Here is a 288,358-nt window from a genome sequence, read left to right as displayed (position 1 = left end):
GGTTTTGGACTTCTGGGGTGAAGTCCAGGATAGGGATGAAGAGGAATCCATTTTAAATGCATTTATACACATAATTTGGCAATTCCAAGGTTTGCTCTTATCAGGTTGCCTTTTGCAGTGTTCATTCCCCCTTGTCTTAGGTCCTTGTGCATTGTGTGGTTTTTTTTTTTTAAAAAAAAGCCTGAGTAATTATATGAATAACTATACAATCAATGCAAGGATGCTAACCGTGTTCAGCAGGTTCCCATCAGCAGACATGGGGAACATTGGGCTTTCAATCAGTGAATGCAGCCTTGTAATTGAAGAGGGCTATGAGGCACTATTTCGAATCCCCGTGGCGGGGTGCGCTCCCGTTGCTCGGTCCCAGCGCCTGCCAACCTAGCAGTTCAAAAGCACCCCCGGGTGCAAGTAGATAAATAGGGACCGCTTACTAGCAGGAAGGTAAACGGCGTTTCCGTGTGCTGCGCTGGCTCGCCAGATGCAGCTTGTCACGCTGGCCACGTGACCCAGAAGTGTCTTCGGACAGTGCTGGCCTCTTAAGCGAGATGGGCACGCAACCCCAGAGTCAGACACGACTGGCCCGTACGGGCAGGGGTACCTTTACCTTTACCTTTACGAGGCACTAAGTGCAATGCCTAAATGAGACCTTCATGTGAATCAGAATGCCTCTTGGATTATCCATTACTAGAGTGGGACATATAATGGGGACAGCTGTTGCCTTCAACTCAGCTTGTGAACTTTGTTGAAGCCTCCGCTTGAACATTGGATGAAACATTTGGACGAGATGGACACTCCATCTTCAATCTCAGTGACCTAAGATTAGTCCAGCTTCCATCTGATTGAGCAGGTGGTCATATTAGGGTTGGGTGACTCTCAATTTCAGTTTCTCTCAATTTCATTTCAAATTTCAGTTCCCATTCTTCACATTTCCATATCAGTTCGTGTTTGTTTGTTTTATATTTATGTAAAAGTCTTCCTGAAAATGCATCAGCACTCTAGTGTGAATTTTCCTAAGGTGCACATGTTTCTATGCCATTTTGTCTGATATACATATTTTTTACAGTGCTGTTTCCCCTAATGCAATGCATTTTTGTATGATTCTTTTCAGTAATATATGCCTTTATACAGTGCTTTTTTCTGGGAGGATGCAGGGGTACGCATGGCTATAAACATTTTGTGAATCTAACGGGAGAAGAAACTATAAAATGCTGATTTCTTGAGTCAAAATGAGGGAACTCCTAAACATTTTTTTTAGGAAAAAAGCACTGCCTTTATATACATACATTAGCCTAGTATTTGCATTTTTGTATACATTACTTGGCTGGGGAACTTCACTGCAAAATTTAGAAAAGTTCACATTTTGAAGGATGTTTTGGTTGCCGTATTGTTTTGGGAAATGACAATTGGTTTACCTATAATTGTAAACTGAAGCGAATCTCTACTTCTGCCATCCTTAACCCCAGTTATCAAACCATATCTTAACATATTGTTAGATAATTATTATTTTCAACAAGTGGGGACTCCAGGTGTGAGATCTATTAGCTTGGCTTGCTATGCCTGCCTTGATGTGCACGCTGTATGATACACAGGACTGATGCTCCGTATCTTGAGAGAAGTCTTGACTAATTATGTTTCCAAAGTGCACTTAAGAATGTGTTGCAGCTGACTGTAAGGCATTGCTTAATTAAAAAGTGCCAGAGAGAACACTCAGCAGGTGGGGAAGCTGAGAAAAGGAATAATGGGAACTTAAGCCTCTCACAAGCAGAGCTCTGCTCAACAACACCAAAGATTAAAGCATTTCTTCCCCCGGTTAAACACACACTTTACTTTTTCATCTTCAAAACTTAGCAGATGAGACCATACGTCTGTTTTGACTGCAAACAAGAAGATGTTATTCTGCCCTTCCCCAAAGCAGCAAACAAGAGCACAGGAAAAAGTACATCCTGCTCTGAATATTTGCTGAAATCTACAAGCCAAAATTGGACAAACAACACATTTTCGGAGATTTGAGCACATCTGCGTTACAGACTTTAGCTGGTTCATTAATCAATTCAGGGGAACTCAGGGGATCTCTACTGCGGCATCCCTCCCAAACCACAATTCCCAGCATTCACTGGGGGAAGCCGTAGCATTCCATAGATATAAAAGCAATAGAATTGTGTAGAATATACGTACCCTTAGATGGCAGTGCTACCATTACCTGAAGCTCAACCCTGCACCATCAAAACGACAGAAGAAATTCCATGGCATGCTGTGAATGAGGCAGAGATACAGAAGCCTCTTTTATGGGGGGGGGGGAGGTGAGAACACTTTTTGGTGGAATAGCCCTAAACACGATTACTGTGTGGATCTTTCAGAGGGAGGAAATAAATGAATTTCAGCACCGCCTCATGCTCTATGCTGTAATCCTACACATACTCATTGAGAGTAAGTCCTTCTAAAACTCACTGGAGTAAAAATGTATAGGATTACACTGCAATCCTTAATGTACTTACTAGGGAGGAAACCTCACTATATCTCTTAAATCTGAGTTAATCAGCACAGGTTTGCATTGTTAATAATCAGAGAGAGGGGGGAGCTTCTGGGCATGGGGCAGAAAGTACACAGACAAAGCCCAGAGGAAGTGACAGAAAGGGCCAATGGTGAATAATAACAATAATAACAACAATAATAATTTATTTATACCCCGCCTATTGGGCTGGGTTTTCCCAGCCACTCTGGAATATTTGAGTTAGCGAAGGACTTTCTATTTCAATTTCTTTCATTTCCCCCCACTTACTCTTATTCTATTCTTTGCAAAATATGTCTTTAAATGTGAAAATTGATGCATCTAAATAGCGGTGATCAATGCCCTGGGGTGGCTGCCCTTTCAGTGTGGGCATTGCTGTAAATTACCTGGATGGGTCTGGGCTAGGGCAGGACAGCCGTGAGGTCACATACCTCTCAACCACCCAATTTAAGTGGTTCATCCCTGAATTACAGAACCCATAGCAGCTTATGATGGAATCCCAGAATTTCCCATTTCTTAGTCCGGTGCTCTCGCACAAATCAGCTATCTCACCTGAGAGCTCACAACCAAATAATGAACATCCCTTTTTGATTAGCAGGATGTAGGAGGGTATGGGTCAGGGCTGTGCAGATGCACCAGTGGTGACAATCTGGTGCTGCCTTTGGTGCATCCCCACAGACCTGACTTTGCCAACCCCCTGCCTGACCCCAACCCCCCCCCCCCGCAATTCCAGGTAAGGTGCAGCAACACCAGCATCAGTAGGGTGGGTCTGCCCCACCACACCAGGAGCTATTGCATAGAAACTGTTGCAATTCACTGTACAACATTCATAGAAGTGCAAAATTGTATGGGTGGTTCATTTCCAATCTGCATATCAGCCTGAGAGGTGCAGATGAATATATTTGCAAAGACTCAGTTCCACCAGGATCCCTAACTTTTGAGTCACAGCTACTCACTCATGCTATGTAGTTGAGTATTTCAGCACCCTATGCTATATGGCAAAGGACTTTGACTTCCAAACAATTGATGAAATGTTATAATGCAAATTTGTATGTGAGTCTGTTATCCACAAATTCACTTAACCTACCCATGCCTAGAGCTCATCTAAGTTAGGTCTTGGATTCCTAGCCATAGCCCAGGGGAGGCTGAATCTGAGCAGACATGGTCAACGCTCTTGTGACCTATTTTAAATACCAGGCTTTGGCTCTGGGAAAGAGAATAACCCATAAAAGAGTGCCTCTGAGAATGTGCAAAGTGTGCATCACTTACCACCGTGCAACTACAATCATCCCTCAGATCTGGGAGTATGGATAGAGTTTCTGATGCCTGGGTCATTCATTAAGCAGCCCTTTTAAAATCCCTTCTAACATTGTAGATGCATTTCTTTCTTTTTTAAAATTATGTTGAAAAATAAATGACTCCTACTTGCAATTAAAAAGAGCATTTATTCTGATTTATGATTATGTTGTAAAACCTGTAAAACAAACAGACATCTCTAACCAAATGAGGAGTTTTTAACCACATATCTGTGACGCCAGTTTGAACAATTCCACTTTGAAGAACTCTCATTGTGTGATTTACATCCTTGCATTTCCATCTGAGTACAATATGACTGCAGATATCTAATTAACTAGGAATCATTTTAATCCACTGTGATGATGGATAAGTAGGCATTATCCTACCATTTTTGAGTTAATAGCATATTATGAACCCAATATGTATATCATTTCCCATAAAACACAGCATTTGGCGAATGGAGTCTTGCATTAATTCCGCTCTCCCCTTTTCTCTTTCTCTAAAAGGATGAGAGACTAAAGCTACACCTGTAAGGAGAGCACGGCTAGGGTCAAATGCACATAAGCGTGTTACAGCAAACACAGTCATCAGAGAGCCCTGCTGGGATTAACTCCAAGACCTTGGGGTGAGGTGCAAAATCTTCTTCCCATTTTTCCTCCCCACAGATGAGGATGCTGTGGAATTTTAAATACATCAATTTGAAATGATAAAGAGAAGAAAAACACTACCTCCATGGGGAATCGCTGTAATTGCACTGACCCCAAAGGGTAACCCATGCAGAGCAGCAGGAGAGTCATATTCAGAGCACAGAATCCTGCCCGCAAGCATGAGCTATCCTTTTCTCTGCACAGATACAGATACACCTGGCCCTGGCTTACATACCAGGTACAGCTTGTTCTAACCACATAACAACCGCACCTTAAAACCCAACAAATTAACTGTGGCACAAACTTTTGTGAACTAGAATCCACCTCATCAGATGTGTGTGTGCATGCACACCTGCCAGAATGCACACAAGCAGAGGATATATTGTTAGGATACTGATGTTCCATTCCACCTTAACAGATGTGTGGAATTGTTGTATGTCACATGTCTGTTTACACTCCAGCACAGCTTGCTGGGAACTTCCATTTGTGTGTATAGCTATTGCTTATGCTGCTTGCTTGGACATGAAAGGGAGAAGACATGTTTTTCCTCTTGTCCTGATGTATGCTGAATAAACTGCTTGTAAATATGCTTTACACAGCCTCTCCCTGCCACTTCTGTTGTGCGTTTGCTCCCCTGAGTTGCGTGCCCAGCTTCTGAAGCTCTTGGTCGCAGATTCATGCTGCACCAAGAACTGGAGTTCGACCGGCACGTCGGCCGGTAGGCTGGAGCCAGCTGGGGGCTTGCCAATTGCCCCCGATCCCATACTATTTTTGCCTCTGTTTCAGGTTGGCAGAAACAACACTTGGCGTCACTTGGGCTGATGAAGTGTGAGAGTAGAACCAATCATTTAAAAACGTAAAAAGAGCTTGCTGGATCAGGTCAATGGCCCATCTAGTCCTGCATCCTGTTCTCACAGTGACCAACAATTTCGCTGCAGGAAACTTGCAAGCAGGAGTTGAACACAAGAACACTCTCCTTTCCTGTGGTTTCCAGCAACTGGAATTCATAAGCATTGCTGCTTCCAACTGTAGAGGCAGAGCATAGCAATCATAGCTAATAACCCTCCATAGCCCCCTCCTCCATAGACTTGTCTAATGCTCTTCTAAAGCCATCTAGATTGGTAGCTATCACTGCCCCCTGTGGGAGCAAGGACCATAGATTTAACAGTGCACTGCATGAAGAAGTACCATATTTTTCGCTATATAAGACACACCAGACCATAAGACACACCTAGTTTTTGGAGAAGGAAAACAAGAAAACAAATATTCTGAATCCCAGAAGCCAGAACAGCAAGAGGGATCACTGTGCAGTGAAAGCAGCGATCCCTCCTGCTGTTCTGGCTTCTGGGATAGCTGCGCAGCCTGCATTTGCTCCATAAGACGCACACACATTTCCCCTTACTTTTTAGGAGGGAAAAAGTGAGTCTTATAGAGCAAAAAATACGGTATTTTCTTTTATCTGTCCTGAATCCATCAACATTCAGCCTCATTGGATGCCCGTGGGTTCTAGGGTTATCTGGGTGGGCACTTTGCTATATGCACTTTCTCCAGCCCTTAATTTTATAAACTTCTGTCATGTCCCAACTGCTGCAACCAGGGCCAGAATAAGGTTTGATGGGGCCCTAAGCTACAGAAGGCAATGGAGCCCTTTATATGTCCAGCTGTCCTTTGTCAACAACAAATTGTCACTGTTTTTTATGTTGAACATATGCGATATGGTAATTTACGGACCTAATAGGTATCTAAAGCCATTTGCACATGACAAAATATGTATTTTATCAAAGTAATTGTTGAATTGAAATACAATTAAGAAGTATATTAATAGTGATTTTTTGGGGGGGGCAAGAGAATGGGGCCCTAAGCTATATCTTGTTTAGCTTATATGTAAATCCGGCACTGGCTGCAACTTTTATTCATGGAGGCTCCATCAAATATGCCTTTGATACGAATCCATAGATACAGCAGAAAGTCACAATCAAGTTCTCCCACATTCGAGTCCCTGTACTGTATCTCTTCCTCACCCCCAATATAAGACAGACTAAAGTAATCTTACTTGTTACCAAATGGAAGCCATTGGCAAATGCTGACATTTTTATTCATTTGGGGGAAGGGAAGAGGGGAAAACATGCACACATATTTCCTTATTTTAAGTAAAATTCTAACAGGTATACTTCTTATTATGTACATTTATATAGCAATGACCTTTTACTATAACATTTGCTACATCTCATAGCATAAAAATCAGCCTGACCTTTCAAATAAATTTTCACTTACCACAACCTCAATGTTTTAGACAAGAAAAAAAATCTAAACACCAGCTGCCTTTGGGACTTGTGGTCAGAGGGGGCTGATGGCGTTTGGGCAGATTTATAATAAGATTGTGGTTTTTTTTCTCTTTTCATTCATTTGTTCTTTTCTTTTGTGCTATATGAACATGTCCAGTGTTCTCACAGTTTCAGTCTTTATTCCTTTTTCAGTCCAAAGTGATCATTCCTTCCGAGAACTGAACTCAAAACTTGCAGTCATCAAATAAATAAGACATCACTTGGAACAGACTCCAAATATCTGCAGTGGTTGCAGAAAGTTGTAATGATCCAAGAACTTCAGAGCTCTATTCAAGCCATAGTCCTTTGAATGAATAGAGGTTATGGCTCTTAATTTCCAGACATGTCCTTTAAAGGTGTCACCATTCAGCTTCCTTTGAAGAGAATAAATGAAAGGGTGAGAGTGAGAAAGAGTGGACAGAGGTGTGAAAGGCTAAGTTTGGGTCTTATTGTCACACAGTGACATTTTAAGCCAAACATGTAGTTGAGAAAACCAAGCATTAAAAATGAATCAACACCAGGCATACTAAAAATAGGTGACCTGCTCTAAAAAGTTACCATGAATGACCAATGCTCAAGGTCACTTTGGGGTGTTGTACGCTGCAGACCTTGGAATCAGGAAGATGTGGATTCAAATTCCCACTTAGCCTCGCAGCTGTTCTTGGAGAAATCAGTCTAATCTACCTTGCAGAAGAATAATTTGAATAATTCCATTGATTAATCATGATAATTCCAACAAATTCTCTCAAATCATCGGATTGTTTTCACAAATCATGTCCTCCAAATCATGGAGAGCCACGTGTTGCGGTGAGATCACCAAACTGCCTTCTTGTTGCTGGGGCGGGCCTGTTTGGATGACCTCCTTGCCTCATTGGCCGCCCCTTTGTTACTGGGGCAGATTTCTGTCAGTTGGGGTTTGATTGGCACATAAGGGGCTATTTAAGGGGCTGCACGTGGAGAAGTACTTCCTCTTTCGCATCGTGCAGTGGATCTCCTGCCCTTCCTCCCTATAATTTAGGTTGTGTTTTTGACCTTGCTATGCCTGTCTAGGGGTTGTCTGTTTTTGGAGCAGGGGCCCGGTAGGAATTTTGCCAGTTGGCTGATTGGCTGGTGCCATTTGGTTTTTGCCTACCGTGTAGCAAATCATCACAACTTTATAAGGTTGGCAGTTAGGCATTGGTTCATTCTTTGGTGGAGGGGATTATGGATTGGCTGTGCCTGCCCCTCATTTTTGTTGCTGCTGCTAGGGAATTCCGTTAAAGGAATCCAGGGGCTCGATTTGCTCTGTCCGATCCCCTCTCAGGGATAGGGCCATGCCAGAGTTCCTGGGAACATCTGGGGTGAACTAAGAGGTGGAAATCCGCCTCTGTGCTCCCCCAGTATGTTTTCCCTTACTGACCTCTGGAGGTTCCAGTTGTCATTCCTGTTCCTGCCGTGCAGGTTCAGGTAGTCCAAACCAATGCCTAAGCAACCACTCACATGCTGTAAACAATAAAGTTGTGGCCAAATTAATGCCAAAAATCCTAAACAAATATTCTGTTTCCTGTGTGATTTATTTTGGAGGGTGTTTGGGGGTCTTCACACGCAACAGTGGAAAGTGTGCACAGATCTGACACATCTTGGCATGGTGAAGACATGGTTTTCCTAATCTCCAGTAATAGTAACAAATCTGTGCAGTTTTGGCTGAAGATGTTAGCGGCTAAAAGGATCAAGAAAACCAGGTTAGAGTCTGCTTCCATGATATAAACAGCCCAGAGGGTGATGTAGACAGAAGAGGAGACCGCTCTCAGCTTGAAGGGCTAGAAGCATCAGGGAACCAACTCGTTGTACACCATATTTGGGGCTTGGGGGGAAAGGGGTGTTTGAGACTCTGTGGGAAGCTGGTAGGCTTGTTCTTCTGCATTCTCCCTCAGGCTAAGCAGGGACTCTTGTATCTGAGGAAAGATGAAGATGGAATTCTAGGAGGGGATTGGAACTTTGCTCTGAGTGATAGAAAAACAGTTCCATGAAAATATAACCACCCTGGTTAGAAGATTATGCTTGATCATTCTAAGGAGAGGACAGGCTACAGCTCTGTGGTAGAGAATCTGCTTTGCATGCAAAAGGTTGCAGCTTTGATCCCTGGCATCCTCAGGTAGGGTTGTGATAGACTCCTGCCTGAAACCTAGTCAGCCAGTCAGCATAGACTACACTGAGCTAGATGGGCCAATGGTCTGACTCAGTATTAGGCAGCTAATTATGTTTCTATGTTCACCTACTTTGCCACACAATTCCACTTCTTTAACCACAGTGTAGTGTTACATCTGCTACACACCTGGCTTGCTTTAACCATGGTGAGCTGTTACATCAGTGTCAGCAGCACTAATCAGAATCTGAAATCAGGATTTTAAGTATCATATAAATAATTATGTTAGTGAATTTCATGTTATCGCTTAATTCCAAAGAGGCATATGTAACGGGAGCAGCGCAAGAAGTTTTGCTGCCTGAGGTGGAACAGTGCCTACAGCCAGGAAATTTTTGCACTGAGGCCAAAAACCCAATCTCACCCCCCCAGCTGTAAAATTACAGTAATAACCATACATAACCATACATTAAATAACTACAAGTTTGCTGTCCTTTCATGGTGCTCAAAATTAGCCACCTGAGGCAGCGGTCTCACTCTGCCTAATGGTAGGGCTGGCACTGCACGCCAAAGTGATCCTGCAGGCACCTTGCCAGGGCTCTCCAAAGTTTTCCAAGTTGTCTCAACTTATCTTTTGGGATCATAGGAAGGGAGAGGCTCTGAATTGTGAGAGTAGAAGCAGAAATGCTTGTTCATGCAGGGAAGCTTTGCCATCACCTCTGTGGATCCAACCCATATACACAATTACGTATTAAATATCATAAAATATTGTCAGATCCCCAATCCTTGTTATTTTATTTATTTACTGACTGTAAACCCCATATATTCCCCCAAAGGAGCCCAGGCAGCAAACATGTCAATACTATAGCAATACAATTAAAGTGTCTAACAACAATTAAATCAATCTTTTAAAAACAGTTAAAACTCATAAAAGCAACCACCTGCTCTCAAGCTAATAATTCAGGGTTGCCAGGATAAGACTTTTAGACATCTAGTGCCCGGGTCAAAAGGCATGTTAAAATTATTGAATATTTGGCATCAAAATCCACAAGGAAGGCTCATACCTTAACTTTACAGCTTTAAGATTGCAACTGTATACACACTTCCAGGGAGAAAATCCGATTGAACTCAGTGGATTGTCAGATATCACGCTTTACCTAGATATCCATTCTGTGTGATGAAGAGTTTGTGTTACTTAAAAGAGTGCATGCCTTTTTCTCACCAACAGATTTTGTTCAATTGCAAGTGAAATCCTAGACAAGCTTACTATATCTGAAAAATCCTCATGGGTGAAGAATATCACATTCAACCTTAGGGATTTCTACTATTGATCAGGTATTTCAGATATTCGCCCTCCCTCCCTGCACCCAAGAGGACAAAACACTTGAACATGTAAGTATAGCCTAAATCTATATTGCAAACAGTGCTGAATCCCTGCTGTTTGGATACTAGGAACGACGTTGGGGCTTGAAAGCTGTTATTAATTTCTAGAGTATTATCCTCATGAATAAATGCATTAATTTGCTGCTCCCTGTGGTATATTTCTAAACTATATTTCTATTAGCAGAGTTGCATCAAGCTAGGATTGCATTTGGTATCTTAGCAGAATCCCTCACTTGATATTGTTTTATTACGTCCATAATTATCTGCACAACACAGGCTGTACCATCTTCATAATGCATTCTGAACACTTGAAAACTGTGGAAGTCCCCTTGAACGATCTTCCCGGGAAATTATACATTGAGAGCGTTTCTGCCATGCACCAACAAACACACAAATACGGAGTGCAGATTCCTGAGCATAAGTATCGGGGACCTCAGTTGTAGAATAATGGTACTTCTATAGGTTTCGTGATGAGAATAACTTCCCCAAGTTGAAGGTTGGTAAGGGCAGCTCTTCATTTTACAGCATCACCAGCACAGTTCTAATAGTCAACTTGTGTCTATTAATAGAAGCACATCTGCTCCACAGACCTGCATAATGTTGGTGCCTCGTTTTTTGGTGCATTGGTGTGCCTCAAGTTTTAAGTCTGTAGTGGGTGTTTAGACAGATAAAGTACTTCTGAAGCCATTCAATGCCCAAAGCTGTATGTGTGCTAGTGTACTCAGAGGCCACATCCATCCCATACGTTTAAAGCACCATGATACTTTGTGGCTTCCCCTAAAGACTTTTGGGAGCTATAGTTTGCTAAGATGGCTGAGACTTGTTAAGGGACCCCTATTCCCTTCCCAGATCTACAATTTCCAGAGTGGTTTAAGAATCAACCCCTCTTCCTGGGGGGCTCTTTGGAACTGTAGCTGTGTGAGGGGAACAAGAGTTTCCTAACAACTCTCAGACTCTTTAACAAACTACAGCTCCCAGAATTATTTTGGAGAAGCCATGACTGTTTAAAGTGGTATCACAGTGCTTTAAATGTTTGGTGTGACTGTTGCCAAAGTCCTCTCTCTCTCTCTTTCTCTCCCTTCCCTGTGTCCTATCTTACTAGAATAATGAGATTTTGTCTACCAGTTGTGGAGAAAGGAATTTGTTTGGCAACCGCAGTACATGGGTTTTATTTTTATTTTTGAAAAAGAAAGCACTGTGTTGCACTAGTAGGTTATATCATCCTTTTTTCATGACAGAATTTGCATTTTTGTTCTGCAGAAGAGTCTTCTTCTTCATCTTCTTACCCCTTAAAATAATGGCTAAACATTTGTCTATCATCATTATCATCATCATCATCATGCTCGTTGCCATGATGAAAATGAAATGCTTTTTTAAAAATGAAAATGCATGGAAAAATATGTGGTTTCTTCATTTTTATGCATGATTTCATTGGGTCTGGGCCAAAGGGATTCCTTTAGGCCTCTGGAAAACCTTCAGGCCACCCTGAAGCTACTGAATAAATTAAGAACTACCCATTAACCAAAATATAAATGTGACGGTATCATTACTTTGTGAGATACAGAAGAGGCATCACATCCATTTAACCTCTACTGTTGAGGAGTCATCCCTGCTATCTATATTCCCGGTGAAGCTTCAGTAGCACAAACAAGTGGTCCCAGATGGGACTGAGCATGAACATCTAAAATATGCATTTAACCCGTTCAATGGACTTTGACGGGCATGTATCCCTAAACAGGCTTCATGTACAGAGTTTCGTTTTACATGTGTCCCTTGGGCTGAATATTTGCTGTAATTATGAACAAGCGATAAATTAAGGGGGAAATAAAGACCTAGCAAAATGACTGCTGTACCAGTGAAATGTCATAACCTGGAGGGGTGTCCTGGCATCCACAACTGACACTGGATGGCTTGTTGATTCACTAGCATGGGTGATGTGAGCAGTATTTCATCAGCGGGTGCCAATGTGCCATATAGTGCAGAGATGGGCAAAAGCTAGGCCACAATCTTCTGGCAGATGTTTTGTTGGTTTGGAATAGATCACCAAGGATTTCTGACACCCAATTGTTTAATGATAGGAAGAACATTTTTTCTAAAATGAAGGAAACTTGGACGAAGGCCTGGATTTTTTTTGCGTGTGAAAGGACTATGAGTTCTGTTATGGTACTGAAAAATAAAGAAGAATAATTCTGGACTGAGATGCACTCATCTTCTATTCTAAATGTACATCTTCCCCTCTTTCCAAGCCACTTGGTTCCAGCTGGTAGACCTCAAAGGCTGGGGACAAATGAAGTGGACCTCCCAAGCATAAGGTCCGCTCACTCAACACAATGCTTAAGATACAGCGCAACTGGGTTCAGATTTATGCTCGGCAACCTAACCTGTCTCACAAGCGTCATATCCACATCATCCATTTAAAGCACTCTTTATGCAAGGAGTCTTGCTTTTTTCTTTTTCTTTTTTGAAAAATGCTTTGTGGCTCTTTCTAAAATTTATTTATGGGTGTATGTTTTCCTTTTTGTAAATCTACCAAAGAATAAAATAAAATAGGGGTTAGAGGGTTTTCTCAGGATGATGGAGGGGGCATGTCCCACTGGTGTAGTTGTGGTAGAAATGCTTTGTGATGGAGGGGATGACAAAAAAATGGGGGGATGAGGAGGATCAGTTGTGGAGAGCGGGGGAGTGAGAATGTCCCTATATTCATCTGGGGAATGTGGGAGGGTATTATGTACCTGTACAGTCTCCTAAGGGAACTCTGGGCACCATCTACCCAGGAATAGTAAAACAATCCTAATGATAAGCTAAGTAAATTAAAGCTATAAGGATATTGTCACCTTCTGTATTTAATTTAGGAGGTTTGGCGCACTCAGGATAGAAAGCTAGAGAAGAGAAAACCTGTTGTGTTTATTTCATAAAATTATTTATTGCTCAGCTGCTCTGATCTGCTCATCATTTAGCAGAGAACATTACAAGAAGTCTATTGTATATTAACTTCTACCCCCAAACCAGGCTGATTCAGACTCATGCCCATATATTTATGCCATTCAAACTTCACAGTGTGCCACAAGCAACCTGCTGCAGGAAAGGCAAGCGTGTGTTTCAATGCACTTAGAACTGGTGTACTTCCTAGTAGGACAAATCTATTGCTTTGGCAAGGTTAGGAAGTCAACGGATTTACATCTGCACAAAATCTTTGCAGCTATTAAAACTAGGGCAGCAGGAAACATTTGCCTATTTCTTTAATGATAAAAAACCCCACACAGATTGGAACAGATGGGGCTATTTGATTAATAGCTATACCTCAGTAAATGATGGGCATAACGTCCTGAAAAATTAAGCAACAATAGAAAGGCAAAGTGACAAGAATGAAATTGATAAGGTGGCAGCGCCGGCAGGCAGAAGGAACTCCGTGTTTTATGTACACCCTCTTTCCTTTCTCACATTTCTTTCTTTCCTTTGGTAAAAGTCCCAGGTTCCTTTCCTAGATCTTTAGCAATAAATTATTATTGTTATACTGCCAGAGACAATTCCCTCCCGTGCCACTCAAGACAGTTTGTTCAATTAAAATGACAAGAGTGGCACGCATGGATAACTTTGGGGCGAAAGGGAAATGAGGGAGGGCTCGTCAATGAAATCCAAGCCTTATACCTTTAGGTGTGGAAAGGTGTTCCCATAAGCAGAGGAGGGAGGGCGGGGGAGGTTTTCCTAAGTTTCCTTCCCCGGAGATGATAACCAACAAAAGCTGTAGCTGGACTTGATTAAGTCTGCATGTTTTTTCTTGACCTCATTAAGAGAGTCAGCTGATGGATTTCCAGATCAATTTGTATGCAAATGCAACAGAAATGGAGTTACAGTGTAACAACCAAGCTGTCCAACTTCCCCCAGAACCCCTCTCAAGATCATCTCAGCGCATGCAAAAGGGAGCAATAAAGGAGAATCCAGGCATTGAAAGTCTCGTCAGCCTCTGCTCGGCCCACAATACACCCTGTATTGTTCAGAGTTGGGGGTGGTGGTGGTAGTCTGTCTAAAGATGCCCTGAGCCCCTTCCAATTGTCCTTTTTCCAGTGTGGGTTAGAATCTAGCAGGGGAGAACACTGAACCGGTCAGACAAGTTTGATAGTGCTTTTGGTAGCATTTAAAAGAATGAACTAGATTGCAAAAGCTACAGCTAAGTGATGGATAGGCCAAAGGGGGGCTAGGCTAGAGAGTTTTGTGTGTGAGAGTGTTTTTGCTCAGAGCAGACACTGGAGACACAGAGACATGTTTGCTCTCTGCTGGGCTAGAAATCTAAGGGGGAAACAAGATCTGTTGGGGTGTTAATGCTGTGAGTCTCTCCACTCAGTGCTCAGGTTCTACATATATGTAACTAAAACCATATACTGTGGTACCTCGGTGTGGCGATCACACAGGGCACCCGGACGTTTGATGGTCTATTGACCCTGTGCCACCACTGAGATTGCTTTTTCCGCTGCCACCACCCCGTATCTCACGGGGACACACTGAGTCCAGTCAGTTGTTAACATTAACAAATAATCAAGTTTATTTTTAAATGCAGGAACAAGCTTATGGTTTCAGTTAATTTTTCTTAAATCGTAGTTCCTAACAACTTCAAACTGATTATTCCCAACTATCTATCTGACTCCACCTGACAATTCCTTTCACTCTCTCACAATACAACTCTACCAACCCACACCTAATATTCCCTCTTCCTTCTTCAACTCCCAAGCCTCAACTGACTTTCAAAACCTCCCACTCTAACTTTTACTCCTCCTTTGCATTCCCACTGGCCAATCACATCACATTCATTTAACCCTTTCCTTATGACCCACCTAGGAGGCAAACGCCACACTTGGGTTAACTACCATATTTTCCGCCCTATAGGACGCGCTTTTTCCCCTCCAAAAATGAAGGGGAAATGTGTGTGCGTCCTATGGGGTGAATGCAGGCTTTCGCTGAATCCTGGAGAGCGAGAGGGGTCGGTGCGCACTGACCCCTCTCCCTCTCCAGGCTTCAGGAAGCTATCTGCAAGCCTTGGGAGCCCGCGGGAGTTCCCCCCCAGGCTCCCCCGGCTTGCGCAGAGCTGCCTGCACCCCAAAGCCCGGGCGCGCTGAGCAGTCGCGCCTGGGCTTCGGGTAGCTGTGCGCAAGCCGCGGGAGCCCTCCCCCGGCTTGCGCAAAGCTGCCTCTTATCCTGAAGCCCCGGAGCGCTAAGCAGTCATGCCGGGGCTTTGGGTAGCTGTGCGCAAGCCACGGGAGGGCTCCAGTTTCCTGGCGCCAGTTTCCCGCGGCTTGCAGAGAGTTGCCTGTTCTGGGGGCTGGGGTCGGGGGAAGCTCAGGCTTCCCCCGCCCCAGCCCCGTGCCTGGGAAAAAAATAATAATCCCCCCCTTTATTTCCCCCCAAAAAACTAGGTGCGCCTTATGGGACGGTGTGTCCTATAGGGCAAAAAATACGGTACTTAATTCGTTCCGGAGGTCCGTTCTTAACCTGAAACTGTTCTTAACCTGAAGCACCACTTTAGCTAATGGGGCCTTCTGCTGCTGCCGTGCTACTGGAGCACGATTTCTGTTCTCATCCTGAAGCAAAGTTCTTAACCCGAGGTACTATTTCTGGGTTAGCAGAGTCTGTAACCTGAAGTGTATGTAACCTGAGGCATATGTAACCCGAGGTACCACTGTATCCTAAAGACATTACAGTCTCCGCTGCAATGAAAGTTTCCTTTCATTCCAAGGAAACAGAATCCCGAGTAAGCACTGGAACCTCCGGAGTATCTCACTAGCTGGAGATTGGGGTGGTGTGTAACAATATTTCCTGGTGCTGCGCCAGATCCTGGCTGGATCTAGAGACATCAAAGAAGCGTTTCAGTTTAAAGAGTTGTAAATTTACACAGGGAAAACAGGTAGAGAAAAACGGGACTCCATGTTACCATCTGGTGGCACAATGTTATATCGCATATACAACACATATAAATCGCTTTTTCTTTACCAGCCTAGCTGTGTCCCCTGTCCTCCAATTTCTCAAAAGTTTTCTTCTGTGAAAGATGCTTCTGGGTTTTGTTTTGTTTTTTGCCTTTTTCTCATCTCACTTTAGAATTTCTTTGGAATTTGGTTGGAAGCAGGGTTGAGCGTACGTTATTGCCATGGTTGCAGACTTTCCAAGTGTCCCTATTTTCTAGGGACAGTCCTGGATTGACAGAAGCCATCCTGGTTTCTGATTTGATCCTGGAATGATCCACTTTTCCTTAATATGTCCCTATTTTCATCAGAGAAATTTTGGAGGGTATGTGGTTGGTGTGTGTGTGTGTGTGTGGGTTGCCCTCCCCACCAACTTAAAATATCTCTAACAGTCTGTAGCCTTCCCCAGCTACAGGTATTTTCTGATCTGAATAAGCCTCACAGGGAATAGGGTTGGAGGCATCATGTGACATTGCTTACCTGGTTTCCCAATGCAGTGCATGTGTTCCTGAGAGGGAGTGGCAAGGCACTGCACATCTTGGTGCGGTGTTGGTGAAACCAAACTGATGCTCCCAAGGCTACACTTGCATTTCCAAATTCTCTGCCCCCTTGCATATGTACCCTCTCATTAACCAGCAGTGACAAATAGCATTGGGAAGTCAGGTGAGCAGCACTGCTTCAGCCATAGGTAAAAGGTAAAGGTAAAGGACCCCTGGACAGTTAAGTCCAGTCAAAAGCAACTATGGGGTTGTGGCGCTCATCTCACTTTCAGGCTGAGGGAGCCGGCGTTTGTATGTAGACAGCTTTCCGGGTCATGTGGCCAGCATGACTAAACTGCTTCTGGCACAACGGAACACCATGGCAGAAAGCAGAGCACACAGAAACACTGTTTACCTTGCTGCCGCAGCGGTACCTATTTATCTACTCGTGCTGGGGTGCTAGGTTGGCAGGAGCTGGGACAGAGTTTAATAGTAATATGGGACATAGCCCTCAGTTACCCCCCACTTATATATACCACATTAGGAAGGGAAATGGGTGAAGATATGACATGACTAGAAGAATGGGCACAAGGGTACAAGGAAGAGAGAAGAGGTTCAGAAGAGCCCACTGAGTTGGGCCATTGGTCTATCTAGTCTTACATTCTGTTCTCATATTAATCAAACAGATGCTGATGGGAAGTTCCAAAAAGGAATGTGGATAAATTTGAATGTTCAAATATCATGCCAAATTGTTTAGAACTGTAGAGGATCACCTCCAGGTTGTCAGTATTTTGCAAGAGGAAGTGATTGCAGTGGATACCATAAATTTGGTTTAGCACAATTAAACGGAATTAAAGAGTTCTGCTGACCAAGCACAATAAGTCCTCTTAAAACACACACACACACACACACACACAGAGAGAGAGAGAGAGAGAGAGAGAGAGAGAGAGAGAACTTGTTGCAGTTAGGAAAGTGAGTGGGAAATGCACTGAAATATGTGAGATGCAAAGAAATCAGAATGAATAATCAGTAAAAACTGGGCACAGTCTTTCCTCTGCATACACTATGTCGAGGCAAATTAGGATGAATGCTCAATAAACAGGTGGTCTGGTGGAGCCCTAGGAGAAAGAAGAATCACTGGAAGAGAGGAATGCCTAGGATGGTCTCCAAGGAGCTGCTCTGTGTCAGCTTCTTCCTTGCACCCCAGTGCCTGAATGCCCTTCTCTGTAAATTGAGTTTTCTTTGAGAAAACCAAGCTGTATGAAGCACCACCAGCAGATGAATGAACAGCATCAAAGTTAATACCCTGCTTAATGGATGCTACAACTTTACCAGCACTCATTTATTTTGTCGATGAATGATCCATAAGTGTAGGTGGGCTTCTAGTCAATTATACTTCAACTAAGCATGACATAGAGAGCAGGCAGCACACAAGCCTCTTCAAAGATGCAGTAATGGAGAACAACAGGACAGATAATCATAAGGAATTACTATACTGGGTCATAAATCCACACCAGGGCTGACAATTTCAGATCTCAGGGTGAGAAACCTCTCTGTTCCCTTACGATGCTGACTTTTGAGATCTGACATAGACTCCCCACCCCCTCTGAAAAGCACACAGGAAAATAATTGATACCGCTTCATGTGGATTAGTTGCCATATTTTTCGTCCCATAGGACGCACCGGCCCATAGGATGCACCTAGTTTTTTGGGGGGAAATAAAGGAAAAATTTCCCCCCTTTATTCCCCCCCAAAAGCAGGTCGGGGAATCCAAACCAGGTCAGGGAACAGCGGGATGGCGGCGCTGCGCCTCCCCACTGTCCCCCGAGCTTGTGGGGCTGCCCGATGTCTGCCCAGTGCGCAGGGTGCTCTGCTTCAGGAAGCCCGCGCGCCGGGCAGCAGGCTGCTATCCGCAGACTAGGGAGCCCTGTGGGAACTCCCGCAGGGCTCCCCAGGCTGCAGATGTCTGCCCAGCGTGCGGGGCGCTCTGCTTCAGTGCGCCCTGCGCCCCGTGCAGCAGGTTGCTATCCCCAGGCTGCGGATGTCTGCCCGGCACGAGGGGCGCTCTGCTTCAGGGCGCCCCGCACCCCATGCATCAGGCTGCGGATGTCTGCCCGGTGCGCGGGGCGCTCTGCTTCAGGGCGCCCGCGTGCCGGGCAGCAGGCTGCTATCCGCAGGGCTCCCCAGGCTGCGGATAGCTTCTTGAAGCCTGGAGAGCGAGAGGGGTCGGTGTGCACCGACCCCTCTCCCTCTCCAAGCTTCAGCAAAAGCTTGTATTCGCCCCATAGGATGCACACAGATTTCCCCTTCGTTTTTGGAGGGGGAAAAGTGCATCCTATAGGGCGAAAAATACGGTACCTGTTAATACTCTTAAATCAACCTGCCACCAATCACAGGATACTGAAGGCTTGATTCACATATAAACTGAGCCAGAGTTAGCATATTTATAACATACTTCACAGTGTCTTGTGTGCATTATGTCAATAATTCCTTAAGCGTTAGGCCAGCGATCTTATCCCCATATTGCAATTGTGAATTGCCACCATGGAAGATTATTGTGTTTGTGGGGACGTCTGGTGATGTTGAAATTTTGCCTATGGTGATTCCACTCAGGGTCCCCTCCCTCTTTTGATAAATTAAGGAGACAAGTCAAAGGTCAGAGGTAGAGTGTTGCGTGCAAAAGGTTCCTGGTTCAGTCACCTGAATTTCAACAGTCCTGAGAGAGACTGTTGCCTCAAACCCTAGAGAGCTGCTCCTAGTCCATGTCAACAGCTCTGCTTAATATATATATATATATATATGGTTCATATCAATAAAAATAAAATAATAAAAACCCCAGCAAACAGAGAATTCGAGACTATCTTTAGGGATCACAATTTTTCAGTGCCATCATGCATGCCTGTTGCCTTCAACAACCCACATAACCTACAATACACACCAGGTACTGTTTACGATGAACTGCAGTACCAACTAGCTGCAAAGCTAAGTTCATCTTGCTGGTACTGGTGTAGAAGTATACAGTTTAGAACCAGGATCACCTCACCCCTGCTTCTATACCCAACTGAACACTGCGTTCTGCAGGAGAGGGCCTCCTGCAGATAGCATCTCATCAGGAGGTCTGCTGCTATGGCACAGGAATTGGGCCTAGCGTGTAGTGGGACCGACCCTCTCATTACAGATCAGACAGACACTGTCTATTATCTTTTGGACATATTTTTAAGTCCTTCCTTTTTCAACAAGCCTGAGACTTTTATGTCAGCGAGCATCTGTGCCAGTTTTGAAATCATTTTTATATATGACATTGCTTTGATTCTTTTCCACATATACGTTTTAATTTTGGTGTTTTTGTTCTGTGATTTTAATATTCTGCTGGGGCTCTTTGTTGCTGGGGAGTGTGATTAGCCCCGCACTCTGGATCTGGCTGTTTTATTCATTATTTCACTATATAAAGATCAAATGGGAAAATAGGGACTTACGTAGGAAGCTCCCTTCTACCAAGTCAGACCATTAGTCAATCTAGTTCAGTGCTGTCTACAGTAACCAGCAGCGCCTCTCTATGGATTTTTCCCAGTCAAGCATTGAGCTTGGGACCTTCTATATGAAAAGCTCAATGCTCTACCACTGAGCTATGTCCTTTCCTCAGTATTTTGCTGAGGACATCATCGTGTGGATGCTGCACAAAGTCACATGCATCACCAGCACCGAGTTCACAATAAACTGCTGCATGGGATATCCCGCAAAGTGCAAATGGGGAGACCTCTGAAAGCATCATACTTCCATAACCTTCAGGTGAAGGTTAAAGAGTCTTGGCTTGCATGGAGAAAGTGTCATGACTGTGATGAAAAACAAGGGTTTTCCTTAACATCTGAGACTCATTTCTCTTACCCTTCTGCTTTTTTCTGTTGTCATCAGATTATATAAACACAATGACAATTCTTGGTAGCAGGAACTGCTCCTCTCAAACATTGCAAAATATTGATGAAGGTGTTTTAAAAAAGTAAAAGCCATCCAATGCCAATAGTCATTACATATTTATTTCACTGCTTTGTTCATTTCTCCCCTACTACAAATGAACTAAATGATGATATAATTATATCCTGAAGCTGTTGGTAATTGTATGTGATGCACTAATAGCAATGAAAAACTAATGTCAGGAAAGAGAGGGAAGCCAGATTAAAAATTACTATCAGCCGTGTACTCCTGCATCCCCCATAAAAAGACATGATTCCGATGAGTTACCTGACCTGCAAATTACCCACACAAAATCCAAATCGAATGTATGGAACACAAATTAATTACCTGGAAATTATTTGCTGATTGCGTGCCAAATACAGCCTCATTGACATTCAGCACCACTGGAACACGATGAAGGATAACAATATTGAATCCTTGGGGGGGGGAGGCAAAAAAGAGCGGGGGGAGGACCCAGAACAGTGGAAGGAAAGTGGTTACTTATGCTATTTTGTCTCAGATTCTTTTTGAAGTGCCAGAGGAAGAGCAGTGCAATTCAATCTTCTGTTAAGTACTCTTGGGGAAGGAAAGCCACTCCAACATTATTAAAATAAGGGGGGGAAATAATGTTAATAAAAAAGTTTTGGCAGTTTTTCTTTAAATAAAATAAAATAGATAATTTCAAAAAAAAATCAAAAACAGTGCAGTCCTATGCATGTTTACTCAGAAGTAGGTCATCCTGGATTCACTGGACCTTACTCCTAGGTATGTGTGCATAGAATAGGCAGCTGTAATGCATGTTGAGTCTATTCCAGAGAGGATTTCTCCCCATTTTCTGGGAACCTGCCTGGTCTATACAGGATGTGGATCACAAGGAAAGCCCATACCTGTGTAAGCTTTCTATGCATGCCCAGTTGCATTTAAATGCATTTACCATATACACTGGCCCATTCACTTGTAACATTAGCGTGCCAGAGATGCAGTCAGCCAGGCCATCCATTGCTGGCATGGATGTAAACATGATCAACAAACATGGTGAGCATATTAAGTTTTTAATGGGTGGGTTTGGGAAGCTTTGAAAGCTTTTGTGGTGGAAATATGGCCTTGCTGAAGTAAGTATGACATTTCAGTCTGATGAAGCATTTTCAATGCTGATCAAAATAAGATCGAATTTGGTCTTCTCTGATCATGACAGCCATTTTTCAAGCAGGCCACTTGGGTTTCTGAATATAGGGATATTGAACTTCCTTAAATTTACATGGTGTGTGTGTGTGAAATGGGTAAAATGCAATTTATTTTAAAATCATCACAATGTGTTTTTATTGTTATTTTGAATTATCAGTGGCCTGCTTAATTTTATTGTATATTTATGTGAGATGTGTTTGTTAGTTTATTGTTTCTAACTATATAAATTCTGCTGTGTCTTATAGCTGTTATGTAATTATGTAAACTTTTCCATGTTGTGAGTTGCATGGTTTATTATGGAAAGGCAACGTAGCAAATAAATTATAATGATGATGACTGGAATTTGTGTTCACCATATTGCTAACCCATCCTTAGTGAATACTGACACACACACACACACACACACACACACACACACCATATCCTAGGAAGCGGATTGTAGAGATTGTTATCTACAACAGTAGTCATGTCTCTCCTATACATTCTCAATATTGCATGAGTGCTGCCAAACTCACAGACTTACTGAGAGCTATACAAAATCCTTCCAGTTTCCTCTATCAAAGAGGCTGAATTGGCAGAGTGCTTTAAGTGGCTGCTGAGCATGGCCTACATCTTTTGCCTTATCGAACATAAAGATAGTACAGTATGTAGAGCAGGTGTGAAGGCTTTGAGAGAGGGCTTTTCAGTTGCCAGCCAGAGAGAAAAACCAGAGTAGTGGAAGAACCGACAGCAGAGTAGAAAAGTCTCATTAGAGTCAAATCAGACTCGAAAAGTTCTTCACAATGTGGAATTGTGAAGTGTGAAAAGATGAGTCTGTAACACACTTGACCTGTAACACATTTTCAAGTAGGATCTGCTTTTCATTTTCAAGCCTAAATATTTTCTTGGCTGCTACTAAGCTCACTGTGATATGGAAGATATCCAAAACCACTGGATAAAACAAGAACACTGTTACAGAGCCATAGTGATCAATAAAAGAAAAGAGAAAAAATGCAGTCATAATTTACATGCAATCCTAATGATGTCTACTCATCCATAAATTCCATTGGATTCAATGGGACTTATTCCTAAGTAGGGATGTAAGAATGAATCAGTTTTTAGTCTGCCCTGTATTCCTCACACACAGTGCTGTTTCTGTTCCAATGCACTGTGCCTTCCACCAAAGGCTACATTATTCATCTTGCATCATAACTAAGTTATTTGTTATATAAATTACGTAAGTTCCATTGCTATTCCACCACACTCACTTAAATACAAAGCAAACATAGTGTAAATGTGTGGGTTAGGGTGGGGATAACATAGTCCATTATGTATTGTTTGCGGACTGAAAGAAAAAACAACAGTAAATACCTATCACATTCACTTGGTTGATTTCTGTCCTGTACATAGAACTGTACAGTTAGAACAGATCACAGGAATAATCTAGTCAAGCCGCATGCAACGAGGGAATCTTTTTGACCAATGTGGGGCTTGAATCCGTGACCCTGAGATCAAGAGTCTCATGCTCTACCGACTGAGCTATGAAATGAATAAGTAAATATAGGCAATTTCTGTTCGTGTTTTCAGTGGAAATCTCTGATATTCCTGCTTGCAGATAAGTGGAGTTTGAACTGCAGAAAGACAGAAGGAACATGGGGGAGATCATACATTTTGGCAGCCATGGTGGTCAATATGAGGGTAATCTATCTATACATCTGCAGGGTCATTGAAAAATGAAACTAAACAAGTACTATACATTTGCGACATACAACATGGTTCAGACAACATGGCGAGCCAAACTTTTTGCACTCCCTCACTGAACTGAGCTAAGCCAAAGTTAGGCTTTGCTTGTCATCCAAACTGGGACTTGAGCTGTAGCCAAGAACAAACCTTGGCTGGAGCTTGTGACTATTGAGGAGACACAGCTTAACTATGAGTCCTTGGCTTAGGTCAGTGAGATGCAGTGAGATGCTTAGCTCAGTGAGATGCAGAGGTAAAATGGAGGAGCAAAGTGGCTGTGATGAGCTATCCCAGAGCCTTCACATTTGCATGGTCTCATGGCTTGGCTTTCTATAGGCCAGTGAAGGCTGGCAACTACCTTTATTTGGAAGGTATTTAGGAAGCAATTCTGGCTGCTTCTTTTTTTTTAGGGCTGAGCTGATTGCATTTTAAGTGGATTTCACTCTAAGTGTTTAGGTTTCGAAAAAAGCATTCATCGGATAATAGGGTATGATATACTTTCTCTTAATAATATAGCGCCACGTTATTTGCAATTGGTTTATTAAAAAGCATGGATTTTATCTACTCACTGAAAGCTGCTTTTCAAGTGGACTTTAAAAAAATAAAATAAAACCAAGTGCCTTCTTTCATCTTTTTCCCATCCACTGTTGTGACACCTGACATCCCTTCTTTGCTAAAGCCTAAGGTAAAGTAGTAGGAAGCGTTGCATTTAGGAAAGTTATTTTTACTCACTATTGCTACAAAATCCCTCTGGACCTTAAGCAAGCAGTCTCCCTGCTGTGCTGTTTGGAGCTCACTCACCAGTTCTTGTCTGTCACACAATGGCAGGAGAAAAGAGACGGCAGGATGCTGAGTCAGCAGAAGGCGGAGAATTGGGCTATAGCAGCATGACAGTATCAGAATGGGGAATAATGATAATATTTTAAATATATATATATATTTAACAGTATTTATCTGAATACTGCCTAATTGTAAATGAAAGCTCTATGAAGTATAGAAATCACTTATCCGAAAAGAAAACATTTATAGAAAAGAAAACACTTATAGAAAACATTTATCCGATGAAAATAGGGACGTCCCATTCCATAATGATGATTTTACTATTTATACCCCAAACATCTTACTGGTTTGCCCCCAGTCACTCTGGGCAGCTTCCAACATATGTAAAAAACAATAAAACATTAAACATTTTTTTTTTAAAAAAAACTTCCCTATACAGGATTGCCTTCAGACAGCTCGGGAATCAGATAACTCCTTGTAGGCTGCACTGCCTTATTGCTTCTACTCTTAAGAACCTTTCTCTCATGACAGAAACACCCACAAAATATAATGATACTGGGGATATAAGGATACTTTGTGTCCTTATATTGCAAACTGCCTTGTTTAAAACTGTCTCAAGGCAAATCTAAAAAAAATGTAGTATAAACACCAATGTAGTATAAACACCAACAACTGGGAAACACTGGCCTGCAAGCGCTCCAGTTGGAGAACAGCCTTTACCAAAGGTGTCATGGGCTTTGAAGACACTCAAACTCCGGACGCAAGGGCGAAACGTGCTAAGAGGAAGGCACGCTTGGCAAATCCACACCGTGATCAACTTCCGCCCAGGAACCAATGTTCCCACTGTGGAAGGACATATGGATCCAGAATTGGCCTCCACAGTCACTTACGGACTCATTGTTAAAACCGTGTTTATGGAAGACAATCTTACTCAGCTATGAATGATCGCCAAAGAAGAAGATGAAGAAACTGCCTTGTGATCCTCAGATGAAGGGTGGTATAGAAATGTAATTATTATTATTAATAAAATGGTTGGTATCTTTATAGAAATGCTATGCAGAGCTTAGGTACTATTCCATCCTCTTCCTCTAAGAAATCATGTATTTTCAGGTGACTGGGTGCTTCAGTAAAATGCAAGTGCAGATTCATGCTGCTGAATTGGTCTCTTTTTATGCAACCCTAATGAAACTTTGGATTGTAGCCTATCTCCCAAATTAGGAATCAATTACATTTTACACAAAAAACACTGAGTACCCAGCAACCTTTATGTAATTGGGCAGAAGCTATATTGCCATTTCTATGCAGTTACACCAAATTACACAATCGCGTCAACAGAGTTACATTGGCAAATTACGCATCCATTTGTTCATATTAGGCCTTGCAAGACAAGGGCTCAACATCAAAAAGCTGGTCACTTGGAACAAGCTCTGTGAGATAATGTATAAATCCAGGCAACTGTGCAAAGATAGCAAGGGGCCCCTCAATTAATTTGTCATCATGGTGTAATTAGTGCCACTTAATGTAAAGTGGTAGCAAGTGAATTATCTTAACTATTTAATTATGTTATTGACTTGAAGGGAAAGGGAATAATTAGTAAAATAGGGCTTAGATGTTATGATATCTAGAAGGAAAGAAGGTGTCCTTGAAGATATTCACATTAATTAACATGTATTCACCCCAAAATAATGCTTATAGCACACTTTTACATATTACAAAGCCATTTGTTGATTAACTGAACCCAGGAGTTTGCGGTATTGATTTCATGAACTGAAGACATAAGCAGACCTATATTAAATCATTATCTGGTGAACAGAATTGCTTCCTGGTTTATCTTTAATGCAGAAAATTTAAGCGAGCTACTTCTCTGTTTGAACATTGCCCCTTCCTTGCTAATTCTATGTCACTATACTCTTGTGAATATGGAATACAGGAAACTAACTGAACAATATGCCCTAAGCTGAGTCAGGGTTCAACATTAAAGGCAAAGGCTTTTCAAAACAATAATACTCAATACCAGATCTTGCAAAAAAAAAAAAAAAAACCCAACCCTATTTATACCTACACACACACTTTTCTGTGGTTGAAAAAATGCACAGAATAATTGACAGTCATTAGTACAAAGCCAGCGTCTTACACTACTTAGTAGTAAATTCAGTCTTGGATCCTGAGTCTTAAGCGTTAAGCTTTTGAATTAAAAACAGCCTAAACAAAGATTTGAACTTTTCAGATTAATGCAACCCCTCTATTTTCTGACAAACTCCCAAAGGTAGTTCCATAAATCCTGAAATCATGTGCTCTCTTATAAAACCCAATGAAAATCAAAGGAATTAATTTAAGTATTCATTTAGGTCCAGTATTGTGGTATTCCTAATTGTGGTAACTTTGGTTGTATTTACACTGAGCATGCTCTATTCCAAAGTACTGCAGCAAGAAACAGCAATTCTAAAGATTTTTTTTTCAACACTCATAAAGATTGCAAAAGTTACCCTATACTTATCCCTGGAAACTAAAAGCTCAACTTTAAAGCATATCATTGTTCCCAGATAAGTGACAGATGAAGACATGCATAGGTTTTTAAAGTCCAAGCTATACAAACTCATGTTTTGGACCTCATTATTTCCATTTATACCTATTTTCATTATACCTACCGTATTTTTCGCTCTATAACACGCACCCGACCATAACACGCATGTAGTTTTTAGAGGAGGAAAACAAGAAAAAAAATATTCTAAACGAAACAGTGGATGTATGATTTTTGTGATTCATGCTGTGGCCACAGACATGTGATCTGAAGGTGAGTTTGGAGTAGCCCAATGCAAAAATTCTGAGGATCCATGCTTTGTAACCACGTTTTTGCACCACTGTGGCCCCAGGCAACAGTGGGTGCGTGATTTTTTTTGTGCAAGATGTAGCCATGGACATGCTATGTGATCTGATGGTGAATTTGGGGTAACACAGTGCAAAAATCCTGAGGATCCATGTGGATCCGTGCTTTGTAACCACGTTTTAAGTGGGGAGGGAAGGAAAAGCACTCAAGGGACAAGGAGCACGCGTGGGGTGTGTGGAGAAGGATGCTGCTAATAATGCAGAAGAGGGGTTTAAGGGGAGAAGGAACATGCATGGGGTGGGTGGAGAAGGATGCTGCTAATAATGAAGAAGCGGGGTATAAGGGGAGAAGGCTCCTCTCCTCTCCCACTTTGCTCCTTTAAAGCAAGCAGGTTCTGCTTTTCTCCCTCCTCCCCGCTCATCCCCGGCTTAGCGAGCTGAAAAACTTTGCTGCTATGTAGCAAGCTGAGTGGGGAGGAGAGAGGGACAGAGAGCTTGCTTGCTTTAAAGGAACCAACCAGACAGGAGCCGCTTACACTCGTGTAAGCAGCTCCTCTCCTCTCCCACTTTGCTCCTTTAAAGAAGCAGGCTCTCTGTCCCTCTCTCCTGCCCACTCAGCAGCTCTTCTCCCTCTTTGCTGTTTCAAAGCGAGTCATGGAGGAGGGAAGGAAGGGGAACCATGGATCCTCTGCTCACGACTGCAGCAGATCCCCCCCCCCGCCACCCGTAGGCATTCCCTCCATAACACGCACAGACATTTCCCCTTACTTTCTGGGAGAAAAAAAGTGAGTGTTATGGTGCAAAAAATACGGTATTTGTTTACCATTTATGTCTTGCCTACTACCAGCACAGAAACTCTCAAGATAACTTATGGGACAATTGAGCAAAGAACTTTAAAGGAGTAATGCTGTAGCTACCAATAAAAAATCAAGACATAGGACTTGAACAAATAGATTCAAGTTACAAGAAAGAGATTCCAACTAAACACCAGACCAGGAAGAACTTTCTGACAGTGAGAGCTGTTTGACAGTGGAACAGACTCCCTCGGAAGGTTTTGGATTCTCCTTCCTTGGAGGTTTTTAAGCAGAGTTTGGATGGCCATCTGTCCTGGATGCTGTAGCTGAGATTCCTGCATGGCAGAGGGTTGGACTAGATGACCCTCGCAATCCCTTCCAAGTCTATTTTGCTATGATTCTATGAAATAGAAAGTTCTTAATCATTGTCTGAAAAGGAGCAAGTGCGTGAACCTTGCAGGCCTTTTAACTTATGTGGTTGACAATGTAGTGAAAACAGTATCTTATCCATTGTTGTTGTTTAGCCGTTTAGTCGTTTCCGACTCTTCATGACCCCATGGACCAGAGCACACCAGGCACTCCTGTCTTCCACTGCCTCCCACAGTTTGGTCAAACTCATGCTGGTAGCTTTGAGAGCACTATCCAACCATCTCGTGCTCTGTCGTCCCCTTCTCCTTGTGCCCTCCATCTTTCCCAACATCAGGGTCTTTTCCAGGGAGTCTTCTCTTCTCATGAGGTGGCCAAAGTATTGGAGCCTCAGCTTCAGGATCTGTCCTTCCAGTGAGCACTCAGGGCTCATTTCCTTAAGAATGGATAGGTTTGATCTTCTTGCAGTCCACGGGACTCTCAAGAGTCTCCTCCAGCACCATAATTCAAAAGCCTCAATTCTTCGGCGATCAGCCTTCTTTATGGTCCAGCTCTCACTTCCATACATCACTACTGGGAAAATCTTATCCATATGTTGTCTTAAATGTATATGTCAATGTTTCCATCAGGAAATCTGCACCTTAAGCCATATGTGTTTTCATCAGAAAACAACCCTAATTGTAACTGAAATATGTAGTCCCCAGAAAAATGAAAGCACGGAGACATTCTGTTTTAATGAACTTTTCACTTCATAGAATCATAGACCTGGAAGGGACCATACGTATCATCTAGTCCAACCCCCTGCAATGCAAGAATCTTTTCTCCAACATGGGGCTCAAACCCACAACCCTGAGGTTAAGAGCTTCATGCTCTACCAACTGAGCTAGCTTTGGACTGTAGCTAACTGTAGGTCTACCAGCCCTTAGACCACAACCTAAAAGCGAGTAATTCCTTTGGAGGAAGATGAGAATGTTGTATGCATTCCTGCAGAAACGGGGCAGACAGAACAGACTTTGTAAGAAAAATTACTGAAACAGAACAAGCTGGAATTGGCCTGATCCCAATCTCCCTAAATAGCTTCTGTAGTCTAGCAACATCTGGAGGCCCATACGTTCTTCATCCCTGGTTTATCAATAGGTATGGTCTGTTTAGAAAAATGCTTGTGGCTCACGGGATTCAATAGCTCTTTATACCAACATTAGACTCTTACCTTTCTCTGCCTACATTGCTCTCTTTAGTTACAATGTTCTTGACTTCACTCCTGCATTAATTTAAGGAAAATAATATCTCCTCCCACTCTCATGAAACCTTCACCAAAAAAGCGTGTTCCCCTAAGGAAAAGATAATTGGCATTCAAAAGGTGACATTTGCTATTCTAAGCATTTTAATTCTGACCGAAGTCAGACTGAGACTGTGCCTTAAATCCAAAAAAAGCAGTCACCCTTCGAGTCGAGCACTGAGTGAGTGAGTTCCTTGCAGGATTGCCCATCTAAGGTCTGCTGGGACTTCACTGTAATGGTAACTGTTCCTGTTTTTTGACACCCTTTTGATATGTTAACAGCTTGTTGTCAAGACGATACCTGAAGTGCTGAAATATTTTGCACTGTTAGTAAGTTTAGCTGACATTTAACCGCCTGTTTCACCTGTTTTCATCTTCTGCAACTTTTCGCCACTGCTTTTCTTTGCTCAAAAAAGAATGCTCAGACGACTTAAAAGTATATGTTTGGTCATAAAAGGCTACGATAAAAGGCTACAATAAGGCTGGTGCCCTACCAATAGGCAGAGTGAGATTTTGGGTGTCATGAAAGGGCAACAAATGGTTGGTTATTCAGTTGTCTTTTTACTGCCAGGAAGGAAAAGAGACAAGCTCAAGTAAACACCTCAAGTAAAGTACAAAAATGTGGGAGATTTTGCAGTCAAACCAAACAATGCATATCTATGCTAGTAAATCAAGGGGTCAAGAACCACAGAGTGGTAAATTTCTGGAGAGTGCTTAGCTAGGTCACGCCCCCTCACCTTCAAGGAGGGAGGAAGTTAGGGTTGTTTCCTGTTCCTCCCTCCCTCTCTCTCCTTCTCTCCTCTTCAGACCATGTAACTGAAGAGCGGTTGAGGCTGGGGCTCCAGACTCAGGCTGTATGTTTGAGACCAGCTTCTTTATTTGGAACCAAGAAAACTTTACCTGTGTTGTTTCTGCTGTAGGATTGAATGATGCACGAGCATGTGATTACTGTAAGTAAAGCATTTAAACTTACCTAAGTTTGTAGTCTATTCACTCCAAGAAGAGTAGTGGTGGGGGAGCACAATTCTGAGTGCTTACTACCGGGACACTTAAAGGTCTAAAATCCTATATACCCCACACTTTGCAAACACTGCATGTATTTCTGTTTTAAACTCTGCTGGGGGTTCTTTTGCGTAGCTGGTGTGACAAGCTCTGTATGCTTTTTGAATTCAGGCAGTCAGCAGTTTCTTTCTTTCTTTTGTAGTTTCCCATCCTCTGGGCCCATGAGACTTTAGGATTAAATGATATTCCCCATCCCAACACAAAATACCTTGACAGGTAGTGAGTATTATGCTATTCAAGGGTGAGGAAACTTTTTTCAACCTGAGGACCACATTCCATTCTTAGGAACCTTTTGGGGGCCATGTGGGTAGGACCAGAGACAGAGGTGGTCTGAGCAAGAAATGTGTATTTTGTCTGTGCACAGTGTGTTCATCACAATTGACTAGTTTGTTCATGCTCACCACCTCTTTATCCCCAATCACAGAAAGCATGAACCAAAATCAGAAGAATTCAAGGGCTCATTCCAGCCAAGCAAAAACACTCATGTATAGTATAAAGCAAGGCTCTGGCTCAGAAGGTTATGTGGCCTGGGAAGAGTTCCAAGGGCTAGACAGAGGATCACATTTTGTCCACCAGCCTGAGGTTTTCCATCCCTGATGTAATTTTCAAATAATGTTGTTAGTAACAGTGACTACATAATCACATGAGCACTGTTCCAGAGTATTTTTCATTCTCATGTACATTATATCAATTCGGAAAAAAGTTTGGGTATGTAACTTTTGTATGCTACAGTTTATAATTTCCACGCTATTTGAAGTTATTGTTATGTACGTGCAGGTCATCGTTTGAATATTTTATTTTCAGTTAATGAAGAAATTGCACATCTTTCTACTTACGAGTGTTTGTTGAGCTAACTGGCTGATGAAGAACTGAACGAAACAGTAGTTGCTATTCGGAAACACTGTTCAGCAGAGTTCAGAGCTGGACATCAGAATTGGACATTTGCCGATTAAACAAAGTTTTACAAGCTTGATCTCTGCTGGGTAAAGTCTGGCACCATGACTTATTTAAGAACTTTCAGAGACTTCAGTTTGATAGTTTTGATGTTTTGCATTATTTCATAAAGTTTTCTATACTGTAATTGTTTCTGGCCATCGTGTTGCTTTCGATATTGCTGAGTCATATTTTGCAACACGGGTTTGTTTGTTTGTTTGTTTGTTTACCCAGTGCCGATGTTTGGATTTGGATTTGATATCCCGCTTTATCACTACCCGAAGGAGTCTCAAAGCGGCTAACATTCTCCTTTCCCTTCCTCCCCCACAACAAACACTCTGTGAGGTGAGTTGGGCTGAGAGACTTCAGAGAAGTGTGACGGGCCCAAGGTCACCCAACAGCTGCATGTGGAGGAGTGGAGACGTGAACCCGGTTCACCAGATTACGAGTCTACCGCTCTTAACCACTACACCACACTGTCTCTCAATGTGAGCAGATCTTCTGGAAATGGCCTGTGACTACAGTTGGCCTGCTTGAGGCAGTGAAACTTTGGAGAGTAACAGAGGCAAGGGCTGGAATGTCCTCAGACTTTTGATCATCAGGTGTTCAGTGATGCTCCAGACACTACATGAGAGTCTGTAAGTGAGACTGAATAATGGCTGGTGAGTGTGCAGCTGGCGAAGAAGAAGAAGAAGATGAAGAAGAAGAAGAAGAAGAAGAAGAAGAAGAAGAAGAATTTACTATTTATATGTGGACATATAAGCCCTTCCAAGTTATTTGGGATTCGTATATAGTCAATTCATGGAGGCATGAGCACAATGTATTTATATTTTATTATCCCAGACTCTTCCAATAGTTATGTCACTGCAGCTTACTGGGATGGTGCTGTGTAGTGCAGAGATGACTCATGCCCCTGGGGGTTGGTAGGTAGGAAGATCAACAGCCAATGGAACAAAAGCCAATTCACTAATTCTACATTTGTCCCTGTCCTCCTCCCTGCTGGGCCACACTGAGGCTATGGAGGAGGAAACTAACAGGCAATGCCATGTCCTGGACTGGTTATAAGTAAAAAGGGGGGCAGTTGGTGGGGCAGTACTCTATTTGCCTTAACAAACTAGCCTCTGTTAGCGCAGAAGGGTTGTGGAAAAGTTGTGGCTCTGCAAGCCCATGATAGGATGGTGGCTTGAGAAGAGATGCTGAGAAAACTATGGATGGTGGGCATGGTGCCATATCCTGCTTATAGACCTTTGGGCAGACTCAACAAGGAACTTGAATGCAACATTGCCTAATAATTGCACTGGTTTTAGGTTCAGTGAGGAAGAGCGGCATGAGTGCTGCCCACTCCCTTCTTTAGCTGTTAGTCTTTCCTTGCCCTGCAGTTGAAGCAGTGCCACAGCATCATACTATAAATCACATAAATTACCGGGGGGGGGGGGGTTCTTTTCAAAAGCCTAGGTTAAAAAGTTTTCCCTAAGAATGATTATGTTGTTATTGTTCTTATTATTACCGATACAAGAAAGCACATAAAAAAGTGGCTGGTAATAAATGTGACTGACAGGCCCTTAAATATAAAGGCACTGGGAAGCATGAATCTAATAGTGAAAGTCCCTTGTCTCTCTCTCTCTCTTTTCATCCTGGCTAATTCATTGCTCCATTTTATATTCAGTTACACACAGTGTGTCCTCTCTTGATATCTCGGAAATTCAGGGTGGGCCAATGCATCAAGCACCATCCAGGGATTGACAGCCTCAGCCTTCACACTTGTCATTAGAATTCGCCCATTAATCATCTGACTCAAGTGCCCCTCTTCATATTCAGGATCAAAAATATATAATAACAAATGAGATTGATCATGCAATGACTACACCGCCCCCTCTACTTATGGACATGTGTGTTTCAGTTCATCAGGAAAAGGCTTGCTTAACAGTTCAAATCATTTCCTAACAACCAAGGGAATATTATCTTTCTGCTACTTTCAACTGAGATGCATCTGGGTTTTTTTACCATACAGCTTTCAGCAAATCCTGAAAATGCGCCTCCTTACCCTGGTCTTTGACATGAGATGTGTGTTTTCAGGGAGCACCCTGTTCCTCTGAGTGCAATCCTCTGGGACAGCTCAGTCAGTAGAGTCTGAGACACATAATCTCAGGGTCATGGGTTTGAGCTCCACATTGGGCAAAATATTCCTGCAGTGCAAGGGGGTGAACTAGATGTCCCTTGTGGCCCCTTCCAACTGTACAATTCTATGAATCTGTTTTAGCTGTTTTTAATTCTGAATTTTAAATTGTTGTAACCTGTCCTGGGACCTGTTGGTGAAGCATGAGTAATAAATTTAGTATTAATAAGAAATACTAGAATATATGAATTATGTTACTATACTAAAATATTTTTATACTAGCTACCTATAAAGTGCTCTCTCTCCTTCTCCTTCTCCCTCCCTCCCTCCCTCCCTCCCTTCTCTTTCTCTGTCTCTTTCTCTGTCTCTGTCTCTGTCTCTCTCTCTCGCTCGCTATCCCCCCCCCTCTCTCTCTCTCACACACACATAGAGCTATTCCCAACACCTCAAATATAGTCTTTCTTGAGTTTTCTTTGATTACAACTATCATAAAAAACAATTGTAGATTTTTTATCTATTTAACAATGTAGGATATGAAGGCAATCTCTTCTGGTGACCGCCTGATGTTTGTGAACTCCAGCTACCATCAACTGCAGCCAGCATGGTCAATGGTGAGGAATGATGGGAGTTGAAGTCCAACAACACCTTGAGGGCCACAGCTCCCCCACTAGATCAACAAATGCACACTGAAAGTTTTCAGGACTTTCAGTTTGTAGTCTTTATCATAGGATACTCCAGAAGAAAAAAAGATAGGCATTCTTCCTCCTACTCGGCATCATATTAACAGTAAACAAGCCCCAACCTCTGGGAGTGGGAGAAGAAAGCAACATTATTGAAATTTATTCACGTGGTGGGACTTCACCTCATCACAGTAGATTAAAAGGAAATCTTTAATTCCATTTTATGGGTGAGTTATTGCCCAGTAGTTTTCTTTTTGATTTTGTTTTGAGATAACCTTAGGGATACTTAATAACAAGCACCCTATATAATGTCTTACTTCAGTGTAGTATATTTCCATGTATTATTAACACCAAAGGCCAAATGAATAATGAAAACACAACCTGGGAAAACCCATTTTCTTCCCTATTCACTCTGTTATTTTGATCTAAGCAGCATAATAATTGCTTTCTTTTCTGTGGCATGGACTAATAATTAGCCAGAGAGAGAAAGAGAGTGAGATCGCAATTGCCTCGTTGGTTTTTTTTTTTTTTAATTACTTGTTTATGCAGCCACTTCCATTAGGCTGGATTATTTGCTAAAGTTGGCGGATGTATGGCTTCTTCCACAAAACATTAAGGCTCCTAATAAACACTCTGAAAGACATTCAGATAAACATGTAAGATGCAAACTTGAAATTTTACTGTAATTGTGGAGTCTAGGGTGAGTAATTTTAGCAGGACAATTTCCTTTTCCTTTTAATATTGAAACGGGATATTTGGTAGGCACATTCAAAATAAATTTGCATATGATGATAAGTTTCTTTGTCCTCTTTTTGAGAACAAATTTCCACTTTTTTGGCAGTGCCTAAGAGGACACCCTACAATTTCCTCAAAACAGTTCCACCCACAACCCTGGGGAGGATTGAATTAACCTCTGGAAGCATTTTTGCCCATCTTGGATGATCATAAATAAGTGGAAATCCAAAGGTATAATTGATATTGACATAAAGAAAACAATGATACCGACTGTGCAGTTCCACTAACGTCAACTCAGAAGTAAGTCTCATTCGAGTTCAGAAGGGCTTACTTACAGGTCATGGAATTGCAGCCCTAATTATCTAACCCTAAACAGATGATACTTGCAGAAAGGGTTATTGAAAACCTTGTAATCATATGGCAAAATACAGAACCCCTTTTCTTGAAAGGGACTTTGCACATAGTCCATGAATACTGTTATTTTTCAATCTTCACCATCCAGTATGTTTCCAGTTAATTTATGGAAATGGAAAAATGGAGCATAAAATAAAATGTGTGTGAGTGAGGGGGGCTTTCTTCTTAATTTTGCATATTATGTGGAGTGCATTCTAGTCCATGATTTCATTATAACAAGCAATATTTCTGCTAATTCCCAAATCCCTCCTGCAGAGAGTCCTGGGCTGATGTGGAGCTCAAAAGTGCTAATGCCTGAACTTCAGAATCAGTCTTATAGCTGTCCTTGTAGTGTCAACATCTGGCTTGTTTGTAGGGCTAGACCAAGAAGTTTGACTGCCTGAGGCAAAATCCAAGGTAGCACATATGTACCCTATTCCATTTACAGAAGCCAGCCAGTCTGGAAATTGAATCTTACATTTTCACCAATGATGGAACAGGCAGCAGACTAGTTCAGGGAGTGCTGGGCAGGGCTGCATGGTACACATAGCTATGTCACCCAACAGTACAGAGCAATCAGCAGAGATCAGGAGAAACAGCTGGGGAGGTTGACTTCACTGCCTCTCTAAAATTCCAGTGTCTACTACCTGAGTTAGTCACTTCTCACTGCCTAACGAAAGGGGCAGCCCTGCTTAGAACGAAAGATAATTTTACATTACGTTACATAAAGCTAGGGTTAAGGTCTATTTGGTCAACCCTGAGCAAGGGCACAATGCATTTGAATTTCCCTGTTTTAAACCTCTCTCATATTCTCATTGCATTTAATTAAAATCACCATAATATCATAATACAGTAGCAAAATAGGAAACCATGGGCTTCCTTGACTAAAAGTATGTTAAGAACTTAAGTGCTGCATTTATGTGTTCTAAGAAGAACAGGAGGATCAATCACCATAAATCTAAACTAGTAGCAAGTCTCCGTACGATTTGGGACTTTGTTTACACCAGTGTAAATCTGTACTAGGAGAACAGAAGGTAATGGGCTTATTCTGAACCCTTCCTTGTGTAAGGGAAAGCAGAATTGGGAAATTTTATAGCCACTCTATTGAGTTTATCATTGATTAAGCAAAAGTTATATTAACTTTATACAATAAATGTTACCTCTATTGATTCCTTGAGCCCAGTAATTGTGTCTGGAAAGTGGCCCACATGAACCATTCACTCTGGTTTCCTTATTGATCTGCCATATTAAAAAGCACCCCACAACAGTATAAACTACTATACACAGGGGTCAATAAAAATTTATGCAGTAAGAGGCAACTACCGGCTCTGGAGTATATTTGAGAAATGCTCAATACCATAATTGAATAGTTAAACTCTTTACAAGGATCCTTTGTACTGCACAGCAGCTACACAATAAAGTTGGCCAGATCACAAGTAGAGGCTACTGAACAAAATTCTCAAAAATGAGAGCCACATAAAACAGTTTAATGGACTTAGGAACATGTGAAGCTGCCTTATACTGAGTCAGATCAATGGTTCATCTAGTTTGGTATTGTTTGCATTGATTAGCAGAAGCTCTCCATGATTTCAGGCAGGCAAAAGATCCTAGCCTTATTTGGAGATGCTGAGGATGGAATCTAGGACCTTCTGCTATGACCATTCAGCTAACAGCTCATAAGGGCTTCCAAGGTTGCCCTTTCGGCTTAACCAGGGTACCAGAGACATGTGGCCACTTCCTGGGGCTGTGCAGAAAGTAATAGAAAGTTGTGGCCCACAGATTCCCAGGCATGGCATTAATGGGGAAAGAATAAGAGAGTGTGCTTCAGTAGTGGGATCATCCCACAAGGGGCCAACAGCTGCAACAGGTTGCATCTTCTGTGCAATGGTCTTGTCAGGGTAGAACCTTAGGACCCTAAGTCAATAGAAAGAGGAGGACGTGTCAACACAGCAGAGCTGGCTTACTACATTTTGACATAAGCTAGGTAATATCTGCCTGTTGTCTTTGTCCATGGAGTTTTCTTGGCAGGGATACTGGAGTGGCTTGCCGGTTCCTCCTCCAGGTGGATCACGTTTGGTCAAAACTCTCCACTATGACCTGTTCATCTTGGGTGCCCTGCTCGGCATAGTTCATAGCTTCTCTGAGTTCTCTGAGTTCTTCTTCCCTGGAGAAGACCCTGATGTTGGGAAAGATGGAGAGCACAAGGAGAAGGGGGCGACAGAGGACGAGATGGTTGGATAGTGTTTTCGAGGTTACCAGCATGAGTCTGACCAAGCTGCGGGGGGCAGTGGAGGACAGGAGTGCCTGGCGTTCTCTGGTCCATGGGGTCACGAAGAGTCGGACACGACTAAACGACTAAACAACAACAAAAGATAATGTCAGGGACTCAGCAGGAGCGCAGGGAGGAGAGGAGATGGAGAGCGAGGGGGAGCAATCCGAGGGCAGCGTAGGAGAAGATGACAGCAGCCCGATAGATTCCATGAGCCTCTCCAGCGAATCGGAAGATTCACAGAAGGGGGCGCCGATGGGCAGGGCAAGGGGGGACCCAAGGAGGACACCCCAGAAGCAAGGGGCCAGCGGGGACTCCCAGAGCAGCAGTTGGAAATCAGGACCAGCTTCCCCACCAGAGCGTAGTGGGGGGGGAGGAGTCCCAGGGATCAGAGCCCACATATGCACCACCAGCGAGAGAAGATGAGTCAGGGTTGGCCACGCCTTCATCGGAGAGCGAGGGAACGGTCAAGAGGAAAGTTGCAGGCTGGGCGCGCGCGCCAAGTTCAAATGTACAGGCGAGCGGCACAGAAGGTAGCCCGGATAGGGAACCAGGTCCTAAAGCCCGCCGGAAGGAGGGGGAAGAATCATCAGGGTCAGCGTCAGAGGAGTCCAGAAAGGATGAAACCCTAGCGGGCAGGAGGGCCCAGAGGAGAAAGGAACTTAGGAAGAGGTGGAGCAAAGCGAGAGTGTTAAACTGGTGTGGAAGGGGCGGAGACTCAGACGGGACTTCGCCGGTCTAAGGTCGAGACGTAGAGCTGCGCGCTGAGGCTTTAAAATGGAAACTGAACCTCAATAAAGACTTTTGTACATAACTACAGCCTAGCGTTGGTCCTCTGTGAGCTGGGACCTGGAGGCAGCTCTGACAGGTAATATCTATTATTACCTAAAGAGTCACCCCCTCAAATAAGTCCATTGTGTCTTCTTCTGGTAGGAAAAAAACCTGTGAGTACGGAGAGAGTCTCTTTGAGGAAATTGCCTTTGTAGAGTGTTTGATTACATCTGTTCAGCAAAACAGATAAAGTCATCTTGATCTGTAAATAGTAATCTCAGTACAAAAAGATGCCATGTTCTTTTTCTCTCTCTTTCCATAGGAGGGTTCTAGATTTGATTAAGTGCCTATGGTGGTGCTGGAGAAACTCTGGCTCTCTAGCTGTTGTCCAAGTTCCATCATCCCTGACCATTGGCTTGGTGGCTGGGATTGAAGGGTGTTGGAGTCCAGCAACACCTGGAGGGTCACAGGTTCTCACTAGTGGCCTCCAGTATCAAGGCCACTATGACTAAGGCTACTATATTTCAGAAAGTAAAAAACCAGGACACCCCCAAAATCACCAAAATGCAGTTTTTTTATTAAGTTGCCTAAGATCCAGGACAAAGCACCCCAGATGTCATTTCTGCCTTTGAAATCCCAGCAATGTCTGGGAAAATCCAGACGTATGGCAGCCCTAACTGTGACCCTAGATGTTTTTAAACACAGCTGTGTACCAATACTCCCAGAGGCAAAAAGGACAGTTAACAGTTCCAAAGCTAGATATCTGCTGCCCAAATCATGGTTGGCTTGTCAACTAGGGGTGTAGGAAGGCAGCAATTTCCTTCCCATCTTGGTTTTGTGATGTTTCTGTTCCGCTGCAACTCAGCTTCCACCATAACTTATCTTATTCATCTCACTGTTAGCTATTAATTTCACTGGAATATCTAAAACAATGAAGAAATTAATTTATGTAACATTTGTGAACTGTGGGAATAGAACGATGATAGTATATACCACTTATATTCTCTTCTTTATTTCCATCTCTGACCTTAGACAAACACGCACAAGGTGGGAATTTCTGCTCCAGTTTCCATTTCTGACAGAATTACCTGTCTATTTTGCAGCCATTTAATTATTTTATTGCATTTATAACCACAACTGAACTTGAGGTATCACAAGCAGGGTTTCCATATGGTTTCTCATCCTGGCACTGATGAGAGACCAGTTTAGCTTCAGCAATGTTGGGGCACCAAGAACCTTCCGATCATGCCATATCCGCTTTCTAACAGTCCACGACACAACAGGACATCGTGACATGCAATGTGGCTAGCAGCATATACAACCTCCCTACCAAAACTTTGCTAGTCATGTAAAAAAAATCGATGTCAAAAAATTCCCCTGGTGCTGGAATTGTAGATAAAATTAGGTAAAATATTGGTGACATCTCTAGACCACCATGGTAGAAATGGGATTCTGAAATATGTGTGCTTACTTTTGAAACACTTAAGTAATGAAGGAAGACAGAAGAGTTGACGCAGAGGCTAGTAATGACCGCTCCCCACATTAAATGGGGAGCACCCTTTGCGTGGTTGCACGCAGCCCCCTGGACCCTATGCAGCACCATTAGCACAGGCTGGGCTTTGCCTTCCCCAGGTGGGACACCTGGAGGTCTCCACCTACCTCAGCCAGTTGCCCAATCCCACCTGGGGAGGCATTGCCAGGGTGATCAGGCCAGGTAGGGGGTGGGACCATCCTGCCCACACAATAGGGGGAGGATCTTACCTGGGAATCATCAGTTGTCTCTAGAGTTTCTCCCACCCTGCCCACCCTCAGTTAAGACTTCTTTTGTAGGTTAACCTTTTCTCCACAGGTACACAGGTGCTGCTAAATTAAGGTTGCTGTTGAAGGACCAGAAAGGAATTATCCTGTATTGGCAGGTTTGCCTTTCCCGAAGCAAAATGTCACAACTTTGGTGGCATCAGCCCTTGGGCAGAATCCTTTAGTCTATCTTCCCTAAAAGGGGGTGGGCATGTAGCAGTGACCCACACCCTCCTTCTTTTTCCGGCGGCGATACCAGGGTTCCCCGTCAAAGGGGTTTTGAGGGGAGGCTTTGGCCATACGCCTAGAGGTTGTCATTGCTCTGCCATGCAACGGTGGCGTAACGGGGGCGGGCTCTCTCTGCTTGAACATATGTTCTCCAGAGCCAGCCCACCCCCCACCCCAACTGGATAATCCTGATGTTCCTCAGATCCCTGGCGGGGGACTGGGAGGGATAAACGCCCAATGCCTGAGCCAAGGTCTACCCGCCTGTCCACACAAACTAGGATGATGAAGAAAAACAGCCCCCCCTTTATTTCAGAGCTACCTATTGCATTTTTGTAAGTTGTTACCTTTACATGATGGAAATCTCACCCTTCTCACCTCCTCAGATAAACTTTATTATATACTGGTTCTCTCTCTCACTCACTCTCTCTGTTTTTTTTTACAGTTTGGATTCTTTAAAAACAGCACTGTCCTTGTTTTTAGCTTCTTTTATTAGACAAGATGTCATGAAAGATCGATCTTTGTTGATCAGGGACGATGTCATGCTTTGCAATGGCTTTGACGACATGTTTTTGTAGCAGATGAAACGATATCACAAAATCTGCTATTATCTTGATAACTTTGAACATTGCAAGACCAAGATATTTCTAATGAGATTTTTTTTTTTTTAAAAAAAAAGCTTCATAGATCAGATGGAAAAGCAAGATAGTTATATAAATAGTTTCCTATGATTTCCTTTGTGGTTAAAAGGGCCAGTACAGTTATCGGGGGAAGCTAGCTCACTGAAATCCCAAAGAAGCTATAAAGAGCATAGATTTAGCTCATGCTAACAAGAAGAAAGGTTAAACGAAGATCTGATTTATAATTTGTTGCTTGTATTTGAGTTGTTATTGGAGGAAAGATGTGGGGTGCCATGTCTGATTTCAGTAGGGGGGCAAACATGTTTCAGTGGGGGGCAAGACAGCAAGGTTTAAAGGCCAATTCTTGGTTATAGTAAATATTAAATTCCATTAAAGCAATGAACTTCAAGTAGTGTTGCTAATGAAATTCACAAATAAGGAACTGTAAATACGAATTTCCACTATGTGCAGCACTAATTTTTAATACAACTTGGGCATTCTTAGCCTGAATCTCTTATTCGTTTCATAACTAATCAGACATATTTTGAGCTAATATCCCAGCGTTAATGAGATCAGGCTGTTGAGGTTGGTTTGTGCTTAGAAGTCAGAACTATATATTTAAAGAACAACAACACTTGGATTAAGTAATTTGCAGTCTGGGGGCCTCAGGTGGACAGGTGGCTCTTGACCTAATTGTGCTTAATCTTCATTGAGATCCTGGTTTCTTTATGTGACAACACTACTCTTGCCTTCCAGAACACCCTTCTGGGAATCAGAGAAGTAGAGAAGGCATGGAGTACTTCAAAGAGAGAGATAGAGAAAGCTGTGCAAACCTGCAATACTGCATACATGGCTCGAGTTTGTCCCTGGCTACATTCACACAATACATTTAAATCAGTATGATACCACTTTAAATTGTCATGGCTTTGCCCTCAAAATTCTCCAGGCCGTAGTTAGTTAAGGTTCATGAGAGTTTTGAGTAGCCTCCGCTACCCCTCTCACAGAGCTACATTTCACAGAGTGGGTTAACGCTCAATCCCTGTCCACAAGGAACTCTGGGAACTATCTGGGAACGCACTCCTAATACTTCTTCATTTTAACTGCAGCTTGAAGCTTCCCATACCTGACAAGCCAACATTTGAAGACTGACAGGCATAAACAGGCTTGTGAACTGGAGGTCCCCCACCCCTGGGCTATGGTCTCAGTGAGAAACTGTCCTTATTTCCTGATAGCTGCCTTTTATGGTAGCCCAAGTATTTTCACTTGTGCGTGTGTAGTTTTCCAGTCTCATTCTAAGTTCTGCCTTTGTTTTCAAGACAGTGTACTGATAACAGTGTGAGGCTAGCTTATTGCAAATATTAATATTATGCAGCCTGAAGCAATAGGATGCATAACAACCGACTCATTTGGGAACAAAAATTGTCTAGACCCATTTGTTAGATTCAGAACTTTACTTGCAGAATGTTCTTCAAAAATGGTTACAAAACAATCTGAGATACATCCAAAGAATTCCATAAGACATATGTTTATCCAAGCATAGGCTCAGCATAAGAAATAAAATAGTTTATAATCAGAGCTGACAAACGTAGCTCTCTCTCTCATACACAGGCTCCATTAGCCTCTACTCCAGCCCCAAGGCTTTGCAGCTTCTGAAGAGAGCCCAGGAACAAAGATTTCAGCTACCACCTTTCCAAGATGGCAAATTTGCAATTCAATAGACTCCCATGTGATCTAAGGATAATCACTCATGTGTTGGCTGGAAGAGAATAGCAACAGTTAATTTTCACCCTATCCAGGAGCTCAGAGAGTTCTTAGTATATTTCAGTGGAATTTCCCCAAGTTAAACTTTTTCAGCAATACACATGGGCACCCTCCATTTCAGTGTGAATTTAATAATTCTGCTTAGCACAGCTGTGGTTCCTTATCACTACTCTTTCCCCTCTTAAAAACCACTGGAATTCTTGGTGCATTTTCTTGCCAAGAGTACTTTGCCAAAGTGGAGCAGCTTAATGCAAAGAAAAGCACTATATTCTGAGATCAGAGTGCATTGATGTTTACCTGCAATTGACCCTGGAGTGGATAACATATGAGGTTTTTAGTGTGTGTGTGTTGTTGTTTTTTTAAAAAAAGATACTGGAGAGTAACATTGGACTGGACCAGCAAATTACCACTGTAAAGTTTACTGACCTGCTCCCAGAAGATATAAGTTGTGATGATTTCTCTTGAGACGAAAATAATGCTTGCAGTGGGGAGAGAAAGAGAGAGGTTGTCAACAACAGCATAGCGTGCTTTTCTAGAAGGAATGACAGGCGGTGGTTTGTAGAATGAATTGTCTGTTGATTTCTATTTACCTTTCTATCTAATATTGAATGAAACCTCATCAGCAATGTTTAAAGCCACCGAGTTTCCATTGTGTTTTTCAGCTATATTCTTTCTGCCAGCATCCCAGTTTGCCTCTAACAGTTTCTTAAGCTGCGGACAAAGGATACCTGCTGATCTACTGTTTTATTGAACCATTCAGTTCAGAGATTCACAGGCCACTGGTAGAAAGCAGAAATAGCAATGCAGCTGGGAAAAAGAACAGGGCAACAGCATCCAGCAGCTCTTTGAGAAAGCACCATTATCGGATTTTCAAGACCTGTGTGAAGTGAAATATGACCACTGTTTAACCATTTTCCAGTATCACATTCTTAATGCAAAAGCTAGACACTGTCTTTCTTAGAGCTACAAGCAGAAGCTTTTATTTAAGCTGTTCACAAAGGAAACAGTTATTTTGTTTTATTTTACATGTATTTTAGAAATCTAGGTGACTGCTACATTTTGCATGAAGTGCAGCTCCCCAGAGTCCCAAATTCCTATAGGCTGCAAATTATGCTAAACAGTCTTTTATTAATGATGAACAGTTGGATAGATAAATTATGTGGGCCAGGCCATCATCATCTTTCATCTCCTCAATGTGGCTGGAAAATTTGCCTTAGCAGGTCTCCAAGGGTCTTCAGATGTACTTGCTTTGTGGCCTTGCACAACTCTGAAGACCTCTTGTTCAAGGCTGCTCAAGCAAGCAGTGGGGGTAGAGATGAAAGCTTTCTCCAATGCCAACATTGCCTGATTATTTGCTATTATATTTCACAGATCCTCACCTGTGTTTTCCAGGCCTGGGGCTCAGGAACATTAGCCATCCCTGCCACTCTCAGGGTCTGTGGTAGGTGAAGAATTTCACTGACCTACAGTGGCATGTTAAGAGTTGACACAGACCATACTAAGCAATAGATATCTCCCTCAGAAATGTGAAAGGATGAGCTTTGGAGTCTGTTGCCAGAAACCATATTATTTCTGGAATTTTGCAGAAACCAGAACTCCAGGGTAGCATCTACACACATATAAAAGAACACTGTGAAAAGGTTTTTTTTAAAGAATGTTTTGATAAATATGTTTAATTTGCCATAGCTCACCATCACCATCTAGTGTTGCATTTGTATATTACACTTTACAACACACTTAAAATGTTTTATTTGCAGCTGTATTGCTTAGTCCCCAGGCTCTCATAATAACCTGTTCTGGCTGCTGGTTCGTTGAAGGTATTAGTGTTCACCTTTAAAGCCCCCAAAGGCTTGGTACCTGGCTACCTTAAGAGCCACCTTCTTCCATATGTTCATCCTCACATTCTCAAATCATCATCTGAGGCCATGCATCAAATTCCTTGACCATGGTTGATGTGTCCTGTTAGATGCCCTGAAAAGAGGGCAGGGTACGAGTTTTTTAAAATTAATAAAAATAAACTAAATGAGAACAAACTATGCTACTTCCCAACTGGAGCAGAGGTGGAAATCCCATCAGTCCCAGGTAACATGGCCAATGGTTATGGATGATGGGAGTTATAGTCCAGCAAGAGCAGGAAAGTTTCTCAGCCCTGCTTTGTTGTCTTAATTCTCAAGCAGTAACAGGGGCTTTTCTCCATACAGGACATAGGTTGGTGTGGAGGCAGACACATGTTCCTTCATGCCTCCTGAAGAACAGGTAATTTTTACTTTATTACTGTACTTTTGTAATCATGGCCTATATTTACCTCTATTATTAGTGTTCGTTATGACTTCTCAGCAAAAATAACACCTCCTCAGAAATATTGTCAGTTTCTTAGTAGCTCACTAGCACCCTGATTCTAAGAATATGCATAGCTGAGATTCTTATATAAGGGACACGTGTGACCCAAATAATTACAGAATCCATTTTCTGCTTGTGCCTTGAGATACCATGTTTTCAAGGGTGCATTGCAGAAGCCAGTGAGGGGAAGAAGCAGGGAAAGAATAGGGTAGGAGGAAAAAAGTGAGAAATTGTAGACATTCTTCTAAAGCTTCCCTGCTGCAAGGGAAAAGGAGGGTCTTGGGGCAGGAGAAAATCAATCCGAGGAAGAGAGAAACTTTCTCCTAGGTGGGACTGATTCTTTGGGGAATGAACAGGTATCCTCTCATGCTGAGGATACTTCTCCAATGGGTGGAGGGATCCTGGTCATGAGTGATTTGATGATTAAGAACATACATAGCTGGGTGTGTGGTGGGCATACAGACTGCATGCAAGATGAATTGCCAGGCTGGCATTTGGTTGCAGATTTTGCCCATTGCCTTGGTAGCCTAGAGAGAGCCAGTGTGGTGTTGTGATTAAGAGTGGTAGACTCATAATCTGGTGAGCCGGGTTCGCGTCTCCACTTCTCCACATGCAGCTGCTGGGTGAACTTGGGCCAGTCACACTTCTTTGAAGTCTCTCAGCCTCACTCACCTCACAGAGTGTTTGTTGTGGGGGAGGAAGGGAAAGGAGAATGTTAGCCGCTTTGAGACTCCTTCGGGTAGTGATAAAGCGGGATATCAAATCCAAACTCCTCTTCTTCTAGATAGGAGCTATATAATATCCCTCTTTAATTCTATCTACGGGGGGGGGGGTTGGTACTGTTTTAGCTGCTTTAATGAATTTCCTTGAGATATAAGCAAAGCGTGATTCGTAAATTACTAAAATTCATTTCATTTATGAAATTATTATTATTTTAATAAGCACCGAGGAAAGCAAACTGAACTGAATGGCACTTAGCTTCCACTGGTCATGGAAGTTTTGTTTTTTCTCAACACAAGAAAGGAGAACAGCATGATTTTATTCAGCCGTACGCTTATTTGCTGAGAAAGCAAACACTTGGAAGTCACAGAAAAGCTTGAAAGGACTGTTCCCTTGGAGCCCAGCACCAGATCCTGTAGGAGGGATGTCCTTTGGGTGGGTTATGCATGATGTTGTCAGGCAACGCACAGAGTTAAAACAAGGCACTTACAATGTTAACAAAAGTAGAACATCACTTCTCTCAGTAAGGGATTCTCTTGTATTTTTTTGTCCTTTGTTATTGATGCTGAAAGTTGAATAAAATCTATACAAGCAAATCCATGGCCCAGAGAAAGGGTCAAGGCATCTTAGGATCTTTCATTATAGATATCCACAGCAGAATTCTACATGTCAAGGAGTGGATTGTTTCCTTCTTTTTAATAATGAAAGATATCCTGGCAATTATCCTATGAAGAACGGTTAAACTTATGCTACATTTGAGAGAAGCATAACAGGAAAAGGTTAACGAGGAGACGGGTGTGTCTCTGTGTGTAAATTTAGATGCTATCTTCATTGCCCGAGTAATTTATATGAGACTTCTGAGAAGTCTCAGCACAAGCAAATGGTGTGTTGTAGTAGTCATGTGGACAGCTGAGCTGGACGGGCCTCAGCTGTCCCAATCAGCTGATCTACAGAAGTATTTTATAGATAGGCTTTGGTACAGTCAGCAGCAACAATTCTTCTGAGAAAACTCCCTTGGGTAGTATGATATTACAATCCAGATAGATGGGCTTAAAAATTTATCTAAGGGACAGATGACAATGAAGTAATTGGATTTTGGGTACAATATTCAATTTGAAGATTGGGAAAAACTGTGGAAAGAGCATTTAAAATTTACAGCATGTATTACACTGAAGGAGAATGTGATGAAAATGTTTTATAGATGGTATATGACACCTGTAAAATTAGCAAAGATGTATAAGGTTGATAACAAATGTTGGAAGTGTAAAGACAAGGAAGGGACATTCTTTCATCAGTGGTGGGAATGTAAGAAAGTGAAAAGTTTTTGGGAAATGATATATAATGAGTTGAAAAAAATGTTAAGATATACTTTTGTGAAAAAACCCGAAGCTTTTCTTTTAGGTATGGTAGGAAAGGACATCAGAAGAAAGGACTGCAAGCTTTTCCAGTATGTGGTAACGGCAGCCAGAATCCTGTTGGCTCAGAAGTGGAAACAAGAGGAAATACCGACGATAGAAGAATGGAGACTAAAAATGATAGACTATGCAGAACTGGACAAATTAACTGGGAAAATTAGATATACTAAAGATCAAAAGTTCATCGAAGACTGGGGGAAATTTGTGGATTATCTGAAAAATATATGTGGTGTGAATACAACGCTAGCGGGATTTAAAGAGGCACTGTAAAAAAAGAAAATAAGTATTGTTTATGAGAAATAATAGGAGTAAGGAGGAAAAATGGCAATACGAAAGAAGGGAATGTGTATTAAAGGTGTAACTACGGATGATTGTCAGAGACGTTGAAGGAAGTAAAAAAAATAACTATGATTTGTTGTATGCGGGATTGAACGAAGAATTGGAGGGAAATTTATAAAATGTATAATAATAAAAATTATTATATAAAAAAAAGACAATGAGGTAATTGGTGTTCCATGAGACCTCTTGCTGACACAGCAGACTCAGAAAGCGACAAGCGCTGCAGGCAAGGCAATGTACAGATGAAAAGCTCTTAGACAGCCAAGGTGGTACCATCCGGATGTTGGAATACAATGACCAGCATCCATAGCTTGCATGACCAATGGTCAGGAACTACATAAGAACATAAGAAGAGCCTACTGAGTCAGGCCAATGGCCCATCTAGTTCAGCATCCTATTGTCACAGTGGCCAACCAGATGCCTGTAGGAACCCCACAAGAAGGACTCAAGATCAAGAGCACTCTCTCCTTATTGGTTTCTAGCAACTGGTATTCAGAAGCATACTGTCTCTGACTCTGGTGACAGAGCAAAGCCATTAATAGACTTATCCTACATGAATTAGTCAATTCTTCTTTCAAAGTTGTCCAAATTGTTGTTAACCACCGCCTCTTGTGGGAGTAAGTTCCAGAGAACCTATTTTTGCAGCTTTTAACTATGTATTCCTCTTGTCCACTGGCAGGTGTGTTTTTTAAAAAATGGTATTTTATCTTCATTTGCTTTTTCACTTTGCACAAACACACCTGCTGTGCATTATTTTCCTTCTGGGTTCATAAAACGTTATGTTTGCAACTCTGATCTCCCACAGGCAATTCAGGCAACTATTTAAATCAACATTTGGTGGCTTCTTTTTGCCCCTCTACCATTTGAAGATTTCACAGTGGAGGTGTTCTTCTTAATCTTTCCCTTCAAATCCAGTTTATATCATTCAGATCAGTATAATGATTTCCTTCCTTTGCTACACAATCTGTTCTGTTTTGAAACAAATAGCACAGATGCAGAAGCTGCTTGTGAGTAAGACACCCCATTTGCTTCCATCTGCCTGAAACATTTAAATGATATCTGGAGAGAGAAAGCGGCCCCAAGTTTGTTTCTAACAGTACAGCCTTATGCATGTATACTTAGAACTGAGGTAAGTCCCATTGGCTCTCCATAGGTCTCCCTAAGGGTCTGACTCCTTCATAATTGTGAGAGAATATCAAGCCTTGGATTGCTTTGAGTGAACACCAAGCATGATGACTGAAAAAAAATTCAGTGGCTTTACAGGAAGCTACTTGAAGAGCAAGGTCTACAAAATATAATTAAACAAAGAACTCCATGATATTCTGTCTGCTTCTACACTGGGCATTTAGTGTGGAATAGCCACGCTTTGCCACTGCATGATGTCATTTTTTTCTCCTGCATTTTTTTCTCCTTTTAAGCTTCCTCCCTGCCCCACTCAAGCTCAAAACAATCTAAAACTGGATGGAAGAGCTGCACAATATTATTCTGGACAATTGTGACATACATGGACTTTTCTAGTCTTGTGTTAGATTGCTGCAGCTATTTCCTGCTGTTTAACCTCTACCTTTCCAAATAGCATTTCCTTTATATCAGTTTTTCTTCTCCCTCTTCCCCACAAGCAGTCTTTCTATCCCCCTCCCTCCCTCCCTCTCTCTCTCTCTCTCTCTCTCTCTCTCTGCATGTGTGTGTATCATAACCATGAGCACAAGGAAGGGGCAGAGAATATTTAACCCAGACATCCCCAAGCTTCGGCCCTCCCGAAGCTTTGGACTACAATTCCCATCATGCCTGACCACTGGTCCTGTTAGCTAGGGATCATGGGAGTTGTAGGCGTAAACATCTGGAGGACCGCAGGTTGGGGGATGCCTGATTTAACCCTTTCCTTCACACCATGGTCACAAAAAAGATGCCCTTCACAGCAGTTGGGTTTGGGGTACTTTCTGCAGAATGCTAGATGTTTGGAGGAAGATTTGCTATTCCACTTCTAGCTTAAACAGAGCAACAATGACTGGGAACTGCCAAATCATCCAAATCTGGAAATTGCCTAGGAATATTATTTACAGGCGTATTTCATCCCTAAACTAATTCTTTAAAAAGTAGTTGTCTCCTTGGCGACAACTAACAGGTTTGAGGGCCAGGCAGGTGTGGCCTTACAAATAGAAACAGGTTTCTAAAAGTTAAGCTTCATCAAGGGTCTGCTTAGCATCATTTGTTGAAACCTGCAGTTAATTTGCAACAAAACTGGCCAACTTCATTTTGAAAACATTGTGGACTTAATGAGCGTAGAGTGCTTTAAAAGCCCACTATAAAAGAACATGAGACATTATCTTTCTTCCATTGAACTCAATGGGAAAACTTGGCACTGAATTTCTGTAGAGCGGAGTTGCAGGTACATGCATTTTAGCAAGATGCTCATACTGCATAGAAACGAAAAGCAACATCTGCTGTTTCGTATTTGGGGACAGGTGCATGTAGCATAAACAGAAGCATGTGTTGATGTCCCGGCCTTGCTATGCAATATGCCAGTTTTGTTAAAAAGCTATTAGAGTAATCAAACTTCAGTCTGAGGCATCAATTATATATATCAAATAACCCTATATGAAATCCAAGCATGCTGCAAGCTGCAGAGTGGGGGAAACAGATCAAGAAAGATGTTTAAAAGCAGGCATTTATTCTAGTGAGTGACTCTGAAACAATATGGTAATTCCATTATACATTTACTATCTGGGTTCTTGACTTTGCCATTAGGTTCAGTTAGTTGTTATATTAAATTAGTGTGATTATTAAAAATATTAAATGCTACCAGAGCTTCTGTCGAACTGATTAGGTAGCTTATGCTAAAATTAAGAGAGCTGCTACTGAGCTCACTGGTATCCTGTCTTTGGATTAATGTAGTTGACTTACTATCCTTCACTCTTTGCAAAGAAGCTGACTCTTCTTCAGTACTAGCGATGTGGAACAGTTTTGCCATAACCTTATTTTTAACCCATAGCTCACCATTGGCTAATTTATTTTGGACTGAGCCCCAGGCTGTCTAGGGCTTAGATCAGGTTTGAATTAATTAAAGCCTCCAGGCACTGGTGGGATGATGCATCATTGACACACACCAGGGCTCACCATGAGTGACCTCCATACCCTCCACTGTCAGAGAATTGTCTTTATCAAAATGCTTGCTAACACATCCCTGAATGTCTGTGATGGAACTTCTTTGATCCTTTCAAAGGATTCTTGAATGCAGTTTCAATTCATGTAGGGTACATGCCAGGCATATTGGGTATCTCAGTTGATATATTTACTGTGGTGTTTTTTTAAGGAGGAGCAGATCCCACTAAGTTTTTGGAAAGTCCTCAGGGCACTAGGACATACTCTTATTTCTGGGTTCTGAAACTCTTCTAATTCATATGGCCGTATCCATCCCTTCATCCTATTTCCCTGGTCATTAAGATTTCCATATGATTTCAGAGACATCACCTTGCCAACAAAGGTCCGTATAGTTAAAGCTATGGTTTTCCCAATAGTGATGTATGGAAGTGAGAGCTGGACCATAAAGAAGGCTGATCGCCAAAGAATTGATGCTTTTGAATTATGGTGCTGGAGGAGATTCTTGAGAGTCCCATGGACTGCAAGAAGATCAAGCCTATCCATTCTTAAGGAAATCAGCCCTGAGTGCTCACTGGAAGGACAGATCCTGAAGCTGAGGCTCCAATACTTTGGCCACCTCATGAGAAGAGAAGACTCCCTGGAAAAGACCCTGATGTTGGGAAAGATGGAGGGCACAAGGAGAAGCAGACGACAGAGGACGACATGGTTGGACAGTGTTCTCAAAGCTACAAACATGAGTCTGACCAAACTGCGGGAGGCAGTGGAAGACAGGAGTGCCTGGCGTGCTCTGGTCCATGGGGTCATGAAGAGTCAGACACGACTAAACGACTAAACAACAAAAACAACAACATGATTTCCCCATTGCCACCACCCCTTTTCTCCTGTTTTGTAGCTGGCTCATCACTCGGTGTAAAACACCTAGTTCCCCATTTAATTTTGCCCAGTGTCCTTGCCACTGTCTCTGCTGGGGGAGGGCACCAAGCCTCAGATCTCCTGCCCCTTTCCACCACTTCCCCTTCTTAAAGCAAAACAAAACATTGCTTACAGGGCACGTGGTCATCCTGAAATGCACAATAAGATTTCCACACACTTTTATATGCACACAAATTGGCATGTGCACATGGTAAGCAAATTTTCACCATGAGTAAGTACCTAGCAGTGCTTTTCTTTGTCCCATGGAGGGTGAAACTCATGTCCCCCCCAACCTTTGATTTAGAGAGTACTGATAGAAGTATGGCAATGTTTGATAACACCTGATGGGTATCTGGAGTGTCCTGTATATGTAGTATTTTCTGGCAGAATCAGTGGGCTTTTAGACAAAAAATAAATGAAAAGCGTCTGGAATACTGTCAGTGACAGGGTTTTCTGTACAATGAGGATGGCCTGGAATGTTCTGAGAAATGGATAAGGAAGTGAATGGAACACTGATTGTTATTATTTTTTACTGTGCCAAGTGCCAGAGATAAAAGGATATCTGATATAAAGACCAGCTGTAAATCTGTCAGACCTGGGGCTGTTGTTTTGCCTTATCTTAATGGAAGGGAGTAGGGAGAGGATGCAAAGTGAAAGAGAAAGGGGAAGAGTGATTGGGGGAAATGGAGAAAAGGACAGAGAATGATGAGAGGCTGGGGAGACATACCATCTGTTCTAGGAGCTGCAACTCTTGCAAGGTATGTGCACTGTTCTTTTGGTGGCCAAATCTCTAAGCTTTTTGATAGGCTGCCTACTGAGGACTGTTTAAAAGAGAGTGGCACTTTTTCAGCCAATGCCAACAACCTACATGCCCGATCCTAGAAAAGTCTCTGGGCTTTATTTTATTTTATTTTTTTTAAATGGAAACAATAACAAATACAACCCCAGCAACTAAAAGCTGATATGTCTCTATTTTCTTCTCGACTTGTATCACACAATTTGTAATTGAGAAAGCATTTACGTTGCTGAATAATGCAAACAGATGGAGGGAGAAATTAAGAGGAATTGGCAAAGTAGAAAAGATGAATGTTCAGTTGAGATTTGAAATGAGATGGAGAGTCAATGAGGCAGAGCTATGGGAAAGATGTTCCAGATGGCCAGACCTGCACAGGAGAAGGCTCACACCGGAACAGCGATGAGACGAGACTGGCGAACGTGAGGCGAAGGAGAGAAATATGGGAGGAGAGCAGGAGTTAGGAGAGCAAAGCAGAGGGAAGGAGAGCCTTGCAGACAGGGCAAGGAGGCTAGCAGCGCAATTCTAAATCCAGAGTTTGGTTGCCAAATGGTGGGACTGGGTTTTTTCCTTGTAGGGTTAAGTGGCTTCCTGATTTTTTAAGTGCAGACGTATGATGTATAGTAAGTCTCATTTTACACAACCCACTTGGATTTTTGTACTTTATCTAAGGATGGTGGAGAAATTGTCTTTCAGTTCACATTTAAAGCAAGCCTATTTAATTATCACTTTCCAAATCCGAATCATAACCATCCTTCAAAATCTGCACTTGTCTGAATTTTGCAATGCAGTTCTCCAGCCAAGTAATGTGTACAAAAATGTATGTGCTCAGGCAGTGTGTGTATCAGAATGCATACATTAGTAAAAGTAACATGGGAGAATGCCTTATGTTAAGAAAAGTTGAATTGCAAAAAAATGTGTATATTGGGCAAAACTGCACACAGAGTACATTAGGAGAAATTTGCAGTAAGCTGCTGAATACTTTTCAGTAAGGACTTATTTAAAAAACATATAAATAAATCTCAAACTGGCGTGCAGTCTTTTTCTAAGACTAGAAAAATGAGAAAAACAGAGATTGACCAATTCTATGCAGGTACTCTTTGGTTCCAAGCCCCATCTTTGCTATTAACCTTTTGGCTTACATATTCTGTTCTTCATCACCAATGAAACGGAACCCAAAGGATGGGATTCTAACTCAAGAAGAAGGTAAATCCTTTTCTTCCACTACAAGGCCATGGTCAAGTTGTGACTCCTTGTAGGTACTAAGCACCCAGGCCATGAAGTGAACCAAAATATACATCAAAGAAAAATCTGAACCTTATGTAGGTGTATACATGATGTGTATGTAGACATTTATAGCCTACCTTTTCTCCGAGGAGCTCAAGGTGGTATAATAATAATAATAATAATAATAATAATAATAATAATAATAATTTATTTATATCCCGCCCTCCCCAGCCGAAGCCGGGCTCAGTATAAATGGTTCTTCCCCCTCTCCATGTTATCCCCAAAACAATTAGGTGAGTTGAGTTAGACTGAGGAGACAGTGACTCGCCCAGTGGAATATTCTCCTTCATACCATTCAGGAGGTATCTGCTGTAGCATGTTTCAAGTTACTTCTAAAAAATCGTTTATTCAGACTTTTTTCTTATTCTTTTAGATTATGCTGCTCAGTGTTATGATTTAGTATTTTATTGTACTTGGTATATTAGCTTCATGTTTTTATGATTTCAATATTTGTAATCCGCATAAATAGCTTGTACATTAAGTGATAGATAAACTGCAAAAGCACTAATTGTCTCTATACCACTCTTTAGAGTAACTCTCTCTCGCTCTCTAAATTAAATTAGGCAATCTAAGCCAAGTATATGTGATTACATTTGCTATCTTTCATGTTTCTTGCAATTCTCTCTGATCCCATATTTTTATTTTAATGCTTTGACAAAATTGTTTTATTTTGCCGTTTAATTAAGTGTGTATATTTTTTGGGGAATTGATTTTATACTTGTAAACCACTTACAGCAATTAAGTGGCATAGGTAAAGGGTAAAGGGACCCCTGACCATTAGGTCCAGTTGTGACCGACTCTGGGGTTGCGGCACTCATCTTGCTTTATTGGCCGAGGGAGCCGGCGTACAGCTTCCGGGTCATGTGGCCAGCATGACTAAGCCGCTTCTGGCAAACCAGAGCAGCACACGGAAACACCGTTTACCTTCCCGCCAGAGCGGTTCCTATTTATCTACTTGCACTTTGACATGCTTTCGAACTGTTAGGTTGGCAGGAGCAGGGACCGAGCAACGGGAGCTCACCCCGTTGTGGGGATTTGAACCGCCAACCTTCAATCGGCAAGCCCTAGGCTCTGTGATTTAACCCACAGCACCACCCGAGTCCCATTAAGTGGCTTATACATTAATAAATCACTATCTTCATCTTTCCACCCATCTAAATTCAGATTGTAAAGGTAATCACCTGCCTTTCGCTGATGCTACTTTATAAAATGCCACCTACAGTAGTAGTAGTACTAATGGAAATATGAGTATAGAAAAGATAGCTATGCATTTACACAGGGGGGGGGGGAAGTGGCATATGGCTGACGAGTAGTAAGAAATGGTATCACTTTCTTCCTTTATATGAACAATTGAAAAAGGCCTAAGCGTGTATTTCGGTTTTTGTTCCAAATGAGCTCAGCTGGGTCTCCTTTTAACTGATGTGGCCTTTCCAGATAATTATAGGAGCGACAGGTCTGAGTCTAAAATCCCGAAGTGTACAAGGCTTAAAGTCAAGATACTGGTGATTGGTCCTGTGCTAGAGCCAGGATACTCATTAGCAGAACACCTGGAGACAGTTTCTAATCTGACAGTTAAACATGATTGAAGTTTTCAGCAGATTGTAGGAATTTGGGAGTACTGTACTCCATTACTGCTAGAGAAACAGTGAAATTGCATGAAGGGAACATCCTGAAAAGTAACCCTGATGTGGTAATTAAATGCAAGTTCACTCACCACGGGAATGTGCATTGAGATGGATGAGAATATCTTGTGTAACGTGATGTGCTTAAACCTAATCTATTTTTAAGTACCATACAGAAGATGTAGGGAAGGACCAGACAAGCCAACACCAATCACCACCAACTCCAGGATTAGAATAATAGAACTGTAGAATTGGAAGGGTCCATGAGGATCATCTAGTCCAACCTCCTGCAATGCAGGAATCTTTTGCCCAACCTGGGGCTCGAACCTACAGCCCTGAGATTAAGAGTCTCATGACCTCCCACTGAGCTATCCCTCAGGATTAGATGGAAGAAGCTGGTTTCCATCTAGCATAGCACTATCTACTGTGACTGGCAGTGGTTCTGCAGGGCTTCAATGCCTACTACAAGATACCACTACCCTGTCCTACCTGAAGACACCGGGGACTAAATCTGGGACCTTTTGTATGCAGAGCACATGCTCTACCATTTGGGATTGGGGATAAACTTGCTTTAGTTTAGAGGGAAGAAAGAATAGCTGGAAATTGCCTCTGTCAACATTGAGCAGTGCCAGATTTACATATAAGCTAAGCAAGCTACAGCTTGGGGCCACACTCTCTTGCCCCCCCCAAATGTAAAGAAAAAAACCTGCATACTTCTTCTTAATTGTATTCAGTTCAACAATTACTTTGATAAAATACGTATTTTGTTATGTGCAAATGGCTTTAGATACCTATTAGGTCCGTAAATTACCATAAAGCATATATTCAAGACAAAAAACAGTGACAATTTGTTGTTGACAAAGGACAGCAGGACATATAAAGGGCCCCATTACCTTCAGTAGCTTAGGGCCTCATCAAACCTAAATCCAGCCCTGCCTCTGAGAGATGCCTTCAGACAATGTTGCATTTTCTGAAGGAAAAGCTTCACAGATTTAATAGATTAACAACACAACTCTCTCTATATATATCTCTACTCAGAAGTAAATTCCATTGAGTTGAATAAAGCTTACTCTTAGGTAAGTGAGCATTGGATTGCAGTCTGAGAACCCCATACATTTTAGGGAAGTAAGCCTGACTGATCTCTTGAGGCCCAAAACTTTTCCAAAATGAAAAGTTTGTAACACGATCCGTGGAAGATGGCTAGGCTTGGATTTGGACCACTCTCTATGGAAAGCCTAGCAATGCAACCTAATGCACAGAGTTGGGATTTTGCTCTATTGGGAAGTACACCTGAGTAAGTAAAGGGACAGAATTTGACTGTAGAATGCATATGATCGTTTTGTTTTCCAGCCACGGCGCTATCAGCATAATCAGCCCACTCCATGTATTTAGAGGCATTTTAAAAATGGAAGGGCAAAGCATCCATATAGATAAAAATGTAAACTTCTACAGTCTATTACAATCTACCAATTTATGTCTAAAAGCCCTTAAACGGTATTGCATTTCAAGGAAGAAGATCCACTCTGCCAACAAGCCTTTACTTATTAAAGTTTTTTTTTTAAAAAAAAACCCCAGTAAGATGCTTTCTTTTTAGTACTAGTGATAAGAAGGTTAAGGGTTATTACTCCCGAAGCTATTGCATACACTGCCCAATTTTATAGCCACACTTTTTGCGATAAGATCTCTCATGTAACTGAACCTTCAACATCAATTTCCTTGATTATAAGTCTGTGTCACTGAACAAATGGCCATCAAATGCCTCTCCACCTACTTCTGATTTCCTGAACTTCAAAATGGAACATTAAGTGCCATTTAGTCACTGACAGCAGCAATACGCCATTTATCAGCCTATTAGGTACACCTAGGAACGCTAATGGGGGCGAATGTAAAATAACAAAAGCCTCGCACTGAGGCTTCACTTTCCTTGCTGGAAAGGGATAATTCAGTAATTACAGAGCATGCCTCATTTAGTAGCCTGGCCAGAGGACAGGAAATGGGTTACTCATAAGATTTCAGGGATCTGACTTAAACACCTGCTCTTAACAGGGTTCTCAAAATCTTATTACACTATATATGCTGCATTTTCCATCTGCATACTGAATAGCAGCTTCCATTGTTAGAACCTCCTCTCTGACACACACATTTTTAAGAGGATTCAGTGGAGAGTTTCAATTATCTTCTAAAAATCAGATTTTCCAACAGCCATGCCACTCACAAGAGCCACCAGGTACTGCAAGACCGTTCTTTTACTGTTCTGAAGAGTTTGCTATAAATGTATAAGAGATGATAATGAGTGATAAGAAGCCATGTCTGTTTTAAGTGGTATTGTAAGGTCTGAATGTAACCTCTGTGTTGTGTGAAGGTGTACCTTCTTGTCTGCCCTGAATCTTCAGCATCCTTGGGATCTCAAATTTCAGTGGCGCCATGTATGACACCAAAATCTGGTGCCCCCATCTCTCACCTTCCATTCTACATGATAGGTGCAGTGCCCCCAAGACTCTGGGTTCAGTTCAACTGAACCGGTCACACTCCCCTAAATCTGCTGCTGCAACCTTATTGGAGAACCTTGGAGTACTCTTCCCATCAGAATGTATTCCTAGATTTTGGAGTTGCAGATTATATGAGTTGTGAATTACATGGTGCCATTTCCAAAGTGGACCTGGTCCATAAGGAATCCCCCATGATTCTGGGCAGATGAGTGTATGTATTAAATGTACATGCGCACACTGATAAAACACTGGGAAAAAGGGAAGAAACTAAAAACCATCTCCACACAATCATAGCGATAAAATGAATGGGCACTTGGACGTAAAAATATTCAGTGACTATCTAAAAACAAACTTAAAACGAACCAGTTATTATCATCTGAACAAAATCAAATAAAGGTATTGTGTCATTCATTTTAGTATTTATCTTATCGCAACATCATACGATCTTATTGTGAGATATATCTAAAGATAGTAGGAAGCAAATTTTGATAAAACCCGAACTTCTCTCAAAGCCTTAGATACAGTTCAACTTTATTCACTGCACAGAACCACAGATCAGGTGCATATTATGGGGAAGTATAATTCTGAAAATGCTTAGAATTTCTGCTTAGAACTGGGGGTCACTCCATGTCAAGGAGCAGTGCAATGAAGAATCATATCATGGTTTTGAAATTAGTGAGGTTGTTTAGTTCAGCCACAGGCAAAGCTGCCGGGCTCCGAGAAATGTCCACACGGCCCTCTTGGTTAAACTGTGCTTGGAAAACTCTGGTGTGGTCAGCAGAACAGGACGTTTAAAGGCAATGCAAGATAGATTTGATTATAGCCCATGAATTGCAGGTGTTTGCTTTGCTAACATTCCACAATCTTTTATGGCTTACAAAAGAAAGCAGTAGTAATATTTCTTCAAATGGTGACTGACATCCTAACAAACAGAAAGACTTTAAATTATAGATTTTACTAGTAACCGTTCTCCTCACTAAACAACTGATTAAAAGCAAAAAAGAAGTACCAACCAAATCTCTTTAAGTCTGAATCATCCTCATCCAGTGTTTCAAAGTACATAGAGTCAGGGGGGAGCAACTTTATTTATCTTCATAAGATGTTGGAGAAATGCAGCCATCATTTCCCTCTCAAATGCCCTTCCCAACTGAGCAATTTCTAGAAACATAGGAAGGATTATATTTCTCAGATAGCCTCCTCAACCTTTTCCAGTCCTGGGGCTCAGGAACATTAGCTTCCCTACCACTCTTGGGGTCTATGGTAGGTGAAGAATATCACTGACCTACAGTAGCATGTTAATCCTCATGTTTATTTAGGCTCAATATGGGTGTGGGACAGATTTTTTTTGGAGCTGACACAGACTCCGCTAAACCTTAGATATCTTCCCCACCAATATGAAAGGATGGGTTTTGGAGTCTGGAATGTCATAATAACCTGCTTTGGCTGCCAGTTCATTTAAGGTGTTCATTTAAGGTTGGCATCTGTCTACGTTAAGGGTCAACTTCTTCCATACAGTATGTTCATCCTCAAATTCTCAGATCATCATCTGAGGCCATGCTTTGGATTCAAGGAGCAGATGAATCATTTTTTTAAAATATAATTATATTTTATTAATTTTCCATCAAAAGAAAATACAAATCACACCACATTACAACTTCTATAAATTTTTCCATTTTTGACTTCCTTCAGCCTCTCTGCCAATCATCCAAGGAGCAGATGAATCATAGCCTGGTTTTGAAATCTTGTTCGATCCACCATGAGAACCATTGTCTCGAGAAGGTACATCGACTGCAGAGAAAGAAATTACACGTGGTTCTATTTGCTGTGCTTTCACTACTTAAAATGTTTAAGACAGTTTCATAAAATGGCTGAGATGTTTTGTCTTTGAATATATGAAAGGGTTGAACATTCCCTCCAGGAATCATTATGAAAGCATTTCATTTTTATTTCATTCCAAGATATGAATTTCAAACACCCCATGGCCAAGGGTACTATAATGGTCTGTTCCAAATCATCTTTTAAAAATGCTGAAAGGTATTTCTCCAAATCAGCCAGTGAACTAGATGTGCTCAGGCTGTCTCCTAATAGGCACAGTTTTGATTCTTTCCAATGCAGTTTAATAGCAGTGACAAGCACTTCTTGTAACTTTAGAGGTGTTTTTTTTTTAACCCACTTTCTGTTTTTCAGATTCTTTATACCATATTCCCCTAGGGTTACTTGGGAGCAGCTGAGTACCACATCTCTCAGTTATCAGGTTAGACTGTATCTCTTTGTGCCTCTGCTTCTTAAAAAAGTACAGCCCTGAGCCTACACATATAAACTTTGTTCAGAAGTAATTTCCACTGATTTTAGTGGAGTTTACTCTCAAGTAAACATGTACTGGGGTGCATCCTGCCAGTGCAATCCTATAACTATATATTCAGAAGTCTTCTTCTTCGTAGCCTAGTAAGATTGTTTTCCATAAACACGGTTTTAACAATGAATCCGTAAGTGATTGTGGAAGCCAATTCTGGATCCACACGTCCTTCCATAGTGGAGCATTGGTTTCTGGGCGGGAGTTGATCATGGTGTGGATTTGCCAAGCGTGCCTTCCTTCTGGCACGTTTCTCCCTTGCGTCCTGAGTTTGAGAAGTATGCCTCATTGAGTTCAGTGGGGCTTAATTCCAGGTGGATGGAATTAATTCCAGGTAGGTGCAGGATTGCTGAAAGGTATTCAGCAGCCTAACTGAATGAAAAAGTATTAGTTTTGGTGCAGTAAAAATAATACCACCATGAGTTTATTTAAAACTCTTTATTATTCTAGCAGTACAATACTAAAGAAACGTGTGAACAATATTTGGTTAACTCTGGACATCTCCAGAGAACAGGAAACTAACCTGTTCCATCAGAGCAAATATTTCCACTTCCACTTGTGCAACAGAACCTCACCCCCACTCTCCTACCCACATGCACCCCGAAAATCTGTTTTGGGTTTCCCCATGACCTTCTGGAACAAATTTGGGGAGAGTGTGGAGACTTCCGGGTTAGCGCGATCGGTTAATGGCGGATTCCCTCCGAGCTCCGGAGGGAATCGGCTCTGCTGAAGACGGGTCTTACCGCGCCGGCGACGCGGGGACCCTTAGAAACCGCAGGCGCGGAAGCCTGCGGACTTGGTGACTCGGTGGGCACCTTTAAGCGCCCTCCCCGACCCACGAAGAGCCTTTTTAAAGGCTACGGAGAGGGTACGGAGAGTGGCGTGGTGCTGGGAGTAGACCGCTACTTCAGTGGAGCGAAGCCGCGAGCCATGGCCGGAGAGCGCTGACTTTTTCCCCAAAATTTGGACTGGAAAACAAACAACCTGTGAGTAAAATGGAATTTGGACTTTAAAATTTTTGTTTTACCTTGGAATTTGGCATGACCGGGGGATGCGCTAAAGGGAAGTCCGCACCCCCCCTACCTACAAATGATTTAAAGCAAGAACCGGAAAACTAAGGTGGAAAGATTATTGTTTTTGTGGTGTTAGACAAAGATATTTCCATGAATTTGACAGAAGAAGTTTATGTGCTGGAGAGAAAGGGAGGACTCTGGGAAGTGTTCTGGTAAACCCCCCCCCCCGAACCCGGGAGCGTCCTGTGCTGGTGCCGGAGGAAAAAGAATAAGGAGTTTGACAGCTGTCAAAGGAGCTGTCAAACGGGCGGTTAAAGTTAAGAACTTTGCTACTTAATAACTCTCTGAACTAAAGGTGTTACATTTGAATAGAGGTGGTTGGAAACAAAGTAGTAATAAACAACAAAGTGACGGATTGTTGGAAAAGGACTATTAAGCAATTGGAACCCCCCTAGGGGGAACTAGAGACATTACAATGGCTGCAGAGGGAAAATTACTGGCAGAGATAGAAAAAATGTTTTTTCTCGTGGGAATTTTGCAAGAGCAGAGCACGGCTATGAACAAAGAACTTTTGACCTTGAATTCTAAAACAAACAACTCTGCTGAATGCATAAAGGATTCAACTGATAAAGAATCTGCGGATGAACCAGAAATGACATCTTTGGAACCGATGGAGAGGAAAGAAGGAGTGGAGAAAGTACAGGCGGAAAATACCAACCAGAAATTTATATTGTCAGAAAAGAAAGAAGAAGATCTTCGGATTATAAATCTGCGAAAGATGAGAAAGATGAAGAAGGAAGTCCCTGGAGTACTTGGAACACTGGAATTTAAAAGAATAAAGAAACATGATTGGGACTTCCTTTTTGAGTATGGGAGAGCAGCTGACCTTTTGCAGCAACTGCTTCTAAATATTTCGGATGGAAGAAAATTTGTTGTGACTGTGACAGAACTCCTTCGAGACCTGAGGACCAACAAAAAGGATTACCAACAAAATCGGCAGAGAGAGACTAACAGAGAGTTGAGGGCCTCGGATGTGAGGAGTCCGGGCTAGGAACTGCTTTTGTGGACATTTGCTTGGGAAGGGACGGAGACCGGGGTAGGGAGGGAGGGGAGAATTGAATTTCAAAATTTTATGATTTTTGTATTTGGCTATTGTGATTTATAATTAGTATAAGAATGGGAGAAATTCATGGAAGGGAAGTTAGGTCGACCTTAGAAAAAGGATTTAATGTTTATAAGAGAATTGGATAAGTTAAATGTGGACAACTAAAAAGAGTTAAGTTTTAAAAATAATAACAATATGTTTAAGATGATAGACAAGAACTTGCTGAACTAATTACTGGAATTGGGATGTATGAAGAGGGGGTGGGGGGAAGTCCGGGAAAGAGGGTAAAGAAAGTAAGGGTATGAAAATGTATATGTGTTGTCTTTGTCTTTTTATGTGTGTGTGTCTTTATAAAATGTAAAAACCCAATAAAAATTTTTATATAAAAAAAACAAATTTGGGGAGAGTGTGAGGCATGCGCAGGAAGAAGAGAGTGGGAAAGTTATGTTGTGTATGTGGAAATCCATGTGCTGATGCAATGAGTTTGCTGGATGCCACCCTCTGTTTCTACCCAACTCACAATGATAGAAAATGGAGTTGTGAAAGACTTTGGAAGCAGAACTGGTAATATCTACCAGCTTTTTAAAGTAACATTATACTGCTGGCAGTAATTCTAAGAGGACTTAGATTAATTACCAGAGCTAGCAGGGGAATGGCCTTCCTCAGAGCAAAGTATTCCAGGCGATGCAGCCAGAGAGAGAGAGAGAGACTGCACCACCACCGCTTTTCCAGAACAGCCATTAAAATTAAATGTTTTTGAAAATAAGCCCTAGTCACAGTGGTGGGGCAGGGACCTCGGCCACATCATCCAGAATGCCTCACTCTGAGGAAGGATCCTCTTTCTTCCTGATTCCTCAGAATGAGAAGTCAGAATGAGATGGCTATTTTGGAAAACCCTACAAGAGAAACGTAGGGAAGCAGTGGCCAGTGGGCAGGTGAGGCAAGTGAACAGTGACAATGTGTGTGTCATAATTCCCCCTCCCGCCAGCACCCCTACACACCAGAGGGAATTGCCTCATTTTGCCTAATGGGTCAAACGGTCCTGCAAATTACACTTACTTTTAAAAAACAACAACCTAGAGACTTCAGTGTGGTGTAGTGAATAATATAAGACTTGGGCCAGATAGACCTAGGTTCAGTTCCCCACTCACCCATGAAGTTCAAAGAAAGATCTGCTGCTCTATATGAAGTCAAGAAATGATTCTCCTATCGGCCATAGCTCAACAGTGCGGCACATGTTCCAATCTGAAACCCCGGAAATCTGAAGCTGATCTGTGTTGACAATCCCAAGCTAAATGGACCAATGATTTGACTTGCTGTAAGGCAGCCTCCACATAAATATGGCTCCCCTGATGCTTGCTTCCCCATTTCTATACTGTGGGCATGGCTTTTTAATTTGGTAGCCATACAGACATAAGAAGAGCTGGCTGAATCATGCCAATGATTCATCTAGTCCAGCATTCTGTTTTCACAGTGACCAACCCTCAGGCCTGCAAGCAGGCAATAGCACTCAGCCTTGTCCTTCATGAATTTGTCTAATCATCTTTTAAAGCCATCCTAGTTGTTGGCCATCAATGCCTCCTGTGGGAGCAGCTCTTGACTCCAGGGTCAGGAGTTTTGTACATTAAACTGCTGCACAGTTTTTGCATAAATTTGAAAGCATGATGTAAACATCATGTTTCCTGCTCAGGGAAAACATTCAGATGTCAAGGAAGCAAAACCGGGACACACACACACACACACACACACACGCGCGCGCGCGCACACACACACACACACACACACACACACACAGGCAAGCAACATTTCCATCACCCCTGTTCCTACAATATTGATACTACTTTGCCCTTTTCACCTCAATCTTGCATGCAAAAGATAGGCAGAAACTTGGAAGCCCACCCAATCTGCTACAAAATTCATGTGCAGAAATAAATTTGTCCTGAAAATTTCAAATTTGACCTATTTAGCCAAGCACAAATAAAGAAAGAGATATACGTAATAGTAGGTTACAAGTGTGAGAAATGAATTTGTGTTAATTTGGCTACAACATTGTTGTCCTCTTCCAATACGGAGCTATTTGATTTATGGGAAGTCAATTCCATTTTAGGATTAACTTTGGAATTGTATTCCTCTCTAGGGAGAAGGAAGTTGGGGCATGTATATGTGTGACTTAACAGAAAGACCTCTATTATCTGAAATGTCAAACTGTCAGAAATATGCCTGCTTCACTCCTTCCACCAGTAACTGTTGCTATTTATGACAACTCCTTGCTACTAGGTGTTTCCAGGCTGTTTTTAAAATGGTTCTTGAAAAGCATGAAAAATCTAGTGATCAGGTTGTGGGTAATAGGAATTTATCATGGTTAGGGTAGCTTTCAAATGATCCTTAGAAACCATGATAGACAGTTGTTGTTCAGCATATTTTTCCTTGTCAAGTTAGGTTGATCTAAAGACTTGTAGATCCAATTGTTTCTTTTGCTGAAGAAGATAAGCAATTGAGGTTCCTTCTTGACATAACCTGTACCCCTAAGGAATATCTGCTGCCCCTCAGCTGTTGTCCCAGAAACAAGAGAGTTGGTGGTTGTGAGGGCTGATGGTTGTGTAAACAGGATTTGTCTGTCCACTTTAGGGATGTTGGACCCCGTCAATATCCTTTTTATAATAGTACTTGCTACTATTCACTTCTATACACCCATAAAGTAGAATCCAGACCTCCATTTCTTTGCATGACATCCATATTTAGAATGTTGACGATGCTCTTGGAAGTATCCAGGTCTCAACTATGTCATTGCATGGATTGAAGACTTTTAAAGATCCATCTAAATTTCTCAAGCTACCGGGGTGGGGTGGGGGATCTCTTCCTGTAAATGAAGCATGAATTATTTTGGTCTCACTCTGGTTTGAAATTGCCCTCTATTTTAGTTTTACCTGGAATTATTAAGCCCTTCTCTTCCAGTTGCTCAGAGGGACTGATGCAATCATATATATTAAACATAGAAGCACTGTTGGTCTTTTATGAATCTTACATCTTGTGATCACAAAGGCACAAACTACTGTACATCATTAGGGAACATTGTGAAAGAGCAGAGAAAAGGTTAAAATAAGTTAGACATGCTTCTATTGATCAGGATACTATAGAGTGTGCAAAGAGCTAGATAAAAGCCAGGGAGCCTGAAATTGAGACTGAAATTGCCTCTCTAAGGACAAGATCCTATTGAAATAGGCACTGTGTTTATCATCTCAGGCTGAACTATGCTAACCCCCAAGTGCAAGATGAGACTTTTCTTTAAACTATGCATATTTCTGAGGTAAATGTCACTAGTCATTTGATTTTCCCCCACCCTCCCACACTACCTTAAAATACAATATTGCCATCTGAGTGACTACGTAATCTATTAAGCTCCATGAAGCCCATTTTCTGTAACTATTACATGGTGATGTGCGAATCGAGCCCCCTCATAATTTGCAATTTTTCTTACCAAACTATGACTCCAACATTATATATTTGATCAGAAGTTCTCTGTTATTACGAGATTTTGAAGTATTTGATCTTATAGTAATATGGGTTGGTCTGAGGGCTTTAAAAGCCATTTGCTTCTTTATTTTCTTTAGAGAAGTTAAAGAAGCCTCTTGTAGAAGCAGTAAAGCATGATTCGTGCCACACGCTTTCAAAGTGGAGTCAGAAATGTCCCTAGAATTAATGCTAAAATTGTGGTGTAATGTTGCTTCCAGGGGCTGTATGGCAGGGTGTGTGTGTGTGTGTGTGTGTGTGTGGATATGGCTGCCCCCATGTCTTTTTTGAAAGTGGTCCACAGAAGTTGTGATCTAAAGCCTCTACAAAGGGGTGGGGGGTGGGGTTGGTTACGACGACGACAACTACAACTACTATTACTAATTAAATTTATATATTGACCTTCATCCAAAGATCACTGGGTGGTTCACAACATAAAAATACAAAATGAGAACATAAAATACAAAATGCTGAACACAAAATACATAATAAAACAAACACAAACACAAACCAACCAACCAACCAACCAACCAATAACTCTACTCCCTCAAATGCAGGCAGGTCAGAACTGCCATATTCTTCTAACAAAAACAAAAGACAGAGGACTGATAGCATATTAAGGTCACTGCTCTGTTGAACACAGTGCCACAATTCAAGTGGCCAAAAGCCCCCTCTGACTTGAAGTCACACTTCGTTTCACCCTGCCCCCAGCTGTTACCCTTCCTCCTTCCCACAAACAAAAATACCGTATGTTGTAGAAAGAGGAAAGCAGGGAGTTTCATCAGCCTCCTGGAGAGTCAGTTGCATCTGGGACTCTTGGGACCTTCACAACGGAATCTTACATATTTCATGTTAATGCAGCCTCTGCGTGCGGAAAAGAGACTTCTGATGCAACACTCACCACTTTGCTTCAGGCGGAAGTGTTCTTTACAAAGCCTTTATTCAAAGCTGTTGATATTCTGATGTGAGATCCATATTCCACAATCCAACCTGTAAACTTTACTGTTGTTTTGTTGACATGCTAAAGAGAGTCAAGTTGCTTAACAGCATTATTGTAGAGATGGAATGAATGGTTAAGAGAACAGAAATGTCCCTTGACTTAATGGACAGTTTTATCTGCTAAGTTGCCACATAGATTTTGGTTGCTTCTGGTAGATGTAAAGGCTTGGATGTGTAGGTCTGTGCCAGCTGCACTTCACAAACAAGCAAGAACTTGAAATGTTGCTCACTTTTATAACTTCTTGAATATTTTTTTTTAAAAAAAGAAAAGCACAGTGACTTCCAAGCAGGCATTTTAAAAGATAAGCATGGTATTTATTCCCAGTTGCTTCAGGTAATGAATAATAATATCTCTATTTTTATATCTCACAATAAGAAAATTTCAGGGACATGGAGCCTCTCATCAAAGCGCACATAAATGTTTTCCATAGAAATGCAGAAATATATTTGGGGACAAGACATTCCATTTGATCTGATGTTTAAAGATCTTGCTGACTCATATAGAATAAGAAAATAAATTGTAGGAAGGTACCTATATTTTATTTATTTAAATAATTTAAAAGCTGCTGCTACAAAAAACACACGTGTTAGTGCACAAAAATAAGAATATATTAGATACATCTGTAAAACCAGCATGAACAATATTCAACAATGCTACCCTGTAAAAGCCTGGTTGAATAAAAAAAGTCTGAAGGAGTTCCCTGGAAAAAACAAGCTGTTGGTGCCCTCCTAATTTCCGGGGGAAGTGTATTCCAAAATTAGGGTGCCATCATACTGAAAGCTCTGCACTAGATCCTTATTAAAAGGACACCCATAAGAGGGCTTCACCTGATGATCTAAAACAGGTGTGGGGAACCTCTGACTCTCCAGAGATTTGCAGCTCCCATCATCACTGCCTATTGGCCATGCTTGCTGGGACTGATGGGTGTTGTAGTTCAGCAGCATCAGGAGGACTAAAGGCTCCCTTCATGTGATTTAAGGGTTCAAGCAGGCTATGGGGAAAGGTGGCCTCTCAGGTAAGCAGTTCATAGGCTGTTTAGGGCTTCATACACCAACAGTAAAACTTTTATTGTGGTCTGGTAGCTAATTGGCAGTCATTGCAGATACCTTAATAGGAGCAGTGTTACATGCTGGCAGTAGGTCACTCCTAACAGCACATTAGCTATGGCATTCTGAACCAGCTGTTGCTTCTTGGCCAGCATTAAAGGCAGCCCAACATAGAACACCTTGCTGTAGCCCAAGCTCAAGGTTACCAATGCATATATCATCATGGTCAAGTTATTCCTCTCCATGAACAGTCATAGCTTGTCAAATTCACTTCAGGAAACCAGAGAAGCCATTGCTGTCTTCACAATTTGCTCTCCGTGTGTAAGGCTAAATGCCTCCTGGCCCCACCCCAATACCATGAGCTTTGCTCTACCCACCAATGCTTCCATGCTGAGTGTGAAGTCAGGGTTTCAAATAGCCTTCAAGTTGCCTTTGCAGACATAATGGTCAATTAATGAAAACTGGGGCTGGTGAAGGCAGGGCATATGACATTGGGCATGGTGAGGAAGCAGGGTCCTGCTCCTCTTCATGGGTTTAGCTTATGGATGGAGGGCAAGTTGTGATGAGGTCAAGTAGAGTAACGTTAAGGAGATGCTTTCCTCAGGAGAGATGCTGGCTCTAGCTGTAAGTTCCACTGCATCCAATCATGATGTCATCTGAAGATAGAATAGAATCATGATGTCATCTGGAACAGAACAGGGCAAGGCAGCCATCAGGCAGCCATCCCACATCCTAGCTGTTAAGGTCTCACGTTTTTTGATGATGGGACATTGCTCTTTGGCTACAGCCAAGAAAAGGAATTTGAATTGTATTTCGTTCCATTGATGTAAGAAAGATCAGACCAGAACTTTTCTCTTCAAATAAAGAACAGGCTCATATTTAACATCCAGTGTTGTTAGGGGGCAAATATATGTGGGGTGTTGTTTTTTCTTCTTCTAAGACCACATCAGTGAAGTGCATTCAACTGTAACAAACAACTGAGCCTTGAAGGTGCAAATGAGAGAGGCATTGCAGAGATGCCTATTAAATCCATATTCTCTGTTTGATGTTGCTTTATCTTTTGCGGAACAAAGATTGAATGCTCATTATTTATAAGTAAATGGTAATGCCTATCACTTGAAAAGCAGGGTCAGGCACAGGGGCAGTGTGCAAATTAGAGTTATGGATTCACAAACTGACAAGTCCCTACTCTGAGGGATGTGGATTTCTGTCACGAAGGAAAATGTGATAGTGAGCTGCTATGGAGCAATAACCACTTATGGCTATGAAGAGACAATTTCAGCTAACAAGGTTTCCTTCAGATGGTTTGAACCAAAACTCCCATCATCCTTTGATCATTGGCCATTATGGTTGAGGAAGGCTGGTCTGTTTAGTTCAGCATTCTGACTCCCAACACTGACCAGTTAGATGTCCTATTTCTTCCCTAAAATGGTTTCTTTAAAACCATTTAAAATAATAACTTTCTTGTTTTTCTTCATGGAGGGCACTGCATGGAGGAGTACACCTTAGGAGGTGAAGTCAAAGAGACCAATGTGGGAGAAATGTGTTTATTGTAGCTGGGGCAGATGAAGGTGTCCAGTTGCCAGGTAACTCACAGCTTTCCTGCTGCATTTATGGAAACTAAAATTTCCCAGGACAGGCATAGAAAAACTGTAGTGCAGGATGGTATTTTGGACAAGTTTAATGTGCTACAGGTATTATTTTCTCAAGAACCTTTTCAATGCATTTACAGTTGGCAACTTTGCAGCTCATACAGTATCAGATTTAAATTAGAGCAAGATCTCTGGAATTACTGGAAATTTGCAGACAATTCCTAGGCTAATTTTCTTGCTGTTGATTAATGTCAGTAGCAATGCATATTGAAATGCCATTCACTTTCCCAGATAATATTGGTTTCTAATTTGATTATCATATTAGCTGTTCAGTGACTGATTCACAGCCTAGCTAGTAGGGGAAATGATCAACAGAAAGGGCAATCCTTAAACCAGTTAAAAAACCCATGTTCACACTAAGTTGGTGTGATATTATTGAGGAAAGAGTGAAGTGAACTACAAAGATCAATGTGCACTAATGCTGGCTTAAATACTTTCCTAATTGTCATCACTTTGTATGTGTACCAGTTCCCTTTTCAGTTCCACAAAAGATGATCAAACGTATTCATACTGCTTCTGAAGAATGGCCAAGAATCACTGTAAGAAGTAGAAACAGATTTGCCCAGGGGAAGAAATTTACATAGGCAAACTCAGCCCTCCAGATATTTTGGTACTACAACTCCCATCATCCCTAGCTAACAGGACCAGTGGTTAGGGATGATGGGAGTTGTAGTCCCAAAACATCTGGAGGGCCAAGTTTGCCTATGCCTGGCATGGTGACAAGGACTGGGGAAATGAAAGGGTACTTGAGTTGAGAAGGCAGGGTGCTCATTGGGAATATCCCATATAGGACCTAGGGCACAGTTAGGGAACCTGTGGCTCTCCAGATGTTGATGGATTACAAGTTTCACTCCGGCTACAATCAACCACAGTGGCTGTGGTTGATTGCAGCTGGAGTCCCCAAGCATCTGGAGGGCCATGGGTTCCTTACCCCAGCCCCAGGGAGAGCAGAGGCAGTATGAAGACAGAATGGTCTTAAAAAGGAGGGCAAGAGGAAGGTGGGAATAAACTTGACACAGACTATGCAGTTTTACAGGGACATGGGTGGCGCTGTGGGTTAAACCACAGAGCCTAGGACCTGCTGATCAGAAGGTTGGCGGTTCGAATCCCCGTGATGGGGTGAGCTCCCGTTGCTTGGTCCCTGCTCCTGCCAACCTAGCAGTTCGAAAGCACATCAAAGTGCAAATAGATAAATAGGTACCACATCAAAGTGCAAATAGATAAATAGGTACCACTCCGTGTGCTGCTCTGGTTCACCAGAAGCGGCTTAGTCATGCTGGCCACATGACACGGAAACTGTACTCCAGCTCCCTTGGCCAGTAATGCGAGATGAGCGCCGCAACCCCAGAGTCGGTCACGACTGGACCTAATGGACAGGGGTCTCTTTACCTTTACCTTTATGCAGTTTTAGTAAACCTATTTTCCCTGATATAACACATGTTTGTGTATTATTTTTCACTAATATATGCATTTCTAAGCATACTTCGCTCTAGTGTATGCATTTCTGTACACAGGAAAAATGCCAATGACGCCAATGTGAGAGAATTAAAAAAGATGGAGGGGCAGTGTGTGGGGGCGGGAAATCAACCCTGTCTCTACTTCCTGCAGCAAACTGGCAAGACTTTGATTGTGGCATATCCACTACCAGAGACTCTGCCCCCATCTACCATAGGACTTCAGCCTGTATAACTGAGGTGGGGACAAGGCACTTTTAGCAGTACACATGCACATATAAAATTTATTTTTTTAGAAACTTGGAATGGCCTCACACAGGAAGCAATCATACCCGGCTATTTACAGCTAATGGATTTCATCTGGGTAAGCAATAGCAGCAGAACTGGCCAATTAGGGGAAAGGTTTGCATTCTTGCAAACAAAACAAAAAAAATAAATGTGTTTTTTCTTCTTCACAAGTGCCCATTGCCTGATGTTTTGCCAGACACCTGTACTTGGCAATGTATGAAACAGCTCATGGAAAAAGCTTGAGAACTGGAGGATTTTAAGTTAGACTGTGAAAGTGGCTCCTCTAAAAAAAGCAGTGCCTATCCTGGCTTTCAAAGCGTCCCTCAGCCAGCTCAGCAGGAAAACTTGAGGACGTCAGGTAACCATAAGCAGGCTATTTGTGGGAAATGGGAGACGAGAAAGAAGCAAGGTAATGAAGCATGGCTTCAGCATGGCCGTTTCCCAGCCTATTTAGGTAGATTGCCTTTCTCTAATTGTTTTTCCCCCTGGAGACAGAGAGTGTGGGAGGGAAGCAAAAAACAGAAATTTCGATACCATAGAGCCAGACTTTATTACTGTATTTCCAGTCTTTCACAAAGAAATATGCACAGTTTCAGAACTGTGGCCGGTAGTGATGCTATAGTTAAAGATGTGTCAGCATTTATGTTGTCAGACCTTGATGTGGAAGGGCTTAGTTGCACTAGGAGCAAACTCGAACATTTTGCAAGCATATTATCCCCTTGAAGAATCTCCCTTCCACATTTCCCTAGTTTCTTGGCCAGGCACACACACAAAAAGGGGGCAGAAGGAATCTTCTCCCCAGCCACTGGCTGCATTATCTTCTTCAGAACTCCTTTCCTCAAACCCTTTTTAGTCTGTTTTCAAACATGACAACATCACAAGGGCAGGTGAAATATAGGGGCAGCACCCTCACTCTGAAAAGCTTTGTTTTTCTTCAGCCCAGCTCATTCCCTAGGGCTCTAACTGTACTAGACACTTATAGTAGTTTCATACCATTTTAAATAATCATGGCTTCCCCCAAAGAATCCTGGGGACTGTAGTTGGTTAAGGGTGCTGAGCGAAATTAAGAGACCCCTTTGCCCCTCAGAGAGCTACAATTCCCAGTGTGGGTTAACAAACAATCTCTCTTCCCAGGGAACTTTGTGAACACCCAGTGCTGCCCTTGCACACCCTCCAAAATTTCTCCGATGAAAATTAGAATGTCTTATTCAAGAACAACAACAATAGTTTTTATTATTTATACCCCTCCCATCTGACTGGTTTGCCCCAGCAACTCTGGGCAGCTTCCAACATATATAAAAACATTAAACATTTTAAAAGACTTCCCTATACAGGCTTTTGTCGGATTGTCCAACATTTCTCTGATGAAAATAGGGATGTTCTAGGGAAAAGGGGGGTGGGGGTGTTCTGGGATCATATCAGAAACTGGGATGGCTTCTGTAAATCTGGGACTGTCCCTGGAAAACAGGGACCCTTGAAGGACCCTTGTACTGTAGAACTGAACAGGGAGGAGGATGGAGACAAAATGAAAATTAGTTGGCTCTGCCTTCTACCCTACCAGTCAAAATGGGTACCAGTGATGAGGTGTGAATAGAGGTTGACCCTGGGGAGGGAAGGGCCAGGGGAGAGGCCTGTATGCCCTCATTTTGCCCCTGGGCATGAGATTCCCCTACATCATATGACCTGGGATGGGATTACCTCTCATTGCTCTGTGTATTGGCTAGGCTCAGGGAATGGATCCATCATAACCACAGACACCGCTGCAGCCTTGTCATGTGACTGCTTGATAATCATGGCCTTTCACATCTTGGCAAGCAAATGGACTTCATTAATGAGAAGGATATTTCAACTAAGAGAAGAGGCAGCTTATTCTCTTCTTATTTAGTCCATTTATTGCCTAATTAGGACCAGTAATTAATGTGTGACCTCTGAGCCATAGTAAAATGGAAACTTCTTGATGCTGTTAATCATGTTGAAACAGTAAAATCAGCAATGTTCACTGACTGGCAAAATCAATGCTTCTCTCTTCCTTACGCTCACTAGCGCAAAGCCAACAGAAGGAAAACCTGAAGGTGCAAGACAGATCAAGGAATGAAGAAGTAAAAAGTGAACTTAGACTGCGATCTTATACACGCTTGCCTGGGAGGAAGCCACAGCAAAAAGATTGCCACTTCCTTCTGAGCAGATATGTATAGGATTGCACTTAGACACATTCATGCTTATGAAACAATGACAGAGGGAAGGAAAGAAAACAATTTTAATCTACTCCCTTGGATATTTATATAGGTGGGTGAGTTAGCACTATCAAGTCATCGCACAGCAGAGAGTGGTGGCTGAAGAGATAGAACACATTTCCCATGATCTAGCACCATCCGAGTGTGAAAATGGTATTTACATGTGACCAGTTCTGCCAGAACGGGGATGGGGAAATCCATTTAAATGTGCATTCAAGCATTCTTTGAAAGCAGTGAAATGGGATAGACGTCTGTGCTCAGATGTGTCATCAGATGTGTAGTCTGATTCACATCCAGTTTGCACCAAGTTTCAAATTCTGATTAGTGTGGCCGGTTGGAAAACAATGCAGGGAATCTGCCCCTTTAATAGTCATGTAGGAGATGGAATCTCAGCAGGTATAATCTGTCATGGAAGTTAGCCTTGCTGAAATCCCTTCTTCTAGACAACTATTAAGGGGGCAGGAGCCCTGTATTCTCTTGCACCTGGAGATACTAATTCCGATCCAGATAACATGCACCCAAAAACTTGCTTTCTTGCAGGGTTCTGCTTCTCTGGTGTTTTCATAGACCTGAGGCCCACTTTCATCCATATGAAAGATTGAACTCTGGAAATTATGGGAAATGTTTGCACAGTTACCATGGTAGTAATATGCCACATGTGAAACTATCACACATACTGCAGCAAAGCAACTCTGAACAAGTCTGATGTATCCAAACATTCATATTAGGGATATGTCCAGTGGTGTCAGAAATGTCCATCTCAAATAAAGCTATTCAATTCTATCTCGGCTGGCCTATGAGAAAAGTTGCTTAAATATTCTTTTACGCTCCCTTACCAACTTCTTCATACAGTATGTTTCACTTGTTAAGAGAATTTTCTTCACACACTTTGAGTGCTCTATACAGAAAAGTAGAGTAAAATATACAGAAATGAAATAACAAATTATCTCGGAACAGCTCTTCAGGCAAAATCTTGAAACAATCTTGGGTAATTTGTTTGTGAGGGCCTCCCCTTGAGAAATTTTGCCCATCTTATTGATGTGATTTGGGCTTCCTTCAAAATTCCTCAGATGTTTTGCCTGAGGAGAAACCCAACCCCAATTAATTCTAAATTTTGCTTTAGGCAGAATGTTAGTGTTAACTAAATTTAAAATATTCCCGGGAGCTGTAGCTGGTGCAAAATGCAGCAGTTTGACTGCTTATTGGGCAGTGGCAGACTCTGGGCTTTCACATTTCAGTAATGCCCTATGTCACCCAGTGCAACTGCACCCATTGGACTACCCTAAAATCACCTCTGCACTGGGGTATTGTATCACTAGCACGTCTTCCCACCGTTGAATGAATTACACTTGCTGCCAATTAGCCACCAGGCTAAATTGAAGCCTACCTATGAAGCTTGGGAAAGATTGTCTCACCCCTTATAAGCCAATCAATCACGTGCAGGAGGTGAGGGCCTCCTTCAAGTACCATCTTATCAGGAGATTCATTCTGCACAAAATAAAAAAATAGGCCTTTGGTGTTATGGCACTCATATTTTCAAATTCCCTCCCATTAAATATTAGACAAGTGCCATCTCTACAGTCATACCTCATCCTGTGTTCTGCTCTTCTTATGGACTTTCAGCTTACGAACACGGCAAACCCAGAAGTGTTGACTTCTGGGTTCTCCGCTCGCACATGTGCAGAAGCAATCTGTGTGCTTTGCACACACGCAGAAGCGCTTGATCGCTCCGTGCACATGCACGGAAGAGGTGCTCTAGTTGAGGACTTTTCAGGGTGTGAACGGCACCCCAAAATGGATTAAGTCCGCAACTAGAGGTACAGTGGTACCTCAGGTTACATGTGCTTCAGGTTACAGATGCTTCAGGTTACAGACTCCACTAACCCAGAAATAGTACCTCAGGTTAAGAACTTTGCTTCAGGATGGGAACAGAAATCGTGTGGCAGCGGCGCGGCAGCAGCGGGAGGCGCCATTAGCTAAAGTGGTGCTTCAGGTTAAGAACAGTTTCAGGTTAAGAATGGACCTCTGGAACAAATTAAGTACGTAACCAGAGGTACAACTGTACCACTGTATTGTCTTGTTAGTGCTTGCCAAATACCTTCCTTTTCCAACATGCCTATTAAGAAGAGATTTTTCTCAGTCTGCATCTGTGCTGGAATTGTCCAAACAGCTATTCATGTCAAAAACTTCGCTGCGCCTCATTTGACTTCTCCTTTTTGTCATTCGATAGAATTTTTGCTCTCAAGTAGCTCCTATGCAATAAGGCTATTACTAATAATGAGCCTGGGGAGGCCATTGAATGGTCATAAATAAGGGATAGCCAATGTGGTGCCCTCCAGGTGTTGCTGGACTCCAAGTCTCATCAGCACCTGTCATCATGGCCAATGTTCAAAGATGATGGGAGCTGTAGTCTAATATCACCTGGAGGACATGTTTTGTTATCCCTGCCAATTATGAATTTAGATCCATGTGTCTCCAGTTTCATTTTGTACATTAAAACACCAAACTGTTTGGGAATGAACTAAAAAAGAAGAAAAGATAAGGAAGATAACCCAGAAAAAATACTTAAAAAAATATTCAACTTCCAACTGATCTCAGTGGAAACCAAGTTAATTTTTAATGATAAAAATTAAAAACAATGAATATCAACCTCATATAAAATGCACTGAGTGGGTTACAGCATCCACAGTGTATCCATATAGCATTCTGGAGAAGGGGTGGGAACAAACCTACTAGAGGAATGCATTAAAGATTTCCATCGCAGCAACATCAAGATATCATTTTTAACAAATGCCCCATTGACACCTATTTTCCAAACCACTTGACTAAGCACAGTTTAAAAGAATAGATCAAGAGCAGCAAACTACATTTTGGCTCTGCCAAGTGTCAGAATATTATTTAACATAGATGTAAAATCTACAGCAAGGGACTGTTTATAGGGCTAGCACAGGACAAGATATCAATTTGATGTCTCTCCCTCACTTGCTCTCAGAAGCAAAGAGCTGGAGCTTTTCTTGCAACTGCCCTATAATTTTCACAGACCTCCAGCATTCATGTTGTCTTCTTATTGAACACGGCAGAGTTATCCTTAAAGCTACCACAAATGACATAGCAGGGAGAATGTTCTATTCAACAAAGGAGTCACTGATTTGAATCCCACAATGATTAGTATTGATTTCGAATTAGCAGTGGTGAATAAAACAACTGCAGCATTTCCAAGTACTCACACACCAGCCTACTCCATCATTTGCTTTCAGGTATTACACTGAACCTTCACTTTATAACAGGAAGGCACTGGTATTGTACAGAACAAACTGTAGGTCACCTGAGTCTTTGAACTTTGGTGTCTATATTTTATGGCATAGCTGATGCCTAGTACTGGCCTTCCAAGTGTCTCTATTTTCCAGGGACAGTCCTGGATTTACAGAAGCCATCCTGGTTTCTGATTAGACCGGAATGTCCCGCTTTTCCTTAGGATGTCCCTATTTATATGGAAGAAACGTTGGAGGGTATGGTAGGATGTCCCTATGTTCATTGGAGAAATGTTAGAGGGTATGGAGTTATGTGACCCCCAAGCCAAGTAACTATATAACCTTTAGAAGACATCTGAAGGCAGCCCTGTATAGGGTGTTTTTTTTTAAAAAAAAAGTTTTATGTTTTATTATGCTTTTATATAGGTTGGAAGCCACCCAGAGTGGCTAGGGAAACCTAGTCAGATGGGCGGAGAATAATAATAATAATAATAATAATAATAATAATAATAATAATAATAGAATAGAAAGTGCCTATTTTCATCAGAGAAATGTTGGAAGGTATGGGACTGGCCATATAAAACAGTGACAGTAGTTGTTAATTACAATGGTGCCACTAGTAATGCCAGTAACTTCCAGATTGGATTACTGCAAAGCACTCTACATGGGGCTGAGAAACTTCAGCTGGTCTGAAATGCAGTGGCAGATTATGGACTGCGGTTGACTTTAGAATTCATATAACCTGGTTTTCATTGCCTGCTAGTTCATTTCCAGGCAAAATTCAAGGTACTCATGTTAGTGTTTAAAGCCCTAAACGATTTGAAGAGGGGGAGAAAAAATTAATTATTCCAAGGAGCTCAAGGTGGTAGACAAGTTGATTAAAAAAAATGCAGTATATAAATAAAATGATTAAGATTGCATTGCTGTTGGGATAGCATCACTGAATATGAACCAACAGAAGAAAAAAGCCTATTCCAAAACCTATCAGTAGATTCAGGACCATAAGTAGCAATTTTTCTGTCCCATAGAAATCTCCCAATTATACAGACATGCGGACAAATGAAAGAAAAGCCGCCTTGGAGTTTATATATCATAGAATCATAGAATCATAGAGTTGGAAGAGACCACAAGGGCCATCGAGTCCAACCCCCTGCCAAGCAGGAAACACCATCAGAGCACTCCTGACATATGGTTGTCAAGCCTCTGCTTAAAGACCTCCAAAGAAGGAGACTCCACCACACACCTTGGCAGCAAATTCCACTGTCGAACAGCTTTTACTGTCAGGAAGTTCTTCCTAATGTTTAGGTGGAATCTTTTTTCTTGTAGTTTGGAACCATTGCTCCGTGTCCGCTTCTCTGGAGCAGCAGAAAACAACCTTTCTCCCTCCTCTATGTGACATCCTTTTATATATTTGAACATGGCTATCATATCACAATCATATAATACATAAAGAAGTTCAATATGTAAAACAGAAGCTACTCTTGGACAGACTCAGCTGGGAGTGGTATGTAAAAGTGAAGGGAAATTAAGAATGGTTAATGATACTTCTTCTGAAATTAAAATTCCTCACTGCTCAGTATTGCTTCTTCTGTACCACAGTACACTAGATCAGAAGATATTTCAACCAGATCAAGGGATAAAGAGACTAGATGCAATTAGTGGGTTGAAGTAGGGCCACATCTTCCTCTGGGCAGGCCACAACCAATGTTTCCAATTTCTGCCTCCCTTTTGAGCATTAATTGTGGTCGACATTTGTACCGTGTCTGGTTAATGCACAGAGCCAGTATGAAGCTTTAAGGTGCCACTCTGCTTGCCCCATGAGATCAGGATGTGTCGGGTAGCCAAGCCAAGTGGGGAAAAGGCTGTAGTTCAGAGTACATGCTCTGCATGCAAAAGGTCCTAAGTTCAATCTTTGGCATCTCTAGTTAGAGTTGGAAAAAGGCTCTTGTCTGAAATCCAGGACACTTGCTGTCAGTTACTCTAGACCAGGCATAGGCAAACTCTGGCCCTCTAGATGTTTTGGAACTACAATTCCCATCATCCCTAGCTAACAGGACCAGTGGTCAGGGCTGATGGGAATTGTAGTCTCAAAACATCTGGAGGGCCGGAATTTACCTATGCCTGCTCTAGACTGAGTGTGGAGAACCTTTGGCCCTTCAGACATTGCTGAACTACAATGCCCACCTTCCTTGGTTATTGGCCATACTTTCTTGGGTTAATGAAAGTTGCAGTTCAGCAACATCTGGAGGTCCAAAGGTTCCTCACACCAGCTCGAGACAATACTAAACTAGATGGATCAATGGTCTGGATTAGTATGATACAGCTTTCTATAGGGAAGAACATCTCCTCCCACTTTATCAAATGGGTTTGGGCAGGAGACAATGTTTGTGATACATATAACAGATGTGGCAATGAATGGCCAAAAATGAATGCAGGCAGCTGAGCATAAATTAGCACATCTTCTTCCTTGGGTACATAGCTGACTGATTGCTGAGGACCTGTGGAAGCAGAGATACATTTTCCAGGAATTTGGTCAAACAATTGGGGGGGGGGGATGTCAACCTGTGCCCATTTAAAACATTTTTTGCAGATGTGGCCCTAAACTAAACATTAGTTTAGTTATTGATGGTCCAAGCTCTTCAACCATGGAAGATACTACATTGGAAGATGGTGGACTCATTGAGATTTGAAAGCAGCAGCTGGATGGCCACCTATCCGAAATGCTGTAATAGTTGATCTCTTGCATCAAAAGGGAGTTACACTAGATGACCAGGGGTAGGCAACCTAAGGCCCAGGGGCTGGATGCGACCCAATTGCCTTCTCAATCTGGCCCGCGGATGGTCTAGGAATCAGCGTGTTTTTACATGAGTAGAATGTGTCCTTTTATTTAAAATGCATCTCTGGGTTCTTTGTAGGGCCTGTCTGGTGTTTTTACATGAATAGAGTGTGTGCTTTTATTTAAAATGCATCTCTGGGTTATTTGTGGGGCATAGGAATTTGTTCATTTCCCCCCCTCCCCCAAAAAATATAGTCCAGCCCACCACATGGTCTGAGGGACAGTGGACTAGCCCATGGCTGAAAAAAAGGTTGCTGACCCCTGCTAGATGACCTTTGAGGTTCCTTCCAGATCTATGTTTTTGTGAAATGAAGCACAAATGGTGGGAAGGTGGCATGCCATAGGGCTGGAAAACTTATGAGGAACTGGGTCTGGGAAGTAAGGAGTCTAAGGTTGGCAACACAATATGTAAATTGATTAAGGAAGGGATTAAAGGGATTAAAGAAGGAGCCTGAGGGAGGAAAACTGGAGAAGACAAGAATTTAAGGAAAGAGGGACAGGAGAGGCACAGGTAAAGTAGGCCTGGAAGCCTTGGAGAAGTGTGGTCAGGACATTTGGTTGAAGCCTTTAATGTACATAGGGAGTGCCAAAAGTGTATAAAGAACAGAACATGCTAACCCACAGCTTTCCTGCTTAGCATAAAACTAGGAAAATATCTGAGAAATATTAAAAGAACCCTTGGAAGTTTCAACTTTTGACCTACTTTATTATTCCTTATATCTGTTTTTAAAATGTTTTTTTCTGTGCCTTCGCTAGACATTTCCCTCAGTGTAAAGTCTTCAATACCCTTCTTCGCTTTCATAAAAATATCCTGACAAGGCATCCCTCTTGGGCATCCCTACAATAGCTAACTAATACAGTGTGTTTGTTTATGGATGAAAAAAGTAATAAAACATAAGGAAGCAGGAGATACTTCCTTCTGAGGTCAAAAAAGAAATTTATAAAATGAATGTGAGCTGAAATCCAATGTACTGTATTTAAAATCAGAGAAGCTACTCCAGCAGGCAACCGCCTGTGCAGATCCTAACTGTAATTGATTTTGTTATTATTTCAAGGCTACACTAACTTGCAATTTATTGCATGTGTTTTATTCTGTTGCTAGTGTAAGGCTCCAGAAATAAATTTTGCCATATATTGTCTTTCCTTACCTCTCAGAGCTGGGGAGTGCATAGATTTTGAGGTCATTGACGCCTAGTCAGCTGATCCTCTATACAGAAACAAGAACTATAGAATTTCACCCAGTGACTCCAATATTAGGGCATTCAGTAAATGTCTTGGACAAATATTTAGGACAATATTTGGCTTTAATCAAGAGACCTCCAGGAGAATCCCTTCCTTGAAAAATGGTTGATAATTTTGAAAAGGAGTCTGACAATGCTGCCACTGATGATATTATTTAACACCAGCTTTACATAATGAGATGAGAGAAGGCCAAACGAGATGTGACATGAAGCATGTGATTATTCTTTACATCTGAATTTGTTTTTTTTTTTTGTATTCCTAATTAGCAGCCACGAGGGATGTGATATTCCATCTCTTCGCATCCATACACAGAGATGTGGGAGATGATTTCCTATGGTGAAATCCCACATAGCCTTTACATGGGTACATAAATACCCATAACTACCCACCGCTACCACCTGTTCTCACTAAATGACTATGGATTTTCTCTGCAGATTTTGAAAACATGAGTCTAGAATTATGGTATATAGGATAGGACCAATAATGAGACTTGCCACACACACACACACACACACACACACACACACACACACGCATCTGAACATCTTCCATCGTTTCCCTTTTGCAAATAGACCCAATTGACTTAAATTAATATTTAGTATAATTAGCACTCAAACAAGAAACTGCTTAATGACATCTTAATGAATTGTAATGATTTGATGCATTAAATCCTCTAGCTAGTACTTATTATCACAAAAATGAAACAATGGGGACACACATTCTGCAATTTGGAAATGTGGATTTGATATAAACATTAGCTAAGGGCCCTGTCTAACAAGCAGAACTAAATATATATGGCGATAGTGAACATATTTTTACGGTTAACATGAACTGCTTTGCAGGATTGCCAAGAAGAAGTAGGTAGTTTTTCATTTTAAGGACTCTTTTTCGGGAAGCTTTTCAGGGAACAGTCTCTTGGACTCTGCTACACTATAGTACGTATATGAAATGATATTTTGATGATGTATTTCATGCCTCTCTCTTAAAACTGCTATTTTTCGGCTGCTGTATTGTAACAATGGTTGACAGTAGCCCATTAAAGACTCCTTTTAACAGTGGACTCTGACATTTTATGACAAACGTATCATTTAAAGGATGAGTGGCTCTCCCCTGTAGAACAATGCCCCCTCTTATTGTTTTGTGGGAGCACTCATGTTCCATGCTGCCTGCCTTCTAGTTGAACATGGTGCACATTAGCCTTCCTTTTTCCATTCATATATTGTTTTTCTTACGGGTTGCCAAGGCATTTCAGCTTACATGTCCATTGATTCAATCACAATGCAAAAAAACAAACAAAAACAAAAGCTTTCTTGTGCAATTGTATAATCATATCCAAATAACTTTGTGTGCAAGTTCAGCCCTCTGTCTCTAGGTTCTTCCAGGGATTTTACCACTTCCCAGTTATTGTTCTCCCATTGTAGGCTACATAACATTCCATGTTTCAGCAGGTACATCTGCTATCGCCCATCATGTCAATTTTCACTATTTCTGGAGAAAAGAGTAGGGATTTCATATCACAACACTTAGTGTGGAAGTACCCTCTGTGTTTCTCTTGGATCGTAATCCTTATATATCTGAGTGTAAGCCTGTTTAATGTACAGTGGTACCTCGGGTTAAGAACTTAATTCGTTCTGGAGGTCCGTTCTTAACCTGAAACTGTTCTTAACCTGAGGTACTACTTTAGCTAATGGAGCCTCCCGCTGCTGCCGTGGTGCCACCACATGATTTCTGTTCTCATCCTGAAGCAAAGTTCTTAACCCTTACTATTTCTGGGTTAGCGGAGTCTGTAATCTGAAGCATCTGTAACCTGAAGCATCTGTAACCACTGTAATTGGACTTACTTTTCAGTAACTATGCATAAGATTGTGCAGTCAGTCTCACTGAAACTGCAACCTTTCTTCGCACAAGGCCATCTAGATTACATCACCCTTAGCTTTGAGCAGGGATGATCTGCTGCTACCTCTAGCCACTTTGCTAATCACACCTCGGACCACACCAACTTCTTCTCCTTCCATGAACTGTTCCACACATAAGACACAGAGAAAAGATTACTTGTATCTATTGCTGTATGTATGTTAGTAGTTGGTCGCATTGTTTTCTTTTGTTTGTTCATGTATCTCAATAATTCAAAAACCACAATAAATAAATAATTCTCAAAATGGTCCCTTATCAAGAAACAATTGCCTAACCTTTAGTTCTTATGGAAATAGACCACTTGTTTACCTAATAAAAGGATATGCCTGGACAGAGCCTGGCCAACAGATTCAGCCAATTTAAGCAGTCCTTCTTGCCATGTTAACTGTGTCTTGTCCAAACTCCCAAACCTACAACAAGTTTATGAGTGTTTGGAAATATCACTCTTTCGAAGAGGTGTGACTGGCTGCCCTACCCAACAACTAAGTAATTAATATCCATACAAACATTATTTGGGAGGGGCGGGTGAAGAGCTCTTTTTGAGAACCCTTTACTCTTTGTGTCCTTCTACATAATGAAAATATGCTAGAAGGTGTCAGAAAGCATCAGAGGAGACTGTGAATGACAGGCAGAGCTAGTGCTGCTGCTGATTAATACTGGGAAGGAAACCTGACAGATCTCTTAGCTGGTTTAAATGAGCTCATAATAGGCAACTGTTTATAACAGAGAAAAAAGCAAACATTCTCTGTACTAGACATATGTAATACATATGTTACTTAAGCAGTGCTGAAGAAGTGGTGCTTCCTAGATAAGGTGCTTTTAATCAAGAGACTTGCATTTGTTTTGATCTCTAATTCCCATGAAATGCTTTTAAATTTTGCAAAATTTGGAACAGTGTGAATTTCAAAGGATGGTTCTGTTTTGGTTCACTCTGGTGCTGCAGAGGATTTTGGAGGACCTTCTATGATGCACTCTTAATTTGTGTAGGGTAACAGCCAGGCTTGTTTTTGGACCTTAGCATTGCTATGCACAAACTGAGAAAGTGCCATAGGAAATGCCCAATACTTCTCTGAAGCTATGGATTGTGAGGGAAGATCAATGATGGTGGAAATGCTGGTTTTCTGGAAGGCTTGGTTGCAGTCACCGATCTTCTCATCAAGGAACCCTTGCAACTGCCCATATACCTCCTGCAGAAAGAGTTTGACTGGTACATATAATCTGCAGGAGGTACATGGAAAGACTGCTGCCATGCATGATGTTGGCCTTCCTTTGAAATGAATGGGCAATTGCAGGATGGTTTTGCACTCAGTTCCATAACATTGGGGTTCATCTTTTACAGTAATTTGCTGGTTTCAGTGTTAAGAATTCAAGTGTGGCAATGTTATGCTTTTGTTTTATTCTAGCTAGCTCTCATGGCCTTGAGTTTGCAGATAATTTAGTTTATTTTTGTGTGGGTTTTTTTCCCCTTTTCTTTACCAGCATGTGTTCCACAGTGGCAATATATTCGACAGGCTGTGCTGTGCTGCTGCCCTTTTGTAGCTGAAGTGTTTAACTGCCAGTGATGTGGTTGAAGAGACGGGATTGTAAATCTCCAGTTCTCTTAAATGTCCAGCAAAATGATTCACGAAAGCCTCGTTTCTTTGGTACAGAGCAGTGTCGCACATTTTGTTGCAGAAAAAGCCGCAAGTTGTTCTTTTGAAGCTACACAGTGAAAACATCTCTCAGTGTTCAAAGAAGGCACGAGGAAAGAGATTTCTATTAAGCATAAAATGTCTTCTGCTTAAATTAGGTTCATATATTAGAGCTGCCACTGGATCTTGCCTGAAGTGAAACTGAAAATGGATTTGGAGGGTCCTTCTGAGGTGAAACAGCTGTAGAATTTGGGTGTGATTTGCAAGAAATTCCTCGGGGAGGCTTCATACAACTCGAAGACCTGATTTAAGTGAGCCGCTGAGTGTATTTAAATGTGCAAGTCTCAGGGAGTTCTCCATGTTTAGGGGTCTCTTGATGGATTCCTTCACTTAGCACACCACTCCTCATTTCCTTCCCCTTTCCATCAAAGCTCAGTCTGTATAAACCTCCCTGTCAAAGCGACTGGTGCAGAAGCTCCCAGCTTATGCTGTCAGCTTCACGGTCAGCTGCAGAAGTGAGTCAAGAAGACCAAAAGATGGTGGACAGGGCATCCCCATGAGAAAAGGAGAGAAGTTCAACCAAGCCAACAGATAAAGGTGTGGTGGTGGCACATTTAGAGGGGGTTCCAAGCAGGCAGAGAGAAAGAATGGGGAAGGAGTAATAGAAAACGGAAATACAAAAGAGCTAGTCCGGGCAGAGGCAAACTTGGCCCTCCAGATGTTTTGAGACTACAGTTACCACCAACCCTGACCACTGATCCTGTTAGCTAGGGATGATGGGAGTTGTAGGCCCAGAACATCTGGAGAGCCGAGTTTGCCTATGCCTGAGCTAGTCTATGGGCAAGCGTTGCCACAGTGACTTATGGCACAGCGTGAGAGGAAGGAAAAGGCTGAAATGTTAGGGCTAACCACCCCAGTGGCAAGTCAAGGAGGGAAAGGAAGAGAGAGGCTGCTTATGGGCATCATGATAGAGGGATCCATCTTTTTCCCTAGTATGTTGCTCCTTTTGGCTTATATGCAGAATTCATTATGTGAAAGGCTGGACTGGAATTAAAATTGCCGGAAGAAATATCAACAACCTCAGATATGCAGATGACACAACATTGATGGCAGAAAGTGAGGAGGAATTAAAGAACCTTTTAATGAGGGTGAAAGAGGAGAGCGCAAAATATGGTTTGAACCTCAACATCAAAAAAAGGAAGATCATGGCCACTGGTCCCATCACCTCCTGGCAAATAGAAGGGGAAGAAATGGAGGCAGTGAGAGATTTTACTTTCTTGGGCTCCATGATTACTACAGATGGTGACAGCAGCCAAGAAATTAAAAGACGCCTGCTTCTTGGGAGAAAAGCAATGACAAACCTAGACAGCATCTTAAAAAGCAGAGACATCATCTTGCTGACAAAGGTCCGTATAGTTAAAGCTATGGTTTTCCCAGTAGTGATGTATGGAAGTGAGAGCTGGACCATAAAGAAGGCTGATCGCCGAAGAGTTGATGCTTTTGAATTATGGTGCTGGAGGAGACTCTTGAGAGTCCCATGGACTGCAAGAAGATCCCATGGACTGCAAGAAAATCAGCCCTGAGTGCTCACTGGAAGGACAGATCTTGAAGCTGAGACTCCAATACTTTGGCCACCTCATGAGAAGACTCCCTGGAAAAGACCCTGATATTGGGAAAGATGGAGGGCCCAAGGAGAAGGGCCCAAGGAGAAGGGGACGACAGAGGATGAGATGGTTGGACAGTGTTCTCGAAGCTACCAGCATGAGTTTGACTAAACTGCGGGAGGCAGTGGAAGACAGGAGTGGAGTGTCTGGCGTGCTCTGGTCCATGGGGTTATGAAGAGTCGGACACGACTAAACGACTAAACAACAAAAACAACAACATGTTGCTCCTTGCCATCCAAACCATCTTTTCTTTTGCTCTTCCAAGATCCCCTTCTGTCGCTCCTGTCCTCTTCCTCCTCCTGCTTTCTGCTGAGATGTTTTCATATGATGGCCTTTTAACAGATACTGCATTCTCCTGTTGTGAGGCATCATCACAGAGCTCTCCTTCTGACCCCGAAATCTGTGGGTTGCATTGAATTCTCTAAGGAGTTACAAGGACATCTGCCCCACCTGCTGGAACACCCTCATAATAAGGCTAAACCCCCTCCCAATAAAAAAACCCCTCCAAAACACTGAGCTAAGCTCAGGAGTCCCTTCACTTAACTACACTTATTGAGTCACTGCTCTATACCCTAAGTCCCATAAGTCCTACTGTGTTAAGAATCTGTGATCTACATCCTAAGCCAGGGGTGTACAGTGGTACCTCAGGTTAAGCACTTAAATGTTCTGGAGGTCTGTTCTTAACCTGAAACTGTTCTTAACCTGAGGTACCCAGTGGCGTAGTGTGGGGGGTGCAGGGGGGGCCGGCCACACCGGGCGCAACATCTGGGGGGGGCACGCTCGCACTCGAGTGCTAAAATCCACGGGTTAGGGTGCGCAAATTACTTGCCTTGCCCCGGGTGCTGACAACCCATGCTACGCCACTGGAGGTACCACTTTAGCTAATGGGGCTTCCTGCTGCTACTGCGCCGCCGCCAGACCATGATTTCTGTTCTCATCCTGAAGCAAAGTTCTTAACCTGAGGTACTATTTCTGCGTTAGCGGAGTCTGTAACCTGAAGCGTCTGTAACCTGAGGTAGCACTGTATAGACTTCCGGTTTGCCCTATGCTCTTCATTCTTTTCTATAACTCCAAGAACCAGAGCAAAAGGCAGATAGAATTAAAGAACCGGGTGCCTCTGAGAACATTCTGTGTTTAGGAATTTGTTTTTGGGACAGCACCAGAACTGCATTGAGCTCACAACTCCTTCACACTAAATTAGCTGTCTAATTTAGGTGGGAAAATGCCATTTTGTTGCTATTTTTAAAAACAAACAAACCTGAGAGTCGGAAACTGCAAATCACACAAAGATCTACTAGTAATCCTCATATACCTCCTGACCACTCCTACCCTAAGTAGAACAACTGGAAATAAGTTTCTGTATGTCTTTAAATCTTTGACAATATGTGAAAAGTAAAGTTGTGATGGAATATTTGTAGTTGAACTGCCTTTTGTTGTAGTTTTAGATGCCACGTTTTAGTTTGTCAATATTAATCTGCAGGATGCCAAGTAACTTAATACCAAATGAACTGCAGACCTCGTTAACTTTCCCCCCATCGTGTACAAAGCCTTATTACAGCTGATTACTGGAACTTGCCCAGAAGCACCAAATAACCTTTCTCCTGCGAAACAGCTTCTCCAATAATATTTTAAAGATTGGTTTGTAAAATTCCAACCATCATGTGAAGGTGCCAATGGAAAATCAGAAGTGGGAAATCTGCAGGGCAAGCACAGTCAGTCTTTGAGTTGGAGGAAGAAAACCACAGCCCTGCAAACTATTAGGCTGCTAGAACCCCGTGGGTTCTAATAGGATTGAATCAAGTTGTGTGCAAGATTCCAGCCAATTTTGCTTCCTTTGTCTTATCCATTATTATATAGGAGCCATTACCACGGGGACTGGGGATGTGAAGATGGAGAGCCACAGGTATAAATGGATTGGATTCTTCCAACATTAAGCATAGCATAATTTTCACCCACTGGTGTTGTAGTCCGATGAATGTGGAGGGCACTAGCTTGGGGAAGGCTGTGGCACAAGGAACTTCTGAATGGGTGCAGCTTCCTGCAGTAGGTGGCTGTGTGGCAAAACACCAATGTCATTCTCAATGCAGCCCTAGCCTTATGTTGGAGCTCTAATCTGTGTCCCAAGGACTATATCCATTCATAGTTCGTGTATCTTGCATTGCTCACATTTGAGCTCTATGTCAGAATAAGCAGTCGGTCATAATCAGATTTTCTTGGGCCAACACTTCTCACTTACGGCATTTGACCTTCATCCAAAAATGTTTTTCCATCAGGGCAAGTTAATTCTCTGGACGAAAAGGCAGCTGGGTCACATTTCTTGCTTAAACAGAATGAAGAGCATGGGAAGTAGGATCTACACCGTCTACTGAATGACACTTAAGCCACAGAAGCTCCACAAAGAATAATAACATCACGGAAGCATTTAAACATAATTGGATTGTGCTCGCTACAATTACCTCTGCAAATGCACTTTGAGTCTTCCTATGACCTCCTAGATCTAATTGGTAAGATTTTAAAATGATAGTGTAGCAATAAATACAGGATGTACACTTGAGTGTTCTGTGGCCTAATGGCTGCTTATTAATAATAACTTTGTACTTTTCTTACTTTCTTTCCCATTTGTGCACTGCTGGCGGATTTTAGGAAGAGAAGACTTGAGCTACTTACACTGCATGCAATGTGTGTATATAAGAGAGCAATTCAACCTTCTGCAGCAGAATCACAAATTGAGCTAATTAGGGTTGGCCGAATTAGAACATTCATCCTCAACCAGTAGCCTGTCTCTGGAAATTTCAGTGTTTTCCATTAAAACTAAGTGAAACCATTTGTGTAGTTTACTGTTGTGCTCTCTCTTCCATTAGCAGGCTAAATAAGTACATGCTTTAAGAAGTCAAGAGAAATCCTCAAAGATGGAACTGTGGCTGCATTTTGCAAACCGTTTATCCTGAGCAGCTCCACTATAGACAACGCCACTCCTCCACGTTGAGGTGGGGGTGCCTTTGTCCAGACTACTTGGACAAAGTGAAACCAAGGAGTTCTCACGTAAGTATGTTGCTGTGACAATATGGTGACCACAAGGCAGCCTCACAAGATGTCTCTGCAGAGCACCTGGGGCCCTATGAGATTCATCCCTCTGAATTCTAGACATGCACCTCTCAGGAGTTTTCCCTCACTTCACCCTTAATGAGAATGGATGAGGAAAGGCCCAGATTAGTCGATCAGCATGGAGCAGGAGTGGTGTCACCTACTACAAAAGGGAAGGAGGAACTCCCAGCCCCTTTTAGTTAGGGATGCATGCAGGTCTCAATTTAGTTAATGTTGCAGGTCCTTGATTTTCAGGAAAGTGGTGACCTTATTTCCAAGTGTGTCTTATATCTTCATTCTGGGGGTTGTGGGTGATGGGGTTTTCCAAGGACATGTAGCATAGAACATGGGTTGGATCCAACCGTCTTCTTCTCTTCACAGTGGGGGCTTGGTCTGGTGAAGGTCTTGAGGGCTGGATAGAGGAGGGACTCATTCAGCCCCTTGGCATGAATGTCTTTAGTAAAGGTAAAGGGACCCCTGATCATTAGGTCCAGTCGTGGCCGACTCTGGGGTTGCGGCGCTCATCTCTCTTTACTGGCCAAGGGAGCCGGCGTACAGCTTCTGGGTCATGTGGCCAGCATGACTAAGCCGCTTCTGGCAAACCAGAGCAGCGCACGGAAACGCTGTTTACCTTCCCATCGGAGCAGTACCTATTTATCTACTTGCACTTTGACGTGCTTTCATACTGCTAAGTTGGCAGGAGCAGGGGCCGAGCAACGGGGGCTCACCCCGTCACAGGGATTTGAACCACCGACCTTCTGATTAGCAAGTCCTAGGCTCTGTGGTTTAACCCACAGCGCCACCCTAGGAAGCATAGGAAACCAGTTTATACCAAATCAGATTATTTGTCCATCTAACCCCATATTCTCTACTCTCACTGGCAGCAGCTTGTCCTGGTTAAGAATAGTTCTGCTGGGTTAGCTGAATGGCCCATCTAGTCCAACATCCTGCTCTCACAGTGGTCAACCAGATGCCCAAGGGAAGTTTGTAAGCAGGGCTTGAGCACAGCAGCACTCTCCTTTCCTGTGGTTTCCTGCAGCTGGTATTCAGAAGGATATTGCCTCTGATGATTGAGGTAGAACATTGTCATCATGGTTAGTAGCATCTGATAACCATATCATCCATAGTTCTCAGACAGAGGACTTTACTGAACCTGGGACCTTTTTAAAAAATATTATATCATTATCTTCCTTTTCTTTTCACTCCCTATCACACCCAGCCTTCATTTATTTTCTTTTTCAAACATGCAGGACACTAAATTCCTAAACTGGAAGTTAAAACTGCAAGTGATTTTAAGCATGAGTCAAACACCTATTTAGGCTGGCCATTTCTCTTTGCTTATACAAGCTACCTATGAGAGCCCCAATCCAGAATGTCACCACAGCAGTGGGTTAACTTTTTCCTCCGGCACCATTTTCCTGCTGGAAAAATCACCTCCTCTAAAGAAGCCATTTCTCTTGATTTGAAAAGAGGCTAGACCGGAACCAAACCAAACATTATTTTAAATGCACCAGGTAATAATATTTTGCTCTTATAGAAAGGGGAGAGCTCAACAGATCACTGTAATAGGTTTGGATGTATCATCTGTCACAGGGTTATGGAAGGCTGGGCAAAAATGACATATTCCAGGTAAATCTTTTGAAACAGATTGTGTTATGCAGAAATGTGTTTTAGAAAATGCATGTAACCCGAAAAATGTATTGCTTTACCCACCCCCATATGGAAATTTCTAGTAAAAACAATTTTATCTGGAAAAAATAGTCATAATTTTATGCATCAATTATTCATATTTTTAGAGAGCTCTGAAAACTCTATAAACTTTGAAACAAACCATTAATCACTCTGAACAAAGCTATAAAAGGGGGACTATTTTCTGTTCTTTAAATTATGTAAGGGATCGGTTAAGCTATCTGCTCTTAATTTACAGCCAATTATTCAGAAGAACATAAATGCAAAGATTCCTCCTCATTAATGCACACAGTTCACAATGTTTAGCTTCTAAAAGGCATCGTAAGGGAAGTGGTTTCATCTCTGATCACTGTGCGCCTCCAAGGCATGGGGTGACTAGATTAGGTAGTTGACTTCAGTGCAAAGGAGGACTGACCATAGAACGGTAGAGCTAGAAGGGACGGTGAGAGTCATCTACTCCAACCCCCAGCAATGCATAAATATTTTGCCCAGCAGCAGACTTTGGTCTTTCAAATTTCAGCAACACCCTATGATACTTGATGAGTTTTGATAAGATACTTGAAGGACTGCCTCTTCCCCTGTGAATCTGCTCCTCCTTTAAGAACTCCCGCGGCAGCCCTTTTGCACGTGCCATTGAGTTGCATGCCTCTGGTTATGCTGGTGCTTATTTTATTTATCATTACCTCTGTCTCTTGTGCTTTTTGTCAATTGATGCTGCTTTTCGCCCATGTTATTAATAATCTGTTTTAGTGATGAATTATGCTTTTTATTTTTCTCTTTGTTTTGATGCTCTGCTAACAGCTCTGAAGTGAATGTTTTTTGAAGGGAAAAGTGGGATATAAATTTTTGTATGAAGAAAAATAAATGAACAAATTTCTGGGTGTGATAACCTTCTGGTTTATCAGTTTCTTCATTTATTTATTTTTCATCTGGGCCTTTCAGAGAAGAATAATTGATCATGACTAGAGATGGATGAATCTTTCCATTTAAGTTTCTCTTTTTTTCAGTTGTTAAGTTTCAATTTGCCACATTTCTGCATCATTTTGCTCTTTAAAAAAAGGCCTTCAAACTATCACTATCTGAGTGCGGATTTCATCTTTCCTGATATAATGCACTTTTGTATGCTATTTCACTAATATATGTATTTTTATAAATATGTTCCCTTAACATTTGCATTTTGTACCCATTCTTTGGAAGGGGGAAGAAGTGCCTCGTAAAATTCAGAGAAATGCACATTTTGAAGTATGTCTGAGTTTTGATCCACATATTGTTTGGGGAAGTGCAAATTAGGTTCACACTGAAATGTGAACAGAACCAAATTTTTTCAACATCTGTAATGGAGAAAGAATGACTATCAATGAACTCAACGTAATAGGTAGAAAAATGTTGAACGCATTTGGTTCTAGATAAGAAATCGCATAAAAGATGACACAAGAAAACCCTTGGGAAAAATATGCCCCAAAGGCAACAAAAGAAAATTAAGATGTTTAGTATGTACAACTTTGTTCAAAATGATGACACAGACTTTATGGACAACTCTTAAGAAATACGAAGCGGTTATGAATGGCATGTAGACCAGTTCTGAGAAATAACTGAATGATTCCTTTTGAACTTTTGATTAAAGAAACAACTCCACCCAAAGGAGAACTCTGTGGTGCAGGTACCGTCCAATATAGGTTCCCAAAGGTGTGGGGAGGTAGGAGTTTAAAATTGTTTTTATGCTTTTACTTGTGAATTGTTTCGGCAAGACCTGTGGGCCAGATAGGCAATATAAAAAACCCTAAATGAATAAATAAATATTTGTTGTTCTTGCCTGCCTTCATATAGATGCATTAAGATTACCCAATTATTTTTAGTGGCAATATCCTGAAAACCCATCTCTTAAATGAAGCAGGCTGCCTATGTTCCAGTTTTGGCTTACTATGTAATCTTTGAGGCTGTTAGTAAATAGGTCTCTAGTTTTACATAGACATATTCCATAAGATGGACTAAACTGCTGAGTAGAAACACCAACAGATAGAAATGGATGAATCACTGAATTTCCGGTCTTCATCACGTTCACATATTTTTACCCATCATTCTCTTCCATTCCATTTCTGCCCTCATCTTAAATTTCTGTATCTTTCTGTTTGTTTTTAAAATCATGTTCTCCCCTTGTTCTTCCAGCACCCGGAACAAGAACCATCAAATGCATTCTGAAATTTTTCTTTATGTGAATAAAAAAGATTTTTGCAGGTCCAAGGAGAGACTTTTGTCTTTAACTTTAGTGATTTGTATATATTCCACTAAACAGTTCAGGCATTTTCTGTACCGCTTTTGCATTCCTGTAGAGATCCAGCTTGGGCAAATTTCAGCTGGATGCATTTGGTTTCCCAACCTTGCTACGCAGAAATTGGAGCATAAATTTATGCTTAATCAGTGGCGCAATGGGAAATGTAACACAGTTTCAAAACAGATAAAGATCAACCCATTCAAGAAATTTATGGGACAATTTGGTAACAGTGAACTACCTCCCTCTTTTCCAATCACTCTGATTCAGGTCAAGTTTCAATTACAGGGAGACTTTTCTGTCAGGAGACAATGATTTCTATTGTCAGCAGTGCATTCTTTATCATCTCATACATCAAAAAGAATTAAGGCATCATGGGCCACCTGATTTTCTCTTCAGGTCAGCACCTAGAATGTCTCCTAAACTTGTTAATTTAATCAACAAGAATGCAGGGAGGGAGAAATGAAAACTCTCTGGTTCTTGGAGTGTCTATACAAATTTCAGAATAGCCACAAACATAAAATAAAGAACTATTAACAGTTCTATAACAAAACCTGTTTATTTATTGTTCAAGTTTTATCTTAGTACTTTGTGGGGAGCAGAGAGCAGGAATGATTGCTGTTTTGTTTCCATGACGTACTCTTGAGCAAGAATGTTAAAATTTCAAACATCAGATTAGACCATCTTAACAGAATTTTCCAGAGACTCCCATTAAACAGTATGCTAGCAGCACTGAAGCTGTTCTGGATGCCCCTGAGGTAATTAAACAACAACAACCCTAACCATGTGGGGGGGCTGACTGAATTGGCTTCAACCATGAAACTGGCACTTCATAGAGGGAAAAGTGTCAATATAATCAACCCACATCCATATGGTTGGGTCATCTAAATGTAATCTGAGCAATGTGGAAGCTGTTCCAATAAAGATAGGATAACACTGAAAGGGCCTTAGGAGTTGAATGCTAAATTGGAGCTGATTTTCATATTACTTTTTGAGGAGTGTGTGAAACCATAACATCATGATGCCAAAGTTACATAAGTGATGTTGTTCTGTTATGAAAACTGCTTGGTTTCTAATTAGCCAATGATATGAGGCAGGGGGAGATAGGAGATTTACTCCTGAGGCCTAAGAAACACATTAGATAGGTGTTCTTCAGTTGGCGATCTGCTAAGAAAAAGACTGGAGCAGTTACTAAGTGGTTGACTATGGGTCTTGTGAGGTAGTATGATATGTGCCAGTTGGCATCAGAGACCAGCTTTTATAGAGAACAGTAGAATTAAAAAAGTGAGGTTGTGATAAGTCCTTTACTAGGCATTCCATTTGAACCCATTGGTCCATAGTTAAAGACCAATGGAATGCTGGGTTGTCAGAGATACTATTTGTATTGGGTAAAAGGGTTTGGACTGAAGTGTATAAGAAACCAGAAAAATAAAGAGAAGAAGAAATAGAAGAGGAAGAGGAAGAGGAAGCCAGTCACACAACAGTTGAGGGGCAGTTTGTAGGAAAAGGCTGAGTGAGACTGAAGAAGAACAAAAATAAAGACTTAATGGTTCCTGAAGAGAAGTAAAGTGGCAGCAGCAGCAGCAGCAGCAAAAGTGATTGTGAGGAGCTCCACAAGGATCTCCCCAAACTGGATATCAAATACAATGTAACCAAGTAGAAAGTAGTATACATTGGAGCAAGAATTCCTAATTTCACATGTATGTCAATAGGGCCTGAACTGGTGCACACTGACCAGGAACAAGATTTTGGCATTGTAGTGGATAGCTAAAAAAAAAAAAAAAAGTCAACTCATTGTGTGGCAGTTGTGAAAAAAGTGAATTCTATTTTAGGGTTGATTAGGCAAAGGATTGAAAATGAAACTGTTAATATCAAAATACCATTATATAAATCTTTGGAATATTGTGTCCAGGTATGGTTGCCTCACCTCAAAAGGGATATTGTAGACTTTCTCCAAAAAGGAAGCTTCTATTGCAGCCAAAATGATCAAGGTTGGATTGGAAAGTTACAACATTTGGGCCTTTTTAGTTTAGAGAAGAGGTGATTAAGGTGGAGAAGAGAAAATTGTATAAAATAATGCATGACATGGAGAAAGTGGATAGAGAAAAGATTTGCTTCCTCTCACATAATGCTAGAACCCAGGTTCATCCAATGAAGCTGACTGTCAGAAAAGATAAAAGGGAGTGCTCTTCAAACAGTACATATGTAAAGTATGGCATTAGCACCCAGAAAATGGAGAGATGACGATCAATTTGAATGGATTTGAAAGGGGATCAGACAAATTCATAAACAATAAGGCCATGAATAGCTACTTGCCATGATGTCTGTGTTTCTACCTCCAGTGTTGAAGGCAGTATGCTCTGAACGACAGTTCCTGGGAATCACAAGTGGACCTTTGCTCTGATCCTGCAGGATGCTCTTTAGGTTCTTAGCTGCGAGTCCTCTTGTAAAAGGTAAAAGACAGATCCTGAGAATCCAGGAGTCAATCCAGAAGAGTGTCTTAGAAGCAGTTAGGCCTAGGCCTTTCTCCCCTTCCACCTCAAGTATGTGCAGCTTATAGAACACTAATGTACAAATGGTAAAGCATTCAGAATGAACAAGTGAGAAATGATTCCAAATCATTATTAGCAGGTCAAATTTGGCTTCAATAATACATGTTAAGGAAAATTCACACGCTCACAATAACCGTTGTACTAGGGCATATAACTTTCCTAAAAAGTTTTAGCACTTTAAAGAAAGCATTCCATGACATTTCAATACCCATTTAATTTGTCTAAATAAATTTGTCTAAAGCAATTTGTATATAAGTACGGCTAACAGCTTTTTATTTCTTCAGAAATTACTTGGAAGAATGGCAAATTTGTTCCCTTTGATCAATGCAAGACATAACCTTTGATGTGTTAATATTGCTATTCGGACTATTCAGCCATCTCTTTCAGGTGATAGTTATGAATGAATTAAGATGGTGCAATTTCATGTCAATCACAGGGAGAGCAGTTGAATAAAATCGCCTTATGGCAATGAATCACACACATACACACACGTACATCTATACAAAAGAAAACGAAAGACTGACTGTCATGTCATATTAAGCGGAGATCATTTGCTTTTATTTAACGTTTACGGTATGTCACATAACAATGTACACTCAACATGGTCTATAATTTTCAAAGGCAAGATTGACACCATAATGACCAATATAGTCATTATATGCTAATCAGTAAAGGACAGCTATATGATAAGACACGTATATAATAACTTTTCTGTGGTCCTATTTTAACTGCTCTTTGGTGGACAATCACCTGTATCCCTGGATTTGGAAATAGGGCTTGCCAAAAAGTTGCGGTACAGTGGTAGCTCGGGTTACAGATGTTTCAGGTTATAGACTCCATTAACCCAGAAATAGTACCTCGGGTTAAGAACAGAACTTTGCTTCAGGATGAGAACAGAAATTGTGCTCCGGCGGTGCGGTAGCAGCAGGAGGCCTCATTAGCTAAAGTGGTGCTGGACAGTTTCAGGTTAAGAACGGACCTCCAGAATAAATTAAGTACTTAACCTGAGGTACCAATGTATTTGGAAGGGGAACTTCTCTATTGGTTCAGATAACAATCTGGACTAAGGATAATAATAATAATAATTTATTATTTATACCCCGCCCATCTGGCTGGGCCTCCCCAGCCACTCTGGGCGGCTTCCATAGAAACCAAAAATACAGTAAAATATCACACGTTAAAAACTTCCCTGAACAGGGCTGCCTTAAGATGTCTTCTGAATGTCAGGTAGTTGTTTATCGCTTTGACATCTGCTGGAAGGATGTTCCACAGGGCGGGCGCCACTACCGAGAAGGCCCTCTGCCTGGTTCCCTGTAGCTTTGCTTCTCGCAATGAGGGAACCGCCAGAAGGCCCTCGGCGCTGGACCTCAGCGTCCGGGCAGAATGATGGGGGTGGAGACGCTCCTTCAGGTATACTGGACCGAGGTCGTTTAGGATCTGTTGGAGAGGGGGAATGGGCTAGTACAACACTCAGACAGTGTGCCAGTTTTGTATTCTGAACTGGGTAATGAAATTCAATAACAAAGCTAATGGTTATAGCTAAACTGAAAATTGTGGAATACCTCCATTTTCGGAGACTACCAGTTGCTGGTGGGGAAACTGCTATTGCATTCAAGTCCTGCTTGCTGATTTCTCACAGGGATCTGGGTGACCACCATGAGAACAGGATTCTGCACTTGATCAGCCATTGTCCTGATCCAGTAAGCTTGTGTTATGCTCTCATGTCTCTGCTAACAGGTAAAAGTTATAACTTTGCATATTAACCTCCATCTTTTCCCTTGGAATGCTGAGAAACCTTATACAAGATTTATTATAGTTAAAGGAAACAAACCTCATTGATTAAATGATTGAGTGCATTTGTACCCCACCTTTCCTCTGAGAAGCTCAAGGGGGCATACATGATTCTCCTCCTCACCTTGTGAGTTAGGCTAGGTTGAGAGACCTTGAGGTCACATGCTGAGCTTCATGACTGAGCGGGGATTTTAACTATTACCTACCACTATTCTAGCTCTTGTGAGCCAGTGTGGTGTAGTGGTTAAGAGCGCTAGACTCGTAATCTGGTGAATCGGGTTCACGTCCTTGCTCCTCCACATGCAGCTGCTGGGTGACCTTGGGCTAGTCACATTTCTCTGAAGTCTCTCAGCCTCACTCACCTCACTGAGTGTTCGTTGTGGGGGAGGAAGGGAAAGGAGATTGTTAGCCACTTTGGGACTCCTTAAAGGGAGTGAAAGGCGGGATATCAAATCCAAACTCTTCTTCTTCTTGTCCACTATTCTAACCATTGCACCACACTAGTACTTGACTAGATTGTTAAAGCTGTGTGTGCAACTTTACCTAGGTTTAAGGTTGCAGGTTTGCAATCTTCTCATGTGATTGTGTAAATTTAGATAAGCATGCTCACAGAAGCTGCACAGTGAGCACCCTCACAGGAGGAGAATTTTTGCATCCCTAACATGCCTTGTTTGCAAAGAAGCTGCTGTGACTTCTGTAAATATTCTTATCTCACATTATGCGGCTTGTGCAACAAAATACCAAAAATAACAAGCAGTTAAGCTGGCAGGGAGATGCATTAACTGGTTCTGTGATGCTGTCAGCTAGTTATAAAGAGAGAATATAAAGAGAGGTCTCTCGTCCTCACTCCTGGCGCCAAATACTGTGTGTGGGCTCTTTTGGATTTGGAATTGCTACAGATTTTAAGTAGATTCCACAGAATTATAGGCACTTACGAACACCCTGCTTTATTGAGCATTCATCCTGATTTGTTTGTAGGGAGATTAAACAATATTGGCTATTTAATGAGCACTCATTCTGATATGTTTGTGGGGAAGATGTTGTATCAAAGCAAGCTCTATCCCACACTTTCCAGTGTATTTTTCTGTCATTTTCCTTATCTCAAAAGTCCAATTCTTTTTGCAGAAGACCTTCCAATCAACTACAATGCCGAGCCCAAATTTGCCAGTATTGAATGTGATTGAATGCTGGCCCAAAATAGTGACATGAATTTGATGGAATCCCACCCTAGATTTGTTGGGAAGCACCCTAAGAACCAGAGAGTGAATCAATGTTGTTGCTGTTGTTTAGTCGTTTAGTCGTGTCCAACTCTTCGTGACACCATGGACCAGAGCATGCCAGGTACTCCTGTCTTCCACTGCCTCCCACAGTTTGGTCAAACTCATACTGTCATGAGAACAGTGTCCAACCATCTCGTGCTCTGTCGTCCCCTTCTCTTTGTGCCCTCCATCTTTCCCAACATCAGGGTCTTTTCCAAGGAGTCTTCTCTTCTCATGAGGTGGCCAAAGTACTGGAGCCTCACCTTCAGGATCTGTCCTTCCAGTGAGCACTCAGGGCTGATTTCCTTCAGAATGGATAGGTTTGATCTTCTTGCAGTCCATGGGACTCTCAAGAGTCTCCTCCATACCAAAACCACAGTTTTAATCATCAAACCCCAGATCCCAGATGTTGACTGTTGATCCATCTAGTTCAGTACTGTCTTCACTGACCAGAAGTGTTTCTCCACAGTTTCAGGCAGGGTGCATTCCCAGTTCTGTTTGGAGATTCCAGAAATTGTCTGCATGCACAGCAGATGGTCTACCACTGAGCTACAGAGCCAGTTCCCAGGCTTAGGTGTTGGCAGAACGAGGGTGAAAATAGTCTTTGGCATAGATGGTACATGGAAAGTAGCCTCTATCTCCACTGACATGGTGGTCAAAGCAAAAGCAGTACTGAATGAATCTCTTTAAAAGAGCTAGAGAGGAATGCAGGGCCAATCCTCAATTCCAGGTGTTGGCGGGAACACAGTGAAAACACTTTCAGGCCTAGATGAGTAATGCAAGTCAGCAAAGCCTCTCCTCTGGCATGGTGGTCAAAGCAGAAACAGCAGAATGAGCCTTTTTAAGGAGCTACAGAGAGAGGCAGGGACACAACTGAGTCCCAAATGTTGATAGGAGCAAGGGGAAGCTTCCACTAGTCTCAATGCCATATAGCATCTAGCACAGCCTCCAGCACGGTGTTTTAGTTGTAGGGCTGCTAGATTTCCAGGTCTGACCTGAAGTCTTCAGGTTTGCATGCCCCACTCCAGGTGGCAGGTGGGGGGGCTTGAATCTCCAGGTGAGCAGCAGCTTGCAAGCTTCAGACCAGCAGGAACTGGCTACAAATCATAGGATTAGACACTCTAGGGGATCCGAACTTCTCCACTCTGCTCTCCCAATGAACCTCCATCACCAGGGGACACCCAATGACATCACCAGGGGCCACCCCTAGGTCTCAGATTTAGGTCCTGAAATCTCTTCGTTTGGAATGCTCCTCATCTGGCAACCTGGCTTTGTGGGGTTTGTGTGGTAAATATATGGGGTAGATTGTTCGGCCCTGAGGCCACATTCCCTCATGTTCCTCAGCCCTGAGGCCACATTCCCTCGTGTCCCTCAGTGGTGGGCAGAGCAGGAAGCAACAAGTGTGTGGAGCCACAGCTGTGACCCCTTAGTTTTGGTCCAGCCATACAGATGCAGAGGTTTTCTTCTACACATACAAGTCCCAAATCTATCTATCCTCCTTCTAGCATTCAAGGACACTTTCCATCCAGGCAAAAGCACTTGAGGAGGATGCAGGTCCAGTGTGGGGTGTGGCCAAAAAAGAATTATGGGGGCCATATAGAGAGACCTGGAGGGCCACAATTAGGCCCCAGGTATGAGGTATCTCATTCTTGGTGTAGGATATGAATTCCACAAACAAACTACTTTTTGCCCAATTATTTCTTGGCAATACATCATTCTAAACACTTTCCTAATTCTGGTTACTATTTTAGTTCCCTCTTTTTCTAAATGTAGATCTTCTCTCCCCCCTCTCTCCCCCCCCCCCCATTCCAGCTGGGAAATGGTTTTATTATTCAAGTCTAATGCCTTACTCAAGTTTCCCAAAACAGCTCAGCTTGAAACAAACATTTCCTTTGTCACTGGACTACAGCATCTCCACATCAGATTTCCAGAAAGGGTGAAGATAGCAATTTTGTGCAAACACAATGCAGCCTCTTTGGCCAGGGTGGGGGACTGGAGCCGGCTGGTGGTCCAGATCTTCATCTCCCCTATCCCCCATGGGACAAATATGGCAAGTGGATGCAACCACATATTTTTCCTCTTTGTTGCTTGAAACCATGTGCTCCGTTGCTGTTCTTGCATCAGTGCTTGTCCACTGCTGCCTTAGGATGAGAATTTATAGGCAGGGACAGAGGAAAAGTATGCATTCTTCTTCTGCCACCAGAAAATATTACTGTCCTCCAATTTGCATAAATTATTCCAACATCAGTTTTAATGGAAGAGTTGGCCTGCATCCCTTAATTTCTCTGTACATTTTTACCATATACTTGATGTCTGGCAATGAAATATGTGAATCGAAACCACTAAGCATTATATATGAGCTGATGTGAACTGATATGAAAGTTCAGTCCATGTTGATATAGTCACACTTGATACTTATGCATTGACTATGCCTTTGCAAACCTGTTGAGTGTGGCCAAGTTTCACCTGAACCACTTGGCAGCTTTGGGCAAGACACTCATTTTTTTTTCATACCTGTGTCTGTAAAACAGCCATAACACTAGACCCCGGTTGAAGGATAGTAAGAATGAGACCATAAGAGCATAGGAAGTGTCCTGCTAGATTGGAACAAACATCTATCGACTTATTGTCGTTTTATTTACATGGCACATTTTTCATTTGTGCTCAAAGCATTTCCAAAAATATTGCTGCTTAAATACATTATAATCTTTAGCATGTATTTGTTATTGCAGTATTGCAGCATAATGGCCAACAGTTTAATGGTTCACTTAAAATATATCAAGAGGATATTAAGTGTGCATGAACTTTGCCTAACAATATCCCAAAGGAAACACAAAACTGATGGCACCAGGACCTATCTTCCGGCATCCTCTTTCACAAGTGGCTAACCAGATGCTTATGATAGCCTACAGGCAGGGCATGAGTACTTAACACCACAACCTTCTCCTGCTATTATTCCCCAGCCACTGGTATTCAGGAGCATGCTGACTCTGATCTTGGAGGTAATACAGTATAAAGCCATCATGACGAGTAGCTATAGATAGCCTTATCCTCCAAGAATTTGTCTAATCCAATGCCACTATTCCCCTCAGAGAGCTACAGTTCCCAGAGTTTCCTGGGAAGAGGGATTGAATGTTAAGCCACTCTGGGAATTGTAGCTGTGTGAAGGAAGCAGGGGCCTCTGAACAGCACCCTTAACAAACTACAGTTTCCAGGGTATCCCTGATCATTTTGGATGCCCTCCTCCTGTTTGCATCATTAGAGGGGGAAAGAATGATGCACTTCCATACATGATCAAAAATCATTTTAAAGAATCAAAAATAATTAATATGAAAGAACTGGCTTCCATTTAATGGAAGCAGTTTACATAAATTGCCCATTGAAAACAGATGGGCACTCTCAACATCTATAAATTAAGTGGTATGCGTTATACCTGACAAAGTTAAACATCACTGCTACATGTAGGAAAATGGTTCTCTGAGAGTGAAGCATGTTAAAAATGCATTGATTTTATATAGGAATTAAGATGCCCTACATTAAGGATGAAATATGAGGTGAAATGGAACAAAATGTTATAGGCATAGCTTGGGAGACTAAGATGCTGAGAAAATGCTACTGCTTGATCTTGCTAATTGCGGCTCAAATGCTTTCATCCATATACTAAATCTCACTTTCCAAGTCCTATGCCTGCAGCAGCCGCTATTTAAATGTTTCCTTCTGCAAATGCAAGCAGAACCTAATCGGGACTGAAAAATAAACCAGCCTGGTCCGACTAGGATCCTCCAATAAATTTGGAGTGGGTGCACAATGCGAGACATGTCACTTATGCTTAGTAGGAAGTCTTAGGCTGGTTGGCTAGGGGATTTGCTTCCCATGATATAGACACACATATTTCTTTGATCATACCATCATTTTTTTGCTGGTTCCACCTAGGGTTGTAGGGTGAATCCAGTCTTTGGCTATTCTTGTAATAAATTTCTCTTGACCTATGGTCCTTGAACTATGGTGTACCACAGTTGTACAATCTTGTCCGCAGGGCTGTGTGATATCTATATGAAGCTGCTGGGATAAATCAGTAGGAGATGGGGGACAAAGTGTCATCAGCATGCTGGTGATAGACTGAGTCAGGGCAGGCTGTGTATGATATGGACTGGGTACAATGCTGGAGTGAGTGATGCCAATAAACTGAGCTTGAACCCAGGGAAGATGAGGGCATTGTGGGTATCTAGGAGATTGGCCCATTGCTTGTTCTGGATGGGGTTGCACTAACTCTGAAAGAACGGGCTTGGAGTCTAGGGGTGCTCCTGGATCCATCTTTGTTGCTGAAAACTCAGAAAGCTTCGGTGGCAAAGAATGTATTTTGCAAGTCTAAGCTGGTGGGCCTGGACTGACCATGGTGATTCATGCGTTGGTAACCTCTAGACTCAATTATTGCAATACATTCTATGTGGAGTAATGCTTGTGCTTGGTCCAGATGCTCCAGCTGATGTAAAACACTGTTGATGGGGACTGACTGCCTCCAGCAGATAACCCCAACATCAGCAGATAACCCTAACACCAGCTTTTACAGTACTTGGAATTTTGCAATGCAGTTCTTCACTATTTTAAATATATTGGAAATGTTTTAGATCACATTTTGAGAAAGAATATATAGCACATGTAAAAATGTATTTTCAGAGAAAATACCTGTTTAAACAGTGCCTATGTGGCAGTAAAACCAGCTACATTTTGTTTCATTTGCTCTCATTTTCATCCTTAATGTAGTGTATCTTAATTCCTATTAAAATAGTTGGGAGACCATTTAAACTTACTAAAATACATATTTAAATATGTATTTTGAGACTATTTTGTTAAATTGCATATTAATGTGTAAATGGAAAGCAACAGGAATATAAAAATTGGAACATGGAATGGATATGGACGGCTTTGTCCAACCCTAAAGTCCCGCCCCCCCCCCCACAATTTTGCAGGTTTTTTTTTTAAAGCTGATGTTTTATTCGTTCATACATTGTGTTTGTGAATAATAAAAAGATATAAGAAACTTATGGCCAAAAATAGTATCAAAATGCATTTAGAATTTTTTTTCTTCAGAAAACCAGCTTAGAAATGTATATTATGGGGAGAAAACATGTTTAAAAGCACATATCTATATGTGTAAAGGTAAAAGGTAAAGGTACCCCTGCCCGTACGGGCCAGTCTTGACAGACTCTGGGGTTGTGTGCCCATCTCACTTAAGAGGCCAGGGGCCAGCGCTGTCCGGAGACACTTCCGGGTCACGTGGCCAGCGTGACATCGCTGCTCTGGCCAGAGCCAGAGCCGCACACGGAAACACCGTTTACCTTCCCGCTGGTAAGCGGTCCCTATTTATCTACTTGCACCCGGAGGTGCTTTCGAACTGCTAGGTTGGCAGGCGCTGGGACCGAGCAGCGGGAGCGCACCCTGCCGCAGGGATTCGAACCGCCGACCTTTCGATCGGCAAGTCCTAGGCGCTGAGGCTTTAACCCACAGCGCCACCTGCGTCCCTTTTATCTATATGTGAGTAAATCTAAATGCAGGATTATTATTACTATTATTGTTTTACTATTAAGATTTCACAGAATAATTTGAACTTGGGACAGAATAGAAACAGTTGCTATCCCTCCACAATCAACACTATACCTGATTTTCCATACGTGGCTATCCATTCACTGCTCAACCTATCTCATATTGCAGACTTTTATGAGGATTCTGGGGCTGCCTAATAGAAGGAAATGCACATTGGGTTATTGATTATGAGAAAACATTGAATTTTATGTGCAGCATATTTTACAAAGTGGACATTTATACTGCTTGCGCTCAAGGATACGGATCAACAGTTCTTAAGAGGCCTGTGCTGTCTTCATTGAGGATTTGCTACTTGGTGCTTTGTTAATTAGTGTTACATGACAGAGCCTGGAATGCTCATTAGTAGCCCTTATCGAAAGTAAAGGGAAAATCTCCTTCATATTGGCATGGGGGAAGAATTATTTCAGGCCTGTTTTTTTTCTTTTTTTTTCTGCTGCAGTGATCTGGCTGCTATAGGTGTTAGCCACATGCCTTAAATGCGACTGACACTTCTGTGAATTTAATGTGTCACACGCTGGGTTCAGGATCTGTTGTCTATCTTGGAATGACTTAGAAAATGAATTGCTTCGAGTTGATTTATTGCAAGAAGGATAAATGAGGGAAATGATAACAAAAACAACACAGTGAAAAGTGCCTTAAATGTAATAGCACTGTTTGATGTGTAAATGATTTTGCAAATATAATCAAACATTCACACTGTGTGTCTATCAATTACAGTGAGGCTACCACTTCGAAGAGCATTTGCTGCTCTCTGATTCATTAACATCTACTGTCATTAAACAACTGCATAAATCCCTTTGTCTTTGTTCGCAATGTTCTGTTTCAACCTGTAACTCATCTTAGGGAGGGAATGAAAGTTTATGAAGGTCCATTCCAACCTGCAGAATTCATCACTGTGTTTTATCTTCTCTTGCACTTAATTTCTCTCGTTTCTGACAATGAATATTCTTTTTCTTAATGCATTTGCAACATTAATTAATTTTTAAAAAACTAATTCTTTCTCTCAGCAAACAAACAAAAACAGAGCAAGAGAGAATCTTTCTCTGGCATTATGAAGGGCCCTGCATATGTTTTCTAGGATGGTCTTAATATTTTAAGAAAATTTATTATATTAAAATGTATTATATTCTAAGGGAAGCCAGCTAGACTAGATAGTGCAGAAGAGGCCACATAGCTCTGTCCACCAGCACTTCACCATCCCACCACCTGTAACCTGAGGAAGCTACCTTGCTCTGAGTAATGGTGGGGCTAGCCCTAATTAACTGGAAAAAGTAATCATGCTGTTCACTAGGACTGAACACTCATCTTTTGGGTTAGCCTAGAAGTAGTTTGACTTGGGAGCTCTGAGTCCTAAACACGAACTCACAAACCTTCCAGTGTAAGTTCCCTTCTCTACACATTGTTGTTGTTGGCATCTGTCCGTCTCAAGAGACAATGGAGTGTACCTCTGGAGGTGAAGTCAAACTACTGTGTTAGTAGCATCGAAGAGACCTTCCCAGGGTGCTAGCCTGGGCAGTGTGTATGGAGGTCCTGGGCTGCCCAAACAACATTACTCCCACTCTTGGCTTCACTGATGTGGTACAAAGGAAAGCAGAGCAACACATTTGGCACCAGCTTGGCTGCAGGAGTTGCCAGAAGGATGTGTACAAGGTGTCGTTCAACCATCTTAGGGACTATACTCCGTATTTCTGTAGGGTTTATGCCTTAGCCTTTTCTTCTCCTGTAGATATCCTGCAAGGCAGGAGAAATTTAGAATCAGAGTTTCCTTCTACTAGAGAGGCTACTTTCCCAGGTTGATCAGCCTTATCTGCCCCTCACTTCCCTCACAGCATGTGCAGAAACCATTGACCATTGGAACCACTATTGGTCTCATATGCTCAATCTGCTGGAGCCTATCTTTGCATGTGGGAGAAGTTGGCTGGAGCTGATGGGTTGAACAGGTTCTTCATAGGCAGAAGGTCTATTGACAAGAATGACAACCAAAGGGAGACTTGGTTCAAGACTGAAGACAGGGCTGAGTTTCACATACTGATTTTCAAACTGTTGCCTGCAGATTTTCAGTGATTTGACTAAGAATTCTGTAAACACAGCTAGAAATACAATGATGCCTCCTAAGAACAGCCACATTATTCTAGTGCTGCAGAACAACACCTACATGAAGGGCTTCTTGACAAAGAGATGTGTCAGAAATGATATTCACAAAGTGGGAACAGCTTGCACATCTCTTGAGCATGTGAAGTACCATTCTGAGTGCCTTGGAAGCCCTTTTCCAGTGTTCAAAAAACTGTGCAGAATCAACACATAGAAGCCAGATTAGAATCATGTGGTGGACCCTGATGTCAAATTTCATGTGCTGATTGTCCGTTTGTGCATTGAGTAGAGATGTAAGCCCCACCCCCGTGGGAGGAAACTGCTTCTCCAATGACTTATTAACTCTGATCTTTCCAATTTAAAAATAGAAATCTGGGGGAAACGCTGAAAAAAAGCCCCACTGTGAAATATATCCCCTTTCAGTATAAATGAAATACTTTAAGAATCTGTTTTGAAAGATAATATAAAACATTTTAGAAGATGATAATTTTGAAGCTTTTCTGCACCTAGATGGGCCTACTGTTTAGGGAAGTTTTTAATGTTTGATGTTTTATCGTGGTTTTAATATTCTGTTGGGAGCCACCCAGAGTGGCTGGGGAAAACCAGCCAGATGGGCGGGGTATAAATATGTTGTTGTTGTTGTTGTTGTTGTTGTTGTTGTTGTTGTTGTTGTTGTTGTTGTTGTGTTTTCATGAGAGGAGCATACATGGCCTCCACTGCTTGCTGCTCTCCTTTTTCTGGTGGCCTTTGGTCTAGTCTGGAGATACTAGCAGCAGGTATCAAGCTCCTGCTGTCCTTTTGACCTGGCTCTTCCATTTGGTACCTCTCATCTGTTAAACAGTTGTGATATGGTCTCATTGTGGGTACAAAAGACTTGAAAGGGAAATATGAAAGTTTGGGTGACAACTGAGTTTTAACAAAGACCCGTAGAAGGAATAGGACTACAGTTGGGTATACCTGCAACTTTGTTGATACAGTGGTACCTTGGGTTACAGACGCTTCACGTTACAGACTCTTCAGGTTACAGACTCCGCTAACCTAGAAATAGTACCTCGGGTTAAGAACTTTGCTTCAGGATGAGAACAGAAATCATGCGGTGGCGCAGCAACAGCAGCAGGAGGCCCCATTAGCTAAAGTGGTACCTCAGGTTAAGAACAGTTTCAGGTTAAGAACGGACCTCAAGAATGAATTAAGTTCTTAACCCGAGGTACCACTGTACAAAAGTGATTCATTTATTAGGGCTGTGCACAGCCTTGACACCTGTCCCTTGGCCCAAATCTGGGGGGCTTCCAACCCAGTCAATCTGCCCTGCGTCAACTTGCAGACCACCTGCCTTGCCCTCAATCCAGTCCTGAATTAGCTTCAGGTGGGCTCAGGAATAATTGCTATTCTTCTAGAAAAATGGATGCTGATACTGTCTACCCTTGAGTACCTCCAGGAAAAAAAGCACTATAGAGCAGCTGTTGCATGGAGGAATTGCTCCTGTGTGGTGGTTGGAAGCAGTTTCTCTACAGCCTCTGCTGTTGCAGCCATCAGTTCTGCGCAGTGCTGCTTCAGGGATGGGTGTCAGGCAGGATGAATGATTGAGGACAGTTGTCTAGTAAATCAAGGTGTCAACTGAATGATGCAGCCTTACTAGTTGCTACTGATTTCCCTTCCCTTCCCTCCTCTCTGTTAACAGCTTGTTTCAAAGTGCATTGCAAAATACTTACATTGATGGCAAAGTATACATTACATTATCATCAACATAACAGTCATAATAAATAGGCAACAACGGTTCCCTGTTGGAACCAATAAAAGGCTATTTGCCCAGCCTAATTGTGCCATGGAGTGTTTGCATTTACAGTGGATCAAAGTGCACAGGGAAGGAAAGGTTAACCCTTCCCTCTCTATCTATGCCCCCCTCCCCAAAAACAAAAACCCCCCAACCTTTCACAATAAGGCATGGTGGGGAAGACTTATACTGACTCCAACTGCAGACTTTTTTCAAGCTTAATTTTAACAAAGAAGGGTCAGAGTGAGGAGGAGATGCTGCAGGCTGGATATAGATGTCCCAGAGTTGGTATCAATTCCAAGAATGTCCGTTTTCCACCCCTGATCTATGTGGTATGTCAGGGATGGGGTGCCTGCTGCCCTCTAGATATTGCTCAGCTTTCATCAGCTCCTGCAAACACAGCCAATTGTAAGGGCTAGTGGGAGTTTCAGTTTAACAACACCTGGAAGGCTTCAACTTCCCCATGTGTTCAATACATCATTGAGACCCCACCAAAGTCAGTGGGATTCAAGAGTGCACAGAATTTCATCCTTTGTATTTATTGTTATCTGGAGGGCTTTCCTGTATGGGTTGATGTTCTCTCATGGCTGGCATGGCCTCATCCTTATTCTCTACCTTGAAGCAGAATCTTCGGAATGTTCCAGAGGCAGGTTGGGCTTATTTGTGTGTCATGACACCTGCAGCTGGGCATACAGCATGGCTTGCTGAAACAATTTGTGTCAACTATAATCCCTCTTCAAAACTGCAGCAGGAAGCTTTAGAAATATTGCCTGAGGTACTCAGTAGGCATTTGGTGCTTAGAAAAATCCAACAAAAGAACAAGTCACATCCAAACAGGTCTCTCTACATTGCTATTTCTTGCAGCTCACGAGTTGGGTATGCGGTAAGATGGAGGATTTCCTCAGCAAGGCAGTCCATGTGCCATTATGACAACCACAGAATTTTAGAAACCTCAAAATGCCATCTAATCCAACCTCCAGCAGAGTTGCACACACACCAACTCCACCCTCCACTACATAATCTCACCCCATCTACAGCTCAGCAAGTCATCTCAGTTGTCTGGGGCTGATGGGAGTTGTGATCCAAAACTGGAGGGTGCCAGGTTGGCAAAGGCTGCCCTGTAGGCTTTTCTACAGGATTCTGTCACTGTTGCCCATGGAGATCTTGAACAAGAGACGCCGTAAGGGACCTCTTAACCAGTTAGCTGACAGACAATGCCCAATGGATAAAGGATTAAGAGAGACAGAGAACACTTTCTGAGATGTTGCAAAACATTAGTCAGGTGCAACATTTTTCTATTTCTATTCTGTTATCACCATGACCACGACCTGTTCGTGGGATGCATTATGCAGCTGGTAAGAAAGAAGACAGCTATGAACACTTAAATTCTAGAACTTTCATGGCACAAGATTTTTTTTTTAAACCCTCCTAGTGGCAACTAAATATCTATGGAAGGAAAACAAAGGCTGCACACTTCCTAGTACTGAATAGAATGCTCCATCCGTGGGAGTGCTTCTCCTACAAATTCCAAAGTTCTCAGAAGCCTCCTCTGCACTCACTCGGAGCAGGTTTTTCAGGAGGCTGCCCTGTTCTGTGGAATAACATTCCTGTTGAGATATGACAGGAGCTCACTATCCATACTTGCTGGAAATAGTTGAAGACATATTTGTTCCAACAGACTTTTCCCAGCTGGATCAAACAGCCTTTACCACAGCTGTCCACTTGTATTTGCTGTACTTGTGTTTTTGGACTGCTTTTTGATTTTCTTACATGTAAATCAACTTGAGACGGTGGTTTAGAAGGTGATTAATAAAATAATATGGGATGCGGGTGGCGCTGTGGGTTAAACCGCAGAGTTTAGGACTTGCCAATCAGAAGGTCAGCAGTTCGAATCCCCGCAATGGGGTGAGCTCCCGTTGCTCGGTCCCTGCTCCTGCCAACCTAGCAGTTCGAAAGTATGTCAAAGTGCAAGTAGATAAATAGGTACCACTCTGGCAGGAAGGTAAATGGATAAAATAATATTAGACCATTTAGTTCAATATTATCCACTCTGACTAGCAGTAGCTGTCTAGTATTTCAGATAGGGAGTGTCTCTCTCTCAGCCCCACCTGGAAATGCCATGGTTCAACCTAGGTCCTTATGTAGTCAAAGCAGATACTTACTACTGACCTACAGCCCTTCCCACATACATGTGTAGTTCTGGATTCAGCTTCTGTTCACCATTTCACAAGTGCTTCATGAGAAATTTAGGAATCCAGCTGGGATTCCTCTGTGGCCAGCCTGAGCAGCCCTGTGAGGAAAAACCAGGAAGGATGAATGGACACTAATACTCAGTCACTAATACTCAGGACACTAATACACAGTCAAAAGCCTTTGACTGTGTCGACCACAGCAAACTATGGCAAGCTCTTAAAGAAATGGGAGTGCCTGATCACCTCATCTATCTCCTGAGAAATCTCTATGTGGGACAAGAAGCTACAGTTAGAACTGGATATGGAACAACTGTTTGGTTCAAAATTGGGAAAGGAGTACGACAAGGCTGTATATTGTCTCCCTGCTTATTTAACTTATATGCAGAATTCATCATGCGAAAGGCTGGGCTGGATGAATCCGAAGCCGGAATTAAGATTGCCGGAAGAAATATCAACAACCTCAGATATGCAGATGACACAACCTTGATGGCAGAAAGTGAGGAGGAATTAAAGAACCTTTTATTGAGGGTGAAAGAGGAGAGCGCAAAATATGGTCTGAAGCTCAACATCAAAAAAACCAAGATCATGGCCACTGGTCCCATCACCTCCTGGCAAATAGAAGGAGAAGAAATGGAGGCAGTGAGAGATTTTACTTTCTTGGGCTCCATGATCACTGCAGATGGTGACAGCAGCCACGAAATTAAGAGACGCCTGCTTCTTGGGAGGAAAGCAATGACAAACCTAGACAGCATCTTAAAAAGTAGAGACATCACCTTGCCAACAAAGGTCCGTATAGTAAAAGCTATGGTTTTCCCAGTAGTGATGTATGGAAGCGAGAGCTGGACCATAAAGAAGGCAGATCGCCGAAGAATTGATTCCTTTGAATTATGGTGCTGGAGGAGACTCTTGAGAGTCCCATGGACTGCAAGAAGAACAAACCGATCCATTCTTAAGGAAATCAGCCCTGAGTGCTCACTGGAAGGACAGATCGTGAAGCTGAGGCTCCAATACTTTGGCCACCTCATGAGAAGAGAAGACTCCCTGGAAAAGACCCTGATGTTGGGAAAGATGGAGGGCACAAGGAGAAGGGGACGACAGAGGACGAGATGGTTGGATAGTGTCTTCGAAGCTACAAACATGAGTCTGACCAAACTGCGGGAGGCAGTGGAAGACAGGAGGGCCTGGCGTGCTCTGGTCCATGGGGTCACGAAGAGTCGGACACGACTAAACGACTAAACAACAACAACAACAATACTCAGTGGGGTGAGATATCACTCCCCTTCTTCTCAAGAACATAATTGAGTCAATCCTCATCTGAAATGAAGCTGTCTCTCTTTTTTATTGTCCTGGTTATGAGCACTTGTCGTGGCAGAGCCGTGCAGCAGTGGCAGCTGTGGGGCTTGATCTCACAGCGGGGTCAAGTATTCCCACACACAGTTTCATGAGACCATTCATCCCCATCAAAACTGAAAGGGGGGCCTTTTCAGTGACTTTCAGGGAATAGGGCAAATTCTAGTAATTTCAGGGGCTGGAGGCTTCCCATTAGACGATGAAGTGGCAAAAGCATTTCGGCTTTAACAACCAAGGCTTTTTGCTGCTGTTTGAGTGGCAACAGTGAACTGGTGACATGCCTAATTTGTCACAGAAAAGCCCAATGGGAATGTGGCTGCATCATGTTTTTCAAATGCAACATAGTTGTTTTAAAGTGGTTGAAGAGACTTGCCTGTCATCTTCTGAAAATCCCACTTTCAATTTTTGTTAGCCAGCTATGGAAATCCAAGAAATGGAAAAAAAAAACAACATTAATAACCAATTTAGCTCTAGTAACATGTGAACAACCAAAACAAGTATTTACATGTGACTAATTGTACCAGAACATGAAAGGGAATGTGCATTCAAATGCACATTTTTTTAAAAAAAAAAAACAGACATCAATTAGCCATTGTGGAAAGATGCATTCTTAATTGCCTGTAGGGCTGGTAGAATAGTAAAGTTTTCAGCAGACATTCAAAAGCTGGCAGAGAAGGTCCCTGTTGAATCTCTATTGGCAGAGTATTCCACAGGACTGGGCTGAAGACACTAAAAGCTCAGTTTCTTGTTGTCAAATGAGCCTTACCAACTTGTAGAATGACCAACAAAGCTCCTGCAGATGATCTCTGTGATTGAGCTAGAACAAGGGCTCAGGTTATCCCTGAGTTACACTGGACCTAAGTTGTTCAAGGCGTGGTAAATTATTACAAGAACTTTAACTGGGCTTGGTAGTGGAGGAGCAAATAGTGCAGCTGTTTTAACAATGGTATCATGTGTTCTCAACCAGTGGCTCCCATCAGCAGTGTGGCCACTGCATTCTCCACCAGTTGGAGGTTCCAAACCAGACCCAAGGGCAGCCCCACATGGAGTGCATTACAACAAACTATCCTTGAGGACTACATGGACTACAGTGGCAAACTAGATGAAGCTGGTAAAAGGCACTCCTAGCCACACAGGGCATATGGACCTCTAGTGACAAAGATGTGTCCAGAAGTAACCAAGTTACAGATCTGCTCCTTCAGAAAGTGTGTTGCCTTGAAAGTTATAAAGCGCATACCGAGAACACTGACATTTGGATGTAAACCAGAATGCACATTCCATATAATGCCCATATATTGTTTTATGCCTGTGGATCTCCTTATCAGGATCACAGGACAAATCTGTCTGTTTGGTTTACTTCAGGAATCATTGAATGTGTCAAGCTCCAACACTTATGTGAGTAAAACAAATCCTTGCTAAATATATCTTTACATGGTCTTGCCACTGTCATTGCAATTAGAAGGTACCATAATGTTTGAGGGAGGCACAGCTTTGTTTTGTAACTTGCGTGCTTTCGGTGTTCCTAAGAAAGCAGCAGAGTTTGCTGGAGTTGGCAAACTTGGAAATTATTTTCAGCCACTCTAATTCTGTGGAAGACAAAACCCTTAGTTGAATAATCTCCATGAATAAGTAGATTTGCTACATCAAAGCCTGCCATTCCTCATTTGCATTTGCTAATTTATTTAAGTGGGTCCATACTTTACAACTGCCCTTTGACTAAAATTGAAGCTGAATAAGTAAAAAAAAGAAGAAAGCAAATTACAATAAAACTTCAAACACCTGAAGCAAATAAGTCAATTGAACTAGTTTTAGCTGGGGGGGGGGTACGAGCTATTACTTAATTCTGTAGGTATTGCAACAAATAATTGGCTTGTGGTGGCCAAGAATATGGTTTGAACAGTGACAACCAAGGAGAACATAAGCCATCTTTCTGCCACACAGAGGTCAACAAAATCTGACTTGGCTCAGTAGAAACCAATCATTTGGTTTTGCCACCAATTGTTACCCGACCTTAATATAAGGGTATTTGGATTTTGTGTTGGGCTTGGGATTTGTCATGTGTCATGTGTTTGTATTCTGTTGAAAGCCACCCAGAGTGGCTGGGGCAACCCAGTCAGATGGACAGGATACAAATAATAAATTGAAGAAGAAGTCATCAACATGACGTCTTACGCAACTGCATTCTATAACCTTTCTGAACAATGCATTATGTCCTCAGCTAGGATTTCCAGTAAGAACAGCGGTGCGACCTACCATGCACCTGACAACTGGTTGTTGTTTTGTTGAAGTCTTTTTACTTTTAAATGCAACAGTGTGGAGAACTGCATTTTAAAGGTAAAAGAAAAGACTCTCTTTAAATCCTCTTCCTCTCCAGCTGAATCAGTCTCAGGTGCTTCACAGCTAGCCTTCAGGTTGAAGGTGCCAAGAGGTAACTCCTCTGTTTAAGATTGCAGAGTGATGGACAAATGTTTAATTGAAAGAAAAACACAAACACCACCCAATGACATATTACAACAGTAAAGTAAGTTAATTCTTGCACCCACCAAAGTTCTAAAGTAATGTGGAAACATCCTGGAAGTGAGGCAGTAAAGGGAAGTGTTTTTCACAGGGAAAGAAAATGTTTAGAAATTTGGAGGTCAGGTTTCAACATGGCACTAGACAGGACTTGTGATGGGAGAGAAATTCATTCAGTCTGTGTTTTAATGAGAATCGTCTCAATTTGTAATTATTCCATTTTGAACCCTTCCACAGGTTTGTGTTTTATCAGAATCTGGGTATCCTTTTTCTTGTTCAAACCACATGGTTAGGGGTAGCTGTGGGCTGCTGCAGCTGCATTGATTGACATCCCTGGATGAGGGCAAAAATTGCCCTCCCTGGTGTTACAATCCTTTACTTGAAAAACCTCCATAGACACACTGAGCCCCATTTGACATAGCTGAGTACACTTCCTCAGAGTCTGAGAACCTCTGTCTTGGAGACATCTCTTTTTCCAGAACCAAGTAGAGTAGACACATGCCTCCTTATTTTTCTTTGCACTGTAGAAATGAGCTCTGTGTGATAAATTGGAGGCTGCAGCTGACTATAGAAAAGAACATTTTCTCCCCTTTCCTTAGCAAGGCACAAAGAAATGCAATTCTGTTACAAAGTGCAGTGAAGGAGCAGAAAGGCACCAAGAATCACAGCAAAGAAACAGAAGGAGGCATTGGGTCAGCAAGTCAGTCCCCAGTCAAAGGGAGGTGGATGGAGATGGGAAGACTTTCAGAAAATGGCAGAACTTTTTCATTTCAACAAAACAAATTAAAAATATTTCCACCATTTCCCAAGAATAAGGAGAATCAAAGATTCCCAACTCAGGTTCAGAATATTTTGTTTTAATCTAGAAAAAAGGTTGGGACTTTATTTTATTTTATTTTTTGAAGTTGAGGGCCTTATTCCCTCAAGGAGAGATGGCTGTGGACCACAAGTTGATAGTAAATGGGCCAAAAAGTGGGTAGGAAAACCTCATTCATACAGTAGCTGTCCACATCCATTCACATTCATCTATCCAACTTCCATTCCACTCATCCTGTTACCTACACCCTTCCTTCACTCAACCAAGCATCCCATTTACAATCATCCACCAATGTATCAACACACATACACTCTCTCCATTCATATACATCCATATGCCTTCTCTTTCAGTCATTTAAACATCTTATATATCTTTCCTCTATCATCCATCCGTCTGTCTGTCTATCTATCTGTCTATGAGATAGACAGAGTGGATGCATGTTGGACTCCTCCAGCACATGCATTTCTGATCCCCTCCCTAGCATAGACCTTTAAGTCTTTGAACACATGACTCAGGCTAATGATCCAAAGAACAGTGTCACTGACTTCCTCTCTTGGAAACATGTTGTCAGAGCTGCCTCTAGGTCCCAGCTCACAGAGGACCAACGCTAGGCTGTCGTAATGTACAAAAGTTCTTTATTGAAGTTCAATTTCCATTTCAAAGCCGCAGCGCGCAGCCCTACATCTTAAACCCTAGATCGGCGAAGTCCCGTCTGAATCTCCTCCCCTCTTACACCAGTTTAAGATCCTAGCCCTGCTCCACCTTTTCCGCTGCTCTCTTCTCCTCTGGGTCCTCCTGCCCGCTGGGGCATTGCCCTTTCTGGACTCTTCCGACGCTGAGTCGCTTAGCTCCTCCCCCTGCCTCCGGCGGGCTTTAGGACCCGGTTCCCAATCCTCATTCTCTGCTGTCCCACGCTCCTGTACATTTGAACTTGCCTCTCGCGCCAACCCAGTGACCTTCCTCCTGACCGTTACACTACTTCTGTCACTGCTTCCCTCTTCCGGGATACTGGCCGGATCTGACCTCCCCTCCGTTGTCTGACTCTCCGATGGAGGCATGGTCAGCCCTGACTCCTCTCCTCTCCCTGCTGGGGGAGACGCTACTCCCGATACCTGTGACTCTCCCCCCCCCCCCACTATGCTCTGGTGGGGAAGCTGGTCCTGATTTCCAACTGCTGCTCTGGGAGTCCCCGCTGGCCCCTTGCTTCTGGGGTGTCCCCCTTGGGACCCCCCTTGCCCTGGCCACCGGCGCCCCCTTCTGTGAATCTTCCGATTCGCTGGAGAGGCTCATGGAATCTCTCGGGCCACTGTCATCTTCTCCTACGCTGCCCTCAGATTCTTCCCCTTCGCTCTCCATCTCCCCTCTTCCCTGTGCTTCTGCTCCTGAACCCCTGACACATGTGTTCAAATCTCTGTGTGTCCATGGGCAAGCTACAGACTCAGTCTCATCTTCTAGTCTATAAAATAGGAATAACAGAATTCTAATTTACTTGTTGGTAGTGTGAGGTGTGGTTTAAATGCGAACAGGAAAAATGTGTGATAAAGCAGGGATGGAGAACCTATGACCTTCCAGATGTTGATAAGACTCCATTAGCCTTAGCTAGCATGGTCAATGATCAGGAATGATGGAGAATGTAGTCCACAAACATCAGGAGAGCCACAGACTCCCAATTCCTTTGCTCAAATAATCCCAGCACTTTATAATGTTGTCGTCCATACACAAAGTACCATACATAATTGATCCCCCCCTTTTATATAGTCTCCCAAACAAATCTACAATGTGTTCAAATCATTGCAAAAACATGCACTTTTCAGGCATTAGAAGGTTAAGTAAATATTAATGAGATGAGTTGAGATGTATTGAAAAAAAACTGCAGTATTTCCAGAAGGCCTGCTACTGTATAGAGTGTAATATATGGACAATTTCCAAGAAATGTTGTGAAGTCTAGTAATTATTGCCATGCCAGATGCTGGATTCTATACAGACACAGAGTAGGTTGAATGTGCTGTCACATTAGACATACTTGCCAAAAACAGACTGTGCCTACGATCTGTACATCTCTTTCTCGCTTCCTCTCTGGGGCATTTTTAAGCATTGCTTAATTAGCTTTTGTTTACTCAGTGTAATGTTTAATATCTCTTGGAGGCTTGAGTTGGGAGAGGAGGATGCATGATGAAAAAATAGTTTAGCTGTAAAGCATTACACATGACCAGGGAATTAGTTTACAGCATAGCCACAATTGGCAATGCTAATCAAGCAATGTAGTTTCATCTAGTACATGGTAACCAAAGCAGTTATTCTGTTTGTGTGATAATCATGGCAGCCATTCTCTCTCTCTTTTTTAAAATATAATTTTTATTAACAGACCAATCAAATCACATTAATTCCAAATCACATTAGTTCCAAATTATACAGCCAGATTTTTAAAATTTTTGTTGGGGGTACCCATACTTCAAGCTCCGAAAGGGATCCAAACTTCACTCTTGCTGCTGCTGCTTTAATTAAACAGTTCTATCCAGTTCTGTCCAGATAGTCTCTCTGTTATTTTCCTCATCTTCTTGTTGTTATCATATATTCCTTTCTTTGTGATCTCTGATAATCTTCACAAGCGGGTTGCAAACAAACATATTCTGTGTGGGTTTTACATTCTCCAAGAGTCATATCACATAAAGGACCGATGCCATTTCCACACCTCCGTAAAAAACATTCCCACAGTCTGTCCGTTGATTTCCACAGGCTTGCCAATCTATATCTCAGGGGGACATGCTAGGTCAAGATCACATTCTGATAACCATACATTCACATTCCGATGACCCTGGTCCTCCTCCCCCTCGTCCTCCTATGGGCAAGCCTGTCTTAACAAAAGTCCACTTGTAACTGCGTCATAAAACTTTCTTTCCATTCCCCGATGTTTCCACCAGTCCTCTCTTTGATCAGTAATTCATTTCCACACAGTTCTTAACTCCTGCTTGTGATTAGTAATTAGCAATGATTCTTCTCTCTGGAGGGGAAGGTTATTGGTACTCACATAAGACAAAATAAGAAAAGTTTTTTTCCTCCCCCCCTTTCCATTTCACTCCAACATACCAGTCTTTTAATGATGATTCTTCACTTGATTTATTTGTCCAGCCCATCGCTCCACTCGCAGAGATCCCATTAATCAGCAGTCTTTACTCCCGATCTTCACTTGATGTATGTGCATTAGCTTCTTTCCAATTATATATTTCCAATGATATATTCTGAGTTAATGCGAACCAGTGCGCGATTAGAGACAGCGTCAGGGAGAGCCGACCTCACCCGAGGGCTTCGTGCCAAGTGTCCTCACCCCCTTCTTTCGAATCCGGGGGTGAATTATGGACACAGCTGGCAAGGCAGTCCCCCCCATTCCCTGGGGGGGCAAGGGAGGCTGCATACTCCCATCACAGCCTCTTAATTACCTCGTGTGGGTCGGAGAGATGTTATTGTCGGCCATCTTCCAATGCGCCCCCTGGTGGCCCCCCCAAGGCAGCCATTCTCAACATACAAAATACATGAACCTGGGTACATTGCACATGAGCATATACACTACTAGTTCAGAGTCCGTAGAAGGCGCATCAACTCTAGGGGGCCAAGGTGTCTTCAGCCCCCTCGAGATTTGTTGGAAGGGGCCCCAACTCTCTAGGTATAATGCTTGTTTATAATGAGCAGTGAAGATTGGGAGGACAACAACTTCTTCCTGTTGTCTCAAAATAAATTCAAGGAACAGTTACCAAGTAACTGAGAATGATGTTTTAGATTTAACCCCTCTAAGTTGTCTGTTGGGACGCAGGTGGCGCTGTGGGTTAAACCACAGAGCCTAGGACTTGCCAATCAGAAGGTTGGCGGTTCGAATCCCCACGATGGGGTGAGCTCCCATTGCTCGGACCCTGCTCCTGCCAACCTAGCAGTTCGAAAGCACGTCAAAGTGCAAGTAGATAAATAGGTACCGCTCTGGTGGAAAGTTAAACGGCGTTTCTGTGCGCTGCTGTTTTGCCAGAAGCGGATTAGTCATGCTGGCCACATGACCCGGAAGCTGTACTCCAGCTTCCTTGGCCAATAAAGTGAGATGAGTGCCGCAACCCCAGAGTCGGCCACAACTGGACCTAATGGTCAGGAGTCCCTTTACCTTTAAGTTGTTTGTTACACTCCCTAACTTTTTCTACAACTGCTAACTGCCATACCTGATTCCACCATCCCTTTAAGGTGAAGTGGGAAAATGCCGAGCTGGTGTTTAGTAATCTGGCCACTGTGAATATATCTGTCAACTGAGGTGGGGGAGGAGAAAAATCAGGAGGAGCAGAGCAATCCTAACCACCAGATTTATGGGCCCAAGTGGTTTAGAACTGGGCAGAGGCCCCGGAGAGGAGGCTCCCTCCACCAGTGGGGAGTCCACATCCATGGCTGACTTTCCTGTGCCTGCGAAAAGCTATTGCTGGCTGTGTTCCCTAGTAGCTAGCTCCCAAATGGATGTTGATTGTGCAGTCTTGGTTTGCTGAATAGGTCGTAGGATTGGACTCTCCATCCAGGGCAGCTGAGAACAGGCATAAAAAATCCCTCCTATTGAAACCAGTTGTGGAGGGAATGTAGAAACGATTTTTGCAGGTACAAAAACAGGTAAACCCATTACACCAAATCTTGCCCCAGCCCATAAAAGCCAGCAGAAATGGTGGTCAACCCATCTTTTTTACAAACCCACAGGATAGTTCTCTCTCTGTGCACTGCAAGTGTACAGATGATGTGTTGTGCCTCAAAAAAGAAGGTTAGTTTCTCCCAAAATCCTTGACTCTGACAGCAATTTCTCTTATGGTGGCACAGCAGACATTTATTCCATTTTGAAAGGGCTAGAACTAATTTTATTAATTAATCTGAACTCCCCCATGCCCCAGTCTCATCATTTCCCAACCAATTTCCATTTATCTAGTTTTTTTTTTAATATATATAACAGTATTGACATCCTGGCTGCAAGATAACTTGACCCACATTTCTTGCAAATTAAAGCGACCAAGAAGAGGCCTTTTTTACCTTTAGAGATATGAGCAGAATTCTTAATCAGTAACAATATCCACCCCCCTTTTCTTGGTTTCCCCCCTCCTTCCCCCCTTTTTAAAGGAGAGATGATGTTTACTAATTGTGTCTCATTGCCTTACACAGCAGGGCTCCTCATCCTATTTTGGCATAATGACGGAGCTGGCTTCGGTTTTTAAGAATGTATGTTATCATTATTCATTACAGTACTGCACCGAAGCTTCACTTGGAAGCAATAAAGAAGAAAATGTATATTTTAAAGACTCTCATTTTCCCCTAAATGCTTGAATTAAGCTGCAGTCGGTGGTGTTGAGAGAATTGAGTTATGTCCTGAAGCAATGATTCTGCGGGAGTACATCATGCCTGGAGATTGGGCTCTGATTAGCTTTTGAGTTTCCTAATACAGCCTATTGATTTTGTGCTACCGTAGCTGCCATTGGATTTTGTATTCTGGCATCCCGGGCTGGGTGTGTGTGAAGCTTCTATCTTTTGCATGAGGGAATGATGAATGGTTGTCTGAGTGGTTCCCAGCACATATTTATTTCCTCTTCAATAAGAACAACAGTCAATATCATTTAGGCACAGAAGAAGCATTTCGGCAGCTCGACAAAGCTGGGAAAAGGTTTTCTACTTACGTTTGCTTGTTGTTAAGCTCTCGGGCTGAATTGCAGACCTTTGGCTCAAAAACCTAACATTTTTATTTATTCCGCATTCTTGTGGCTCAAGGGATGTATCAAATAGCGGACGAAAAGTACTGGGGAGAGAAATAAAGTATCTTCTATAAATACATCCCACACCTGTATGTCTTGGTGCCCCCCATATTTTGGGGTTCTGATTTAGCTGGTCTTTGGGTGGGTGTGTTGGCAGTGCTGAATTAGCAGTCTACCATTCTCATGTTTTTCTTTTTATTTCCAGGCTTTCTACATGCCAGTGGAGAAGAGTGGTTTGTCACCACCCCCTATTTCTTTTGTTCATTTCCTCCCCTGCCCCAATACAAGCTACTGATGCACACAACTCTTTGTGTGTATTGTCAGAACTGCATTGATACTCTTTCTTGCCCTGTGTTTCATGAATGTGTGCAGGTGATTGCATGCACTAACCACTTGGATGGATAAAAAGGAGATTTAAATGAACAGAAGGAACTGAAAGCTATGGCTCAGGTACCAATTCCGGAATTCACTTTGTGAGATCTCCATGTTAAGCTGGAGGAAGCCTAAGTGTAACTTGAGGCTAAGAAACCCACAGGATAAAGGAATGAAATGGGCTGGTGTGGAATCCAGTTATACCTAATCAGTCTGTCTGTCTTCTCGGGTGATTCTGCTGCTGGCAAAGATATGAAAGCTGATTTCCTTGGGGAACAATTCAGTGGGGGAGAATTTCATTAGCATCCCCAAGAATGAGAAGAAGACAGTAGTTTGGGCTTGAGGAAACAGTCAGCTTCTTACCTGGTGAAAAATCTCCACTATTCCCCCCATGAATTGCTTCAGAGAATGACAACGTTTTCCAAGCTGACATTTGCAGACTTCTGTTTTTAACTATGGTTTGCTATGACGGCTCTACCCATGAATAAGAAGACTTGTCCTGTGACATCAGCAGGCATTATTCCAATCCTCAGTTTCATCTCATACCTATTTGCTTAATTAGCACAGAATGCAGCCAATGTTAGGCAAAAAGGTAAAAGATTACCAGGCATAAGAAGTTCAGAAGCAAAGGGGAAACGTGTGCATACAGAGATGAACAATAGCTGCTATCAGTGTGAACAGTGGCACACATCAAACAACTTAAAATAACTGGATTGGTAAAATTATAAACGCAGCTTCACACACACTGTCTCTCATTGCTGGTTCCTCCGAGCCTAAGACTGTTAGGCCTTTGAGATCCACTCAAACCATAACCACTCACACAGACTGTTCCACCCAGTTCTCTACCCAGGTGTGTTTCATGCTGGGACTTTCTGGGATTGGCAAAACAACAACAACAACAACAACCAGCACAAGAGCTGCCTGGAAATACCATTGAATAATAAAGGAGGCTGAAACACATTACTCAAGGTTTGGGACCAACCCAACCATGCTCATTTTGCAAGATGCCATCCATGGCTAAGCCACATTTCTATAGGGCAGAGATGGGGAACCTCAATCCCATGGGGCAAAATTGGCCCTCTATGCTTCTCATTGTGGCTGTTGGGACTTTCTCTTGCTTGTCTAGATGGCAAATGAACTGCAAAAAGCACTACTGTGCTAACTGACAGAAAGATCTGGGTCTCAACATTACAGAAAGAACGCTAAAAATAGCATCCCACAGATTCAATCTCACTGAAAAGATAACATTGATACTCCATTTGACAAGGATTTATGGTTACAATTTTCCTCAGAATGATAAAGCTTCAAATACACTCCTTCAAACTGAACACATTAAACAAATATTCCCAGCCAAAAAGATATGAACCACAGATTTAAAAGAGCATCTTTACCAATCTAGTGTTGCCTAGCCTTTTAATTTATTGCCTACCTTGCACCCTCTATAGCACAAATAGTGTCTTCCAAAAATGAGGTTATGGGCTTTTATGAATGTTAGTAAACACTCACTGGAGTGAGAAGTCTCAGAGCACGACCCAAGGTTTATTGAGGAAGCTTGCCCTGGGTTCGCAGGCAGAAATAAAAATGATTAGGACAGTTGATAGCTGCAGTCACTACTTACGCAGTGCAAGAATCACGGATAGGACAAAGCTGAATGGGAGAATAGCATCTTGCAGAGGAGCAGCAATGAAAGAATTTGGACTTCAAGATCGGGAAGAAAACATACATGCATACATTATTTTATTCGTATGTTGTCTTTCCATGGCTAAAACCATGCTCAAGGCAGCTTACAACATGAATTATTTTTTTACACAATCACAAACATAACAAAAGTAGTTATAAACAATAAAAAACACATCAAAAAGTACACAGCCAAACCAAACCATTTCCAAATTAAGATCTAAAATAAATAAGATCTAAAAACAGTCATAAAAAATCAACAGCAGCAACTTCCTTCCCAGAAACAATACCCATGAGTCTTCAGCAGCCTCAGCTTTTGTAGCTGGAGTCGGTTGAAGCCCCACCTTCTGAAGGCTAGGTGGAAAAGGCCTGCAAGGCAGGGAGCAGGTCTTCCAAGACTCACAGCCAGAAAGAAAAAACCCTGGTGCCTGATTTTCAGCTAAAGGAAGGACAATTTAAAAGTGAGGTACTTGAATGTATGAATGAACCAACCTATTAAGGCTCAGAAGCTTCTTGTCGTTGTTGTTTTTCATATAAGACCTCAACTGGTTCCGTGGGATATGTGGAGAACTCAAATCGGAGAAATGAACATTGTGGTATCAGATGTGCCATTTCTTAAGACAGCCACTTATAAGAGAGCAAGCTAACAGAAACCAAACAGTGTTTGGATCTATACTGGTGGAGTTGGAAGACAACAATAAAGGATTAGTGTCAAGGCTTTATGATCACCTTATACAAATGGATATGGATCCAACAGATAGCCTTAGAAGGTTATTGGAGAGGGACTGGAATTTAACCACGGTTGATACTCAATAGGCTTCCCCCAGGATAAATAAATCAACTGCCACTCACACTAAGGAAATAATGTGTTGGGTTTTTTTCAGGGAGGGGGGAGGAAAAATGGTATCGTATACCTCTCAAACTGTCATATAAACACTATAAAGCTTTTCATTATGCTGAAGGAGATGTAAAGCCAAAGGTTCATTTAGCCATATGTGGTTGGATTTCTGGTAGAAATCCTCCAAAACCCATGTCACATATGCAGGATTGCACCCTTACCATGGACTTCATAAGATCCAGTTTAGGAGGAACCTAACAATGACTATTGTGGGAATGTTAAGGATAGCAGGAAAGGATATACAGTGGTGCCTTGGGTTACGTACGCTTCAGGTTACATACACTTCAGGTTACAGACTCCGCTAACCCAGAAATAGTACCTCACGTTAAGAACTTTGCTTCAGGATAAGAACAGAAATCTTGCTCTGGCAGCGCGGCAGCAGCAGGAGGTCCCATTAGCTAAAGTGGTGCTTCAGGTTAAGAACAGTTTCAGGTTAAGAATGGACCTCTGGAATCAATTAAGTACTTAACCCGAGGTACCACTGTATTGAATAAGTGTTATCCTTTCTTCACTCATGCTAGTGAGTGATGTAGCAAAGCAAATTCCCCTCAATATAGCTGGAAGCTAGTTTGCAGATTCGTTTGACTCTCTTAGTTAAGATTATTTCCTGTTGTCTCCTTTTGATTCCTCTTAAAAGAATAAAGAAACAAGAGTCTTTATGAGTAAAGCAACAAAAAGTTTACTCACATTTCAGTTCATGATTTGATCCCTGAAAGGCAGGCTTTTCTTCATAGTTACACAAAGAAACTGTGAGTTTATCTCATAAGGAGACTGAACTCATGTGCTGCTGGCTGAGAGCCAGCAGACAGCAAAATTACATTAAGAGAACAAAATGGCTGCAGGAGGGAAGCACGGCAGCAAAAGAACAGCAACAAGAGATCAGCAAGTGAAGACTGAGAAAATGGCTGCATGACTCGGCTCTTTTATGGAGTCAGCTAGAGCCACACCCATCTTCCAGGACACATGCAGGGGGAGGAAGCTCCAGACCAGTGGAACAGGAAGTTACACTGACTGGCCCACTCTAGGGAAATAAGGAATGTTGCATTTGACTGCACCAATGGATTACATTCCACAACTGTTAGAGTGGAAAACTCCAGATAAGTTGCAAAGTGGGTTCTGCACATATCCAAGCAAAAATCTTGGATTGAATAAGTGTTTTCAAGGACTATGGTTGGATGAGAGATGGCGAGGTGATGGGTTGACAGAAGCTGGTTGGCTAGAGGATGCAACAGGTAAGATGGCATATCATTCCCATATAGGGTGTGTGTTAATGGAAATGCCTTTACAGACTCTTTTGGACTCTGCCCGGTAATGCATCATGAATAAAGTCTGACTAATTGGGAATTTGATGTGGACCTCCATACTGGATCCCTAAAGAGAATTTTATCACACTGATTGCAGCAAGACTTCTAAAAATTGGGACCAAAATATCTAACATAACAAGGCAACTACTCAAGAAAACCCCAGATTTGGCATTACTAAATTTAATCATGGGAGAAAACATGGAGCTGCAAAATAAGAATTTAATTGGATATTTACTTGCAGTGGCAAGAGCTATAATTGCCAGGTTCTGGAAGGCTCCAAAGAGTCCTAGCCTGGCTAGCTGTATAACAAGGTTTGGAAAATTGCCATTATTGAAAAACTTACACAAAAGTTATGTATGGCCAAAGGGAAGAAACAGAGAGACACATTTGCTGCTGACAGGTGGAGTTTTATTGCTTTTACAAATAGACCCGAAAATAACAGATCAGTCCCAAAAGTATTTTCAAATCCATAGATTGTGTAGGGATGGCTGTTCTTTTTCTGCGTAAATTTTCTTTCTTGGACATTCTTCGACTGGAGCTTCACTGATATGTTGCAAACGAAGATGCTGAAGATGCTGTAAAGGTTGTTTTTGCGTGGACAGGTGGAGTCTGCCATACCCTGGGCGGCCCCATGTGGAATAATGACTCAAGACAACGTGCTATGGGATTAAAATTGGCCACAACTTTATAATGTTTCAGATGTGGGTAGACCTTGGCTCAGGCATTGGGCGTTTATCCCTCCCAGTCACCCGCTGGGGATCTGGGGGAACATCAGGGTTATCCAGAGTGTGTGTGGGAGATTGGCTGGCTCTGGAGAACATATGTTCAAGCAAAGAGAGCCCACCCCCGTTACGCCGCTGTTGCAGGGGAGAGCAATGACAACCTCTAGGTGTGACTGCTACACGCCCTCCCCCTTTTAGGGAAGATAGACTAAAGGATTCCGCCCAAGGCCTGATACCACCAAAGTTGTGATGTTTTGCTATGGGAAAGGCAAACCTGCCAATGCAGAAGAATTCCTTTCCTGCCCTTCAACAGCAACCTTGACATAGCAGCGCCTGTGTACCTGTGGAGAACAGGTTAACCTGCAAAAGAAGTCTTAAATGAGGGTGGGTAGGGTGGGAGAAGCTCTGGAGCCAACTGACGATTCCCAGGTAAAATCCTCCCCCTATTGTGTGGGCGGGTAGTCCCTCCCCCTACCTGGCCTGATCACCTTGGCAACACCTCCCCAGGCGGGATCAGGCAACTGGCTGAGGTAGGCGGAGACCTCCAGGTATCCCACCTGGGGAAGGCGAAGCCAAGCTTGTGCTAATGGTGCCGCATAGGGTCCAGGGTGCTGCGTGCGACCACTCAAAGGCCATTCCCATTTAATGTAGGGAGTGGTCATTGTTGTATCTTTGTTTTCTGAATGAATTTTTAATGTACTTTGGTAGTTAGGTGATATTCTTTAACTAAAATGTTTATTATACTGGCCTCCATCCACTTTGGATTTCAGAGTGGCATATAAGAAAAGGAGGAATGGACAAATCTGTCAGAATGTAAGACGAATCAATCTAGTAACTTGTTGAGTCCAGCATCCTTTTTGTCACAGTGGGCAACCTGATATGCACAGGAAACTCTCAAGCAGAGCACAACCACATCCTCCCGATTGCAATTCCCAGCAACTAGTGGGAGCCAGTTGGACAGCCAGTGCAATGTAACACCATTTATCAGAAGAGCAGCACTGCTTCCACATGGCCAGCAGATTGCAAATGTACGGCAGCAATTGTTCAGGTGTACAGATGGATTGAGAAATAGACAGGTGTTGATGGAAGCGGAGGATTTTTGTGAAGTCATTGTCCAGAACAGAACAGGGTTTGCCAGCTGGTTATCCCCAAGTTGGATTTGGCCTTGAAGCAACTTTGTCTCCCCACGCCATGAACCTGATTCAAATAGAAAGATGTTGTCAGAGCTGCCTCTAGGTCCCAGCTCACAGAGGACCAACGCTAGGCTGTCGTAATGTACAAAAGTCTTTATTGAAGTTCAATTTCCATTTCAAAGCCGCAGCGCGCCGCCCTACATCTTAAACCCTAGATCGGCGAAGTCCCGTCTGAGTCTCCTCCCCTCTGACACCAGTTTAAGATCCTAGCCCTGCTCCACCTTTTCCGCTGCTCTCTCCTCTTCTGGGTCCTCCTGCCCACTGGGGCATTGCCCTTTCTGGACTCTTCCGACGCTGAGTCGCTTAGCTCCTCCCCCTGCCTCCTGCGGGCTTTAGGACCCGGTTCCCAATCCTCATTCTCTGCTGTCCCGCGCTCCTGTACATTTGAACTTGCCTCTCGCGCCAACCCAGTGACCTTTCTCCTAACCGTTACACTACTTCGGTCACTGCTTCCCTCTTCCGGGATACTTGCCGGATCTGACCTCCCCTCCGTTGTCCGACTTTCTGATGGAGGCGTGGTCAGCCCTGCCTCATCTTCTCTCCCTGGTGGGGAATGCACTGGCCCCGATCCTTGGGACTCTCCCCCCCCCACTCTGCTCTGGTGGGGAAGCTGGTCCTGATTTCCAACTACTGCTCTGGGAGTCCCTGCTGCCCCCTTGCTCCTGGGGCGTTCCCCTTGGGAACCCCCTCCCCCTGGCCACTGGCGCCCCCTTCTGTGAATCTTCCGATTCGCTGGAGAGGCTCATGGAATCCCTCGGTCCACTGTCCTCTTCTCCTACGCTCCTCTCGGATTCTTCCCCTTCGCTCTCCATCTCCTCTCTTCCCTGTGCCTCTGCTCCTGAGCCCCTGACAGATGTGTTTAAAGAAACAGCAACAACATTCCACTTGTAAGGAATAGAAGAAACTTTATTATGGAGTCTTGCCATTCATGATGAGGTCAGATTCTTCCATCCTCCAGAGAAAAGTCTTGAAAATACAATGAATATATAAGTGCACTGTCTCTGGCCTACAAGATTCAATAGCAATTTGGTGTCTCCAGAGTCGTGCATAAAGGTAAAGGTACCCCTGCCCGTACGGGCCAGTCTTGACAGACTCTGGGGTTGTGCGCCCATCTCACTTAAGAGGCCAGGGGCCAGCGCTGTCCGGAGACACTTCTGGGTCATGTGGCCAGCGTGACATCGCTGCTCTGGCGAGCCAGAGCCGCACACGGAAACGCCGTTTACCTTCCCGCTGGTAAGCGGTCCCTATTTATCTACTTGCACCCGGAGGTGCTTTCGAACTGCTAGGTTGGCAGGCGCTGGGACCGAGCAGCGGGAGCGCACCCCGCCGCAGGGATTCGAACCGCCGACCTTTCGATCGGCAAGCCCTAGGTGCTGAGGCTTTAACCCACAGCGCCACCTGCGTCCCATAGAGTCGTGCATACTCTTTGATAAAATAAAATAGAATTCTGCAGCAAGAAAATACTACCAGGACCTGAATTCTGCAACCTGGAGAATTGCTTAATTTATGCCACAAAATGTATTTTTCTGGCCAGGCCCAGCCCATTACATTTTGTTCCCTGTGGCATCATCTCCAATTCAATGTACAGAAAGTGATCCGTTGAATCACAACTTAAAACAATAAAAACTATATAATTAAAAACATCACTACAAACAGTGAAACATCATTTTTTTTAAAGTCAGCTAATTGTTATCCTGGATTTTTACTGTTTTTATTGTACTCTAAGGATGATCATGATGTTTAATATCTGTTAATGTTATACTTTGCAATCCATACAGGCAGCACTATTATTGGCACATATAAATACTGCTAATTAATGAAAGTAAAATAAAAAATAGGCCTCAGAAGAGCGGGGTCAAATTTCCTCTCACACATAAATTCACCATGAGCCTGTCATTTGCTCTTGGGGTTGCTGTGAAAATAAAAAGAAAAGAAAAGAGGGGGAAAAGAAAAGAATAAAAATAAAAAGAAAAGAAAAGAGGGGGAAAGATCAATTGTGCTTCTCTGATCTTTTTGATGGAAGGGATGGGTAAAAATGTAATAAATAAATACAAGACATATTCCCTTCATATGTGGACACACTGATTGCTCTCCAGGTGGTTCTGCTAAACACCATCCCACTGAGTTCTACTTCTGGGCTGCCCCATTGAATTCAAACCACTGTGTTTATTTTCAGGCTCTTGGGTGTTACATTAACAGGTGCAGAAGCAATGCATAAGGACTCAGTGATTCACACACCGCACAAACCTGTGTTTAGGGCTCTCCATGTGCAAAACTGGATAGAACCTGGAGCTGAGAGAATAACTCAAACCTTTGTATTTTGAGTGAATTGGCTCCAAAGCTTTGCCAGCTTTGCCAGGTGTAAAAGATGAAATTGCATTAGATTAGTTACACTAAAAAATGATAACATTATTCATATTTGCCTTCTGATTGTTTTCGTTTCTTAGATCCACATCTCTAAGCAATCAATAAAATACAGTTTTGAGTGTGATCCACATGCAGGCAAAGAAACAGGCCTTTTAGGTAAACCTTCTGTCAGGGCTTGAATCAAGGTCAGCGACAAGCAGCGATAAATCACCCAAGGCCAGTGAAGTTAAATCTTTATTCAAGTGAAGTTTGGGGGGGGGGGGGCTCTGAGGTGGCACATTGGTGTTCCCACAGGGGCATGGCACACCCACAAGATTGGCACCACCAAGCTAGAGCTACCTTGATTTTGCTATTGTGATCTCACCCCATGCCTGCCCTGATGAACACAGTGCCACCTTAGCCGGGGGATGGAGGATGCCACAGCCTTTCCTGATTATGAGCATCTCCTGGAGCAGAGGTGGGGAACCTAGTGCCCCTGGTGCTAAATGATCTTGGACTAAAGTAGTCCCTAAAGATTCCTGCATTGCAAGGGGTTGAATTAGATGACCCTTGGGGTCCATTTCAACTCTACAGTTCTATGATTCTATAACCAGCAAAAGGACGGATACATACAGCAATGCTCTTAAATTTATAAGCATACATATGCATTAATACTTCTGCAATTGTGTCGCAGAAATCTAGTCCCGCATTGAACATGACTTTTTAATGCATATTGTTTTTTGCATATAATTTTAGATATACAGTCATACCTCATGTTACGTCCGCTTCAGGTTCCGTGTTTTAGTCTTGTGTCCCGCGGCAAACCCGGAAGTACTGGAATGGGTTACTTCCAGGTTTCGCTGCTCACACCTGCGCAGAAGTGCTAAATCGTGCTTTACGCATGTGTAGAAGAGTTGAATCACGCCGCGCGCCTGCGCAGATGCAGCGCTTTGAGTTTTGGTCTTTTCACGTTACGGATGGGCCTCTGGAATGGATCCTGTCCGTAACACGAGGTACCACTGTAATTAATCAGGCTTTCTTTTTTTTAAAGATAGTTCGTGAGCAGCTCAGGCAAACACTTGATGCAAGAGGCAGCCCAGTGTGGGCAAAGCTCAGTTGGGTCAGAACCACCAAATTTCATGTCAAATTTAAAACCCATTCCTCATCCATGCCTATGCTTCGAATCCCAAGCAGTCAGTGTGTTCCCCTCCAGATGTTGTTGGGCCATTGGACATGTTGGCAAGGCTTGATGGCATTGCCTCTCTGGTATTAGTCAAACATGCTTTCCTGTAGCACACCTGTGCTTTTCACACTAGCTACTTAGGACGCAGCAGCATGCCAAAGAAGACTTTGGGGAGCATTCCTGCTATACTATTCCCTGTCCTTTTAACCCGGAGTGTCTTCTAAACAGCGCAGAATGGTTACACCACCGTGAGGTGATTTGGGCGCATGGATAAACAGCTCCGAGTTAGTATTTTGTAGCCTTGTGTGAATAAAAGAGTGCCTGGGGCATGCTAAGGATGATCTAAAGCATTTGTAAGTAAGTCTCACAAAGGACTCCCTCGGGAACTAGAACAGTAGGGCTGCTGCTTCAAATGGAAGTTGATGTGAGTGAAATGTTACCGGAGGTACTTTATAACCATGAGACCTAGGAACATAGTTTTAAATAAAAGTTGAGATTCTCAAAATTCTATCAAGACTCTTCCTTCTCTGACTGCACTCCAGAGCCTAGGAACACACCACTTGTGCAGTATACAATATGTTCAGGGAAGGCTGCTTCCTCAGGCCACAGGAGAACCTTCTTCACAATGCCTTTTTCTTTGGGTTACTTTTAAAATACACACTTCTATTGCGATCTTTCAAAAACCAGTCTTCTGAAGGAAAACATATTCGGCATGAAACAAACCTTTTAAAATGTCAGATTACATCAGCAAGCTTCAATGGCATTTCCAGAAACGCAGCGTCTGTTTTATAATAATCAAAAATAAGAATCCAGCTGCAGATGCATCAAACGTGCCAGGAGCAACCTGCATTTTCAAAGAAAAGGGAAAATGATGGCAGAAGGGAGGTTATCAAGCTAGGTTCAATGACAGCAAGATTATTTTTCAGATGGTTGCTGAAACAATCATTTTCTTTCAGGAGGAAGCAGAGGCAAAGATGCAAAAGAAAAGAAAAGTTGCCGTGGGTCCTGTAGATGAAAATCAGCTGCCCCAGTATGCTGGTAACGCATGTGGTACATGATGTCAGCAGTGCGCAGGAAGTAAAGCACAGTCCACCAACAGATACCTGCTGAATTTAACATACTTGGGTTTTCCTGGACCTAAGAATGTTCAAGAAGATCAATGTTAGCTTGATTCAATAAGGGGGTTCCCTTTTGAAAAGCAAAGAGAAGCAAAAGGAAGAAGAAGAAGAAAGAAGTACTTAATGCAACAGATTACTTAGAGATGCTGAATATAGATATTCCCATTTTGTAAAACTGTGGACTACAGAAATTCTAGGGAAGGCAGGCAGGCAAGCATCTGGGGCAGGGATGAATCCAGAAACTCAGTTCACAGTGCTAATATGGTACAATGGTCAGAGCATCCAACCAGGATGCTCTCCCTAAGATATTTTCCGTTGGATATTGAACTTGGGACCACATACGTACCAATGTGTGCTTTGTGATTGTGGCTCCATGGCCCATGCCAATGATGCCTAATAGATCAGGCCACAAACCAAAAAGATGGCAATCCAAAGTAAAAGTTGAAGTGAGTTGTCAGGGGTTCAGGAGCAGAGGCACAGGGAAGAGAGGAGATGGAGAGCGAAGGGGAAGAATCCGAGGGGAGCGTAGGAGAAGAGGACAGTGGAACGAGGGATTCCATGAGCCTCTACAGTGAATCAGAAGATTCACAGAAGGGGGCGCCAGTGGCCAGGGGTAGGGGGTTCCCAAGGGGAACATCCCAGGAGCAAGGGGGCAGCAGGGACTCCCAGAGCAGTAGTTGGAAATCAGGACCAGCTTCCCCACCAGAGCAGAGTGGGGGGGAAGAGTCCCAAGGATCAGGGCTGACCACACCTCCATCGGAGAGTCAGACAATGGAGGGGAGGTCAGATCCGGCCAGTATCCAGGAAGAGGGAAGCAGTGACAGAAGTAGTGTAACGGTCAGGAGGAAGGTCACTGGGTTGGCGCGAGAGGCAAGTTCAAATGTACAGGAGCGCGGGACAGCAGAGAGTGAGGATTGGGAACCGGGTCCTAAAGCCCGCAGGAGGGAGGGGGAGGAGCTAAGCGACTCAGCGTCGGAAGAGTCCAGAAAGGGCAATGCCCCAGCGGGCAGGAGGACCCAGAGGAGGAGAGAGCAGCGGAAAAGGTGGAGCCGGGCTAGGATCTTAAACTGGTGTCATAGGGGAGGAGACTCAGACGGTACTTCGCCGGTCTAGGCTTTAAGACGTAGAGCTGCGCGCTACGGCTTGGAAATGGAAACCAATCTTCAATAAAGACTTTTGTACATAACGACAGCCTAGTGTTTGGTCCTCTGTGAGCTGGGACCTAGAGGCAGCCCTGACACGAGTAGTAGAAATGCTTTTAAAGAACTGAGCAAAGTTGGCATATTTTGATGGATTTAGTAGTAAAAAAAGGGGAAAGAACCCCTTTCTAGGAATTACGTTGTTGTGGCATCCACCAATCACCTTTAATACTTTTGTTAACATTTATTTGCTCTTGATCTCAGTCTAGAAAATCACTTGGAGCATTTATCACTCTGACATTCCTTCAGATTGCCATTTGGGACGCTGCCAGTCAACTCTTCAGTTCACAGTGTGCTGCCTTCTATATGATGACTGTCAACATACAAATGAGGAGAATGCTACCCTCATTCCTTTATTTCTGCCTTAAAAAATAGTCAATATAGCAAAATTTGATAACGGGGGGTCAAACTACTCTGAAAGTGCTGAAAGTGTATGACTAATAGGTATCATTCAGATACATCAATTGCTTTTCTTTCATTAATGTGAGCCAGTGATGTGTTGTGATGCCCTTTTTGCCATTGGGCTCTACCCCAGCATGGCAGGCTGGAACAGATAGAAACCACATCCACCCTGTTCCTATCTGGATGTGCAGACACGGGTTGTGTTCGCTTCAGGATGTGAACGGGACTCCGGAACGGATCCCATTCACATCCAAAGGTACCACTGTATGTTGGTCCCTCGATCCGTTTGGACTGCACCCCATTGGTCAGATTGAACCCAACATCGAGGGACCCACCAATTGGGTGTTGTGGCTAACCAATCAATCCCGCCTACAACACAGGGAGTCAGTCTCCAGGTCTCACCGCCACACGTGCCCTCTTTTAGGGAGGACACGATTAAGCTAAAGTACAACTCCGAAGCCTATCATGTTTCATTTGCACAATAGTTGCAAAAAATATAGGCAAGATCAGAAAAATACCCATTCAATGGGGAGGAAGACCTAATTTGCAAGCGTCCAAATTCAATGATGCTGTTCCTTACCTCACCAAAGGTATATGTATAAAAAGTGTATGGTAGGGGCAAGTGTGTACAGTACAGAGGACGCTCGGGTTGCGAATGTGATTCATATGGGATGCACGTTCACAACCCGCAGCGTCTGCAACCCACAGCAGCGCTTCTGCGCATGTGCGACCGCCGAAACCCGGAAGTAACCCGTTCCAGTACTTCCGGGTTTCGGCGGTCTGTAACCCGAAAAAATGCAACCTGGAGTGTCTGTAACCTGAGGTATGACTGTATAAGAATCCATATACTGGTGAAAATAACATAAAACATTTTTTGAAGTTGTTTTCCCTATTATAATGGATATTAGGGAAAACAACTTGAAAAAATGTCCACATCATGCAAAAAAAAAAGCTGAAATTTTTTCATGGCGACCTTTAAAAAATTGCAGACTGATGCCTGAAAGCAAGTGGAGAACTGAACTTAAAGCAGGAAAAAGTAGAAACCAAAATTGGCAGACTTATCTATACCTAGCAGAATGTCATATATATCCTTGATAAAATTATGTGTGCCTGTGTGTGTGTGTGTATATATATATATATATATATATATATATATATATATGTGCACATATTTATTTTCAAAAGAGAAAAAAACCTATATTTACAATGGAGGCAAGATGCAAATAAAAAATTATCATGCCGTCAACATATCAGTGTTCAGTTACTCTTCCCCCTCCACCTGTTATTACAATAAATTCAACAAAGGACCTCCGCCCACAGAAGACTGTGTGTGTTGGAGATTGGTTAATTTCTTGCAGTCAGCTAGTATTCTTAATTTGTGGTTAACTCTAGGGTTCTGGTCTGAAAATGCTCCAATTACAGGAACTTAATTTAGATTTCAGTGGGATTCTTGCTTGGGCAAGGTCTGAAGGATTGGTGTGATCTTTAATTGTATTGTAGCAACAGAGAATCTTTATTTCGACAGTTACATGAGTATAGCAGGAGCAGCTCAGCTCCTGAATTCCAATCCTGTGGTTCCTTTAACACCAGCTTCTTTATTTCCTTAAAAGTGCTGGGACAGAAGGTGGATTGCGTGCGTGCGTTTGTCATTGTATCCCTCAGCAGGCAAATAAAATAATGATGTTTACACACACTGTTGGCCTTTCTCTATTGCCACTGACTGCGAATTCAGGTTCAGTGCGGTACAAATTAGTCAGCTGGCGTCAAAGCAAGCTGTTGTCCAACAGTGAACTTGTATGGAATGTTCAATGTATTGCTGCTTCTTTACCTTTCCTAAAAAGCCCACATAAAATTAGCCTGAAACCAAACTCTCTGAATCAAGGGAGGAAAACAAACATACTTATTAGAGCCATTCCTGTTATCTGCTGCTATAACAAGCTTCTTAGCATCTGTAATGTGGAACAAAACAAAACAAAATCAGCAGAAGAAATGGTTGCTGATGCAAAATAATTTGACAAAGAAGTTGGTTGAAAAGCTGAGAACAGGAGGTCTAGTTTGGGCGATAGTCTGACTCACCTTGTTCTTATCTACAGTGATAGCTTTGCACATAGAAGCATCTCCTTTGAATTTAGAAGCCCCCAGGTGCAACCCAAGTAGAGCCAGGAGAGAGCCCTGTCCTGGAGAACCACTGTCAGTCAATCAAAGCACTGTAGAACTAGATGGACCAATGGTCAGACTTAGCATAAGATAGCATCATACATTCTGCATCACTTACTGGCATTCCTGGCCCATTCCCAACGTTCCTAAGAACCAAAGCAGAGCTCTGCTGGATTACACCAAAGGCCCATCCTGTTTCCTATCCAGATGACTATGGGAATACCACAAGTACAACAGCAATCTCATACAGTTGTTCCCTAGCCATTGGTATCATGAGACTTCTGATACTCTAAGGAGACTTCTGATACTCTAGTAGCTGCTGGTAGCCCCTTTTCTTCATAACTTTCTTGAATCCCCTTCAGAGCCAAATAAGCTATGTTTATTTATTTGTTGTTTATTTATTGTGCCATTCAGCCAAAAAAAGGCTCCCAAATGGCTTGTGAACATCAGGAATAATATGGCATACAGTCTAAAATACAAAATAAAAAGGGATTGGGAAGAAGGAGGAAGATGGAAGACTTGGCTAGTAGTTTTCAGTTACACAGTTCATAGAATGAACACCGGGCATGAAAAATAGTTCAAGGAGATGAGAAACCAAAAGTAGGGTGCATGCCCATAAAAATCCATATGCAGATGTTTAAATCACACTGAATATCTAGTTTGTGAGTGGTAAAAAAAGTTAACAAGCTAAAGGCTTCTACCAAAATCTCCACCCATCAATTCTGACCAGAAAACCTAACACTGGAGCAGATGGAATAAAAGAAATTCCACCTGTTAGATATTGAAAGCCATGAAAAATATATATGATCTAGGATGGATGAGTTTGCTTGCAACAGGTGATATTTTTAATCTTCTAAAAGGAGCCAATTTACACTGTGGAATGTGGAAGTGCTTTTTGGATGCAGCCTGTTGGGGTCAGGGTGGGGTCATGGTCAGAACCAGCCCTACCATGAGGCAGATTGAGGCAGTAGCCTCAGATGGCAGGTGCTGATGGGCAGTGAATGGACAGATCTATGGGTGGGGGTGTTCCATGTATCATCTTCTGCAACTCCTAAGACAGACCCAGACACTAGAACTTAGCTACAAAATTATTAAAATGATCAATTGGAATGGTTTGCTTAATTACTCTCAGCTGAGCTGACAGAGTGGCCATCCTTTCTCTTTCTTCCTGCAGCCTGACAGAACTGTGGTCTCTGGCCCCAAAAAGAGTTGACTAAGGTGTCAATCGAGGTGGTGATCACAGAGGGTTTAGCAAGGGTTTGGAGGTAGGGAAATGACTCTGGCAGGTCTCAAATACAGCAAAAGTACATCTAAGGACTTGAGCAGAACAAAAGAGTCTGTGCAAGATAAACACTTAATCTCTGGGACAGACACGCACACAAGTATTTTGCGATGAAGGCCAGAGCGATCCATTAGGCCCCACATAACACAATGTGACAATTAGCAGGTTTAGAAATATTTTCTTAATGCATCTCCCTTTTGTGTTTTTCATTAAAGGACCTTGGCAGTGTAGAGTGTGTCTTGTTTCATCTAAATAAAATGCATTAGGTTTAATAAAATGCAATCATAAGGGAACAAGGGAGGCTGTGGAAGTGCTTGTGCCGAAATCCAGAATTTGAAATAAGGCCTCCATTAACAGCCCTAGTTAACAATGATAAAGCATTTCGTGGTTACCATTTAATACTTGAAAAGGTCAAAAATCCCCTTTGTATTAAGCCTGTTATAGGCTCACATTAAAGTTGAGCAAGAAAGATCAAAAGGCTTGATAAAAGCCTCAAAAGCCATCTGCAAAGAGTTTAATAAAGATCTGCCTCCATTTCCCAGAGCCCAGCAAATAATGCACATCACCACATGGCCTTTGATTTGGCAGGATAAGAAATGGATTTCAACGTTCCCCACAAGGACTCTATTTCTAGAACACTCACCATTCCAAAGCCATCATGAATTTATGTTATATGCTGAGGGTTTGTTCAGATGATCCCAGTAGTGGTGGGTCCCTGTTGGGGCTGGTAGGGAGACCAACAGCAGATGGAGCCAGACACAATAAGAGGAAGAACCAACCAATTCTAGTTCTGTCCCCTTCCCTGCTGAGTTGTATGAGGGACAACACTGAGACTAAGTAGTAGTAAGCTGCAGGCAGTACCCCCCGGACTGGTTGTAAGAAAGAAGGCAGATCTGGGGTTTGTTGAGGGCATTTGTTGAGGGACCAGCCTCCACTAGATGATACAGTCTTCAACTTCCCAGTTTCCCCTCACAAATGTTTGTGTGCAAATGAATATAGCAGGTCAGCTGGGAGAGACAATTCATTGGCAATGACTGGGAAATGTGTATTAGAAGGTGGGCAAATATGACCCTAGGAACACACAGTTCACAGCTGGAACAAACTGGTGGGGATCATGAGAAGGAATGCTCTTGCTTCTAGAGTTTTGTGAGGTCAAAATGGAGTAATTTGGTCTTTGGTGTGACTCAGTAGGGCTCTTCTTTTGTTCATATAAGCCAAGTTTGGGTAATAATCCACAACTTTATAAGAAGTCATGAAGTTGTGGCTGAGAGCCATACGCATGTGCAACTCACCCATCATTTCCTTCCATTGTGTGCTGCCTTCAGCACAAGAATCCTGGCTTGAATTTAAAATTATGTCCAAATTAAGGAACTCTGGCATAATGTTGGTTAACAAACCAGGATAATAACCTGGAATTTGTTCAAAAGATGATAGGCAGGCTCATTAACCCACTAAACTTTTGATTCGAGATTTCAAGTTCAGAGAAATTTTAAAATCATTATTATTTCATTTGTCTGTGACATGGGAGCCCTTTGCCTGATCTTTCTGAAACTTGGCAGTGATACCCTTGTGGAGTACAAGTATTATAAAATAATAGTGTTTTTTAAAGGGGAAAAATGAATGTGCTAGTTTGAAATGTACTAGATGTGAATGGAAGTTTCATGAGAGAGTAAATTATGAAAATACTGGTTTTTATAAAAAATGAAGAACCCCCCCCCCCACTCCAACAATTTTTCAAGCTCATCTCTAACAATTGCCAATCCTCCTTTCAGTAGCTGCAAGAGTATTATTGCCAAGTTCCAGAAAGATCAGGGTTGCCCTCTATAATATGTCCCATAAGTGCTTCCAAATACAACACAGGAGTTTTTTTTTTTTTTTAGCTGATGCACAGGATTCTTTGCCAAATAAGTGAATATGATAGAGATTCCCTGAGGGAATAATTGTGAGGAACATGAGGGAGATATAAACACCATATTGCAATCCAAGGGAAGGAAGTTTGAGTTCCTACTGATGGATTCAGCTGCCTTGGCTAAAAGGAAGAAGACAAATAAAGTATTCCCACAAATTATTGTTTCCATTCTAAATTCTCCAGAATATAGATGACCAAAAGACGGCAAAGACTAATAAAAAGATGGCAAAGCGGACTGGTGAAGGACTGTGGTTTAGATGTGGGAGCTCCAGGATGACAGTAGATATTGACGGACATTGGGAACGCAACCGGGAAAGGGGGGAGGGAAATTTGGAATCCAAAGGGTGTTAAATTACATTTTATTCTTTTTTCTATTTTTCTGTTTATCTTAATCTGTATTGCATATTAAAGAGGGGAACTCGTGGAAGGGAACAGGTCGATTTTAGGGGATGGGAATATATTTTTTAAATTGGGTCAATGATAAATAATTTTAAAATTTGGGGTAAGAATTTGTTGAATCTATTTGAAAGAATTGGAATACAAGAGGGGGAGGGGAGGGGAAGTCCTGGAAGGATGCCAATGAAAAATTAGGTTTTAAATTTGGATGTTCTTCTTTTTCTGTTATATTTGAAAATCTTTAATAAATATTATTTTTAAAAAAAATAAATTCTCCAGAATATAGGGCTGCAGAATGGGCAGATCCCTGTGAAGGCAAAGAATACATCCAATCCTCATTTAACTGAACAGGAAATGTTTTTGTTGTTTCTAAGAGTGGGCTAATACAGTAATGCCTTTCTGTTTCTCTCATAACTACCTTGAAAAACGTGAACAGCTGCCATGCTGTCCCTGTAGTGAAGGGATTTCAGCTGTCAAACATTTATCTCAAAATCTTGCTACAGAGATCCCACAGAAGGTACACCACAAGTCTCAAACACTACTGGCATTTTCATCTCTTGATCTACGAGGTAGATGAACCTGATAGGTGATAGGGACTTACTATAGCATCTTCATGTGTAATTACAGTTTTCAAATATTGTTGTTTGTTTGTGTTTGTAAATCTCCAGAATATTTAACAAGGGCTGTAAAATACATGGGAGAAAAAGCAGGTTTGATGACCATTTTAGCTCGCTTCACATGACCTATGTTTAGCTATGAATGCATGGAGGGGGCAGGGGGGTTATATCTATTGCCTCTACCCTCATTCTCTATACACTCACATTAAGGTCTGAAGCATTTTCCCCCACCCCCTCTTATATCACTAGGGAAAGCTTCATTAGAAGCTGAATGTTGGAGGATTCAAGACAGACAAAATAAAGGACTTCTTCACACAGTGCATAGCTAAACTATGGAATTCATTTCCACAAGATGTGATGATGGCCACTAACTTGGGTAGCTCTTAAAGATAAAGGGACCCTGACCATTAGGTCCAGTCGTGGCCGACTCTGGGGTTGCGGCACTCATCTCACTTTATTGGCCGAGGGAACCGGCGTACAGCTTCCGGGTCATGTGGCCAGCATAACTAAACCACTTCTGGCGAAGCAGAGCAGTGCACAGAAATGCCATTTACCTTCCCGCTGGAGTGGTACCTATTTGTCTACTTGCACTTTGATGTGCTTTTGAACTGCTAGGTTGGCAGGAGCAGGGACTGAGCAACAGGAGCTCACCCCGTCGCGGGGATTCGAACCGCCGACCTTCTGATCAGCAAATCCTAGGCTCTGTGGTTTAACCCATGCCTCTTAAAGATAATTAAGCAAATTCATGAATGATAAAGGCTGTCCATGGCCACTAGCCGTGATGGCTCTGCCTCCCTCTGTTCTCCCTCCACTGTTGGAGTCAGTGTGCTGCTGAACGTCAGTTGCTGTGAGTCACAGGTGGGGAGATGAATATTGTGGTTGGCTCCTCTTCTCAGGCTTCTCATGGACATCTGGTTAGCCATGTTGGGAACAGGATGCTGGTCCAGATGAGCCTTGACCTGACCCAGCAGGTACTTGTGTTCTTATGGTTGTCCTCTTTGAAGATGGACACACATGGACACCCTATGTTACCTGCACACACTCAGATATTTAGATTTACATGACTTGTGGAAACAACCATGAAGGTAGACTGCTTGGGAAGTGGTTTTGTTTTTTGCACAGGCATCGTAATTCCAATAATATTTTGACTTTTCAGTCTAGAAGACAAACATGAGTGAGGGTTAGCAGAGATAAACACCATCTTGGGTTGCTGCAGAACAGATACAGACACACAGGTCATGTCATTGTCATCATCCTCTCTTACAGCTTCTCAGTTAAACAACTCAGTTTCTCTGTCCCCCCCCCCCTCTATTTATTGTGCATGTGTGGGGAATAGAGAGCCAGAGAGCATGTGGAGAGACATAGGAAGATCTTATACTTTTATTTAAGAAAGAAACAGCTTCAGGTCACAAAACCCTTTCTAACCAACTGCCAAACCAAAGACTTTTTTAATACAGGTACAAAAAGATTTCAAGTTTATATATGTAGTTCTGCTGAAAAGCTATCCTGAAAACTGGGTGGGGGTGGGAGAGAGATGGATATTGTTATGTACTGAGCTGAATCCTAGAACAATAGGATCCAGAATGCAGCAGTCTGATTGGTCCACAGGAGCCACCCAATCCAGCTCCAGGTGGAAGTGAATCAGCAACCTAACTGGCCTGCAGGAGCAGCCAATCAGGCTTCTGGAGGAGGTGAATCTGCAACCTGATTGGCCTATAAGAGTAACCTGGAATTAGCCAATCACGCGGGGCCCATTGTGTAAATAATGTATATATAGCCAGATGTTTTGGGGCAAGTTTCAATCATTGTGTGATGGCCTGGGATTCGGACTCGGAGGCTAAACCTGAGGAATCCCAGCCTGCACAGGAGTCCCCACCTCCAGAACCAGCTGAGCCGGGGCTGGGGCTTGAGCCTGAAGGGTCCTCACCTGTGCTGAATCCTCAGGTGCAGTCACCAGCTGAGTCTTCTCTGGCTCCTGAGGTGATGGAGGACCCATTGCCTGCAGGTGCAGCACTCTCAGCCCCGTCAGGGGAAGCTGAGGTTGCCTCTGGGTCCGGTAACCCTCCAGCCTCTCCTGAGCTGCAGAGGCTCAGGGCAGAGAAGTGGAGGGAACTAAGTTCCTGCAGGAGGAGTGCTCGCCTCCAGGCCAGGAGAGGTGAGTCATCTGTGGACCGGGGCCGCCCTATGCCTCGGGCAGATAAAAGCCAGCCAGCCCCAGTCCCAGGTTCAGGAGCAACATTGTTGGCAGCCTGATCCTGCCTGCACCCTGTCCTGCTCTCCTGCCAGAGTTCCTGACCTCACCCGACTCCCTGCCTTGGACCCTGCCTCAGCTTTGACGGACAGCCTCCATACCGCACCCTCAACCTCAGACTGGACTCAGACCTCGCCGCACAGTTAACCCTCGGGACCAGCACACATTGCTACTATGAGCTGAATAAAGAGCATGAAATTCACACTCGACTCTGAGTATATTTCAGATACCTTATTTATATAGCACATATATGAATACAATCACACAGGAGCATATCCAATTTGTATTTCACATTATTGCGGAGTTGACATGTTGATTTTCAAATTCACACAAACACCTGTACATGTGTGCAGACTCTTTGTACATGTGTACACATGTCTGAATAGGATGAGCCATATCAATCCCTTCTTTGCCTAGCCTTCATCTGGCAGTGATTCCAGCCATTACATAAGATGATCCCATCATTGCTCCAATTACGAGATGCCAGTAGCCTTGCTGCTCCTAGGAGCTGAATGGGCGAGCTATTGAATGGGAGCACCAACAGGCCTTCTCTTGTGGTGGCTGGTTATGTTGTGTGCTCTAGTTTTGCTTTGTTTGTCTGACACATTTTTACTCCACGCTTCAGCTGAAAAGACCCCCAGAGCGGCTTATATGAGATCAATAAGTACAGTCCTTGCCCACAGGCTTAGCAGATAAAAGACATGACCCCAAAGCAAAAAGAGCTCAAGAAATTCAGAAAAACAAGTACACCTAGCCACCAGTTCTAAAAGTTACAACATTATAATAATACCACTCTGGCTCTTTTGCAGGGGCAAATTTGCCCCAACACCTCCTCCTTGGGAGAAAACTAGAGTTGAACATTAGGAAGAACTTCCTGATAGTAAGAGCTGTTCGACAGTGGAATTTTCTGCCAAGGAGTGTGGTGGAGTCTCCTTCTTTGGAGGTCTTTAAGCAGAGGCTTGACAACCATATGTCAGGAGTGCTCTGATGGTGTTTCCTGCTTGGCAGGGGGTTGGACTCGATGGCCCTTGTGGTCTCTTCCAACTCTATGATTCTATGATTCTATGATCTCTCCCAGGAGAAGAGGTTCTGCAGACCATGTGGGCAGGAATACCCAGTTGGTGGGGGATATCAGGCTGGTATTTAGGCATGCTGTACCCCTTCCACTCCACTATTCACAATCCCCACCTTCACTCCCTATGCAGTGTGGGCTTGGCTAGTTGTCTTTTCCAGAGGCTGGAATATTTTTTTTGCAGTGCCCCTGATTGAAGCTTTGGGATTCCTCTTTCTCACTTATTTCACACTGCAGGGTTACCAGTATTATAATGTATATTAATTTGGTTTATCTGACCAATAGTAGCCAATAGAACAGGTTGCAGTGTGTGTTTGGTTGCTGCCTCTATATGATTCCCATGACCAGTTCTTCAGCTTGCACATGCATCACAAATAAATTTCAACTGCTTTAGAAATGCATAAGGATGCTCCCTATTTTAGAAAACATTGGTATATTCTCTAAGTTTATATATGGTAAAGGTAAAGGGACCCCTGACCATTAGGTCCAGTCATGGCCGACTCTGGGGTTGTGGCGCTCATCTTGCTTTATTGGCCGAGGGAGCTGGCATACAGCTTCCAGGTCATGTGGCCAGCATAACTAAGCAGCTTCTGGCGAACCAGAGCAGCACATGGAAACGCCGTTTACCTTCCCACTGGAGCGGTACCTATTTATCTACTTGCACTTTGACGTGCTTTTGAAATGCTAGGTTGGCAGGAGCAGGGACCGAGCAGCGGGAGCTCACCCCGTCAAGGGGATTCGAACCGCCGACCTTCTGATCGGCAAGTCCTAGGCTCTGTGGTTTAACCCACAGCACCACCTGCGTCCCAGTGTGTGTGTGTCTACCGTATATATAACATGCTAAAGATATTGTATTACTGCTGAGGCAGAAAAATTATTGTGCAGGGATGGGGAACTTGTGGCCCTCCAGATGTTGCTGCTCCCACCCCCCTTGTACATTGGCGAGGCTGGCTGCAACTGATGAAAGCTGGAATTCAACAACATCCAAAGGGCCACAGGTTAGCTGTCCCTGCTATTATGGGTTGCATAGATGTAAGGTTGCCTTTAGTTACTCCGTGAAGGCTGAAGCTATGCGTCTTAATACCCAAAGCTCTGAGCTTGGTGGCTCTTTCTTAACTTCCTCCCTTCTTTTCACTCCAGCGCCAAAACTTTATTTGCCAACTTGTGTCACTCTGAGGCTGCAGTTTGCAATCTGAGAAAGAGGTGAGCAAACCACCTAATTTAGCCCCCTTACTTGCCCTCCATTTTCTGTGTCCTCAGCACTGCCAACAAATGAAGCAGGTGGAGAAGCAGGTGGACCAGGTGCTGAACACATGGGGACCCCCATGAGTTCAGGAGGCTCCTCACTTCAGAAGATTAGCCTCCAATTTGACGAGGGCACGTGAAAAAGACATTGGTGGGTGGAGTTAGTATGCCCATTCCCATACCCTTCCTTGTGGGTTTACTTAACACAAGAGCTAGCCCAAGACATTTGGGAACCTGAGAAGAACTACAAACAGCATCCCCTGCTCCACAAGGGAGGAAGCCCTTTCCCCATCTATAGATGTCTGCTAACCGCTCAGTGAATCTCTTCCTTTTGCTACCTACCTGGGACTGCTAAAAGAGGGAGGCATATCCCAATTACTTGGTGGACTGAGTAAACTATGAGTTTATCCGAGTTTGGCAAAAATGGGAAGTATAGTTCCTTTGGTTTATATACACATGTATGAGGTTGTTTTTTTAAAAGAAATCATTGGTTCAATGCCCCAAGGTGCACTAAACTTGGGAACACAGTTTACATGATGGATAATAAGGGAAAGAAGCAAAGGACAACTGATGGTGAATTATGCTCTCCACCTTTTTAATTACATTCTCTTGCACAACTGTAAATTCCTCAGAAAGATTTAGTTCTCAGAAGTGATCTTATGCAACAGAAACCAAGAAAGCTTGGGCTGAAACTGTTAACAGTATGACAAATCACTTCTTAATCTCTCATCTATGAAATCCATTCCTCCTTCAACAGATAAAGGGCTGGATAATTTTATTTTGAAGGCAAGTGACTTATCTGTGAATAAATCTTTCATCCTCTTTTTATTGGTTTCAATCACAGTCCCTGCCACAGCTGACCCCTGGTAGCCATTCTGCACCTACTGCAGGATGTTATCTTAAATTGGATATCAGGAGATTATAGAATTATGACTTCAATGATTCAAATGTAAATTGTTTCTTTGAGCTGATCTGTTACAAGGGAGTTTGTGTGTGTGTTGGGAGGGGTGGGCAGGGAGGGGAAAGCTCTCAAACATCCAAGAAACAACAGTCCTCTTGACACAAGAATGAGTCACTAAGTTAAGACAATATTATTGCTCTCACATTCTGTAATGTTAGCCTTACTTTTTGCCCTTAAAGTGAATTTGAGATGTGAGTTAAGACGATACAATCTTGTGCAGATGATAGAACCTGAGGGATTTGGTAAATACGGAGGAGGCTAGTCAGGGTAAATGTTCAAAATGATGCCAAAACTAACAAGTATTAAAAGAAGTATCTCTAAAATTATGGGAGTTTTTTGTTTTGTTTTGTAAAAAAATATTCTCATGATTCTTGCAATAGATAAGCCAGCAGAAAGCAAAATCCAATGGTGTAATGTTGAAATCTTCTCCTACCTGGGCAGTTATCTTTCCACAAGGGCTGACATTGATTCCAAAATCCAGCATCGCCTAAGCTCTGCGAGTGCAGCTTTCTCCTGATTGAAGGGCAGAGTGTTTGAGGACCAGGACATTCACAGGGAAACCAAAATGCTTGTTTACAAAGCTATTCTCCTACCAACCTTACTGTATGCTTGTGAAACATGGACTACTTATAAATGCCATCTCAAACTCCAAATTTCATCAACAGTGTCTCCAAAAATTTTTACACATCACTTGGGAAGACAGGTGAACTAATGCCAGTGTACTGGAAGAAGCAAAGATCACCAATGATTTTTCAACATCAACTTCGTTTGACTGGTCATGTTGTGCAGATGCCTGATTATCGTCTTCCAAAGCAACTACTCTATTTCAAACTTAAAAATGGAAAGCATAATGCTGGTGGTCAACAAAAGAGGTTTAAAGACTTTCTCAAGGAAAATCTTTAAAAATGTAGCATAAACACAGACAACTGGGAAATACTGGCCTGAGAGCACTCCAATTGGAGAACAGCAGTTACCAAAGGTGTCATGGGCTTTGAAGATGCTGAAACTCAGGACGAAAGGGAGAAGCGTGCTAAGAGGAAGGCACGCTTGGCAAACCCTCACCTGATCAACTCCTGCCCAGAAACCTATGTCCCCATTGTGGAAGGACGTGTGGATCCAGAAATGGCCTCCACAGTCACTTACAGACTGATTGTTAAAACTGTGTTTATAGAAGACAATCTTACTCAGCTACGAGTGATTGCCAAAGAAGAAGAAGGTACAGCAAAACCAAGCTTTTTAAAAATCACATGGATTCCAGTGGAAGAGTTAACGACAAATATGTTCACGTACTGCATCTAATGAGTGTACAATCTGTGTATCTATGAAAAAAATAATGGAGTTGTACACTCATACACTCGTACATTCACGGAGATTTGTTAGACTGAACATTTCTGTTACTTCATCTATGGAATCCTCATTTTCTCTTGATAATTCCTGATCTGTATTGATAACACCATCATCCAAATAATCAGAAGTTACATCCATATATTTTTATTTCCTCTTGAAGATTACTAACAAAATATGCAATAAAATGCGTCTCTCATTTGATTGACTAATAAAAAAACAGCATTTCATACTACAAGCACTGCCCTTCAGGTTTATATCCAAGGACAATCTCCATCTCCATTTTGCCATGACTGGACTTTGGTAGATCTCACTGAACCATCTGAAATGCCTCTGATGCTAACTTTTATTGAAACCTCAAAATATATGCACATGATTAAGCACTTCCAATACTTTTTAAAAACACACACATCATGGTTTCCCTTTACCAAATTTAAGAGATTATATTTTAAAATAACAGGTTATGTTTCTATCGCATTGATTATTTTTCATCCTACTCTTTTTCCTCTAAAAAACTTCAAATTCATAATAAGACTGATTTCAATAATAATAATAATAATAATAATAATAATAATAATAATAATAATAATTTAAAAAAAATCTCCAAGGCCACATTCACATTTAAAACAGTATGATACCAAACAGACATGGTGTCCCCAAATAATCCTGGGAACTGTAGTTTGTTAAGGGTGTTGAAAGTTGTTAAAAAGGTAAAGGGACTCCTGACCATTAGGTTCAGTTGTGACCGACTCTGGGGTTTCGGCACTCATCTCGCTTTATTGGCTGAGGGAGCCAGCGTTTGTCCGTAGACAGCTTCCGGGTCATGTGGCCAGCATGACCAAGCTGCTTCTGGCGAACCAGAGCAGCGCATGGAAACGCCGTTTACCTTCCCACCGGAGCGGTACCTATTTATCTGCAAGCACTTTGATGTGCTTTCGAACTGCTAGGTTGTCAGGAGCAGGGACCAAGCAATGGGAGTTCACCCCATCACGGGGATTCGAACCGCCGACCTTCTGATCGGCAAGTCCTAGGCTCCCAGAACTACAGTTCCCAGATTGGTTTGACAATCCACCTCTTTTTCAAGGGAAGTCTAGGAATTGTAGCTCTGGGAAGGGAATAGGGATCTTCTAACAACACTCAGCACCTTTAACAATCTACAGCTCCCAGAATTCTTTGGGGGAGGTTATGACTTGTAAAAGTGGCTCCATGGTGCTTTAAATTTACAGTGTGAATATGGCCTGAGTTACCTGAATTTGTATGGATGCCCCAGAACAAAAGACATGCACTCCCATCAAGTTTTCAAAAATCAAAGGCATGGATTTTTCTTTCTCTTCACATTCAAAATATATGTGAGCAGGCGCTGTTCTGGGACCGTCTTCAACTGTACTTTAAAAGGGAACGAATTGAAAAATGCATGTATAAGCCTTTCATTTATGATGGGCAACATATGCCTGGGTATCCACCCCCAAATGCAAGCAATCCAGTGAGATGTGACCTTTGGAGAATAAAAGCAAGGCAAACAGAAAGTGAATTATATTTTCAGACAAAGCAGTCAAACCACATCTGCTTGAACTCTCTGGGCCTGTTGATAGAAGTCAGTGCATTTATCCCCAGTAGTCATTGCTATTAGCCTATGAACTTGCATAATCAGCACAGTTATCAGCTGACGCTTGAAGGTTCCCAGAGGGAGGGGATCTCCTTCAAATGCAACTAAATAAATAAATAAACAAATAGCCTGAAACATATCCAGTGCAACCATGTTTAAATAAACCAAGCATGGCTGATCTCTTACTTAAAAAATAGATCTGGCATATTCCAAGCAGATTTCCATAACCTGAAACTCAGAGAAATGTGAGAAACATCAAATGGAAAATCGCCAGACGTAAAATCCCAGTAAGTGTTTGTCTCTGTTTCAAACTTGTTCAAATAGCATTAGCTTTGTATAATCAATAAATATATTTGTGGACTGGAAAGGTCTCCCTGAAGGACCTGTGTTGCCTACAAAAGTCCATGGGGCTATAATACAGTGGTACCTTGGTTTACAACCATAATCTGTTCCGGAGGTCCGGTTTTAAACCAAAACAGGTTGTAACCCAAGGTGCGCTTTCGCCAATGGGGCCTCAAAAAAAAAAAAAAAAGAAAAGAAAAGAAAAGAAAAGAAAAGAAAAGAAAAGAAAAGAGAAAAGGGGGGGGTTGTAATCTGAAAAAAATGGGTTGTAATCCAAAAAAAGGGACACACACTTCAGGGTTTGAGGTGGTTGTGATCCAAAACGGTTGTAATCCAAAACCAAGGTACCACTGTATTCATAAATCTGACACTGGGAAAGTGCTTCCTGAAGAAAATGCATGGGCAAAGTTCTTCAAACTGAGAATATGTTTGTAGTTTGTGCATACAGTCATAGGGTGGCCAAATGACCCTAACAGAAAGCCAGTGTAACCACTTTGAACCCAGAGTAAGAAGAAGAAGAAGTTTCTTATTTATTCCCCAGCCACTCTGGGCAGCTCCCAACAGAATATTATTATTATTAATAATAAAGTGATAAAACATCAAACATTAAAAACTTCCCTAAACAGGGCTGCCTTCAGATGTCTTCTAAAAGTCATATAGTTGTTTTGCTTCTCACAGTGAGGGAACCAGCAGAAGACCCTCGGAGCTGGACCTCACTTTCCGGGCTGAATGATGCGGGTGGAGACGCTCCTTCAGATATACTGGGCCGAAGCCATTTAGGGCTTTAAAGGTCAGCACCAACACTTTGAATTGTGCTCAGAAATGTACTGGGAACCAGTGAAGATCCTTTAGGACCAGTGTTACATGGTTCTGGTGGCTGCTCCTGTTATGTACTGCAGATCTCACCCTGGGCCAGCAGGGGGATACTGTAGATAGTTTTCACTCAGGTCCACATATGCAAATCAGGAATTGAAAGTGACGTTCAGTGATTGGATAGTTACAGAAAGTTGTTACTGTTGCTTTGTAGTTGAGCTCTATATAAGCAGGTTGGCTGAACCCTTCAGTTCTGTTCTGTTCTGGCCTGTGAATAAATAAGAGCTTTCTGAAGAATCACTGTGTCGTCTGATATGTTCACCAACAACTTAACAGCTCCCAGTCACCAGTCTAGCTGTCGCATTCTGGATTAGTTGTAGTTTCCGGGTCACCTTCAAAGGTAGCCCCACGTAGAGTGTGTTGCAGTAGTCCAAGCAGGAGATAACTAGAGCATGCACCACTCTGGCAAGACAGTCTGTGGGCAGGTAGGGTCTTATGTGTAGTTATTCCACAGTAACCACTTCATATGACATGAATTTGTAAGCAGGACTACATGAAAACACAGAGTTTTTACAGCAAACTGCCAAGCTTCCTTTCACATTATAAGGGCATTTTTAAGGGTGGTGGTAGTATTTCTTTAAGCCAAGTATTCCTTACATCAGGGATGGGGATTCCAGTTCCCATGATCCACAAGCACCATGGCCAATGGGCAAGGGTGGTGGTATGAAGCAGTCCAACAAGATCTAGAGGAGCCCAGGCTTCAGATCCATTAAAATTGTATCTTTTTGGCTCTTATGAATATGTACAAAGATATTCTTAGCCCAATCTTTTCTTTAAAAAAGTATTCATGAAAGTCTGGAGTGGCATATCACATGAAAGAATATTTGATTTCAAGAAATGGTGTTTGGTTTCACATACCTGTTGGTGGACATGTTTGTGGTTTTGATTTGCAGGAGAACAAAATGATTTAAATATATAGATATATTTGGTATGGATCAGGGGTAGATTATTGTGTTTTACTATTGGCTTTGCTGGCCAGCCTTGATGGAATTTGTACTCCAAGTTGGGAAAAGGTACCCTATGCCTAGAAACCTTCAAAGATTAACTCAAACCCCGAGCAAATTAAGGATTACTCTTCCAGATGCCACAAAAAAGTATAGTTTATGTAATTTGCAAAAATAAAAATAAAGGAGCCCTGCTATATTTATCCCAAATGTTTTTCTTGGCAGAGCTAAAAACAGCCACTATGTTGGCTTTCCTTTGCACTGCTGAGAGAGCGGATGCAAAGGCGTTCTTTTATCTTGATATTAGATTATGAAGAAATGTAACTTGAATTTTACAGTGCTTCTAACAAAATTGCAGGAACATCAACTTTAAGCAGTGAAAAATAAAAATTTAAAACTTTCTCAAAGATACACACACAAATATATATCGATAGGAAATAGGCTACAGACAGCCAAAGTAATTTCATTACTCATAGTATATATGTGTAAACACTAATTGTTCCATGACAATCTACAGTGGTACCTTGGTTTACGAACTTAATCCATTCCGGAAGTCCGTTCTTAAACCAAAGCACTCTTAAACCAAGGCATGCTTTCCCATAAGAGCAGGGGACTCAATTAACAAATGGAACACACTCAACAGGAAGCGAAACATGTTCTTATTCCAAGGCAAAGTTCACAAACCAAAATACCTGCTTCCGGATTTGCAGCATTCTTAATCCAAGTTTTTCATAAACTAAGCTGTTATTAAACCAAGGGACCACTCTATAGGTAACCCATAAAGAATACCATCAATATTCCCAAATCATGCATGTGTGGTTATCACAGAACAGGGGGGCAAACTTGAATAAAATATTGTGGGGGCCCAGGGAAGCCCTGCCTTACATAACAGATCACGTGTCATAGTGCACATGCACCATTTGAATGGGAATGCCCATCTACTTTGTGGGGATCAGGCCCCCTCACATATATTATTATTGGTGCCAAAGCCCCCACAGCCCCTAAGAGTTGACTCCTATGTCACAGAGCTGTATGTGTGTAAAAGTGGGTAGAGTAAGGTTTTCTTCCTTTCTCTTAACACGAGCACTTTCAGACATCCATTGAAGATGAATATTGGAAGATTCAGGTTGGACAAAAGAAATTATTTTTTCACTTGGCACAGCAACAGTGGAATTCACTCCCACACGAAGCAGTGATAGCCATCAACAGTGATGGCTTTAGAAGAGGTTTAGCAAAATCAAGGGTGGGAAACAATAGCGGATAAAGTCTGCTAACTCTGATGGCTATGATATACTTCCAATATGTTTCTGAATACCAGCTCCTGGAAACTGCTGGAGAGGAGAGCTATTGCACAAAGTTCCTGCTTCCCATCGGCATCTGGTTGGCCACTGTGAGAACAGAATGTTGGATTAGATAGGCCACTGGCCTGATTCAGATGTTCTTCTCCTCGCCTCTTCCCTCTACATGGCTGTCCCATGTTGTAATTTCATCTTAATCTTAATATGCCAGTGCCAGGGAACTGCCATCGGAGCCAGAGGGAGAGGGAGGGCTCCAGAGGGATTCTGGATCGCGTACCGGGAGGGAGAGAAGCAGCCCATTTTCTGGGGAAGGAAATCAGCGTAGCACCAGTGGAGAAGGGGGGCAGATGGGGGAATCGGCGAGGTGGCTCCATGACTCCTCGCCGGAGACCAGCGGGGAGAGCACGGGTCCTCCGCTGCCCACACCCTCCCTGCGCAGAAGGCTTCTTTGCTGGAAGAAGTTCAAGAAACGCCCACTGACGGATTCTGCCAGCGATTGAGACAGCCACGGGTGAGTGGCTGTCCGGACAGAAAGGGTTCACTCAGGCAACCCAGCCAGGTGTGGCGTCAATTTTACGCACGAGCAACCCCTAGAATCATTACAGCCAGGTATTTTTTTTTTTTAATCTATTTGATAATTTACTCTCCTACCCATTTCTTCATTTTTCAAGACACACACACACACAGAGGGGTGGGGGCTGGCTTTTTAGTTTTATGGTTTCATCCCTTTCCAGCTTTGTTTTGTCTTATTTCCCTCTTGGTTTTGTAAAGTTTCATACAAGGTGGAATTTCATTCTTGTGAGGTTTTGTATATATTCACCTAGTAACATTTGGCATGTCTTGTTCAAATATATTTTGTAGGAGGAAATGGAGCACCTTTCTCCCCACTCCCCTTGAGGCAGAAGCCTGGAATACTAGTTAACAGTTATAGAGAAGGTATATGGGTTAGTATGCCCGAAGGTGGTTTAAGGGGAGATTCTCAAATGTCATCTAGATTAGCACAGAGCTGAGTTTTTGCAGAGTAGGAAAGAGAAAACTGCCTTGGTAACTGTTCAGTGAGGAGCATTTTTAACTGAGTATAATGAAAGCAGCAACAAAGTTTGGCAGAAGCATGGAGAGCAATTCTTTCAGGATTTGTTAGAAAAGTAATGGAAAATATTTTCTTTTCTTTTCTCAGATTATAGAGCTAAAGTGTCAGTGAACTCAAGATTAATATCCGAATCTCTATGCAAAAATTCTGCCCCCAAACAGCATTGAAGTAGATTAAATAAAACAAGTGCAGTTAAAAGTCACAAAAAATCCACATGATCTAGTGGAGAATGGGTGAGATTGTATTCTTTCTAAAGATGCTAACTCACAGCCTGGAGGTGATTTTGGGATGTGTTCTGTTAGTGTTAGCTGAGGTCCATGGGCAGGGTTGGTTGAGCGAGCCACTGAGTGATCCTGGGACACTATAGCTGAACAGGATGCATGCCTATAAAATTCCAAGGTAAAGGTAAAGGGACCCCTGACCATTAGGTCCAGTCGCGGACGACTCTGGGGTTGCGGCGCTCATCTTGCTTTCCTAGCTGAGGGAGCCAGCATACAGCTTCCAGGTCATGTGGCCAGCATGATTAAGCTGCTTTCTGGCAAACCAGAGCAGCGCACAGAAACGCTGTTTACCTTCCTGCCAGAGTGGTACCTATTTATTTACTTGCACTTTGACATGCTTTCGAATTGCTAGGTTGGCAGGAGCTGGGATCGAGCAACGAGAGCTCACCCCGTCACAGGGATTTGAACCACCAACCTTCTGATTGGCAAGCCCTAGGCTCTGTGGTTTAACCCACAGCGCCGCCCATGTCCCACCAAAATTCCAAGTATCTATGTCCAAATGACAGAATCACTATCTAGATTGTAAGCAAAGTATTCATAATGCTGCTTATGGGTTTTGTGCATGTGCAAACATTTCACATATTATTTGCACATGCAACTTTCCAATTATAGTTATCCTTAACTCAATATCACTCCCCACCGCACCCCCAAAATGAGAAGCATATTATGTTATCCAGGCCAATGTAGAGGTTCTTACCAGTTGCTCCTAAAGGCATAGCTCAAGGATGGGGCAATTTGTGGCCCTCCATGGGATGTTGAACTCTAATTCACATCATCCCTGACCCCTGGGCCATGCTGGCTGAGGTTGATCAGAGCTGCAGTCCAAGAATATTTGGATGGCCAGTTTCCTCATCGCTGGTATACATAATGGCTGCCACATCCAAACATGGCAGAAAGAGTTTAGAAATTGCAAAAATAAAATAAAACGTGGGCTCCACCATAGATAAGTGGTGTCAGTTGAGGTGGTGATCAAAGAGGGGTTAGCAAGGGCCAGGATGACTCCTCGCAGGTGTCAGATATAGCAAATGTACATCTAAGGATTGTGATCTTAGCTGGGTTGTGGAGTGGTCCCGCTTCCATTATCTCTCTTGCTGCAGCCCAATGGAATGGTTGCCCCACTCCCAGGCTCAGATATCCCTGAGTGTTTCAGATGTCCTTGCTTTTAGAAACTGTAAGTATAAATAGGATGTGATTTGGGATGTGTGTGCAAATGTGGGCACTGCCCTTTGCCTTCAGTTGGATGATAACAGGAATGTACATTTCTCCACTTAAGTGTCCACACTTTGATCTGATGCCAATCTTCCTCCAGAGTCCAGAATACAGTAGATCAGGTAGAATTAGACTGGTAGTTGGTTCAGGATTATTATTATTTTTTACACAAGAAACTACAATATCTGTGTTGGAAACTGAAACTGCTGGATTGCTGTAGTATCCCTTCTTCACAGCAGTGGGATTCCCCTCTAATCTGGCAGATTACCAGACAGACCAAAGTAATCCACGTTTTAAAAAGAGGAAAAAGAATGTAGCAGCATTTACCTACAACCTGAGCAACAGCATTATGAGAGATGTTATGTAAAGCAGCTTATGCATTTCTTAGGTTTATCGGTATACTGAAGCCACTTCCACTAATTTTTGTTTATTTTCCTTTCAGTGGAGATGAAGCTAAAGAATAACTGGTTTTCCCACTTTTTGGATTTCATATAGCATTTTTTTAAAAAAAAAGAAAAGAAAAAGAAAAAAAGCAAAGCAAAGCAAAGCAAAGCAAAACAAAACAAAACAGAAAAGTGCTGCAATTTAAAACCTTGTTCTAAAACACAGTCATGAAATGCAGTGAAGCAACTAAAGCCCTGTTTGACAAGAAGATCAATAGAGAGATGGGGTTTCTAAGCACCTCAGTACCTTTCGGGTGAGGCAGAGGCAATCACAGGAAGGAAAATTAAAGGGGAAAACCAAGGGCATTTTGCATAAATATGATATTTTCAGTGTTTGTGTTCATTTTGCTCATAGGTGCTCACACTTTAAAGGAAGCAGGAAGAATGTTCAGGTCAACTGTACCAATAGTTGTGTAGCAGTCAGGGGAAGAGATGGAAGTCAGGACAGTATCCGGCAAGCTCTGCATTTCTAGAGCTGTATGTTTTGCATAGAGCAGGGGTGCCTGACTTCAGCTCGGTGGCAGGTCCACCCCATGCCCCAAGCAAATTCTTCTGGCATGCCCATTTTGGCAGCAGCGTCAAAATGGAAATAAAACATAATGTAGACATCGTGCCTGGGTGGAGGGAGCACTGAGGGAGCACCGAGAGGGATGCGAATCATCCCCCCTCCAGTCATTTGATCAATCATCTTACGAATGGAAAAGGTACAATAAGCTACACGGCTCAGCTGAGGAAGGGAAGCCATCTGCTTGTTTGTGTGTATGCCTGTGCATGTTGTGTGAGTGTGCGCGTACACACACACGCGCAAGAGTGTGTATGAGACAGTGGGGTGGCCACACCCACCACTGGCATGTGGTCCCAGACAGTTGTCTAAGGAGGAACATGGGCCTCAGGGTAAAAAAACAAGTTTGTCGCCACTGGCATACAGTTTCTTTAAATGGTAGAGAAAGCTATACAAATTTAAGACTGAGATACAACATTCTGAACAGAGCAGGGGCTGAACTTGTTGTTGTTGTTGTCTGTAATTTTCCATAATGCTTCTGGTACTTTTTAAACCCATCTCTCTAATACACAAAAGCCAGCTCCTAGCTTCTGTCTCTTTGTCCCCACACCTAAAAAGGATGTGATGATGTTCCCCAGGAGGCAGTTGTAGAGCTGTGTGGATGGAATGCTCACAAGATTTCATTCACTGACGGTAAGCAATACTGGTAGCATCCTCTAGGTTGAAGCCATGCAATGGTAATGTGTCCAACATGTACATCCAGATGTTCTTCCTTTTTGCTGGCATTGTTGGACCTGCTGGTATCTCAATAGCAATTATTGATAAGTGCGACAGACTGTGACTCTCAGCATTAAAGTGCATAGCATCAGGTTGCTCCAATTCCTTTGCGAAGAAAAAAAAGAAGACAACGAAGTGATTCCTGCTTTGTTGATCACTGTAATAAATATATGGTTTTAGTGATTAACTGCATCCTACCAGAAAACTTGTTGGATGTGCTGTTTGATGCTTTCATTACAATCATCTATCATCTATCTATCTATCTATCTATCATCTATCTATCTATCTATCTATCTATCATCTATCTATCTATCATCTATCATCTATCTATCTATATCTATCTATCTATCTATCTATCTATCTATCTATCTATCTAATCTATCATCTATCTATCTATCTATCTATCTATCTATCATCTATCTATCATCTATCTATCTATCTATCTATCTATCTATCTATCTATCTATCATCTATCATCTATCTATCTATCTATCTATCTATCTATCTATCATCTATCTATCTATCTATCTATCTATCTATCTATCTATCTATCATCTATCATCTATATCATCTATCTATCTATCCATCTATCCATCTATCATCTATCATCTATCATCTATTTATCTATCTCACAGATCTACCCCAATCACTAGGGAGAATTAGTAGTGCTTAGAAGTCAGGTTTATATGCCAGAGAACCTGCAGAGCATTGGAGAAATGCTTCACAGAAGCATGTACACAACCCAAAGCAACCTCACAATGAAAAGGTAAGCTTCTCCCTGCATCCACTGGATTCTAAAGAAATTCTTAAGCATTCTGCAAATGAGGCAATAAACAGAAGCCTACTTTGCAAAGGAAGAAAAACTTAAAAGAAATTGGGGAGAAGTTTTTGGTACAGCACTAGCACGACTGTGATTTGGTAGCAGAAAAGACAACACTGACAGTTCTTGAATCCTGCCCCTATCATTATCTTTTATTTTTATGGCACCTATTGTATACTATATCCTGATCTAAATCATAGTCATTTTCCAGGTGGTGCCCAATTATTTTTTACCTGTTTCCTTCCTAGAAAATGAGTTTTGATTTTATGCCTCAAAAGAATGTGCAGTGAACATGTTTATTTAGTCCTTTGACAAACAATATAAAATTCTAAGGTGCTGCCAAGTGTTATCATTAGAGATTCCTTTATCTATTTTATTTTGGAAGCTGATGCAAGTATCTGAGATAAAGCTTTTGTGTTTATTTAATTTGTTTGACACCTTTGATTTTAGGAATTCAGCGAGGAGGAGGAGGAGGAGGAGGAGAAATAAAAATATTGATTTTTCTAGGTGGAAGTGGATTCCCAAACTTAGTCCAGCCCCATCCTTAGCCTGTTTCTCATGACAAAACAGCAGGCTGATTCCATTGCTCAAGCCAGATGAAAAGAACCAAGACTCTTAGGGATGCTTCTTGTGAAGAGAGAACTGGCAAAGGCCCCGTATGAAAGTGAACTCAGGAAATGATAAGAAAATCGTGAGAAGAATGCTAACGTTGAAAGATTTTGGCTGAACATGGGGGGAAAGAATATGAAAAGATCAACCTTCCTCAATCTGGTGCCCTCTACGTGTTTTGGATGCCAGCTCCCATGAGCCCAGCCAGCACAGCCAATATTCATGGGAAGATGGGAGTTGTAATTCAACAACACCTGTTTGCACTGGGTTGGTGCAATAAGGCAGTGGGACATTGTGGTTCAACAAGAAATAACTGAGTCCACAAACTATGGAAGCCAATCATGGGAAAGCCGGAATAGGGTGACCCAGCTGGATCTATACACATAAAAAAGTTACAGAAAAACACGTTATAAAAGCTTTTAATGGAAAATCCCACTGGCGATGGATTGCAGCTCTACAGCGCCAATTGGTGCCACATATTTATAATGCAGCTATAACAATAAAATTGACGAGCATAGCTGAGTCCCCAGTTACAGTGTAAATTGGCTCCTGGGCCTAAGTGATACATTACTGATGTAACTGCCATAAAATTGGCCCACCTTGCCTGGGCTTCACACTGCACTAGTGACATGTGGAAGCATCAATCACTAGTTATCTAGCTCACTGATTCCTTTCTTAGGACTCTATGAAAGCCCTGGCACTGGCGTAAGAAGTAACCAAGTGGACATGGGTAATCCATGAGATTTGAGCAGGGTGACTTAACTGATGGCCTTCCCGTTGGACTTCAACTCCTATCAGTCATAGCCAGCATACTCAATGGCTAGGGATGATAGGAATTGTTGTCCAACCAACATCTGATTAGAGCCTGCATCAGGGTGTTATCCAGATGCAAATTGTTGCTCAGCTGTTAGCATAGCAGACTATGGTATGAGTTGGGTCTTTGCTTCTTACTCTTAGGTATTGAACAGAGTCTATTCAATAGACTATGTTGATCATGTTCATTTGAAATCTGATGTTAATAAAGAGAGAAGGATCTTCTTGAAACAGCATTATTACTGTGACATTTGTAACAGATACATGTGCTGGGAGCTAGGAATCCATGACTGATTCAATTAAAATGAAGACTTCTAAAAGTTTTTGGTGTTTTAATTGAGGAAGAAGAAAGCAAGGTCCTAGGTCTTTTTTCTTCTGCTGCCAATGAGGGTGTAAGTGATACAGGAGAAGTCACTGAAACATTCATGCCTTCATTTTCCACTTTGTTCAGAATGAGAGGCTTCATTACCTTAAAGGGATATTTGAGAGAAAATTAAATCATGAATGCATGTGAAATGCTTGAGCTGCTACAAATATGAATGCAACATAAGTCGCAGTATCCATTAATAACTTAACAGTATTGTGGAGTCTGTGATAGCCATGACTAAGACAGGATATTGCTGAGAACCATAGGAAAAGACATTTGCAATAAAATAAAGCAGAAATTGGATTCAGTGTTGCAATTTCTCTCTCTCTCTCTGATGTTGCTAATATCACCTAGCAGAAAAGGTGAGGACATGTCATTGTGATTTACATTTTATGTAAAATGTTGTGCTTCCCTCTCCTAAAAATGCAACCAGAAATTAATCAAATTCAAAGAAAAAATATTAATATTTATACTTTTTTCTGATCTAAATATTTCTAGAAATGAAAGCATTGTAGTGAGGGTGTGCATGTCTATGATATGCAGACACATATATATGGTGTTCCTACATTAAGGTGTTCATGCATTTTCTATTTATGTAGAGCCCAGAAATTTATCTCACAAGGCTATTTGACCTGATCTGTAAATGTGTGTGCATGTGTGTACATTGTGTGTATACATTTGGAATGTTAGTTGAATAGTTAATGTGTTCAACAACTGGCCATTGTACACATTCACCAATGTGCTTGGTGAATCCTTCCATTAATTGGCAATTGTGCACATCTTCCAGTACATAATCTTCAACAGGTCTTGTTGAATGTTCATATATCATCTGAGCCTTGTACATTCTGTGTCCATTATGCATAATTTTCAAAAAGCTTTGGGGAATGTGCAGATCTTGGCTGGATTTTTTTCATTTTCTGGCTAATATGCGTGCTCAGTAGATATGGGAATCACAGGGTGGGTGTCAGATGGAGAAGAACAGTTAACTACTAAGTTGTCTTCAGGCTGTTATATTATGTGATAAGAGTGGGTGTGAGTCAGGCTTCCTCTGGTGCATCATTTCCCCCTTTCTTTTCATCTCTCTATTAGTTGGAAGATCGTTCTGAATGAGCGGGACTCCTACCCACATGATTTCAAACCCTGCTGTAGAACCCTGTTTATGCAGTACTTCATGAGTAGAGGAAGCCCATAACTTCATTCTTCAACTCATAGAGAGCCAGAAATGGCAGGGGGAATAGGGACAATGAACAGGGAAATATGGGAGGTTTGTATACATACCTGCCATTTCCTCTAACAATCTGTACATGGAGTTGTGGTTGTTTGTTGTTTAGTCATTTAGTCGTGTCTGACTCTCCGTGACCCCATGGACCAGAGCACGCCAGGCACTCCTGTCTTCCACTGCCCTCTGCAATTTGATCAAACTCATGTTGGTAGCTTCGAGAACACTGTCCAACCATCTCGTCCTCTGTCGTCCCCTTCTCCTTGTGCCCTCAATCTTTCCCAGCATCATGGGCTTTGCCAGGGAGTCTTCTCTTCTCATGAGGTGACCAAAGTATTGGAGCCTCAGCTTCAGGATCTGTCCTTCCAGTGAGCACTCAGGGCTGTTTTCCTTCAGGTTTGATCTTCTTGCAGTCCATGGGACTCTCAAGAGTCTCCTCCAGCACCATAATTCAAAGGCATCAATTCTTCGGCGATCAGCCTTTATGGTCCAGCTCTCACTTCCATACATCACTTCCATATATTTCATACATGGAGTACCCATGCATATATGCCAAGGTTGGGGGTCTGTTATGCCCTGTTGAGATCTTGCTGTGCTTGGTTGCTGCACCCACATGGCAAAGGACCATGCCCTTTGCTTCAGAGTGCTCAGTTGGCATAGTTAAATTAGACTCAACTATGCCACCCACTGAGGAACCACATCAGAGAGTAGCTTGCATGACAAACAACATTCACAAGTTCCCAGTTGTCACCAGCTATTGTATTATTGAAACCACTAAAGAGATGAATTTAGCTTCATTGGGTCAAGATTCAAAATTGATCTAATCAGAAGGGGAGTAGTGTTGTGATGGTGAATAAATGCCTATATATAAATAAATACCTAAATAATAATGGAGTAAAATGGATTGTTTCTGGTTCAAGAAACAAGGAGCTGCCTTTTACTTTGGTCTGCTTAACAAAACACTTGTCTGTTTTGACTGTCAGCAGCTCCCAAAGGTCTTAGGATATGGTTTATCTCTGCACCGCTACATGGGATAGCTCAGTCAGTAGAGCATGAGACTCTTAATCTCAGGGTTGTGGGTTCACGTCCCACATTGGGCAAAAAATTCCTGCATTGCTGGGGGTTGGACTAGATGATCCTCATACAGTGATACCTCGGGTTACATACGCTTCAGGTTACATACGCTTCAGGTTACAGACTCCACTAACCCAGAAATAGTGCTTCAGGTTAAGAACTTTGCTTCAGGATGAGAACAGAAATTGTGCTCTGGCGGTGCAGCAGCAGCAGGAGGCCCCCACCCCATTAGCTAAAGTGGTGCTTCAGGTTAAGAACAGTTTCAGGTTAAGTACGGACCTCCGGAACCAATTAAGTACTTAACTCGAGGTACCACTGTAGTCCCTTCTAACTCTATGATTCTGTGTGATCCTTTTTGAAACAGAGATGCCAAGAATGGTATCTTCTATATCCTTAGGAGGTACTGCGCATAATACTGAGCTACAGTCCCTCACTTATTTAACAGAAGCCATTTATACCACACATTAAATTGCAGTGACCTCCATAGAAGTAAAGCACATGTCACCATCCACACAGTAGATCTTGAACCATGTCCTTGCATGGAGATGTGTGCAGACTGGAGCTTCAACAAGAAGTAAAGCACTTATAAAAAAAAGAGATCTGAAGTCATCATATGTTATTAGCAATATATCTTTTGAACCACCCCCTTTATCTGCTTATGTTAGCAGCTTTTATTAAATAGGGAAGTTGTTTTTTAAAAAACACACACATACATAACATAAAATATTATGTCTAAACAAAAAGCTTGGTCAAGGCAATTGCTGACTACATGTTTTTATGTTTCTCTGCTTTGGAAGGGAGACGAAAAGGAGATATTAATGCTATTGATGCCATTAAATCAAAACTCAGCTAATTATACCCAGGGGATCAAGGTGAGGTCGGCTTCTTCTCTAATTGGATCCACCATTTAAAATACCTGGGCCAGCTATTTGTTGGCAGCTGTGTAGAAGTTACAAAGGCTTTGTGAGTTTGGTTTACGGGAAGACTCAAGAATGCAAAGCTGCAAGGCTAGGTGGTGCTTAAAGAGCAACCAACAACATTGGCCTTGAGAGACTCCGCTATTGATTATTTCTTTTTATGAAGCTTTGGGCTGATTGAATTTCTCCATGATTAGTAACGTTGTTTATTTTATTTTATTGCCCTGAAGCTGGAAATTCACTACCTGCAGGTGATCACCTGAAATGTTCACAAGGGCATTGTGGGATTGAATCATAAGGTGGGGGAGGGGTGGAATCTAAAGGCATGTTGCACTCACCACACCACAATCAAGGCTTTTGGCAGTGTAGATCGCTGGGATTTCTTGATGATTGGAAAGTTCAGGAATGGGAAACCTTTTTTGTAGCTTGGGTGCTGCACTCCCTTTGAGGGGTGTGTGTGTGTGATATACTAGTCATGGGTGTGGCCAGAGAAAAACTGAGCAATAAACACCAAGTGGCTGGGTTTGGGAGCTGCCATTTCCAACAATATATCATCAGTTCTGAAAAATTAAAATAGCATCCTCCAGAGCTAGATGCCCTAGATCAGCTGTTCTCAACCTGTGGGTCCCCAGATGTTGTTGGACTACAACTCCCATCATCCCTAGCTAGCAAGCTCAGGGCTCAGGGATGATGGCAGTTGTAGTCCAACAACATTTGGGGACCCACAGGTTGAGAACCGCTGCCCTAGATGAATGCTATGTTGGGAGCATTGTAGGATATTAAGTGGTGGCTCTCACATCTTTTCAGTGGAGGCCACCTGTTGCTCATCACAGCACAATTTGACTACCCACCACTCCTGCCACCAGATAAACCCACCAAGAGAGCCCACCAACATAGGAGAGGCCCCACCAGAAGTCACCTTGACATGAGACCCCCCCCCTTAAAGCTAGAACTAGCTGTGTTAAAATGGGCCTTAATTTAGTTACTATTCCCCTACTGTGTCCAACTAATAGTTAAGCACTATTTTACAACACAATCCCAATTTTGTAATTACTAAATTGCAGGCTGAAATCCTAACCCTACTTTCCTGGGAGTAAGGCCCATTAAATGTAATAGGGCTTACTTTTGAATAATCATAGTTAGATTCCACTCTTGGTCTTTGGGGAGAGGATACAAAGAACCAATGGAGTCTGGGGAGGGACTGCTGTAGGAAAGTTGCACAAGGATTAAGAGATTACTGAGGAACATCGTTCTACTCAACCACTTCCATTTCTGAGAAGGTACTAGAATGCCCATATTGAATGAAATATGGAATGCTATTGTCTCTCAAAAGCAGGAGCCTCCCTTTCTCATGCCTGAAACAGTCCTCACAGCTTATCTTGTTAATGCCCTCATTTTTTCCCTTTGACATTAAAAGCTAGTTGGATATCAACTGTGACATCCAATTGCCTCATTTCTGATAGGAGTGGTATTTAATCAGACAAGTGGAGATGTACTGGTTTAGGCAACTAAAGACTTTCATGTGAAACAAAGATAGTGGAGAACGACAGAGGTGCTGCTCCATAGAAATTGGAGTTTTGTTCACAGAGAGTTTATATAAATTGGACATGTCCTCTGATTTCAGACACGAATAATTAAGCAAGGCCACTGGAGGAAAAATAAGAAAATGAAAAGATGGGCTTTCTGGAAGAAGACAAGAACTTGGAAGGATTCTGATCTTTGCTCCGTATGAACTCAGCATTTAATTATGAATAATATTTTTAGGTAAATGGATTGAGATTCAATGGATAGGACCACCACTGTTTGGCTCTCCAGGGTCTCAGACAGGGTTCACATTACTTACTTTAATTTTTACATTATATAACACTTTTCCTCCAGTGAGCTCAGGGTAGTGTACATGGTCCCAACACCTCACCCTATCATCACAACAGACCTGTGTGGTAGGTTAAGCTAAGAATCTGACTCAAGCTGTGCTTCAGTAAGCTTCATGACTGAGTAGGGATTCAAACGCTGCTTCCCCACATCCTAGTCCAACGCTGTAATCATTACTCAACACTGCCTCTCTAACCTGTTAAGTGATTCTTTAAAAAACAAAACTTTGTGGCAAAAAAGAACAAGGATAATAATTTGAAATCTAACTAAAAGATGCTGTGCAGTGATGTGCCATAGTGATTTAGCCCATGCTTGGGGTGGAAAGAAAACAGTGCTTATGTCAAACCATGGCCCCTAACTCGGGCCAAAAATAACTCAAGCAGTCAATTGGTTCCTTAATAACAAATGGTTGTTAGTGGATAAGTATTTCAAATATCACCTCAGCCATGAAGGTGGCCTTAAGAAACCACTGTCTGTCAACTTCATCCTCTTATGGGGACAAAAACATTGACCTTCCATGCTGTAAGACAGGAGCGGCAAAAATGTGGTGTCCTCCAGGGGTTGTGGGACCATAGTTTCCATCATCACTGACTGTTGGCCATGTTGACTGCAGCTGATGACCACTGGAGTCCACAACATTTGGAGGACCACTGGTTAGCCTTCTGAGGGCCATGTGCCGGTGGTGGATGGGGCCAGAGGAAAACATGGGTGGAGCAATTAATGTAAATTTCACTTTGGTACAGTAGGCTAGATTCTACACATGCTTGCACACATCTTTGACTATCCTCCATCCAGACAAACCAGAAGTTAGGGTTCAGAGTGTGAAGCAGGGCTGTTGAGGGGTATGGTTCTGGGGGAGAGAGAATGTTCCAAAGGACCATATAAAGAGGCCTGGCCTGGCTGGACACATTTGGTCCCCCAGACCTTAGGTCTCATAACACTGTGTCAGATTATCTCTTGTTTTAGCTCGTGTTGAATCTAAACAGAGTAGGAAGTGAATTCATAGCCTTTAAAATTAAAAGAGATCCTTGCCATCATGAATTGCTGTCTTTGCACATAATCAGAGTGATCATCTACCCAGCAGATGGGTACTTAGCCAGTTGGCTAAGGGTTATAGTACATTTGCATTTCCAAAAAAAGAAGAGTGGGCTTGTTCAACCTTTTTAAAGCTACTGATTTCCCATGATATACTCTCACAATAAAATATCTTTATAAATGGTTTATTGGCTCAAATGCAAAGGTCAAAAATAGATATCCAACTAACTAATTAAGGGACCATTTTAATAACATATTTTAATCTTACCCCACTTATTACTTCTTGATTTTACAATCCTAGGGAAAAAATAATGACACTTGAGTGAGCATAAAGCTTAAACTGCATGGCTGCTCTAGATAATCTTTCAAACATTTAACAGCTTTTTGGCCATATGGATACCATGCATCCCATTAAAAAAAATATGGGAAATTTCATCCACAGCCATACGAATTTGCTGGTAAATTGCAAGAAAATGTGCATGTGGAGGCAAAGGTAAATACCTAATTAAAAAGCCAAAGAGTGATGGTAGGATGAGTTTTGAGCAGTATGGATTTTTGTTGAGTATGACGAAATAACAGAATACATTGCCTATGCGCAGGAATGTAGGAAGGTGCTTGTCTTCCATCTTACTCAGTATTTTCTACACTGACTGTTAGTAGCTCTCCAATGTTTCAGGCAGTAGTCTCTCCCAGACCCACCTGGAGACACCAGGGAATGAACCTGGGACCTTTGTCATGCAAAACAGATGCTCTGTTACTGAACTGTGGCCCAATGCTCCTCATCCCCCCCCCCAGACAAATAACAGTCCACAATTGACCGTGATCAACTTCTGTTCGACCTGTTGGACATCCCTGCCCTATAGGAGGAACGGAATCAATGGAGTCTTTGGAGAAAAGACTAGCGACCTATTCACAAGCTCATAATCTCCCTCTATGCAAGGTGCCACAGTTGTCTTTTGAGACAACATCATATGATGAACTCTTCCACCATCACTAGCCATCTTATGTGATGCTTTCCACCCTCTACTGCACCTTTCTCACACTTTGACAAACTTTGCTCTCCCAGAATGTTGTGTCCAACTAATGAATCAGAGCAGGCTCACTGAAACTAATGGATCTAAGTTAGTCATGTAGATTAATTCTAATGGGGCTACTCAGAGAATTGCTAACACTGGATACAGCAACATGTGCCCAGTGGCAGAGGAAGAGGAGTGTGGGGGGATGCATGCCAGCCCTGCCCCCACCTCCTCTCCGCCCCCCGGTGCTGGAGCATGAAGCTCCACCACTGCATGTGCCCGGGTCTCTTTCCATCAACCAAAACTTCTGACCATGCACAACCCCTCCTTTGTCAATAGGAACTCTGGAAAGCAATGGGGCTTTTAAAAACTCCTCCTAGTCAATGAACAAGGAGGTATTATAAACAGCGTTACAAGAACATTGTCATTCTACACTGGCAGGTACAGCGATGCAGCAACTTTGATGATAATTATTATTTCCTCTTTCCAAGCTGAAGAAAAGGAGCGGTGCTGTGCTACTTGAAGCTGAAGTGAAATTCAAAGATGGTTTGGGCTCAGAAACAAAGACCCGGATGCAGTCGTACCTCGGATCCTGAACACCTTACAAGTCGAACGTTTGGGTTCCCAAATGCCGCAAACCTGAAAGTTCCTGCAGCCAATCGGAAGCCACGCCTTGGTTTCTGAACATTTTGGAAGTTGAATGGACATCTGAAGGCAGCCCTGTTTAGGGAAGCTTTTAATATTTGATGAATCATTGTATTTTAATATTCTGCTGGAAGCTGCCCAGAATGGCTGGGAAAACACAACCAGATGGGTGGGGTATAAATAATATATTATTATTATTATTATTATTATTATTATTATTATTATTATTATTCTGTTCAGCTTCCGAAGCATGACTGTATTTTGCAGAGCAATTTTTGAACATTTTTTTATAGCTGTGTAGATCTAGCCAGGGTTTTGTTTTTGTCCTCTAATGCACACACATAAAACACCTAAACCCAGAGTTGAATCCAGTGAAGGTGTTCTCTTCACATAATGAATTATGCTTGCACAACATCAATTGCCCTCCTTCGCTTCTGCCTCATAGACCCCCCCACACTCCCCCAAAATCTGCCCTGGAGAGTTTAGAAACCCAGAAGAGATTTGAGGTACATGGGGAAGGAGAGGCAGGGGACATTCCATTGTGAAAGAGGAAATCCTTAGGCAAGTGAAATGACTTTGCTGGATAAACTCTCCACTCACCCACCCACCCACATATAGACGTTTCTGTTTTATTTCTCACAAGAATGCAATTATTATTATACAACTTAAATTCAGAGAAGAGGCTTGTTCCTGTAGAACTGGTGTTGTTGTTTGTATTTTGAAGGGCTCCTTTGGGAGGATGATATAATAATAATAATAATAATAATAATAATAATAATAATAATAATAATAACAACAACAACAACTACAACAGGGACAATGCATTATATACTAGCATATTAAGAATACGTGCTTCATACAATACATACAAAGATGTTAATATAAATAACATTACAATCCTATTAATCTTCTAAACAGCCTATAAATATAACAGTATATCATTGCTCTTCAGATACTTAAGTACACTTATAATATAGTAAATAAAATGTACTTAAAAATACTTAAATACTGAGTAGTCACTTAATAACTTTAGCTTCTTCACTTATAATTAAAGAGCAGAAACACTTAAACATTGATTATGTACATTAGTCACTGTGTGGAAAAGCTTCTATGCTGATCAGTATCCATGTTCAAATTTTAAAAATTGCCTGTCACCCTTTAAACATATAAATTCCACTGAGTTTACTCATCCTGCAGTTCTCCATATCTTTGCAGAACACTCTTTTTATCGCAGGTGAAACACTGTTTCTCTATTTTTGCGCTACTGACATTCACGCTGCTATTAGCAGGTTCCATAGTAGCTCTAATATCCACATTTTTAAACAAAGCTGTCATGGGATCAAAGTGATGAATCACTCTCCTTTTTTGGGGGGTGAGGTTTGCAGAACACCCTAAACTAGGCTGAAGCACTATGCAGGATACTCCATGTTCACCATCTGCTTCACACAGAAGACAGCCAGTCACCTGCAGCCTCCATCTAGTCCCAATTCTGCAGCAGTTACATTTATACAGTTCCCAAAGTCTTATTCAAATTAATGCCAACATCGCATGAGCAATTACAGTGTTGCGTGCTAGATTAATCAAATCTTGTGTGAGTATCTATACTATCCCCCCCCCCCACTCCAGAATAAGCGACGGTATTACAAGAAAATAATGCATTCAGTTGACTTATACTCAAAATATTTTTAGATTAATATGCCTGTCATCACTCTCTACTGTAGCTGGTAAAATACAATAATTAATGAATAAGTTAGTTGCTTTTAATGTTCCATGGTTTGGTGATATACAACTTGCAGCTTCTCAGAATCTTTTAGAGTTATGCTTAGATGAGCAAGCCCCTGATATATTGCTTCTTTGGTAAGAGTATAATAGCCAAAGAACAATTACTTGCTATGTGAGGATGGCATTTTATCAATGGAATTTCCATTAAGTTAGCCTTCCATCTTGTTAATGTCATGGTCTTTTTCTCTAGACCTTGACATCATTATACTATGTCACTGGAGGAGGAAAATCTGTGAACTTTTGAGGTACCTTTGGTATAAACATATATCTCTACACCCTGTTCCCTTAGTGCAGAAAGCTAATTTTTCTCTCCCATTCTAGCAGCACCAGTATGCCACACACAGCTATAACAGCATTTGTGGCACAGCTTAATCAGGGGTGAGGGTACAAAATAGTTTTGGAGCAGATCTCTTAACCTTGCTCATGCATCAGATTTCAACAAGGGCTTGCCATTATTAAGCCTCCCAACCTGTTTCAGATGTCAGGGGATTCTGAACCTAGACAGACATGGGTAGGATGCCATTATGGAATTGCCTGTGGTTACGAGCTCGAGAAGGTCACCAGAGAAGTCATGTGGCCATGTGATTACAGATCTGTGGGTGCATCATAGCATTATAGAGTTTGGACCCAAGGGTCATCTAAACCAATCTCCTGCAATGCAGGAATCTCAACAAATGGCCATCCAGCCTGTGCTTAAAAACCTCCAATGAAAGAGACTCCACCACCTTCTGAGGGAGTTCATTTCACTGTTGAACAGCTCTGGTTGTCAGAAAGTTCCTCCTGATGTTTAGACAGAATCTCCTTTCTTGTGCTGTAACTTGAAACCATTGGTTCAGGTCCTACTCTCCAGAACAGGAGAGAACAAGCTTTCTCCAACTTCCATGGGACAGTCCTTTAGATATCTGAAGAAGGCTATCATGTCACCTCTCAGTCTCCTCTTTTCCAGGCTAAACATACCCAACTCTCTCAACTGTTCCCCATAAGGCTTGATTTCCAGACTCTTTATCAACTTGGTTGCCCTCCTTTGCACATGTTCCAGCTTGTCATGTTCATGTCCAGCTGCACATGTTCCTTCTTAAATTGTGGTGCCCCTATGTGGGCATAGTACTCCAGCTGGGGTCTGACCAAAGCACAACAGAGTGGTACTATTTCTTCCCTTGATCTGGACACTACACTTCTGCTGATGCAGTCTAGAATACTATTAGCTTTCTTTAGTACTTTATCACACTGTTGACTTATGTTAAACTTGTGGTCTACCAAGATCCCTTGATCCATTTCATATGTACTACCAGTAAGCCAGATGTCCTCCATATTATATTTGTGCATCTGGTTATTTCCTGCCTAAGTGTAGAACCTTGCATTTGTCCCTGCTGAAATTCATTTTGTTAGTTTTTACCCAGTTCTCCATTCTTGACTCCTGATTCTTTCCTCTGCAGTATTAGCTACCTGTCCCACTTTGGTTTAATCTGCAAGCTTGATGAGCATCTATACAATTCCTTCATCCAAGTCATTTATAAAGATGTTCAACAACACCAAGCCCAGGACAGAACAATCCTTAGGTCAATTCAGTGAGTCTGCTCAGAATAATAACACCAAGCCCAGGACAGAACAATCCTTAGGTCAATTCAGTGAGTCTGCTCAGAATATTACAGCATACAACCCATTATGTCTGATTGCAGATTTTAAAATCAGTGAATGATATCCTAACAATACGATCTGTGTATCTCATTAGATCGTATATGACTTCTTTATCCACTTTATTTAGACTAGTTGTGAGGGAGGAGTATTAAGCTAGTAGGGGCTAACTTGTCCTGTTTATCATAGAATCATAGAATCATAGAATCATAGAATCATAGAATCATAGAATCATAGAATCATAGAGTTGGAAGAGACCACAAGGGCCATCGAGTCCAACCCCCTGCCAAGCAGGAAACACCATCAGAGCACTCCTGACATATGGTTGTCAAGCCTCTGCTTAAAGACATCCAAAGAAGGAGACTCCACCACACTCCTTGGCAGCAAATTCCACTGTCGAACAGCTCTTACTGTCAGGAAGTTCTTCCTAATGTTTAGGTGGAATCTTCTTTCTTGTAGTTTGGATCCATTGCTCCGTGTCTGCTTCTCTGGAGCAGCAGAAAACAACCTTTCTCCCTCCTCTATGTGACATCCTTTTATATATTTGAACATGGCTATCATATCACCCCTTAACCTCCTCTTCTCCAGGCTAAACATGCCCAGCTCCCTTAGCCGTTCCTCATAAGGCATCGTTTCCAGGCCTTTGACCATTTTGGTTGCCCTCCTCTGGACACATTCCAGTTTGTCAGTGTCCTTCTTGAACTGTGGTGCCCAGAACTGGCCACAGTACTCCAGGTGAGGTCTGACCAGAGCACAATACAATGGCACTATTACTTCCCTTGATCTAGATGCTATACTCCTATTGATGCAGCCCAGAATTGCATTGGCCTTTTTAGCTGCCGCGTCACACTGTTGGCTCATGTCAAGTTTGTGGTCAACCAAGACTCCTAGATCCTTTTCACATGTACTGCTCTCAAGCCAGGTGTCACCCATCTTGTATTTGTGCCTCTCATTTTTTTTGCCCAAGTGCAATACTTTACATTTCTCCCTGTTAAAATTCATCTTGTTTGTTTTGGCCCAGTTCTCTAATCTGTCAAGGTCGTTTTGAAGTGTGATCCTGTCCTCTGGGGTGTTAGTGAGTAAAGTGAGTAAAGTGAGTTAGTTTTAGTGAGTAAAAATTGGGCCTAAGATAGAAATAAGGGTGGCTGTCTCCCCTTCCCATGATTTATCCCTTGAAGAAAGACTCTTCCTCTATTGCCATGAATGTTAATGGGGTAATAGTTACTGGCAAAGATATTAGCAAAGGACAAGCCTTTGTACTGATATGCACATATTCCTAATGAATGTGCCATGTGCATTCCTCCAGGATGCAACTTTGTGCATAGGCTTCACATACTGCCTGCCTTGGATAGTGTGCAGGTGAAAAATGGACGCAATTTTAAGGCTGCAACAATTTCCAGAACTCTGTTATCATCTGACACAGCTGTACACCAGCAAATTGCTATTGTGTCTTATCTAGGCCATTGGGGGGAAATGGTCAACATAGGCTATGCCATCGGAATGACCTCTCTTTTATATATTGCCTTCCAGTGCCCATCAGTATACTGTTGCTCATGAAAAACTGCTCAGCCACCTTTACTCACCTGAAATACTAACATAACTTTATTGCACGAACTGCACATATCCTCACTTGGGTCTCCCTGATCTTTTCTCTTCTGGTCGTCACTTTTTGAGCATCAGATTCCTTCTCTTAAAAACAGCAATACTTGTTTTCTGGGCTATACGCTATGGAGGAAAGTATAAGCACCCTGGCTAGACGCAGAACAGTGTTTGGTTTTTAAGAAGCATGGAAGGGTTCCAGGAATAAAAAGGAGACCACTTACTCCATAAGTAAGCAAAGATAACCAACTAAGAACCAAATTACATGCAATGTGAAACATACATAATCAGATCTCCCAGCAGCTTTTTATTGTCCTTAAAACAGTCTTGGGGCTCACTGGGAAGGTTAACTATTTCTCCCTCTGCCTATTTCCAATACAAATCCCCCACCTCAATCTGCTATTAGCTGTGGAAGGAAAAACCAGGGCCGGCTCTACCATTAGGCAGAGCAAGATAATTACCTCAGGCAGCAGATGCTGGGGGAAATTGATGGCAGCCTCCTGAGCCTCCTGGCAATTTCCCTCTGTTGCAGATCAGAACCATGGTGCCATACTTTAAATTTCCTCAACTAGCCTGCACCGGAGGACATCATCCCATTGCCAGGGTTGAAGTATGACCCAAATCCTAATCAACCTCCTTTCCTTTGCCACAGACAGCAAAATGTATTGGGCCAGCTTTAGAATACATGTATGTTTTCCTCTTAACAGATAAGAATAGCCTTGGGAAAGGTACAATTTTCATTGGAGGATCAGCATGAGTCAATCCCTCTCTCTCTCCATGCCATAGCCCCAATCCAAAAAGCAAACACACACACACACACATACACACACACGTGAGTCTGCTTCAGACTCTGTAATTATCCTTTGCATCAGTCGTTGCTAAAAACCCTGAATCTGTTGTCTGCCATCTTACTCCTTCCATTCAGGCACGTTCTCACTTGTGGTTCAGGTACAGAAGCATCATTCATTCTGTACCTCTTGCTCCTAGGCTTGGAATGTATAGTTGTTGGTGGTGGGGTTTTGTCCCCAAGTTTAGATGAGTCTTCCTGAAAGATGCTGTCATGGGACCTTCCCTTTCCAGTTTCCAGCAAGTGTGTTTTCTCTGCCTTCCCTGTTTCCTGTGTGTTCCCTTTCCATAGGCTACTCAGAGGAGGGTGATGTTCTTCCATGTCCCTCTCTTCCTCGTCCTTAGGGACTGTAAGTTGGAGGTGACTATAAACTGGCTTGTGGATAGACTCTGCTACACCCTGATGAAGCTTTGATCTGGCTTTGCCACTCAGCATTTCAGATATCTTCATTCATGTCCTTCCACTAGCTTATATCATAACATATTTTGGATTTGGCGAACAAGTGAGATAGGACAACCCTACACTTTTCAACCCAGCTGCCTCCCCATGTGCTCTTCAGGCTCTCTTACAACCTGGCAGGACCACTGAATATCTACCAAAGTTATCTACTGCCTTACAGGCACACCCAGTTGTGGAGCCTTTCCCAAGGTCCCACTACAAAGGAAAATCCCAGCAGAAGCAGGAAAACCACAAACCAGGAGGCTGCCTGAGGGAGGGCTTTGATATCATTGGATGGCTACAAAGACGTGGTGCTCTTGGATGACTGCAAAGCTTTGGTGTGACTGGATTACATCATACTCACAAGAAAATATGCAGCTGGGTGGCAGGGGTGGAGAGTTGTTTCCCTTTAGAAGTTGCCCCAATCCTTAAGCACATGGTACAGAATTTCATTGCTTTATTTTTGCCCTTGCAAATTCTAAAAACAAACAACACCCAAATATTCTGATTGTGTTATTCCAAGAAATATTGATTGCGCTTCACGTGTAACCTTGTAGGAAGCCCAATGAATCAATCTCTCGCTACCAGTTACAAATTTACCTGTCTTTTCACTCCGTTACTCAGGAGTCCCAGAGGATCCTCGCAGCTCCAGGAAAACACTTGCATCTGGTGGGCCCTATGCTCTCAGAGCTCAAGAGCTCCTTCTCTTTCTGCTTCTGTGCTACCACTTCCATCTGCCTACCCAAAGAGCCACTCTCCCTCTTCTGCTGGAAGACCTTTTATGTTGCTGCAGCAAGAGGCTGGCTGCCATGGCACCATTCCATCCCTGCCCACCTGGGTTTACTTCTGGTTGGGTCAATAGCGGAATGATGCAGAGGTGTGTTGTGCTCACGTCCACCTCCTCACACCACCTTTTATCACAACCATTTGTGTCACTCACTATTTATTTTCCTTTCCATACTTGCTCTCCACACTGAACTCTCAGATGGCATAAAACTGAAGGTAAGAACACCTTAAGCTATGGAGATGAGATGGACTTTAATTATTAGAGGTATTAAAAATGCTTCAGATATTCCCCCCCTCCCTGCTGTCCCATTAGCCAGACCTGCAAACATTGTCAATCTTGTCTCAGCTAAGGTGATCAATCACCAGGGGTTTGCAGGCATCTCTCGGGCACCCTCTTTCTCACCTTCCTTTTTCAGTGAAAGATGATTTATATAATCCAATGAGAGCTTAACAAACTTATCACAACTTTCCATACTATTTTATATGGAGACCACCCTTGTGGTACTTCTGCCAAGCAAACAAACTTCTTACATAATACAGAATCATGCCCAGCTACCCACCATTCTAATGAACTTCTTGATATTAAACAGCTAATCAAGGTATCTTTTCACTCACGTTCATCTTAATCACTGTAAAGGAAAATGAGATACACAAGGCCTGAAATTCCCTTAAAGGGATCCCTGACCATTAGGTCCAGTCACGGACAACTCTGGGGTTGCAGTGCTGATTTCGCTTTACTGGCCGAGGGAGCCGGCGTACAGCTTCCGGGTTATGTGGCCAGCATGACAAAGCCGCTTCTGGCAAACCAGAGCAACACATGGAAACGCTGTTTACCTTCCCACCAGAGCGGTACCTATTTATCTATTTTTACTTTGACGTGCTTTCGAACTGCTAGTTTGGCAGGAGCAGGGACCAAGTGACGGGAGCTCACAGGAATTTGAACCGCTGATCTTCTGATCGGCATGCCCTGGGCTCTGTGGTTTAGACCACAGTGCCACCCACATCCCGTAATTCCCTTACCACCACCAAAATTTTAAACCGTCACAAAAATAATGAATATCAAAGGCCTAGATTTTATTCATATTCAAACCAGAACACACAGTACCAGTATCACAGGGTTTTGTCATATGTTGTGGGACTGGGGGGGGGGGTACACAGAGCAGAAGAATTGGAGTTCCAGCTCAGCCCTTAGAAAACCCCGAAGCTTCAAGTGTACCCTCCATTGCCAGTTCTGAGCGTGTTGCCACCAAACACGCCAAAGTGATGGCAAGTTCTTAGACCATGCACTTTAAAGAAGAATCTTCCCTTAAGATATTTCCCTTTGCTGTTTCACAACCTTGAGCCAATGCTTCAGTTCACCTCCCTAATTGCTGAAAAAGAATGCAGTATTTTCATTGTGCGGAAAATTTCACAGTAAAACGAGGCTTTGAGCAAAGAAGTCACACAGCATTAGCAAAATAATTAGTCCTTGTCAGTCCCCAAGGACAGGGCTCAGTGACTTATTTCAATATCTGTCTTTTGTAATGTAATATAATAATATAATATAATATAATATAATATAATATAATATAATATAATAAATATAATATAATATAATATAATATAATATTTAAGTATTTTTTTGGCATATACAACCTGCCTTTATATGAAGTACAGTATTCAAGGCAGCATAAGACAACATCCTGAACAATCATATGCATGTTAATTTGGAAGTTGGGATTCACTAAACACCTCTAATCAGTGGAAGCCCCGTGCAAGGACTTCTGCCTTCACAACAGGGCTTCCCCTCTCCTCCCATTGCATACCTCCTGATATTGGTCCTGCAGGGGTCAGAAGAATCCCCAGAATAGACCACAGGGGAAGGAGAAGGGAGATCACTTCATCTGGAAATTTATTTCCTCCCCACCTCGTGATATTCACTAGCCAATTAGTATTATTAATATTATTTATTAAATCTGTATATCACCTTTCATCTGTAGATCTCAGGGCCATGGAATGAATGTTCAGAAAAGTGTTTTGTTTTCGTTTTTAGAATTTCAGCACAATAGTACTAAATATTACCATGTAAAAAGTGAAGCCATTATCCTCATTTCCTCCAAAGAATAGCAGCAATAGTTTTGTAGGATTTGCGTTCAACACTGAGTGGCCTTCAGCAAAGACACTCCAACTAAGCTCCTATTAGCAACAAGGCCATAACAGTGATCATTCTGAAAATAACCAAGAAGGAAAAGCAATGTGATATGCTCAGCATTTTAGTCAGGGGTGGGAAACCTCAGGCCCAGAGCCCAAATGCCACCTCCCAACCCCTCTCTGTGACCTTCAGGACTGTTCCCATGGCACACCTCCACCTGCTCTCCCCAGACCATGCCAGCTCTGCTTCATATCCTCCTTCAGTGCTTTTTTCATGGCTGGAATGAGCCCTTGAACTCTGATAATACATCTTGCCTGAGGGAGGATAGAGAGGGGTGTTTGAGCGTGTGTAGAAACTAGCTGTCTATGGCAAAATTCATTGCTCTGTCCACTTTTGCCTGTGGCCCCAGCCATGGGTGGTATGTGGGCCCTTTGAAAGTTACCCAGTAAGGATAGCATATGGAAACAGGGATGTCCTAAGGAAAAGTAGGACATTCCAGGATCACATCAGAAACCAGGATGGCTTCTGTAAATCTGGGACTGTCCCTGGAAAATAGGGATGTGGGTGGTGCTGTGGGTTAAACCACAGAGCCTAGGACTTGCCGATCAGAAGGTCGGCGGTTCAAATCCCCGCAATTGGGTGAGCTCCCTTTGCTTGGTCCCTGCTCCTGCCAACCTAGCAGTTTGAAAGCATGGCAAAGAGCAAGTAGATAAATAGGTACCGCTCCAGCGGGAAGGTAAACGGCATTTCCGTGCGCTGCTCTGGTTCACCAGAAGTGGCTTAGTCATGCTGGCCACATGACCCGGAAGCTGTACACCGGCTCCCTCGGCCAATAAAGCGAGATGAGCACCGCAACCCCAGAGTCGGTCACAACTGGACCTAATGATCAGGGGTCCCTTTACCTTTAAGGAAAAGTAGGGCATTCCAGGATCACATCAGAAACCAGGACGGCTTCTGTAAATCTGGGACTGTCCCTGGAAAATAGGGACACTTGGAGGGTCTGGAAAGGCAGTCTTTGATACGAAAAAGTTTCCAAGCCCCTTGGCTATACACTGGACTATGCATCAAAATCACAGGATACAAGCAGTATAACACAATATCACAGCCTTCTTGAATCAGGCATGAAATGTATATGAAAAGGATATTACTTCAAGCAAGGCCAATTCAAGGGGAATAGAGAGAAAGAAGGAGAGAGATTCAATTTTTCTCTTGCCCTTTTCCAGCTATAAAAGTTGACAGCCCTAGACCCACCGCAGCCATTGATGTTTCTTAACATTTCCCCAACCCCAAGAAACAATAATGTATTTCCCAGATATCTTTATCAGCCCTAAGGTGTTATGTATGGCCAGAGCATTTACTTTTTTATTTCCACTGACTGTATCTTCGCAAAGAGCTTTTCTTAAGCCAAGCAGATACAGAGCCAATAAAAACCTCTCTCTTGTGCTCTTGGGCCATTTCGGCAACATAAGTTTTTGATGAAAGAGCATTGACCTTCATTATTGTCCTTCCTCTTCACAGGGATTTTTAAAATTAGGAATCAGATACTGAAATATCTTATTACTTGCTTTGTTTGTCTATACTTTTTCCTCCCACTTACATCACTGGAAACATATTATTATTTGTTATGAGTCTGTAAAGTCTACTTCACCCCCCTTACATTGGTGTAAGTGCAAGGACTTCAGTGCACTTCATGTGATTTGACTGGGTATTCTCAGACCCCTAGCCTGGACCCCACCTGGAGACTGACAATGAGGAAGCATGGGCCATCAATGTGCTGAATCAATAGATAATAAAATGCTTTGGGGGGGGGAAGTAGGTGTGGGCGTCACACTTATTGATTCCACCCCCTTGGTTCATCTGGCCTTCTTTACAGAAAAGTGTTTTATGTTTGTATTTGTTTATTATAAGCATTCAATTACTGCCTTTCAACTGATTGTTCCCAGGGCAACCCATAAAAGAGCAACCAAAATGGTCAATGGGGCAAAAGCAGCCAAGCAATGAGTCTCTTTTTAAACAAAAGAAAATACAAAATAAATTATATACGTTTTTGTATTAAGTATGGGGTGGAGGAAGCTGACAGAGAGACTTTTTTCTCCCTTTATTATAATATTGTGAGATGGCCTGGGGTCTTCTAATGATGCTAATTGTTGGAAAATTGAGAAGAGGAAAAAAGGAAGTGCCTCTTCATATACACGCTGAGACAAAACCAAAACCACCGTTCTAATGTAAATATCAGGCTTTGAATGGGTAACTGTATGTGTACATGCATTCACATTAATCTTACAAATGAGAGTACTGTGCTCTTGTATGCATACCCAACATGTGTCACATAACACATGTGTACCATGACCACATCCCATCCCATATGGTACATTTTCAGTGCAGGGCCCTTGGTCTTTAGTTGGTCTTTAAGGTGCTACTGGAAGGAATTTTTTTTTCTTTTATTTTGTTTTGGCAAATTTATGAGTATAACTTGCACATCACAAATATGCAGATGCAGACTTCACAGACCTGGTACAGCACACATCAATTTATTACCCAAAATTCATACTTGAGTATGATAAGCAAAGTGCAACTCAGGCCCATGACTTCTAGAGTTTCTCAGTATATTCAAATCGAGACTTCTCAGGGAAATTGAATTTGGCTCACATATTAATAATCATTGTGACTGTCAACTCTCATATTTAAGTTAAATGACTTTATGCAGCACAAATTAATTACAGATTGAAAAGATAATGAACCAGTGTTTCTTGAGAAGTTGCTTTTGTAGGGTTTTTTTATTGTTGTTGTTTCTCTGAAGCTGCTGGGTACTGGCTTTCAGAGGCCTAGTATGTTTGTTAAATCACATTCTAGCATGGCTAGCAGCCCTCATTCAATTTCCAGTGTCAAAATGTTTGCATACGTCCACTGATGTGAAGGATTAAACCACTTCATAAAGTATAATGGAAAGCATGTGATTAAATGTCTTGACGGGGAAAATAATTGCCAGCAGTTATGAAAAACAATGTGATTGTTTTAATAGAATGAATTTTAACATATTAACGAGCAGCACAGGGAAGCATAGCCATATGGAGAAGCTTCATCAGCCTGACCCTAAATAGGTGGTATTACTAGCTGCCACTGCAATTTCTGGGCAGAGGCACCTCAGTCAGCACACACAGTTCTTGATCACTGATTGTGATGGCCTGGGAATCCGATTCAGAGGCTGAACCGGAGGAATCCCAGCCTGCACAGGAGTCCCTCCACCCGCCTCCAGGGCCGGCTGAACTGGGGCAGGGCCTTGATTCTGAAGCGCCTGCACCTGTGCCGGATCCTCAGGTGAATCCACTCTGGATCCAGAGGTGGTTGAGGACTCAGTGCCTACAGGTGAGTCTCCCCCAGGGCCCAGTAACCCTTCAGCCTCTCCTGAACTGCAGAGGCTCAGGGCAGAGAGGCGAAGGGAACTGGTTTCTCCCAGGAGGAGTGCTCGCCTTAAGGCCAGGAGAGGCGGGTCTCCTGGGGGCCGGGACCACCCCTGGCCTCAGAGAAGATAAAGGCCAGTCAGCCCGGTCCCAGGTTGTGGGAGCAACGTCGTTAAAGAGCTGTTTTGGCCAGCATCCAGTCCTGTTCCCCCAGAGTTCCTGTCCTTGCCCGGCTTCTCGCTGTGGACCCCGCTTCGCCCGTGGAGGACTGTCTGCCGACCCTCAACTCAGGTCCTGGACCTCGCCCCACGGTAACCTCCCCCCTGGACCAGCACACTGATGTTATAGCCCCAGTCAGGGCACGAGCCTATTAGCAGCCAGTTAACCCATCTACTTAGCATGCCGAGGATCCTTATAATATGCAAAGAGTTATAGATCTGAGGAAAAAGCTGGAAAATAACCAGTCAAACATCCTACTGTTCCCATAAGCTCATTAGGTAGCCATAGGTAAGCTGCTATATCTCTCCTCTTAACACACACACACACCAAATTTGCAAAACAGGGATAATACTTACAGGGATAATACTTTCAGGTCCTACTTTCAGGATTGTTGCAAACCATAAAGCAATATAAAATATGGTTACCAGAGGTCCCCATTTCCCGGGGACAGTCCCCGGATTTACAAATCTGTCCCTGGACCAAATCCGTCCCTGGAATGTCCCTGGATTTCATTTAATGTCCCTGGATTTATATTTTAAGTGTTGTAGGTTTATTAGTAGGGAATAAATGTTGTGTGATTGGTTCAATGGCACAAGACGCATCATATGGGGACTTCTGGTGAGGCAAAATGGCGGGCACCACGGCAGCGAGCAGCTCCTGAAGCCAGCCAGAGCCAACTGTGCTACCAGGCTGGCTCCAGGCTGCTGAGACTGCTGCTTCCACTGCCACTGCCAAGGGGAACCAGGGACGTCCGGCGTGTCAACTGGGGGAACCGCTGACCCCCTCATGTGACCCAAATCGATTTGGCCACCCAGCCGACTGCCCAGTCCTCCAGGGCCAGGAAAACCCCAGAGCAAACGCAGGAAGAAGGAGGAGAGGAAAAGGGAGAGGGAGAAAGAGGAAGGAGAAAAATGATGGGAGCCCTGACCTTATCACACTGCTGCCACCGCTGCCGCTGAGGAGAAGAGGTAGGAGAGCACCGGGAGGGCAAGGACACGTGGCCAAACCCAGGCCCGACCTGAGCCTACTCCACGGCGGCTAGTGCTCCAAGAGAGCAGGCTGGGGCCCAGAGGAAGGCCACACAACAGAGGAGACCACAGAAGGTAAGATATTTTATATATATATATATATATATATATATATATATATATATATATAAACTTTTTCTTTTCTCTTTTCAAAATATAAAATAAAAAATAAAACTGTCCCCGGATTCTTTGGAAAAAACAACTGAAACACACCAAACAACCAAAGCACTATAAGAATTTGAAATATCTTCTTAACATAGGAGCCAACTCCTAGGGGCTGAGGTCCCTTCACCCCCATCCCAATAAAATATTTGAGGGAGCTCCCCCCAGTTGATGCGCATTGCCATTCAAATAGTGCATGTGTGTGCGCTGTGTCATGCAATCAATTATGCAGAGAGGGGCTTACCTGGGCACCCCAAATTTCATTCAAGTTGGCACCCCTGGTTCTTAATGATGTAACATTATCATAAGAAGAGCCCTGATGGATCTATCCAAAGATCCATCTAGACCAGGGGTCTGCAACCTTTAAGACAAAAAGAGCCACTTGGACCCATTTCCGAAGGAAAAAAAACTGGGAGCCGCAAAACTCGTCATTATAAAAATAACTTTTTTGTCACTTTTTATTATTTCTTTGTTTGACCCCTCAGAATTACTCCTCCTCATAGAAATAAACGTTAAATTAACAAGTTACCTTTTTTTGTGTGTGTGTTCTTCACTCCCCTTCAAAACAGTGACCAGCGTACATGCCCCCTTTCAATGCAGTGACCAGTGTACATGCCCCTTACAATGTCGCGGGCGGGCAGGCGGGAAGGTGACGTCGGGACGGTGCGTGACTAATGCACGCACCGCCCCCATGCAACGTCACAGCCAGTACAGTGCCTGCCACAGTGGGGAGTATCGGGGCGCACAATGCGCCTCCTCCCCTCGCTAGTATCCACCCCAGAGCCGCGGCAAAGGTGTAAAAGAGCCACATGCGGCTCCGGAGCCGCGGGTTGCAGACCCCTGATCTAGACCAATGTCATGTTCTCAAAGTGACCAAGCAGATGACTATGGGAAGCCTGCATGCAGCAGGCACTCTCACCACCTATGATTACCAGCAGCTGGTATCTATTAAAAGGTATGGATTTTATACAGCATGCATTCATATTCCCCCAAAGTCTCTGTTCTTATGGCTGAAGGTAACATGGCTAGTCTGCCTGATGGCAAAGAAAATCAATATGAACTACTGTGTTTTTAAAGCTTAGTTGCTTAGGAAATGCGTAGCATTCACAATCAAAAAGAGTACACACAGTATGTCTTTAAGAGAGAACAGATAACATATACAGAATAGCTTGGTTGTACTGTGTGCAGTCAAAAACGCATACTGGGAAACACTAACCTTTCCCCACTTTCTTTTAAAAAAATACTGTTAAAGTTATAGGGGTGAAATGATAGCTGCTAGCCTTTTTCTCTCTGTGAAACTGTGAAACCACATGCTATTTACTAACTGATATCTGATCATGTATGAACAGACCTAATATTCTGTTCTTCAACCTTGGGCTGCCAGATGTTGTTGAACTACAACTTCCATCATCCCCAGACAGCTTACCAATAGTCAGGAATGATGGGAATCACAGTCTAACAACATCAAGGCTTTAAGTCGGGGATGGGAAAGTTGTGACCCTCCAAATATTGCTGGAATCCAACTTCCATCAGCTCCAACTAGCAGTTTCAATGGTCAGGGGTGAGAGAATCCATTGTTTAAGCTCTGGAAGGCCACAACTTCTCCATTCATAAACTAAGTTGAGGAGCCATGGAAGGGAAGTTTAGCTGTTCATGGAAGTGGAGTTGGAAGAGATCAGACCTTGAAGTGCACCCAAAGATATTTCACATGGTGAGCTTGGAATAATCAAAGTTATTTCCTGTTTCACATTCCACCACAAAGGAATGTGCCAATCGGGTGAGCAAAAGCTACATGACTGGGGTCCCTTCGATTTCTTTGGAATGTCCATGCATGCTTTCCACTAACAAAGCGAAGATATTCTCATATAGTTCCTTATATTTTTGCACGTGTCTTTTGTACCCCTGATACTGTACCCTTTAAAATTTGAAACACTCCACAAGTTAAAATGATCTGAGTTTCTCTTCTGCCAATTCTTGAAGGAAAGAAGCATAGCAGAAGCATCGCTAAATAAAACAGTAAGCCTGAGTTGAAACACACACACACACACACACACACACACACACACACACACACCGGTTTTGAAGAACCCCCACCTCTCATCACATACAGTACTTGGAACTGGTACAGAATAAAAGTGTCTTAAAGTAGATCTGGAGTTCCTAATCCTCTCCTCCAAAGTTATCGCAGATGTTGTCACAGTTTTAAAAGAGAAATCACTTTAAAAGGATCCACCACTGTGAAATAACTGTATTTGGTATTTAATTGACCCGTGAAACTGATGCTTTGTTAAAAAGCTGATTCTGCAAGAAAAGCTGATTTTGAAAGCACCATGGAAAGCAGATGCATTCTGGGAAGGAATTAAGTGCCTGCTGGTAGGGGGGTGATGGGTTGCTTCATTAATAAAATGTGAACAGCAGATAATGAACAGATACCATGGAATGCACATACAAAATTTATATAATCAAGGCACCTACCCAAAAGATTCAGCTTTAATTTATTGACAATACATGGGCTTCTACAAAGGAAAACTTTCCTATGCGATACAGAGGGTGACTAAATAGTAGTAGTAGTAATAGTAGTAGTAGTAGTAGTAATAATAATAATAATAATAATAATAGTTATGCCAAACAACTTGCAATGAAAGCAATCTAATACTGCTTTCCCAAAACATATGGCTAGACTTAAAGGCACATCAGACTTTATGGTTTCCCGACTGAGAAAGCATTTAAGTGTAGGAAAAAGAAGGAAATTCCTGGAGAGCACCATATATGGTAATTGTACATATATGCATATGTTGCTGTGGCTACATGAGCTAAGGCTAATTGCAGCTTCCCAGTCATGCAGCCAAATGCAGGCTGCCTTTTCTTTATCTAAGAAATGGGCTCTAATAGGGAAGATCCACAGTGGTGGAGAGAAAGTTTTTTCTATGTAGTGGAGGAAGGTTTTCACCCACCAATTTCAGTGCCTTTACTAGCCCCCTTTAACTCACATGATAGAGCAAAGTGCAGCCATTACTCTGGCTTTTCTACTGACAATATGAGGCTCCCCTTGCTCTGTCCCTGCTGCCCATGCCTTAGCATGAATGTTTGAGGTGGTGAAGTATTTGCATGTAGCCTTCCAAAAGTGTAGGCTACCCTAGAACCTTGATAATTCAGGTTTCCAGGACCTTCATGAAGATTTCCAGGTCTCTGCATGCAGGCTGCACCATGGAGACCACACATAGTTGAGTATTGAACCAAAGATGTGGACCCACACAGTTGCTCGCTCTCACTGTGTACTTTGGCCTTTGATCGAAGTAGCAGATGAAAGGAGCTGCTCTCTCCCATAGAAGTGAATTGCAACCATTTAATTCTGTCGGAAAAAGTTAGCTGAAGTTAGAGCAAAATTTCACCCCTGACCTGCCAGAATGTGTGTGGCCATGTTTTGCCTATGCTCAGTAATATCATTAAGAGCAACCCCTGACTTTCTCTCACAGAAATCTTTAGGAGCCAATTAATATTATAGAAGAAAATTAAATAACTGGATAGAAATTTTAGGTGGAAGTTAATTGATCTGGGACAGGAAAACAAAACTGGAAATAGAATTCCATCTGCAGACAGCAGACTTATCAGGAGAGCATACCGAGTCTGGTGTAAAAAAAGACAAGTCTGCTCATAAGTAATTTTAAAAATAAACGAAGCTGCACCAAATGTTCAGGCACTTACAAATTAAAAGGGATCCTGGATCATAACAAAACAATACCAAACACTTTAAAGAATGGTTTGCCTCAGATACATGCTATGAGTAGCTAATGGGCAGTGAAAGAGATGGAGAAGTGATTTTACATAGCACATGCAACCAGTTCTTCAAGAGCAGCTGCATACTTTTGTGAACTTCACTCCTATACCTCTGCATGCTTTAATGCACCTTGTGACAAAATTGGTTCTGAAGTAACTGTAAGCTGAGGAGAACGTACCATAATTTAAGCCACCAACTAAGGTTTCTTCTATACAGTGGTACCTCAGGTTATATATGCTTCAGGTTACATACGCTTCAGGTTACAGACTCCACTAACCCAGAAATAGTGCTTCAGGTTAAGAACTTTGCTTCAGGATGAGAACAGAAATCGGGCTCCGGTGGCGCAGCAGCAGCGGTAGGCCCCATTAGCTAAAGTGGTGCTTCAGGTTAAAAACAGTTTCAGCTTAAGTATGGACCTCCGGAACGAATTAAGTACTTAACCTGAGGTACCACTGTACAGGCAACTTCCAATTTACATGGGGGTTACGTACCAAGGAACCGCACACGTCAGTGACATCACAGATATTTGAAACACCATTGGAGAAGCCTGCAAATACCCTCTAAACATCTTTTGTAGATAATCAACCAAGGTTTATATCCCCACTCTACTTAAGCATAGTCAGGGACATTAATTGAATCAAAACTACTAGTGCAATGGGTTGTTGTGGTTGTTGGGTGGGTTACAGCACATAAAAATATAACACAATGATTACAATTTCGAAAAACCCAGTCCTAACCCAAAACAATAATTCCACACAACACATTAGTCATGCTGATTAATATTAGTTGGATTGATAAATTGATCCATCAGTGTGACTATGGCAAATTTTAATTGCAGGCAAATTTTAATGTCAATCGGCAAGTTAAATATAGACTTGGTTAGAGTATTAACAGTAAGAAGGTATGAAAAATGAAGCATAAAAATGGCATTTGTCATTTTTGTTTATTAAATTTTAAGCTCTTCAGTTTCTCAGAAAGTCACTAGGATTGAGGTTTGGGTAATATGTTTGTAAGCATATTTAAATTTAATCAATTAAGTAACTGATTAATGGGTTAAAAGGCAACTGTAATACAACTAAAGGTGTTCTAGTTGTTTGACAGCCTGAAGGGGGGGTGGTGGATTGCAAAACATACCCTTCCAAATATTTTTCATTCCTTTAATGATTGGGAGTGAGGTTTTAATAATCCTTTTATAACAAAAAATGTTTCAGTTTAATATATATTATAAATACCCCGTAGTAGATGGAAATTATTATAGCTATTAAGGCCTTCTAAGGCATTATGCAAATTCTCCTTTAACTGTAATACTATTTCATACAACCAGGAGCAATGAAATATGAGATTAGTTTAATTGTAAGGAAACAAAGCACGACAACTTTGCTTAATAAAAAGGCAGGCAAGTATGGTGAGACCAACTCCCTATTCAGTGTGGAAGACAGAAAGGCACGGATATTCATTCAAAGCAAGACATTTTTACTAAATTGTGGTGGGAAAGACCTCAGGTCCAGGGTCTTAAGGACAATAGTAGGGAACATTCAGTGTGTGGCTTAAGGAGTTAATTTTGTTACTGGTCTGGGGGCTAGCAGACTGGTTTGCTGGAGGTCCTAACCAGTTTAGCTGTCAGTGTCGAAGACAACTGAGATTTGACAGCTGTAGTAGTTGGGGGGAGCAGTAGTTCTGAAGATGTTTACCCCCATTGTAGATCTGGCTTAAATAAGACAAACCATCCTGCTTATTTCTCCTCAAATTGTGTCCTCTTTTGTTCAGTAAATTATCAGTTCCCCCTGCCTCTAGATTCCAAGATGGCAGGATCCCCAAGGACACGCTCTACAGGGCGCTGGCTTCAAGCACCAGGCCTATTGGCAGACCAACTATGGGTTACAAAGATGCCTGAAAATGTGACATGAAGGCCAACATCAACCCCACTGTGTGGGAATCCCCACAGACAGTCAGCTGGTGTATCCACAGCAGTGACCAGAGAAAAAATGACCGCTGGGAGGAGCGCAGAGAGAGAAAACACCCTGGTGCATCTGCAGAAGCACAACCAGGTGCCTTCATGTGCCCCAGATGCAACAAAACACACCTTTCTCTTATCAGACTCCAATAAGTCTGGCCACAATAAGTGCTGTCACTCTCCAATGGTTTGTCTTCACCCCCAAAGCAGCACTCCTCCATTGTCTCCTGAGACAGACGGATGCCAACAACATTCCAGTCACTCTGCTAATACAGACTTCTCTATCCAACCCCCAGGACTCTGCCCAGGCCACCCACCTCTCCTCAGGCCACCCCTCTTACCAACTCTCTTCCACACCCTTGTTGGGTGCTTTTACCTGCCTGAAACATATTCTTGAGTTGTGTTGATGCCTGTTGTTTGCCTGCGAGGAGAGAAAAGCTGGCTTTTGTGTGGCTGTGTAGTCTACTGGACAAATGTAAAGCCATATCTGTTGTTCAGCTCATTTTCATTTCTGGCCCTGGGCATAAGACTAAAAAGCATTCCTCACCACTTACTAAATAGATACATCCAAAGCAATTCTAAAATAGGAGTAGGAAACAGACCTCCAAATTTAGAATATTCTTAATTAATGATCTCTAAATAATAAACACAGCATTGTCCTGTTAACTATAGAAGTGGTTTGGTTCTCTCTTTTGTCATAATACAAACATGAGGAGTACAGTGGTACCTCGGGTTAAGAACTTAATTCATTCTGGAGGTCCGTTCTTAACCTGAAACTATTCTTAACCTGAGGTACCACTTTAGCTAATGGGGTCTCCCGCTGCTGCCGTGCAATTTCTGTTCTCATCCTGAAGCAAAGTTCTTAACCCGAGTCGGTAACCTGAAGCATCTGTAACCTGAGGTACCGCTGTAGTTCTATGTGTGCAGGAGTAGTTCTATGTGTTTACATGACTTGTTAAATGTGCAGCCAGTGGGGATGGGGCTATGTGCCACACCCTCATGGTCCTCTTTCAATGTGTTCTCCTCATGTGAATCAATTTTCAGCCACAGATCAGTATGCAAAACATAGTCACGTTCTTCCCTCATTAAAAATATTAAAGACTGAAAGATGAAATTGCTATGTTGTAATCCAGATCTTTTCTTTTCTTTAAAATGGGAGTGGGATCCCTGTGGCCCTCCAATTTCCATCACATTGGCCAGCATTGGTTGATGGGAGTCCCAACAACATCTGGAAGTTTACAGCTTCTCCACCCTGCTCCAAATCAGCTGCTTAATCTGTAGCAGACTTAAGAAGCACAAGGAGGATCATTAAGATTGGGTCTTGACAGCAACTGAGTTTAAGGACTATGAAGTTGCATTCTTAGATACATGCATACATTGTGTGCATACTAGATAGATGTTCGCCACACGAGAGAAATGTATTTAGAAAGGTTTCCATAAAGAACTAAGTGGGTCACTGGTTAGTCTCAGCTGTGAAATGTTGGAGGGTATTCAGTATGTTCAATGAATCTCAGCCAAATAATTTTTTAAAAGCAAATTTCTGGAGGAAAGTAGGGCATCTACTGATTCACCCATGCAATGTCAAGATGAAAAAGATTATTATTGTAGTGTACCACTTCCCTCACACTACAAATAAAGCAAAACATTGTTTTCTTTCATTAAAAACAACCAAAGCTAAATCTAACATGCGTTTGCAGCAAATTCTCCCTTGAAAATGATATTGGCCCAAGGCTGATCAATGGCTTCTGAGTTAATGCTTTATTTTCTGGTGTTACTTAAACTAGTAACACACAGAGAGAGAAGTTTCCAGTGAACATCTTCTCAAATAGACTCTTAAAAACTGACATGCTGTAAGCTATAAGCCAAAAGTTAGATGCTGGAGAATTTCTAGATTGACTCTGGCTTTGATTCTGAAAGTTTTATTTCTGGCATAAGCCCCAGCCACTACAATGGGGCCTTTTTCAACAAATGGCTCTGAGAGGCAGCTGTCAAACTGGGATACCATTTATCTATTTAGATACATGACCCAGGTTCTTTCTAACAAGACTTGCTTCAAATAGTTAAAGATTTTTTTCTAGCCAATTAACTGCACAGCTTTGCAGATTAATCAATGTTTTATCTGATTAAAAAATAAAAACTCAGTTCTGATTTTTTTTGCTTAAAATCCCTCTCTCATTGTGTCCCACATGAACTACTTTCCCCTTCCTTTCGCTTTTCCAGAACTAGAATTGTAAATAATGTACCTTATTTGTTTGCACACAGATAAGAAGAGAGCTTGGCAGAGCTTTTGCAGTACCCCAAATGGGAACATGTCTTAAATTAAAGACCTTCTGCCTATATACTGGCTATGTTCTGCGTCCACTGTTGAAAGCAGAATGTTTCTGAAAACCAGTTACTGAAAATCCCCAGAGGGGGAAGAGTGCTTTTGTGCTCTGGTCCTACTTGTGTGCTTCCCAGCATGGTGTAGTGGTTAAGAGCGGTGGACTCGTAATCTGGTGAACCAGGTTCACGTCCCCGCTCCTCCACATGCAGCTGCTGGGTGACCTTGGGCTAGTCACACTTCTCTGAAGTCTCTCAGCCTCACTCACCTCACAGAGTGTTTGTTGTGGGGGAGGAAGGGAAAGGAGATTGTTAGCCGCTTTGAGACTCCTTCGGGTAGTGATAAAGCAGGATATCAAATCCAAACTCTTCTTCTTCCCACAGACAACTGGCTGGTCACTGTGAGAGCAGAGTCCTGGACTAGTTGGGCCACGGACCTGATCTAGCACGGATTTGTTCTGTTCTTATCCTGTTAGTTGATTAAGAATACAAGGACTGAGCAATGGGCCAATGATTCCCAGTCCCCCCCCCAAAAAAAATTTTTTCCACAAGATTAGCCTAACTAACCAACAGCTTTATCATAACCATGAATATTTGTTTTCAATGGGGCTTCATTCCTCTTTCACATATTTATAATTGCCTTGTTCCATCAAGAACTTTATATGACTTCACAAAAGAAATCTCAATGGACTTCAAACAACCTTTGGGATTTAGATACCACTCCCTAATTAGAACTGATTCCCCTACTTGTACATTCCATTTGAAATGCCTATCTTTGTTGCTGACATTATAGGATCCTGATTTAGAGTTTGAAGGCAAAAACCATTTGGCTCTCGATTATATGTGACTCCACAGCTGCTGTGTTTGTTTGTTCTCCCAGTTTCTCTATTATCAATGCTCTTATTTTATTAAGAAATATAGATCTAATATTCTTTTGGATGCTCTGTTTTTATGAATTTCTATTACTTCTCTAATAAAATGCCAGGCAAATGAATTTATGTAAAAACATAAAGAAAAACTAGAAAATGAATCCATAGGCAAGACAAAGAAAAAGGCACCACAGTATGAGTTCAGTTATTATCCACTAAAAAAAAAGTTTATTGTTGCATTTTGTTTACTCAACAGCATATGTCTGCAAAAATTAACTTTTTATAAAGCCAAATATTCTTCCCCAGGCTACTCAGTACTATAACTTCTGCTGTATCCTTTAGATGTTTCTTAATACTCTAGCCAGAATAGACAGCCAATCTGTTACTTAAGTTACAAACTACTATTTCAGATGTGAAAAATTGGGACAAAAAATGATAAATGTCCACTATGGGTTGTGCTACCATACTCTGTCTGCTAGTGTAAGGGCGGTTGTGCTATCAGGGAAGTGAGATTTCATGCTGCACAATAGAGGAATGCCGTGTAACAGTTGCGCTGGCAGAAACTCATTGTACAACTGATTGCACAATCTATTGTGCATAAAAGTTACCAGCAACCAGCTTATGCATTCTCTTCTGCAGCTATGTTCTGCTGGTGAGTGTACCAACCACTAAGTGACTTGAACTTAGCATTACATTAGATACAACCCTTGGTGTTTTAAGAAATAAAATCACACAGCTTTTGGAAACACTAACAGAAAGAATGGCACGTGTAGTAACAGAGCTTACCTGGATAGAAATGGAGCAGAACAACAGTGAGATTGGAGATGCATGGGTGAAGCACCATCACCAATTAAGCACAACTGCCAATGGACCAAACCATCCCAACCTCACTGCCACCTTATCACCCTCAAGGTAAGCAGCAGTGACATTGGTGTTAGGAGGGTGCCTCCATCCCAATATGTGTGCCACTACTATGGTGTTTCCCAAACTTGGGTCTTCATCTTATTTCATACTAAAATTCCCATAATCTCTGAACCAGGAGGTGGGCAGGTGTGGGGGACTACCTGGTCCTGAATGGGGTAACTGTGCCCCTGAAGGTGTGCAGCCTGGGAGTCATTTTGGACTCACAGCTGTCCATGGAGGTGCAGGTCAATTCTGTGTCCAGGGCAGTTGATTACCAGCTCCATATGGTACGCACGCTGAGACCCTACCTGCCCGTGGACTGTCTCACCAGAGTGGTGCATGCTCTGGTTATCTCTTGCTTGGACTACTGCAATGCATTCTATGTGGGGCTACCTTTTAAGGTGACCTGGAAACTACAACTAATCCAGAATGCAGCAGCTAGACTGGTGACTGGGAGCAGCCGCCGAGACCACATAACACTGGTCTTGAAAGACCTACATTGGCTCCCAGTACCTTTCTGAGCACAATTCAAAGTGTTGGTGCTGACCTTTAAAGCCCTAAACGGCCTCAGTCCCTGAAGGAACATCTCCACCCCTTTTGTACTGCCTGGACACTGAGATCCAAAGCTGAGGGCCTTCTGGTGGTTTCCTTGCTGCAAGAAGCCAAGTTACAGGGAACCAGACAGAGAGCCTTCTTGGTAGTGGCACCTGCCCTGTGGAATGCCCTCCCACCAGTTGTCAAAGAGAAAAACAACTACCAGACTTTTAGAAGACATCGGAAGGCAGCCCTGTTTATTGAAGCTTTTAATGTTTAACAGACTATTGTATTTTAATATTTTGTTGGAAGCTGCCAGGGTGGCTGGGGAAACCCAGCCAGATAGGCGGGGTATAAATAATGAATTATTATTATTATTATTATTATTATTATTATTATTATTATTAACCACTGGTCTTGCTAGCTACGGATGATGGGAACGGTAGTCCAAAAACAGATGGAGTCCCAAGTTTGGGAAACACTCCACTACTAAATGTGGGTGTGATGTTCTGAATGCAACTTCTCACCAGCTTCACTGATTTCAATCTTGACATATTTTAGCTAATTAGCCAGCTGGGAAGAACTATAAGTACTTGCATAGTGTTAGTTATGTAGTGGTGACTTTACACATGGAACAGTAAGACATGGCTAAGAAGGTGAAAAGAGGCGAACCTCAAAGCAGGGCCATATGGAGAGTATATTCAGAAAGTGCAACTGTCTGATGTGTTTTGACAAAATATATTCGACAACAGCCATAGTTTGGTTCTCATAGTTCTCCTGTGAGAAACATCCTGTAAGTACAAAAACACTGAGGCAACACCTTTTTGACAGATTGCTATAGTCAGGCAGCAATGAATATGCATTTGTAAACTAGCCTTTAGTTTACAATCTCTTAATCTTTCTAAACCAGATATCTGTGTTTTGTATCTATCAGTGTAGCCTTGTATGGCTGTCTCTTACACAATGAAAGCCTTCTGTAGTCGATGTTGGAATGATGTCGTTTCAAATGTCGGAACGTGTCCCTTACCCTAAAGGAATTTGCAGTTCATTAATTCTTTATACCTGCTGTTGTATAAGCTACTCTCTTTTTTCTTAACCTGAAAGAAGTGTACTTATTCTCATCCCAAATGTGTTAGTGGATTTGTCAATGATTTAGCTTCGGTGTGCTCCACTGCAAGTTAATTTTTCAAAAGCCAGTTTCTGTGCTATGTACAAGATGGGATGGGGCACACAGAGAAGGGCCTCAGATGACAAACGAAGGGTCTGGGTTAGTTCATATGAGGAGAGGCTGGCCTTGGAGTACTGGCATCTTGAGCCTCATAAGTCTTTACAGGTCAGAGCCAGAACTTGGAATTGGGCTCAGAAACTAATTGGTGGCCAATGCAGCTGTGCAATTTGAAGAGCTAAGAAGACTATACCCCAGATTTTTTAACATCTTTGCTCTTTATCAGATTCATGCTATCTTCTCCGGCCCTGGCACCCCTCAAACTCAGAGGAAGCCCTGGGCAGGGGAGGCGGACACCTCTTGAAGAGTCATCATCATCTTCTCCAAGACACAGCATGGAAGAAGACATGCTCCCTGCCATGTCAACAGCATAGGAATCAATGACTGCACAATAAGACAACTGTATTTCAAGGTCTTAGGCAGGTTCACAGAAGGGAGTGGGGCTAAAGGCAGGTGAAGGCTGGCTGCTACACCTTGATGGAACAGAAGCTCTTCTTACTATAGATCAGAGATCAGGAACCTGTGGCCCTCTGAAAGTTACTGAACTATGAGTCCCATCATCAGTGACAATTGTCCATGTTTGTTGAGACTGATGGGAGTCCAAGAACATGTGGAGGGATGCAAGTTGTCCATCCTTGCTATAAGCATCCCTTTTCAGCCAGTGCTCTGTCCAAGGTTCTGATTGGCTCTGCTTAGTCTATCTTGCCTTACCTACTGGGACCTTATCTTGCTGGATGTAACTTGACCAGGTTCTTGTTATTATGATGTCCTTGGTGGGTGTGCTATTGCCTTGTCCAAGCCTTACTTTGCCTTACCCACCTCTATATCTTCCTGCTAGCTGGTACCTGTACTGTAGCATGCTTTCCTGGGACCCTCAATCCTAGCAGGGATGGGTCAGGTCATTCTAACATTCCAATGCTCTGTTTGCTCAAAAATCTGCCGGCAGTGTTCCTCATATGCTGCATTCTTAGATGGCACTTTAATAAAGAAAATCTCCAGGGTTATAACAATTCTCAGCTGACAGTGTGAAAAGAAAGGAGAATTATTCACACTAGAGGAGTTTCTAAATTAGACCCCTAGTGTGACTGTAACATGATAAGAAAGCACATTAAGTAAGCAGCAGCCTGCTACCAGATTAGCACTTCTTTGGAGAAGTGCATGAAAGCCTCTATGATAACTCAGTGGTTCCATATCATATAAATGATGCAGATGCACAACAAAAGGGATAGCATTTATAAAACTGGAAGAGATATCAGGGGGTCCTTGGCTAAATTTCATATGACCCTAGGCCTTATTTCAAAAGCCTTATGCAAACAGTAAGTTCAGACCTCAGGAAAGAGCCACCTCTCTCTTTCCCAGCAGCCTCTGGGTAGACTAATGGAGGAGAGAGAAGAGGTGGCTCTGGTTTTAGCTCCACCCACTACAAGCATGTGGTTTAAGAAGGCTGAAGCCAGCTGGTTCTCATCAGTGCCACCTGGTTCTCAACATCGCCTGTTCCTCCATGTCCTTGAAGGCTGAACAGCTGAAGGGGGAGTCACTCTGCCTTCTCTCCTTTCAGGCTGCTGTTCAGCAGGCAAAGCTGAACTAGCCCATTACAATAGTCAGAGAAAGGGCCGGAGGTTGTTGTTGTTGTTGTTATTTCAATAGACCTTCCACTCCAATCTCTGAATCAGGGGTGGGGGAACTGTGGCCCTCCAGATATTGCTACAATTCCTAGCCTCCCTGACCATTGAGCATGCTGTTTGGGTTCAATGGAAGTTGGAGTCCTAGAACATCTGGAAGCCATCTGAGCTGTCATAGGTTCCACACTCCTGCTGCCAATACAGTGGTACCTCAGGTTAAGTACTTAATTCGTTCCAGAGGTCCGTACTTAACCTGAAACTGTTCTTAACCTAAAGCACCACTTTAGCTAATGGGACCTCCTGCTGCCGCTGCAGCACGATTTCTGTTCTCATCCTGAAGCAAAGTTCTTAACTTGAAGCCTGTAACCTGAAGCGTACGTAACCCGAGGTACCACTGTAATTTGATAACTGATGCACACAGAAGGGTTTTGGATCAAACCAAAGGCCCATCTATCCAGTATTCCCTTTTCATACCACTACCAGGTTTCATCTGTCATCACTCAGATGCAATGCATGTTGGACATGAATACGATATCCCTATTCTGTTTCTCTTGATTTTCCTATATTATTTGCAGAGATACCCTGTCTCTGAACATGGAGGCTCCCCTTAGCTCTTATGGTGAATATGCTGTAGTCAACATAGCACTTGAAAATGGAAGCAAAAATCTAATACAAGGCAAAAGGGACATTTTCCCACATCCCCATGATACTTCCCTAGGAATCATCTGTGCAACTTGAAAGAAATTGAGAATGTACTCTCCTCTATATTCATATCTGTTCTGCGAATGCTGAGTACAGAGGCCACTGGTTTTTATTTGCACTGTGGCATCATGAGACTGTATTACAGAGCAGAGAAACCCATAATCTGGGCACCAAAGGAATGCTTAGAAATACAATGTGGTGTCATCTTGAATCTTGAATGAAAATAAAGGAAATATTTGTAGTGCCTTGCACATAACCCCATTAGATTCTGTGTCATTCATGCCCTGCTCTCTGTACTTCCTTAAGCACAATTTGTGACTTTTGGACTGCTGAAGACTGGCAATTGTTACCAAAGGCAACTGCTGAAGGATGATAATATTTACCCAAGGTAAATGAGAGTGAAAATGCATGGTTGTGCTCCTCCCCCCTCCGATGTGTATGCTGAAAAGTTGTAGCTTACAACGACAAGCCCATTTTGCTGCCTCAGCCATTTGAGTTTAAGCTACCTGTATTACTGAAGAAGTACGATAAGGGGCAAGTCAACCTTCTGGGGACTGCATGCCAGTGTTGGTTGGGTCCAGAGGCAAAAGTGAGCAGTGTAATTAATTTAAATTTCCCCTTTGGTCCAGTCAACTAGTTCCTACAGAAACATACATACATATAAGTATGGGTTTTTAAAAACATACAGTAAAGAATGATGTTATAAATGTACACCAATGTTTAGGGCACCCCAGAGGCTAAATCTGGACCCCCAGGCCTCCCCATCAGGCCCCCAGGAATCTCCCCAAGCCACACCCCTCCCAAGCCACACCCTTTCTCCCCAGGCCACACCCATCATCAACTCTATACCCTCCTTGGGTGTTTTTGCCTAGCAAGAACATATTCTTGAACTTTTATGTCTCTTGGTTTCCTAGAGGAAGGCTAGAGAGGGATGTGTGTAGAAACTAGCCTACCATACAATGCTAACTTTTGCATTTGTTATTTCAGCCATTTCTGCCTCTGGCTGAACCCACCATTGGCATGCAGCTCCTGGAAAGTTGTACAGCTGAGAATGTGGCCCTTGGTCTGAAAAAGGTTCATCACCCCTGTTGTATAGCATAATTGGGGGGAAAGGAGGTGGGGAAATTATAAGTCAGGTTTTTGTGCATAAGGACATTCATGAACTCCTGCATCACACCTGCTATATATTTTGGAAAGTTGTTTGCTTGTTTGCTGTGTATCAGGACACCTCTGAAGATGTCAAGACCAAATTCTGCATGGTGGTTCCTGAGATCAAGTGTTTATTTATTTTTGGATACAGTTTGAAGTCATTCTGAATCAAGATGGCAGAGCGAACCCTTCCAAATGCACCCATTTTAATCACAGATTTCAAAAATGCACTCTTTTGGGGAGGGTTCCTTTCAATTCACAAGCAACCACAGGCATGAAATTTGTAGTGTTATATAATGTGAAGAAAAGGATACACCCACTTTCTACTGCAATGGCTTTCAAATTTGTGTGAAACCAGGTGTCTGAACCAGGATATGAGTGGCAAAAAGGGTTATGCTGTCAGAAGCAGTGAATATGGCTTCCCCACCAGTACAGTTTACAATTCCTTTTTTTAAAAAAAAAAAAATATTTATTAACAGTTTAAAGATTACAAAAGAAAAGAAAAAGAATTAAACAAAACAAAACAATACAATACAAAAACAAAAACACCACACAACCCAAACCCTAAAAACATTGAATCAACCAAACAAAATAAAAACAATTAAAAACACATCCAATAATTTCGATATCATAACTTTCGTTCACTTGTTTCAGTGACCTCCTCACACCTCCCTTTTTGTATTCCATTTCAATTAACTGTTTCAGCAATTCCTTTCCATCTTCCTCTGTTTTCTGTCCTGTCATTTATCTTAACATATTCTAACCTCGTTTTTTCCCTTTAATACATTTACAATCTGTCTGTACCTAATTCCTTATAACATTTCTGCTAAAGCCATATAACTTCATTCCACCATTTTTCTAACATTCATTAATATTACAATATGTCTGTAAATAATCTTTCAACTTTTTCCAGTCTTCTTCCACCAACTCTTCTCCCTGGTCTCGGATTCTGCCAGTCATTTCCGCCAGTTCCATATAGTCCATCAACTTCATCTGCCATTCTTCCCGGGTGGGTAAATCTTGTGTCTTCCAATACTTCACGATGAGTATTCTTGCTGCTGTTGTTGCATACATAAAGAAAGTTCTATCCTTCTTTGGCACCAATTGGCTGACCATGCCCAGGAGAAAGGCCTCTGGTTTCTTCAGGAAGGTATATTTGAATACCTTTTTCATTTCATTATAAATCATCTCCCAGAATGTCTTAATCCTTGGGCATGTCTACCAAAGGTGAAAGAATGTACGGTACCTTCAATCTCATTACATTTCCAACATTTATTTTCGGGCAAATGGTAAATTTTTGCAAGCTTGACTGGTGCCATGTACCACCTATAAATCATTTTCATTAAATTCTCTCTTAGGGCATTACATGCCGTAAATTTCATTCCTGTGGTCCATAACTGTTCCCAGTCAGCCATCATAATGTTATGTCCAACATCTTGTGCCCATTTAATCATAGCAGATTTCACCGTTTCATCCTGAGTGTTCCATTTCAACAGCAAGTTATACATTCTTGACAAATTCTTAATTTGGGGATCTACCAATTCTGTTTCCAATTTTGATTTTTCCACCTGGAAGCCAACTTTTTTGTCCAATTTATATGCCTCCATTATTTGGTAATAATGGAGCCAATCTCGCACTTTGTTTTTTAATTTTTCAAAGCTCTGCAGTTTTAGCCTGCCTCCATCTTGTTCCAAAATTTCCCAATATTTCGGCCATTTGGCCTCCATATTGAGTTTTTTCTGTGCCTTCGCTTCCATTGGTGACAACCATCTTGGGGTTTTATTTTCTAACAAATCCTTATATCTTGTCCAAACATTAAACAGTGCTTTTCTAACAATATGGTTTTTAAACGCTTTATGTGCTTTTACCTTATCATACCACAAGTATGCATGCCAACGAAATACATTGTTAAAACCTTCTAAATCCAGCACATCAGTGTTTTCAAGAAGCAGCCATTCTTTCAGCCAGCAAAAAGCAGCTGATTCATAGTAAAGTTTAAGGTCTGGCAGGGCAAATCCACCTCTTTCTTTAGCATCAGTTAATATCTTAAATTTTATTCGAGGCTTCTTGCCCTGCCAGACAAATCTGGAAATATCTCTCTGCCACTTCTTGAAACAATCCATCTTGTCTATAATTTGCAATGTTTGAAACAAGAACAACATCCTTGGCAATACATTCATTTTTATCGCAGCAATTCGACCTAGCAATGATAGCTTCAAATTTGACCATATTTCTAAGTCCTTTTTCACTTCAATCCAACATTTTTCATAATTATCCTTAAACAGGTTCACATTCTTAGCAGTCATGTTAACCCCTAAATATTTCACTTTCTTGACCAATGTTAATCCTGTCTCCTCCTGGAACTTCCCTCTCTCATTCACAGTAAAAATTTTCTCTAAGACCTTAGTTTTCATTTTATTCAACTTGAAGCCTGCTACCTGTCCAAATTCTTGAATCAGTTCCAGTACTCTTTTGTACAGTTTACAATTCCTTGCTGCTTTAGTATTTATGCTGTGCACTTTGAATGACAGGGAGGATACTCGTGGTGGAATCATTGCTACATTCTGCTGACTTTTCAGCCGGATCCTGCAGGTGTGACATGCTCGACTGGAGAGTCTAAGACCCATAAGCTACTCTCCTGTTCCGTGTCCCTTTATACCCTCCCCATGGACTACAGCAGTTTAACCAGGTGGCTCCCACACAGGGAAATCATACTGCCTTGTAATTTTAAAAGCTATTGTTTGTGTTTATGGCAAGAGCAGAAAGTGGTGCTATCCAATTTCCTGAGTCACTGGCAAAATAGCTTGAGGCTAGGTAGGTTATTACTCTTTTAAAAGCAGATGGCAATACACAAAGGCCATCTGAGAAGCACCCAGGTCCCCAGCTCAGCACATGATTCCTTGAAAACAAGCCATCCAATTTATTGCAGATTACATGAAATCTCTGCTATAAGCCTCTATTATCATTCTATTAAATATTCACCATGCAGCAATGCTTGTCAACACAATGAGCTTTGTTATTCAGGGTTTGGTGTTAAACACAAAAAGACTTGTGATATCTTGATTTTACAGTATGCATTTTGGCATAGAAGCCAGTTTACAAAGTGAGTACCAATGGCTTGCCTTAGCTAAGGAAAGTTGGGTCACCAGCTCTAAAGACAAAGCAACAGGGTGGTATTATCTGATAAATTTCTTTTAATGCAACCTCTAGATACAGCACTGACAAAATTATTGCTGCCTTGGTTTCATAGGACATCACGCTATTGAATCATTTCAGCAATCCATCTAGACTTCTTAATGATGATTGTGAAAACAGGTGATGTGTTAGTGATCCATCAATATCACTTGTCCACTTATCTTATTTAAAAACAAATTAGTGAATAAATTATTTCAGTATTGATGGCACAGCAGTTTCGAAGCCAGCTCATCCGTGGATGAACAGTGACTTTTCCAATGCTAACTCTGCATTATCATACCATGGTGAAACCAGCTCCATAAAGTCTTCACAAATCAAAAGATGGTCAGGCATGGAGCACAGAACGTAAGTTAGACAAGAAAAAGTCCGGTACGGGATATACCATACCTGAATTGATGAATTTGAAGAGGAGATGATTGGTTAAGTAAGTTTTCAGTTTTCAGTAAAAGTCATACAGACCTGTTACTTGGGATAAAAGGCACACACAAGTATTACCTGTGACCATGTCTAAGGTCAAAGTTGAACATATGTATTACTTGAAGCCACAAGCAAGCATGTTAGGAGTATATTGTGGCCTGCCTGACCTTCTCCCGGCAACTGTGTATACTCTGCCTTCATGATTCCCCCTTTCTTATACATGCCCTTCTTAAATCTCAGCTCATCAGTAAACTCCTTATGCAGCTACACTGGTTCCTATAGATGCCTCCAATTTTTCTTTCTTGGTGTAATTGTTTGCATTTGTGCCTTCAATATTTCACCTTTAAGAAATTCCCATCCCTCTTGGACTCTCTTCTCTTTGAGTATTTCTTGTGGGGATGTTAAGGAAGATAGGAGACGATATATTATTTTGATACTATCTCTCCTCACTCACACTAGTGAGTAAACAGCAGAGCACATTCCCTTTGCAACTTGTTGGAAGCAAGTTGATGATTCGTTAGAATCCTTTAATTCAGCAATCCAGTCTGGCTTGTCCAGTCTGGATTGTTCCTGGTAAGTTTCCCTTTTATTTCCTTCTAACAGCAACAACAACACACAACAGTCTTCTTTAATAGTAAGAATAAGGTTTAACTTACATTTAGTTCAAAGCAGTAATCTGAAGGCTGGATTTATCTTGTGGTTACAGTAAAAAGAAGTCTGAGCTACATCTCAGACTTTCTACTTGTGGGCTCCATCCTATGTGAAGGTTGAGCCATGTGTTGGCTAAGAGCCAAGGGACCAAGAGACCAAGAGTAAGAGTCCAAGAGAGAGATGGTTGAGTGGCCAGCCCATTTATCTGGTCAGCTACAGTCACGCCCATCTACCTGGTCGCACACAGGGGGAAGAAGCTTCAGAGTAAGTATGATAGGAAGTCCTCCCTGTCTGGAGCCACATTCCCCTGTGTGTCCATTCTAGGCAACAGGAAAATGTTGTAATTAACTGCTCTAGGAATAATACATCCCACATTTCTGACCATTTCATCCAGTAGTTCCGCAAAATCAACCTTATTAAAGTCCAGAGTTCATGTCCATCTCCTGTAGTGGACGTGAATGATATGGATTCCCCTGTTCTTGATTTTTCTCTCGGCAGCCTGAGGCTAAACTGGCTGCTATAGCAACTGGCATTTACCACAGTTCTGACAGCTACGGCCAGATACTAAACCAACACAGCCTTTGAGACCCCACAGAAAGCCTCAGAATGGGCAGATGATGATGATGATTTACTGAATTTATATACCACCCTATACCCATGGGTCTCAGGGCAGATATCTCTCCTGGTCCTGCAAAGCATTTGTCAGCCAAGGAAGCAATAATTCTTGTCCAGCTTACATTTCAATCTGAGCTGGAGAATTCATAGAAATTGCTTAGAATGTACCTGCAATTTTGCCCCATAACTTTATTTATAGGAGGGCTAGAAATATACTTAAAAAGAAAGAAACTCAGAGTCTGGGGCGGGCATAGCTAAACTTGGCCCTCCAGAGTTTTGAGTTTTGAGACTACAATTCCCATCCTCCCTGACCACTGGTCCTGTTAGCTAGGGGTGATGGGAGTTGTAGTCCCCAAACATCTGGAGGGCTGAGTTTGCCTATGCCTGGTCTGGGGCATCTGTCCAGGGGTACCACTGGAAGTATTTATCACTGCCGTGGCATCTGAAAACACAGGGTTGGCAACCCCTGAGTCGAATTCAAGGATTGATCCAGTCTTAATCTTAATCACCATTACAAGGGTTTTGCATCCTATTGAACACAGTGGCAATTACTTTTAAATAAACAAGCTTCAGAGTCATGTTCACAGAGGGTAAAATTATCCATCAAAGCTGTGTGTGTATGGATGTATAAGCACACACATACTGCTGAGTCAGGGTTCTTTTTGGCATTCCAAAAAGGAGCAGAGTGTACACCACTTGCATATTATACAGGAAGCTGCTAAAAAGCAATTTTCAGCATTATAGTGAAGCATATATTTAGTCATCATTATTTTACTTTTCAGAGTCTAGATGATATCACCCTCTCAGCTGCTCAGTGAAGGAGAAATCACAGAGATAATTTCTGCTGAGAGGAAGCAACTGTGAGGCTGGAGTGTCTTTTTGGACTCACATTGAGACTGCATGGCGTCATTGCTCAAAACAGATCCCCAAACAGTTTATTTTTTAAAAAAAAAAACTGTGTCCCCCCCCCCTTACTCTTCATGCTGCTTAAATGTAAAACCAATAACTACAAAACCAATTAATACCCCTCCAAAAATGAATGATTTTGTTAGTTAAACTCCCTGGAATGTTGAAAGGCAGTAAATACAGGACATGCTTATTCATTCATGCAGATATGATTCCTAGTAAAACCTACCATATTTTTTGCTTTCTAAGACTCACTTTTTCCCTCCTAAAAAGTAAGGGGAAATGTGTGTGCATCTTATGGAGCGAATGCAGGCTGCACAGCTATTCCAGAAGCCAGAACAGCAAGAGGGATTGCTGCTTTCACTGCACAGCGATCCCTCTTGCTGTTCTGGCTTCTGAGATTCAGAATATTTTTTTTCTTGTTCTCCTCCTCCAAAAACTAGGTGCGTCTTGTGGTCTGGTGCATCTTGTAGAGCAAAAAATACAGTATTTCCTGATTTCACCAAAAGGCCAAAATTCAGGTTCAGTCTACTCAAGCAGCAAAATGTATTGGCAAAGTTCTGGTGTGGTTGAAGAACTACTTAGAAGTGTTTGTGGTGACATCAGTTTGAATGCACACTCTGTAAAACCCCCAAATCAGGGTGTTGCTGTTGTTTTTTAATTTAGCACATAAGAGAGAAAGGTTCTAGCACTCCTTGTTGTGCTAGCTTTATACTTGCAGGGATCTTTTTCACACAGAGTACCATTTCCCACCTGTTTGGTTTCTGCACTAGACCTTGTACAAAGAAGATGCTTCTGTTGGGAGCTCAGTCTTCTGCCTAAAGAAGTGAACTCATGAGAAATCAGTTTCTTTCTCTTGCTAATGCTTTCTTGGCTTGTACCTGTGTTATCTTACCTGTAACAGGGTTTCAAGACCAAAGATGGCAGAGTTCGTTAATTGGACAAATTCCTCAGCTGTGAAGTGACACTGTACACTCTCAGTTCTGGAAAATCACAGTATGGATGTCTTCTGATTGGCTGTGAGGACTCAGGCCAGTTGCTAACCTGAAAAGTATAAATTGCCCATATTCCCTTTGGGTAATGCCTCACCTTTTCTTCCTTACCTTCCTGACACCTTTGTCCAGGTGGGGTCCTGGATTGTAGCAATATATTAGACTAGGCTAGTTTAGCCTTATCTTTTTTCATGTTTCCCAAATGCTATTGTATTCTTAACAGTATTTTCCTATTCCATTTACCTCTTGGTAAATTGGTTCTATTTTATGCTCCTTTTTTAATTATTATTAATAAAATCTATCTTTTCATTTTGGTGTGTTTTTTTAGAATCTAAGCTTGGTACTAAATCCAGTAAATTGACTGTTTAGTCAAGTTGCTGCTGTATGATTTGGTTTTTGCTTAAGGCTCCATAAGCAGAAAGTGGGAAGCCATTCTATAACCTTACAACCTCATCCTGTCACTTGCTTAAATCAAACTAAAGTAAGAAAATAAAAATTAACGGAAGTTCAGAACAATTCCTTGCCAAATCTGAGGCAGATTTTTGGGCTCAGTGTTGCAATGTCAGGCCTAGGTTTCCAGCTAATTCAAGTGGCCTGCTGTTTGGAATACTGCAATTTGTATGAGGTGAGAGCTAATGGAACAAGGTAAAGGGTAAAGGTAAAGGGACCCCTGACCATTAGGTCCAGTCGTGACCGACTCTGGGGTTGCGGCGCTCATCTCGCTTTATTGGCCAAGGGAGCCGGCGTACAGCTTCCGGGTCATGTGGCCAGCATGACTAAGCCACTTCTGGCGAACCAGAGCAGTGCACGGAAACGCCGTTTACTTTCCCGCCGGAGCAGTACCTATTTATCTACTTGCACTTTGACATGCTTTCGAACTGCTAGGTTGGCAGGAGCTGGGACCGAGCAACAGGAGCTCACCCTGTCACAGGGATTCGAACCACCGACCTTCTGATCAGCAAGTCCTAGGCTCTGTGGTTTAACCCACAGCACCACCTGCATCCCAATGGAACAAAGCTGCTGCAAATTCCATGATTAGGGAATAAGCAAAAAGTCTGCCAAAATAGATCACAGGTTTAGCTTTCATGCTCACCCAGGCTGCAATGGTGGGAGAGGACTTGTGCCATGCGTTCTGCAGAGATACCAAGTCCCATGCACTCCCTCCTGTCCCAAAACAGATTCCATTACAGCTCGTCACTTAAGAGAACTACCATTTAACTTGAAAAATTGACACTTGAGTTTGTTTTCCCCCTCTTCCCTTCTCATCCTTTTTTCCTTTTGTGTTATTTGCAAAAGTCTGTGGGTAGGAGATTTGCTTTCATTAATTATATGTAAGCTACTCTGTGAGTTATTTCAGTTGAAGAGCAGGTTAAAAAAATACTCTAAATAAACAAAAACAGGCAGTGCTCCAAGTTTATTATCTATGCAATCTTTTCCTTCATTTTCAAGGCAAAGAGTATCAGTGTAAAGAGTTGGACAAATGAAAGTCTTATGGGTTGGAACAAGTCGTGGTGTCGCTATCACGATCTGACAAAAATAACTAGTAACTTTATAATCTCTATGAAGGTATCTAAATGAATTTCTACAAAATAGGGGACAATCAAAAAGTTTTACAATAGCATGTCTCCTTGCTTAAATGGCACCATAATTGCTGGGTTGGCAGTTACACTGTAATTATCATTTAGCTGTGAGATAATTGTGCACCGGACCCTCTTATCATGACTGGGAAAATGCATGATGATTTCTCTTTTTAAGTATACAGAATACATTGCATGCCTTTTTGTCATTAAAGAATCTGAGGAGGAAGAAGAAGGGAACATATAATGACTGCTCTGTTCAAGCTGATGTTCCACCAAACTTAGGTGAATGTGAGTTTAAATGCTTGGGTGTGGGTGGGCCGAGAAGTAAAAAAAATAGATGTGGGGCCTGCATAGAACTTCAGGGAAATGCTACAATAAATGCAACAAGGAATCTGTTTCTGTATGAGCACAACAAACCAGCTGCATTCTATTCAAGGCTAGTTTGCACTTTTCATTTTTTATTCAGACAGAGAAACCCTGACATTAAAAGGACCCTGTCAGGCCTTAAGAGTGCATCTTGTCATGTGTATAATGCTCCATTTTCAACTCTCCCTTTCCAGCCTAAGGCAGTGGGGCTTGGTGGTGCAAAAGAAGTTGCCTATTTGAATTTCAAACATTTCTGTTTTTGCTGCCATTCCTTCAGTATCATCAAGTATTCCAATGTCCCAGACGCTTTCAGGTATGTGTTCACATTTGCACTACCTTGTGAGTGTTTTAGTCTTCAAGCAGCACCAACAAGTAATTGTGTATGAAATTTTATGCATGCATACAATCTGAAAATTTCTAAAATGTGCCTTCATTTAAAGCATGGATTCCAGGGTGGTTTATCTTACTATATAGTAAATTTGTAAGGCTGTCATCACATTGCACATGTCAAAATTGGCCAACCAGGTCAATCCTCATATGGATATGGCCTGTGGAGCCTAAAAGGTTCCCCACCTCTGCTTTATTGGTGACAGTCAACACTGTGAAGTAGGTGGAAAAATGTATGTTACCACTAGCATGAATCAAGTTTATGGATGTTTAGGAAACATCAGCAGCTCTCCAGTCTCCTTCTTTAATCCTTGGAAAAAAAACTGTAGCAGAAAGTTTCTTGAACACTGTGAGCTATTCAAAGGACTTAACCAGACTCACTTTTGTGCCTGTGTAGTTGTATAGAAGTTTTTCCCTCTGAGACTGAAACTCTTAAGCAAGATCCCACAGTGGAAGACTCTTTAACCCTACATTTCTCCATCTTTAGAACATCTCTATGGTAAATCCTGTCTTTTAGTTAAGTTCCCACTGTGTTATAGATTTTTTTCCTGAGGTCAAGAGATAGAAGAGAGATGGTTCTTTTCTTTTCTGGTGCATCTTGGATGAAGTGATACAATCTTTTCTTAATGCAGGCTTCATTTTCTCTCCCTTTCCCCTGGTAATATACACAAGGTTATCAAACCCACTTCAGATACCACATAATAAAAAGGATTTACTGGATGTTGCCATGCTAAGATCCAGAAAGGTTGAGGAGGGCTATGTACTCAAAAGAGCCTGCCATGTTGTGGTACAGAAATAATGTAGCTGACATTGCACTACTAGGACTTTATACCACTGTTGAAGCACAACAGTGACTTCCAAAGAGGGAGTGTGCACCCTGCGGCCCCACTGAACACTTGCTGTGCAGCAAATATCCACCATGATTCTGCTACATATGTGGATCAGAGTTCAGGTGTAGCTCTTGCCCTCACAGCACAAATGCGCATGTGAAACATGTTTTGGAGTGCAGGTCACAACTTTATTAAAATCAAGGACCGGCAAGGGCAAGGACTGGAATATACTGCTTTAGATATGACAGGAGACTTTTTGTTTTTGAAGGAGGAACAGCATATTATTTTGAAAATGAATTAAGTTTCTCTCTCTCTCTCTCTCTCACACACACACACACACACAGCTTCGCTTTAACTACAAAAATCAAACAGAGCAGCATTAGACAGTCTCACATCTTGCAAAGTCCAGGGACCTAGATTAAAGAAACATAGGCCCCCATCAGCACTTTGCATTTAAAGCAGTAGCATACCTCTTTAGTCATAGTTTCCCCAAAGAATCCTGGTGACTGCAGCTTGTTAAAGGTGCTGAGAGTTTTTAGGATACCCCTATTCTCCACATGGAGCTACATTTCTCAGAGTTCCCTGGGAAAGGGGATTGAACATTAAACTACTCTAGGAATGATACTGCTTTAAATGTATTGTGCAGATACACAGTGATACCGTGAACAGCAAAGTAGTGATATATTTCACAGCAAAGTAGAGATGACAGAAAAAAAGAGCAGCATTAGACTTTGTGGGGATCCTGATTTAATTCAGCAGGGGGCAGCATTCTTGAAATTATAGTTCAGCTTTAATTAGGAGAGGTAAAATCACCCTGATTCATCTCATCATTTGGCCTCTCTCCAGCCCTTGTGGCCTCAGTTTAAGCAGGACTTTGGAAAGAAGGCACAAGGCTCTGGCAGGGTCCTGGAGCCCTGCTCCACTTCTTTCCCAAAGCCCAGTAAGTGCTTGCTCAGTTTTTGGGAAGGAGGCAAGAGGAATCTAGGACCCTGTCAGTATGCTCACACTTCCCTTCTGAAGCTGGGCAAACACTTATCAGACTTTAAGAAGGTGTCCTCCTAAATTGTATGCCCAGTGTGACTGCACTACTTGCACTGCCCCAAATCTGCCTCTGCTGCCTGCCTCTCTCCATGTGACCTGGATTGGAAATCTATTTTGAAACAGCAATTTTGGAGGAAAATGCATTTCTGAACAGTAAATATTTTCGGTATATGAGTGAATGGTGGATCAGGAATTCGGGATTTGGTTATTGCAGGAGAATATAAAAACCCTATGTTGGGTAAGACTAGGGATAGGTGATTCAGTAAATTTCTCTCATTTTCTTATCTTAAATTCGCTACATTTCCACTTCAGGTTGTGATCTTTAAAAAAAAAAAAGTCTTCATGAAAATTCGTCAGAGTTTCAGTGCTAATTTATCCCAATATCCATGTTTTGGAATGCCATTTCCCCTAATACACATTTCACAAAGCATTTTCCCCTAATTGAATCCATTTTATATGTTATTTTCACTATTATATGGATTTCATGCGCTTTTAATAGTCGTGGATGCATTTTGGTGCACATTACTCAGCTGAAAAACTACATTGCAAAATTCAGAGAAGTGCAGATTTCAACATATGGCTTTGTTTTAGTTGCTTTATTGTTTTTGGAAAGTGTGAATCAGGTAGGTTCATCTTTAAATGTGAGTTGAATCTCAATTTCCCCTATATCAGATGGTTAATTAAGGCTTTAGTCCTATACACCATTACCTTAAAGTGAGCTCCACTGAACTCTGAGTAAATATACATAGCATTGTGCTGCTCATGCAAAATTCTGATTCCAGCACTGGCTACCAGCAATGCCCAGAAGCTCACAGACAGGGCAGTAAGTTGATTCCTTTCTCCTGCTCTCAAAATCATCTGATTTTAGCTGTATGCTACCTGTGAACTTGCCATAGCTTTTGGTAACACTCTCTTCTACCAATTTCTCTATTCATCTTTTTTTTTTAATAGTCTAAGATACCCAGCACCATATTACCTCATATCTCCTTCTGTATCTTAACCAATCTCAGCCTGGTGACTGAATAATCCACTGAAAGACAGATGGCTGATGAAATAAAAGTTATCTAATCAGCAGATTAAGCCTGCAACTCCTTGCAAACTTACCCTGGAGTAAGCATCATTGAACATAATAGGATGAGTAAGCATTGCACAGCACAGCACTATTAGAAAATATATTGTGGCACCTTCTGATAAATATCTGCAACTACATTGCTAAAGTTTGGAAGCTCCAGTACTGTGTCAATCATCATCCTCTTTATTAGTATTACAGGAATAGAGGGGTGAAAATTCACACCCAGCAGGAACTGGCAGAAGCATCTTACCCTAAACTCATAATTTGCTTTTATTTTTCTGCTGTTTTTAATCTTTTGTCCACTTAAAACATAATGTTGACTTTTTCTTTTCTTTTTTGAAGCAGACCCCTTGACATTAGAAAGCAATCCAGTTACCAATTGCTCAGATTCAAACAATAAGAAAATTCCTTTAAATTCTATCAAAGTCTATTAAAGTCTGTTCCTTGTGATTTCAGGGTACTTGGTTGTCAAGGTTGCTGCTGTCTTGAGACTTGTTCTCTTTCTTCCCATTTTGTTGGAGAACAAACATAAATGAAGATTTGCACTGCAGATCTTTAAAATTGTGCATTTGTACGTGTGTTTATTATACAGCCCATGGATTTTGTGCACAGGAACACAACATTACTCTAAATCAACCCACCCTGACCCTGGTAGTGATCCTCACCAGTGGATCTTCTTGCCTTCATTTTGTAAACCGGATTATTAATATGCATTCATATTTTGGATGCATTTGTTTTAATTTGCTGCTGCTGCGGCTTTCTTCATTCTTCTGAAACAGCATGGGGTTCTCTAACTAGCATGGGATTCCCATGCTATTCCCCTTGCAAAAATACAATTCCTAGAGTTTCCCAGGAAAGGAGTTTGATGGTTAAACCTCTCCAGAAATGTTACTATACCACTTTCCCATTAGGTTCCAACCCTTAATATCAATGAGCAATTTGTGATTGGCTGAAAGAGCTTGTTGGGGCATAGTTTTTAAAGTACTGCAGCTGTTTTCTGGGAGCCTAGTAAGCTGTATCAAGCAGCAGAACAACAAACGGAAAATCCTCAAAAGGGGGAAAGAAACAAGAGAAATTAGATAGGCCAATACTTTCCCCCAAAATAGGATGAGGAAACCAAAATAAATATGCTCCAGCCTGGCTTCTGGGACACAAGAAAACTCTTCAGCAATTCCACTGGTTTAGATTTGTTCTCTGTTAGATGTCAAATCCTCCAATCCTACTCCACAATTTGGCCCTGTGTTCAGGCAATCCTATAGATGGAAGTAACACCCCAGAAAGCTTTTCACCGTCTTCTCCTGTTTCCTTTCCCATTCAATTCTTGTCCTTTGATTGCCAGAGTTTATTACCACAGTATGCTATAATTCCTTCAGATAATGTCTTTGAGATTATGAAGAGGAGTTAAATTACTACCAATGCTGCCAATCCTCCGTACATCTTGCATACTGCGAAATCAATACTTCAAGGATTGCATTCACTGCTGTGAAAGAACATTCAGTGATTAAACATTTGTGGGTATCATCAGAAAGCATCTCTTACCACTTGAACAGAATGCATTATGTCACAGTGGCCCAACAGAAATACTGAAGGGCAAAAGAACATAAAACAAGCTCTGTTAGATTAGATCAAGTGTCCCTGTTTGTGTGTGTGTGTGTTTAAAAAATCATTTATGAAACTACTGGAGGAAGTCATCCAGAGGTTGTGGGTGCAATGTCACCAATACATGGATGATATTCAGCTCTGCCTCTTTCTTCAACCTGAAAACTCTAAAGAGGGTGCAGAACTCCTGAAACAATGTCCTGGGTTGCTGTTTTGGGGTAGATAAGGGGAACAAGCTGAAGCTTAATCCAAATAAGGCAGAGAAACTGTGGGTATGAGGGTTGCTGTCTCTGGATAGAAGTAATCAACAAGTATTTATACCTGTAGGGTGGTACTCCATCTGATTAGCCAGGTTCTCATTTCGAGAATGAGCCAGGACTCATTGCAATCTGGAGAAACTGTGCTGGCAGTACTTTTGTGGCTCTGCTGGTTGGGACCACATTTTCCAGCCTATGCTGTTACATCAACTTCAAGAGGCTAGATTTTGTCTCAGCTATCAATGCATTTGTCACATTCAGACTAGACTACTTCAAGCCTCAGAAACTGTCTTTGAAGCCTCAGAAACATTGGCTGTGGTCCTGTTGTAAGCGCCAACAGTTGTGAGGCTTCTCTCTCATGTAAAAGCTCCCCTCTCTCAGCATCTCTGTTTTATCTATTTACATGGACATAGGCGGCGTGGCCCCTAGCCTGTCCTTGGTTGCTGGGGAAGTATCCTGCAAATATGCAAAGAGCCAAGAGTAGATGACTGGTGTCTCCTCAAAATCAGTTTGATACTGATCAGTTGTCCTTTAGCCCTGAATTTTGACAGGTTCCATATTTCCTGGCTCTGACTCACTTGTATATGGAGGCTCAACTCTGCTGTCATGTCCCAAAGCTATTAGCGCTTGATAGACCTGACCTCCAGAAATGTCTGCACAAGTACGTAAATCTTGATCATGTTCTTTGACATTCACAACACCTGGCACACATTATTGGTGAATGCGTGATGATTGCTCATTGACTACCGAAATTAATAGGCTTGCTAGTTGATTGATTCAAAATGAGCATTTTCTTTTCTGCTACTCCTTACACATGCTTCATTTTGGAGCCATTCCCTCTTTTCAGCAGTATAAGCAAATTAGCACCATGGAGACTTGGAAACCATGAAAATACATATTCTGAGCATCTGTTAAGTGGATTTTTGTTATGCCATCTAAATGAGAATCAGACCTAGGTCAGGTCAAGTACTGTGAAGGACACACTAAACATCTCAATTTGCTGCAGTCATTCATTTGTATGTAAGGCAGAGAGAACAATAGCCCCTTCTTCCTTTCCAGTGTGACAAATTATTAGAGGGGAAATTGACAATAGCAGAATGTAAAATTATAAGAATGAAAGAAAATAATGAAGACCTGTACTTCATTAAACATTTATTTATTTATTTACTACCTTCATATCCCATTTCTCTTCCATCATCAGAGCAGCATGTATGGGGGTTCTTGGGTAGTCTTCCATCCAAGTACTGAACAGACCTTGACCTGCTTAGCTTCACCAAAGGGTGCTCTATCTGTCCTCAGACCATACCCTGGGACTAGGACCAGCCTCCCCTTGATTACATTGTAAGATGTTGTGTCATTTATTCTCTTCAAGCTCCAGGAGTGGAGGGAATTGGTAAAATTAGGGGGAAAAATGATAAAATCCATATGGTCCTGCCATGGTGGTCCATACATTCATAACCTCACAATTAAAATTACTGTGATGTGCTGTATGTGTGGTCCAGTTCGGAAGCTGCAGCTAGTGCAATATATGGTAATACTGCTAGGATGTTTAGTGAGACACCCAACTTTACATATATTGCATGCATGTTGAAGGATCTATACTGGCTGCCTACTAGTTATGAAACCAAGTTGAAGGCATTGTGGTTGACATTTAAAGCCCTGAGCTACTTGGTACAAGCAGACCACCTTCCTTGTCTGATGAGACACATGATCAACAAATTGTGAATTGGTGACAACACAGAAGTGGGGCTTCTTGGCGATAGCACCCGCCCTGGAGATAGCACATGCTTCACACATACAATGGTAACATGATGATTGCATTCCTATTCCTCATGTAACTATTTTTTCATTTGTATCTTAGGTGTAAGTTAGGAACTCTAGTGGTTGTGTATTAATTCTGAATCCAGTCCTGATAAGTCTGTCAGTCAGGAACTTATCCAAGCTGAGCTCACCCCTGATGCAAAGGCTTCTGCTTCCTGGAGTATCTGTGACTTGGGTAGCCCAGTCGCTAATCTACAATCAATTGTATTTCCAGAGAGACTGCCATTTACTTAATGGGCTTTATTTAGGCTCCAATGCAAACAAACAAACCCATTTGGATTCTCAGTTGGTTGAAAACTTTGCATGTCAAAACAATGGTTTATTAAGGAAGACTTTATTGTCCCTGCTCATTGCAATTTGTTAGGTTTTTGTTTTCTTTAAAAGTGAATGGTTGTAAACCTTATTGGGCACACTAATACTTAATGATACATTTCGATTCCATTTTACTTAAATTATCAAACCAGCTAGATCTGCCGCTTTGTGGCCAAGTTGCTTTGGAAGCACTCAATCAGCATTTTGTAAGGCATTTCCCTCAATTAACTAAATTGCTATCTGACAAGACTTTTTTTTTTTTTTAACTTCCTGCCTGGGGAAATTTATAGTCTAAGAAGGCCTGAACAAGAACTGAGAAGCCCAGTCAAATTAATAGATACATTCTACAAAAACATACAGAAATCAGACTGTGATATCAAGAAGAATTTACAGGCCTGCTAACAGTCTCTGTTATCAGCAAAGAAAACCACTCTGCTAGGTGCCGCTATGACTAATATGTCACCGAATCAGCCCTTCTTTTATGGCGCCAGCAGAGAGAGGTCCCAATAAATCAGAGTTGTCGTAAGGCTAAATAGCAGTGGAATGTCAGCTAGATCCCAATCTCAGTGTACCACGATAATGTGTTTAGGTTTTTGGCAAGAAGGAAGCCATTTTCTGAAGAATTTCCCACCATCTCTCTCACTAGTTTTCCTATCTTCTTATATCCTTTAACTTGTCATATCCCTTGGGAACTGGGAAGGGCAATCACTGTATGAGGAACCCTTTTAATGGGTCTGGCTTAATACCAGGAAGCAGGAGGAGTCAGGATAACTTCAATAGTACTGTTTAGTTATGAACAACAGGCTAGTAGCTCAAAGTAGCAGCTAGGGCTTGCTGCACAAGGAACACCAAGGGATCCAATTAGTACCTACTGAACTTTGGGCATAGGTGGCACCACAGGGGAGGAGGTGGAAAGTATCCCCTCCAAAAAAGGAGCATGCACCCACCCTCATTTCCTTCCCACTAATGCTGAATTCCTGACATTGCTATGTTTGTTGTTTAGTCGTTTAGTCGTGTCCGACTCTTCGTGACCGCATGGACCAGAGCATGCCAGGCACTCCTGTCTTCCACTGCCTCCCACAGTTTGGTCAAACTCATGTTGGTAGCTTAGAGAACTTTTATATGCCTGTTGTCTTTGTCCATGGAGTTTCCCTTCACCACGACAAGGCAACTAGCCCCTTCACCACGACAAGGCAATGATCCATGAAGGAGCATTGCTATATATATAGCAATGGCAATCCTAAGCCATTTTGACTCTCCCAATGACCTCAAATATTCCTCTGCAGTAAGGGAGGCAAATGGGGAAAGCCTTCCCATTTTCTTTTCACTTACAAATCCTGTCGTAAGGGCTTATTTGTGTATGAGTAGGGTGAGCCTGTGACCTGGATTCAGGAACTAAAGTATTAACCACCACAAAAGAATGGCCAGGCTGCCCAGGTAATGCAATCAGCGACCATTATCAGGTATCCTGGCAGACAGGATTTCTGCTTTAGACCGCCTCCTATGATGTATGTATGATGATTTGGGAGTGGTCTTTGGCTAAGGGGGTTGGGCAATGTCAAAAGTCTTTAAAGGTTCCTGCACACTTTTGTTCAGGGTCCCTCCCTCCTCAGAACGAGAGGAGGGAACTCTGTTGCCACAGAAAAATAAAGACCTACAAAGCTTTCCACTGAATCCAGTCCCCATCCATTTTTCTCTGTCCAATCATGGACTTAGGGGACTCAGAGTACCATGGGGAGTTGGGCAGCAAAAGCCAAATCTCAATTTTTACATCAATACTTTCTCTCCCCCATATGTGTGTGTGTGTGTGTTGTGTGTGTGTATTCTGGTGCTGGCACTGGCTATTGGGGGGAACCACACATTGGGGAAATTACATTACTGAAGAGGCGTGTGAGACAGGATATACACACTGCATAACCTGAGGGAAGGCTTGCTTTTGTGTCTTCCCAAATGCAGGTTTCCTTTAATATTCAAGCTGCCGAGCTGGGAAGGTATGCTGCAGTTTTCTTATTATCATAGTTTCCAAGAAAAGAATCAGTAGTACAATATTTGCTCATTGAATGCTCAGTGGAGCCTAAGAACATAAGGAAAACCCTGCTGGATGAAACCAAAAGCCTATCCAGTCTAGCATGCTGTTCTCACAATACTCTCCTGAATGATGGTGATTATTACCAGCACTATTTTTCAAGGAAAAGAGGTGCACAAACTCACCATGAACTCAGAATGGCAATGGTGCCCACTTGAGAGGTGCTGGAGCTGAGCTCCAGTGAACTTTGGCTGAAAAAAAGCCTGGGTTATTATTATTTGCCCGTTGTGTTCCTGATGGGATACATAGCCTCCAACATTTCTCTGATGAAAATAGGGGTGTCCTATTGAAGAAGAAAAGCTCACCCATCTGACTGGGTGGCTTCCAACATATATAAAAACACAATAAAACATTAAACATTTTAAAACCTCCCTATACAGAGCTGCCTTCAGGTGTCTTCTAAAGTTTGTATAGTTACTTATCTCCTTGGTTTGGGAGTTACAGGACTTCATACCTTCCAACAACATTTCTCTGATGAAAATAGGGACATCCTACCATACCTTCCAAAATTTCTCCAATGAAAATTAGGGACATAGGGACACTTGCAGAGTCTGGAATTACCAATTTTGGGGGGCTGGGGAAAACTTCCACACCTTTAAGAGTCAAGTGAAAAAAGACTTGTTGAAAAGGTTTAATAATACACTTGCATTGCACAATGAATACCACATGTCTGCTTGGTGGAGGGGGAAAAACATTTTTCTCTTTTTTTGCAATGTTGTTTTTATAATGGCAAATTGTTCTGTTCCCTATTATGAATATAGCACTAGTAGCAGCAGCAATGTGTATTTTTCTTCAAAAAGCAAAGGCACCCATGCTTTGCTCTAGGGCCTTTTTACCATGATTAATAACTCATGATATCTAAAAGCATTCATCATCGCTAATGCAATTCAATAGGCAGCCCCCCGCGGCTCACACCAATAATTATCTGTCAATACTAATAGAGAAAACCCCTGAATACCCATTGCAGGAACAATCTGGATTATGTGGATTAAAGTAAGAGGGTGGCAGGTCTAGAGGATTGTAAAGAAGGTAACACATTGCAGGGCAGAATTACTCAGTTTGCTGCCACAAAGGGCAAGAGGTGGGGTTTTATAAGTTTGTACTATAAAATGAAAGGTACCAAGTAATTTTACAGCACAATCCTATGTAGTGCTTATTGGAAGTAAATTGAAATGAGTCCAATGTAGTTTATTTGACATGCAAATGCATTGAGGATTTCAGTCTACTGCACACTTACGTGGGAGTAAGCTCTGCTGAAGTGTTTACTTCTGTGTTTAACTAACCACAGTTCATTATTATGTCTAAACCCAGACAAACTGTGATTAGTCTTAAACGTTGTATTCATGAATCTGGCCATAATGGTTGATTAAGTTGTTGCTCTTAAACATGGTTTCGGGGGGGGGGTAACAATGTTTAGGGGTTGGATATAATGTTGTTGTCATCCATCTGTCTCAGGAGACAATGGAGGAGTGGGCATCTGGGGATGAAGTCAAACTATTGGAAGGTCACAGCGCCTGCTGTGGCTGTTGAGACCAATACAGGAGAGGCATTTTCTGTTGCAGCTGGGGCAGATGAAGGCATCCAGTTGTGCTGCTGCAGATGTACCATGGGATTTCTTCTCTCTGAGCTCCTCCCAGCAGCCCTTCCTCCTCTGGTCACTGCTATGGATGCATGTCCTGACTGCCAGTCTCCAGGCACTGTGGTCATCTACAAGAGATTCCCACACAGTGGGGTTGATGGGAAACGGAAGCAAAATCTCCTCACTGCTATGATACCAGAGGAGGGGAGGCAGAGCACATGGACATAACACTAAACAGTGGCTTAGTTCCATTCAAACCAGGCATTTATAAGATACCTATTAAGGTACATACAGAAACTATTGGAACAGATCTCTTCATCAATTCATGATACAGTGGTACCTCGGGTTACATACACTTCAGTTTCAAGACGCTTCAGGTTACAGACTCTGCTAACCCAGAGATAGTACCTCGGGTTAAGAACTTTGCTTCAGGATGAGAACAGAAATTGTGATCCGGCGGCGTGGCGGCAGCTGGAGGCCCCATTAACTAAAGTGGTGCTCTAGGTTAAGAACAGTTTCAGGTTAAGAACAGACCTCTGGAACGAATTAAGTACTTAACCCGAGGTACCACTGTACTTGAAGTGATAAAAGAAACTTTTTATTAGATATTTCAACAGCAGTAGTGTCTAGAAACAGGTTCAAACCCTTTCATGTGAGATTGATTTGGAACCATCATCTTAATAATAAACCTCTTTTAGAATCACATTCTTCAATACTATGAGTTACAGATAGGTAGCCGTGTTGGTCTGCCATAGTCAAAACAAAAAAAATTCCTTCCAGTAGCACCTTAAAGACCAACTAAGTTAGTTCTTGGTATGAGCTTTCGTGTGCATGCACACTTCTTCAGATACCAATATCTGAAGAAGTGATATCTAAAGAAGTGTGCATGCACACGAAAGCTCATACCAAGAACTAACTTAGTTGGTCTTTAAGGTGCTACTGGAAGGAATTTTTTTTGTTTCAATACTATGGTCCACATATTTACCAATATCTGCCTGACAGCTACAGCTGTACATTCCTTCCTAATACTGTATTGCATCAGGTCTAGTTTAGTATCTCAAAGAGCCGGATACTTAGCTATGTCAAAATGTATTGATTGAGATAATGGTAAAGAAGATTGATTCAATTTACACCAGTTTTTACATTTTTACACTGTTGGCTTTATTAATGTTATTTACAAGTTTTATTTTCAGAGCACACTGATCAAAATAATACCAAGGAAAGAAAGATACTGGAAGTATTGGAATTGGTCATACTAGCACAGAAATCGTATCCATTGTCTAGAAATACATATTATTCAAAAGTGACAGGTTAATGCTATTGCAAATATTAATATTGTGCAGTTTGAAGTGACTGGATGCATAAAAAACTGAGTCCCGGGGAAAAATGAAGTGTTGTACAGACCCATTAGATTGTTCAAAAATATAATTGCAGAGCTTGCTTCAAAACAAAAACATCAAATGATACATCCAAACAGTCCCTTAAGACATAGGCCAGTACAAGGCATTGGCTCAGCATCTTGCAAAATATAAACTAATTCCAACAGAGATAGAAGCAGCGATCTGCCCCTCTCCACTGCCTGCATCCCAGCCTCCATTAGCCTGGAGCTGTTTACCTGGAGAGCTTTATTTACATCCTCACTCTCACAGATCCTGGGAACAAAGGACTTCAGCCACCACATTTCCAAGATGGTGAATTTTTAATTCAATACCTCTCGTGTGATCTAAGGTTAAACACTCATGTGTTAGCTAGCAGAAAACAACAGTAGTTAATTATCAACTCAATTAAAGCTCAGAGTCTCTTATAATACTGCAGTAGAATTTTCTAATGTTAAATTATTTCACCCACAAACAGAGACATTATCATTTCAGCGTGAATTAAATAAATTACACTTAGCAAATGCAGATGTAGGTGGCAAGGAGTCAAGTTTACAAGTAGCACCACATAGTCTGCACAATAAGCCAGTCGACCATTTAGATAATTTGGTTGTCAAGGTTGGGTATATCATTTCACTGTCCTCAAGTAGGCACAAGCTCAGTCAATTCATCACCCAGAGAAGAGATGGTCAGGAAGGAAGGTAAACCTCAAAGATGGCTAAACTGTGGTAAGGACAAAAAAGGTCTTGAATTACTAGCAGCAAGCTGCTAGTCTAATGCCTGATAATTTGTGAAGGCAAGAAGCTTATACAGAGGTATCGCACAATCAGGAGGAGAGATTAAAACCAGTTGATGTCTGAAGACTAAAGGGGCTATCTTCTACAAACATTCACATACTACTCTCTGTCTTACATCCAGACAAGTAAGAAGCTTGATCAGAGCTCAGGGACACATTTCAGTCCAGTAAGAACACTTGAGGAGGGGGTAAAGCTGGACTCGTAAGGAGTGTGACTTGGGGAGAGGAGGTATGAGCTGGGGAGAGTCCTGTGGCCCCACCTTCAATGCTTGCCCTGAGGTTCTCAACTGCTGAGTTAGCCCAAAGCATCGGGGCTTGATGAGAATAGTGTTCCTGTTTCTGATACCACATTTGCAAAGCTAAGCAGGGTCTGGTATGGTTTCAAATTGGATGAGGGACTGTGTGTCGAGATTCCTGCATTGCAGGGGGTTGAACTGGATGACCCTCAGGCTCCTTCCCAACCCAACTCTGATTTTCTGATACTCTTCTAAAAAAAGAAACATACTGATATAATGCTGCTCACATTCTCTTTTTGCTGAGAAGCCCTGAAGAGAAGCTGTTTTTCAAAAAGTTGTTTTTTCTAGCCCAGGACATTGGGTTACTTTTCATTATGATACATTTTCATTATGAAGTATACTCTAATCTCTGTGAGTGCTATTTTTATTTCTCTCATGTTTTAAAGAAACATTTCTTAAGCAATCAATACGATGTTAGAAGAAATATTTTCCATTCAGATCCTAATCTTTTTTTAAGCCTATATTTGGAGTTCTCTTTGGCAGAAGTATTGTATTTTTCTAAAAACAATAAAAAGCCAGTGATTTTTTCCCCTTTCCATAAACCATTATAACCTTTATGAGATCCACATAGGCGGTGTTACATAGCAACAGGAAAAATTGCTCTCAGTTCAGACTACTCAGACACCATCTTACAGGGTTAGATTTTCTAAAACTGGGGAGAATAAAATGTTCTTTGAACTTCAGAGGGATTATTCAACCAGTGGCCTACTACTAGGAATTAATAAAGTGTTTAGAACTGGTCATGTGGCATTTGGCTGTCATGTGTTAAATGTAAAAGGCCATACATTTATAAAGCCATCTAGCAGAATGTTATTGTATCACAGCTTTCTCCAATCTGCTTCCCTCCAGATGTTTCGGACTAAAATTCCCATCAGCCCCAACCAGCAGCTGTGTTGAGTGGGACTGATGAGAATGGTAGTGCAAAACATCTGGAGGGCAATAGGTTGACAAAAGCTGTTGAATCATATATCACATGGGAGGGAGTGTCTTGTTCCATCCACCATTGTGATGGCACACCATAGTTTGCATGTTATGGGTTAATACATGGTATGCACATGAATTGCAGTGTAAAGGTGTCTGCCTGAGGAAGATATGTTGAAGCAGATTGTTTTCTTATTCATCTGATCCTGATGATTTGCAGTATGTAATAGCATGGCCAAGCTGTTTCTTGAGTGCCTCATGCTGCTCTTGATCCATCCATAAAAATAAACACTGTAATTGAATTAGGTTAATTTAGTGTTTATGTAGGGTTGCGTGTGTACAGGGCTGGGCAGTCCTGAAGAGAGAAGAAACTGCAGGGCTTTGTTGGGAGCAGGATGCAGATTTTACACAGCTGTTGTAACACAGTGTAGCAAATGTACTTGGCTTATATTTGAACGTAGGAGTGGATGAATCAGTCCATTTCAGTTTCTCTCGATTTCTTGTTTTCCAAACTTAAGCTCAGTTTGCCCAATTTATATATCATTTTGCGATTTCTTTGAAAGTCCTCATAAAAATTTGAATGCAAAGAATACATGTAGAAGTCACAGGCCATGGGCTAGTCCTGCCTTTTTCCAGTAATAGATTTGGTTGCCATACCCTCTGCTGGAACATTTGCTAGGGGGAATCTTCTGGTATACACACACAATGGAAGGTTCTGGTGCATTCTGGGGTTCCCATGGGGGGGCATCTAACTCTTACCAAATGTAACCCTACTACTCACAGCCTCCTTGAATGCATTGTAAACACACCCAATTCCACAAGCCTTTAAGTCCTTTCACTCCAAATTGGTGTTAATGTAAGTACATATGTGCTAGTGCTGTGCTGAAAATTTATCTCTCATTTTTACCATCAATTAATGAAAAAATAAATTGCATTTGAAAATAATCAAAGGGGGAGAGAAATTTTGGTGAAGGACTCATGTAAGGGATGCAGGGTTTCTGTTGTCATTGTTGCTCTGACTTTGGAGGTGGTTGAAAGCTGTTTGTGAGTGCCTCTCCTTTCATTCTAATATAGCTGTTGTTATTTCCATTTATATTCTGACCTTCCTCCCAAAGGAGTCCTGGGCAGTTGATTCGACAATGCATCTTATCCTTGGTCTGAACTTTGCAGCCTCCCCAGATGCTCACACTTCAACTAAAAGCCAGGGGGAACTAGTCATGAGATAACTCCTTCAATGGTGAATTTTCACATCAGGAAACACAAGCAGCTGAGGAGGGTATGGGACGCTGGAGAAATGTTTACACGGGTGGAGGGAGGACATGCACTACCCTTTAGAGAAATTGGGGGACAGGCTTCAACATAGCACTAGCATGCACAGCCCAGTGATGGATCTTGGGGTCTCAAATTTCAGTGGTACCCTGTGAAAGGCCAAAATTCAGAGCTCAAGTGTAAATCATAGTTGTGGTGTTCCTGGCAGCACCCCCAAGGCTCCATGCCCAGTGTGACCAAACCGGTCATACTCCCCTAAATCCACCTTTGCACATTTCCTAACCCCCTACCCCCCTTTTAAGGAAACCTTCATTTTTCTGCATACAGTACATTGAAAATCTTTTCACTTCTTTCCCACATTTGTTCAATATGTTGTCACCAGCATATCTTGTTGAAATTCAGATGGATATATTCTTGTTGAACTTACTTTCGGATAACCTGACCTCTTCTAAGCTTCATCCACCATTGCATTTATTATGCTCTTTACTATGATAGGCATCAGTCAAAAGGGTTAGATCTTGAGGTGTTAAAAAATATTAATAATCATATTATCTTTGTGGCATGTGCAGATCAACTTTTCTCTTAGCTTCTTCAGATTCTACAGGTGAAGATGATTCAAGTGCTTAAGATATAACATATTTTTCTTTTTTACAGCAGTCACAGTTCATGGCATTCATAGTGACAGGTCATCTATTTCTGGTCTTCATCATTTTCACATGTGTTTATTCATAGCTCTCCTCCATCCTGTTTATCTATAATCTTCTAATTTTTTTTAATTCACTCAAAAATGTGTATTGAAATGGGAATTCCAGGCTCAAAATGTTGAGGATACTATGACTCTTCACTTCCCTGTGGTTGCATAGGAAGACTTGATTTGCTTTTGCTGTGAACTGATGAGAGTAAGATTTGTTCAGAAGAAGGCTTCTGTGAGCCTTATGCAAGGTCTGAGAAGATTCAGGTTATCATTTCATCATCATCTATGGATAGCAGATGGAAAACAGCAAATGAGGGGGTATGGTACAACTGTATGTCAGTTCACACCACTGGGACGAATCTGTTTATCTTTGCCCTAGTACACAGAAACAGGAAGCAATTTCTGCAGTTTGACCAGAGGTTCACATATAGAGCTTTTATACAGTCCAGTAGATGTATTTCCTATTGTTACAGAGAGTTTGAAATGTGGAGTTCATAATGGCCACAATTCATTTTATTCCTTGCACACACTTTATTAATCCTTACCACTCTGGGATTGTTTTTTTTAAAATAACAGTTGACATATGGAGGGGAATGCACTGATTGTGAATATGGCTGCAGGCTGTATCCTTTGAAAGTCCATTTCACACTAAGCTTTCTCAACATGACCTGCATAAACAGGAGGGATCACTTGGAGAGAAGGAGACATAGTTTGCATATGTGACCAGGCCCTCTGTCTCTCTTGGCAATCAGAATTTCATGATGGTTGGTGAAATACACAAAAGATGTTATTGTTCTTTAGTCATTTAGTTGTGTCTGATTCTTCATGACCCCATGGACCAAAGCACACCAGGCATTCCTGTCTTCCACTGCCTCCCACAGTTTAGTCAAACTCATGTTAGTAGCTTCAAGAACACTGTCCAACCATCTCATCCTCTGTTGTCCCCTTCTCCTTGTGCCCTCCATCTTTCCCAACATCAGGGTCTTTTCCAGGGAGTCTTCTCTTCTCATGAGGTGGTCAAAGTATTGGAGCCTCAGCTTCAGGATCTGTCCTTCCAGTGAGCACTCAGGGCTGATTTCCTTCAGAATGGATAGATTTGATTTTCTTGCAGTCCATGGGACTCTCAAGAGTCTCCTCCAGCACCATAATTCAAAAGCATGAATTCTTTGGCAATCAGCCTTCTTTATGGTCCAGCTTTCACTTCCATACATCACTACTGGGAAAACCATAGCTTTAACTATACGGACCTTTGTTGGCAAGGTGATGTCACTGCTTTTTAAGGTGCTGTCTAGGTTTGTCATCACTTTTCTCCCAAGAAGCAGGCATCTTTTAATTTCGTGACTGCTGTCACCATCTGCAGTGATCATGGAGCCCAAGTGATCTCCTTCATGGATCACTGCCTTGCCGTGGCGAAGGGGTTTGAATAACTCAGAGAAGCAATGCACTATGCCATGCAGGTCCACCCAGACGGACAGGTCATAGTGGAGAATTTTGACTAAATGTGATCCACCTGGAGCAGGAACTGGCAAGCCACTCCAGTATCCCTGCCAAGAAAACTCCATGGACAAAAACAATGGACAAAAACACAAAAGATAGTTGTTAGCAATTAGGGAGATGCAGACTTAGCTGGAATGTTATTATTTTTCTGAGCACCTAACTGGAGGGATGTTCAACACCAGCAGTTCATTGGGTGCACATTTCTTTTCAGGACACCAGGAATCTGAAGCTGTTTGAAGAAAACTGACAATCAAAACCCATTATTTGAGTGTGGGAGAGAAGCAATCTTCACCACAGTGTGTCAACTGATTCTTCTGTATTGATATGACGATGGTGAAGAATCTGTCTGTGATGGCACAGTGAGCATAGATGGCAAGCCTGAAAAAGTATTTGTACAAGAACCTTAAATGTTTGGTAATCATAATAATAATATAAAAGAAAGAAATCCAAATGCTATCTGCTCCCCCCCCCCCCAACCTGGCAATTGCTAGTTGGCAAAATAGAAGTTAATGGTTGTAATCCTGAATCCTTTGGGAATGGAGAGAAATGCACATTATCTTCTCAACAGAAGCGTCAAAATAGCCTATTCACCCTGACAAGGATGCTTCTATGCCCACTGCATTGCTGTCGTGCTTAGGGCACATCCTGTATAGGGAAACAATTGTACCTCTCACCATAAGGCACTGAACAGCCTGCTCTTGCACAGGTGAGCAGATGTGCTGTTGAATCCTCTCAGGGGAGGGCAGATCAGCCTTCACTTAGAACAGGCCCCTTCCCGTCCCTGCACAATCACATTTGATTTCCACTTCAGCCATCATGTAAGATTTGATCCCACCCCCCCACTTGTTCTTGATGTAGATCTTCACCCACCCCTTCTTCTCTGGCAGGGAAGGGGAGCTTCATTTTGTGGTTCACCTCAGATGCCAAAATGTCTTGTGCCAGCCCTGGTTCCCTTCCACATGGCAGTGGTGGGCAGGACCCAAGCAAGCAGAGCAAATGCAGATTTTATCTTTGTACATTAGACTGTTGTCTACATCGACCCATACACCACTTTCTGTCCTTCATCTGTCCATCCATCCATCCTTTCATCCAAGCAAGCAAGCAAGCAAGCAAGCAAGCAAGAAAGCATCATCATCAGAGTTCAAGAACACTTTCCAGATAGAAGGTGTGGTTTGGGAAGAGTGCCAAGGGCCAGATAAAGCGGTCTGAAGGACCACATTTGATCTCCAGGCCTTAGGTTCCACTTAGTGACTGTTGAATTCTGTTAGGACTGAGGAACCTTCTTTTCAAGGGACAGCCCTGCCAAAATGTAGCATGTTCAGCATAACAATAGTGTATCAAATATGGAGAAATGCAGGAAATAATACACTGGCTTCATATAAATACCTCCTCTGCACTTTGCTTATATGGGTTTAGGATTGTGACCAATAGGTCTACTCAAAGATGCATGACAGAAAAGCATGCTGTACCATTTGATGGGCCAATGTAATGCAATGGCATCCAACAAGTGAAGAGAATGTCTTTCTGAAAATCCTGAGGCGCCAACACCAAAAAGAGAGAGTGCAAATTTTGCATGAAGCAAACAGGAGCATACTTTTGTAAAGTGGTGGTTTTTATCAGAGCTGGTTAATTTCTTAAAAAGAATATTTGCTTCGCTATACTTCCCCCGTCAAATATTTGATAATGTCATGTTTATTTCAGTTGCACAAACAAAGTAATATTTTATTTCAGCTGTGTGCTTATTACAGCCACATCTGATTGCTTGGATTTTTTAATAAAAAGAAAGAAAATAATTCAGTGTCAACAATGTAACAGTTTGCCCATGGGTAACTAAACGGATAACTGATATGGAATTAGCCATTAAAACATGTTAAGTCCTCAATTTCTAGTGAATAAATCTCATTTGCTTCATGATTTATTTCATAGGTTTTTTTTGTATAAAATAGAATTCTTCTTCACTAACTATCTCCTTCTACCATTTAAAGGAGATTTGATTAATTCCATGTCCTTGTAAGGATGAAATATTATTTATTACTATCATTACTATTGCTTCAGTAAGATTAAAATGGTAATCATGGTGATAGAAAGCAAAAGCCATAAATATTTCTTCCCTTTCCAATTTGGCTTTTATTTTTCCAGTCACTGGTCCAGTGTCATAAAACGTGCCTCAGGTTACAGAGTCCACATGTCCTCTCTTTCAGAAAAGCAGAAGGAATTAACATGCACTGCTACAAAAGAATGCCAAACCAAATACCTCATTCCATTCAGTTCCCAAACCTACAAATCATGTGGGAGGTTGTAAAGAAAAGAGGAGACAACCACCTTTTTCTAGCATTCATTTCTTCTACTTTCTCTTCCTGATTCAAAATGGCACCCAACACAGGCAAAAACCTGCTGCTTGAACTCAGGAACCATCATGCAAAATTTGGTTACAATGTTTTAACAGTTTTTACATAGCAAACAACTTTCCAGTGGACTAACAGACAGCATTGCTGAGACTTCTAAGAATATTTTTTTTGACTTTTTCTTTTAATGGAAAAAATATTGTTTTTAGTGTATTGCTGTTGGGTAAACTATAATATACTTTAAAGTTCGGTTAAAATCACCACAGCCTTGAAAAGTTCAGTCCACCATCTTGATTCAAAATACTATCCAAACAGACAAAAACCTGCTCCTCAATCTGAGAAACTGTCATGCCAAATTTGGTTAAGAGGAGACCAAATGCATGGAAAACAGAAAGACCATCAACTCCTCAAAATATAGATACAGAAGAAAAAGATGAAAGATTAAATAATTTCTATTTCTGTGATTGTAAGTTGTTTTAATCTGTTTTAAATGTTGTATTTTAAATTGTTGTAAGCTGGTGAAAGGCAGGTAAACAACAACAACAGATCTGTAAAAGTGCTGGGACAGTTTGGGAATGGCCACTTACCCTGTTCTGGATAGGTGGTATTTGCAGCACCTCACAGGCTGCCCTCCTTTCCAGGTCAACAAGGAGTCATGTCCTTGAGGCTGGCCATTGTAAATCCCTGGCCAATTAGCCTGCCAATAAAAAAAAAATCTGAATGACCCAATCATGGGCTGGTAGGGGGTAGGGCCTGGTCAGCAGACCTGAGAGAGGAACTTCTCATTGTGGTCTGATTGGAGAGTTTAAATCAGGCATAGGCAAACTTGGCCCTCCAGATGTTTTGGGACTACAATTCCTATCATCGCTGACCACTGGTCCTGTTAGCTAGGGATCATGGGAGTTGTAATCCCAAAACAGCTGGAGGGCTGAGTTTGCCTATGCCTGGTTTAAATGAATCATAATTAATCAAAACCACATCTTGGACAGCGTTTTGACACCAGTGTTGCAGTCCTATGCCTGTCTACTCAGATATGCCTCCCATGAGGCTTAGTCTCAGGAATGTGTATTTGGCAATGCAGCCTAAGGGTGCAATCCTGTATTCATTTACCTGGGGGTAAACTCCATTGATTTAATTGGGACTTCCAAGTATGCGCACAATCAATTAGAGAACACTATACAATAGCATTCAAGCTATTCCTTGAAAAATGTTTGACTTTTCTGCTGACTGAAAAAAAAAGCCATTTTAATCTTGGGGGTAGGCATACAAGGTGTGAGATTTCTCCATTTGCAATCTTTGAGAGGGTTGCAGGAGAGAGGGAGAGGCATGTGGAAAATGTTTCTCTTTTGCAGGAAGTTGAAATATGTATTTCAACAGACAGGATCTGTACTGCTATTTACATATCCAATACCAGCACAAGAGTAACATTAAGTAGAAGAAAATAGGTGCATCGTTTTGGCTGATGGGTAGTTGAAATTTACTGGAGGAGAGAGACAGCTAGCTACAATAATGGTATCTCTCTATTTACTTTGACAAAACCATGACAGAACCATTCAGTTTCCTGATTTCATGACTCATACGATTCTAGGAAATGTGCTGAGATTTCATCTTTGTCTGATGCTTTCTCTTCCTCAACCACTTTTAGTAGCCGGATTTCATTGCAAACAAAATTCAACCAAATGGGGAGAGGGATTTCTCCCTTTAAAATGTTCATCATCATCATCATCATCATCATCATCACCATCATTCTGTTTATGTGTCTGGAAAATTGCAGAGGAAATACATTGATGGATTGGGCCCATAAAAACATGCAACTAGATAATGGATGCAAACCAGTGGAAATGTTTGCATGGTGCCATTAGTGGCTTCACATGGAGCATAGAACCATAGAGTAGACATAAGGAACCTGTGGCTTCCTGATGTTGTTTGACTCTAGGTCCCCATCAGCCCCAGCCAATATGGCCAATGGTCAGAAGTGATGGGAGCTGTCATGCAAAAACATTTGGAAGGCTGCCTTTTCCATGTCTGGCACTGAAGATTCTTCACTGTGTGGAAGCTCTCCATCACATGCCTGGTGGCAACTGATGCATGTGTGCAGGTATGTCATTGGAAAAGTACACTGGTAAGCATGCCTACACCTCATATATCCACCTGCTGTCACACAGAAGTGCTTCCCAGGCCTCCATGTAGCTTCTGTGATGTGAAAAACAGCTCTATAAAAATTGGTTTCATGGGCCTTTTTGCACTATTGGGCACTGATGCCAGGAAACTGCCTTATACCAAGTCACAATGGTCCATCCAGCTCACTACTGTCTACACTAACTGCCAATGACTCTTCAGGATTTTGGACAGGTGTCTTTTCCAGCCCTGCCTAGAGCTGTGGGGATAGAACCTGGGACATTTTTCATGTAAGGGAGACACTTTGCCACTTGACTTCTTACACAAAGAGGGAGGGGGGAACGAAAATTTATTCCCTATAGTGCTATTCCATGCCTCACCACTCTGAGAGAGGAAGAAAAGCAAAATAAGGTGATAGATACATGGAAATAGCTCTGTTCACATGGTTACGCAACGTAAATCCATGTTACAGAAACTCACATCTGGCAAATGTAAGGTCTGAAGAAAGTGAAGGATTTTCCTTTTTCATAGTGGTCGAGGGGAGTCGTATTCCTGTAGGTTTGAATCCAATTTGAATCCAGGTGTCTCCTATCCTATTTCTTACACTATCTTGGTGAGAAGGTTGAACTGTTGCCAAATCTACAAATGATGCTTTTTTCTGAGGTGCAACTAGGCAAAGCAGAGGAATTCTGTGGATAGAATTTTAAAAAATAATAATAATCAATCATGGGAGAATCAATCATGTTTGTGATAGTGGGAGATGTGGGTTATAGCTTCTCCCACCCCACTTTCCCCCACCCACACTGAAACATATAAACCTTCTAGTTGCCTCACAGGGGAAGTTAAGATTAAACTTCTTCCCCTCCAGGACTCCAGGCATGAACTGAAGCTCCAGGAAATGACAGCAAGCGATCATCTGATATGCAGTTTTTCTTTTTGATCTCCCCATTCAATTCTACAGATAGAGGAAACTACAAACTCCATTCTGCCTTGGAGCATCCTTTCCAGTTAAAGAGAAAACTGGAAAGCTTATCTTCCTAGCAAGTCTCCATCATGGTCAGTGGCTACCTTGCTCTTCTCAAAAGTAAGAAAGTTGTTTTTTGAGGCGGTTGCTTATGAAGATAGTGAAGGACTGTCAAGTGGCAATGAATCTTAAAAAGGTAAAGGTAAAGGTACCCCTGCCCGTACGGGCCAGTCTTGACAGACTCTGGGGTTGTGCGCCCATCTCACTTAAGAGGCCAGGGGCCAGCGCTGTCCGGAGACACTTCCGGGTCACGTGGCCAGCGTGACATTGCTGCTCTGGCGAGCCAGAGCCGCACACGGAAACGCCGTTTACCTTCCTGCTGGTAAGCGGTCCCTATTTATCTACTTGCACCCGGAGGTGCTTTCGAACTGCTAGGTTGGCAGGCGCTGGGACCGAGCAGCGGGAGTGCACCCTGCCGCAGGGATTCGAACCGCCGACCTTTTGATCGGCAAGTCCTAGGCGCTGAGGCTTTAACCCACAGCGCCACCTGCGTCCCAAGGCAATGAATCTTATTCTGAGCCAAATTTTCAACCATTAAACCCTCTCCACTCCAAGTGGTCCCCTCTCATTTCACAATGTTTATTTCTTTTTTTCTTTTATTTGAGATAGGTGAATGGAGGAAGGCAAGTGTGTGCCTAATACACTGTTTATTTTTTGAACTTTTATTGTGAACACCTGAAAAGGCTTGAGGGACCTTCCCCCTTCCACAATGCACTCTCAAATAAAATGTGCAAAAACAAGTGGAAATTGGGATGAGCTAAGAAGCATTTGTTAATCAACATGTATATTGTATATCTCCATTTAGAAAATTGGTCTCTTCCAACTCTATGATTCTATGATTCTATGAAAGGCATTCAATTTGCTATCTCACTTGGAAAAGACAAGTGTAAATATATATTTCTGTTGGTGTGAGAGCTCACACTGGGAGAGCTCACTTAGTCGGCAGATATTGGGCTTCATACTTAAATGGAAAATGGGTTTGCTCTAGCTAATACATTCCCAAATGTTGCTGTGAGTCTCACCTTCTTCAGGAAATCTCATAAAGTCACTCCTCGGTACTGTTCAAGGTATCCATTACAAGAATCAAAGTGGATGAGAAAGCTAGGACACCATGAAATAAGGAACAGTATTAAGCAGAGAGAACCGGAAAGGAATATTCTAAAATTTCATTTCTGAAATGATAATGTAATGCATTCTCAAGCACAGATAACTTCCCAAGAAGATTATATGTTTTGGGAAGGTTAAAAAAGAAGAAAGCCCAGAAAGGTTACGTCAACTAGAATATTCGACAAGTATTAAGAAAAACTTTGAGCCAACATATCCTACTAATGTAATTATAGCTAGTGTCAAGCTTCATAATGTCTGGTTTAGAAATGCACATTTCATAATGTTCGCATAACAGTCCAGAAAAGATGTACCCTTCTCCCTTCTCCCCTTGCCCCTCGCCTCCCGCAAAACTCCTTATTTCCTTCCATTCAACCACTCAGTTCCCTTCCTTGCCACGGCTCTACAGAGAAGAAGGGAAGGTAGTGTCTCTTTCTATGTGTCTCTTCCCACCTCCCCTTCTCTGGCATAAGGCACATTACTAAGAACCCAAGAACACAGTTGAATCAGGCCAAAGGCCCATCAGGTCCAACATCTTGCTTTCATGGTGGCCAACCAAATGTCTCTCCCCACTTAGATTCCCTGGTTTTCTTTTATATATATATATATATATATATATATATATAGTTTTTATTAATTTTCCAATTTTAAGACAAAACAACATACACACATCAACAAACAAAAACAAACACACAGATATAATTTCATAACCTCATTTTCATAAGCCTTCTTTCTCGGACTTCCCCATACCTCACCCTTTTTGCATCCTTATTTTACAATTTTTCAGCAACCCTTTACTCCAATTAATTAAAACTTATTATCTTTCTCAATTTCATCTTATTTCAACAAACAATTTCCGCTGCAATTCTGTATCTTCCTTTCCCTTGACATTTTAGCACACATCAATATTGTAACAGTTCTTAAGGTAAACTTTGAACTTCTTCCAGTCTTCCTCCACTGTCTCTTTCTCTTGGTCACGGATTCTGCCAGTCATTTTTTTTTTTTTTAATAAGAATTTTTATTAAATTTTCACATTTTATAAAGACAAACATACACACACATAAACAAAGACAACACATATGAAGTTTCATAACCTTACTTTCCTAACCCCGGTTCTTGACCTCCCCCCACCCCCCCTTCATACATCCTAATTCAATTAAATTAACTCAGCAAATTCATATCTCTCATCCTTTACATATTATTATTGTATATATAATTTTTTTAAAAACCTTTTACTTGGCCAGATTTTACTTATCCAATTTTCTTAGAAATATTAAAACCTTTTCTAAGGTCGACTCGAGTTCCTTCCACGAATTTCCCTTTTATCTTAAAAATAGATCATAATAATCAAACACAAAAGTCATAAACATTTTTAAAAGATTTTTTCCCTTTCCCGCCCCCCCCCCCCAGGCCCGGTTTCTGTCCCTTCCCAATGTCCCCACGTCCACAAAAACAGTTTTTAGCCTGGATTCCTCACATCTGAGACCTTTAAATCCCTGTCAGTCTCTCTTTGCCGGTTTTGTTGGCAGCCCTCCTCATTGGTCCACGGATCTCGAGGAAGTTCCAGCTCGGTATCATCAAAATTTCTTCCATCCAAAATACTTGGCACCAGCTGCTGCAGAAGGTCAGCCAGTCCATACTCGAAGAGGAAGCCCCAGTCATATTTCTTATTTCTTTTAAATTCAAATATTCCAAATGTTCCAGGGGCTTCCTCCCTCCTTTCTCGCATCTTTCGCAGGTTTGTAATCCAAGGGTCTTCTTCTTTGTATTCTAACAATGTAAGCTTGTGGTTGGTACTCTCCATCTGTACTGGCCCTTGCTCACTCTCCCCCTGTTCCAAGGTTATCTCTTCTGATTCAGCTGCAGATTTTTTCCCAGTCCAGTCCATTGTGCCTTCAGCAGAGTCACTTATTTTAGAGTTCAAGGTTATAAGTTGTTTACTCATGGCCATAGTCTGCTCCTGCAGCTTTCCCACAAGAAAAAACATTCTTTCTAACTCTGCCTGTAATTTTCCATCTGCAGCCATTTTAGTGTTTCAATGTTTCCCCTAGGGGGATTCTGGTTACTTAATAGTCTTTTCCCAATAGTCCTTTACTTTGTTATTTCCCTTCTTTGTTTCCAACCACTTTAGTTCAAATGTAGCAAATTAAGTCCAAAAAGGTGTTAAATAATAAAGTTTTTAACTTTCGCTGCCCATTTGACAGCTCCTTTGACAGCTGTCAAACTCCTCGTTCCTTTTTCTCCAGCTCACATAGAGGACACTCCCGGGTCTGGGGAGGTTTAAGCAAAAGCTTCTAAAATTCCACTCTTACTCTCCAGCACAAATCTTCTTCTGTCAAATTCATACAAATATTATCTTTTACAAAACACCAAAGAAAGAACTCTCCACCTTAGTTCTCCGATCCTTGCTTTAAATTTTCTGTAAGCAGGGGGGTGCGGACTTCCCTTTAGCACATCCCCCGATCGTGCCGAATTCAAAGATAAAATTTTTAAAGTCCAAATTCCAATCTACTCACGGATTAATTAAAGTCCGAATTTCAGGGAAGAAAGTCAGCGGTCTCCGGCCATGGCTCGCAGCTTCGCTCCACTGCAGTAGCGGTCTACTCACAGCACCACGCCGCTCCCCGTACCCTCTCTGTAGCCTTTAAAAAGGCTCTTCGTGGGTCGGGGGGCGCTTTAGGTGCCCGCCGAGTCACCAGGTCCGCAGGCTTCCGCGCCTGCGGTTTCTAAGGGTCCCCGCGTCGCCGTCGCGGTGAGACCCGTCTGCAATGGAGCCGATTCCCTCCGGAGCTCGGAGGGAATCCGCCATTAACCGGATCGCGCTAACCCGGAAGCCCGATTCTGCCAGTCATTTCTGCCAGTCCCATAAAGTCAATCACTTTCGTCTGCCATTCTTCCAGTGTGGGAAGTTCTTGTGTCTTTCAATACTTTGCTAGAAGGATCCTTGCTGCTGTAGTGGCGTACATAAAAAAAGTCCTATCCTTACTTGACACCAATTGGCCGACCATGCCCAAGAGAAATGCCTCTGGTTTCTTGTGAAAGGTACATTTAAGTACCTTCTTAATTTCATTATAGATCATTTCCCAGAAGGCTTTAATCTTTGGGCAGGTCCACCAAAGGTGAAAGAAGGTACCTTCAGTCTCATTACATTTCCAGCATTTATTATTGGGCAGATGATAAATCTTCGCAAGCTTGACTGGGGTCATGTACCACCTATAAATCATTTTCATAATATTTTCTCTCAAGGCATTACATGCCGTGAATTTAATACCGGTGGTCCATAACTGTTCCCAGTCAGCAAACATAATGTCATGACCAATATCCTGTGCCCATTTAATCATGGCTGATTTAACTGTCTCATCTATTGTATTCCACTTCAGCAACAAATTATACATTCTTGATACATTCTTAGTATTGGGTTCTAACAATTCTGTTTCCAATTTCGATTTCTCCACCTGGAAGCCAATTTTCCTGTCTTGTTTAAAGGTTTCCATTATTTGGTAGTAATGGAGCCAATCTCGTACCTTGGACTTTATTTTCTCAAAACTCTGTAGTTTAAATTCACCGCTTTCTTGTTCTAAAATTTCAGAGTATTTTGGCCATTTGGATTCTATGTTAAGTTTCTTCACCTCCTTAGCCTCCATAGGTGATAACCACCTAGGAGTTTTATTTTCCAACAAATCCTTGTATCGAATCCAAACATTATATAGTGCTTTCCTAACAATATGGTTTTTAAAACCCTTGTGAACTTTAACCTTGTCATACCATAAATATGCATGCCAGCCAAACCTATTATCAAATCCTTCCAAGTCCAGAGTGTCTGCATTCTCAAGAAGTAGCCAATCTTTCAACCAGCAGAAAGCTGCCGATTCATAGTACAGTCTTAAATCCGGCAGGGCAAACCCCCTCTTTCTTTTGCATCAGTAAGTATCTTAAATTTTATTCTGGGCTTTTTGCCCTGCCAGATAAGTTTAGATATATCTTTCTGCCACTTCTTGAAACAATCTAGTTTATCCACAATTTGTAATGTCTGAAACAAAAATAACATTCTAGGCAATACATTCATTTTGATCACTGCGATTCGGCCTAACAAGGAAAGCTTCAGATTCGACCATATTTCTAGATCTTTCTTTACCTCTGTCCAGCATTTATCATAATTGTCTTTAAATAAATTCACATTTTTAGATGTCATGTTAATCCCCAAATATTTTACTTTCTTTGCCACCATTAACCCAGTTTCATTTTGGAATCTCTCTCTTTCAACATTTGTTAAATTTTTTTCCAAAACTTTAGTTTTTTGTTTGTTCAGCTTGAATCCTGCCACCTGACCAAAGAATTGAATTAACTCTAAAACTCTTTTTGTACTAGTGTCTGGCTCTTGTAAAGTCAATACTAGGTCATCTGCAAATGCCTTCAATTTGTAGTGTTTAGCTCCGACCTGAACTCCTTTTACCAGCTGGTCCCCCCTGATCATATTCAACAAAACCTCCAGGACTGATATAAAAAGTAATGGGGATATTGGGCACCCCTGACGTGTCCCTTTTTCTATGGAAAGTTCATCAGTAACCACGTTATTTACAATTAGCTTTGCCTTTTGTTCAGAATATATTGCACTTATACCATTTTCAAACCTTTGACCTACCCCCATCCCATGGAGATTCTTCTTCATGAAATTCCAAGAGATATTATCTAAGGCTTTCTCCGCGTCCACAAAGATTAGGACTGCCTTCGTATTAATATTTACAGTTAGCAGTTCCATAATGTCAATTATGTTCCTTACATTATCTGATAAGTGTCTTCCTGGGAGAAAGCCTGCCTGGTCCTTATGAATCTCCTCCATTAACACCCTCTTCAGTCTTTTTGCTAAAATGTCAGCAAATATTTTGTAATCCACATTAAGTAGTGATATAGGGCGGTAGTTCTTGATCTGGTTTTTTTCAGTTTCAGTCTTTGGTATAAGTGTGATAAATGCTTCTTTCCACGATTCAGGTGCCTTTTCCCCCTCTAATATTTCGTTACAAACCTCCTTAAGCGGCTGTATTAACCATTCTTTCAATGCTTTATAATATCTGGAGGTTAGTCCATCTGGTCCTGGAGATTTCCCTAGTTGCATGTTTTGAATGGCACCCTCCATTTCTTGATCTGTTATTTTCTCATTTAAAATCAACATACTTTGTTGCGAAATTTTTTGTAATCCATATTTCTTAAGAAAATCTTCTATATCTCCTTCGTTTTCTGGCCCTTGTGCATATAATCTCCTGAAATAGCTCTGAAAGCAATTGCTGATCTCATTTGGTTTAAAGATGTTCTTTCCATCCACCTCCAAGCTTGTGACTGTATTTAATTTCTGTCTCTTCTTCAATTGCCATGCTAGAAGTTTCCCACATTTGTCCGCTGATTCAAATGTCCTCTGTCTCATTTGCTTGATTTTCCATTCTATCTCCTGGTTCATCAATTCTATATATTGCATCTGATAAAACTTAATTTCTCTCAGAATCTCATGAGACTTTGGTTTAGACCTCAGTTTCTTTTCTCCTTCTTTTATTTTTTCCAGAATCTTATCCTTCCTTTCATTTTGTTTCTTTCTCTTTAAAGAGTTCTGTTGTATCAGAAAACCTCGCATCACGGCCTTGCTTGCGTCCCAAATCACTCTTTTCTCAACATCTGTCCTCAGATTTATCTCAAAGTAGTCCTTCAAGGTTTTTTGGGCCTTTTTGTAAATCTCCACCTCTCTGAATAGGGTGTCATTCATTCTCCATCTGAAGGATCCAGCTGTTGTTAGTTTCATTTCCATCTTCACTGCGTTATGGTCGGAGCATGTCTTTGGGCAGATTTCCACCTTTTTTATCCTTGGAGCCATTCCACTAGTAGTCCATATTTGATCTATTCTTGTCCATGTCATTTGTGCCTCTGAAAAGAATGTTCCCTCTCTCTCAAGAGGGTTTCTTGTTCTCCAGATATCAATCAGGTCCATGTTTTCAGTCATTTCAAAGAAGGTCTTGTTGGGATTCAGAACTTACAGGGTTAAGTTGTTCTGAGTAGTGCCTCCCATTCTGACGTTTGGAAGGAGGGAGGAGCCTTTACTTTTCTGTTGTTCTCTCTTTGTCTCTGAGAGAGACGGACGCCATGAATGCTAGCAGTCCAGGAGAATCTGAGAAATGCTGAGCTGTAAATATTTTGCTGCAATAAAGAACTGATAAGAATAGGGACACACAGGTGCTTGGTGTGTTTGGATCTAAGCAAGCAGCAACGGTTTTTGTTCCGCTGTGTTTTTACTCTGCAAGGCGAAACCGGAGAGAAGAAGGTCTGCGCAGCTTGGCTAAGAAGTGTGCCGGACCGCAATAAACTGAGGCTAATTGGGGCCATAAAGTAATTAGCCAATTAAGATTTTATCACAGGTTATGGACAGTAATTACCGCTTATAAAACTGTTGCTGAAAGTCTGCCGGTGGGCTTTGAAGTCAGCTTGAACAGCTGGGAAGACGCTACCGAAGCGGAGGTCTGCGTTCTGTGTTTTGCCTGCTGCTAAGAGGCAAGAGTTGCTGAGAGCTGAGAGCTGAGAGAGCAGCTGAAAAATCGGGTGCCGGAGAGCTGACTGGTTTTACGTGAGTAGCAGCTGGGGCCCCGGGGAAGAGGAGAAAATGGCAGACAGCCAGGTCCTTGAGGACGTTCCGCTTGAAAAGCTCACTTTAAGAAGTTGGGCAACCTGGTCCAGAAGAGTAAGGGGTTGGTTTCTGGTTACTGGGCTTTGGGATGTAAGCCAGAAAGAGCCACTTCCCTTGAATCCAGGTCCTGAGGGGACAGACATTGCAGGCTTTGAGGCTGCGTTGCCTGAAGATGGCCAGCAGAGAATGCAAGGCGAAACCGGAGAGAAGAAGGTCTGCGCAGCTTGGCTAAGAAGTGTGCCGGACCGCAATAAACTGAGGCTAATTGGGGCCATAAAGTAATTAGCCAATTAAGATTTTATCACAGGTCTTAGGTAGTCTCCCGTCCTTAGAGACCACCTGTCTTTGTGCTTTATCCATATTTGTAGAGACCACGCCATTCATATCTCCTAATAAGATCACCTTATAATCCAAATAATTCATTAATGTCTCATGCAATTTCTTGTAGAATTCTGCCTTCCCTTCATTTGGTGCATAGATGCCAACTATCAGGAGTTTTTCTCCTTGGATTTGTATCTCAATTGCCAAAATTCTTCCATGTTCATCTTTAAAGATCAATTTTGGAGCCAATTTTTCCTTTGCATAAATCACCACTCCTCTTTTCTTAACTTTGTCTGATGAAATAAATTCCTGTCCTAATCTTTTATTTATAAGTAATCTTCTGTGTGCCCTTGTTACGTGGGTTTCTTGTAGACATATCAAATCCAATTGTTCTCTTTTCAAGATGTGAAAGACCTCACGCCTTTTTCTGGGAAGGTTCAGTCCATTACAGTTCCAGGTTAAAAATTGCAGAGACATTATTAATTAGTTACCTCCAGCTGCTCCCTGCAGCTGTTTTTTTTCCGTTGGTAACTTCAGTCCAAATGTCAAGTTCCAAGGTCTGTGTCAGAGGTCGAGTCTAGCACTCCTTTCACAAGGTCCTCCTCGTTTCTGTCTAGGAATTGTTCTTTATCTTGCACTGTTCTTATTTTGACTTTCTTTCCTTTGAAGTTAAAAGACAAACCTTGTGGAAATTCCCACCTAAAAGGTATGTTATTCTTCTTCAGCAGGTCGACCAGGTTCTTAAAATAAGTTCTTACCTCCAGAATGTATTTTGGGATGTCCTTGTAAATTTGAACAGAAGCATTTCCAATCTGAAGGGTTCTCTGGTAATGTAAATTTAAAATTTTATCTCTTTCCTCTTTAGATCTCAGAGTTATCAGACAATCCCTTGGGATCTTCCTGCCTTGCCTTCTGCCCAATCTGAAGGCGGTTGTTATCTTAAATTCTTCTTCCTCTGAATTTACCTGCCAAAATTCTGATAATTCTTTTGTGAGAAAGTCCACTAGGTTGTCCCCTTCACTTTCAGGGACCAACCTAAGTCTCAAATTCTTCTCTTTCCTCTGCATCTCCCACAAAGACAAGGCCGCCTCATGCTGGTCCAACTTCTTACAGACTGGTATTAAACTTTCCTGTGTGGTTTCTGCAGTAAATTTAGCTTCTTCTGCAATTTTTCGAATTGTGGCGTTTTCTTGAACCAATTTGTTTATGGTTTCTGTATTAGATGTAATGCTTTTGGTATTTAAGTCCAATTTTGTTGTAAGTTCTGTCAGTTGTTTGGTATTCTCCGTGCTCTGCTTAGTCAAATTTTCTAAAGATTCATTTATTTTGAGTAATGCCTGAGTCACTGAATCCATGAATATGTTTATTCCTTTCTCCTGTCCAGCTGTGCCTGTTGGCGGTAAGCCTGATATTGAGCCTCTTTTCTTTTGTGCAGCTTTAGCCTTAGATCTTGTTGTTATATCTTCTGCGGAACCACTCATGTCCCAAGGTTGTTCCCACAGGAACAGCTCTTGAGTGGAAAAATCCAGTGACTTGTTTTTATTTGACAGTCTATGTTACAACTGTAGCCTTTCAACCCTCTAGAGGGAGCAGTACATTGTGTCCAATAAGCAGAAGAAACAAAGAAACCAAAAGCCCTCTTGGAGAAAAGTTTTTGGTTTTTTTTTGACAAAGAAACTTTCAATCTTCCAATTGCAACAATATTATTTCTGTAAAGTCCCAAAAATTGTATCTATTTGAGCTCTCCGCTTTGCAGCAGGTTCTGTCAGACAGTTCCTGTCAAAGCGCTTCACCCAGGCAGTCTGTTCCCAGAGTCAGAGACAGCAGGAATTAATCACTTAAATTTCCTCTCATGCAGGTTAAGCCAAGTTCCCTTTTCTCCCCCCCCTGCTCCTGCTTGCTGGAGGGGTAGTTAGAGTTCAATGCCAAAGTTAAATAATTCAAAAGTTCAAAGTTACTTTTCCTTCAATTGCAGCTTTCCAGTTCCGTTGCTTTAAAAGCCATGCAGTCCGGGGGGGGGGGGGCAGACTTCCTTTATTTACCATCCCCGTTTTCAGCCAAATTTCAAACTTTTTTTTTATAATCCCAGTAGGTTTCCCAATCCTACTTACGGGTATTTCAATTTCAGTCCAGATTTCAGGAAGGAATCGGCGCTCTCCGCCTATGGCGACGCGGCTTCACTTCACGGGCTGGGTAGCGACTCTCAGCACCGCACCTCCGGAGCCTTTAAAAAGGCTCTTTTGCAGTAAAGGGGGGCGCAAATGGTGCCCACCGAGTCTCCTTGTTCACAGGCTTCCGCGCCTGTGATTTTAGGGGTCCCCGCTTCGCCGTAGCGGTCAGACCCGAACTCGTGAAGCAGCCCTCTCTCCGGAGATCGGGGAGAGAGCCGCCATTAAGCGCTGGCGCCGACCGGAAGTCTAGATTCCTTGGTTTTCAGACACACATACCTGTAGCCTCTGACACTGGGGGCGGGAGGAAGGTGGCATCACCATTAAACTTAGTAGTCTTATCTTCCATGCAACACATTATAGTTAGGGCTGACTCTGAAGATGGTTTGGAATCTTCAGCTGGTTGCTCACCCAGGCAAGACGTTTGATCATATTTTACCAATCCTGGCCTACCTGCACTGGCTGCCAATTAATTACTGAACTGTCTTCAGAGGCAGTCCTGCATATAATGTGTTGCAGTAATCTAATCTAGAGGTTACTAGAGTACAGATGACAGAAGTAGGCTATCACTGTACTGATAGGGCCACCAGCTGAGCCACCAGCTGAACTTAATGGAAGGCACTCCACATCTATGAGGCTACCTGAGCATCAAGTGACAGCAAAGATCCAGAAGGATTCCCCAAGCTATGTACCTGCTCCTGCAGAGGGAGTGCAGCCCCATCAAGAACAGGCCATCTCCCATCCATCAGGTCTAGGAAACCACTCATTAATAGTGTCTCAATCTTATCCACATTGGGCTTCAGCACAACTCCTGCCACACCTGCAGATGTAAATGAGATGTAGAGCTGTGTGTCACCAGCATATTGCTGACAACATACTCCAAAACTTTGAATAACTCCACTCAGCAGTTTCATGTAGGTGTTAAACAGTATAGGGGATAAAATTGAACCCTGAGGAACCCAACAATGAAGACTCTGAAGAGCACTCCCCAAGCATCACCCCTGGAAACAACCATTGAAGTAGGACCAGAACCACCACAAAGTGGTGCCACTCACCACTAACTCAAACAGCTGCTGCAAAAGGATACTGTGGTTGATGGTACTGAAAGGCACTGAGAAGTTGAGGACAATTAACAGGGACACATTTGCCCTGTCTCTTTCCTGACAGAAGTAATCATACAGGGTAACCAGAGCAGTTTCTGTGCCAAAACCAGGCCTAAGCCCCAACTGAAATGGATCTAGAAAATCATAAACTTCTTAATTTCTCATGGGTCTTTGCAGAGGCAGAGCTATGTTTTGCCCTACTGCACATTATGAGGAATGTATGACAAATGGGTAGATCATTTCCCCATCAGATTGGCTTAGAAAAATTGTCCAATTTTTGCTGGTTTGGGGAAAGGGAGAGAAACTGAATAATTAACAAGTCAATCTGTGGTGAATTTGGGAGAGTTTGCACCTATGTATTTCAAGTTCATTTCAGCAAAAAATCAACATATTTCAACACGGTAAGTGTGTTTGTGAGGACTGTGAGGAAAGCAGACTGTGAAGCTGCTAAATCAGCAGATAAGGTCATAGTATACTCAATTTAAATTACAAGTAGAAGGCCATTTTCAGAGAAATAGGATAGAAGTTGGAGATCTGAGATGGATTTATCGTGTGTTCCTGGGTACATAACTGGACCTCTCTGCTTCAAGTCTCTGATATAATATGAAATTGTAGGCACCTGAATTACAGGTACAGAAGCTATTATTGTTCCTGGGGATGAACAGATCTTTCACACAAAGCCTTTTTCTACAACCCTCCAGGCTTGAGGCTTGTTTCAAACCCTGAATCAACAACATTTATGCAAAGGAAATGCTTTGCCTTCTGCACAAATACTGTCATCTTATATTGCACTAATAGGTTCTCATCCAAAAAGCAGGACAGGTTCTGTGTGAAGTTCCTGGCAGATGAAGACTGTTGCTGCAAGAATAGATTGATTGAAAAAATATGCATTTCTCAGGAAGTAATATTCTGGTCAGCATAACATGTGAGGATTAGTTTGGCTCAAATTTGAAAATTAAACCCAATTTAACACCCAGCAATTGAAACAAAACCCAAACTCTTTTAATCCAAGTAATGCAAAATTAGCAGTCAAAACACTATTTCTTGTTGTATTTACAACAGACAAATGGATTTTGTATAACACTGTCTGCCTGATTAACTTTTGAGTTTTATTCTCTACAAATTAATGAGATTTGGATAAGCATTCATATTTATTCCCCCCCAACCCAAATTACCATTATAAATGTTCTGATCATGTAAATATTTATTTAAGCATTCCCATAGTACAAAATCCCCATTGGGGTTTGGCCATTATCAGCATGCAAATTTCATTCTTTTAAGAACAAAAACCAAAAAGAAGAAAATTTAGGTTGAAGGTATATTTCTAATTTTGCACTGAAGAAGAGACTTTATTCCAATTATTATTCCTAGAGCTGAATGGAAGTCGGTTTTGCTTCCATATTTTCTTGGGTTATCATCAGGTCTGGTGGCAGGGAAGCTTTAAACCTTTTCCAAGGGGAGAATATTTTTTTGACAGCCCATTAATTGAGTATTGCTCCTTGCATTGTTTTGCCTGCCTTTCCTTCCCTTCCTGAATTGCCGTGAAGATGGCATTTCGGAGTCATCCCGGCAGGTTTTCAGGAGCACCATGGTAAAAGGAAGTCAATGGAATTGATTGGAGGAGGAACTGCTGTCTGACGTGGCAGAATTTACAGTCAGGATGTGTTCGCTTCTCAATTCCCAGCCTATCATCTTTCATTAGGCACTTCAGTGTGGGGACTGAACACCTCATGGGCTACTTGTCACACGGACCAAGAAAAGAGATAAGAAATGATGTAAAACTATTTCCCTTGACACTGAGACACAGATGGAGACTTCATTCTTACCATATTGTCTGCTTTAGTGCCATCCCTGAAGCCATTAACTATCATAATGATGGGTCTCTAGTTATTTATTTCTTCCCAGTTTCCTGATGCTTTCCTCACATTCCATCAATGCATTGCATATTGTAGCAATCGTTCGTCCTTGAGATCTCCAGTAATTGTTCGCCCTTGCACATGCAAAACACTCAATCCAAGGTCCAAAGATAACAGGTCAAGTGCAAATAACACAGATGAGAGGGCTGGTAAGAGAAAGAAAGCTAACACCAAGAACGGAGCTGTTGATTTTATTTCACAGTTTCCCCTATACCCTTAGGCTTCAATTTGTCCCTGAATTTAATTGTGCTTACTGTGCATTTGTTTCACTACGCATACCTACACACATCGCTTTATTTGTATGTCAGATTTCCAAAGTTAAAACCATGCTCAAGCAGCTTACAGCATAAACAAATTTGAATAGTCATGAAAAATAAATAAAACACACCAAGAGGTGCACAACCAAATTGAACAATTTCCACTTTAAAAATGCATGCATGCACACAGTGAAGACATTGACAATGTTATCATTATAATACTACAGCTGGATATCTGCAAATTGGTGAATGCCAACATGACAAGTGCATAACCAGTTCTAGAGTTCCCCAAAGTAAAACTGCTCTCGTAAGACTCTCCTACTGCGCGGGCACGTGCGCGCGCGCACACACACACACACAGAGAGAGAGAGTGTGTGTGTGTGTTTGTGTGTAATATGATTGGGTGATATATCTTGGGTGACACACTGGGGATGGGCACCTTGACCAAAGTCAAGGAAAGTAGAATGGCTCTTCTCATCACACAGCTTAATGATCTTGATTTTCTTTTGATTGACAACAAAGGGCTCCTCCAGACAGCATGTTTATTGAGCATTAATCCTGGTTTGATTGCAGAAAGCTCGCCTCTAGTCTTTACTGATCATTCATTCTTATTTGTTTGCAGAGAGGTTACATGGCAACAGACTTTTGCCCTGCATTCATTTTGGTTTGCTTGTAGGAGGTTTATACATCTTCCCATTAATCATTTGTTTATGCTAATGAATTTCTATGTCTGCTTCATTTTCAGAAAGATTTGTTGCACTCGGGTGTCATTGTACAAACCTAAATTTCTTAGTGTGCACTTGATCCCTCACATGAAATACTGACAGTCTGGAGGAGAATTGAATTGAATTGAATTGAATTGAATCTAATTGTCTAGTCGTTCTGTGATAGCAGGCCATTGCCCCTCTTCTTCTTCTTCTTCTTCTTCTTCTTCTTCTTCTTCTTCTTCTTCTTCTATCACTTGTAGATTGTCTTCCATGAACACGGTCTTAAAAGTGAGTCCATAAGTTACTGTGGAGGCCAGTTCTGGATCCACAAGTCCTTCCACAGTGGGGACATAGGTTTCCAGGTGGGAGTTAATCACGGTGAGGGTTTACCAAATGTGCTGCCTTCTTAGCACATTTGTCCTGAGTTTGAGCATCTTCAGAGTCCATGACAACTTTGGTAAAGGTTGTTCTCCAATTGGAGTGCTTGCAGGCCAGTGTTTCCCAATTGTCATTGTTCATACCACTTTTTTTTTTAAGATTTGCCTTGAAAAAGTCTTTAAATCTCTTTTGGGACAACCTGGCCCTTCTCCTCCCAGTATGCTAATAAATTTAGGTGAAGAGAACTCATTAACTCCTGCAGAGAGCCTGAGACATGTTGACTGTTTTGTTTGGTAACATTCAGGCTGTTGTATTAAATTATTACCCCTCTTGAAGATCTTGTTAGAAAGGCAGTGTATAAAATTTTAAAAGCCAATGAATAAATATATGTAATGCATGAGGTTCGTGTTGGCTTGCTTTTTTTGAATGCTGACCCCTGAAATGAATTGTCAAGATCTGAAGGGTTAATCTCCTCCCTGCCCTGTGCTCTCAAAGTGTAAAAGTTCTGAGAATTGGCTTGAGGCTTTCCAAGCACTATTCTGAAAGAGCAGACATTTTCACCTTTCACAAAGTCAGCTCCCATCCACCTTTTGCAGATGCACTATGACCAGGAATGCAGCGAAACTGAGACGGAAATTGCTGATAAGAAGTGTTTTACATCTGTGACATTTTCCTCTCCGGGTACAGTGGAGAGTTGCCTTACATTTCCCCCTCTCTATCCATGCCCTTCTAACTGCAATTGAGTCCAATGGGAGTTATGCATATAGACAACGGAAGACAAAATATAGCCCTTGGAGGCGTAGAGATATTTTAACAGGTGCTTATCTCTACCAGAAAGAGACCATAAAAGGAGAAAATTTCAAAGAGCAGAGAGATCCATCCTTGCGTTCATTTGCTTTCATTCAGGTGAGAAACTTGCCAAAGTGTTGGCCATGCCAGTTAAGCAATTACTGTGATCTTTAAGAACCCTGTTCTATGTTGCATAAGCTCCATAAAGGGAGATATTCTTCACACGGATGCCATTCATGAAGCTGCCTTGTCAATATGGGTCAGCAAACTCTCTGCGGTAGCTTTGAAGTCCTGTATGGAAATTAATGGGAAGATATGTGGGTCCATGGAGTTATTGCACAGAAAAAGCATAGTAAGTATATCCAGTACAAAGGTAACCCTTCTAAGAAATGCAGGTACAGAAGCCAGTTCAGCCAGGCAAAGAAGGGTCAATGTGTTGAGTCAAGCCAGCCTTTGGTTTTTGAATCTGACTATAATGAAGATATACAATCACCAGCCGAACATTTAGATAATTTCAAAGTCTGGGCCTCAGGGTCTTTAAGAAGGCCACTCTTAATATGGCAACGTGCATAAGTTCAGCAGAAGACCCAAGACTCTTTTTGGAGATGCTGCTGACTTTTAAAAGCTATATGTGAGCAGAGCAGTCCTTGAACCAGAAGGCACCAATGCTCCCCGGGGCATTTGCAGCCCCGGCTTAAATGTGGGTGGCATTTCTAGTCACTCAGGGTGGTTATTTTCCATTTTAAAAAAGAAAATTAAAACACAGCTGTTGAACCACCTTGTAGAATTCATTGTGGATGCAGAAATCCAAGAAGGGCCACATCCTAATCTGCACATAAATCCAGGAGGTGTTGATCAGGTCAAGTTGTTTCAACTATAAAATTTCTTCCATTATCCCTAGGTTTGATCCGACATGAAACTAACTACACATGCTGTCCCAACTATACTCCTATATGCAGACGTCCATAATTAAGGGTTGCTCTATGCATGGATGGAGAGGCCCTGGTGGCCTAATGCCTTATTTCCATCCTTAGTCTTTTCCGCAGAGAATCTCCATGCATAAAATATGTACACATTTAGACTCTTTGCAGGAAAACCAATGTTTGAAGACTGGGGGTGGGACCAGCAATTACGCTGCTCTTCCGTGTCTCGAATAGCCAAAGATTTTAATCACTGGCCCAGGGATCATGTGGGCATCCTCACAGTAGTGTAGAGAAATATGAATTTTGGTTCCCTTGCATCTTGAAATTGTGAAGCCATATTCCACAAACTGAAGGTGGTGGAGCATTTACTTCGAATGCAAACTTTCTGTAAGGTTGGTGTTATGTTATGTCATGCCTTCACTTTCATCCTTCAGCAGCAAAGTATGATACACATTTTTATAACAGTGAAATGTAAGTGGGTGTGCAGGTTCACCTATAGGCCCAGCTTCTACACTGACATCTTTCTGTTCTGCTCCACTGGTGTGTGAAGATGCAGAGCATTCAAAGAACAAGTCCAATTTAACTGACACTCAAACACTCTATAGCTTTCTCTAAGTATAGGTTTAAATGGGAAAACTCTGCTAAAAATAAAGTTTCCATCTGCTCTGCCTCTCGGTGCATGCAAGCGACTGAATTACTTGAAAAGTTTGCCATACCTGTAGACAATTTCTATTCATTATCCTTCTATTCAGTGTCTAATTTGCTGAATTATATTGCCTGCATGACAACCTTGTCAATAAATTCTAAATAATCAACTGTAATTTATGAGCATGAATTTATGCATTCAGCTACCCTAAACTCAAGTACAAATGGCTTAATTATACCAAAATAATAGCAACCCACAGAACTGACTATAGTATATACATGTATTTATTGCCTATACCTTCCAATAAATCAGATATTATTCCTGTTGAAATCTGCCTAACTGACATTTTTCTTCTTCAATTATTGCCTGGAAATTTACACAGGGAATCAGACCAGATGCCAAAGTTTAGTAAAGAGAAAGACTATAAAGTCAGTTAGTCTGAAGAAGTGCATTATTTCTTATAGGAATGCAATTATTATATTCAGTAACAGGTTGTTTTGATAAGGGCCATTTTGGCTCAGCCCTAATTTCAGGCACAGTGAATAGTGCAAGTAAGCCAGCCTCCTAACTTTCTTCCTTTTGACTATATTTTCTTCATTGTTATTATGACCACTGATTAGCCACCTTTTTGACTATAGACATGTTCACATGTTACACTGAACCCAGGTCCAATCTGCCTGAACACATCCACAAGTGTTTGTGTGAAAGAGCGTATGCTGGTTGAGTTGCACAGCTCAATTATTATATATACAAGTACACAGAATGTATACTCACTGACTGTTACATGTGTATAATTGAGCATAGACTATTTGTGCACACAGGTGAGATTGTTTGAGTTCTGTTGCAGTTCTGCTAGGGAGCCACACATGACCCTGTAAAATAAACCTGTTCGTTGGATGGAACCTGAATCCAATAATCAATATTCAATAAACAGGAAATGCTCCAGAATCTGGTATGCTGTAACTCCCAGAGTGGATTTCTAAATGTTACTGAAAGCAGTTTTAAGAGTAATTGTAGTCTAAAATGTTGTATATTAGCTTCTGCTTTCCAAAACTACCAGCATCTGAGGGTCCTTTAGTATACATTTCTTCGTCCAGATCTAATACATCCTAGCTGCTAAACTGAGCATCCTGAACTACCAACACAGCAAGTTCAAAACAAGTGGGTGGGAAACAGTTAAATTATGTCAACCCTGTTGTCACCACTTTTCTAGGAAACAAAGAGGTTTGTTTCAAAAGTTATTATTGGCCTCTGAGCTGTTGATTTGTTTTGTACAGTATTTCATATTGTATGGATACATCTCATAGTCGAAATTATGGGTAAAGATAATACTGAGGTATATCTTTGGGGTGAGAGCATATCTAATAAGCTTACAGCTGGATCGAGATGATTCTGTAGCCACAATGATCTTTTTGTTGCTGGTGGCTCTTGAGGGACCCAATTGAAATCTGTATTTCTTCCTCCCAGATTTCAGGGGTCCAAATTGTCTTGTTTCCAAAGAGCAATTGATACATTAGGAAATCGCAATTGCGCTAGTTTTTTTGGTTGTTTTTTCAATGTAAGCTTGTGCAGCTTTCAAGTTCTTCATCCCTCCCCAACCCCATTTAATTACCCAAAGGGGTTATCTGTATTGGTTGTTGTTGTTTAGTCGTTTAATCATGTCTGACTCTTCGTGAACCCATTGACCAGAGCACGCCAGGCACTCCTGTCTTCCACTGCCTGGTCAAACTGTTGGTAGCTTCGAGAACATTGTCCAACTATCTTGTCCTCTGTTGTCCCCTTCTCCTTGTGCCCTCAATCTTTCCCAACACCAGTGTCTTTTCAAGGGAGTCTTCTCTTCTTACGAGGTGGCCAAAGTATTGGAGCCTGCAATGGCATTCCACTAGCTTTTGAAGACACACATCTTTACAATGGCATTCCTTTCATCGCTTCACTGATTCTCCTGTTTTAATTGTGACACTGTTTTAAAGGAATTGTTTTATTGCATATTTGATTTTGGTTGTCATATTTTCATGTTTGTGTCATTGGTATTTATATCTGTACACTACTTAAAAGTCTATAGTGGTATTGAAGTAGTATATAAATTTCACAAATTGTGATAAAGAAATTGCCCTCGAAAATCAATGAGAGGTGGTAGAATTTTAATGAAACATTCAGGGGGTGTATTGGGTGTTTGTGTGTTGACATTAACATGATAACTGTTTATGTACAAGGTTAACTTTAAATGTTAAAAGAAACATAGACTCATGCAGCAATCTGACATCTCCACGATTCTGAAGGGCCAAAGCTCAGTAGCAGGACATTGCTTTGCATGCAGAAGATCCCATGTTCTCCTTATTTTAAGATGAACTTTCGCTTCCATCTTTTAATTAAATGCTCTATTTTTCATATACAGTGTGTGCAGCAGGCAAGTGCCCCTATCCCATTTATATGTGATGACTGTACATCTCATTGACTAGAGGAGAAGTGAAGTTGTTTAAAAAGTGATGACCCTGTTGTTTAAGAAGTGACAATCCTATTGTTGTGATTTCTGTGACTGGTGTGCTTCAAGGCAAAGTGGAAAGGAGTGTACTCTCCCACACGCTCCTGATTAAGTTTTCACTATGGCTCTACAGCTCAAAGGTCTCCAAACCAAATGAATAAATCTATAGATGCTGTCAATAGTGCAGCTATTTATTTATTTATTTTGCTCCTATACTTAGTGCCTGAAGAGAAAAGGTTAGCTTAGTTAACTTAGCATTGGTTTAGCTAATGGGCTTGTATGAGATACATACAGAGCAAATGGTTTAATCATTACAACAGATGCTTCGGAGCTTGCAGCCATAGATTTAAATCCCAGCAGGGGATTTACGATTAGCCTTGCCATTAGCATAAATTGATCGCTCTGATTGGCTAATCACTTAATTAGGAAAAGGCCTTTGCTATTGAGCCATTTGGAATAATTTCCATAACTATAGGACAGTGTTCAGGTTCAATCTCCATGTTAGGCTTCCTTTTTGCTTCTCAGGCGCTGATGTAAGAATTCATTAAAGATCAGGCATTTTTTTGGCAGCAGCTAAAGACAGCGCTGGCCCCATGCCTCTTAAGTGAGATGGGCGCACAACCCCAGAGTCTGTCAAGACTGGCCCGTACGGGCAGGGGTACCTTTACCTTTTAAAGTCCTTTTATATTCTGAAAATCTCCAAGAAGAACAGACCAGTTGCTGGAAACCACAGAAGGTAAGAGAGTTCTTGTGCCTGGGTCCTTATCGCAGGCTTCCCATGGGCATCTGGTTGGCCACTGTGAGAACAGGATGCTGGAATAGGTATGCCATTGACCTGATACAAAAGAATATAAGGTTTTGTGACACCTCCATGTATGCAGTGCACCATTCACTTTCTGTGGTGTTGGGAGTGAGTTGGATGAATGGATAAGATACTGAAGCTAATAGGGTCCATCTGTGAGATGAAAGGGCAAATACTGTATGTGAGAGGTGTGTGCATGCAATCATATAAAATAATAATAATAATAATAATAATAATAATAATAATAATAATAATATAATATAATAATAATAATAATAATAATAATAATAATAATAATAATAATAATAATAATTTATTTGTACCCCACCCTGCCCGACTAGAGCCAGGCTCAGGGCGGCTAACATCATAAAACTAACACAGTATACAAAGAACATAAGAACAGGCAAACAATTAATTAAAATACATCTTAAAATTAGTTCAGAGCAAATTAAAATCTGGACAGATGGCAGTCCATGGGTAAAATTGGGAGTGGTTAATATTCTCCATGGCCAACTGTTACCACTGGTCTTATATAGGACCTGTGAGCATGTTTGTTCTTATACAGAAAGAAAATAATCAGACTGAACCCCAACCAAAGGCCTGGCGGAACAGCTCTGTCTTGCAGGCCCTGCAGAAAGATGAGTGTTCCACCAGGCCGGGGCCATGGCCGAAAAGTCTAATCTCTTTGGGGTCTGGGATTTTCAGGGTTTATTATTTGCAGACCTTAAGATCCTCCATGGGGCATACCAGAGGAGGCGGACCTGTAGGTACGAGGGTCCTAGGCCGTATAGGGCTTTAAAGGTTAAAACCAGCACCTTAAACCTTATCCTGTACTCCACTGGGAGCCGGTGCAGCTGGTATAGCACCAGATGAATGTGCTTCCTATTTAAATAGGAAGTCTATTATTTTCAACCAACAATTAAACCCCATCCAACCAACTGAAGCTAGATAGAGTGAAGGAGTGTCTTACAATTGTAGCATATGCAGCACATGACATCCAAGTTGGAATGGACATGAGCTATTTCCCCTCCCCCCAAAAAATAATTTCACCAGGGTCTGTTTCATCATCATGGGGTGAAGGAACATTCTCTCTACCTACTAAGCTCTATTAGATAACACAGTGCAGATGGAATGATGGTAGAGAACTGCCCTCTCTTCATCTCCATCATCACCCAGGCCAGCCTGAGATGTTTTGCTACAGAAGGCAAAATGCTCCCAGCCCTCTGCAGATCTGGGACCCCTCACCCTCCCTGCCCCCACCATGGTGCCCATGCTGTTGCCACCCCTGTCTCCACAACTGCAGCCTCACCTGCAGTTGTGCCCGCTCTGCCACCACAACACAGTGGCAGCAGTGCGGGTCCAGCAAACAAAGTGCCGAGAGCAACAGAACTGTGTTGGTGGCACACAGCCTGAGCCAAATGACTTCACCTTGCCTCATGCACAGGCTGCCCTGATCATCACTGCAGGTTAGGTCTTCAAATAGGCTTTAGCCTCTGTTTGGTCAGATTCATCCCTCATCTTTCTCTCCTTGCAGCCATAAGATATTATGCCCACGTTTTGTAATAGCGTACTGGTTTTGCCCAACGGTCAGCAATTTTTCTACACTTAGTTAAAGCTGCTTCCTGGTGGCTAGAAAACATTTCTCAAGGGCCTTAAAATGGTTGGTGGCTACTTTGAGAAAGACTCCCATATTTTCTATTTAGGAGGCTCAATGGCTGAGAGCCAGTGTGGTGTAGTGGTTAAGAGCAGTAGACTCGTAATCTGGTGAACCGGGTTCGCATCCCCGCTCCTCCACTTGCAGCTGCTGGGTGACCTTGGGCTAGTCACACTTCTCTGAAGTCTCTCAGCCTCACTCACCTCACAGAGTGTTTGTTGTGGGGGAGGAAGGGAAAGGAGACTGTTAGCCACTTTGAGACTCCTTAAAGGGGAGTGAAAGGCGGGATATCAAGTCCAACTCCTCCTCCTCCTCCTCCTCCTCTTCCTCTTCTTCTTGGACTGGACAAGACTGGACAGCGGAGGAGGCTGAGAGTTGTATCCCATTCTGCCTTGTGCAACATACTTCCACTTGCCCAGGAGAACTTTCCCCTCCTCTCTCACGTAGTCACCAGTACATCATCAAAATCTGTTCCAAGGGACTGGAGGAAAACCGTGGAGTAGATTTTGGAAGTGCACAGGGAGAGGAGAGAAAGGGGGAAGTCCCACTGTGTGAGCAGAACACCACTTGCACTGTGTTGGATAGAACCCAGAGGTTTTGCTGTTAACTTACAAGGAGCCACTGTGCTGTTGGATCCCGTTTATATATACAGTCTGATGTTGGCAGAAGTGCTGCTGTTTTATAGATTGGTACCGTCTGTCTGGACAGATGCTCTGCCATGCTCCACAAGTATATTTTAAAATAAACAGATATCATAACTAGGGATGCTTGATCATTGTGAATTGACATGATCTGCATCTCCCCAAATGTGTGTATTGGAACACAGCTTTGCATTGGATTTCACACTTTTCTGAATGTTGCAACACTGTTCTTGGTTAGAAAAAAGTATAAAAATATTTTATTTTATTGAGTGACAGAAAGAATACATTTAAACTGTATATCTTAAGAGAATATATAGCAATGCAAATGCAATATTTTATGCAGAAATTGTCAATACTAGATTAATGGCAGAAGCAGACAGAGAGAGAGGAACAAATTTATGGGTGAACAGAAGTGAAAATAACAAGGATCTGAAAAAGAATAAACCATCCATTCCTAGCCATAATTCTCCATTGTCCCGCTACTAAATAAAGAATTATATCCTATTGATATCTGGGTATTATGACCTGGAACCCAGGTGGATGTTGTGGCCCAGGAAGTAGGTCAGAACCCATAGCAAACACACCTATGCTCACACCTTCTGTCACAGAACACATCTCTGATAACATCTGATCTCAGCCTCTTAAGGGCTGAGTCTGCATAAACACGTTATCACAGCCACAACCACAAGGTATCTGTGCCATTGCCCTGTATTGATAATGTATTGGAAATATAGCCACATCTCTCCTGCCTGCTTATTTTGCAAGGAATTCAGTGCTGCCTTGAAGTTCTAACAGCTTGCTAATTCTCCCTGCACCCCTATTTGTGAATAAGAAGGCACATTTTTGTATTTTGCTGCCATAGCACCCATTGTGGGCCTCTCTTATAAGCTTCCAAAGCAGAGAAGAGCAAGCTAACCTTGAGCAGAAGAAATACTGGGAGATCTTCAAGGAAGAGAAACAGTAAATTCTCCTGACCCAGACAAGTCTTCATGTAGCAGATAGCAGAAAGGCAATATTTTGTATGAAATTTGCTTAAAAATACCTGTTGCCATAGTAATTAGGGGCAGGTTGTTCTGACCAATGAAATTAGTTTTTGCGGTCCACAAGCTGTCCCTGCATTCTGTTCTCCAATCATATTACTGAAAAGGATCGTGCACGAGGTGATCACTCATGTAAATGCTATAAAAGTGTCTTGAATTTTGTATTCAGAGTCCAGAATTTGGAGAATTCTTCTGCACCATTCATTCTTGCTGCAGCCTGCAATAAATATGACGCTGCTGTCTTTATTTGGCTAAAGAGGAACAGACTCCCTTTGTAGGGTAGCACTATAGCTCAGAGGTGGCTAACCTGCAGCCTTCCAGATGTTTCTTGACTACAACTAGTTCACTGACCTGTCAATTTTGGTTTATCTCAGACTATTATTTTTTCCAGCCTTAAGTTCAGTTCACCACATTTCCACACCAGCTTACATTTGTTTTCTTTAAAAAGTAATCACAAAAATTAATTCACATTTTAGTGTGCATTCCTCCCACTGTACACATTTTTGCATGCATTTTCCCATAATATAAAGCATTTTAATGCATTTTTTTTAACTAATCTATGCATACTAATGTACACTTTCCCCTAGGGTACACATTAGAATAATAGAATCGTAGAATTGTAGAGTTGGAAGGAACCCATTTTTGCACATTTATTTTGGTTGGGGAACTGCACCACAAAACTCAGACAACTGCAATTTTTTGGAGGGATAGCTCTCTTTTGGATTCCATGATTTGATGAGTTTCACACTGAAATGCAAACCAAAATATATTTCTCCCCAATCCCTAACTTTAATTTCCACTTTCCCTGACGACTGGCCATTCTGTTGTTGTTGTTGTTTAGTCATTTAGTTGTGTCCGACTCTTCGTGATCCCATGGACCAGAGCACACCAGGCACTCCTGTCTTCCACTGCCTCCCGCAGTTTGGTCAAACTCATGCTGGTAGCTTCAAGAACACTGACCAACCATCTTGTCCTCTGTCGTCCCCTTCTCCTTGTGCCCTCCATCTTTCCCAACATCAGGGTCTTTTCCAAGGAGTCTTCTCTACTCATGAGGTGGTCAAAGTATTGCAGCCTCAGCTTCACGATCTGTCCTTCCAGTGAGCACTCAGGGCTGATTTCCTTCAGAATGGATAGGTTTGATCATCTTGCAGTCCATGGGACTCTCAAGAGTCTCCTCCAGCACCATAATTTAAAAGCATCAATTTTTTGGCGATCAGCCTTCTTTATGGTCCAGCTCTCACTTCCATACATCACTACTGGGAAAACCATAGCTTTAACTATACGGACCTTTGTTGGCAAGGTGATGTCTCTGCTTTTTAAGATGCTGTCTAGGTTTGTCATTGCTTTTCTCCCAAGAAGCCATTCTAGCTGGGGCTAATGGAAGATGAATCCCAGCACCACAGTACCTGCTCCCCATAGCTGCAGCAGCAGCTGGAGTTTCCTCCTCTTTGAGGTAATTGATGAGACACACACACACCACTGTCATGCGGAATGAGAGGCACTGATACAGAAAGTGGAGTTCAGCTTTCCATTTAAAGATAATAGATGGGAACATGTTTCCTTTTCTGCAAAGGTAGGCATAAGACATAAAGGCTATCCTTTGTTGTTGTTTCAAAGGCCAGACCAACAGTTCTGTAAAAGAATCCCAAGGGCCTTGTTGCCACTTCACTTTCTGATGAGGCAGATTAGCTGCCTTACTTGGTGACATCATAGAGTAACTAGTTGAAAACAGCACTTCAAGAGTTTCTTTCTTTTCTTTTTTTTAAAAAAAGCAAGAATTAAGTGGGCCTGTCTCATTTAATTTCATTTAATTTAAGTGATCCTCTGAACTGCATTCCTTTACTCTAGCATTGAGCTAGGAGCCATGCTGACTGATTAATGCTTGGCTGTTTGAAGTATACTCTTTTCTTATCTGGTCCTGCACAGGCCTCACTACAGCCTGAGGAGACCTGCTGGTAAGTCAGCGCTTGGGGAGATTTTTGTCTGCTCCACCCCGAGGAGGATGGAGAAGAGATAAGCGGCAAGCTGTAAGACAGAAAACAAAATGAATACCTGTTGCCCCATTTGAAAAAAAAGAAAAGAATGCCAACCTTTTTTGACAAAAGGAGATGAAATAAAGGCCACCGCATCTCTGTGTTATATACAACTCCTAATTTCAGCTGTGCATTAATAATGATAGCATTTCAGTCAAGGATGTTCAGATAGTACCATTGCCTAACAACTTAACATTGGTCTAAAAATGTCCTTGTTGCTTCCATTTGGTCACAAACATAATGCATAAACACCGTGATAATCATTTCTTTCTTAAAAAGCCAGTGCAGTTATAGTTGGGGAGTTAAAAATCCATGCATTTTGAAGATTTCAAGTGGCAGAGAAGGTTATTAGTCTGGAATTTTTAAACCCTCTGCTCCATTTCACAATGCTGCCTCTCAAGCATCCCTTCATGTAAGAGATACAACTCGCATCATCCCTGCCCATTGGCCATGTTGGCTGAGGTGGATGGGAGGTGGAGTCCAGCAACATCTGGAAGGCCAAAGGTTCCCCATCTCTGATATAAACAGTAGTGAGAAGTAGCTCATCTAGGGGTGTAAGGAGGCAATGATTTCTGCCTCATCCTCTTTTCATCACAAACATCATTGTTTCTGTTCCATCATGGTCTGTCACCCACTAAGGCCTACATTATTTGGCTTGCTATTTGCTGTGGTCGAATTAATTAATTATATAATCATTTCAGGGAAAGGGGAACAATGCTGAAAATGATGAAGCTATATATGTAACACTCACTGACTAAAAAACAATAATAGCGAATACTGCTCATCTTAGCATGAGTGATTTCCATTCCTTGGACAAACATGTGAATTGGGCCGATTTCCATTCCTGTTCCAATTCCAGTGGAATTCTCTGACATCCCTACTTCAATAGCTGGTGCAGTGGTGATATGAGCTCAGTGGCGTAGTGTGGTGGGTGCAGGGGTGCCGGCCGCACCGGGCACAACATCTGGGGGGGCGCTCGCACTCGCAGCTCTCTGCCCCTACCGGGTTAGGGGTGCAAATTACTTGCCTTGCCCCAGGGGCTGACAACCCACGCTATGCCACTGTATGAGCTTGTTCAAATTTCAGGATATAGGGCCCATTGAGAGCCACAATAAAATCTTCAATTGGCAGGATTGTCGCACTATTTTTCTGCGGCAGAAAGAGTCTTTCCCTAATAACTGATCTGTTTAACTGGCAAAGCCAAAGATTAAATCTGGGACTATCTGCATATAAATCTTGTGTCCCAGCTCTGGAAGGAGCTTAGGCTACATTCCCCAGTTCTTCCATACTCATGTCTACAGCAAATTCTCAACCACAGAGAACAAGCCCCTGGTCACTGTGTTTCATCTTTTCACTCGTCTGCTTGAAGAGGCATTGGGAATACTGCTAAGGAGTATGTTCTTGAGAGGCTTTGCAACTTCTGTGATGATAGAAAGTTATGTAAATGTCTCACTTTGAACATATAAATGATACTTTATTTGAGTAAGTTTTGATCTGATTGGTGTTGGAGCCAAGGAGTTAAAACGGAAGAAGGGGGAAGAGGAGTCGTTTGTTGTTGTGATTTGCTCTTGCTGTTTTCTTTTGTTGGTGTGACGGTTTTCCCCAGACACACCATCAAACCGAATAGAAGACAGCATCCACCAAGATGAAATGAAGGTGGGTGGGGGGCACTTGAAAATGTTTCATTTCACAGCTAGTGGATGAGCTTGAAGGAGACAGTAAGTGGTGGTTAAACCATGTTCATTATAATGAAGGGTGGCTTCCGATGCCTTTGTTCCATTGCAGTGTTTTGTAGTGCCTGTTAACACTTTGATATCCATTCCAGTGAGAAGAGTGATGAAGGAAGTCCCTCCCCCCCAGCCAGAAAGAGTAGTAACAATTTAGCAAGGTGTTAGCAATTTTGTTTAGATATTCATCCAGCACACATATCCTATAAATAAATATAAGTGCAAAGTGGGCTTCAAAACTGGCAGCCCCAGTTGCTGTGCTGAATATAAGTCACATCCAGGTAATTGGGCAGAGAAGATGGAAAAGAGTTGGGTTTGCTTTTTAAAGTAAGCTATTGGTATCCAGGGATATATATGCATATATATGCATACTATGATAGGTTGGTAACATGTTGTTTAGTCGTTTAGTCGTTTCCAACTCTTTGTGACGCCATGGACCAGAGCACGCCAGGCACGCCTGTCTTCCACTGCCTCCCGCAGTTTGGTCAAACTCATGCTGGTAGCTTCGAGAACACTGTCCAACCATCTCGTCCTCTGTCGTCCCCTTCTCCTTGTGCCCTCCATCTTTCCCAACATCAGGGTCTTTTCCAGGGAGTCTTCTCTTCTCATGATGTGGCAAAAGTATTGGAGCCTCAGCTGCAGGATCTGTCCTTCCAGTGAGCACTGAGGGCTGATTTCCTTAAGAATGGAGAGGTTTGATCTTCTTGCAGTCCATGGGACTCTCAAGAGTCTCCTCCAGCACCATAATTCAAAAGCATCAATTCTTAAGCGATCAGCCTTCTTTATGGTCCAGCTCTCACTTCCATACATCACTACTGGGAAAACCATAGCTTTAACTATACGGACCTTTGTCAGCAAGGTGATGTCTCTGCTTTTTAAGATGCTGTCTAGGTTTGTCATTGCTTTTCTCCCAAAAAGCAGGCATCTTTTAATTTCATGACTGCTGTCACCATCTGCAGTGATCATGGAGCCCAAGAAAGTAAAATCTCTCACTGCCTTCATTTCTTCCCCTTCTATTTGCCAGGAGGTGATGGGACCAGTGGCCATGATCTTCGTTTTTTTGATGTTGAGCTTCAGACCATATTTTGCGCTCTCCTCTTTCACCCTCAATAAAAGGTTCTTTAATTCCTCCTCACTTTCTGCCATCAAGGTTGTGTCATCTGCATATCTGAGGTTGTTGATATTTCTTCCAGCAATCTTAATTCCGGCTAGGGATTCATCCAGCCCAGCCTTTCACATGGTGAATTCTGCATATAAGTTAAATAAGCAGGGAGACAATATACAGCCTTGCCGTACTCCTTTCCCAATTTTGAACCAATCAGTTGTTCCATATCCAGTTCTAACTGTAGCTTCTTGTCCCACATAGAGATTTCTCAGGAGACAGATGAGGTGATCAGGCACTCCCATTTCTTTCAGAACTTGCCATAGTTTGCTGTGGTTGACACAGTCAAAGGCTTTTGCATAGTCAATGAAGCAGAAGTAGATGTCTTTCTGGGACTCTCTAGCTTTCTCCATAATCCAGCGCATGTTTGCAATTTGGTCTCTGGTTCCTCTGCCTCTTCTAAATCCAGCTTGCACTTCTGGGAGTTCTCGGTCCACATACTGCTTGAGCCTTCCTTGCAGAATTTTAAGCATAACCTTGCTAGGTTGGTAACATACATGGATATATTTGCTAGGCTGTTGTAAAGCTGGCCTCTTTAATACAAGGTGAATATTCTCCTAATTGTTCGCTACCACTAGAATGAATACAAATGGAAAGTCTCTCTCTCTCTCTCTCTCTCTCTCTCTCTCTCTCTCTCTCACACACACACACACACACACACACACACACACACACAATTAAACCATCTAGAATTGTATTTTGATTGATATAAGTGGTAGGCATTACCTAAATCAGTCTTTCTCAATCTGAGTCCTACAATCCCCAACATTCCTGATCATTGACTACGCTGGCTGGAGCTGCAGTCTGAAACGTCTGGAGGGCACCATGTTGGGGAAGCCTGGCCTAAGTGAATACCACAATTTAAAGCAGGCACCCACAAACTCGGCTCTCCAGATGTTTGGGGACTACAATTCTCATCATCCCTGACCACTGGTCCTGTTAGCAAGGGATGATGGGAGTTGTAGTCCCAAAACATCTGGAGGGCCGGGTTTGGGGGTGCCTGATTTAAAGTGAATCTGAATACTGTAAAAGCCAACTTTTGTCATGTAACGCCCTCAAAAGAAGGCTTTTAATGGTATTTTGGAAGCCTTTCATTACATTTTCAAACAGCATTAGGTTATAACTTTTCAGCATATAAATGTTTTTTAGGCACTGCCATTCTCCAGAAGTGTACTTCCCATCCCTCAAATAATTATGGAAGAAATTGTCCAAGATACAAATAGCAGGATCCAACACCATTAAGTCTGGAGTTTATATATGCTTTCATGGACCTTTCTCTTCTCTTTGTTCCAATATTCCCCACAGGAGGTGCATTGACTCGAGTGAATCAATTATTGCGCTTGTTATTTACTGTGCATACTTACCACACCACACAGCTTTCAGGATTGTTCTTCCAGCTGTAATTTCAACAGGGTAAATCACAGTGGCAATTTGCACATAAAAGCTGGTCCAAAATGCTCATTGTCCTTGCTTGACCTTCAGGCGAGCCACTTTCCAGAATATCATTTTTCCTTTAGACTTTCCAGGGGAAAGAGGGGAAAAAGGGTTACCTACTGTTTTTGAACTCATTAGTCTCATTAATTCAGAGTTAATCTACTGTAAATTAAATGCTGTGTCATGTATCGTATCTCTAACATGAATTATGCAAGTTGATATAAGGCATTGCACTCCAATGGAAGAGTTGTACTTTACCTTATGGGTCTAACTGGTGACTAGGAATAGTTCAGCACAGGTAATTCCTTTCTCACTCCTCTGTTCTAAGAACTTCTTTTTTTTTTTTTAGAAGACCTGTAGCCAGATATGTGGTGATGCAGATGAAGACTAAGGACCCACACTGCAGCTTAGGGGTTGGGGTTATAACTCAATGCAAAACAGCAATACCTAAATGAAAGTCGTATCATGTGTTTATTATTGATGTGAGCAATCCTGAGGAACCTGTCCACTCTGGTGAAGCTCACACTGTGCCCTAGTTTTTAGTGTGAACATTCAGGCTACAAAAGGCTGGCAGGCATTGGAGTGCAGATGGCACAAGACCTATATGAACATTATCAAACACAGAATTCTTGTATACTGTTGTTACAGCATTTTCATTTATGATGTTCAGTTGTTTGCAGTGCTTCAGTTCACATGTACAGATGAGGGTTAGGATAAAGGAGTGTCAGTTTTCTGCTTGAGCCCCAGGTTAAAAACCACTAAACTGAATGCCTTTCCATCCCTGCATGGTGCCTCCCTAGTTCTTATAGGCGAGATTATTACCTAGTGAAGGATATCAGAAATGTGCTCCAAACCTCTTGGAAGGTTGCCTTTTTATGTAGTTAAAGAGAAGGATTCTCTCATAGTTCTGCTAGGTGTAAGAATTTGGGCATCCAGTTTTCCATGCTTGGCGTAGCCTAGACCTTCCAGTATCAGAGGACTATTCATTTTGCTGTCAATATGGCTCCATGGAACCATCCTTCCTGTCCTTTCCTGTTCTTTCTATAATCTTCACCAGGCAAGTATGTAGCAGGTTGTTTTGTTGGTGCCTCCTGTTAGTTGGGATTCATTCAGGACCAAGTTAATTCGAGTCTGGAAGGGTAATAATTACTGGCTAGTTTCATAATAGATGAGTTAGGTCTGCTTGTGCTGTTTACATCTTGAGCAGTCATCTGTGGGTGTAAGGGGCATGCCATACCCTCCACGTATTTTCCAGGGGCAGTTCTGGAATTACAAAATACATTCCTGTAGGGATAATCGTGGAGTGGGGAGTGGGGTCCGGAGGGAGCACACTCCCCACCAGCAGGCAGCCACCGTCTGGATGCACGCGTGACCCTGGGTGTGTAGCATACTCCCCCTCACAGACAAAGCCACAGCTGTCTGGAACATTGTTCCCTCTGTCTGACCTTTTGCGGTCTCAGTAGTCTGCGGTGTCCTTTCTGTAACCTTTGTCCCTGAGAACTTTCGTCTCCTTCGTCATACACTGTGCAAGAGGAAAATGACGCGGTGGAAACAGGTGCCAAAATAACTTTGTACCACCCCACGATCTTGGGACCAGAAGATGTGTAAAGGTCACAGCCCAAAATGTATCTGCTTGGGTTTGCATATTTGTCTCAATAAAAGGAGGCTCCACAGGGCTGGCCGGCAGCTTGCATGCAGCCCACCTGTGCGCAGCTCACATGATGATCAACACCTGTCTTGTGCCTTCACTTCACATTCCAGCTTCTGATTTGATCCCGGAATGTCCCTATTTTCCCCACCAGTGCTGCTGCTGCTCAGCTTGGGAGGAGGATGAGCCAGTGCTTTTCCTGAGCAATGGCGCCGGCGTCAGTGGTGGCTATGAGAGAGCATCCTGTTGCCTCTCCATGGCTGCTGCTGACCTCCTCCTTTGGGCAGCTCGTATTGGCTGCTGGAGAGTTGGTGAGGAGGAGGAGGAGAGGTGGCGGCTGCTGCTGTGGTTCAGCCCCATGCTTCGGAGGGGCAAGCAGAGGGCAGGGCTGCCCTGGGCAGGAAGAAAGGGGGAGCAGAGTGGAGCACAAGGAGTCTTGCTTTTTTTAAAAAAAAAAACACACACTTTGTGCACCCACATAAAATCTTTCCCCTTTCTAAAATTTATTTTTGTAAATCTACCAAAGAATAAAATAAAATTCAATTAAGGGGTTTTCTAAGGAGGGTGTATGTGTGTGTGTGTGTGTGTGTGTGTTGTGTCCCATTGGTATACTGATAATGGAAATGCTCTCCGGAGGGCAGGGAAAAACAAAAAATGGAGGGGTTGAGGAGGGTTAGTTGAGGGGATGAGAAATGTCCCTATTTTCATCTGAGGAATGTTGGAGGGTATGCATGCATTTAATGTATGTTGGTTGTCCAGAAGGCCCCGAATACTGTTTTACAGTGGGTTACTGTTTTACAGTGAGTTATAATTTCGTGTGCCTAGTTTGATACTATGCAAGTGTTTTTCACATTGTACAGATGTTCGCCGAGCTTCGGTTTCTTGGTTCCATTTATGCCTAATGGGATCTAGATCAGGACTTAGTTTTTAACATATTAATGTGTTTAGACACTATTCAGCCCTGAATGGTGTCCACTTGTGTGGAGATAGATAGATGATAGATAGTATTGTCTGTTAGAGATACATAAAGTAAAGGCTCTGTGTTGCTGCTTGTCCACACTACACATGAAGTTGGCTACAGTGTTTTAAATAACACAGTTTATTTCTGCAGTTCTTTATAGTTCTTTAAAGTCAGAATTATCCACAGACAACAATGTCTAATTACTCACTGTCTATTTTTGTAACTGAAATATCAAAATTAATGTGAACCTGCTGAAGATGTGGGAAGTGAAAACAGATTTTAGACAAATATAACAGGAAAGTTTGCAGATTAAGACATTTCAGGTAAACACTTTATGTGCATAAGTGGGTAGTGATAATGTAAGGAATCAAATAGGGGCACTTGCAAGCTATCTGAATAAGGCTATTTGCTTTTGTAATTAAGGCTGGGCTGTGGCCTGCTTGGAACCTGCCACGTCCATTCGTGTTGATCCTCACCACACAATCCTATACATGTATACTCAGAAGTAAATTTCCTTGAGTTCAGTGGGGATAATTCACTTGTATCACAGCCTAAGACCTCAGTATCTGGGGCAACCCACTTATAACAATAGCCCTATGGAAAACATGGGCAAGGAGGGATATTATATACCTTTTACAGATCCTAACACAATGCAATGAATTTAAAGCATGTGGGATGCTCCAATAAGAATTTGAGCTTCCCCCAGTAGCTGCCTGACAATTCTTAAAATTCAAGCACAGCATTTCTGCAAAACTTTGCCCAGATGTGCTGAGTGCAACAGACACAACATATCACATGCAAACATTATGTACCTTGAGAAGGTGAGACACTATTTAGGGTTGGCATAGTTGGGCATATGCTGGGAACCCACTCCACCTGTCCCTTCTCTTTACCACTGCAGTCTCCTTGCTTGTTTACTGCATTTTGCTCTGACCCAGATGACTGTGGTGGAGGAACAGGAGACACCACTGCCTGCTTTTTAATTGGCTTCATTGCCTGGCAAGCAAGAATGACAGCAATGAGGTGGAGGAGGAATAGTATCATTGAGGAGGTACACTAACCAAAGGAGGAGCTCTTGCTCAAGAGCATTCCAAAACCTGGACCTGGGCCTAGCATGGCTTCAGCAAATATTTCCTACTGATTGGTAATTCTATTATGTTCTAGTGATTGCAGCCCCCACTCAGGAATGCCACTCTGTACTGCTTCCCCATGGAGCACTTTCTTCCATTGACTCCGGAAGCCTAGGGTCACGTAGGCTGCTGCATGTCAGAGTCTATGGTTATTGAACGGGAGACTGACAATCATTCTTTCATTTAGAATATGAATATATTTTCAATATCAACTTTCAGACTAATAACAATATAGATTGGCTGTGCAGCAACCACAAGATTCACCTTTTATCTGTATCTACGGCAGCAGAATATATTTTCAATCTGTTCTGTGCTACTCTGATTTGATTCGTTATTCACGTCTGAAAGTGATCTGTCAAACCCAAAATTCTGTTTCGCTCCCCTCCCTTCTTTTATTTTAATGGCAATATCTAAAACAGCTATAATATCCCTCCCCCCCCCATTCCCACATAGCTCAAATTTGCAGGCAAAGGCCCTCCAGGGTGGATTAAGCCTGCCAAATTTCAGGCAGATCCAGCTCCGAGGGTTCATGTAGGGTACCTTAAAACAGGAAAAGCCAATATGGAGCCCTTCAGATTGTGCTAGATCACAATTCCCACCATCCATGACCATTACACCCTTTGGCTGGGGCTGATGGGAACTGTAGTCGTCCAACAACATCTCAGGGGCATCATGTGGGCTATCTCTCTTTTGTTTTGTTTTCTTAAAGAAATTGCATCTAACTTCTTTATTTTCTACCAGAACTTAATGGAATTTGCAGGCCTGGTCACCACTTCTGGGGGAATGAAGCCTGCCAAATTTCAAAAAATGGGTGCAGCAATTCTTCTACAAGGGCAGATCTCACCATTTGGGGTTGGAAAAATAAATATCATGTTTCTCCCCAAGTTTTGGTTTTTGGTGTGTGTGGTTTTTGGTGTTTTTTTGTTTTTTGTTTTTTTGCAGTAATTGAGTTTGAAAACTAAGTCCATGAAGTGGCTGATTTTTGGTAAGGAATCTGTGAAAGTTCAGGCAACTAGGCCCCAAGACTATTATGCTTGGTGATTTTAACTTCTTTATAAAACCCTGGAAAAGCTACATTTTTTTCACCACTCTGTCCCTTGAAGTACCTTCTTTGAAAGAGAGAGAGAGAAGCTTTGGTTTTGTTGTTTTTGTTTGGGAAAAGAACATCTGGAAAAGGAGCAGGCCACCCCAGATATCTAACTCCACCTTTTACCCCCTGATCTCACAGCTAGACCTCAAAGGAAAGTGACAATCCATGTGAAGAACAACTCTTTATTTTCTACAGCTTCCCTTCTCCAAATCACTGTGATTGGAGTGTAAGGGGGAATAACCTACTGCTATTAAAAGCCAGACCACATCTTTAAAATAAAAGATCCTTCCCCACTCCTTTTCCCACTTTTGCTTGGAAGTTTATGGTCTCCCTGATCTGCTTTGATGTGCCTTGCTAATTGTGTGATCTGACTTGGGAAGGCGAGAGTCTGCTCTGAATCACCTCAATGTATCTCATTATTAAGACGGGAGCTCAGCTCAAAAACTTTGTTTAGAATGACTGGTGAGTTGCTGAACATCTCAGAAGAAAGGTTTGATCCAATTCATTCTCTCTGATTGCTCATTCTGTTACCATATGCCATCCATTAGTGCAATTTCACTTCTGGTTAAGACGGGGCAATACAAGTTAATACGTGTCATTGTTTGATGAGTTTCAGAGTGACAGCTCTTCTTGACAACACACCAAATGAGACTACAATCGCACAGAGGGAGAAGTAAGTGGGAAGCATACCTCGAGCCAGTAGTTATCTCAGACCATTGGCTAGGTTCCCACTGATGGCATAGAAGGCACCAATGATTGTGGGAAGCAGCTGACAGCCGCATCAAAACCAGACATGGACTCTGCAGGAATCAGTCATTGAAAACCACAGTGGCTTCAAACATCCTCTGGTGGGAACTTTGAGACAAAAGAGGAAAAACAGCTTGCAATGTTCTCATTATTTGCAAACAAAGCATTTAATAAGCATGCCAAAATGCTCCCTGTTTGCAAAGTCTGATTGCTACAGACCTTACGCTAATGTGGAAAGTCAGAAACAGTTGCCATTCTGTAAAGCAAGAGGGGGTTTATTTATATATCTACACCACCACCTATCCTATGTCAACCAACAAGATTTATCTGTATTTTACTTATTTAAGCAATTTATGTACTGCTTAACTACAGGAGTTTACCAAGTGGTTTACAAAGATACTGTACCCCCCAAAATCAGTTAAAACTATAAAATCAAAGATCAATTAAAATGCCTGTTGGGGGGAAAAAAGTCTTCAGTAGGCACTGGAAGTTCAACAGGGAGGGGGTCTGTCTGACCTCAGCTGGAAGGAAGCTCCATTAAATTGGGCCCCCAATACTAAATGCACGGTTCTTGATGGATATAAGCCATGCCTCTGATCCATGGGGGACCACTAACAGTGACTCACTTGATTAACTTAGTGATAAGAAAGGGTTTTTGCTGGCATCCATCTGTCTTGAGAGACAATGGAAGAGTTTGCCTTTAGGGGTTTAGAAAAACAAGTCAAATTGTTGGAGAGTTACAGTGTCTGCTGTGGCTGTGGAGACCTATACAGTAGAGACATGCTTTGTTGCAGCTGGGGCAGATGAAGACATCCAGTTGTGCTGTTGCCAACACTAAGGTTGAGGTTCAAAGAAGAACCAGAGAACTAAAGAGCACCAAGAAGGGTCTTGTTCACAATTAGAGAGTGATCTATGTTGCAGTAGTTGTCACTGTGGCAGCTCCATGTCAACACACAGTGCTGACCATCTCGTAACATTCAAGTCTATCTAGTGCCCGTGGCCTGAACTTGGATTTCTCCAGGACACTTCCTGTTGTGCCTTTGTAGAGAAGAACATGTTTGTTATGCAGAGGCTGTGACATGAGTGCAGTTAGAGTAGATTTTGTCTATTCTTATTCATGCCGCTAATTCCAAAGTGTCCTATGAAGTTGTCCCATTTGTGATGAGCATTCCCAATTCCCAACAGGAATAGGTGTTCATGGTCTGGAACCCTCCTGACAGCCTGGGCTAGTTCCTCATAGAACCGATCCTTGGTTTGTATGTCAGAGCACATATTGGGAACATAGATGCTCAAGATGGTAATCAGACCAGAGACGGTTGAGAGTCAGAACGAAAGCAAGCATTCTGGGCCCTTGGTTGGTGGTTATATTGCAGTCAGAAGAGAGTTCCTACCTACAAAGCCTACATGTATATTAACACAAAGAGCTGAACAGAGGTGACATATCTATGAAAACTAAATCAGAACAGCATCTTGAAGACATCTGGTCTAATGAATAAACCTTATGATTGACTAGCAGTGAAATCCTAACCGTGTGTACTCAGAAGTAAATCTTACTGTATTCAGTGGTACATACTCACTGGTAAGTGGGTTTAGGATTACGGCCTAAGGCATGATAGTCTTGATCACAGAAGCCTGAGAAACACCAGCACCATATGGTGCCTTCTGTGCATTTGTGTGTGTGTGTGTGTGTGTGTGAGAGAGAGAGAGAGAGAGAGAGAGAGAGAGAGAGATATTAAGTTGCACATATATCGTCATCAGTCCACCCACTTACATGAGTGTTCTAGACTATCCTGGAAAAAATATTCCTTTTTCAGTCGCTCTTTGGGAACATAAATTGTCAGTTTGTAAACAAACATTTTTTTTAAAGTAGGGTTTTAAAAGTGCTACTTCCTCTGTATGAAAAACAAGCCATTAACAATGTCTCTAAATGAGCCTGACTATATTTGCCAGTACCTCTAGCTTCTTTAGTGTATTTTTGTTCCTTGACCGGAAGCCCTTTGCTCACTAGTAAAACCACCCCCAAATTTCCCATACAATCAAGGAGGTCTGGTTCTTCTCTTCCAGTTGAAATCAAACATTCATCCAATACAAGCAATGCAGTTACTGGCTGAAGTGCAATCTGTTTCCAGGCTCTCCAATGTGTCACAAATGAAGAAGACCATGCTGATAAAGACTTCTGCTCTCATACCAAAGTTCACTTGCAAATCCACTTCTTCCTTTGAATGTTATCTGTACCTGAAATAAGTTAGATCATTCCCCATCAGAGTACATAGGGGGGGGGGGAAATATATTTTTTTAAAAAACTTCACAAATAAATTAAGAGGTACGCCATGAAACTTTCATGAAACTGAGCAAAATTCAGTAACCTGACACCCTCATATAACTGCTCTAGCTTCAGTCTTTGAAGCTATGATTTTGAAAGAAAAATGCTGTAGAATCAATGAACCTTCATGGAAATAAATGACTTATATCAGGACTAAATTGACGACAGTGAAATTGAACAGACAGCTGCCTTTCCGCATAGTACATTGTGCTGATAATAACCAGTTCACAATATTCTGCTGAAAAAGTGCTTATGATGGAAACAACGCCCATCTCTTCCAAGTGTAGGTGAAAATGAATGCAAATCTAAATTACTCTCGTAGAGACAGCCAATCTAAAAATGTATATATTTGCTAGGAGCATTTTTGTTTTATTTCCTCTCCTGATGTCACTAACAACTTAGAAAGGACAGGCTCATAACTATGCTCCCTAACCCCTGTCGGAAATTACTAGCTACTCTGGAGATTGCTCCAGATGATGGAAAGATAATCTTCTGCCTCCACACATCTGCATATCCATCTGCACAGCCTCTCAAGATCAGACAAATTACTGATAAATGCCATAATAATTTTCTCTTTTCCCCTCTCCCTACTTTGCCTTACCCTTTATCACACTTTCACGCCTGATGAACTGCTGTGACTAGTAGGGAGAACATTTATATATGCGGAACTCAGTGTGGTTCACTCTCAGAAAGAACTGGCTCATTTCATGGACATTTGTAATTTTTTCATCAAATGCCCATACATTTTTGGCAGGCTGGAAAATAGACAGTTTTGAATATGTCACTGCTGTCAATATAGATTCTCTCTATAGTCAGTGAAACACCCACCCACCCCTTGCTCTTGCTTCAAAATAAAAGCAACCCAAATGAGTTAGGGGGGGAATGTTTAAAATTACCTTCCCCAAAATACCAGAGTCCTTTTTATTGGGAATAACCCAGACAAAAATTCCTAGGCATCAGAAAAGGCTATTTATGTATGCAACAACAGCAGCCTGTGTTTTGTTAGCCCCCAAATGGAAAATGAGCGAGGTCCCAGACAAGGAGGATTGGCAACTTAAGATGTTAGAATACGCAGAACTTGCAGGTTTAACACTTAAAATAAGAGAGCAAGAAGAAAATATATTTAAAGAAGAGTGGAAAACATTTATTGAATATATGGAAAATAATTGCGCATAACTGAAAATGCTGGCAGCATTAAGATAAATTCAACAGTGTGATTAATGTCTGAATGGTGTAAAAACTGAAAACTAACTTGAATGGTTATAGTAAAATATGCAGGAATGGAAGATATATAAATGAACCGTGGAAAGAGAAGAAGGGAAGTCACTGGATATCAATAAGTTGGTAAAATATTTATTTGTTGTAAATAAATATTTTTATTTGTAAAAAATTGAAAAATTAATAAAAACTACACACACACACAATAAAAGCAACCCAAAACAACAATATATTTTCTTGCTTTAACTTGGTTTGGCTATTTCTAAAGGTGTGCAGATATGTCAGGAGGAGGACACCTCAGTACATCTCATTTTCTGTTCCTCAGAAAGTCCAGAGTAGCTCTCATTTAAATTAACAGTGTTAACAATTTGCCTTGTGGGGAGTGCAACTATGGCTGAGAATTGCCAATGATGATAGAGAAAACTGGGTGGGGCAGAATAATTATTTCCTGCTGCAATCCCACCATTGCTGCACCAACTGCTGCAGAAGAAGCCACATAATGGGAAAGGGCCATAGCTCAGTGACAGAGCATCTGCAGAAGATCTCAGATTCAATCCCTAGCATCAACAGTCAAGACTGGAAAGAAACAGCCTTCTGAAGCCCTAGAGAGCTGCAGACAGTCAATGTAGGCAATACTGAACTAGAATGTTCAATGCTCTGACTAGTTATAAACTAGCTCCCCACAATTCAGCATAGGAAGAGAAGAGGAATCCACAAGCCTCAGTTTCTGCCTGGTCTGTTGGCAAGGTTACCCCATCTGGGGACAGTAATTTCTTATTACCATTACTGTTGTAGGAGAAGATTAAGGAAGGGTTCAGGCTGGTCCTGCTCTGCATCCTCAAAGTCAGGCTACTGACCACAGATGAGGAGAAAGACACTATCACCAGTGTTTGAAATGCCAGTCTAGTCTAGTTTCTGTACATACAATTGGTAGAGGAGATTTGGCCTTCGCAAGGCAGCAAAATGTCTTAAACTAACTTCATTGATTTTCATGTATTTGTGGGAGCGACACAATTCTCAATGGCCATTCCTGCTCTTCCTTTTTGAAAGAACGAAAATAGTCCAGGAATGGGTGCTTGGTTCCAGTCCTCTTGAGCACTGCATGTACAAACAGTACCCTTACCTGAAAACCAGGTGGCTGGTTCTTTAGGGGGAGGAGGCCAGTAAAGAAGAATATGATCAAAAAGTAGAGGGAGTCCAGAAATGTTTGAGAAATCCTGCTGTGGACCACATTTTCAACTTCTACAACAAGAGTCAGTATAGTGTAATGGATTGTGTGTCAGAGTAGAGAGACCTAGGGGCAAATCCCACTCCCAGACTTAAAGCTCTCTGAATGACCTAGGGACAGTCGTCATCACTCAGCATAATTCAGCATAGGAGAGCCTCTATTCCAGGGATAGCCAAAACAGAGCTGTCCAGATGTTGGTGGGACTCCAACCCTCATCAGCCCCAGCCAGCAGAGGTAATAATAAGGATGATAGGAGCAGGGGGTTTTCCCAGCCAGAACTCACTGGAGCTCAGCTCTGGCACCTCTCGGGTGGGTGCCATTGCCATTCTAAGAGAGGAAGGGAGAAGTTCATGGTGAGCTCTGGCAACTCTTTTTCTAGAAAAATAGGAGTTATAGTTATAGTTATAGTTATAGTTATAGTTATAGTTATAGTTATAGTTATAGTTGTTATAGTTCAGCAACTTCTGAAGGGCACCACATTGCATAGTGGATTGTTGTCAATAGAGGCTGCAGAAGGCCCAGACTTATGGAAATACTTTTACCATACGAAACTTGATTTTGTTTGCAGTCTAATTAAATTGGAGGAAAATCTTTCAAATCATTTGAGATAAAGCCTTGGTGATCAAAACAAAAAGCATTAGATTTAGGCTATTATTGCACTAATAGGCAAAGGATAACACTGAATTAATTTGGAAAGATTATATGCTGTCATGTAACTAAATCTTAGGAAAGGGTTAGGAAAAGAAAACTTTTTGTACCAACCTGGGAGACAGTGTTCCTTGGAATCCTAATTATATACAATGCAGTATAAACTGTAGCATTGGCATTTAACAGAATTTCTTTGCCCTGGGGACAGTGCCTCAACATGGAGCTTGTAACATGAGCTCATTTGCAATTCCAACAATAGTTTAAACTCAAGTCAAGGTCAAAATTAATAATCTGAAAGATGGGCAAGCTACAGAACTCCTCAGATATGATATAGAATTACAAGGAAAGAACACTGTGTTGCACATCAAAGTGAAATAGGGAAGGGCTGTAGCTCAGTGGGAGAGCATCCTGTTTTGCTTGCAGAAGGTCCCAGGTTCAATCTCAAGCATCTCCTTAATAAGATTTGGAGAGACCCTTGTCTGAAATCCTGGAGAGCCACTCCCAGTCAGTATAAACAATATTGAGCATGATGAACCAATGATATGACTCAGTATAAGGCGGCTTCCTAAGTTTGTATGCTAATAATAATAATAATAATAATAATAATAATAATAATTTATTATTTATACCCCGCCCATCTGGCTGAGTTTCCCCAGCCACTCTGGGTGGCTTCCAATCAAGTGTTAAAAAACAATACAGCATTAAATATTAAAAACTTCCCTAAACAGGGCTGCCTTCAGATGTCTTTTAAAAAGAAGATAGCTGCTTATTTCCTTCACATTTGAAGGGAGGGCATTCCACAGGGCGGGCGCCACTACTGAGAAGGCCCTCTGTCTGGTTCCCTGTAACCTCACTTCTCACAATGAGGGAACCACCAGAAGGCGCTCGCCTCTGGACCTCAGTTTCCGGGCAGAACGATGGGGGTGGAGACGCTCCTTCAGGTATACAGGACCAAGGCCATTTAGGGCTTTAAAGGTCAGCACCAACACTTTGAATTGTGCTAGGAAACGTACTGGGAGCCAATGCAGATCTCTCAGGACTGGTGTTATGTGGTCCCGGCTGCCACTCCCAGTCACCAGTCTAGCTGCCGCATTCTGGATTAATTGCAGTTTCCGGGTCACCTTCAAAGGTAGCCCCACGTAGAGCGCATTGCAGTAGTCCAAGCAGGAGATAACTAGAGCATGCACCACTCTTGCAAGACAGTCTGCAGGCAGGTAGGGTCTCAGCCTGCGTACCAGATGGAGCTGGTAGACAAACGCCCTGGACACAGAATTAACCTGCGCCTCCATGGACAGCTGTGAGTCCAAAATGACTCCCAGGCTGCGCACCTGGTCCTTCAGGGGCACAGTTACCCCATTCAGGACCAGGGAATCCCCCACACCCGCCCGCCCCCTGTCCCCCAAAAACAGTACTTCTGTCTTGTCAGGATTCAACCTCAATCTGTTAGCTGCCATCCATCCTCCAACAGCCTCCAGGCACTCACACAGGACCTTCACTGGTTCCGATTTAAAAGAGAGGTAGAGCTGGGTATCATCTGCATACTGATGAACATTGTCCCCTAGGCTATGCAGATCTACTGGCTGGAGAAGATTGGGATTGCATAGAGGTGCCTCCCGGCAAAGGAGAAAAGCTACCTCTCCCACAGGGGCCCTCACCATGCTTGTGGAAAGCTCTATGGACTGGTATTCGACACAAAAATGGAGCATTCCAAGGAGGAAGGGGAAGCAGGGCATCGAGGGGAAGCCTTTTATGTGCTGAATCTAAGCCCCCTGCCTTCTTTGAAGTGGTGACAGGATTAGGCCCACCCAGGTTCCCTCCAGACATCAGTGTAAATAATTTCCCCTCGATGAATCCAATGGAAGGAAATTCAGGGGGTAAAATGCTACTGGAAAGAGAGTGAGGAGAAGGGGAGAGATTCTGTGCATGCAGGTGTGAGTGAGAGACTGAAAGTTTGTGTGAGAGAGATGGAATCTGTGTGTGTGTGTGTGTGTGTGTGTGTGTGTGTGTGTGTGAAGGATCCGTGGATGGTTAAGTCCAGTCAAATTTGACTATGGGGTGAGGTGCTCATCTCCACTTTCAGGCCGAAGGAGCTGGCATTTGTCTGCAGACAGCTTTTCCTGGTCATGTGGCCAGTATGACTAAACCATTTCTGGTGCATGGAGCACCATGACAAGTGCCAGAGCGCACAGAAAACCATTTACCTTCCCGCCACAGTGGTACCTATTTATCTCCTCCCGCTGGTATGCTTTCAAACTGCTAGGTTGGAAGGAGCTGGGACAGAGCAATGGGAGCTCACCGCATTGCACAGATTCAAACTGTCGACCTTACGATCGGCAAGCCCAAGAGGCTCGGTGGTTTAGACCATAGTGCCGCCGGTGCATTATTCATCTTGTTCATACAAGTTACCAAAGCTGTATGATTTACCAAACCATGTTAGTTGGTCTCCCCAAAAAATGACTTCTGCTCACAGGAAGATACACATTCCTTGTCAGACTCATTCAAACACATGCCCCACCATCACCTTAAGATTGGGTCATTTAAGCTTGCTAGAGAGATAACAACTGAAAAATGGAACCCATACAGTTAGTGTACGATAAGGTTTAAAGAGACCCACATTTACCCCCCGCGCCCCGCTGCGCTGCATGGAGTACTGCCACCTGACCATGGTTTAATATAATTTCTTTTATTTTTCTATGCTACTTTCCTTTTCAGCTTGTGCTATTTCTCAAATGCACTCAGCAGGAATTTGTTCCATATTTAAGGCTGAAAAATTTGTTGCACGGAGAAATATCAGTAATGCTGATGCAAAGCCAAATCTCTCTTTCTCTCTCTGTGTGTGTGTGTGTGTGAGCACGCATAGGAACTAAACAAATTGATGCTGTATCAGTGGGCTTAAGATGCAACATGTGGGAAGATATATCCTAAGGCTTTTCAAACAAGATTAGTTTATCCTTGAATAATCTTGGAGAAGACTTAATTCCAGTGTACCAGAACAAAAGGTTATAATCTTCCACCTTAGGATATAAGAAACTAAAGAAGCTTAAAAGAAAAGCATTTCGGAACAGCTCACCATTTGAGCTAATTTCCACTCCACACCCCCCCCACCCCAGACACAAACATAAAGTAGCTGAGTCTAAACGGCTGACCTGTGCAATGTTTGGGGAGGGAAAAGACATGGGGTGGCGCAGCTTTAAGGAACTTCTTTGCAGTTTCTGTCTCACATTTGCACCCAGCATTCCCACCCTAAATACTTCCATCTTTGGCCATAGCCTGACTGCTTTCCTCATTTCCATAAAGTGAGTTGTTGAATGCAAGGTGCCATTTGACCCTTCCTCCCCCTCGTTGACTCCCAGTACTTTGCTTTGCCTTGAGCAGAGTACCATATTTTCCCCTGTATTAGACGAGATTTTTTGACTCAAAAATCATGTCAAAAACCAGGGGTCATCCTATACATGGATAGTGGTGTGGGGCAGGGAGCTGCTAGCTACCAGCCAGCTGGTTGGTGGCCCACGCTCTAGGGAGCTTCCCGCCCACAGTGGCATGGGGGGAGCAGCTGCCCACTTTGCTAACCCCCAGCAATGGCCCTGCTGGGGTGATGGTGCGCATGCAAAAAGCTCAACAACTTTGGGCCATCTCCCGTCATTTTCTTTAAATTTAGTCCCCCAAAATAGGGGGCATCTTATACATGAGGGCGTCTTATACACAGAAAAATATGGCACCTTACTTTACAGGGAAGTGAACAGAAACCAATAACAGCAGCAACAACAAATAGCAATAACAGCATATAGCAGTTCTAGTAAGGTGGAGATCCCCTTTCCCCAGGGCTAGATGTACACTCCTACACATATTTTCATGTCACTTATGGGCATTTTAATAGACTTTTCCCATCTGGCACATTGGCAGAGCCATTTGGTTTTCGCCTACCACATAGCAATTGTCACAACTTTGTAAGGTTTGGCGGTTAGGCATTGGATCAGCAGTATGTGGGGGGGGGAGGGGAAGTACGGCCATCATCTGCCCTTCCAAGCTCAAGATTATTCCGTTAGAGGAATCAGGTGTTGGCCTGGGTCTTGTCTGAAACCCCATGGTAGGGTCTAGGGCCATACCAGGACCCCAAGGGGGCACCAGGCGTGAGCTCAAGTCGGTTTGCATCGGCAGGGCTCCCTCTGGTGGTGTTTCACCCTTTTATCAGATTCCCCGCAATGCAGGTGGGGGTCTGATATAGTTGGATGATTCCAGTGCCTAAGCCAATACCACTCACATTCTGTATTCAATAAAGTTGTGGCCTAAATTTTGCCCAATAACTTCAACTAAAATTCCGTGCCACTGTGTCTTCATTGGGGGTGGGGGGTGGTTGGGGTTCTTGAAGTGCAATAACTGTGCCATCACACTACAGGCAGGAGGTTTTTATCACATCACTCTAACGCATGCTTCTCAATGGAGTCAATTCACATATTCATGACACATGTCCGGTTACAAGTTTGAGTAATGCTATATGCAAGCAGATAGTTTCCGTTTTGGGATGCTAGTCCTGGCGTTCTTCAAAACAACCTGCTCTTTAAAAAGGGCAGCACTCCAAAGAAATGTAACAAAATAATGAATGATTTTGCCACCATTGGCTTAGCATGATTGTCCATTCATCTTTAGCTTTTCACATCAAAGTCTCACAACACTGAACTAATTCTTCCGCTGCTTCAGAAAGTCTGAAAGAGAGAGGGAGAAATATCCACTATCAACTAAATCTTCAAGAGCCTGACACCCTCATTTCCCCCACATAAGTTCTCTTTCAAATTCTTACATTTAAATTATGCCAAAAAGACCACATGGGCAAACCAAGGTAAGTGGGATTTAACAATACTCAGGGCTAACTGTCATATTTTTGGGGTGTTCACAATGAACGGATTAAAATTCTAACTGTAAACGTATAGCGCCAGATCAAAGCCTAACACAGATTAAATGCTATAGACTTCAAAACTGGAGATCTAGAAGAACCATGCCTCTAAGACTAATCAGAAATTAAACTGTAGACAGAGAAGCAAGGTTCTGAAAAACTTTTGAAAGTCTCTGTTATCTCGTCTATAAATAAATAGCAAGTTGCATGAGAGGGTGCTTTGCATAGAAACACAGATATGCCTGCAGAAGAAGGTGAATGAAACTCAAAGAGCAAGGGAAAGTGCAGATCCATGGAAGTTAACTTGCAAGTGAGCATCATCTTTGAGACTGCAGCCTGTTTCCTGCTTATATGATATGAAAAGTTAAAGCGGGTGCCTTTACTTTCCATACTTATGCTTTTTTTGTGCATGGATTTATTTGCAGATATATTAACTCCTTTATCATGAAGGGCTTTGAATCTTCAATTTAATCTGTATGTACCCTAAGCCAGCAAGGGAATCAGAAAGCAGACAGGCTTCAAGAATATAGCCAATGAGGATCTGGGTGTACATTTGCAATTCCATTGTAATGTGTGCCTTTCCAAACTCTGCAAAACCAGGAACCTTGTCATTTGTAACCTTTCATACTAACTGGGGTTCACGCTTGACTGCCAATGGTAAGGAATGAAACCTGGATGGTTCTGCTCATGATTAATGTTGATAATAGCATAATATTCCAGTGGACCAGGAGAACAAATATTATTGTCCCGATTACAGGCTTCCCACAGGAAATGGATGGCCACTGTGAGAAGAGAATGCAGGACTGGATGGGTCATTGGCCTGATCCAGGAGGCTCTGTTTATGTTTCTTTCCACTGTTGCTGGAGGGAGCTTCTGAGAGCAAATCTCCCTCTCTACCTGCAGAGAGATAGATCTGCAAAATACTATGACCACTGGGGATGCTTTGCCAGGGCATCTGGGATTGAGCCCTTAGGCTTGTAACAATTATCTGATTCCATGTGTAGGTTGTGTCTATCATTATTTGTGACAGGATGAACACTCATCCAATCCTTCAACCAATATTGCAATGTATTGCAGCGGCCTGTTCTTTGGGACTTTCTTCTATGTCATGCCTATGTTATTCACACTCACTCCATTCTGAAAGTGAGAGCAGCATGTTTTTTAGAATATCGGCTGGATCAATTTTCTCTCTGCACTGTGAGCTGTACAAGGCAGCAATTTGATTCAAATGATAAGCATCTTGTCCCCTCCAAAAAAAAAAAAGAAGAAAAGAAAAAAGTATTGCTCATGGCAGCAGAAGGTATCTCACTTATCTCATGATCATTGGATACCCATTTCACTTTTGTACCGAAAGAAACACAAATTCTATCTAGAATCCATTCAGTTGTGGTTTCTTCCTATGTCTCTACATCCTCCGTAAAACACTTCTAAACCAAAGCTTTCTGTTGCTTGTTAATAATAGCTTTAATTTTCCTTGCAACCACAGATATCTTGCCCTGATTTATTTAAAAGGCTAAAAAGCAAATTTATTCCTAACTAGTCTCAGGAAGAAAAAACACACACTCTCCTATTGTGTGAGCCAACTGATGTGGAAATTCATTTGCCTCCTTCATGTTTTAGAGTCTTAACTGCTTCTATAGAATCTGGACAAAATTCAAATGTGGGGAATATTCATATCTTGAATCCCAGATTTTATGTGAAACCTGCTCTGTTATGCAGCAGTAACGTTACTGAAAGATGACATTATGCTTTCCAAATGTAACTAGTAAATACTACTTTTCATAGAATTATGGCTGTCTCAGAAGCTACCCCCTTCCAACAGAGGGAGAAAGAGTCTTGCTGGGAGAAAAAGGCACAGTTGATTAAACTATTATTAAAATGTCACAAAGAGGAAGGGGTTGATATTTGCCATCCAAGTGGGAGCCCACTCTGTTTGCATATATCTTAAGTTGTTAACACAGGCATGGCAAATCAACAAAAGCAAAATGAAGGTATCACAGTCCCTCAGAGGCATGGCAGGGGGTGAAGAATAAGGTTTGCCTTGTATACTAAAGGTAAGTAGGTAGGTATATTGACATTTATAGCACAGCAACCGCTAGCCCTGGTTGCTGCCCTAGCAGTAATTGCCTAAATATTTATGTATTTACTTACTAGCTTTATATGCTGTCCTCCCTCCCCAAAGAGTCCAGGGCAGCCAAAAACAAAAAACACCATTTTTAAAAATTAATTTTCTTGGTTACACACAGAGATGATTCTTTCTCATAACATGAGCTCAGCCAGTTAGGAGTCACATTGTGAATGACATCATTTTACGATGATATAAAGTCCACTGAATTCATCATTAACCAGCAGTGACATTGTTACAGTCAGTGGAGTCAATTCAGAGTGAGGGCAACTAGAATTTTAGCCATGGCCACTGCTTCATTAAATGGTTAATGAAGTCATATACCTGTTTGCAACTCCAACTCTGGTTGGTTTCCTGAAGCCAAGGCAACTGAGGTACTTTCCTGTCTATGGCAACACCACTTGCTGTTTACCACAAATTAGCTACAAACATTCTCCTCCCAAAAGTATGGGCTTATTTTATGGTCTGCTAACAGCGGTGTGTGACCTCAGGAGGTCCGCTTCAGCTCAGCCTGAAGCGTGCTTTATTTTAATCATAAAAGCATAGAAATGTAATTGGAAGGGACCCTGAGGATCAACTAGTCCAGGCTTCCTCAACCTCGGCCCTCCAGATGTTTTGAGTCTACAATTCCCATCATCCCTGACCACTGGTCCTGCTAGCTAGGGATCATGGGTGTTATGTACTGAAGTTCTCACCCTGGGCCAGCAGGGGGATACTGTAGATAGTTTTCACTCAGGTCCACATATGCAAATAAGGGATTGGAAGTGACGTTCAGTGATTGGATATGTATAGAAAGTTGTTACCGTTGCTTTGTAGTTGAGCTTTATATAAGCAGGTTGGCTGAACTCTTCAGCCCAGTTCTGTTCTGGCCTGTGAATAAACAAGAGCTGTTTGAAGAATCGCTGTGTTGTCTGATATGTTCACCCACAACCTAACAATGGGAGATGTAGGCCAAAAACACCTGGAGGGCTGAGATTGAGGAAGCCTGAACTAGTCTAACCCCCTGAAATGCAGAAATATGCAGCTGTCCCATACGGGAATCAAACTTACAACCTTGGCATTATCAGCACCATGCTCTAACCAACTGAGCTAGGACCAGCTTGGCAGAGGAGATGGTCTTATGTATATAAACAGAGGCGTTTTTTTAGGTTGATCCAAGTGACCAAAGGAGAAGGGACTAAAGGTAACAGCACCGCTAGACGAGGTAATGTGGTATTTTTGTTTTGCTTTTATGGGACTTTTTCTTGAAGCAAGCCAATGGCGCCAGGAAATGATCTCCATGTGGGATAAATGACACCTTTATGCAGAAGCCTGTTAGACTTAATCTGAACAGATTTCACAAATGTGTGTTGGTATTCTGATATTGTTTGCAATAATAACTCTAATGCATCTGCTCCATCTTTGCACAGTTACCTAGACTACCTTGCCTGACACCACACTCTGATAATAACCTCCATCTGCTCTGCTGTGTCTGTCATTTCTTTTCTTCATAACATATTGTGACAGAGGCTTCATTTACCTAAACTTATCTTGGCAACTTGTACTTCATTAAAGGGAATCCTGCAATCATCAGTTAAAGCTTTTTCCTATCTGGCCATGCATAGCTAAGCTTCATAAATCATTCTTTCACTTTCCATTTTGCAGCTCCTGGAAAGGTAACATTATTGAATTCAGATCACTGGAATAGACCAGTACTAAAATGTTTATTGACCGGCTTTTAGGCGCTGAGCGCTCACTTTTGAATGCAGACAGTAATATTAGCTAAAGCTTTCGAATTTTAAAAAAGGATGTCACTAATATGTTTTATGCTTTGCTATAAATACTCCTGATGGCAGGCCATTCCAACAAAGCTGCTGGCGGAAAGCAAGCAGCGTTAGCATATAATTCCTTTTTCCAACACTTTGGTGCTCCGTTTAGTGTGCACTTGCAAAACAAAGGGCTAGGAAGAAAGGCGTTCCTGAATACACACAAGTGATTCACCATTCGTTCTATGGAAAGTAGGAGGCACAAAATGCTCTGGATTTTTTCCCTACCCATTACCCTGTCATATGATTGGCAGATAGCATGAAACCAGAAGCCATAGGAACAATGGGAGCTGCCTTCAAGCTCCCACTAGGGTGGGGCAATTCATTCTTTCTCAGCTCAACGCCCCATTTCCTTCTGGGCAACAATTTGGGGGCCACATGGCCTGAAGCTTTCCAAGTTTTCAGATAAAAGAGATTACCAGCCCTACCTGGCGGTGCTGAGGCTTGAACCTACGACCTTTTCCATGCAAAGGAAATGCTCTTCCACTGAACTATGGTCCTTCTCCATCACCTGCAACCCTGTTCAATATTGCCCTTTTCATTCAGTCCCATGCATGTGTACAATCCAAATTGTGTTTATAAATTAATAATAATAATAATAATAATAATAATAATAATAATAATAATAATAATTTTTATTTATACCCCGCCCACCCCAGCCAAGGCCGGGCTCAGGGCGGCTAACAAGCAATAATAAAAACAAGTTGAATGATTACAACTTAAAAACAAAATTAAAATACAACATTAAAATATTGAAACATAAAAATATTAAAATGTAGCCTTATCACAGGAGGAGAAAGGAAAAGAAAAAAGAAAGGGAGGGAATCAAATTGACTTCAAGCCAAAGGCCAGGTGGAACAACTCTGTCTTACAGGCCCTGCGGAAAGAAATCAGATCCTGCAGGGCCCTGGTCTCATGAGGCAGAGCGTTCCAACAGGCCGGAGCCAGAGTTGAAAAGGCCCTGGCTCTGGTTGAAGCTAATCTAACTTCTTTAGGGCCCGGGACCACTAGGGTGTTGCTATTTATGGACCTTGAGGCTCTCCGTGGGGCATACTGGGAGAGGCGGTCCCGTAGGCACGAGGGTCCTAGGCCGTGAAGGGCTTTAAAGGTCAAAAGCAGCACCTTAAATCTGACCCTCTACTCCACCGGGAGCCAGTGCAGTTTGAAAAGCACTGGGTGAATATGCTCCCATGGCAGAGACCCCGTGAGGAGCCTCACTGCAGCATTCTGCACCCACTGGAGTTTCTGGGACAGCTTCAAGGGCAGCCCCACATAGAGTGAATTACAGTAGTCAAGCCTGGAGGTGACCGTCACATGGATCACTGTGGCCAGGTCAGGGCAGGAAATTATACAAATTATACAAATTTCATGCAAGTGATCATCACTGAAGGAACTGAAAATAAAACTGCCAACATCATGATGCTATCGTACAAATTCATGTTCACAGTTCTGGTCACCTCTGCTCAAAAATGGTATTGTAGAGCTGGAAAGGGTTCGTAAAAGAGCAAACAAAATGATCAAGCAATTCCTCAATGAGAAAAGGCTGAAGCATCTGAGAAGAACTGAGAGCAAGAAGTTACATGATAGTTTATAAAATTATACAGCATGGAGAAAGAAATGCTTTTCTCCCTCTTTCATAACAATAGAATTCATGGACATTCAATAAAGCTGAATGTTCAAAGACTGATCTTTCATGCAGCACATAGTAACTATGTAAAGTGGGGAATCTTTGGCCAATGGGCAAGGATGACTGAAGTTGTAGTTCAGCAATAGGTAAAGGTAAAGGGTAAAGGGACCCCTGACCATTAGGCCCAGTTGTGGCCGGCTCTGGGGTTGCGGCGCTCATCTCTCTTTATTGGCCGAGGGAGCCGGCATACAGCTTCCGGGTCATGTGGCCAGCATGACTAAGCTGCTTCTGGCGAACCAGAGCAGCGCACAGAAACACCATTTACCTTCCTACTTGCATGTTGGCGTGCTTTCGAACTGCTAGGTTGGCAGGAGCAGGGACCAAGCAACGGGAGCTCACCCCATCACAGGGATTTGAACCGCCAACCTTCTGATCGGCAGGTCCTAGGCTCTGTGGTTTAACCCACAGCACCACCCGCGTCCCAGTTCAGCAGTATCTGGAGCCAAAGTTTCTCCACACTTGTGTTAAACCAATGGACTTTCCCCCTGCTTCCATTATGGGAGGGAAACTATTGTGTGGAGTAACACAGTTAATCAAAATAACCTAAGTTTCCAAAGAGTGCCAGTATTGTTAGCAATTTCATACTGTGCCTTTAAATAGCACTTACATTTTCACACTGTTCCTATCAACAGTCCATTTTGCCTAGAGTCTTCCTGAGGAAGAATTACGCACATATAGCGAAAAATCTTCACCTACATATTCTAATTGGTTGACACTGTGTTGGGTGCATTTTATGTACCCTTAGGGTAAATTTTGCCTGGAGATAAGATTTTATTCTGGGATTTACCATTTTTGTTCTTCTACCCCTGCAATGATCTTTGCTGATGACACAATCATCTCAATGTGACATAGTCACAGATTAATGGGTTTAAAAAATATATTTGTGCAGATAATAGTCTTATTGGCCAAAGATAATAGCTGTCACAATAGCTGCTTTTTATTTGTCTTGCAACTACAGCTTAATTGATTTGCTGCAGAGTAAGCCATCTAAATGCAAGCAAATATCCTCCAATTGCAACAATTACTACATCCCATTAGAAAAGTGCACCTTAACGGCTGGGAAAATTGCTACAGGAGTTGATAAAAGATTTTTGCACATGATATATGTTTATATTCTTTAAATACTGGCCTAAGGCCCAACAACCACTGTAGTGGACAAAAACTTGGAGTCAGCTAAACTAAGGCCCCATCTGCAACATTATGCCACTTCAAACGGCCATGGCTTCTCCCAAAGAATCCAGGAAACTGATTTGTTAAGGGTGCTGAGAGTTGTTAGGAGACCTCTATTCCCCTCACAAAGCTAGAATTCCCAGAGTTCCCAATGAAGAGGGATTGATCCCTAAACCGTGGGGAGGACATTCCACAAACAGGAAACCATTACTGAGAAGGCCTTGTCACAGGTCAATGTGACAGCACCTAGCAGTGGCACCACCAACAGTGCCTCTCCTGCCAAACGCATGACCTGAGATGGTTGATACCAACCCTTTTGGAGACTTGAGTCCCAAGCTTAGAGCTTTGTAAGCTAGTACTAACATCTTGAATTGGAGCCAGTAGCTCACTGGCAGCCTATACAGCATCTTCAAGCCCAGTGACACATGGTCCCAAGCAGATTGCCCCTCTTCACAATCTAGTTGTCTCATTCTGAGTTAAGTAGCCTTGCTCCATCCCATTTCAGTTCTGGAGGTAGATAGGACAATGGTGTGATTCAGTATAAGGCAGCATTCTGTGTTCCTAAAACTTCTTACCCAGACTCGTTCCTCCTCTCCTGAACAACACATAACAACAATCCTAATACAGCTTAAGCAGCCAATTATATCTCTTGGCAATCCCATATGGAACATACGCAGGGCTTTGTTTGATATTTATCCAGCAGAAAAACATGTTTGGAAGGGTTGTAGTATGAAACACAGCCATATTTCAGCATTCACACGTATCCGAATTTTGTGATGCAGTTCTTCAACCAAGCAATATTCACAAAAAATGCATATATTATGGGGAACTGTGCTTAAAAAATAATATATTATTGAAAATAACATACAAAATGCATTCAGTTAGGTAAAAGTTCTTAAGAAAATGTGTATATTATTATTATTATTATTATTATTATTATTATTATTATTATTATTTTATCTATTGACTTTATATCCCATATTTCCTCCCTAAGGAGCCCGTGGCAGCAAAATGGCATTGGGGGGGGAGTGTTTATAAGGAGGCATTCACATAAAAATGTTGGGAGATTTTCATGAGGATATTTTTTTTTAAAAAAAAATCACAAATTGCTGCAGAAGTTGGGAGAAATGAATTTAGGATTGGGAAAAAAAAAAAGCTGAGGGAACATAAACTGAGAGATCCTGCCATCCTTATAACATTCACCAATTTTGTGGGGTTTCTCAGAATCAGATCAACAATTTTATCCAAGTGTGCGTGTGTGTTTTAAACACTATGGTAACTTCCCCCTTCTTTAGTACTATGACACTCACATTTAGTAACTCCAGTCATCCTGTTCTTGTTTTATGCAGCACCTATGAAAAAGCATCTCTCCTGGTGTTAAGTAACTATTATCAGTGAGATAAAGATGTGTCACATTAGTCCTGGAGCCAGCCAGTCCTTATGTCCCCATGAAAAAGTAGCACTCTCCAAATTTGCTAAGACTACAAATTACAGTTTGCCGTAGGTTAGCAAAATCCTTAAAACCTTTGAGAATCAAGACATATTGAAAAATCCATTTTGCTAGCTACATTTTTTAAAAAAACCCTCTTAAAAGCATTCTTTGTGCCAAGTGAAGAAAATGCAGCGAAGGTGGAAAGACATTATTACTGAGGCAAGTATTTGGCTTTTATCTTGGAATCCTTTCATTCTTATTAAAATGTTATTTCTTTTTTTCCTTGACAGTGATTTCCCTTTTTCATGATAAAAGCCCTATGTGTCATCATCTAATTTATTTTTAACTGGGTTTGGGGTTAGAAACAGCAATACATACACCCAATTCTGCACAGCAGAGATATTTTGATTGTGTGCCGGACACCAACAATACTCATATACATTATGAGTACTCTAAATAATTTAATTAATGTTGCAGTTCTAGGCACAATCTAAATACAAGGTGAAAGATCTGCTTCTGAGCAAACATACTTACTATTCTGCTGTCATGTGATCAACCAGATGGAAACTTGGTGGGACAAAGCCATGGAGCCACCCTCCTGATGCCATCATCACTATACATTGCCTGGACATGGCTGAGGCATCACTATACATTGCCTGGACATGGCTGAGGCAAAATATCCAGAATAGGAATCAATCCAATGAATGTTATTGGCATTTGCTGCTATTGTTGCTTTCAGTCCACAAATGATAGATAATTTATTATGCCCCCCACCCCCACCAACTGTAATGTGCTGGCATTGCATTGAAATTCAAGGGGTGAAATAATGCAATTTATGTGAATAACATAAGATTAATAAGAAAGATGATCTGCAGGAGAAAAGAAACAGTGTCGCATGTGATGAATACAGGGCTGAACAGAAAATATTGTCTTCTCACATCCCAACTACCAGTGCATTGATGCAGCCTTGACCAAGTTGTAGCAATGTCATTGTCAGGAGGGCAGCTCTGCAGCTCTTCCCCAGCCACTACTGCCACAAGCATTGTGGCATAATTCAATGGAGGAGGACAAAGAGAGAGAGGCAGAAAAGCAAATCTGCTTATTTCTCAGCTATGGAGTATGGAAGGTACACGGAATACTTTTCAACAGTATGCCAGTTCTCCAGTGGCATTTCCAGAGTTCCAGGGCACATGGAAAGCAGAAAAGGTAAATATGTCAGAATTTTCAGTGCTTATTTTATTTGTTTAAGTTGTTTTCTTTGCCACCTGCTAGCTGCTATGAATTGATGACTCTGAACCCTGGAAAAAGCTAGTGGGGAATAATACTAATAGCAAACTTAGCTTTCTGATTGCAGGTCCTTACATAGCTCAAGCAGCAGCATCAGCGGAGTCAGAGAACTCCCAAAGTTTTCAGAAGTACAAAATAACCTCTAGGGAAAAAATAGCCCAGGGCAAGAGAGAATTCTAAGCAGCATGATGAGGACCAACCATGTTCACTGGACATGGAATGTTGACTGGTTGTCAGGAGAAGAGATTGGACACTGGGAGGAATAGGGAAGGGATGGCATAGTCTGAACAGAAGCTCTCCACATTGTAACATTTTGTTGCAGGTCCCACTTGACACTGTCAACCAGTCATCAATAAGTCCCTTCACCTGGCACCCAATGGAAAATTATGTCCAAGTTGATATGCAACCCCTTCAAACCTCATGTGTGATCAAGGCTATTGCTTCAATCACCCAGTTCACTCCACCAAAATGGGTGGTGATGAAAGTATTATAAGAAGTGTCCACTGTATATTGGATAGTGAAATGTGCTTGCCGGTCAACAGTTTAAATTAGAAGTGTAAGGACTGTGTATCTTTCCCTCAAATACAGTGTAATCCATTCTGAAGGAAATCAGCCCTGAGTGCTCACTGGAAGGCCAAATCCTGAAGTTGAGGCTCCAATACTTTGACCACCTCATGAGAAGAGAAGACTCCCTGGAAAAGACTGTGAAGGGGATGACAAAGGATGAGATGGTTGGACAGTGTTCTCAAAGCTACCAACATGAGTTTGACCAAAGGAGTGCCTGGCATGCTCTGATCCATGGGGTCACGGAGAGTTGGACATGACTAAACGACTAAACAACAGCAACAAAGTGACAATAGGCGTACATGGCCTTTGAACCCACAGGTTGAGTTCAGATGTTTCCCAAGTGCTTGGATGCAGAGAGAATACAAAATGTTCATAAATGCACAGTGTAGCAAAAGAGTGAGGGAAGAGACCTATACAGACATATTTCTGGATCTGTTCCAGAAAAGCACTTTACCTTTTAGGGCAACCTTCTCAATGACACTAAAGGGAACTACTCTGATATGCCTGGATCAGGACACAAATAAGTGTAAACACAAGTTTTCTTTTTTCTTTCTTTTTTAAGAAAAAACTGTACAAATACACAAACAGATATCTTCTGGTTGGTTTCTTGGTGGTTGTTGTTTTAATGCATCTCTATTTCCTTTTGGAGGTTCAGATTTGTACCTGACAGTAAATATGCAACAATAATAAATTAGTTAGCTAACAATTTGTTGACCATTCAGGATGCCCATTACCAGCTGACCAAGGCAGCCACCTCACTCTACCAAATAGTAGGACTGGAACTCAACACAACTATATTATGAAAGGCCACTTAGCCCTTAGTTAACTCATTCAAAGGAACCAGAACCTGCACCTCTGGATTTCTAACCCCTTGGGCAAGGAGGGCCCAACACATTAACAGTACATAATAGTAACTGGAACACAGTTTGCTAAAGTTAGCATGAAGATGAGCATGCTGGAAGATCTAAGTAGAGAAGAAGAGATCTATTTGATGCACAGTGTCATTTTGATTTTAATGGCAAGTTTCACTTCTGGGTAATCCACATTTTTTTAAAAAAAGTTAATGATCAAAACCCCAGATGGAAACATCTAAAACATAAGCAAATGTTAATGGGCGTATTCTGAAGCAACAGAAATAACACATGCCTTTTGGGAACCCATGTGTACCAAATCCATATTTTCACTAAGATATCTAACATTTACTCTCTCTTTTTTTGTTGTTAAATAGCACTTTCCCCCTCAGTACGTCTTTGGTGCATGTTAAATGATTGTCTTCTCAAATTGATGTGCACCCTGAGCCTGGAGGAATCAAAAAGTATCAACAGCACAGTAGGCATCTGAGAATGTTAAGACATGTGAAGAATTGCCTTGCATCCTTGCATCCATATAATCAGAACAATACTCCATCCTCTCTCGGCCTAATTGCAGGGTAGTTGAAGGAACAGGTGCACATTTTGAGCTCTGTTAAGCACTAAAGTTTTTAAGTGTCTCTCTGGACTGATGACTGATGTGTCACTGGCCGCTGGGAAGTATTGAAATATTCCGTAAATAATGTGGACAGATTCCCATCAAGCTTTTCCTTTGTACCTTTGTCAGCAATTACTTAACATTAAAGGTTTATCTAATTAAACTCCTAGTATGGGGAAGAAACTGTAAATGGAATGGGCCGCACAGCCTGTGAAAAGCAGGGTTGGGAAGCTGGCCATCTTGCAGATGTGGTTGCACTCAAAACTCCCATAAGCCCCCAGCCATAAAGGCCAATGGTCAGGGAGGATGGGAACTGTAGTTCAAATGGCTGTTGTAAATAGACCAATTACAGCAGGAAGGCAGAAACCAATGAACTGGGCATACAGTGTTCCCCAGCAAAGAAATGCCAAAGATGAGTTGTACAGCAGCAAGCCATTTAGGTTTTGTTATTAAGTGTAATGCACATTAAAATCCAACCTCCAACTTAGGGGAAAGAGCCTTGTCTGAACACAGCCAATGGAAACAAACCAGATGGGGCCATTTTAGCTTGGCATTGCCAAACAGCTACAGTTAGATCATGAACTTGCTCACATGTTTTTTTTCTTGCAGACTAAGGGACTAGCTGTCCTAGCCGAATTATGTGCTGTCATTAATTCACTGACCTTGAAATCTGGGACACAGACGTGGTCATGGACCTATTCAGGAACAGAAAGGTCATATTCAACAGAAGTTACTCTATGATTTATTTCAGCCTAATATGCTAGAGGGGAACTTCACAGCTTCCAGAGACACAGCTGTGGGAAACATCCGTCTGTCCCTTTGGGTTATGCAGGAAATTTGCCAAAATACCTACAATTCTGAGATCACAGTGTGTGCGTTCATATGTTCACACTAAAACAAGGCTTGATTTTTCTTGCCTATGGAATTTAATAAACTCAGGTCAATATGCAAGTCATTCTCTCTCTCTCTCTTTCCAAAGATTGAGAAAAAATGACTTTTTTTCTATGAACATCTCAGTTTATGCTGCTTTTTCAGCCAAATGTTGCCCACTTATATCCATTTTTTTCTCATTTTCCAGCCTGGATCATCCATTTTATTCATTTTGCTCACAGTGAAATGATGGTATAAAACAGCATTCCCCAATCTGATACCCTCCAGTTGCCTACAATTCCCATCAGCCCCAGCAAGCATGGACAAAGGTCAAAACACATGGGAATTATAGTCTAAAACATCTGGAGGGCACCAGCTTGGTGAATGCTGATTTAAGACTTCTACTATAGACCAGTTTGCAGGATGATATATAGCATGCTTCCTTTGTCTACCTACTTTTCAAAGGTTTACAGTAGAGCACAAACTGGATAGGGATAAAACAAAATAAAAGAAAAAAAATTCCTTCCAGTAGCACCTTAAAGACCAACTAAGTTAGTTCTAGGTATGAGCTTTCGTGTGCATGCACACTTCTTCAGATACACTGAATTTGTAACTGGATAGGGATAGTGATAATGAAAATTGTCCATGCAAATTAGAAGTACTAAGGATATGAGGAATTTTTATAAGAGGACCACATTCATCGATTGACATCAGTTTTCACCCAGAACAGTATTTAGAGGCTTCTCTTCCAGTGAAGGACCTCAAGAATTCTGAGTGAAGCCAAAAGACATTGATTTCAGATTTCTATAGATGGATAGAACTCATCTGAAACTAGATAGCTTACTGAAATTCACTGTTCCTTGACAATCTAGCCCAGGGATTGTCAACCTGGTCCCTACCATCCACTAGTGGGCATTTCAGGATTCTAGGTGGGCAGTACGGGGGTTCTATGGCACAAGCTGAATCCTCCTTCCATCGAGCACTGGTGGGCGGTAAGGAAATTTTACCATCAAGAAAGATACATTAGTGGGCAGTAGGTATAAAAAGGTTGACTACCCCTGATCTAGGACATTCTACATAGATTGCAAATTAGGCACTATCCTTTTCTGATGCTGCAGCTACAGGAGTGGCAGAGAGGATCTTGATATGATTCATGCATGCAATGATTTCTAGACATGCTTGTTCACCTGGATAGCCAATTCAAGCGGCTATTAGGACTTTATGGAACCATGGTTGTTTGTTAAGGGTTTGTTTGTTAAAAGTTGCTGGAAATTGTAACTCTATGAAAGATAGACTACAGTGCCCAGAATTCTTTGAGGGGAGAAATGTGTTTGAATATGTGTACAGAGCCCACAAAGAACCTGATATGATTATACAAAGTATGAGCCAAAATCTTCAGGGAGATCCAGCAGATCCAGCAGAAATCCAGCTCTAGATATGACTTCATGGTAAAGCACAGGCAAGCTACAGGAAAATTGCAATTCAGTTTCAACACGATGCAACACGACAGAAAAGGATTGTGGCAATAATTTGCAGGTGATCTATTTGGCTTCGAATTAGATAACATAGGCCCTATTTACTGTCCTTTAGGAACATGTAGCCACCATTTGGGACATGTATTAGCCAGTATATTGAATCAGAACTCTGGCTTAAATTCTGGAAGATTACATCATCTGGTTCAGAGGAGTGGTAAATCTACAGAACCCACAAATGGTGGGTCTACTGTGATTGTGGTTGTTTTCCCTAGCCATTAGATTGCCTTTCTCATTGCCAGGCCCAGAAGCCAAACCATACATCAGACATAACATTTGTACATAGCTTACATGCATAAAATACAATATGTTAAATTCTAAACAATGCATTTATTGACTTATATTGTAATGAAGATTAACTGTAATCTGGGAAGCAGATGCATTACATCTAATACATGGGCTTCCAGTGATCTTTGTGGTGAGACAGCAAGTCTGGTGGGTGGATCAGCCACAATTTACCTCCTCTTTTATGTTAAGTCTAGATTTAGAACCTTGTTCAAGTCAGCCCCAGGTGCTCAATGCTTAATATATTCATATATCACATACCATGTACTTTTAAGAATACACATCCTTCTTGAAAAGAACACTCAAACACAAGAATTGTCAACTATGCTTATGTCCCTTATCTTCCTGTCTCTTGTGTATAAAAATGTGTGTGGTTTCACTAAATAAAGAGAGACTGGCTGCTCTCTTAAATTTATATCCTTTCTTAAGTGCTTTGCTGGATCAGAGCCTTAGTCAATATGCAAGACTAAAATTATTTATTGTTATTATGATATATATATTTAAGTTAGAACATCACATTTTTAATATTCAAACAATCTACGTCCAAGCATCTACTCAAAGAAAGACCATTCAAATTTGAAAGAAATTTCAGATTTTATTCTCTTATGCTGGTTAAAGAGGGAAATGTTAATTCGGTTAAAAGAAAATACAAACATCATGCTAGTCCTACTCAAAGTAATTTTTCACTATATTCCCCAAATAGCAAATACTTCCCAACTAGTTTCCCTGAGGAAAACAGAATCACAGAAAAATCACTATTCAGCTTGCAAGTCCCCCCAAACCACCCAATTTTGTATGCTAATAGAAATGATAGCTGACCAGTAAAGTCATGCTATTAACAATCACT

This window comes from Podarcis cretensis, assembly GCF_951804945.1.
Source record: "Podarcis cretensis genome assembly, chromosome: 9".
Classification (NCBI taxonomy): Eukaryota; Metazoa; Chordata; class Lepidosauria; order Squamata; family Lacertidae; genus Podarcis; species Podarcis cretensis.
Note: the sequence above shows the minus strand (reverse complement) of the source record.